Source organism: Armigeres subalbatus, chromosome 3 (genome assembly GCF_024139115.2).
Source record: "Armigeres subalbatus isolate Guangzhou_Male chromosome 3, GZ_Asu_2, whole genome shotgun sequence".
NCBI lineage: Eukaryota > Metazoa > Arthropoda > Insecta > Diptera > Culicidae > Armigeres > Armigeres subalbatus.
The window spans coordinates 106807371-107095728 of NC_085141.1; the positions used below are offsets into that span (position 1 = coordinate 106807371).

The window sequence follows — 288358 nt, forward strand, 5'->3', positions numbered from 1 at the left end:
TACTCAAGGACAAATGAATTCTTACACATTGAATTTTCCATTGGAAGCAGTATATTAATGTATTGATTAAAATCATGTTTAATATATTTGCCTTAGGGTGGCCAAATTACCCCGACGCCCCCTATGGTTCTGGCAGCGCGCGTTAATGGACTTTGCTTTGGTTCTTCTTCTTCTTCTTATTGACATTACATCCCCACATTGAGACAGAGCCGCCTCATAGCTTAATGTTCATTAAGCACTTCCACAGTTATTAACTGTGAGGTTTCTAAGCCAAGTTACCATTTTTGCATTTGTATATCATGAGGCTAACACGATGATACTTTTATGCCCACGGAAGTCGAAACAATTTCCAATCCGAAAATTGCTTAGACCGGCACCGGGAATCGAACCCAGCCACCCTCAGCATGGTCTTGCTTTGTAGCCGCGCGTCACCGCTTTGGGTATTGCTATTTATATATTGGATGTGACCATGCTGAGGGTGGCTGGGTTTCGATTCCCGGTGCCGGTCTAGGAAATTTTCGGATTGGAAATTGTCTCGACTTCCCTGGGCATAAAAGTATCATCGTGTTAGCCTCATGATATACGAATGCAAAAATGGTAACTTGGTTTAGAAACCTCGCAGTTAATAACTGTGGAAGTGCTCAATGAACACTAAGCTGCGAGGCGGCTCTGTCCCAGTGTGGGGATGTAATGCCAATAAGAAGAAGAAGATATTGGATGTGAGGGTTGGCAGTCACGGACATCTCGGACGTGATCATGTCCTTTCTGGATAACCGCGGGCAGTACAGCAGGAATCAAAAGATGTCTGTGATGACCCTCGTTATAGAGGCAAAGCAGTCATGGAGGTCCCTGCTGAACGCCAGTGAGGAGGCGAAATGAAAGATCCGCCTACACACTGACTAAGGAGAAGTTGGCAGTGATCCAGGCCAGAGACGTTGTTTAAAGATAGAGACCCGCAAACAGTGAAGCCGAAAGTACCAAACGAACCGTCACACGCGGTACCAAACGAGCAAAGTAAACAAACATTACCAATCGGTACTAAATGCAAGATAGGTATTGTAATCAACATTAAAGAAATTTTGAAAAAGTTTGAAAAGTTCAGTAAATAAAGATGTTTTCATAGTTCTCATTGCAAATTTATATATGATAGTTAATCATATTTATTGTTGAATATAAGGGAATGGTGCTAAAGAATACAAAATATGTAGTTGGAGCAAACGAAATAACTGCTCACACTGAGAGTCACTTCAAGTTCTCACAAATTTTTATGTTGCCGATCGCACAGATTTTTTTTGTCTGCTGGCCGTGAAGCCAGAATTGCTTTTATTCTCTCCGCGTGTCTCTATATAATACCATCGTCTCTGATCCAGGCTACGGAGGCCATGAAGGAGACAGAATTGACGCTCCGTACTCTCCTTACTGCAAGTGCCTTAAAAGGGTGCTGAAATTCGCATGAATAAAGGCCTTTTTTTCGTGAACCCCAAAACAGCGAAACGAGCGGAAAAGGAAACCGCAAAGAAAACTGCAGAGAGAAAGAGAAAAGAATGGTGGTCAAGAAGGGTAACACCCGTATGCGAAAGGGCGCACCTTCCAATTGCCGTAGTCGAAGGGACAAAGGCTAGGCAATTATTGTCAAAGCCGAGAACAAAAGTTGCGCCGATGTTCTGAGGGTCATGAGAAGCAATGAAAAACTCGCTGGCATGGGTGATGATGTCAACTGCATCCGCAGAAGGGTGAGATGATTCTTGAAACGGGTTGCTGCACAGCATTATACTGCGTATAAGGGGGGGTAATGGGGTGCATGTTAAGGCCCTATGCCCAGTAGAAGTAGTGTAGTGTCGGGGCCTGGAAAAAAATAACCGAAGCCGGAGACCTGGTGGCTGCTCTTAGAAACCATTTTGGTGTCGAAATCCAGGATACCGTCGGTGTTAGTTCGTCGCATCGACGAACCGACGTGTCACTTCATAGTAAATAATAAAAAATTGCTGCACACGACGCCACAATGAAATAGAAAAAAATATAAGAACCCTGGGGTGGACAATCAGATCGGCGGTGCTTTAAGATATCGCCGAATCTAGGTTAATATTATACGCAAATGTTGTTCAATTGCTTAGCTGAAAGCATGTACTATCACTATGCATGGGGCAATCGAATAATTCAATAATTATTTTGCACTAAAATAAAACAGTTTTGGTATATTTCTATCTGCTGTAATCATCCTTGCTTTTTAATCACAAACTGGTGCCTAAACTGTTGCAACTTTGCCTCCGTAATGACCACGCTGACCAGCATTCGTTGGCTATCGACGGGATCGGCGGCCGTCTCCGTTACTGCCGCATTTTTGTACAACCACGCTACTTCCGAACCACCCATCGGGACTCGAATGATCATCTTTTGTCGACCAGTGACTTGCAATATTTTTCGTTCAATTTCCTTCAGCAGATCGTTCATTCCATGCAGCGTTTTGGACGATACCAGCTGGATGTCCCCATGGCCATCAGTATCCGGAAGGAGATCGGCCTTGTTGCCCACATTTATGACGTTGTCCAGCAATTTCGGCTGGTGGGTAACACCGGATGTTCTAAGCAGGGACTTGAGCGTCGTTTCGACGTGCCTTTTCTGCTCGGGGAAATTCTCGTGGGAAACGTCCTGGACATGGACGATTACATCGGCCAGCATGGCGTCTTCCAAGGTTGCCACGAAGCATTCAATCAAGCCGGTGGGAATGTCCGCCATGAAACCGACGGTGTCCATGAACAGAACTTCTAGTTTGCACGGAAGCAGGCCAGCATGAGCCGTCACGTCCAAAGTAGCGAACAGTTGATCTTTCGGTTCCAATGATTTTTCTTCCGTTAGGGCCTTAATCAGCGAGGTCTTACCAGCATTTGTATATCCGACAACAGCGACAATGGGAAAAGCTTTTTGTTTTCTTTTGTTTCGCAAGAGCTCCCGGTGGGAGCGAATGGTGACCAACTCGTCCTTGAGTTTACGTTCTCTCAAACGTAGCATTTGTTTCTGGGATTCCGTGAGGTGAATTTTGTCATGATCTTTCATCTGTGACCAAATGTAAGGAATTTCCGCCATCGCTACTTGCAGCTTTGCCTCAGTGCTGATGGCATGCAATCGAAGGATCTGGATAACTATGGTGTAACGATCCATGACCGGAAGTTTGAAGTGTTGTTCCAATAATTTCTTCTGTCCAAACGTCAACGTTCCTTTGCTTATGAAAATGCAGGTGATTAGTTTGCCGGACGTCTGCAAATCGCTTAGTATAGTTTTTAATTCTTCCAGCTTTCCAGCTCCAAAAAGATGCTTCTTTTCGAGAGAATCCAAGGGAACCTTTATACTGTGTTCCACTTTCCATTTGGGCAAAGATCGTACCAACGCTTCTGCTTCCAAAAGTTGATGCTCTGGCTTACTATCGGACTTTCTGGGACCCCACTTAACATACGGCTGAATTACCAAAACGTTTTGTTCATTTTGCAATCGTTTCTGAACGTGCATAGCACTGTTCGCCACGGCATCATATTCCGCATCATCCAAGTCAAACTGATCCGACCCGATATCACGACTATCGTCCGTATCAGCTCCGGAAGCCATCGTCTTATATTTTCCCCTGAACCCCTTATACTTATTCGCATCCGTGTATTTACATCTAAAACTAGCAGAAATGCATTCTGTTCTAATTATCCCTCTGCGTAAAAATGTCCCTCCGATCATTGCCGCAGGGAAGCACCGCCTCACTACTAAGTTAGTTGCCATTGTTGTTCGCTTTCAAGTCGGACGAGTGACGGTCGGAGAGGGCAGTAAATTTGCCCTCAGCGGCCATCCAACCTGCCTGGCAGGATTTGGTACGATCGGCGGTCACCTTATACGAAGCGGCTGTTCCGATCACCGTCGACAGCAGGATGCCAATTTTCGGTTGATACGGCAGTCGCTTAGAAATAATCTTTTGCAGGAAATATGTCGACGAAAATCCTGTAACGTTAAACGAAACGAAAAATGCATTAATGATCTGATTATGTCGATTGGATAGAATGTAATGAGTGCAATAATTATTACCAAACACAAAGCTTTCACCATAGGACGTTAACGTTCCTTTGCTTATTGCTATATGTTTATAATCAAAATACAACTACTATTCTCTATAATGCCATTGTGTTGTAATGGTATTTTTTTAAGTATTTCGTTTGATAGATACAATTTAAATAAGTTCTACATAATAAATTGTGGATGGTTGGTGAGCCTGATGTTATTAGAAACCGGAATATAAACCATTACAATTATTAAGTTATGATAGTATTGCTCAATTCTTGAATTTACCTTGAGTCAACAAAATTAAATACGATTTGGAATTGAACTTACCTAACGTGAAGGCGGCCAATCCCGTAAACAGGGCCCGGGTCATGCATTCCAGATAAGAACCGAAGGCGGGATGCTTTTCTTTCTGTTGTTCCTTTAGGCGGCGGATGTCGTTCATGGCATCGATTGCATCCAAAACGATGTAATTTCAAACAAAATGCCTGATTATAGTATGATGTAATAATAATTATCACGAGAGTTTTATCACTCTTGTTTGGGAAATCGGGAATATTTGCTAAAAGCACTTGTTGTGAAATTCACGGAAGTGTAGAAAAATCCACCAGCAAAACATAACCATCCAGCTGCTCGATTAATTTTCCTCTGACTGTCAATTGACGCATCTGCGACTTTCCCCCCGACTAAATCGGTTCACGTCGGTAGGATCGACCGAGGTTGGTCCCGACGAATCTATAGATTGTTTCACCGAGCCTTATGGGACTTTTATACACGTAAAAAAATAACCTTATATGTTATGGCAAAAAACCATTCGAAAATACTTATACTCTTCATTATATGCCACCTAATGAATGATCCCATATCAAAAAGCTAATAACATTCATAAGTTAATGAAAAGTATAAGTTTTGGAATGTATGTGACTAATGCGATGTATAAGTTTTTTCTTATACTTATCATTAGGCGCCTGCTTTGGCAGAAAAGTATTAGAAATCTTAATAATAAATAACATTAAATTTTTTTACGTGTAGCCTATTAGGCTTTCTGCGAGCGTGTACGCACACGCACATTTCACTCACACTTTTACTCAGTTTGTTTGCAACCACGAGCAGCTGTCACGGCAAAATCAAATGGGATTGTTTGCAACCACAACCGTGCGTTCGTGTTGGTGAGAAATGTCGGCGAGACCCTAATTCAGATTGGGCTATTTATGACTTTGTTAAGTGAGAGGGTATCCAATTATTACGAAGTGTTCAGACTGCAGCAAGATAATATATCTTGACGTTTCCATGTTTGCTCATTTGCACGCTAATACAGGGTTGAATTCAAGGAGAGTTTTAAAATTTAATTAGCGAAATCAAGCATTTGTGTGGCGACAATCGAACATTTTTTTCTGAACAAAGTTTCTACGAAAAAAAAATATAAAAAAAAAATATGAAAAGGGATTTTTGAAGAATATTTGAAGCTCTCATTAAGGACAATGATAATTCATTAGTTGGGTGCGCCGTTCTTCGAGGAATCAGACTATTCCTCAATTTATTTTTAAGTTTAAAAAGTATTTTGATTCTGTACTATGATCGAACGGAGATTTGATAGAAAAATTTAGATACTTTTGGGAATTCTCACAAATAAATAAAAAAAGGACGATTGGACCAATTTTCAAGAAATATTATCGAACTAAAATGTATTTCCACCAGTATCTCCATGTATGAAGGAAAAAATGGAAACTGAACCATTGCGTTCTACTCGACAATCAATGATACAGCTTCTAACAAAATCGAATCGTGTGAATGTGATATAATTTAAACTGGATTTTGGATGAATTAATGCATTACCAATCCATGTTTTATTTAAGGTTATTCTACTTCATATATACATCCCATTCAAATCGTACAGTTGTCCCACGTGTAAAATGTTGAAATCCAAAGTATATTAAGCCATTCAAGGAGCAGAATTGATACAATTTATGAAATCATGTTTATTCATCAAATATATTCGTTTTACAACCATTCCTACGTTTTAAATTGTCTTCCGCATTAGCCCTTGAACTTTGAAAATTTATTCGATTTGTTCTATTAAATCTAGGTTTAAGTTAAATACTTCATGTTAATACTAGAGAGCATCTGTTTTTTAAACAATTCATGTTTAAATAGAATAAATAATTATCATCATTATTTTTCATCATATAAAATGCTTTCCTCAAAACCATCACAATCCGAGTTATTCTATTCAGCGCTCAGAAGATTTCCATCTAACATGCATTCGACCCTGCTGCGACAGAAAGAGCATGACTGTCAACTACGAAACGAAATGAAAACAGAGAGAATTTTCTCTCTGGCAAAGAGAGCGTGACGCTTGTCAGTTTTGTTTTGTTGAATTTCTCCCTGCATCCCAGTTAGAACGAAAGCTCTCTCGTAATAATTCTCGCTTAACTTTTCAAAAGGACCTAAGTAACATTTTTTTCATGAATTAATTTGAATAGCGCAATCAAAAGCTTTCATGTTGTTCTGTTGATTGCGCTATTCAAATTAATTCATGAAAAAAATGTTACTTAGGTCCTTTTGAAAAGTTAAGCGAGAATTGTTCGTAATAAATTCTTTATGACTCTTTTTAGCGGGTATCTTTTGACAGCGCAAAATGTATGGAATATTACGTAAATAATGACATCATAAAGCGTATTTACCCTGAAACGCCAATTATTATATTATTATTGGCGTAATTTGAACAGGCTATTAGGTGCCTACCAGAGTAGACGCGTCTACGCGACGCCGCGCGAAAACTGCACGCAAAGGAATAATAATCAATAATAAGGAGCTGTCAAATCGTATAGACGCTTCGCCGCGTCTACTCTGGCCGCACCCTTAGGCCCGATGCCCACGTAGCGTCTTTTCAACGCTGCGTGCACACGGCGTTAAAAGAACGCATGTGTGCATCGGAAAAAAGCGGTAACGCAGCGTCGCCGCACCGATGCACACCTGCGTTTTTTCAACGCCATGTGCACGCAGCGTTAAAAAAACGCTACGTGGGCATCGGCTCTCGGCTCTTACAGGGTAGGCAGCCGACGCGACGCCAAACGAAATCGGTAGACCAACGTCGATAAAATCGAATGAATGCTAGGTCAATTTCGTATTGAATGATGTGTGATGAAACCCGAGGAAATAGAATGATTAATCTAGTTATTGCGCTGTTCACACTAAATCGAACAACACAGTTTAAAAGTGTGACGGTTCCAAACTGTGATCAAAAGTGCAATGCAATCCGATCAAATAGGGTGTTTAATCGGGTGGCATGGGTGATTATTTGAGGAATGTCCATACTTCCGTAGATATTGGTGGGAACAGGGCCGGGTGCACAAACACTTTGTTATCCTTTGGAATCGTCTCAAACTGCATAATTCTGCAAGAGAAAGAAAATACTGAATATTTCGAGAAAGTGATTACTGTTCGGTTCTCAGTCTGACCTAAGATAGTTTAACACCTCGAGAATTCAGTACGCCCCCATGTATCAATTTGATTGACAGCACAGAATACTAACCATATAACCACGTTTAAAATACATAGGATCAAAATCCGGCGGAAAATTTTACTAATATGTATGATGCTACCTTTATGAACTCAATCTTCATTCTATTTTGTGACAATTTGGAAAATAATCTCTAGTTTTCACTTTTCAGATAGGGTAAATGATGTATCTTGGACAACCGCAGGACATTCATTAGAAAATATATCGAGATTGAATAGTATAAAACAATTGAAAACCACAAGGTTCATCCAAATACATAACCTATGATTAGTCTTGTGTATCCATTGCCCAATTTTTGAGTAAATTACGTTTACTAGATGTAAACTGTGATATACTGCGAACTGAAATATTTTCTTTTTGGACATCAAATATATAATTTCGACATGGAAAATGCATATATTTTGGACAGAGTCATTTTCTCCTAATTTAAAAATGGCCACCTACAGATCTCAATGGTATGACTTACACACTTAAATAGATGTTATGAGTTCGGTAATTTTTTTCACGGATATCGACGGTAATTAAAAAAAATACAGATTTTTCGGTAATTTCGGAGTGACGTATTCATATCTGTCATTTAAATTACCGATTTTCTGTAAATTAGTTCTGATTCACCGAGTTCAGTAAATATCTCTACCGGAAATTCTGTGAATCAGCTTCAGCACCGAAGTCGGTAACATATTTTGCTGGAGTTTCGGTAATTGGAGCTGCAGATCGTCGCACTAAAGCATCAAGTGTCAAAATGGCTGCTTCACACGCTGTCCACAGTTATTTTTCAAGTGCCGCAGAGAAATACTAATTTCACAATCGTCATATTTAAACATGCCTCGAAAATATTAAGAGGAGTTGGCGTTGGAAATCGGGTAGCTGGTTTGGTTAAGATACAGGTAAAATATAAATTTCGTTGTTTGGAGGCACTCTGAGTGAATGATTTCATTTGTTACAGCACGAAGAAGACTCCCCGCAGGCTTTAGAAAGCGGCTCAATGATGGTTTGTTGCCAATTTTCCGGTGTGCCAAAAGGATGTGCGGATTGCTGTTGGATGTGGGATGTTGGAGAGGCAGATCATGTCGATGCTTCCCCGTATTCTCCAAGTTCCTAAACCTGACAATAAGAACTTCTTCCTTTTCATGGATGGAGAATCAACCGCTATCGAATTTCTGCATTGTTTTCAATGACTTATTATGAACGAACTGATTTATATAAATATTATTGTAAGGAAAACAAAATACAATAAATTGGTAAAATATAGCCCTTATTTGAAATGCAAATAATAATTTTCCAGTAAATGCGATTACGAACTATTTTTTTTTTGGTAAAATGTACCGATCTATCAGGCGACGGATTGCCGCCTGATGCAATTTACAGATCTGGTTCAGTTTTTCGGTGGACATTACCGAACAGTCAGTAAATTTGACAGCTTTCCTCTCAATGGCAATTTACAGATGTTTCGGTGGTTTTTTATTTTACCGAAACCATTACCGACCGTTCAGCTGTTGAGAATTCGGTAATCGAATTACCGAAGTCGGTAACTTTTTCTAAGTGTGTACCTACACGTATCCACATTCATTTAAATGCATTTATTTGCTTAACTGACATAGATTAAACCAGAAATTAACATTTTTTCGCAATCTTATCGATATCATTGAAAACAGCCTGAAAGTTGGCAATTAATGGTTCATCCGTGTACTGTACATGGGGTGACCAATAAATGTATGATGCATAAAAACATAACTTCATTTTGGTCACTCCTTTTTCATCCGTCTCAAGTTCATGTTAAGCGATTGGAATATGTTAGTATCTCAATTACAATTAAACTTTGGCCGCAGGATCTCAAGATTGCCGTTTAAACCAATTTAAACGTGTTTCAAGTGCATGTTACGAATGCATGTTCTCCTGCATACTGGCGTCCAGCAGGCACTTTGGTAGAAAGCTTTACATTTTAAATAATTTCAAAGATAAATAATAGTTGATTTGTGAATTCTCTCCAGGAGCCGCTAGAGTTGAGGTAAAAGTATGCAATGATCATACTTTCGATAAAAAATTTCCTACACATTATCTAAAATTGATCGAAGAAGCTCAGGCTTGTCCAAAATATGTACATGTCCAAAATATATCATTTACCCTAGTTGGATGTATTTTCTAGAGTGAGATGCACGAAATGATGGTACGGATAATCAAACATCCCAACATCCCTGTCGGGGCCGAGCGAATATCCTTAGGACATCCGTCGAATATCTGAATTATCATGGGCTGTGTACTCACAAGTATGTTCTGACAGAACGAGTAGCGCTAGTGATACACAGACGATGTACCCAATATTCGGATTAGTATCGTCTCTTTCTTTGTTTCGTTCTGTCAATCGAGCTCATATTCGTGTGCTAATGGGCGCCTACTGTTCGAACGCCGATTGCTTCGATTTAGAAATTCAAATCTCATTCAAATAATTCATGCTTCCATTTCGTCTCTTTGATTATTATTTTAACACAATCCGCTACTACCACAATCCCGCTCACCTCTACTCTCTTCTATGATTCTCTTTCGTTAAAAAAAATCGCAAAACAACACTTTGTTAAATTTTCAATTCTCTGTCATGTTAGTTTTCCAGTCCCAAGACCATCGATCAAACTACAAAATCAGAAAATCTTCAACCATCGTTCTTTTTCATTGCTTGTCATACTATTTCTGTGGCTCTACGTCTAGCTCAGCCAAAGGCCAACTGTTTCCTTCTTTTTTTTGTTCTTGTACTCTGTCCATCACTAACAAAGTTCAAGTTGTTTTCTTTTTCATTTTTTTTTTCAGATCATCTTGTACTCTTGCTTCTCCGTCTATTCCTACCGGAGAGCATTTTTCAAATCCTTCCTTCAATTTTTCCTTTTTTTTTATATATCATCTTGTATCTTTGCTTCTCCGTCTATTTCCACCGGAGAGCATTTCTCATCTCTTTTTTTTTCTCCTACTTTCTCTATTTTACACAAAAAATACCCCGAATCATGGCCAGCTACCAACCGCGCCATGTCGGGGCCGAGCGAATATCCTTTGGACATCCGTCGAATATCTGAATTATCATGGGCTGTGTACTCACAAGTATGTTCTGACAGAACGAGTAGCGCTAATGATACATAGACGATGTACCCAATATTCGGATTAGTATCGTCTCTTTCTTTGTTTCGTTCTGTCAATCGAGCTCATATTCGTGTGCTAATGGGCGCCTACTATTCGAACGCCGATTGCTTCGTTTTAGAAATTCAAATCTCATTCAAATAATTCATGCTTCCATTTCGTATCTTTGATTATTATTTTAACACAATCCGCTACTACCACAGGGAAAATTGTCATACTTTTCAGTTCTAAACTGTGACTGATCATCTGCAGCCTCAAACCACGGGAAAATTTTCCTCCGGATTTTTCTCTCCATGTATTTTAAAACAAGGAAAGTCAGTCTACTTAAGGGACCAGATCAAGCCGAAATAGTCACATTCGAGGTCACATTCTACTAGTGTCTAAAAAATCATTTCCAAACTATATCGAATTTCCTCTGGGATCCAGTAATCTACACAACTGTTAAAATCTCACTAAATTGGAAAACTTACCTTGATTATTACATAGAATTAGTCTTATGACGTGTTCTGGGATGTGCCTCGGACTGTAAAAACTCACATATAATTCGCATTTAATTAATTAAATATCAAATACTCACTTGCTTCAATTAATATTTATAAACACAGGAACCCGATTTCGTCTGCATATTAATCAGGCAATCAAAATAAGCAACAAATATACAATCAATCGATTATTTTACCGATAAATCGGCAACAATTTAATTGTTCAACAAATCTTGCGACGAAAATGAGTAGTCTACGACATTCGACTTCGTCGGTATGAAAATAGCGAGGGGCGATTCACTTGTGTATTTTCGATTCAGTCCGACGTATTGAAAATGTAATAATGTATTTTTTATGTATTTCCATGTAATGTACGTGTATTGGATGTAATAATGCATTAAATTGAATTGAAGTAATTTTTTGTGCATTGGTGTAATATTAGTGTATTCTTTCACATAAATGGATTGAAATTTATTATTCTTGTATTTGAACTTCAATTTTTGCATTTCAGTGCTTCGAAGACAAAAAAACACACTTCAGAGGCGACTGCTGCATCAGATTGTATCAAACATTTTCTTGAGATTTTTCCAACCTTGTATGATTGGGACTAAATTGCATATTCTTTACATTTTACGAAAAAAATCTACAGGTTATTTCACCGTACTGAGCAAACCTATAGTGATAACGTATTAGATTCTCGATCCATTCAAGGAAGTTCTCGGATGCAAAACATTTCTGACTTCTTGTGTATCCACAAGACATTTACCTATTCGCATGCAATGACCGACAGAAAACCTTTCAATTTATAATTATGGAGCAAATGCTAATATATATTATTCTATAAAACACTTGCCAGATTTGAAATACTATGTATTTTTATCTAGAAATGAACGACAGTAAATACCGTTCTCAAACTAAAAATGTGATTATTTTTGATTTGCTTAAAACATGTTCATCATTTTCGAACGATTATCCAATTCCTAAATAAATATGTTACATTCACTCGCAATGAACGAATCAATATGGTAAATATGTATCGACATGCGGCGCAACGATATTTGTAAACACGTCTCGGTGAAAATCCGCCAGCCATATTGCATGATTTTGTAAACATTTTAGCATCTGCTGTTGACCTGGTTGTTGAAATGGGTTTCAAATCGAATGAATAAAATAGGGGAGGGAATTCCAACTGAGTGGCAAAGCTATAGTAATGCCGTTTTGTTTTCTTTGATGTGTGCGTTTACAGTGAATATTGTATTAAATTACGAAAAGACTTTGAATTCGCGTAATGACCATTTTACTTGCATTTCGATTTATTTGAAGATTTTTTTTTGCATTATGTGCATTAAATATGATTTTTCGAATTTTCCGTGTCATGACGTATTCTTATGCTTTTTTTTTGTATTTTTGTGCAATATTTGTATTTTTATGAATTATTTTCACTCACGTATTTTCGATTCATTATTTGACAACAATGAATCGCCCCTCGGAAAATAGGTCGATTTGGTAGTCACCGGATTTCGTCGGGTGATCGCAAAATTTTGGAGCTGTCAATTTTTTTATGGGGCGGTGATCACTAGGCCTTTTCACGAGACGTTTAAAATCAGCTGATTACATCGTCAATTGACAGCTCTTCTATGAAAGTGACAGCTTCGGGATTGCAGGCCTGTTCAGCGGTTGTAAACAAATGCAGTCTCGGCAGTGTCACATGAAAAGGCCTCTTCCAGGCTTCCCTCCAGCTAGTGTCAAAAAGTACAGTGACCGATTGATTTTTACACACCGACAAGCCGCCATTACAGAGCGTAGAAAGCTGGATAGCGATATATCGATGGTTAATTAAAGGAACTTTAAAGATTGACATGAAGAATTATGAAGATATTGTCGGCGTAGCACTTAGAGTTCGGAAGTCGGGACTTCCGAACCAAACTTTCTTCCGAAGTATTATTTATCCGTCAAACTAATTGATGCGTTGTTTAGCGCATCTTTAGGCGAATCTAGCGCACTACTTCCGAAGTTGGGAAAGTTGCCTGTATCTGGAGAAAAATCCGACTTCGGTATAAAAAGCGTTCTAACTTTATTCCGGATAGACAATACCACGGGGATGACAAGCTACGTCATCTTTGTCACATCTTTTCTGAATCACCAATACGAGTGCACTGTGAACATAAACAATTGCGAGGGTGAAAATGATATGAAACGAACAAAGGCATAGACAGTACCTTGTGCAACTAGCATTCTAAATAATTGAGCAAATAAGTTGAACATTCTTAAGTTTGAAAGCATGGAATCGAGTGTAAAATTGTTTTAATTGATAATTCGTCAAATTTTTCTCTATTTTCCATGATTGTATCATGTTGCCTTATTAAGTGGTATGTGCGTTTTGCACTTGGTTTTGCATCATATTCTCCTGTAAAAACGTAAACATTCAAAATTCACGCACATACTATTGCAAAATAAATCAGTATTGGGGTACCCAGGTAACCATAAGCATTAAAATAAGCCATACGTGCGACTATGAGGCTACCACAGAGCTAACAAACTTCATACTGGCTCTATAATAGCCCTATATAGCCGAAAAGGCGAAATAAAGTGCTAATGGTTACCTGGGTAATTTGACACTGGGGATAAATTTATCCCCCAAAAAAGAACAAACAGGCAAACATGTCAAAATCCATAGTAAAAAATTGGATGTCGCTCCTCTGGACAATATTCTTAAAGAAATAGTAACTTCGTTGGTCTAACCAACTGTTGGTCGGGATGTTAATTCATTAAATAAAATTTTAATTTACTTTGTTGATCCTAACTTTGAGTTGTTTGATCTTCCTTTTGGGTAGATGGCTTTAAACGTGCATCGACGCCGCGACGCCAAAAGTGTTTGTTTTGTTTTTCTTTCGTGTACATTCGTGTCGTCAACTTCGTTTCGTTTCAGATGGTGCGTGTTTTGTGAGTGGAAAAGCCGGTCGTCGTGGTTTGTGGAAGAATTTCACCAAAAAAGTGCCTTGAACGATGGCTACGGAACTGGAACGTATACTTTCCCTGCTAAAGGGATGCATCGATGCTCAACATGCTGTAAAGGGCAAGGAATGCATTTTAACCATCGGAGAGTTGGTCCTCGCTGGAGACGGACAAAGTTCGGCGGAATCAGGTGAGTGATCGTTGCATACTGCTCTTAGTCATCGCATATCTGTCGTATGTGCAATGATGGGTAATAAGGGAGGTGGTTTACATTTTGAGACACTAGGATATTTTGATATGGACCTAAAATTCAGAATATTTTAAGCCTTCAGCAAGCGCATGGTATTGAATCGCTTCATGCTATGATTTGCAAGCAATTTCCTGTACAAAATATAACAGCACGCGTGCTCGAATGTTAAACTTTATTTCGCTTTCTCCCACAGAATATTACTTGGACATCTTGATTAACTCTCCGAATGGTGTGCTGGCGTTTCTCCAGCGTTCAATCAAAACGTCCGGACGTTTCCAAAAGGTCAACGAAGAGATATTCGAGCTGTTGCGTCGGTTGGTTCAGAAACACAGTGTACAAGTTCGTAAATCCGTTGAGAGTGTCGTCCGTGAATGTGTCCGATACGTCCAGTCGTCCTCGGTAAGTGCGCGCGAACGGGAATTGGCTACGGCGGTCGTTCAGGATTTGCTGGTTTACAACTGCCTCGACGAGCAGTACGACATGAGCCATTTGCTGGGGCAACTGTTGACGGTTTTCGATCAGCGCAGCAAGCTGACGAATCGCTTCCAGCAGAATCTGTTCGAGCTGATCGGATTGATTGCGAAGGATTTTCCGGAGTGTGTCTCTGAAGCGTACCAGCGCAAAATAGTGGACAATATGATGCGGGTGGCCGAGGGCCAACTGCTGGAGGAGAATTACCCCTCGCTGGTGTCGTTGGCAGGGGCGTTGCAGGGTCTAAACTATTACCTGGTGAATTTTGCACCCGGTAATGAAGTGGAAGAGCAAGAACATCAGGCTGATCTGAGGCGGCGTATATATTTGATAGTGAAGAAGCTCTCCGACTGGGATGAAGCGGTGAAGGAGCGGCAGGCATTCAGAAGTAAGTAACGCATAGAAACTACACAACTAATAATATTTTATAATAGGCTAATCGATATCGATCGAACGGCTAAAACTATCTGCGATGTCTTAACACTAGGCAATACGTCTACCATTAGACTTTTTGATTAGACGTTCACTATTGGCCTCTGAGCATAACCCCTTAGCACAGTTTGAACCACCGTAGACTGGTTGGTAGCAATGCGCCAGTATACTGTTATTATGTTTTTTCCATCTTGCGAAACTGTATATGATTTTTCTAATGATATTCGAAGAAATCATATTCTTTCAGACGTAATATATGTGTTACGCAAGCTGCGAACATACCTCTAATAACCTCCAGATAGTTAGTAAGTAAGAAATAAATCAGAAAAATATATTAAGCTCGTTTAGTGGAATGTATTAAACCGTCTAAGACGAATTAAGTACTGTCCATTTAATTCCACCAGTTAATTTTCGTTATCTTTGCAGATACGTATTTTGACCACAACTGTGTGGTCGTCTTCAGGATCTGTCTCAATTGGATAATTAAACTGAAATTAAACTTAAAAGTGACATTTCAATAATTATCGAATAACCCTGCTCGCAGAGCAAGATTACTGACAGATATCGAATCATTTTCCATCGATGTCTTATTGGAATTGCTGGGTAGCACCAGCCATTCTTATAACGGGGTGTTTTTTAATTTTCGAACTGTCACTTTTAAGTTTAATTCTCCAAATGAGACAGACCCTCAGTGTCTTGTACTTGTGTCTTGTAAGTCGAGTCAAGTACAAGACACTGAAGACGACCACACAGTTGTGGTCGAAATACGTATCTGCAAAGATAACGAAAATTAACTGGTGGAATTAAATGGACAGTACTTAATTCGTCTTAGACGGTTTAAGAAATAAATGCCCAATTTTTTTCGTATACACCTCACGCAATGGGCTCCAATGAACCTCGCCTCCACTAGTGTGCGATGGAGCTCGATTAAGGAACTAATGAAATTGGAGCTAAACAAACCAGCATAAAGAGGAACGTAGGAAGATGAACAATAGGGGAAAGATCGCCATATGGGGCAAGACAGCCAACGTTGATTATGACTTAAGTGAGCATTATTATTAAAGGGAATGGCTTACAATAATGTAAAAGGGCTATACAATTAAAAAACGCATTTTGGCAACCTCACTTGTTCTTGAAATATTTATTTTAAGATGGTTTAGTTGAAATTCGAATTTTCTTATAATTTTGTAGTTATGTAATTTAAGATTTGAAGCCAACATTATTAATTTTCCAGCACAAATTGATAATACCACGCTTTTATATATTTATAGCCTATCATCATACTGGGGCCCTCCTTAGCCGTGCGGTAAGACGCGCGGCTACAAAGCAAGACCATGCTGAGGGTGGCTGGGTTCGATTCCCGGTGCCGGTCTAGGCAATTTTCGGATTGGAAATTGTCTCGATTTCCCTGGGCATAAAAGTATCGTCGTCCTAGCCTCATGATATACGAATGCAAAAATGGTAACCTGGCTTAGAAACCCCGCAGTTAATAACTGTGGAAGTGCAAAAAGAACACTAAGCTGCGAGGCGGCTCTGTCCCACTGTGGGGATGTGATGCCAATAAGAAGTAGAAGCCTATCATCATTAATAATTTTAGTAGATTCACAGTAATTGAATCATTTGTTTGAGAAACTGCATAAGTCTATTTTACACTATTTCGAGAAAACAACAAAATACTGTTTTCTGAACAAATTTGCACCGAATCTTTCGATTTCTTCGATACAGATCAATAGTTTTTGGCAAAACTCAACACCCTGGGGCATTTTCAGCGCAAAAAATCTAAGCAGTACTCCACAATTGCTTTTCAAAGTACGTGGACATATGTAGTTTCTCAAACAAACGAAAAAAATTTCATACATTCCTGAACAAATTTTTTTTTTCGTATTTTTTGCCAGAATACGTATTTTTGGACTAGGATTCAGAATATATAAAAATCTCATTTTGGCCAAAAATGTTACATATGCAGTTTCTCAAACAAACGGTTCAATTATGATCGATAGGATATAAGTCTTTGGAAATACCTATGTCGAATTGGGGCGATATTGACAACTGTATAAGGATTACAGTGTTGGTGAAAACTCAAATCTTATCCACGACTCAAATCAAGCGCGAGGCAAACCTCATCCGACCAGGGTTTGCAGAAATCGCTCTCAATAGTTAACGAACAACGATAAAAGAGAGGCAAAAACCTCTTCGAATCATAACAAGCCATGAAAACAAAACTATCGGCAGGCAGCCCCCACCGATGGGGTTTGATAAAACGCTTTGTTCTCGCTCATTTCATGTTGGGGATTATATTTTTTTGCACGGCTGTGTAAAACAAGTGTAGCTGCATCATCAGAACCGGTGCCCCGCAATTGGGGCTTATTGAAAGAAATTTATCATGAGTTGTAGCTCCCCGAATCAGTTCATTATCGTAACATCTACCAAAAAAACGTCTCTCACCTATATCACCTTACCTCTCATGCTACCTATCTATGCTTCTTTGGATTCAAACCCTGCACCCGACTCATGGCCCAGAGAATCGTCCATGATTTGACTCGCGATTTGCATCATTGCGTGTTCTTCTTAATTAAATTCATTGGAATAACTTTCTTTGCTTTAAACAATGGATAACAAATCCATACGTAAACATGAAATACGCTTCGATTGGGTTTTGACACTTTTTGGAGCGGAATAATTTTTCGGCAAATTAGCGAAACGTTGCGATCCTGCGTGAAAAACTCATGCGCGATGCTCTCCATACATAATCGCAAGCGAGTCAACTCGTGCGTGAGGCCTCGGTGAGTGAGATTTGAGCATGATTCTACCAACACTGATATTAGGAACATGGCCATCTGCAGTATAAAAAAAATTAAAACTATCAAAGCTGAAGGGCTATATGGACAAACTCTTGTTATGTAACAATTTCTATAAAGCAAAACGAAACTAATAAATGACATTGAAGTAAAAAAAAGCTTGTCCATAATGTAACGTACACACGCTTAACACTAGAAATACCGAGCCAAGATTTGTAACGCAAAGTACCAAGGTCGCAAAAAACGTGGAACGGCCACTTTGAGCACCCAGATCTCAGCCGTTTTTCAACCAAATCTTTTGGGATGTCAAAAATCGGCTGTTGAAGACAGATTATATTTCCAACTAACGGGCACAGAGAACCAGCCGGATAGATCCGTTCCACGTTTTTTGCAGCCTGTTTGTGGCCAACCAGCATGTGGCCATCCAGTGCATGCAAGTCGTACTGCACTGCTTGTATGCAAAATTATATGGAGCAGGAGAAACGTTTGGATGAATCATAGTTCAGCCATGAAAATCTAAGGATTATTTTGTGATTTCAAAGAATATGCGGAAACTAGAATTCCGAAAAATTCAATCCATCCTTCCAAAACAAAACCTAACGCGTTTCTAAAAGTATGACAATTTTAGATGTTCAATGCAAAGATCGTGAAGAAGAGAGGCGGAGGTTTGAATATTGACCATTTCCACGTGATATACGTTATGAATTCTTTTTTATGTAGCAGAACAGAACAATGTTTGACTGAGTGAATAAAATCTTTTATTATAATTGAAATTTTAGAAAGTAGGTACGCAATTAGTTCATCATGCTATTCATGTGTACAAAATATAAAATCTAATGAATATTGAAAAATAATTGTTTATTCCGGTACCAACATTACGTTGCAAGGTGTTCCACGCTATGTTTAAAGGCAACTATTATGCTAAGTGAATGCACCTCGGATGTTAAGCCGTTAGGTCATGGTTTTTGACCTCTAGTTTAAGGATCTGTGTCGAATGAAATATTCCATCGGTGAAAATTTTACTTTTTTTACCATTTAAGAGGATATTTTTAACCTAAAAATCTATTCTGATTTTTTGAAATTTTTTGAAGCAAGTTATATCCAGGTACCACATTGTTTTCCTTACGCTTCAAGGAAAATTTTCATATAAAAATAATTTTCATATGATTAAAGTAGCAGAAGTTATACTAAAAATACTGTTGACACCGAACATATCTTTCATTTTTCGATAGCGAATTCTTGTGTAACTGCATAACTCACACGAGTCTATTGAAAAAACAGCAACCCTGCACCACTTGTTACCATAGAAACAGAATTTAACGCTGGACAGGTCAAGGAAGAAGCTCGATTATATTTCAATTGTGTTCATAATCATCTTCTGGAAGGAGGAGACTATGACATAATTTTAGACAAAACCCCTCCTCCAGCGCTAAATTTGCTGGTGGGATTGCTCTACCAAATTTTCGGCCCAAAATTTATAAGGTATGTGAGGTATGGGGTCCAGTCGACTCACTATAGTGAGTCTACCACAAGCAGCTGTTTGCTGTTTTAGTGTAACATTGTTTGACTTCTATTCGTACGCCTTACGAGCTTTTTGTGACAGATCAACAGCAGCCGGGCTACCTATCATCGAAAAATTTCTTATTTTGAAATTCCATGTTCTTGAATTGAGCGAATTACAGGGAAGGGAGGCCTTACAAAGTATACGGAGCCAGCTACGGAAGCCATCCACAGAAATTTCTATACTATTTAGCAAAACTACAAAATGCAGATAACCACGAACAGTATGCAAGTAAACTGTTATCCACGGCGGTAGCATATAACAATGATCACATAATGCAGACGTAGATTGAGGTTCAATCAAGTTTGAAACACAGTTTTCGTAGTTTTATTTGTTTGTTGATTTGAAATGTTAAAGAGTGATATTATGTTCTTAAATTTAATAATACTTCTTCTTATTGGCATTACATCAACCACTCTGACATATGCCGCCTCGGAGCTTAGTGTTCATTAAGCACTTCCACAGTTATTAACACTAGGATTGATTCGCTAAAAAAACTTACGCGGATACATTCGTGCAGAAAATCGTTGTAACTAAATTTTCAAATGGCTATATCTCAGTGGTTTTTCAACCGATTTTATCAGTTTTTTCACCAACCTCTTAGCCATCTCTTCTAGTTTCTGGACATTGCAAAATATCGTATCTAGGGGTGTTCAATTTTTCACTAGAGCTGTGGGAGTAAAGCAACGGATTTAGAAAAATGCGATTTTGGAGATATACTTATATTTCATTACCAAAAATGATATCTATTCATATAGTGATGATGGAAATGATAAAATTACAAATAAAAGACATCACCTGGAACATAAGAACACATTTTGAGCATCCCTACTATGCATACGATGATAATTCGGTACCTTTAGGAACCACTTTATACTACACGATGTATAAAGCTTCAGAAAATGTTTTCAAGCATGTTGTCTACTGTGAACTTGTTAAAATAAATGTAAACTATATACGAAACATGTGTGATAATAAATTATGATGTTCTAGGATCTCCGAACTGTACTGGAATTTGAATCAAATGGTCTACCGAATCAACCAAGGCTTCCATGATGTCCTATACCGCGGTATCAACCCAATTAAGTCCTCCGAGTATTTATCTTTCACTTGCGACTCAAATCCAGGCATTTGAGATGTTGTAAGATCTCCAAATTGTCCTGGAGTTTGAGTAAAATGGTCTATCGAATCAACGAAGGCATCAATGATGTCCCCAGTCGCGGTATCAACCCAATTATGTCCTCCGAGTATTTATCTTTCACTTGCGTCTCAAATCCAGGCATTTGAGTCGCTGTAAGATCTCCAAATTGTCCTGGAGTTTGAGTAAAATGGTCTATCGAATCAACCACGGCTTCCATGATGTCCTCTGCCGTAGTATGAACCCAATTATGTCCTCCGAGTATTTGTCTTTCACTTGCATCTCAAATCCAGGCATTTGAGATGTTGTAAGATCTCCAAATTGCCCTGGAGTTTGAGTAAAATGGTCTATCGAATCAACAAAGGCATCCATGATGTCCCCAGCCGCGGTATCAATCCAATTATGTCCTCCGAGTATTTATCTTTCACTTGCGCCTCAAATCCAGGCATTTGAGATGTTGTAAGATCTCCAAATTGTCCTGAAGTTTGAGTAAAATGGTCTACCGAATCAACCAAGGCATCCATGATGTCCTCAGCCGCGGTGTCAACCCAATTATGTCCTCCGAGTATTTATCTTTCACTTGCGTCTCAAATCCAGGCATTTGAGTCGTTGTAATATCTCCAAATTGTCCTGGAGTTTGAGCAAACTGGTCTACCGAATCAACCAAGGCTTCCATGATGTCCTCTGCCGTAGTATAAACCCAATTATGTCCTCCGAGTATTTGTCTTCCACTTGCATCTCAAATCCAGGCTTTTGAGGTGTTGTAAGATCTCCAAATTGCCCTGGAGTTTGAGTAAAATGGTCCATCGAATCAACCAAGGCATCCATGATGTCCTCAGCCGCGGTGTCAACCCAATTATGTCCTCCGAGTATTTATCTTTCACTTGCGTCTCAAATCCAGGCATTTGAGTCGTTGTAAGATCTCCAAATTGTCCTGGAGTTTGAGTAAAATGGTCTATTGAATCAACAAAGGCTTCCATGATGTCCTCTGCCGCGGGATCACCCCAATTATGTTCTCCGAGTATTTGTTTTTCACTTGCGTCTCAAATCCAGGCATATGAGATGTTGTAAGATCTCCAAATTTTCGTGCAGTTTGAATCAAGTGGTCTATCGAATCAACCAAGGCTTCCACGAAGTCCCCAGCCACGACATAAACCCAATTATGTCCTTCGAATATTTGTCTTTCACTTGCGTTGCAGTTTCAGGCAATTGAGTTGTTGTAAGATCTCCTAATTGTCCCTGTATGAGTAAAATGGTCTATCGAATCAACCATGGCTTACATGATGTACCCAGACGCGGTTTCAACCCAGTAATGTCCTCCGAGTATTTATATTTTACTTGCGTCTTAAATCCAGGAAATTGAGATGTTGTAAGATCTCAAAGTTTTCCTGGAGTTTGAGTAAAATGGTCTACCAAATCAACCAAGGCTTCCGTGATGTCCCCAGCCGCGATATCAACTCTTTTATGTCCTTCGAGTATTTGTATTTGACTTGCGCCTGTAAGAGCTTGACTTGCGGATGTTGTAAAATGGTCTATCGAATCAACCGAGGCTCCAATGATGTCTCATGCCACGGTATTAACCCAATTATGTCCCATCCTTATTTATTTTTCACTTGCGTCTCAAATCCAGGCATTTGAGATGTTCTAAGATCTCCGAATTGTCCTGGATTTTGGGTAAAATGGTCTATCGAATCAACCAAGGCCTCCATGATGTTCTCAGCCGCAGTATAAACCCTATCATGTCCTCCGAATAATTGTCTTCCACCTGTGTCTCAAATCCAGGCATAGGGGATGTTGTAAGATATTCAAATGGTTCTAGAGTATGAGCAAAATGGTCTATTGAATCAACCAAAGCTTTCATGATGTCCTCAGCCGCGATATCAACTCTTTTATGTCCTCCGAGTAATTGCATTTCATTTGCGCCTCAAATCAAGGCATATGAGATGTTGTAAGATCTCCAAATTATCCTGGAGTTTGAGTGAAATGGTCTATCGAATCAACCAAGGCTTCCATGAAGTCTCTAGCTTGTCTTTCACTTGCGTCTCAAATCCAGGCAAATGAGATTTTGTAATGTCTCCTAAATGTCCTGGAGTTTGTATCAAATAGTCTAGCAAATCAACCAAGGCTTCCATGCTGTTTTTAGCAGCGGTATTAACCGAATAATGTTCTCCGAGTCTTCAAGTTTCACTTACGTCACAAATCCAGGCATATGAGATGTTGAAAGATATCCAAATTGTCCTGGAGTTTGAAACAAATGGCCTACCGATTCAACGAATACTTCCATAATATCCCCAGCCGCATTTTCAACACAATTATTTCCTCCGAGTATTTGTCTTGCGTCACAAATCCAGACATATCATATGTTGGAAGATCTCCAAATTATTCTGGAGTTTAAATCAAATGGTCTACCGAATCAACCAAGGCTTCCATGAAGTCCCTAGCCACGGTATCATCTCAATTACGTCCCCCGATGATTTGACTTTCACGTGCGTCACAAATCCAGGCATATGAGATGTTGTAAAATTCCCAAATTGTCCTGGAGTTTGAATCAAATGGCCTACCGAATCAACCAAGGCTGCCATGATGTCTTCAGCCACGATATCAACGCAATTTCTTCTTCTTCTTCTTATTGGCATTACATCCCCACACTGGGACAGAGCCGCCTCGCAGCTTAGTGTTCATTAAGCACTTCCACAGTTATTAACTGCGAGGTTTCTAAGCCAGGTTACCATTTTTGCATTCGTATATCATGAGGCTAACACGATGGATACTTTTATGCCCAGGGAAGTTGAGACAATTTCCAATCCGAAAATTGCCTAGACCGGCACCGGGAATCGAACCCAGCCACCCTCAGCATGGTCTTGCTTTGTAGCCGCGCGTCTTACCGCACGGCTAAGGAGGGCCCCCTCAACGCAATTTAGTGGACATAATTGTTTTTAAATTACTTTCCAAATGAACCACGACTTGCAAATCAACCCTACCTTGAAATATGTCTCCAGCTGATGTTTTTATCCAATCTTCCGAGCCCATGCACATGTTTGGTATATAAAAATGCGATGTTATTAGTCCCCCAAATCGCCCTGGTTGTGGATCAAGTAGTCTGTCAACCAAATCAACCTCGCCTGGAACTATGTCTCCAGCGAAGGTATGTATCTAATCATGTCTTCCGAGCTCATGCACACATTTAGTCGAGTCAAGTACGAGACACTAAAGAAGGCCTCACGTATCTGGTAAGTTACAATTAAAAATTGTCTTATGACAAATGATTACCCAAATCATGCAGCTAGGGATGACAGTGTGCCGGAGCGTGAGATTTCTGCTGCCGTGACTGGTCCTACGTAGTACTTAACGTACTCCTCCCAAAACAACACGCTTTACGATGCCTCTCTGAAATGTTTTCGGTTCCCTCATTTTCTCGATTCAAAGAGAAAAAACCGAAATAAACCAGGTAGTAAGTGATCTCTCCTTTCTTCCGTTTAACCAAAACACCAACCTTTTTGGATTGTTTCCCATTCCCTTCCTAACTTTTGAAAGCAATGACCGTCGACTAGAGTGTGCCAATTACAGAAGGATCGCCCTTCTGAGCTCGGCGTACACAATTCTTTCGCGTATTCTGTTTAACAGACTGACACCGCTAGAAGAGTCCTTCGTCAGCGAATACCAGTCAGGTTTTCGTGAGGGTCGATCAACGACGGATCAGATGTTCAGCCTGCGGATGATCATTGATGAATTCCGGGAGTACAACTTGCAGACTTACCAAAGTTCTTGTTGGTGTATCGGATAACCACCCCCTCCCCCTATTTTTTGGCGATAATGGACATCAATATGCTTGCCTATACGTTCCATTCTAGTGTCTTCTTCCGTTTACCTCGAGGACACCATTACTAGGACCAGATTGTACCAATTTGATCAATGATGATCGGACTTAACGCGACGTGTCCGAAATTAGACTTCGACTGACAAAGTGATGTTCTTAAAATTGAGGTTTTTAGAGTAAAGTTTCATTAAGACAAACATACACTGTCGGATGATTATTATAATAATAATAAACAATAAACATCATAAGTAAAGTAATCAACTCATATAGCCTGGATTTGTAATGCAAGTAAAAGACAAATACTCGGAGGTCATAATTGGGTTGGTAGCGCGGCTGGGGACATCATGAAAGCTTTGGTCGATTCGATAGACCATTTGATTCAAACTCATGGACAATTTGAAGATCTTACAACATCTCAATTGCCTAAAACTGCGACGCAAGTGAAAGACAAATATTCAGAGGACATTATTGAGTTGATACCGCGGCTGAGGACTTCATGGAAGCTTTGGTCGATTCGTTAGACCATTTGATTCATACTCAAGGACAATTTGGAGATTTCACAACATTTCAATTGCCTTAAACTGCAACGCAAGTGAAAGACAAATATTCAGAGGACATAATTGGGTTGATGCCGCGGCTGGGGACTTCATGGAAGCCTTGGTTGATCCTTTTGACCATTTGATTCAAACTTCAAGACAATTTGGAGATTTTACAACATCTCATATGCCTAAATTTAAGACGCAAGTAAAAGACAAATACCCGGAGTACATAATTGGGGTGATACCGCGGCAGAGGACATCATGGAAGCCTTGGCTGATTCGATAGATCATTTTTCTCAAACTCCAAGGCAATTTGGAGATCTTACAATATCTCAAATGCCTGGATTTGAGACGCAAGTGAAAGATAAATACTGGATGACATAATTGGGTTGATACCGTGGCTGGGGACATCATGGATGCCTTGGTTGATTTCGAAAGACCATTTTACTCAAACTCCAGGACAATTTGGAGATCTTACAACGACTCAAATGCCTGGATTTGAGACGCAAGTGAAAGATAAATACTCGGAGGACATAATTGGGTTGATACCGCGGCTGGGGACATCATGGATGCCTTGGTTGATTTCGAAAGACCATTTTACTCAAACTCCAGGACAATTTGGAGATCTTACAACGACTCAAATGCCTGGATTTGAGACGCAAGTGGAAGATAAATACTCGGAGGATATAATTGGGTTGATACCGCGGCTGGGGACATCGTGGATGCCTTGGTTGATTTCGAAAGACCATTTTATTCAAACTCCAGGGCAATTTGGAGATCTTACAACATCTCAAATGCCTGAATTTGAGATGGAAGTGAAAGAAAATACTCGGAAGACATAATAGGGTTCATACTACGGCAGAGGACATCATGGAAGCCGTGGTTGATTCGATAGACCATTTTACTCAAACTCCAGGACAATTTGGAGATCTTACAACATCTCATATGTTTGGATTTGAGACGCAAGTGAAAGACAAATACTCGGAGGACATAATTGGGTTGATACTGCGGCTGGGGCATCATGGAAGCCTTGGTTGATTCGGTAGACCATTTGATTCAAATTCCAGTACAGTTCGGAGATCCTAGAACATCATAATTTATTATCACACATGTTTCGTATATAGTTTACATTTATTTTAACAAGTTCACAGTAGACAACATGCTTGAAAACATTTTCTGAAGCTTTATACATCGTGTAGTATAAAGTGGTTCCTAAAGGTACCGAATTATCATCGTATGCATAGTAGGGATGCTCAAAATGTGTTCTTATGTTCTAGGTGATGTCCCTTATTTGTTATTATATCATTTCCATCATCACTATATGAATAGATATAATTTTTGGTAATGAAATATAAGTATATCTCCAAAATCGCATTTTTCTAAATCCGTTGCTTTACTCCCACAGCTCTAGTGAAAAATTGAACACCCCTAGATACGATATTTTGCAATGTCCAGAAACTAGAAGAGATGGCTAAGAGGTTGGTGAAAAAACTGAGAAAATCGGTTGAAAAACCACTGAGATATAGCCATTTGAAAATTTAGTTACAACGATTTTCTGAACGAATGAATCCTAGTGTTAACTGGGAGGTATCTAGTACAAGTTACCATTTCCGCATTCGTATATCATGAGGCTACGATGATACTTTATGCCCAGAGAAGGCGAGAATATTTCCTAGACAAGACCGGGAATCGAACCCTGCCACTTTTAGCATGGCCTTGCAGTGTAGGAGTGCATCGTACCGCACGGCTAAGGAAGGCTCCAGATCTATTCATAATAAACCGTAAGAACATTTGAGGCTGGCAGTAATTTTAATATAACTTCTAGTATTTTCATCATATGAAAAATGTTTTTATATGAAAATGTTTCCTAAATCATCAGGAAAAAAAAGAAGCGATTGGATTTTATATAACTTGTTTCAAAAATTTTTAAAAAATCAGAAAAGGATTTTAGGTTAAAAATATTACTATAAAAAGTAAAAAAGGCTTAACATCCGAGGTGCATTCACTTTGCATAATAGTTGCCTTTAAACATAGCGTGTGTTCCTTAGCCGAGCGGTGAGATACTACAAAGCAAGATCATGCTGAGAGTGGCTAGGTTCGATTCCCGGTCCTGTCTTGCACATTTTTACGACTTCCATGAGCATAAAAGTATCATCGTGCTAGCCTCATGATATATGAATGCAAAAATGATAACTTAGCTTAGAAACCTCGCAGTTAATAACTGTAGAAGTGCTGATCGAACATCCAACAAGCAATCCTACATATCCAAACTTAGAGCCTCTGATTTTTTTTCAAATATCTTTTTTTTCTTTCTTCTGTGTATAAAAATGAGTGTACATTTCCTCTGAGGCAATTGAACTCACGAATTGATGAACCGATAAGTATTATTTATGTACGGTTCGATTCGTTTTAAAATGGGCTGTGTTTATTTGTAGAAAAGACATGAATTTTTAAAGGGATAGTTAAAAAATTTATAATATGCAAAAAGTTGTTGAGTAGTGAAGAAATTCAAGACGATTTTACACATCACCTCACATTTTCCTCAATATTTCCTCAAGTTCCTTTATGGAGGCATCATTTTATGAGCTGAACCAATCTTTTTAAAGGATGTCATCGTAACCTTACGTAACCTTACATTACGCGAATGAAGCCAAGTGTAATATGTCATGTCCATGCAGGCACTAGAGCTCTCGATTTCAAACAGAAAGCTGCTGTTACGCACAAAATTTGTTGAAAGCTACCAGATATCACAATTTGCACATAAATAATTAGTCTGGGATAAATTTGAAGGATTCTTGTTGTAATTCCACCAAAAACTCAGTGGATGTTCATTATTTTTTTCTTTGAACGGTCCAAAACTCTCTAAAAAACTGAAAATATTGGCAATTTCGAAAAAAGCCAAATTCAAAAAGCTTTTACAAGAATTCTCGGAAATCCTGAGATAATTTTAAAAAATCCAGAAGAAACATTTGCAGGAATTCCCGGAGATACATCCTTAAGTATTCCCGGAAACCCTCTGAAAGGATTCAAACAGAAACGTCTAAAAGAATTCCAAGAGGAACTTTAGGAAGAACTCCTGGGTGAATTCCAGGAGGAATTTCTTGAGAAACTTCTTCTGGCATTCATCATACAGTCCACCCAGAAAATTCTCCTGAAATTCTTCCCGAAGATCCTAAAGAAATTCTTCCCGAAATTCATCTTGAAGATCCTCTTAGAATTCTGTTCACAGTTGGAGTTAGACCAGGAATTCCTCTCAAAGTTTCTTCAAGAATTCCTTATAGAATTGCTCCAGAGATTCCTCCTAGAGTTACCTCAGGAAATTCTCTTGGAGTTCCTCTAGAGTTTCTTCAGGAATTTCTCCAAAGATTCCTCCTAGCGTCCCATCGGCAATTCTTCTTAGATTCCCTCCAATAATTTGACCTGGGTTCATTCATGATTTTTTTAGTTCCTGCAGGAATGCTTCTTGGAGTTTCCCCAAAAATTCTTCGTGGTGCTCATCCAGAAATTATTTTTGGTGATCTCATCCAGGAATTCGCCCTGAATTCCTCCAGGAATTTATTCAGAAATATTCCAGAAATTTATTCTGAGTTTCCCCAGGAATCAATTCGAAAATTCTTTAGAAATTCATTCTTCATTCCCCCGGGAATTCATTCTATGTTCTCCCGGGGATTCGCTTTGAATTATCCCAGGAATTCATTCTGAATCTCCCCAGGAATTCCTTCTGAATTTCCCCAGGAAAATTCATTCTAAATTCTCAAAAAAAAAATTCTTTCTGAATTTCAACAGGAATTATTTCTGAATTCCAGCAGGCGTGAGTTATTCCAAGAATTCCTGGAGTAACTCAAAAATAAGTTTTTGGAGTGACTCAAATATAAACTTTTGAAGAAACTCCATGAGGAGCTCTACGAGGAATTGCTGGATGAAATCCGGGATGAATTGCTGGTGGAACTCCAAAAAGGAACTTTGAAAAGAATTCCTAAAAAACTTCAGGAATTCCTGAAAATCAAAGGAGAAATATTTGGAAGAACTCCAGAAAAAAAAAACTCGAGAGAAAATCCAAAAGGAAATACTGGGGGAACTCTAGTAATTTCTGGAGGAGCTCCAAGAAAATTTTTCGGAAGGATTCCCGTAAGAAGTCCAAAAAGATATCCTGTATAAACGTCAGGTAGAATTGTTGGAGGAACTTCAAGAAAAATGCCCGAAGAAAAGCGAAGAAGAATTTCCGAAAAGACGCTTGGAGCAATCCGTGAAAAAATACCTGAAGGATCTTCAGGAGGAACTCTAGCAGGAATTCTCGGAGGAACTCCAGAAGTAATTTCTGGAGGAACTCTAAGAATATTTTTTTAAGAAACTCCAGGAAGGATTCCTGTAGGAATTCAAAAAGGACATCCTGGATGAACCCCATATAGAATCCCTGCAGGAACTGCGGGAAAAAATCTTTGGTGAATCCTGGAAGAACTCCAGTATAAATTTCTGGTGGAGCTTCAAGCAGATTTTTTGGAGAAATTCTTGTGCGATTTCCTGAAAGAACTAAAACTGTGGTGGAATTCACAATGAAATCTTGGGGGCTTTCCGAATTAATTCCTGGGGAAATTCAGAGTGTATTCATGTAGGAATTCAGGATGAATTCCTGGAGGAATGATGATGAAATTCCTGGAGGAATTCAGAATGAATTCTTGGAAGAATTCAGAATAAATTCTTGGAAGAATTCAGAATGACTTCTTGGAAGAATTCCGAATGAATTCCTGGAGGAACTCAGAATGAATTCCTGGATGAACTCAGAATGAATTCCTGGAGGAACTCAGAATGCATTCCTGGAAGAACTCAGAATGAATTCCTGGGGGAATTCAGAATGAAGCAAGCAAGCTTCTGCATATCAAATCAGTGTCGATGATTCATATACTCTTCCTTTATGTTACCCAGTGGAAAAAATATTGAAATTATTGAGATTCGTTTTAGTAGAACCCTTATTGCAAGACAAGTGAAAAATGCACTCTTACCCCACCGGTGGGGTAAAAGTGCGCATCGGGTGGGGTAAGAGTACGCATTTATCCAATCATGTGCTTTAAGTATATATTAACACAAATAAGAGTTAATAACATTTAATTGATGTTTAATGAGAGGAATGTTTAAAGATTACGTAACTCTTAAAGGGGGAGGGGGTCCTAAAAATGTGCACTTTCATATATACAAAAAACTACAGAGGTAAAAATATATACCACGTTTTGCGTGGCGTATACAAAGGCATTTTCCTTAAAGAAAGTCCACCAATCACGTAACGTAAAATTTGGCTCTTTCATCACTCCTCCCCCCCCCCTACCTTACACTATTTGTATGAATCCTCTAAAAATTATATGGATCGTCACACATCTCACAACCTCTCCCAGCTAAACGTTGCGTAATTTATGAATGTTTCTTTTGATTAAATGAAATTATCATTTAGATGAAGTTGTGTTTTCGTACTATGTTTAGGTGCACAAGAAGTCCTTGTACAATTTCATTATTTCGCTTCAGTGCTTTGTTCGCTAAGTCCTTTCTAACACCGAATTACTCCAACTTATCCTAAAACTTGTGATAATTTCGAATTCTGTTCCTTTTTTTTAGTTGTGGATCTTTACGCTTTGGAAAAAGTCTTATTTCGGCCGGAGATACGGGTTTGACATCCTAACTTGAAGATTCATATGCGTACTCTTGCCCCACCGGTTCCTGCGTACTTTTACCCCACAGTCCCAAAAATTATTCAAGTAATGGTTTTGACTTCTTGGAAAACCAACCGGATGGGTGTTCTGTACCATAAAGTACTCTATACAATAGGTTATCGAAATGGTAGAAAGTTCACCAGATTGAACGTATATATGGTAATGAAATACTAGTTGCGGAAACCCGATTATTTTTAGCAAAATAACCAAAAAATTATCTAACTCCATATCTCCTTTGTTGTTAATTCAAATCGTTTACAATTACACATGATAATAGTTGGCCAGAATACCTGTCAAACTGATCCAGTGCTGCTAGTTTATCTTTTTTTTATCACTTCAAAAAATCGAAAACGTACTCTTACCCCACGCGCACTCTTGCCCCACTCTACTCTATATCCTTCAGGAATTCTACCTGGAGTTTCTCCAGAAATTCTTCTTCCAGGAATTCTTGGAATAGCTCCGCCGCTGATTACGCCGGATATAACTTTTAGGAGTGACAAATGTGAGAAAAAAAGTCATTCGGCAGCGATATTTTAAATTTGGAAAATTCCCGCAGCAAATTCAGGAGGAAATGAAAATTTCTGAATTCCCAAGTTTCTAGAATTCTGAATTCCTAAATTCTTGAATCTCTAAGTTCCTTAGTTCCTAAATTCATCGCCGCCCACAACCAGGACGTTAGGCAAGAAGATTCATGCCTCGATTGTGTGCTGTTCAACAGATGGTATATATTACCCCCCATTCACATTCCGTCGCTTCATACTAAAGCGAAAGGCTTTCAATGTATTGATTTTCAAATTATAGCTTTTGTTTATCGATTATTCCTTGAGTAGGACGGATAATAAGTAGGATAAAGCAGATAATTATTATTTATTTATTCAGACTAAGGCCGAAGTGGCCTGTGCGGTATGTAAGAGTCTTCTCCATTCGGCTCGGTTCATGGCAACACGTCGCCAGCCACGCAGTCTACGGAGGGTCCGCAAGTCATCTTCCACCTGATCGATCCACCTTGCCCGCTGCGCACCTCGCCTTCTTGTGCCCGTCGGATCGTTGTCGAGAACCATTTTCACCGGGTTATTGTCCGACATTCTGGCTACGTGCCCGGCCCACCGCAGTCGTCCGATTTTCGCGGTGTGAACGATGGATGGTTCTCCCAACAGCTGATGCAACTCGTGGTTCATTCGCCTCCTCCATGTACCGTCCGCCATCTGCACCCCACCATAGATGGTACGCAGCACTTTCCTTTCGAAAACTCCGAGTGCGCGTTGGTCCTCCACGAGCATCGTCCAGGTCTCGTGTCCGTAGAGGACTACCGGTCTAATGAGCGTTTTGTAGATGGTCAGTTTGGTACGGCGGCGAACTCTATTCGATCGAAGCGTCTTGCGGAGTCCAAAGTATGCACGATTTCCAGCCACTATACGCCTCCGAATTTCTCTGCTGGTATCATTTTCGGCAGTCACCAGTGAGCCCAAGTACACAAATTCTTCTACCACCTCGATTTCATCACCACCGATGCCAACTCGCGGTGGGTGGCTCACATTGTCTTCTCTTGAACCACTTCCTATCATATACTTCGTCTTCGACGTGTTGATGGCTAGTTCAATCCCTCTTTAGTCTGATGTAGGCTTCCATCTTCTCAAAGTTACAGCTATATCTATGTCGTCGGGGAAGCCAAATAGCTGGACGGACTTATTAAAAATTGTACCACTCGTGTTAATACCTGCTCTTCGTATTACCCCTTCCAAAGCGATGTTGAATAGCAGACACGAAAGACCATCACCTTGCCGTAACCCTCTGCGGGTTTCGAAGGGACTCGAGAATGCCCCTGAAACTCGAACTACGCACATCACCCGATCCATCGTCGCTTTGATCAACCGTGTCAGTTTATCCGGAAATCCGTTTTCGTGCATTAGCTGCCATAGCTGGTCCCGATCGATTGTATCATATGCGGCTTTGATGTCGATGAATAGATGATGTGTGGGCACGTTGTAAAGCAGATAAGTAAATGAATATAAATCCCTAAATAAATCCTGAATCCTAAATTCCTAAATTTGATATATCGTCCTTACTTGTCATAACTTACCAGTTCAGATTGCAGTTTTCAGCCTGGCCTGGCGCACTTGCGCCGCGAACCAACACACTCAGTTTTTATTTCTGCAACTCGGCAAAAATCCGCACTGCCGTGCGCCAGCAAAATAAATAACTGATATTTCGGCAAATTATTTGCTGGTTATCAGCAATTTTGACAGAAATCTCTGCAAAAAACATCTTTGCTGGGGCACGGCTGTGCGATTCTCGGAAAAAGTTCAACATTTTGCTGAGATCCCGGTAAAAAAAAATTAAGTGTGAACTTTCTTTCCCCCAGTGACCATAATCTTATCAACAGCACAAAGCATCCAATTCCTAATCCAGTTTTCTCGGCGTACAAGAAAACTATTTATTTTTCTTGCTTATTTTTCACAAACTGGATTTTTAGATAACTAACTAAAACTAACTATTGATGAAACATATTGTTAATTTTCATTTGGCGTAAAATATTTGATGGTTTCAGCACAGACAAACAGACATAACACTCGTCAAATATCCATCGTTCACTGATTTACTGGTCAATTCAAATAATCATTAGTTGGCCAATCGACCACTCGTGGCGCGCGCATCGGATTTGCTCGTGTTTGTCGTTTGCACACTACCGCCATCTGGTTCGTGGTTTGCCCAACTAACTAAAATCAACAGATGTCGTTAGTGTTTGAACGACGATGAATTTGATGAGTGAATGTTCAATGTGTTATGTCTGTTTGTCTGTGGTTTCAGTTTGAACAGCTTTCATACAAGCAGTGCGGAACGATTTGCAAGCAACATAATTGCGACTTGTAAGTATTGCAAAAAACGTGCAACGGAATATTCCGGCTGGTTCTCAGCGGCCAAAGTACGGATTTACAATCTGTAGTCGCTAATGAAATCCTGAAATTCTACAGATTGTAACTGGAAAGAATCATGACAATTTGACTGAAAACACCTGAGATATATCGGGGCAAAGTTGCCGTTCCACGTCAACTGCGTCGTATGTGCGAAAGAGAGTCTCTCTTTGGATCTATTCTCTATCGATTATTTTTGTTACCAACCGTTTTTGGTAACAGTGTTATGTGTTGGAAAGGCCAGCTGATGGTCCGGAGAATATTTATTGTTATTTTTTTTATTCAAATTGAATGTTTATATTTCTTATTTAAATGTCTAAGTGTATAATAATCGTCTATTTTCACAGTTTTGTGTTTGATTACGATGTTTATTTTACGCTTAGTAGCTTAAGGTGTCTTTATTTATTATTTATTAATTTTTGTTATGTATTCCGATTGTAGAATTTCTTTATTAATTCAGATGCATTATTTTTTCACTTATTTATTTTCTTATTTATTTATTTATTTCACTATTTATTACTAGGCATTATTTATTACTATTTATTCAGAGGCATTATTTATTTATTTTTTATAATAAATAATTGAGATAGATCCTTTATTTATTTATTCATTATTTATTATAAATCACATGGAAAACAAGTGACCGGTTAGGATTGTTAAAGTTTTGCATGTAGCCAACAATCGGAATTTAAATATTATTAGTTTAACACGACACCTACTTGGAATTAATTAAATTTTGTTTTGTCTGTAAGAAAACCATCGTTGCACACATCGTGAAGTAATGTATCACCAAGGGTGTTATCGATCGTTTAATAATCTGCGTTCGATCATTTAGGGTAGAATACGGCATTGGCGACAGTTGTTGGCACCCTCAACAATATTTGCGTTTTCCAGCGAACATACACTATTTATGAACATAATTTTAATTCAATCACATAATTTCAAGTCTAAGCTTTCATTTGAATAAGTTGTTTGTGTAAAATTAGCAAGATTTGATATGTTAATCACCGAAACAAATTTGCACCTACGAAATCCTTGCCATTATTGCATTGCCAAAGAAAGCAGCGCACGAAAATCAAACTGTTACTTACTTTTTTGGATCGCCTGTTTCTCCTCTTTATTTCGTATGACAAAACAAATTAAGTACGTAAACTATTTTTTACACTTTATCACCACTTAATTATCACCACAAAGAGCAAATTTATGCAATATTTGCTCTATGTTGCACTAAATAAAATCGGGACTGTTCGTTTTCTTTGACAGCAGCACACTTCGGAATAGAGCGAGAGAATGTGTTTGTGAGTATATCAAACACACGCTAAAAAGATACCACGCACAATTCTATGTGATTTGATTTTAGCAAAAATACGAAAAAAATATGCGGCGATGGCATTTATTTTTTAAAAAAAGTGTTAAAATACAAATGCTTCTATTCAGACTTTTACGCAGACCATGAATTATATCAAAAGTGATAGCAACACCGTAGTATTTTAACCCTTATGTGGCTGACAGAACCGTTTTTCTTTTGCAACTTCAATTCGCCTTGGAATTATTTTTGTAAATGAACCGTTTGTTTGAGAAACTGCATATGTAACATTTTTGGCCAATATGAGATTTTTATATATTCTGAATCCTCGTCCAAAAATACATATTCTGGCAAAAAATACGAAAAAAAAAATTTTGTTCAGGAATGTATGAAAAAATTTCGTTTGTTTGAGAAACTACATATGTCCACGTACTTTGAAGAGCAATTGTGGAGTACTGTTTACATTTTTTGCACTGAAAGTGCCCCAGGGTGTTGAGTTTTACCAAAAACTATTGATCTGTATCGAAGAAATCGAAAGTTTCGGTGCAAATTTGTTAAAAAACAGTTTTTTGTTGTTTTCTCGAAATAGTGTAAAATGGACTTATGCAGTTTCTCAAACAAATGATTCAAATGCTTTTAAAGTGTGTTTAACAGAGTTATAGTGAAAACTTTTGAATACGTGGGGTTATAATTTTTGAAAACTACATGTTAGGCTACTTATCTACACATGTTTTTTTAATCGAATTAATTTAACTTTCGTGTTGCCGATCTAAAAGAAAATCAAATTTCTAAACCGAAAAATTCAACTGTTTTAACGTTTTAATAAACATTTTAAAATTGACGTCCTATATGCCTTGCCGGGTGAAATAAAAAAGCACCACCCAGACCCCATTTTGTTTTCGCGCTGCCGTCAGGGCCAATACTTTCCAAGCTCATCAAATAAATCATAACTATTCCCGTTCCTACTTAACGCATTTCAACCATAAATAATTGCCTAGTTTTAGGGTATTATCTATTATTCAACTGTGAAATGTAGTGAAAGAATGGGGTGGCTCCATCGGCTGGATAGGACAGACATTCAACATATGAAGACTCACGAGGTGGAATATATTGTTAATATACTATACTACTCGAACCGATGAGCTTCGTTTCACCTAAAATTGATAATTTAAGTATTCGAAATTTGCAAATTTGGATTCCATTTTTGCCTTTCTCGTACAACTAAGTTGTACCGAAAGGCTATCATTCCACTCCGAAAACGAACTTTTTATAGAAGCCTCTGAGACCCATAGTATTATATACCAATCGACTCAGCTCGACGAGCTGAGCACATGTCTGTCTGTCCGTGTGTATGTGTGTGCGTATGTGTGTGCACAAAAGCTATGAAAAACATTAGACAACTTTTCGTATAGTAATCCTTAACCGATTTTCTCGCAACAAGTTTTATTCAACAGGGGACGAAGCCTTGTTGATCACTATTGAATTTTATAACGATCGATCATTGCGTTTGAAAGTTATGAAGAAAATGGTACATCGGGCCATATAAACCCCATATAAGGTTGGTGTCTTAACTAAATGCGAGAAAGGCACCACCAACGCTAGGTGGATTAATGTGGGTTTTTAGATTAATTTTCGATTGAAGCAGAAATTTGTATTTCATTTGTATAGGAGTCCACCTTCCAGAAAAGGAGGGGTCTAAAACCATCATAAGAATATCCATCGTTCCAAAAAACCTCTACATACAAATGTTCCTTGTCTATAAGGGCAGACAGGCAAAATTCATTCTTATGGGTATTGATTTAGTTTAGCGTAGTTTACGTCGAGCGGTCGTGTCTTGAACACAATCACCATGATTTTTTTTTATGAAACAAACATATCATGTAAGGACCGCAAAGAGCAAGTTGTATATTTGAAACTTGTTGATGGACTTTTGCTTACGCGTGTAGACTCTAAGCCAGAGCATAAAATATTCACTTTCATGAAGCACATTCGCTCCGAGTTTCGACAATCGTGTTTTGATTATTCAAAACATAGAATGACTTACTCAGTTTACTTCTTCCTAGATTCATTCAATTGATCAATTGATTGAAAAAAACATAATTAGCTTTGATTATATTGACATTTGCCTCTAAAAATGTTCCTCAATTTAACGTCGAGATTAGATCTATGCGTGTATTGATTTAAATCATCAAACGTGTGTTCAGTTTCACGATTATTTAATTATTTGTGAAATTCTAATAAGTACTCACTGACCCATATTCATTATGAAAATTGACGGTGCAGAGCAGAATATGAATATGTTTAGAAGTGAAGTGACAAAGAAGGCCGATGGGCTTCATAAAAAATATTCAGATATTTAAAGCTCTGCTCTAAGGCATTACAGAAGACAAAAGATGTAAATCTTGGCAGCGGACAAAAAGCATATAAGTCCCCTTCTTCAAATCGATTGAAAATGGTCAAAGTTATGAAAATGGCAATATCTGGCTACACGGGTACTCTATCACGTCTGTTTTTTGTTGGCCGCATAAGGGTTAAATTTGTTTTACAATGTTTTTTCCTATCTGTCTACATGACATAAAATTGACGCCGAGGCTTAAAAATCAGTTTTGATAAACAATAAAGTTTGTTCCAAAATTGAGTGGCGCGAGATGAGCGTGCAGCCGATTAATATGAATGAATTTTACTACTGGAGGATATAAACAACCAGCACTTGGCACCAATACATTACCAATTTTCTACTTCCATGTCTAGTTGCTAAAGGGAGCAAACTCATTGCTGATAATAGAAATTGCTATGCCAATAGAAGAAACATTGACCTGTTACTTTATATTAAATTTACTGAGTTTGTAGTAAAAGCTGTCATATTTAGTGAACACCAACCATCAAAGAAAGAGCATACAAATGTATACCAGTTCAATTATACCTGTGTTTTAGTGTTATTATCCATTATTTTTATCATTCAATTTGGCGAATGTCTTAGACTGCCAAGAATAGGTATTTTCCCCTAGTAGTTTGTCAATAACTCATTCCAGAAGCTAAATTTAATATATATTCTATGGTGGACTTCTAGTGCAAAGGTTTATCTACAACTCTGCCTAACAGTTCGGTGAATGAATTTCACTAATAACGGAGCAACAGCTCCAGTATCAGTAACTTGTACTAAATGATTAAAGTTTTGTTATCATTTAGTATAAGTTACTGCTCCTAGCGCTATAGCTCCGTTATTAGTTAAATTCAAACATCGACCAGTTAGGCAGAGTTGAAGAAAAACCTTCGCACTAGAAGTCCACCTAACAACACTTTTTGAAATTTAGCCTCTGGAAGGAGTTATTGACAAATTACTAAATGATCGAAAGCAGATTACTTAATAATCGATAACATCCTTGTGTATCACATATAACTGAATTCGATTTTCATCCGCGAGGCACTTTCAACGGTGAACATCAACATAAACAATGCTTATTATGTTTTTTTCTGCACATAGTAAGCACACTCAGTGACAGTCGAATGAATGAGTTTGTTGAGTAGTCGTCTGACTATGTCATTAACGAGTCTGGATTAAAAACAAAGAGACGCAATACTCCTACCTTTAACAACCTTGTGCTCGATTGGAACAACCGATTTGACAGCAAATGCGCTGTTCCAATTTTGACACTTCATCTCTTTGTTATGAGTGCAGCCTCTTTATATGTCATTCTATGTTTTTGTCAAAATTCGGACATAAGTTGCTTCATGAAGATGAATATTTTATGCTCTATCTGCAGTAATTAGTGGTCGGAAGTGGCAAAGGTGTTTTCTTGACGTTCCGTAAAGATTTTACCTTGCCAAGGAAGAATGGTGTCAGCTCGCTCGGATCCCGACCAGAAGATAGTGCGCGCTTCAGTACCACCCTCCGGACCCGCGAAACAATGGCCGTTCACTACTTAGGCCAAACCATCCCCCTTCTGTTGTATATCTGCAAAAGCCTGGCAATGAAGAAGCAGCCAGTGAAGCGATCCAGTAAAACAATATCGGAAGCATCAAATGGCCCTCCGAACCGCAGCTGTCCGATTGGTCCTAATTAAAAAATCTTGTTTTCCGTTGCTTCAGTTCACTTTGTTATTGTCCGCCTTTTCACCACATAAAACTAAATAGAACCACAAAAGGAATTACCTCCACAGACCAAGAAAAAGTAAGTAAAACGACCCTGAGGACCAGGGAGAATAAAAGAGAGGCCTTGATTGCCCACCCCGAAAGCTGCCGTGGCTCTAGACCAGCAGTTTGGGGCTTTGCTGGTCCTCGTCTAGGACCTAAATTCTACTCCCTGGGTCTCTGCTGGTTTCATATTACAAAACTATACAAAAATTTACTTCGAACTTCTTGGCAGATAACCAAAGACAATAGCTTTGTCTATCATGCTGAAGTGGAAATGTAGCAAAACATGCAAAACTTGCCGATATATTAGCGAAAGAGAGCATGATCAAAGAGAATCTCTCGTTTGCACTTACGACCTATTCTCAAAGCAATCTAGAATTATTTGACGGTTGATGGCTCGGTTGGAAAAAAATCAAAGCGGTTTGATTTTGGTTTGACCTGTCGGGGGCGGAGTCAAAGTTCGCCGAACATGTTCGATCGTTTGTAGTGATGTCGCACAAACCCCCATATATTTTTTGATGGTTGGTGTTCAAGTTGGCGCTTCGGTCGTTCGTGTGTGATATTGTTGGTAGGATACATTGAGTGTAATAATTTGATAATAATTTGAGTGTCTAACCGACATTTCAAAAGGGTGGGCGATGAACCAAAGTGGTGAATGGGCAAAGTGGGTGGCAAATGAATACGGTTACCAAAAATATGAGCTCTAGAGGCTTCGATGAAGAATGCAAAAAAGGAAGAAAGCAATCAGTCGAGGTACGAGATACTAAGAACCTACAGCCAATTCGCATCTTTGAAGTTTATTTCATTCCTCGTGAAACTCGGAATTTGGAGATAAGTGTGGAAAATCAGCCCAAATAGTCAGTCCGATAGTGTGATGTTCGGGAACGAACTAAGTGGGAATCCAGGCCTTTTCGACGCCTCTCACCAACTGTAAGTGCTATTACCACGAGAACGCCATCTTGCAAGTTGGCGCGTGCCTTAGAGCACATCCGGATTCCTGCCAGGAATTACCATTTGGCTGGCCGACGTTTGGTTATTCGTTTCCGGGGTTGACAACTGTTGGCAATTCGGTCGGCAGACGACTTCCAGCGAGCGGTGCGTATTGTACAAGCCGATCGTCCCCGAGCTTAGCAAGACCTGCCAAGTGAGAACCACCGAGCCTGCTAACATCTTGCCCAGAGGTGCCGGGATTTCTACGTATTCCTGGAGGTACTTTCTCGTCCGAACCGACGGGCGGTACCACGCCACGAACGCCATTTTGTCATACGGCGTCCTAACAACGACAGCTATTGTTCGTCCCAGCTTTTCTCACGCGATGCCAACTAACGCCGTGTTATCGGCTTCCGTCAACGGATGAAATTCCGTAATTTACCTCGGCCATAAGATCGTCGAGAAGCAACGCCTCGCGGACGCCGCCGGGTTATTCGACGACCATCCGGCTACACGACGCGCCAGTGCCTAACGCCATCTGCGATAGTGGCACCGCTAACCGACCAAGTCATTGCCACTGTCACCGCCCATACCGCTGAATAAACCATTAAAGGTAAAATGTAATGAATAAAGTTCTATTTAGATTCCTCACCATTCGAAATCTCCCCACGTTCGCAAGCCCTGGGAGCTGGGAGAAAAGAGACCTTTTGCGCCCACCACGGAAGCTGCCGTTGGTCAAACCCTTTCTGGGACAGCAAGAACTCCCGGGGTCATAACGTTTCAAGGTATTAGAACGTCGGTATGCTCCCCTAGTTTGGGAATGTCTTTTTCATAATCTACTTGATGGAACAGAAAGTGGAAGAGGAAATACAAATGCATGAGGGAAGGAGCCATAGATAAGGACTTCAATAAGCTAAAGGCGAAACACAGAGTAGACTAGAAAAAAGCGTAAATCAAATTCATATAGTTTTTGTTCGCGATTGAAAAATCCAAAACGTTATCTAATAATAGTTATACGGAAGTAGAGATAATAAATTTGTGTGAATTTGAGATAAATTCGCTCATTTTACGCAGACAAACTATGCGATCGCATTTGATCCAGCGCGCATCGTAATCTTTATAAACTGGTAAAGCTTTTAACGGGGAAGCGTATTTGAAATGATGGTATGCTGAAATTGAAATTTATTGGTTCAACCAAAACAACCAGTGCTACCAAACTACCGTCAGACCCACTCTAAAAATTTATATACCTTGATCTGAATAGGCCCGTTGGTTATTCTGGCCATCAATCAACCTAATTGTTTTGTTCATGAAACTACTTGGAGCAATCGCTATTCTCACAATCAACCAATTCACTCTAAAGTGGAAGTTCATTGAAAGATCAGTAGTTTTTGCAAACCAAGCCACTCTGGAGTTGGATTTTTTGTCATCAAAAGAACTAATAGCGTTTCCGAAGGTCATCCAATCGACTCCATAAAATATTGATGCATGTATGTACGTATGTATGTGTGTGTGTATGTGTACAAGAAATGTGACACAAACTTTTTTGTACTTAGCATTATCCAAGTTGCATTCGACGCAGATTGAGGCCTAGTTACACCCTATTGAAAAATAGACCGATCGAACATTGCGTTCCGGAGTTATTAACAAAACATATTTTTTGCCATTTTTTTCGGAAATTGCTGCAATGCATTGAAATGAATGTTTATAAATGACGAAAATCGTTAAACTTCAGGGGATTTCTAGAAATGTTCTAGTCTTTTAATAACCCTTACTTTCTACCTATTGGAACATATGCAGGTTATAGAGGCTTTAGGAATTCATAAAGCAAAAATTCATTAAATCCTCCCCGCAAAAAAAGTTAATTTTTATTCTCCCTGCTCTTAGCACGCTTTTTGTTTCGAACATCTGCAAGAGTGAGGGGCGCCTAAAAAAGGTTTCGCCAAGGGCGCTGGGAGTTCACGCTACGGCTCTGGTTAAACAATAAATTAAAGTTACATGTCATTTGTGATAAAACATAACGTTGGATTTATTCAAGTGTGGTGCAAACAGAACGCATCAGTCATCAGCGGTATTTTCATGCGATGCATGTGTATTCGTAAAAAATCTCAACGAGCGCACCACCAAGCCAAAAATTCTCACCAACACGAACTCACGGTTTGTGGTTGAAAATAATCCCATTTAATTTGCCGTGACAGCTGCTTGTGATTGTAAACAAGTTTAAAACAGTGTGGGTGAAATGCGACGTGTGTGTAAATTGTACACGCTCACAGAAAGCCTAATTAGGCTTTCAGCGAACGTGTACGTACACGCACGTTTCACTCACACTTTTACTAGGTTTGTTTGCAACCACGAGCAGCTGTCACGGCAAAATCAAATGGGATTGTTTGCAACCACGAACCTGCGTTCGTGTTGGTGAGAAATGTCGGCGAGACCCTAATGTAGCTTCCACTTGGCAAGTGAAAAGTAAGCCATTTTTTATTTGTTCAGTTTCATTAGTATCTCCGCAGAGAATGGCAGTGTTTTCTGGTAGCAGTGCGCGTGTCAAGTCAAATGGCTCGATAATTATTTAATGAAGTCATAAACTTGGGCTCATTGTCGAATACATGCCTATCGTATTTATATACTCAAAAAGGCAAAGGTATTTTAGAATACGGAACGTGTGAGACATCCGAAGAGCGAAATGGCAGACACACAGGAAATCAGAGGATGCACCAAAGGAAATCAAACAGTTGCTCGGGCAATAACTCCACGCTATACGCTGTCAAGGAAAAAGTATTATTACGTGGCCAGGATTCTGCAAACCAAGTGCCAATAAATACTTTCCCAGAAGGCACAAATAGGAAAGAAATACATGCTGAATCGGAACATGAAAATCAAGTGGGGTGTCGATTGTCCATACTTGGCAATTTGGCTCTCGTCGAAAATTCTCACCAACCCAAACGCACGGTTCGTAGTTGAAAGTAACTCGTGCTGTTGTTGGCGTGACAGCTGATTGTGATACGAAACAAGTGCACGATAGTGTGGGTGAATTGGATCGTGTACGTACACGGCCGCAGAAAGCCTAATGGGGCGGTTATGGTATTGTATAAATCAACCTCCATGAATGCCAACTCAGACATCATTTAGATCGATGTATCAATTGATTGATTAAGTAGTGTTTATGTAGCCGGATAATCGGGATAATGGTTGATAGATTATTTTTGCAGTTGCATAGTGTGGATATCTATCACATCAGTTTCAAAATTTAGTGCAGTACGTGCGCACAAAGAATCGCCAATTAGGCATTTATCCTTCATTCGCAACAATTTTCAACGGGGAATCCGTTTCTTATTAAAAAAGGCCTGACCGGAGCTGACTGTGGGATTACAGTAGATTGAAAATGACGAAAAACGTTGGGCGTAATTTCCAACGAACCCATGCTGAGCGTGGAAAACTGGTTTTCTAAAACTAACATTTGATTTTCTTTTTCAAAATGGGTTCGAAGATTTTTTCAAGGCGAATCACATATGAAGATCGACAGTATAAAAAAATGTGTCTTTTGTGTAGTTAATTGGAAGTCTAACCCATTTTAAATTAAATGTCGTCTTGTAAATTTTGATATAATGCTGCAATTTATTTCCTATTATAGAAAATCTATATCGTGCAGTGGCATTTTTCTCACAACTCTACCTTTTCTCCGTTCTTTGGTTTTGCCTTCTTGAAAAATTGAACGTGTTTGTGAAATCTTGGAATTTGCGCCGAGGTCACGTTTTTTTAACCAAAATTCTATGGTTCTGCTGCCGGGAATACCGCAGGAATTCAACCCCGAATTCCTCCAGACACTGCATCATTAATTCCTTCCGGAAATCCATCACAAATTTCTCCATTAATTGCACTGTGATATTTTAAATGGACTTTCTAGAAGAATTCGCGAAGTAATATCTGGAGGATTTTTCAACGAAATTCTTGGAAGAATTTCTGAATGGATTTCTGAAGGTATTTGTGGAAATGATTCCTGGAAAAAATTTGAAGTAGTTTGTGGAGGAATTCTTGAAGGAATTTGTAGAGGAATGCCTGAAGAAATTGATGAAGACATTCCCAGAGAAATTCGTGGTGGAAATCACGGATTAATTCTAGAAAGGAATATTCTTGAAGGAGGAATTTCCAGTAGAAACTCTCGGAAGAATTCCAATTGAAATTCTTGGAGGAATTTCTGGAAGAATTCCTGGAGGAAATTTAGAAAAAATCGTGGAGGTATTCCCGGGGAAATCTCGATTTAATTTGAGGCATTATCGGATAAACACCTAGAAGAGGAAGTTTCGAAGGATGGATGAAATCCTGGAGAAAATCTCGTAATGGAGTAGCAACTACATTAAGAAAACTGATCGTATGACCATTAGGTATTTTTGATTTGAAAATTCGCCAAAAGAAATAATTTAGAATTTCATTTGAGTCTATAATGGACAAACTTATGAAATATTATGCAATTCGGGTTCGGACCATGGACGTCGAGATGTGGGAAGCGCGTCAGTGTACCACTCGTCCATCGACGATTTAAGATCTTTTCTCACTGGAATACTTGATACTGGATGGGCTGCTGCTCCTCGGTAAACCTACGCCGAATTGTGTATCCTCATCCTCTGGACTCGATCCTAGGCCAATCGCTTCCAGTCCGGAACGTTTAGCGCTCTCAGTTCCTCTTCTACTGCAAAAAAGCCATCGTGTACGCGGTCTTCCGCGAAACCTACGGCATCTTCCGGGTTCTCTACTGAATATTATCTGCGCTTAGCGTTCCTCCGGCATAAGCATATCGTATCCAGCCCATCGTGTTGTATACGCTGAACAATATCCAACCCTTTATTATAAAGGGCGCCATTCGCATAAGAGTCCCATGTCGATTTTTGATGATTTTGATTTTCTTCCAGAAATAAGCACAAAGCTACCTCATCTTTAAGAAAACTGATAAAAGCCAATTAGGCCTTATTCTAGAAATTTGGAAATTAAAACACACTTGTGTTGTCCCATCTTGCTATTTATTCGCATAAGTCACATTCCGGATTTTGATACACTTTTGACCAAAACATAAATATAATTATGGTTCATTTATTTGTTCTATAGCAACGTACATATCAAGATTTTTTTATGTACAGGTTATCCGACTTCGTCAGTAGATGGGAATAACCAGCGCGGGGGGGAAACATACATTTTCAGTGCAAAACGTAAACAAACGAGCATAAATTCCATACAAAAATCCAAGATGGCTGAGTTGGGGATATGGGCCTTTTCACGAGACGTTTAAAAACAGCTGATTTTACCGTCAATTGACAGTTCTTCTATGAAAGTGACAGCTTCGGGGTTGCGGGCCTTTCAGCGGTTGTAAACAAGTGCAGTCTCGGCAGTGTCACATGAAAAGGCCTATTGACAAGTCGGATAACCTGTACATAAAAAAAAATCTTGGTACATATATAAAGTATATTATGCTAATTTTTCAGAAAGATTGCAGGTATTATTAAACCGTCTAAGACGAGTTTAGTGCTCTCCATTTAATTCCACACAGTTGTGGTCGAAATACGTATCTGCAAAGATAACATAACTTGGTGGAATTAAATGGAGAGTACTAAACTCGTCTTAGACGGTTGAATACATTCTACTAAATGAACTTAAAATATTTTTTCTGAAGTATTATTAGTTTATTATATATTTTTTGTATTCCATTTGGCACATTTGAACAGAATACGGGACATAATTTTGTACGCTGAATTAAGGAGGGTTATTCCTCGGTAATTGGCGCACTCCAGTCTGTGCCCTTTCTTAAAGAAATGAGGCCGTCCAACCAATTCTAACATCTCCAACAAGGCAATTGCTTGTCTTCCCATATTTTCGACATAATATGGTACAGAATTTCATAAAGCTACTCACTGCCATATGTGAGATGCTCAGACAGGAACCGGTCCATGCCGTTTTCTTCAGTGTACGGCTGGATGCTCAATCATGATAAAAAAAAGCTCAGCCAATGTACCAAACTAAATTAGAGGCTTTTTAAATTTTTGAGCTTTGTTCGTGTTTGATTCGCGTTACGATTCTCTGCCAGACAAATCAAACCACTATGATTACTATTATTTAAAAAAAGTCAACATAATTGCGACTTAGTCCTCTCGATAATATAAGTTATTGAACTGAACCTGGGTTACGAGCTCTTTAAGTTTAATCTGCTTGTACTAGCTAACATTTCTAGACCAGCATTTGAAAAGGGCGTAACAGCCAAAATTTATTCTTTCTGATTCCTCGTCTACATACAATGCTATATACGTAGACAAAGAACTGGATAGATTAAATTTTGGCTGTTACGCCCTTATCAAATGTTGGTCTAGATTTATCTTTCCTTGTATATACTAGGCTGTTGCCGGGATATGCCACTTTCATTACTAAGCACTTTAAGCGACGCGCGTTTCCAAAACGGAAAGATAAACCGCGTCGAACTAACTGACAAAAGCACGGTTGCCCGTCAGCATGGCTTGTTCTGGTCTTGACTACCAGTGGCATCTACTTGCGTAGAGCACTGGCCAGGGATTTTACTAAAGCGAATTGAGGCATTGCAATGGAAAAAAGAACCAATGGTTATTTGAAGCTCTAAAGTTTCAACCGCGTATTAAGTTTCTTTTTCAGACAGATACAATCACTGTAATTACTATTATAAAAAACGAACAGTTATGAAAAAATCTTGAAAATCTGCTATTCGTGTATAACATTTTATCTCTAGAGTATTTTAGAATTTTTAAGAACTCTTTAGTAAGTATATTAATGGCTCTCAGAAGAACCGTATGCTTTGAAAATAAACATTTTCTATGTCCATCTGTTGCGTCATGTTGCAGTGGATTGTAAAACTAATGTTGGGTGCTCCGGGTGGAGCGCGAAATCAAAGCTGTCTTCATGCAGTGTAGGTATGTACCGACGTGTGTTGTTTCTCCATATGGAACCAGCGGGATACGAACTGCCGACCGATGAACCGGTGACCAATTGCGAGCATTATCATTATCTTTCTTGGCCCTGATAAGGGCCGGAAATTAACTTTTTCGTGGACAACTGGTTGACCGAAAGAGTTTCTTGTTCGAAACCAAAACACACACACGGTTTCTTCAAAAGCATCGCAATTCTTTGTCTTGCTTTTCTTCAGCCTGTGTCGGATCGATACTGATGCCGGCCGGCCTCGGCTCGACTCTGCTGCTGTTGCCGGTATCTGCTCGGCATTGCTGCGATGTCGGGTCTGTGGGGTGGACTGCTTCTGGAACTTCTTCTACTGCTGTACTGCTGGCTATGCTTCGGCGGATGTTGGCCTCGACTCTGCCGGGCCGAAAAAGTGGATAGTATGGACGATGCTGCCTTGCTAAAAGGTGTGAATGCTGTCGAATCGATATTACTGTTACTTGGCTTGTCCCGGTCAGAATGAAAGGGAAAAAAAAATCACGTTGCGCTATTTTATGCCTTCTCGTCAGACCCAGCAGCAGCTCATTCGCAGCTTCGACTGAAGGGCCTCCGAGCCCATGCGATATCGACTGAATAAGGAAATTATTTAACTCTTATAGCCTTGAAAAAGGCTGTTTGTTTCGGCTTGGCCCAACTAATAAGAAGGACTGAATGCTCTGTAAGCGAATGCACTTTTCTTTTATACTTAATTTTGAATCGTCTCTGCTTCCCGATTGGTCGGCCAATCAGTGAGCGTCTTGTATCCCGTTCCTTTGTCAGTCAAAGCGTCATCATCATCGACGCGTTCGTGATGGGCTTCTTTTTATTTCTTTTGTTGCTCGCTGCTGGTGTCTATTTGCTAACGGGACTTTTCGCACGGTACAGGCCACAAGCCAGGCAATCGAGCTAAGAATGGCTGTTCAGGTGGGAAGTGGGGAAAATTTAGGATTGGTAGCTTGGGAGAACATTCAATCACGTTCGCTTTGTGCGCGAACAGTATCGAACAATGTTTTTCTATATAAATCGATTGATAGCTTTTCATTTTGAGATATCTTTTTTAAATTGCTCACGAAAACTGTTATATAATAATGTTTGGGCTGTTATCACCGATTTATTTATCTAAATTAGATTATGTGGGAAATTTGGACATATTAAGTGTCTTTAAAGGCATGGTCAAGTCTAGTTTTTCGTCCACTTCGCGGTCACAGTTCTTGTTATGTCACGGTTATAAAAAATCTTGAAAATCTGCTATTCGCGTATAACATTTTATCTCTAGAATATTGGATTTGACACCCAAGTACATTTTCTAACGCGGAGGGTTTTAAAACTTTGATATTATATATATCAGTGGCTCTCAGAAGAACCGTTTGCTTCAAAGAAATACATTTTCTATCTCCATCTGTTGCGTCATGTTGCAGCGGACTGTAAGGGGCCCCATACACGCTCCGACGTGTTGTACAACGTGTTGTACAAGCGTGTATGGGGCCCCTAAGGCTGATGCTGGGTGCTCCTGGGTGGAGCGCAAAACCAAAGCTGTCTTCATGCAGCGTATCCGCATGACGTGTGCTGTTTCTTCAATGGAACCAGCGGGAAGCGAATTGCCTTAATGCAGCATGCGACGAACCAGTGACGAATGCCACCCAATTGCGAAAATTATTATTAACTCTCTTGGCCCTGAGAGACCGTGAAGAGACGGAGGAACTGTACCGCGCTAATAACGCACGAAAGTTCTATGAGAAGTTGAACCGTTCACGTAAGGGCCACGTGCCACAGCCCGATATGTGTAAGGACATAAATGAGAACCTTCTTACAAATGAGCGTGAGGTGGCCATCTGAATGGTGAAATGGCAGACAACGGTGGCGGTATGGTAATGAACCTAGGAGCACGCGCGCAGGACATGCGACTTCCGGCTCCGAATCTCCAGGAAATCCAAGAGGAGATCGGCCGGCTGAAAAACAACAAAGCCCCTGGCCCCAAAGGTATATAAGAAGGCTCAAATTCACATAATCAGCGCCTTCTTATTTGCCACATTGGTCAGAATGCTCGGAGCGGTAGGTGCAGTTGACCTCCACAGACGTCAAATCAGAGACTAACCCGCAGGCAAGCTGGCGGCCATTACCGCTCGCGGAAAACTGGATAGCCTGTTTTAATTGTGGGTTTTGTCTGTGACATAACTACGAAGTGGACGTAGGACTTGACTTGACCATGCCTTTAAAGATACATAATATGCCGAAATCTCTCATATAAGGACTGTTCAGTTTATTGAGAGAACACTTCTACATAACGATATTTTACAGACAGGTTGGTCAATTTCGATGGAGTTTGCTCTATCGTATATTATACTACACTGTCAACCAACTGTAATTTTTGAAACGAGATAAAACAGTTTATATCCAACAAAATGGCGCCTATTGTCAAAGCTTCTCGAATTTCGCGTAAACATAAGCTTCCCAATAGATTTTTTTTATAAGCAAAATTGACAGTGTGTAAGAAAATTGTAAATCGGCATATCAACAAAATCATCAAGAAGATCGGAAAGAAACACACTGTCAATGATTTGTCGATATCTAGACACAGTAGAGCCTGTGGCAGCCCGAAAACGTTCAATAAACTGTTGGAGCTGTTGGAAATCCAATAAATTGAGATTATTATAAATATCCCAAATTCCTGAGTTAGAATTGTTTCGTTGATAATTGAATTTTATTTCTAGAAGGTCAGATAATATATTCAACGAAAAGAAAGCAGATTTCTAAAAAGATTGATCGTTTAAAAAACATCGAAAATACAAAGTGTCCTCTTTATAAACTGAACAGTCCTTAATCTAATTTGAATGGAAAAATCTTCGATATTAGTCCCATTACAATTTTTGTGACCAATTTAGAAAAAAATATATCTCAAAATGGAAATCTATCAATCGATTTTTCAACTAATGTTGAATTTTATTGTGCATTGATTAAAATATGTAAAAAGAAAATTTTTGATTTCTAGAGACGACACCATCATTTTCCCTGTCGCTGGATATTGGTTCAAGATAAAATTTAAGTAGGAACTGAACTCGCTTGAGCTATGATATTATCATTACATCAGAGCAATTCTAGCTGAAGCTCCGCCCCTTTGACGAATAAGACCATTGTAACCAGCTTGTTGGCTCCATCTTCATCTTGACCGACCAAGCGAAAATAATTGGTATGTTTGTATCAATGGCAAGCTTACTGTTTCGGGATATTGTCTTAATTGGTCACGAAAATCTTGAAAATCTACTAGTTGCGTATAATATTTTATCTCTAGAACAGCGGTTCTCAACCTTTTCCTTGCGAGGTATCCCTTCAAACTTATGCTTTCATTGAGGTACCCCCTATTTTATTTTCGCTGTAAATAAAAATAAGCGCATTTCATATATTAGATAACTTATGTTTTTGGTCGTTCGAGATACGTTTTTAAAAAAAACTAAACAATCGACCTGTCTGCTCGAGTGAAGAAATACGAATGAATTTTATTGTTAACTAATTATTATGGAACCTAGCTGGGGAATACTTTATGCTGATACTGGCAAGAACCATCAATCATGGGCGTCGGTCGCGGCTCCAATAACACCGGTGCGGAATGTGCAAGGTGTTGGTCTCCGGTTACGTCCGGTCCAATGTGGCTACCCTAGCAGCACAATCCAGACCAATTTGGTTGCAGCGACTTCAATGTGACTAAATTAGGTTGTATAGCGGTGAGAGTAACTCTTGTGCAACATGTGTGCTGCTCGGGTAGCTTAGAGTTGGACGCTAACAGTTGCCGTTCCAGCAATTTGACTCTGGTTGCATTTACGTCCGTAACTGGCCCCTCCTTGAAGTCCGAAACGTCCTCGTTTCCGGTTGGTTTGGCACGTTGCTTCTCATGGAAAATTTTTCTGCTCATATAAAATAAAATGGCGATTATAATGGCAAGCAGGCTGACGCCTGATAAAGACATTGACGTTAGTACGACAGAATTCATGGTTTTTCTTAGAGAATCCAGATGATGTCTATTGTTGATGTGGATTTTTTCGAAACTCATCTCAGGCTCTAGGTCTTTAATTTGGATGTCCAAACCGTCCAGTGGAACGATTGATAACTGACCTGTTTTATACCATTCTTTGTTGGTGAATTCCAACCCATCGATATAGATAGTACAGTTATGGTATTCTATTAAAAATGTGCCAGTTAGAGTTCTGTTATGTATTCCACAAGAAGTAATGATCTCTTGGTTTTTGATTTGCTTGACGACCAAATGATTTGGGGTTAATGGTTTTACCACCGATACTTGGCTTACTTCCTTAAATGAGCAGTTTGCTGGTTTTCCGTTGAGAAGCATTGAGAAACAGCCATCGTTTGTCGAGTTTTGAAGGTTTTCCAAGCTACAGATGTGGTTGCGTCCTATTTCCTGGCAGGGTTTGTTGATGAAGTAGAGATTGAAATCGTTGATGATTGCTATGGTTGCCGGTACCTTCAGCGTCCTATCTTTAATTATCAAAGGTTCTAGTAAGAGAGTTTTATAGGCAAGAGTTTCGAGCGAGGGAATTTCAATTACAAAAATAATCTTAGTTTCATTATGGAAGCTGCTTATTTCAAGGAATTCGTACATTTGATCTACGGTTTCTACGTTAAGCTTTTGGGTTTCAAATTGTTGTATTATAATTTTAATTCATCAGGAGTCAAAATATCTTTGGAAATAACTCTTAATTTGGCTAGCTGTACTATTTCAAAATGGTTCGAAAGTGATCGTTTACATTATCAATTAAAATATTGGATTTTAGAATGTCTGGTAGAGTTGTCAGATGTTTCGCTACACCTGAACTAGTTCGTGAGGGTATTAGACTTCGTTTGATTTGATCATGGTCCTTTTCTAACTGTCTGATAATTCTATTCATCCTATCTTGAAGTTGGCTATTGATTTGGACTTGTTCGTTATTTTCGTTTATCAAAATTTCGTTATTGGACTCTAACTTTCTGATATTCTCCGAAATTTTTATTAGATCATTATCGTCCAGATTGCCTGTAATTTGTTTTAGAGTAGAACCGTAGTACCCCTATTGCCATAAGCAAGAGGTACAAGATCAAATAAACGAAATGTTAGCTCAAGGCATTATACGGCCTAGCACATCCCCTTGGTGCTCACCAATTTGGGTTGTCCCAAAAAAGGCGGATGCCTCAGGCAAACAAAAATGGCGTTTAGTTGTCGATTATCGTAAACTAAACGCCATTTTTGTTTGCCTGAGGCATCCGCCTTTTTTGGGACAACCCAAATTGGTGAGCACCAAGGGGATGTGCTAGGCCGTATAATGCCTTGAGCTAACATTTCGTTTATTTGATCTTGTACCTCTTGCTTATGGCAATAGGGGTACCGATAGCTCTTCGCATGGGTAGGGATTTCATCCCTGGTTTCAATGTTGTGCTTGATTGCGTTAGTGAAGGTCAAGTCATTGCCTTTAATGAAGAAAACGTCCTGATATTTAGAAATAAGTTTTAGAAGTTTATCCCTTTCTTCTCCATTAAGATGATCGATACGAAGTTGAAAGCTTATTTCATATGAACCATTAATATTGTTCACACATGTAGGTTTACACTCAAAAATTTCATTTGGCAAAACTTTGGCTGGATCAATATAATTCCTGTTGGCACCTGTGTCAATGAGGAATTTTAGCTGCTTCGTTTGTACTTGCACAACGATGTAGGGAAGAAAATTATTTACGTTTTGGTTTCCGCATCTGGGCCTGGTTGAAAATTTGAGTCGTCATGATATTCAACAGGATCTTCATATGGCTCATCTGTGTACTGATCGGAATTAGTGCAATATGGGAAAGTTTGGTCGGACTCATGTTGATCTTCGTGACAATTAATTCTCATGTTGCCTTGGGGTGGGTTGTTCTGTCTGAAGTTTGAGGAAGATTGGGGTTCGAATTTAATTGCGTTCTGCAATTGACCGTTATGCTGGTTCTGATTTTGAGGTTTGAAATTATTTTGATAGTATGGGCGATAATTCGGGTTGTAATTTGGTTGAGCCCTAAAATTATTTTGGTATCTATTGAAATTTCCACTTTGCTGAGGCGGGGCTCTGTTAGTGTTATTCGGAAGAAACTGAAGTTTTGGAAATTTTTCTCTCTTGCGCTGAGCAGCGTTAAATTGATCAAGCGCACGTTGATAAGCTAACAGAAGAGTAGTAGGGCATGTAGTTCTAACGAGTGTGGAATATGGCTCGACGAGGCCATCAATAAATGAATTGAGGATCATGTCTTCATAACTGCGAGAAAGGGTTTGAATATTTCTGTTCAAGTCAGGATCTAAGGCTAGCTTTGCAACAATATCCGATAATAATTCACGGCATTCGTTATAAAAGGTCGTTATATTCTTGTTGCCTTGTTTTAAATAGCAAATCTGGGTTACAAGACTAGAAAGATCTCGTTTATCACCAAAGTACTCGATAAGTACTTTTTTGATAATATTCCAATCGCAAGGGGTGTGTCGCGCTTCAAGAGCTTCACTGGCCTCCTCTGTTATCTTGTCCCTAATAATACTTGTCCAAAGAGGTAACACCATAGTGACATCTGCTGCTGATGGACATAATTGCTTTGCGTGATCAAGTTTTTCTTCTACGGAAGCGATCCAGGTGGCTAATGATTTTTTATCTCCTTTATATGGGACAATTAGTTTGATTGCATCTGGCACTCTAGATGGGTTAAATGAGGAAGTAGGATTGGAAGGCAATCTTACTCTAGACTCTACTTCACTTTCATAATTTGAACGGGGACGGGATGATAGAGCTTCAATTTGTAGTCTCTGTTGCTCAATTTGGGCTGTAAGAGCCTCAATTTGTTGTGTAATTTCCTCAGACATTCTCCTTGTAATCATTCACTTAATATTCACAAATATTTTATCTAACGATTTTAGGGATTTATTGTTAATTCACTTTCACTGTTTCACTTATTATCACTATTAATCGATAATGTTGTTGATAAATTCGTTTACTTACAGTTAGTTTTCCGCGATGAACCGTCGCGAGGGGGATAGGTTGATTAAGTTGATCCGCAGGCTTTCGCTTGGTGAGTGCTGGATATCGTCTCGAATCTTCAATAATCCGTCGAAGATGCCTCCTGTCGGTGACGTTATTCCCACGTTCTTCCAGTTGGCGGGCGATTTCACTTTACACTTATCACAACCGAAAACTACCGGATCCTACCGACTGCGCCACTTATGTTTTTGGTCGTTCGAGATACGTTTTTAAAAAAAACTAAACAATCGACCTGTCTGCTCGAGTGAAGAAATACGAATGAATTTTATTGTTAACTAATTATTATGGAACCTAGCTGGGGAATACTTTATGCTGAATGTGTGGAATGTGAATGTGAATACTGGAATGTGCAAGGTGTTGGTCTCCGGTTACGTCCGGTCCAATGTGGCTAGCTTAGAGTTGGACGCTAACAGTTGCCGTTCCAGCAATTTGACTCTGGTTGCATTTACGTCCGTAACTGATATATTAAAAACAAACCACAACACTAACAGGATATATGGTTCTCTAAAAAAATGTCTTGAAGTTTTCGTTATACCGTGAAACTTCCTGATTTAAATTGATTTTATACACCAATCTTCCCACAAGACTTTTGGAGGCTTCCGAGCGTCTTGGAAGGAAGCTACCAAGCCTCCTGAACTAGCATTACGACTTACGAGCCTCTTGATAGGGAGTTTCCGTGTCTCCGATGGATCATTGAGGATTCAGACCCTTTTGGAAGAAGGCTTCCGAGCCTCTTGAAAGGAGACTTCCGAGCCTCTTGAAAGGTGTCTTCCGATCCTTTTGAAAGGAGGCTTCCGAGCCTCTTGAAAGAAGGCTTTCGAGCCTCTTGAAAGGAGGCTCCCAAGTCTTTTAAAATGAGGCTTCCGAGCCTCTTGTACGGAGTCTTCCGAGCCTCTTGAAAGGAGGCTTCCGAACCTCTTGAAAGGAGTCTTCCGAGCCTCTTGAAAGAAGGCTTCCGAGCCTCTTGAAACGAGGCTTCCGAGCCTCTTGAAAGGAGGCTTCCGAGCCTCTTGAAAGGAGGCTTCCGAGTCTCTTGAAAGGAGGCTTCCGAGCGTCTTGAAATGAAGCTTCCGAGCCTCTTGAAAGGAGGCTTCCGAGCCTCTTGAAAGGAGGCTTCCGAGCCTCTTGAAAGGAGGCTTCCGAGCCTCTTGAAAGGAAGCTTCCGAGACTCTTGAAAGGAGGTTTCTGAGCCTCTTTTTTTGCAAATTTGGTAGACAGTGGTAGACAGAAGAATTGTATTTGATAACTGCCATATCAATAAATTGTTCAGGTTTTTTGTTCTGGTTTTCAAATTTTAATATGCGGTAAATTTCTTGTAGAGTTGAATGGAGCCTTTCAACAGTTCCATTCATTTCACTGCGACTGGTGACTACTATGTAGGAAGCGATTTCATTTTCATTAAAGAAATTCACAAGCCCACCTGTCGTGAAGGAGTTTTCGTTATCCATTACGACAGTCTCTGCCATTTTATATTTGGTTAGAACTTCCTTAATCGCAGTCACTATGTCTACTGCTGCTGTGAATTCACGAGGTTTGGTGTTTAACTGTGGGAAATACAATTTCCTAAGAGTTTGAGCTTTGTTTTCCTCTAGCCCACGGTATGCTCTATAGTGCTCACTTTTTATAATCTCCCATTGTGCATCCTCCTCTGGAATCTCTATGAGCATTTTCTGAGTGAAACGGATTCTTAACATGTTTTGTCGGGCGAAATGCTTTTTATATACTTCTTGTACTTTGCCCATGATATCTGTTAGCAATCCGTTTAACTTAGAGGCATTTACATGTTCCGTTAGAACCTGAAAAAATTTCAATAATATTGTTAAAAAATATCGTAATTCTTGTATAGTCTGGGAAAGGATGGGTGGTTTCTATTTTATCTGGACCTTTCTTCATTGCTTCTGTTAGGGTATTCTTGATCTGCTCAGTGTTTCGCAGTGTCATACGCCTTGACCAAGCCGTGGTGAACGTGTGTGTCATATCTTGGAATTTTCGCCGAGGTCACGGTTATTTTTTTACCAAAATTCTTTGATTCCTCTGCCGAAAATCGGTCGATATTTTACCGAAATTCGGCAAGATTGCTTTTGTGCCTAAATTTCGGTAAAGATTATCGGTGATTAAGTAAACTTTACCCAAATCTCGGTAAAATGTTTACCAAAATTCGTTGAAAGCGTTACCACGATTTCGGCTGTCGGATTCTCGGCAGTCGAAAAAAAGAATTTTAACTCTCTACGATCCAAATTTCAAAATAATCCACCAGGAATTCCGTCGGACATTCTACCGAGAATTTCGCAGGAATTCAACCGCGAATTCCTCCAGACACTGCACCATTAATTCCTTTCGAAAATCCACCATGAATCCCTTTAGGAATTGCACTGCGATGTTTTGAATGGAATTTCTTGAGGAATTCGCGGAGTTATCTGAAAGATTTTTCAATGAAATTCTTGAAGGAATGCGCAGAGGAATTCCAGAAGAAATTCATGAAGACATTCCCAGAGGAATTCTGGGAGGAAATCACGGATTAATTCTAGAAAAGAATTTTTGTAGGAATTCCCGGAGGAAATTTCGAAATAATTCATGGATGAATTCCTGAAGGAGGGATTCCCAGTATTCCCGAAAGAATTCTCTAGTCCTAGTCCTCTGTAATTGCCGCTCTACAGTCTGTGCCCCCTTCTTAAAGAAATGAGGCCGTCCAACCAGCAAGCAGGCAATTTCTCGTCTTTCCATATTTTCGACATAATATGGTGCAGAATTTCATAAAGCTGCTCACTGCCATATGTGAGAAGTTCAGCCGCAGCCGGTCCTTCCCCGCAGTTTTATTGTTATCTTCAGCTCCTTAATGGCTTTTCTAACCTTATCTAGTGTAGGCGGCTACACAGTACACAGCTTGTCCATTGTCGGTAATATTTATTCTGTTCACCGATGCACCGTCACTTCCATTTTCCAACAAAGTCTCGAAATGTTGCTTCCACCTGGCAGCCATTTCAGCTTTATCTGTCAGGAAATTCCCTCCTTGGTCGTTGCACATGACTGGAGATGGCGCTGTCTTCGTCCGCACGCCATTGACAGTCTCATAAAACCTCCGCATATCGTTCTGCTCCATGTTTTCCTGCGCCCCACTAATCACTTGTTCTTCAGCATAAAGATCTCTATTCAACCGGGTACCCGACACCAACATCTCACTGGATAGCCAATAAAAAATCAAAATGAACCAAACCAAATCTTAGGATTTTTATTACTCCATTCCCATGAGATGTAAGATTAATCGAATGAAAATCGTACATGCCATTTTCTTCAGTGTACGGCCGGATACTCAATCATAATAGGCTAAGCTAAGCCAATGTACCAAAATAAAATAAAAACTTTTTAAGTTTTTTGAGCTTTGTTCGTGTTTGATTCGCGTTACGATTCTCTGCCAGACAAATCAAACCACTATGATTACTATTATTTAAAAAAAGTCAACATAATTGCGACTTAGTCCTCTCGATAATATAAGTTATTGAACTGAACCTGGGTTACGAGCTCTTTAAGTTTAATCTGCTTGTACTAGCTAACATTTCTAGACCAGCATTTGAAAAGGGCGTAACAGCCAAAATTTATTCTTTCTGATTCCTCGTCTACATACAATGCTATATACGTAGACAAAGAACTGGAAAGAATAAATTTTGGCTGTTACGCCCTTCAAATGTTGGTCTAGATTTATATTTTCTTGTATACTAGGCTGCTGCCGGAATATACCACTTTCATTACTAAGCACTTTAAACGACGTGCGTTCCCAAAACGGAAAGATAAACCGCGTCGAACTAAATGACAAACGCATGGTTGCCCGCCAGCATGACTTGTTCTGGTCTTGACTTACAGTGGTATCTACTTGCGTAGAGCACTGGCCAGGGATTTTACTAAAGCGAAATGAACCAATGAACCAAAAAGAACCAATGGTTATTTGAAGTTCTCAAGTTTCAACCGTGTTTGTTCTGCACTGATAATTACACCTTTACTCGTCGGTGGTATTGTAACCGATCACCGTGTTAATCGACACGATTAGCGCACCTTACTTTGGTCATTTCGACCCACTATCCCCAACAGCCAACGGTGAGTGTGATAGGAGTTCACTCAACTGATAAGATACTTCTGCACTCATATAAAAGTTGGCGTGAAAGGTAATGAAAACAAAAAGCGAAATAGGACAGACAAAACTCGTTCAACGTTGTTCAACATCTTTCCATACACTATTCCATAGCATATTAGTATAATTAATAAGATACCAAGTGAAATAAACCATACAATATCGGTTATGATTTATAATGTTAAGCTCTAAGGATACTACTATGTTGTGCCCGTCTTCAGGGGTTCACAAGGCCACTTACACGGTACATTTTAACCAAGCCTAAAATTGTATGAAGTAAATCCATGCAGATGAAGAATTTCATAAATCTCGTGTAGTAAATACGTTCTATGTGTCTTCTAATAGGAAAATTATATTCTCCAATTCATCAACGGATTACGTGCGTATCAAACTCTTTTCCGTGACGGAGAATTATAATTTCGGGACCTCTAGTTTTTTTTTCATGTGATCTGAAAATCTGATAAATAAAAACACCATAAGTCCACTTTTGCTGATTTCTTTCTCTTTGCAAACTCTCCAACTGTCCCTGGTCTGACATCTTTGATTTGGGACCATCGGTCATAGGCCACAGCCTCCATTCGGGCCGGAATAGAACCTCGGCAATGCTTAGCCACATTAGAGTACCAATAAATGGCATCTCGGCTTCTTGGCTCCTCTGGATGTGTTCCATCCGTATCCCCCGCGTCATCTAAATCCGAGAGATCCCCTGCACCACTATCAGAACCTCGCGAGTGGACACTGTCGCCGTCATTATCGGGTCTCGGACCATCATCTGGGGCCTCGTGTGGCGCTGCCTCTTCTGTGTCCAAATCCATTAGCTGTTGTCGCATAGCTTCGATCTGACGCCTTGCTTCTTCCTCTTTGGATTGAATCGACCTGATTTCACTCTTTTTGTAGAACTGCATTTGCAAGGAGCTCGTGCAAGAATGAGCATAGATAAATAGGATGGCATTGTCTATTATAGCGCTGAGCCCACTCGGTTGGAAGAAGATGGCGTTGATCGAGCGAGCGAGTGCGAATATGATTTATATAATGTTGAACTCTAAGGATACTACTATGTTGTACCCGTCTTCAGGGGTTCACAAGGCCACTTACACGGTACATTTTACCCAAGCCTAAAATTGTATGAAGGTAAATCCATGCAGATGAAGAATTTCATAAATCTCGTGTAGTAAATAAGTTCTATGTGTCTTCTAATAGGAAAATTATATTCTCCAATTCATCAACGGATTACGTGCGTATCAAACTCATTTCCGTGACGGAGAATTATAATTCCGGAAACTTTCGTTTTTTTCATGTGATATATCCTTAAAAATCTGATAAATAAAAACACCTTAAGTCCACTTTTGCTGATTTCTTTCTCTTTGCAAACTCTCCAACTGTCCCTGGTCTGACATCTTTGATTTGGGACCATCGGTCATAGGCCACAGCCTCCATTCGGGCCGGAATAGAACCTCGGCAATGCTTAGCCACATAAGAGTACCAATAAATAGCATCTCGGCTTCTTGGCTCCTCTGGATGTGTTCCATCCGTATCCACCGCGTCATCTAAATCCGAGAGATCCCCTGCACCACTATCAGAACCACGCGAGTGGACACTGTCGCAGTCATTATCGGGTCTCGGACCATCATCTGGTGCCTCGTGTGGCGCTGCCTCCTCTGCGTCCAAATCCATTAGCTGTTGTCGCATAGCTTCGATCTGACGCCTTGCTTCTTCCTCTATGGATTGAATCGAACTGATTGCACTCTTTTTGTAGAACTGCATTTGCAAGGAGCTCGTGCAAGAATGAGCATAGATAAACAGGATGGCATTGTCTATTATAGCACTGAGCCCACTCGCTTGGAAGAAGATGACGTTGATCGAGCGAGCGAGTGCGAATATGATTTATATAATGTTAAACTCTAAGGATACTACTATGTTGTACCCGTCTTCAGGGGTTCACAAGGCCAATTACACGGTACATTTTAACCAAGCCTAAAATTGTATGAAGGTAAATCCATGCAGATGAAGAATTTCATAAATCTCGTGTAGTAAATAAGTTCTATGTGTCTTCTAATAGGAAAATTATATTCTCCAATTCATCAACGGATTACGTGCGTATCAGACTCATTTCCGTGACGGAAAATTATAATTCCGGAACTTCTCGTTTTTTTCATGTGATATATCCTTAAAAATCTGATAAATGAAAACACCTTAAGTCCACTTTTGCTGATTTCTTTCTCTTTGCAAACTCTCCAACTGTCCCTGGTCTGACATCTTTGATTTGGGACCATCGGTCATAGGCCACAGCCTAAATTCGGGCCGGAATTTTTGTAGAACTGCATTTGCAAGGAGCTCGTGCAAGAATGTGCATAGATAAACAGGATGGCATTGTCTATTATAGCACTATAGTGGTTCATCCCAGAGCACTTTACACTATGGATTTATTACATTTTCTCTTCACTTCTAATTACACTTTAATAGACCGTTTGTCGGGTCTTGCATTACTTCACTGCTTGATACACTTCACTAAAGCAAATGGAGGCATTGCAACGGAGCCTAAAATTACTGATGCGGTTTTCGTAGTTTCTTTTCCAGATAGATACAATCATTGTAATTGCTATTATTAAAAAAACGACATGTTTATGGATTAAACATTTTGCACCAGCAAAATTCTTGCCATTATTGCATTACCGAAGAAAGCAACACAATCGCCCCGATAAGGAAGAGGATTTTCTAGTTCAAACACTCAATCACGGTTGGAATAAGATTTTTTTTTTTTACTCTGAAATATAACATAATAAATTTTAATAAAAGAAAATTTAGAAAATTGAAGATCACATAGTCCGTCCGGGGACTAAGCATTCGGATCAAAAACTTCTGATACTTCTTTGTTCCCGACCTTAAGCCATTCCTATGAAGTTAGCAGTGCCTGAGCATCAGGTTGCTAAAGGGAGATTTCAGTGTACACCGAAGTGTATTGAAACGCATAGCTTTGGAGTCAGAACAAGACTGTCCTGGTACTGGAACCGAAGTTCCTTATATTTGGGCTTTCAATCGATTATTACAATGTAACAGGGTGTCTACTACCTGGAAAAACCTGGAAAACCTGGAATTATCAGGGAATTTCTCCCCACCTGGAAAATACCTGGAATTATCAGGGAATTCCTGACATAATCAGGGAAATTTCAATACCCGGTGATCACGAGTGAAATTCTCTCAAAAGATGAACAAATCCTTAAAAATATACCAATCAAATCTATTGAAAATGTAGTTAACGTTAATGAACCGTTGTTCCGCAAAAATGTTTTACCATCTTCTAAAGAATTCCTGGAGAATTTCCGAAGCTATGATTGGTGAAGTCTAGGAATTTATTCGGGAATTTAATTGGGGATTGCTTTGTAAACTCTTTTGAGTATTCCCTCGGAAATTCTTTTGGTTTATATTAAAAAATACTAAATTAGTTAGGATTTCTCAAAGCAAATCCTGAAGGAACTTCCGAAGGAATTTTGGGATCAGTTATCCAAGGAATTATTCGAAGATTATAATAGAGTGTCCATAGGAATGATTAGCAATTTTCCAAATTATTTATGGAGGAATTTCTAAGATAAAAATCGATTCTTTTCTTTTCTCGGAGAAATTTCAAAACGAATTTTCGGAAGATTTTTCGTATGGTTTCTTTAAGAAATTCCCGAAAGAAAATCTGAAGGGATTTTCAAAAAAAGTGTAGAGTGATTTGTGAAGGATGTTTGCTAAAGGAATTCTTGAAAGAATAGCCGAAGGATTCTCGAATGGATTTTTCAAAGGAGTTTGTAAAGGTATTCTCGAAGTATTAAGAATTTTTTTGATGTTTATTAGCCCTCTAAGGCCCAATTTTTTATTTTCACTGCTGAAACTTCACACTTTTTTAAATCGATCTAACCTAGTTTGAATTTTTTGAATTTATAATTAGGAAAGCTTTGATCACCGCGTGACTTTATCGAAATAAATTTATTGGCTTTTTTCGGTGATAATTATACTACTCAAAGCGAAAGGGAGTAGATGAAAGTAATGAAGATACAGATTCGATTGACACCGCAAGCGAGCGGCAAGTGTGAAATGAATAGAAACTGAAGATTAGTAGAGGGCCATATGAGAGAACAAACATTGTTGAAATCGCTGTTATTCTGCCTAACGTCCACCCAGGAATGGCTTGGATAGTGACGTGGTGATCACTGTACCAAGACAGGCAAAATACAATTCAACAATGTTTGTTCTCTCATATGGCCCACTGCTAATCTTCAGTTTCTATTCATTTCACACTTGCCGCTCGCTTGCGGTGTCAATCGAATCTGTATCTTCATTACTTTCATCTACTCCCTTTCGCTTTGAGTAGTATAATTATCACCGAAAAAAGCCAATAAATTAATTTCGATTTTTTGAATTTTGTTTTTCAATATTGTTTATTCATGCCGATTTTTCATCATATTTAAGGGTTGAAAGTTTTCACCCAATATTGCAATATTAGAAATTGATTTTCATGGAACATGGAACTTATTCTCTATTTTCGATATAAAAAGTTAGAGAAATATTCTGGATAAAAAAAATCAAATTTAATAAAATTAATAAAAATTTCCTAAATTACCAAACTTTCAGAACTCCAGATTATTTTTTGAACAAAATTAATCAAAAATAGTTCAAAAGCTGTTCATGTTCGCCCACAGTCTTCTCGTGAATCCTTCTAATTCCTCTTAGATTAATCGGTATTCATGTCTCAGAAGTGGATTGGGAGTTCACAAATTTACGACAAACAGCTCAAAGAAAATAAAATAGATGCTAGAGAAATATAATCCACCTAATCAAATCATAAAACATCGGCATGATTTACAAATGATACTTGGCTAAGAAAACGATCAAAACTAAAATTTCGATTAATAAAAATAAAGTTCTTGTTTTTAATGAATCCACAGTCGCAATGAGATATTTGTCCAAAATACGTTTGACCTTTCAGGTCAGGAGGACTATTCGTACTTCCTTTTCAGCTATCACTATTATATTGAGCTCAATTTGTAGAAAAAAGGCACAGCCTTATAATTCAGAAACTTTCAGAAAAGCAATGCGGAAATCGATTAAAGAGAATAGATTTCAAATGGTCGGGGTTCTGCCAAAACGCACCCAGCGGCTTATTAACTAACTTGTGATATTTTCATCGTAAAACTAAAACAGAAATCATTTCATATCAATTTATTCACGTTCTAGGATGACCTCAGCTATGGGGTATTGGGAAATCCAATAGGATTTTTAATGAATTAAATCTGCTTAGTGAAAACTTGGACAGAAAAACGGATAATTTTTTGTTGGCACTTGGTGCCAGAACCCAGGCCAAATATAAATAACTTCAGAAACCATTAACTACGATGCTTAATAAAATCCTATATTTTTTATACCATAGCTTTTCTTAGTTGAAAAGTCCAATACCATCTCCATCCACTGGTTCCTTGTGCAATTTCGATTGCTCTGGTCAATCACGCAGTAGCAACTGCTCATGCTCATAGCCTTTTAAAGTTGAGGGGTCGTGACTGCCATCCATAATACTTATACAGGCTGGTGGATCGCGACGTACCACTCTGGGAAACGTTAGGCATAAAGGATGTTAAGTATAAAATGCCCCAAAAACAGCCCACGGCATAAAGAAGGTATCATGCCTAACGTTCTTATGCCTAACGTCATGGACCCAGACCCAGATCTCATATTTTTGCATCAACACATTTCTTGAAGGAGCTTTCGTAAAAAGTTCTGAAGGATTTCCTGAAAAAAATCCTTAACATATTTCCAGAACATTTTCTTGAGAAGTTGTCTTAAGTTTCTTTAAAAAAACAGCTAAAATAAAATTCAAAGATATTTTTGATAGAATTTCTAAACAAGTTTCCAAAGAAATTCCTAAAAAAAATCAGAAGAAATCTGCAAAGTATTTTATAAAGGTATTTCCGAGGGATTTTCACAAGATATTTTCGAACAAACACCTGAGGAATTAAAAAAAATAGTAAATGAATCGCCAAATGCATCTCTAAAGGAATTTCCAAAACAATTCCTTGAGATGTTTTCTAAAGTTTTAGCAAAGATATTTACAAATTAAATCCTGAAGGAAATTCTGAAGCAATTCTTAAAATCCGGAGGATTTTCCGATGGAATTTATTGAGAAATTTTCAAAGGAATACCTGGAGGAATTTCTTATGTGATTCCTGAAGGAATTTTAATTGAATGGCTGAAGCAATTTCTGGGTGAACTTGCGAAGGAATTTCTGGAAAAATTTCTTAAGTAATTTACAACATTGTTTTGTGAAGCCATCAAAAAATTATTTAAAATAATATTTTTCTCAATATTTACTTTTTTGAGTTGATCATTTTGCTGCTAAAATCTATATATGGCACATTTGTTTTTGCCTGGAAATTAATGTAAAACACCTGGAAAAAAAAACCCTGGAAAAATCAGGGAATTTTGTTTTTACAGATGAGTAGACACTCTGTGTAAGTACATATGCCTAAAAGAGATAGATAGATATACGCCTGGGGCGGCGGTGACAATATTTCGACAATAACTTATTTGGTAGAACATGAGCCTTAGCGTGTCGTAAAAACGGACGACCACCAGCGAGTAAAAGTGCAATCAGCAAAACATGTGGCGCACTGCGTACTCGAGTGCCTCGATGCAAACTGCTTACGCATGTTGCACCGGGGCCATCGTTCGTACCCATGCGGATCTGACCTATTCTGTTATGATTAAGTTGTGACATACCATTCTGTGTGTTTTTATTGCTAACGCTGATTGATGGAGGAAAGATGTTTTGGGTCGATGCGTGTATAGCACAGGGGACCTCGCTAGACACCCTTTGGCAAAGGGGTCCATCACCTCCGTCTCTAACGATTTTTGGTTTTGCCAACAACCAACACCATACAAAAGTATTGATCTTATAAATAAAGATTGTCCCAATAGTTTTAAATTTATATGTTCGTTTACTATTTTCAATTACTTTAGACCTATTTAAAAAATGTACGCAAGATTGCTACTCTAGCTTTATCTTTCGTATTTTTCACACTCTTCACTCCACTCGTGATTTGTGAATTTAGTTTCCTGTAATATTAATATAGATTTATATTTATTTACAAGTTCTCTCAATTTTTCCTTCTTGGCTATAATATTTTGTAGTGATCTTGGTTGATTAATATTTTTATAAAGATTAATATTTTCTCTTTCTATAAATTGTTCAATTTCGTGTAATTCTTCTTTGGACATTGATATTAAAATATATTTTCTTTTGTATATGTAGGTATTGTCATGTTACATAATTTGTTGAAATTAACAAATCCTTTGTGTTTTACTCACTCTTTGTTTTGGTCTAGTAAGCCACTCCGAAGATTTGTCCTCCAATTGCCAAGCCGGATGGCTTCGTTGTGCGTCATCAACCCACGTCGGGTTGTCAGTAGCATTCTCCCTGTAATGCTCGGTAGAAGTGTTGTTGCCAAGTTCAACAACTCGTTTCTGGTTGCGTGTAGTACATCGTCAATCACACGGATTGCGATTGCTTCCGCTGTTGTTTTTTGTTATTGTTCACTGTTATTTCTCTGCTGTCAGTCTCCAATACACCAACAAGCCGTTCATCTTCCAGTAACTTCACTAACCTCTCAATTGGTGGAGTTTTCATTAACTTTACACATGTTTTAGTTCCTTGAGTGCCACCAGAGTAGCCATTCTGTATCACTTCTTAAATGTCTCTCACTTTCACTTCGTTGTTGTAATGGAAGCTAAAGATACTGCACGTTCAATAGCTTGTGCGTTTATTAGTCGCTCATAGGTGACTATAGCACGATAAGCAAAGTATGCCAATAACAATAATACTGAGATAAAAGCAACGTATACTATCTTGGTGGTTGCTTTGAACAGACCTCTACCGACAGGGCGACGATCCCCGCCGGTGGGCCGCGCGGCGGCACTGGCTTTTCGAATTAGAATTGAAACACCACTCCGGTTCGGTGGTACAACTTAGACTCTTTATTAACTTACATTTAACTTATAGCTAACCTACGTTATGTTGACAATTTTCTCTCTCTCTTTTCTTTACTTAATGACTCTCTCACGCATAACGGTTCATTTAGAACCTTGCCAAGTGCTGTATTTTGCTTGAAAAGCAAAAGTAAGCAGACTTAAGAAACAAAACCTTGTTGCTGGGCGCAAAACTCTTTTCTAGTGCGGGTCGGTGCCAAGGTGAACTGACTCCGCATAAAATATTGTGACGAATCCCCCTGAAGGAATTTAAGTAGTTGGGGTCGTCACATTACCCCCTACCCAATGAGTTGAAAGTGTACTTGAAAAGATCACTTTCAATTGAAACTAGCGGGTTGAGTTCTAACTTTTATTTAACTTGGTAGATCTTGCAGTTTTTTTTGTACACTTCTCCCTTTTGGATAACTTTAAGTATCCAGATCAATACAAAAATTCTATAAATGTACTCCCCTTTTGTTTAATTTTCTGGAGGGTGTTTTCCTCTCCCATAATATCCTTTTTAAGGAGGCATAATTCTTCTCCTGTAATATCTCTTTTTATTTCTTTCTATAGGAGGCATGACTCTTCTCCTGTAATATAGTATTATTTCTTCAATTAATAAATCTTTCTATAGGATTATATCCTCCTTCATTATTTTCCCTTATTAAAATTTGGCAAACTAATGTGCCAAATGTGATTCTTGTGGCACGCTTCTTCTCACGTTTAACTAGCATTTTGTATAGGGCTAGCGCTAATTGAAGGATCAGGAGTCCAATGATAATGTTTAACTTTAGCTCATGGTTAAGAAAGAAGTCTGTATGCACTTCTTGTGTATTGATGATCGTTAGATCATGATCTCCTTCTTGGGAAACTTTTGGAGAGGATTTTTGATTCCCCATGTTTCAATACACTTTCACTTCATAATAGAACTCGGGCGATATTTACGGTTCTTCCTTCGTCTCGAAATCACTCAAACACTTTTTCCAACTTTAACTGAAGTTTCCAACGTTCGTGAAATCACTCAAACACTTTTTCGACTTTAACTGAAGTTTCCAACGTTCGTGAAATCACTCAAACACTTTTTCGAACTTTAACTGAAGTTTCCAACGTTCGCGGACTGAGCCTGCACGGTCAGCCATGTACTACGTATGATATCGAGGAGGTCATCCGAAGTGCTCAACTTACAGATTAGAACCATGTAACCGGACTTGTAGATGAGGTTGTTGAATTTGGGTTTTATTGGCTCGTTTCGCTGTTGAACTACTCTGAGCAGGAGTGCTTCTTGTAGAAGGTCTAGCTGGGCTGTAGTGAGTTGGACGGTGGGAAAGTCTTTGGGTATTATCCCGACCTTCACGCTTTTGGCCATATCACTGTAGCTGATACCAGCTGTTTTCCTCATGGGTGGGTTTTGTTGTCCAGACACGTTTTTCTGAGGCGCGCGGTTTGAGGACTGTTGGGCGCGCTCTCTCGGATCCAGATGGTGCTTCACCCTTTTTTGTTTGGGGTCCTCTGTGGCGGATTTGTCTAGGTCGTTTCTCGAGCGTTTTGAGGAAGTGGGCTCGCTCTCCTTATTCAGGATTATGGACAAGGCCTCATTCCGGTCTTTTCCCTTCTCCCGGAGAGTTCTAAGCTGCTTCCTCTGCGAGCGTGTGAGTGTGGGGATTTTCTTTCTCGGAGCACCCTTGGCTTCCGTAGAACCCTTGTTATCTTCGGATCCTTTGCTACTTGCTAAAGATTTTTGGGGGTTGATGATGATCCTTATATCATCATCTTCGTTATCTTCCATGTCCAACAGGTTGGAGTCGGTCGATGAGGGGGGTTGTAGATCTGGATCAGCTTTGTCGAAACATGTGCTGCTCCGGGAGATAGGCGTTGAGGGGCAGGATATTTCCATCTTCTCCTGCGAACTACTGAGTAGCTGGTCTTCGGTAAGGCCAAGCTGACTCAGAGTATTCTCCACTTCGCTCTCACACGACTGAGAGAGGCAGTCGTCACCTTGAGGGTTGTTTGTAGAATTTGTACTCATTTTTGGTCCCACGAGTAGCTAGGGAAATAAATGTCCGCTGCACCAGTGCCCGCCGTAGTGCAGTAAGGGCTGCTTACTGGGGTGTTCGCCCTGGTGCACCCCAGGCTCCGTTCGCGGTTGAGCATGTTTAGAACCCCCTCAATCATTCAGCCCTCGGCATGGGTCGCATGACACCTTGGCATTGGGGTTTATCCATTTTTGCTTTACACGATGGCCATGAATAACAGCCATCGCAACCTTCCTCCTTTACCAGGGCTTAGGACCAGGGCTTAGGACCTCGAGCGGTGGTTGGAACAAGACAATTTATTCACATAAAACTTAACTTACTGCTAACCTACATTCAATTTCACTATTTTCTCCTACATTCTCATTCTCTTCTAATTCTCCGAGTTAAGGCTAAGTTTACTTGGCTCAGCATTCTTTAATTTTTTTTTAAGTTTGCGCACTTAATGTATAATGAATATTATTGTCGCCTGGTATTGAAACATTAATGTGGCGATTAGGTCGTCACAGCTTTTGCTGTTTTCCCCATATGTGTTGTATCTTCATGCACCTTCGGCGGTGCCGGTGTAGAAACTTCGCTTCCCATTCTGTCGCACTTGAATTCAATGGTCGTCAACCATGTAATATTCAATTACGTATTTACACAAAAACGTGAAATTAATTATTCCACTCACTGTTCCCAGCACAATTATACTTTTATATTCATTTTAATTTTTATCACTTTCTGTGTTTTGTTCATTTATTTTCTTCCATCGCAACTTTTCACTTTCCCTGAATGGACGTTTCTGGGTCTTAGACCACTTTGGTTGTACTTTTCTGATCACTTTTTTGTCAATAATAGTACTTTGTGGATTGTATGGTGGGTTCTCGGCATTGTCTCCACATTCTTCTTCTGTAGTGTTGGACATTTTCTCTCTTCATATTTTTTTTTCACAAAATCGTGATCACAATCGAACACTATATTATTTTCGTTTATCAGCTTCTGGTGATCTTAAAACAGACCAACAAACAGATCTTCTGCAACTTCCATCATACTCACTGTTGTTCGTTAATCGTTATCTCGATGTTTGTTGTACTTTTCCACTTTTTTCATTGACACACTAATTTACTTAAGACCGATTACGTACCGATTTACCGATTCACTTAAGATCGTCGCGATCCGAAGATTGCAGGCTCGGGTCCTGTCACGGTCGCCATTTGATAAAATCATCGTTAGGAGCGATTATACATTTGATAAAATCATGTCGTACTCTTGGACACTTTCTTTACACACGAGATTGTCTAACTGGGGTGTTCTAGTTAGGGTCTCAATAATAACAACAGGAAACTAAAGTAGTCGATAGCCAACTGGGGTCAAGGTTTTTTAGGATAAGTTTTATCCACAAATTTCGTGAGACTATCCTCGACAACCTTCTGGCGTGGTGTTATACTGAATTGTTTTGTCTCTGAAATTCTGCCTTTAGGAAGGCGCTTCGGCCTCCACTAACGATTTATAATGATCTACTTCTCTAAAGTGTTCAACTAACTCGTCGATCTCTCTGCTCAAGTCTGACATTACTTGATCAGTGAGCTTACCTTTGAACTAGACTTATCTTAATTCTTTACTGCGCCTTTGAAGGCTCTCTGCACTTCCTCGCGAAAACGTGCTATTCTCCTCAGAGAATTCCTGTGATTTTCTAATCACACTATTGCCTACAAGGGTTCTCTACATCCAACCGTATTGTAGCTTAACGGAATTCCCTTGTTAGCTGATTGCCTCTACACATGTGCAACGTACCGAGCGGACTAGGGACGAGATCCAATATTCACGGATGAAAATTTAAAACAGATACATTCTCTGTCAACCTAATACTCATATTCTTTATTCACCATTCACATTATTTATAGTATCTTAAGCTCTAAATTTATTTACCTTTTTCATTTACACTCATGTTTTACATAGTTTTTCCATTTGAGATTCTCCCACTTCTCGGGCAATAATTTTCTCTTTGCTTACCCTACCCCTAAAGTTATACATTTATTTTTACTCATATACATCGGCGCGGCTTAACGCCAGTTAGGCTTATTTCTCTCTCTTTTCTCTTTGCTTACCCTACCCCTAAAGTTATACATTTATTTTTACTCATATACATCGGCGCGGCTTAACGCCAGTTAGGCTTATTTCTCTCTCTTCTATCTCTCTTGCTAGAAAATGTTGCACCCCTCAAGTGTTTTTACATGTTGCTTCTTAATGTCACGCGACGTCCTATTTCTGAGTGGATTTGTGGATTTGCTCTCTACTTAGCTCTTACAGTGGTTAGTATTACCTACAAGCGCCTTAAAGTTTACTCTCTTCATGGTGTGATGTGTTGCCTATTTACTTTTTTGCATCCCGTTGTTTCTTTCCCTTTTTACTGCCCTTACATTGATTCGCTCAAGAACCCGCTGCGTTTCGTTTTGTTTACAATTTAAAGCTACTGTTGGATTTTGTTGGAGCGTGTTTTCCTTCCACCAAAGGGTGGCCTACTCAATTTGATTTCCTCGGAATTCCGTATGCTTGCTTAATGAGTGGAAACGTTTTTTGTTTGTCATTTTTTCCCTGAGCTTTTAAAATTATTGTTGGATTTTTGTTGGATCATGTTTTCTTCCACTAAAGGTAGATTGCTTAATTTCGTTGACTCGAAATTCAATTCGTTTGCTTGATAAGTGAAAACCATGCGGACTATTATTCGTCGGTTGGCAACCACGGTGATCCTAAATATTGTTTTGTCGAATGGCCGATTTTGGCAGTTTTAAGTGGAGACGTCGCAAAAAAAAAATGTGAATTTTTCCTTCATGTTGTTAAGAAAACAATATTCCACATTTTTAGAAAAAAAATCGCTGATCCTGAAGAGCCAAAACTTCGTTTGTTTTTGTAATCATCCTCGCGTTATGCTTCACTTTTCCATGTGTCCTTTTGCTTATCGAGCATCCATCCTTCCTTTTTTTCTCCATTTGGGGAGCTTTCAATGAGCTTTTTTAAATGTTCTGTGTCTAACGCTGGAATTCATTTTTGTATCAAAATTCCTAGCGACCTTTGATTCTCTTGTTCCGTCTTTTTCTTTAAAAAAATGTATGAGTAAAGGTCATTTATAAAATCTTGCATCATCGATTTGTACTTAAACCATTTTTATATTTTCTGAATTACTAAAATCGATTCCACAAAATTTGACATACTTACTTTCAATTGATCTATACCATTGTGCGTCTCTTCTCGGTGGGCATTCTCTCTCCCCAATTAATTAGGCTTTAGGAGTGCCTGGAGAGGATGAGCTAGATCTAAATGGTTAAAAAATAAAAGAAAGGTTTTTTTCTTTGTTGTATTATCCTGTAAAGAAAAATTTGACATTTTTGCTGAATATGAAACATTTAAAAACAAACGATTTCAATACTATGGCCCAAATTATGGTGAATTATCAAGATGTGTTTTTTATCCAAGAGGATCATCTTACAGTAACAAATGCAGCTGTTCACGAGATCGAAACTACGACTAATGTTTCAATCATCAAACGACAGTATCGATTTCCAGAGAAAACCAAAATCCAAATCAATAAAGAGATAAAGGAAATTGAGCAGCGGGGGATTATCAGACCGAGTAAAAGTCCTTGGGATGCACCAGTCTTGTGCATTCCGAAGAAAGATCTAGATGCGGAAGGGAACAAGAAATATCGCATTGTAGCCCTTTGTATACCCAATACCTCTCGTTAACGAAATTTTAGACAGCCTTAGTGATAGCGAATTCTTTACAACAATAGATTTAAAATCAGGATTTTATCAAGTTGATATACTCCAGAGCTGGTCCTTGATGGGATGCGATAAACTCCTGACGAAGCTGGATCGCTGCAACTCTGATCCCATCGTGATGACCTTCTGGATGACAAGGGTAGATGTAAACTGCATAGTCCCAGGGTAGTTGATGTAGTTGACGATTGTTGAAGTCGAAGGATAAACTAACTTTCGATAGGTTTGGTCTACTGTATTAATAGATTTCGCTCCAACTCTGATTGCCCTTTTTGCGCTTATTATATTCATTTGAGCTCCAGTATCTAAAAGAAACTTCGTTAATTTATTTGGGTTTTCTAGTGTAGCAAGTTCCAAACAGAATCGATGATCATAGAATAGAATTTACTATGGGATGTTTAATACCTTCATTTCTGGTTGGTTCTACGTTTAATTCTTGATTTATCGAATGATTCTCTCTGATCGGGTTCGTTGATCTTGTTCAACATAATTACTGTCTTACATGTCTTACTGCTTCACTGCTTGATACACTTCACTAAAGCAAATTGAGGCATTGTAACGGAGCAGAAAACCAATGATACGGTTTTGTTGAAGTTTCTTTCCCAGACAGACGCAACCACTGTAATTGCTATTATTAAAAAAATGACATGTTTATGGATTGAACATTTTGCACCAGCAAAATTCTTGCCATTATTGCATTACCAAAGAAAGCAACACAATTGCAGAAAATATGTTTTCTAAACTGTTTCACCCATAGATTGAAACAAACAAACTGCACCCTATATCCCTTAAAACGCGAGTTAACTTATTTACCGGGGAGGTTCTTTTAAAAGAATGCTCCGAGTCGGTCGATGGTAAATACAGATCAGGATTTATTCAAGGTTCGAAACTCAAAATGTAATTTCAGCGATGACGGTCCCGCGGCGGTTGAGCCCACTCAGCATAGATCGATCGGTGCCCTCGACAATGTTGTGATTGTTTCTATCGGCGTTCGTTGTCCCGGCGTTCGTGACCCACTTGAGAAGTGCTGATGCTGCTTGTAGAGTTTAATGTCGTTCGTCGCTATGTGTAAACACGTGTGGCGTGGCCGTTGACTAAAAGATACTTTTTGGATCTGTCTCTGGAGTTAACACTCCTATAATACGCTGGTCCTTGGGGTTAGGGAGCACGTGATATTTGATGAACTTTCCAGTTTGACTGTTACTCTAGCACTATATTTCAGATTTCAGATTTGTACAATTGAAACTTAAACTCTACACAATTATTACATTTCTACACTACAATATAATTATGGGAGGTGCGTGTATGTACATAACAAATTCTATTTGAACCAATCACTTTCGAGTTGGCTATCCATGCGACATATGTTTTGAAAACAACATATGCCTTTTCTACTCCGGTGGCATATTGATGACTGCTCATAACATAGAATGTATGTCAAGAAAGAATGAGAACACGTAGCTTGAATTGGATGGTAATTTGAGCTTTTGTTTAAAAGTGTCCAAAACATATTATGGTTCAAGTAAGGAAAACATGTGCATGTAATAAATTCAAAGGAGGTCGCTACGAAAGTAGGTCTGTTAATAAATTTGACTACACATGCACTTGAGTGTAATGTTGCTAAAGGCAGTTGTATCCAATTGCAATTTATGACTTGTTAAATGAAATGTACATGTGAGGTCTGATCCAAACATGTTGAAGTTGTTTCAGATGAATTTCGAGATGAATAAATTAATCAACAAGATTGAGTATGCTACACTCCGCTTTATTTATATATGCTTAGATCTATACCTTTCTCTACTATCAAACGTGTTTTCCATACGCAGATGGATATCTATAAAACGAGCGGCTGCCCTTTGGACAAATTAACCTGAATTCCTATTCGGCGCATTCACATTTATTGTGATGCGTTTCTTTGTATCATAATAAAAGATGGAATTTGAAAGTGCATCGACGCGCATCGGTATCAATTATGTTGAAATACATCTTTTGTGTTTCCTGATGGGTTTGTCTGATATTACGACTAGCCTAGATTTACATTTGTTATCGTTGGCTCTTTTATGATGCACGCGCCTTATGTTAATTTACATATTTGTTTATTGAATATGTTGACATACATGTTTTGTGTTTCCGCATGAGTTTATCTACGCCTAGCCTAGCTTTCCATTAGCATAGGTTTATGTTTATTACCAATGGTGCACGAACCTTATGTTAATGCATACGTAATATCATTGGCCACATGGGTCTTAGACCACTTTGGTTGTACTTTTCTGATCACTTTTTTGTCAATAATAGTACTTTGTGGATTGTATGGTGGGTTCTCGGCATTGTCTCCAAATTCTTCTTCTGTAGTGTTGGACATTTTCTCTCTTCATATTTTTTTCACAAAATCGTAATCACAATCGAACACTATATTATTTTCGTTTATCAGCTTCTGGTGATCTTAAAACAGACCAACAAACAGATCTTCTGCAACTTCCGTCATACTCACTGTTGTTCGTTAATCGTTATCTCGATGTTTGTTGTACTTTTCCACTTTTTTCATTGACACACTAATTTACTTAAGACCGATTACGTACCGATTTACCGATTCACTTAAGATCGTCGCGATCCGAAGATTGCAGGCTCGGGTCCTGTCACGGTCGCCATTTGATAAAATCATCGTTAGGAGCGATTATACATTTGATAAAATCATGTCGTACTCTTGGACACTTTTAACATAGCCTATGGTTAGCAGTGTCTGAAATTCAGATTGCTAAAGTAGTTTCGGTGTGCATCGAAATGCATTGAAACACATAGTCTTGTGGTCAGAACCAGAATGTTCTGGGTTTGGAACCTGGGTTCCTTTTTATTTAATTTTCCAATCAATCGGTTACAATTTACATACTGTGCTAGAAAGGGATAGACGCCTGGGACGGCGGTGACAATATTTCGGTTATAGCTTTTGGGTTGAAACTTGATCCTTAGCCAATCAGCAAAACATGTGGCGCACTCGAGTGCCTCGATGCAAACTGCTTACGCATGTTGCACCGAGGCCATCGTTCGCGCTCATGCGGACCTGACCTATTCGGTTGTAACAAAACATAATATGCATTTTATTGCTAGTGCTGATTTACGAGGGAAAGATGTTTTGGGTCGATGCGTGTATAGCACACTTCCACCCTTGAAATGATGTAATGGAAAGAAAGTGTAATGGAATCATTCATTTGGTTGCCAGTCCCAGATGCCTTTACAATATTTTGAGTTTTACATGAATTTGGGTTTTTTTCTAACACTACTTTTTCACTTTATATCTAGACTAACCGAATTTTGCACTCCTCAGCATAAAGCTGGGAACTTTCACCTACCTCATCATTTTACTTATTTTTTGAATTTATTATTTTTGTGTGAGGTTAGGCTCAGTGGGACTCTAGTTAAAGTTATATAAACAAACTAATTTATGCTTTGATTAATCTATTTTTGTGTATATTTGTAGTTTTTCCTGAAAGTATGTGTTGGATTTCACAATTTGGTTCTACAATTTTTATTATTTTATATGGTCCAAGATAAAAGGAATCTAATTTGCTCCTGTTTTCATTTTTTAGATAAACTATGTCATTAATCACAACAGAAATGGGATTGAGGTTGTTATCATATTGCTGTTTTCTTTGATATTTATGGTCTAATAGTTTTTGCTTTACTAATTCGTGAGATTGGCTCAACTTAAATTTCAATTCGTTTTATAAGACTCGTAGTTATAAACTGGTTCGTTACTGTTTTCTAATACGTCTTGGGGAAGGTTAGCTTTTCTGCCAAATATCAACTCAAATGGGGTGAAACTATGGTCCGTGTGGGGGTTGTGTTGTACGAGAATTCGTAAATTTTATCCAATCATCCCAATCTGATTGGTGCGCATTGGTGAATGATCGCAGATACTCATTGAGACATCTGTGATTTCTCTCCAATGAACCAATTGACTGTGGGTGATATGGTGTTGAAAATGTTTGCTTGATTTGGAGTAATTTGCTAATCTGTTCGAGTACTTCATTGTTGTATTCAGTACCTTGATCAGAACGCAATTCGAGGAAATTTCCGAACGTCAAAATAAAATTTTCGACTAACGCTCTAGCTATGGTGTTTGCTTCTTTGTTTGGAATAGGGATTATGGTTATGTACTTTGTGAGATCGCATTGGATTGTAATGCAATAACGGTTATTTTAATTTGACTTGGGTAAAGGTCCAACAGTGTCTATGGATATTACTTCAAATGCCTTTGATGGAGTTGTTGTTATAATCATTGATTCTTTTGTATGCTTGATAATCTTATTTCTTTTGCACAATTCGCAGGCCTTAACGAATTGAGCAATAGACCTTTCATATCGTGCCATTTGTATTTTTCGCGAAGTCTGAGGTACAAACGATGTTGACCTACATGACCTCCGACGGGTAAGTTATGGTGATTATTTAAAATAGTTTGTATATCATTAGGGTTATTTACGAAGATAGGTTCTTTGTAAATTACTATTTTTAGAGTTTTCAAAATTTTATTTGCAATCATTTTGAATAAGTTCAATGGTACCATGCTAAAAATATAATCGTTTGTCGACAGCGCTAATTTTTTCGCGTTTAATTTTTTCATAATTTTTTCGATTTCTGGGAGAGCACACTCGAATGTGTGACTTCCATTTCTAACGTCTTGATGCACTTGTGCAACAATCGTTTTGCAATTATTTTCAATATTATAAATTTCAGAGTATTGTCCACTACGGCTGTGCACAGCTTCATCATTTTCTAGTCTCCGTAGGGCATTCAGTTTCATATGCATAGAGGTGATCAGTCTCCTTATTTTCAATAGTAGTTTTGTCATTCTTGATTTTAGCTAAATTATTTTTACTAGACTTTTGTACATTTCGGGTCATAGACCTTGTATTAACTAATAATATATTACATTTTTTTAATTCATCAGACGTAGTAGCTATCCGCGATAATGCGTCAGCTGCCACGTTTTCCTTACCTTTTATATATACAACATCGTAATCGAATCCTTCAAGATCGATACGAATTCGAGTCAATTTTGATGTGGGTTTTTTGATTCCGAACAGATACACAAGAGGTCTGTGATCTGTACGTACTGTGAAACGTCTTCCATACAGATAAGCCTCAAAATAATTTATGGCCCAGTGTATGGCTATAAGTTCCTTTAATATAGTAGGTTTATTTTTCTCGGCTGGTGTGAACGTTTTGCTTGCAAAAGCAATAGGTCTATCACCTGCTTCTGAAACTTGAGACAACACGGCTCCGCATCCAATATCGGAAGCGTCTGTAGTTAATATGAATTTTTGGGAAAAATCAGGGTATTGCAATAATCTTGGTGACATCAAATGCTGTCTTAACAGATCAAATGCGTTTTGACAATTGTCGGTCCATTTAAAAGTAGCATTTTCTTCAATAGTTGGTTTAGTGGATAAGCAATATCAGCAAATTTTTCGACAAATCTGCGGTAATAATTGCAAAAAGCAACAAATCGTCGCACTTCATCGGCATTTTCGGTATGGGATAATTTTTAATGGCTTCGAATTTACTGTCATCTGGCAATATGCCTCTATCTGTTATTTTATGACCCAGATAGGTCACTTCGGTTCTCAAAAATTTACATTTAGATAAATTTAATTTTAAGTTGTATCTTCTCAAGCGTTCAAATACTGATGCTAAATTAGATAAATGATGCTTTAAAGAACATCCAATAACAACAATATCATCAATATAGATGAATGCACGTTCAGGTGTTAAACCTGCCATAGCAATAGCCATCATTCTTTGAAAACTATTTGGACTAATATTTAATCCAAATGGTAATCGCTTGAAATGATAGTGTCCAGAGTTGGAAGAAAATGCAGTAAATCTTTTTGAATTATTGTCCAAGGGATCTGATGAAAACCTGACATCAGATCCAACGTGCTAAAATACTTTGCTCTACCAAGTTGATCCAAAATACTTTCAATCCTTGGTAGTGGGAATTTGTCGGGCATAATTTTTTGTTTAATTGTCTAAAATCTACGACTAATCACCATTTTTATCAGAATTGTTCGATTTTTTCGGTACAAGTAATATTGGGGAATTGTATGACGAAACTGAGGGTTCGATGATTTCGTCATTTAACATTTGTTGGATTTGCTTTTCGATTTCTTCACCTTGGGCATGAATGGTTTTGTAATTTGGTATGTATACCGGAACATTATCAGTAAGACTTATGTTCTGTGTATAAAAGTTATTGGTTGACAGCTTTTCGTCTTCCATGTTAAAAATATCTTCGTACTGAATAATTAATTTTTCAAGTTCACATTTAGCATGTGGAGTAAGATGTTGAGTATCCAAATTTTTCAAAATTTTGTTTCGCCGAATGGTTTTATCAATTGAGTAATTTTTGTGTGGTATTATTTGAAAATTACTAAGTGGTTCCATGTGTGGTTTGAAATCTGAATATGCAACATAAACTGCTTTATTGGTTGTATTAATGAATTTAAGTATTGGTTCTTTAGCTGATATAATCGTATTTCCACAAAAAACTCCAGGTTGGATTTCTTGTGAATGTACGACCATATCCTCTTGCAAGTTTTGATTTGGAATGTAACGGGTAACTTCATATCGTGGAGGTAAGAAAAATTTGTTTTGAAAATTGTCTTCAATAGGTATTGAAATGGGTAGGTTGTCTATGGTAAATGATAAAATCCATGGTTCATAGTCGATTTTGCATTTATAATTTGATAAGAAATCTCTTCCAATGATTCCATCTGTTGGAATTGGAAAATCATTTTGGACTATATGAAATTTTTGTTGAAGCTGTATACCATCAATTATTATATTAGCGAAGGTACTACCTAAAGAGTGAATTCCTACATCACCTATACCTGATATGATGCACTTTTCTTCGGGATAATAAATTTGACTAGGTTTTACTTTTTGACTTTTGATGACAGATATATCAGATCCTGTGTCAATAATAAAATTACACTGAGTTTCTGATAAATCTATATTCAAAATAACATAATTAGAGGTCGAGGCATTTATGGTAAATGCCGACCAAACTGTGTTCCTAAAAAATTGGTGTTTTGTATTGGTTGCTGTTGTTGTTGTTGGTAGATGGGTTGTGGTACCTGTTGGGATTGTTGCATAACTGGTTGTGCGGTTTGTTGTATTGGTTGCATGAAATACGTGGAAGGGTATGAAGACGATTCATACCTTCCTCGTCCCCTACTCCATTGTCCTCTCTGATTAAAATTTTGTCCTCGGCTGTAATTACCTCGGAAATTCGAAAATCGGGACGATCCATTGTTGATTTGTCTAGGTGGATGGGAATATTGTCTGTAACTTGAAGAAAAATTTCCACGGTTGGTAAATCTACCACGACCACGTCCACGTTGAAAATGATTATTTTTTGCAATGTAAACTTGTGCTTGCATACCGTTTGGTGAACGACTTTTTTCTCCATTATCATTTTCCTGTAGTTTTTGTATGGCATCAACTATTTTTGTAAACGTACCTGCTTTGAGAATAAGTTTTGTGTCATGGTTAGATATTCCACCAATCAAAGCTTCCACACCACTCTTTGTGGCCATCTGGTTAGCTTTGTCGGCTGGTATTTTTTCCTCTACATACAAATTTGAAAGTTTTGCGTTAAAGTTTGAACTTGTTCACAAAAATCATCTAGGGATCCTTTTGTTTCAAGGCAATCAATTTTGCCTTTATGTTGTCTGAGTTGATTTTTGGCGCACACTGTTCCTTCAGATTAATAAGAGTTTGATCAAGATCTATTGCTCCTCCAATTGCTTGGCGAGCAACCCCAGTGAGACGTGTTTTAACAAATTTGAAAATTGTTTCCCCTGCTACTTGTTTTTGCGCGGGTGTTGCCGCTTCAAATTCCGTTTCTGTTGTAGATTTGAATAAATCTACCGCGTCTAGGAACGCATTTAAATTATCGGATTTCCATCATAAGTTTGGACCAGGGCTGTCCCTAACTTAATGTCAACGGTAGGCATTTTGATGAGTTTACTTAAACGATTTTGATTGATAATGGATTTAACAGCTAATTTAAAACGATTTGGGTTTTTGATTAACTTGGACTCTTTGACAATTTTTATACAAGATTGGAATGTAGTTTTTAATTCTGCGTATTTCAAACACTCATTGTTCCACTCATTAATTGAAAGAGAACTCTCTAGTTTTGTTAGAATTATTTTATAAGTTTTTAGTAGATTAACTAGCTTCTGAGTTTTTCTTGAACATTTTCAGTTGACCTAGGACGATTTTTATTCTTGTTTAGATTTTGAAATTCTTTGTTAACACTTTCTACAATAATTATTAATTCTTCTTTGGACATGTCACAAATTTATTAGAGAAAAAAATATTTTTCGACTCACCACCTTAATAAATTACCGCCAGTATGCGTCCTCCTGCGTTGATGCTGGCTGCTTCTCGGTGCGTCATCAGGCCCTTGTTTGTAGATATCACCACTGCTCCAGTGATGCTCGGCAGCACCTCACTTGCGAATTCTAGAACGGACTTCGCTTTCATTGGTCTTCGATCGACCACCACTATGTTGTTGACCATCACTTTCTTGATTTTGTATTTATTGTACGCTACTTTTTGCACTTCGACAAATTCTTCTTTGATTAGTAGCTGAAGAAATTGCTTAGACAATCGAGAGTTCGTTATGGATATTGTCCCATTGTCTCGTTTCGCAAATATCTCGTTAATTAGTTTCAACATTTCTGCCATATCGAACACTTTTCTAACATATCACGTTCACTTTGTCTTCTTGACCAGCGCGGGATTCACGTTGGCCGAATCTTTCCACTGCATATACGACCGGCGTGCCTTTTTTCACTTATAGATCTTTTTCACTTATAGAATTTTTCACTTATAGAACTTTTTCACTTACAGAACTTTTTTTTTTACTGTTAGAACCGCGCGCGAAATAATCGTGGTACTGTATTCAGGTTACTAAGTCACTGGTCGCCATAACATAGCCTATGGTTAGCAGTGTCTGAAATTCAGATTGCTAAAGTAGTTTCGGTATGCATCGAAATGCATTGAAACACATAGTCTTGTGGTCAGAACCAGAATGTTCTGGGTTTGGAACCTGGGTTCCTTTTTATTTAATTTTCCAATCAATCGGTTACAATTTACATACTGTGCTAGAAAGGGATAGACTCCTGGGACGGCGGTGACAATATTTCGGTTATAGCTTTTGGGTTGAAACTTGATCCTTAGCCAATCAGCAAAACATGTGGCGCACTCGAGTGCCTCGATGCAAACTGCTTACGCATGTTGCACCGAGGCCATCGTTCGCGCTCATGCGGACCTGACCTATTCGGTTGTAACAAAACATAATATGCATTTTATTGCTAGTGCTGATTTACGAGGGAAAGATGTTTTGGGTCGATGCGTGTATAGCACACTTTCTTTACACACGAGATTGTCTAACTGGGGTGTTCTAGTTAGGGTCTCAATAATAACAACAGGAAACTAAAGTAGTCAATAGCCAACTGGGGTGAACCAGTCGGGTCAAGGTTTTTTAGGATAAGTTTTATCCACAAATTTCATGAGACTATCCTCGACAACCTTCTGGCGTGGTGTTATACTGAATTGTTTCGTCTCTGAGATTCTGCCTTTAGGAAGGCGCTTCTGCCTCCACTAACGATTTATAACGATTGCCCTGTTTCAGTTGCTCCGTTTTGAGATCTACTTCTCTAAAGTATTCAACTAACTCGTCGATCTCTCTGCTCAAGTCTGACATTACTTGATCAGTGTGCTTACCTTTGAACTAGTGTTCCCGGTCGTCAGAACAAACACCGTTCTTCTAGTTGCATACTTAGCAGCTACAAAGCTGTAATTTATTAGATTTCAGTTAGTCAGTGGTCGGTAAACAGTATTTAAAACAGTCTTACAATTCAGTATTTTTCTGTCGCTTTTAGATGGTCGGTAATTGAGGAGAAAACGTGAAACGTACAATCTGTAGAAATTACACAATTGGTTTCGGGTTATGTACTGTTTAACACGGACTGAATAATGGAAAGAGCTTCTTAATTGACTACAAAACGTACCTCAACTGACTGATATTTTACACTATCTGTGCGATGCTGACTACTGCCGAATACCGGGTACAACTGTGCACTAAATTCAATGAGAATAAACTTAAGATGGATTTCAACTAACTACAGTTCACAAACTTACTTTAAATAATCGAAATATTCCACTACTAATTTTCACTTATGCCTATCAAAATGTGCTGACTGTGCACTATTACGATATACTCTGAATGAATCAGTTCTTCTCCTTTCTGTCTGCTGCTGTCCGAACTGTCAGTCCACTCGGCGACAGCCGCTCAGTTGCCAGGGAGCGGACGGTGGTTTCACCGTCGTTTCGCGGTCAACAGTGTTGCCGGTAACAACTAGACTTATATTATTTCTTTCCTACGCCTTTGAAGGCTCTCTGCACTTCCTCGCGAAAACGTGTTATTCTCCTCAGAGAATTCCTGTGATTTTCTAATCACACTATTGCCTACAAGGGTTCTCTACATCCAACCGTATTGTAGCTTAACGGAATTCCCTTGTTAGCTGATTGCCTCTACACATGTGCATCGTACCGAGCGGACTAGGGACGACATCCAATATTCACGGAGGGAAATTTGAAACAGGCACATTCACTGTCAACTTAAAACTCAAATTATTTATTCACCATTCACCTTATTTATAGTATCTTAAGCTCTAAATTTATTTACCTTTTTCATTTACACTCATGTTTTACATAGTTTTTCCATTTGAGATTCTCCCATTTCTCGGGCAATAATTTTCTCTTTGCTTACCCTACCCCTAAAGTTATACATTTATTTTTACTCATATACATCGGCGCGGCTTAACGCCAGTTAGGCTTATTTCTCTCTCTTCTATACTCTCTTGCTAGGAAATGTTGCACCCCTCAAGTGCTTTTACATGTTGCTTCTTAATGTCACGCGACGTCCTATTTCTGAGTGGATTTGTGGATTTGCTCTCTACTTAGCTCTTACAGTGGTTAGTATTACCTACAAGCGCCTTAATGTTTACTCTCTTCATGGTGTGATGTGTTGCCTATTTACTTTTTTGCATCCCGTTGTTTCTTTCCCTTTTTACTGCCCTTACATTGATTCGCTCAAGAACCCGCTGCGAATCGTTTTGTTTACAATTTAAAGCTACTGTTGGATTTTGTTGGAGCGTGTTTTCCTTCCACCAAAGGGTGGCCTACTCAATTTGATTCCCTCGGAATTCCGTATGCTTGCTTAATGAGTGGAAACGTTTTTTGTTTATCATTTTTTTCCCTGAGCTTTTAAAATTATTGTTGGATTTTTGTTGGATCATGTTTTCTTCCACTAAAGGTAGATTGCTTAATTTCGTTGACTCGAAATTCAATTCGTTTGCTTGATAAGTGAAAACCATGCGGACTATTATTTGTCGGTTGGCAACCACGGTGATCCTAAATATTGTTTTGTCGAACGGCCGATTTGGCAGTTTTAAGTGGACACGTCGCAAAAAAATAATATGTGAATTTTTCCTTCATGTTGTTAAGAAAACAATATTCCACATTTTTAGAAAAAAATCGCTGATCCTGAAGAGCCAAAATTTCGTTTGTTTTTGTAATCATCCTCGCGTTATGCTTCACTTTTCCATGTGTCCTTTTGCTTATCGAGCATCCATCCTTCCTTTTTTTCTCCATTTGGGGAGCTGGAGAGGATGAGCTAGATCTAAATGGTTAAAAAATAAAAGAAAGGTTTTTTTTCTTTGTTGTATTATCCTGTAAAGAAAAAATTGACATTTTTGCTGAATATGAAACATTTAAAAACAAACGATTTCAATACTATGGCCCAAATTATGGTGAATTATCAAGATGTGTTTTTTATCCAAGAGGATCATCTTACAGTAACAAATGCAGCTGTTCATGAGATCGAAACTACGACTAATGTTTCAATCATCAAACGACAGTAATGATTTCCAGAGAAAACCAAAATCCAAATCAATAAAGAGATAAAGGAAATTGAGCAGCGGGGGATTATCAGACCGAGTAAAAGTTCTTGGAATGCACCAGTCTTGTGCATTCCGAAGAAAGATCTAGATGCGGAAGGGAACAAGAAATATCGCATTGTAGTTGACTTCAGAGCTCTCAACCTTATCACGAAGCCCTTTGTATACCCAATACCTCTCGTTAACGAAATTTTAGACAGCCTTAGTGATAGCGAATTCTTTACAACAATAGATTTAAAATCAGGATTTTATCAAGATGATATACTCCAGAGCTGGTCCTTGATGGGATGCGATAAACTCCTGACGAAGCTGGATCGCTGCAACTCTGATCCCATCGTGATGACCTTCTGGATGACAAGGGTAGATGTAAACTGCATAGTCCCAGGGTAGTTGATGTAGTTGACGATTGTTGAAGTCGAAGGATAAACTAACTTTCGATAGGTTTGGTCTACTGTATTAATAGATTTCGCTCCAACTCTGATTGCCCTTTTTGCGCTTATTATATTCATTTGAGCTCCAGTATCTAAAAGAAACTTCGTTAATTTATTTGGGTTTTCTAGTGTAGCAAGTTCCAAACAGAATCGATGATCATAGAATAGAATTTACTATGGGATGTTTAATACCTTCATTTCTGGTTGGTTCTACGTTTAATTCTTGATTTATCGAATGATTCTCTCTGATCGGGTTCGTTTGATCTTGTTCAACATAATTACTGTCTTACATGTCTTACTGCTTCACTGCTTGATACACTTCACTGAAGCAAATTGAGGCATTGTAACGGAGCAGAAAACCAATGATACGGTTTTGTTGAAGTTTTTTTCCAGACAGACGCAACCACTGTAATTGCTATTATTAAAAAAAAATGACATGTTTATGGATTGAACATTTTGCACCAGCAAAATTCTTGCCATTATTGCATTACCAAAGAAAGCAACACAATTGCAGAAAATATGTTTTCTAAACTGTTTCACCCATAGATTGAAACAAACAAACTGCAGCCTATATCCCTTAAAACGCGAGTTAACTTATTTACCGAGGAGGTTCTTTTAAAAGAATGATCCGAGTCGGTCGATGGTAAAAACAGAACAGGCTTTATTCAAGGTTCGAAACTCAAAATGTAATTTCAGCGATGACGGTCCCGCGGCGGTTGAGCCCACTCAGCATAGATCGATCGGTGCCCTCGACAATGTTGTGATTGTTTTTATCGGCGTTCGTTGTCCCGGCGTTCGTGACCCACTTGAGAAGTGCTGATGCTGCTTGTAGAGTTTAATGTCGTTCGTCGCTATGTGTTAACTCGCTTATTATATTCATTTGAGCTTCAGTATCTAAAAGAAACTTCGTTAATTTATTAGGGTTTTCTAATGTAGCAAGTTCCGAACAGAATCGATGATCATAGAATAGAATTTACTATGGGATGTTTAATACCTTCATTTCTGGTTGGTTCTACGTTTAATTCTTGATTTATCGAATGATTCTCTCTGATCGGGTTCGTTTGATCTTGTTCAACATAATTACTGTCTTACAAGTCTTACTGCTTCACTGCTTGATACACTTCACTAAAGCAAATTGAGGCATTGTAACGGAGCAGAAAACCAATGATACGGTTTTGTTGAAGTTTTTTTTCCAGACAGACGCAACCACTGTAATTGCTATTATTAAAAAAATGACATGTTTATGGATTGAACATTTTGCACCAGCAAAATTCTTGCCATTATTGCATTACCAAAGAAAGCAACACAATTCCAGAAAATATGTTTTCTAAACTGTTTCACCCATAGATTGAAACAAACAAACTGCACCCTATATCCCTTAAAACGCGCACCACCACTACACTTTATGAAGAGAAAAGTTTCCTAAAATGTTAATAATCACAGCTCCATGGTGTACAGTGTAGTTCAAACACTCAATTACGGTTGGACTTAAACTTTATTATTTAAGTTTTCTAGGGAACACATGTTCGTACAATTATACTTTTCTTCTACTTTCGCACTGTTTCCCGTATGACAATATCCTAACACTTTTGTTTTTCGATACTTATCTAGAGACTCTAACACCGATTTCGATTTTACCGCGACAGACTATTTAACTGTTCACTTTTGTTTTTTTAAGAGGTTAGTTAATTTAAACTTAGATCTCGATTCGTGCACTGGACACGAGTGTCGAGGTGTCTAAGGGGCAAACCTGTTTCACATGGAGTGTTCGGTAGACTAAGCTGAGGTAGCCCAGAAAGCGCCGAATTCCAATAAAGGTGTTGCTGAAATTTTTAGGACTGACCCCGAGCTTGGAAAAGCGCACGGTATTTATAGTCAATTCGAGCTATGAATTTCATAATGAGTTCATAAATTGCATCAGACTGGACTATTACTTTACACTATAAACTGTTTTCTATTTGATATTTTCATACTTGGGTTTTAGCTCAGCTGTGTAGGGAACTTTTCTTTCTATCGACTTGTTCGCTCAAGAGTTGAATTGAGATTCCTGGTTTATTGATTCAGCTTGTTGGTTACAAGAAATAGTCTGAAGGTTTCGACTTTAGGTTAAAGTCCCGCTTCCGCAGGGACAACTAAAAGTGAAAGAACCGTTGACCACCGAAAACCGGGAGTGTGATCAGAAATAAAGTTCAAACCACCGCGAATGCTAAACTAGAACTGAACTTTATTGAATTCTTTACTTACAGAGTTTCGGGATAGAATTTACACTTATAGTGCCGTGTGCACTATTTCCACATGGATGGCCGGGCAGGGTGTCGGATGTCCCCCTCACACCGCCTAGAGGTTGTTCCTCCTTGTCGCTGTCTCCAGGTTTTTGATGCGGCTCAGGTTTCGCCGCCACTTCCAAATGATGACGACGACGATGACTATGGCGATAAACCCGCCATCAATCGAGTACGATATAATATCGTGAACGTTGGCAGTCGTTGCGCTGCCTTGCTCCACCGGATCGCTGCTGAAGGGCCACATTGTTGCTACGTTGCGTTGGTTGGGTGCGCTGGTGAATGATGAGTTTACTGATTGCGCTTTGCATGGTTGTTGCGCAGTTTATAGTTGATAGGCGGCGCATGGCATTGCTGAGGCAGCGGTAATATCGATGTACGTTGGACCCATGCGGTCGTGACCGCTGGTCGGCCGGATGTATGCCGCTGATTGCTGCGAATTTGTGTTGACAATATTGTAGCACGTGAAGTGCTGCTGCGGGCGCTTTTTGTCCATCGGTCAATGTTTGCTGATGGACCGTTGGCAGCACATTTATGCTTGTGCTGCGTCTGACCGTCTTGTGCAACAATGTTGCACATCAAATTAGAGTTGGATCGATTTTGGGCGCCGGAGCTTCAAGATTAGCACCGGATGAAGTTTAACTACTTCCAGCAAGCGCAATGCATTTCTCCTACGATCTCTCCCTATCGTATTCCACTCGAAGTGGTTTAAATGCCGCCACCCGGTAGCTATTTCGGGGAAGGATAAAATTGAACCTTTTTCCTTAGCAAATTCTAGCGCACTTGTTGCGCTCGTGTAAGATATGTCCCTTCTTTTGGGATGTGGAGATTTGTGTTGATGTCCTTTTCGTTTGTAATAAATTAACCCATAGAATTTGCGAAAAGGAACGCTGTGTCGATAACATTCTTCACTGTTATTTTCACTTCATTACCCCTCCTTTCTGTGAAGGTTGTAATCAACCTATTCAATTCTTCAGATTCCTTCAACCTTGGAAATTGATGTTTAGGATGTGGTATTGGATATGAAAGTTACTATCGAAGCGTTCAATACTTGATAAATTAAGTTTTATTTATCACCCCAGTCCGGCAGTAATATGCAAAGGCTGTCAAATGTCAACTCGAAAACTCTACTGATGCTTAGAGTTAAGAAAAATGGAATCTGTCGTCACTTGTCCGGATAATTATATAAATACGATTGTTCTCAGATGTCTTTATGTCACTCATGTTGTGGTCTTGGATATGAAAGTTACTATCGAGACGTCGGCCATATTTTCCTTCGTCGACTGCAATGACGAATCGAACAGTGACGTGATGTGATTTTTTAGCTCATCAACATCAGGAGTTTTTTTGCCTATATTGCTTTGATATTGAGTAGAAAATTGTATTTCCTTCTTTAACTCATTAATGTCCATTTCAATGTTCTCAAAGCATCCAGTAATGTTTAGCTGGTTGAGAACGGATGCTAACTTGTGATTAGCATCCATAAGGGACTTATTGTGCTTAATCGCCTCTTGCTGCTGACTCAGAAGTTTTTCAAAATTAACTTCCAATAGCGCTTTTGGCATTCGTAGCACAATGGTTAGATAGTTAGACCGAACTTGGTTATTTTTTCCATCACTATTTGATCACAAGTTCGTTCACAAAGTCACTGGTCAGCCATGTAATATTGAAATTTTCTTTCTCAAAGAAAATATCAAACACTCCCTTTGACGGTTCTGTAAAGAATGTTTATTTGTTCCAAATATATTTTACAAGTAACCTAACTGGAGACACTTGAAGCACCGATACATAAAATGCTATGTACAACGATCACCAATCAGCGATCGTTGTCCATGTGAAAGCGGGAGAGACAGAGTCCCTCAAAACTGCATAGCTGTACAGTTGGTAACAGCATGCTTCAATAAATTTGTAATGCGACACTTCTGTTTGTCGCCTAGAATGTAAGCCATTGAACTGAAGGTTCAATGTGGCTTTGAAATTAACCTTCTCAGCATGATTCCACTGGTGTGGTCTGCTCGAAGTGTATGATAGATGAGAATTTGAATAACGTGTGGGATGCACATGTTACAATTCACTTACGTAGCAATAACAAATCGACACAACTTAAAACGCGCGCGGTTCAGTTAAGCGGAGCAAAATTAATATACGTGCTACCCGGCCGGTGACTAATTAAGTATTTTTATCCCACCACGCCCTAGGCAGTTCTCCCTGACTCACAGACAGCTGGGGAGGGGTCGTCAAGCCCTTGGACATGGTCCCTGCTGCCCCACCCCTGCTGTTCTTCTTTGTTTTATTTGACGTACTAAACGGTGCCATGAATTATATATCATATCAGCGATAGTTCGTTGTGTTGTTTGTGTAGTGTTTCTTTTATAGAGTCAACTTCTCTGTGCGCTTGTGGATTTAATCCCAATGTTTGCGCTTTGATTCATTTTACTGCGCCGTGCGCTGTAGTGAATCCGTGTTTTCTTCGCCATGCGTAAGTTCCTACTTGGTCTTCCTCTCTTATCGACTGGAGGTTAACCTTACGTAGAGTTCCATCTTCGTTCCTCTTCCATATCGTGGTTTCCGATCCGTTCTTGATGATGATGTCTCCATTTAATTGAGCGTGAAGCTCTAACAATTGGCACATCCTCATGCGGTGAGTCGGTGATACATAGGCTCGAGTTAAGGGTATGATGGCTCCTTCCCTATCATTGTACTTAAAGGGCTGGTATTTTGTCAACCAATTCACTGTTCTACACTTAGTGTGATAGAATGTGGTGGCTGAAATGTGTACTGCGGTGACACAGTCTAAGCATTGATGCTCGTTCGCGTTTTGGTGCTTTGGGAATACGACGGACAGTATTTCTAGCGGCGTTAGTCTAGCTTCTGCAATAGCAATTGCCAGTATAGCGTCGGGTGACTGCATGATGTCATTCATTCTACCTTGCTCCAATCGCGCGTTCAGATCCAATTTCGCCGTAGCGCGTACTTCTGGTTTTGCAGAAAACTGCATCTGTATCAACAGTAGTGTTGTTCGTGCATCGAATTTCAACTTCTTTTGCATCGGCACAACAATCACTGGGAGCGAGAGTGATCTAGGATCCTCTTTCCCTCTGTTAATCCAAATTCCATTTGTACATGGTTCTGGTTGCACTAGTAAGTCTGTGCATTGTTCACTGTAGGTTTTCAACGTGCGTTTCAGGTATATCTCCTTGATGATGAGAGTCAATAACGTATTGTGTATATGTATGACGTCGCGGCTCAATCTCATTGGTGCTGGATAGCGTTCGGGTAACCTAGTCGCTTTGTTGAATTCTGCAATGATGTTTGGAAATGCATGTTCTAGCTCAGACGCGTGTGCGTCAAGGGCTTTCTCATACTCCTCCATTTGTTCTAGCCACTTTCGTGAATATTTAGGTGTGCTCCTGCACGGGTGGTGATAACTTGAACAGATTCACAACACATCAGACAGCATGTCCGTCTGGATTTGACTTGAGTAAGAATGAACGTCGTTTCTTTATTGTATCTTTCTTAAATACTAGTTTACAATTGTCTTCTTGCGTTCAGGTACGTGACCCAAACACGTGAGTAGGTAAAATAATAATATAACGGTGTGGTGTCTGACATTGGAAGTGTGCTTAAGGTTAAGGCGTTTATTGTTGATGTTTATAATGTGATGTTTTGGGCAAAACCCGTTAGTGGGTTTGTTTTAGGTAAAACCGTAAAGAGTACTTTTCGTAGACAAATGACAATGACAAGATAATGGTAGCTAATTAGGTATTCGATAATTTATGCTAATGGGTTTATCCTTATTGCTGATTGTTGGATTTTCCTGACATGATATGCTAGTATGCTACACCTCCCCCTTTAGGAGAATGGTGTAACCATTCGAAAAGAATAAAAATATATATAATTTCAATATGAAGTGATGTACGCTCCTAACTTTTACGCTTTAATCAATCTATTTTTGTGAACTTTGGACTGTTTATTTGTGACCGTATGTTTGATTATACAATTTGGTTCTTCTGATTTAATTATTACGTATGGGCCGATGTAAAAGGGTCTAATTTCTTCCTATTTTCGTTTGTGATATAAACTTTATCTCCTACGCTTAATAAAATAGGGTTTGTATTTGTATTTGCTGCAATTTGTCGGTTTTGTTTACTCTGAATCAAGCTATCTCTAGCTATTTGGTTGGAGTTTTGGAGTCTAAATTTTAGTTCGGCATCATACTGATCAAGATTATAAATTGGTTCAATTGTTGAGTTTAAATTTTTAGAATCTTGCGGTAGCCTAGCTTTCTTGCCGAATACTAACTCATAAGGAGTGTAGCCATGTTCGGTGTGTGGTGTAGTATTGAATGTGAATTCATAAAATTTTACCCAATCATCCCAATCTGTTTGATGAGCATTGGTGAAACATCTCAGATATTCGTTTAAACATCTGTGATTTCTCTCCAGTGCTCCAATTGACTGTGGGTGGTATGCTGTCGAAAAATTTTGTTTTATTTCCAATAGTTTACAAATTCGTTCCATAACCTCATTATTATACTCTGATCCTTGGTCAGTTCTAATTTCCAAGAATGATCCATAGATCAGGATAAAATTGTATACTAGTGCTCTGGCTAATATTGCAGCTTCCTTTGTAGGTACTGGTACAAGTACCACATATTTAGTTAAATTACATTGTATTGTCAAAATATACCTGTTCCCTTTATCAGTTCTTGTCAGTGGACCTGCAGTGTCTACTGAAAGGACTTCAAATGGTCTAGAAGGAGTCGTAGTGACTACTTCTGGCTGCTTAGTATGTCTGGTTACTTTATTCACCTTACATTTTTCACAATTTCTGACAAAGTTTGATATTAAATTTTTCATGTTTTTGAACTTATATATTTCTCTCAATTTTAAATATAGCCGATGTTGGCCTATATGACCTCCCGTAGGTGTCATGTGATAATGTGTTAGTATTTCATTGATATCCTCTTCATTTTCTATAAACGTCTGGGGTTTATAAAGTATTATCTCGTACGTGGAAATGGCATTGTTTGCGATTTCCTTGAGTGTATGGAGCGAGATAAAATTAAATATTTCGTTTTCCGTTGAGAGTGCTAGCTTATCTCTCTTGTAATGCTTCATATATTTCGATATTTCTAGAAGAGCAAACTCTAAAGCTTGACTTCCATTTTCGCGCGTGAATGTTACGTTAACTGTTCCTAGCATCTTTCTATAATTATGATTAAAAATGGACATCCTTAACCGATTGTTGTGCACGCTACCATCGAGTTTAAGGAGTTTATTGGTCTGAGAAGGGTTCTCAGTTTGCCAAGCTGTGAGGTGATCAGTCTCACTGCTAGCTTCCTGTGAATCCGTGGGTATTTTTAATGTTTCTTTCTTCTTTGTCATGGCTCTTGTGTTAACCACAAGAACACTTAGACTTTAAGTTGTTCTGAAGTAGTAGGAATTACAATACGTGAGAGCGCGTCCGCACAAACGTTTGCTTTTCCTGCTACGAACTCGATATCGAAATTAAAATCTTCTAAATCAACTCTCATCCTAGTGAGTTTTGACGTAGGATTTTTCATATTGAATAGGTATACCAGAGGCCTATGGTCTGTTCTAACCAAGAACCTTCTTCCGTACAAATATGGTGTGAAATAGTTAACTGCCCAATGGATTGCTGTTAACTCTTTTTCGATTATTGGTTTATTACGTTCACCGGGTGTGAAACTTTTGCTTGCAAAAGCAACTGGGAAATCTCCATCTTCGTACATTTGGGAGAGTACTGCACCACATGCTATATCTGACGCGTCTGTAGTGACAATAAATTTCTTTGAAAAATCTGGGTAGCGTAAAATTTGGGGGTGACATTAGATATTGTTTGAGTTTCTGAAACCTTCTTCATGGGCCTTGGTCCATTGAAATGTTGAACCTTTCTTTTGTAATTCGTTTAATGGTTTGGCAATGTGCGCGAAGTTTGGCACAAACTTCCTGTAGTAATTGCAGAATGCTACAAATCTGCGTGCCTCTTCAGCATTCGTGGGTCTAGGAAAATTTTTCAATACATCGAATTTGGAGTCATCTGGAAGTATTCCTTTATCGGTAATTTTATGACCGAGATAGGTAACCTCAGTCCGAAAAATTTACATTTGCTGGCATTAAGTTTTAAATTGTAATGCCTTAAACGCTCAAATGTTTTCGTAAGTTATCAAGGTGATGATCAGCAGAACATCCTGTAACTACAATATCATCAATGTAGATGAACGCACATTCTGGAGTAAGTCCAGCCATTGCTATGTTCATCATTCTCTGAAAACTGTTGGGACTGATATTTAAACCAAAAGGTAATCGTTTAAACTGGAAATGACCTGAGGAAGTAGAGATTGTGGTTTACTTCCTGGATTCTTGGTCTAGTGGGATTTGTTGGAATCCTGACATAAGATCAAGAGTACTGAAGTAATTTGCTCTTCCCAATTGGCCCAAAATTGTGTCTATGCGTGGTAGTGGAAATTTATCTGCTAATACCTTTTTGTTTAATTGCCTGAAGTCCACTACAAGTCTCCATTTTTTGAACTATCATCAGACTTTTTCGGTACTAGGAGAATTGGGGAATTGTAAGAAGACACTGAAGGTTCAATAATGTCTTCATCCAGAAGTTTTCACCTGACTTTGAATTTCTTCTTGTTGCGAATGTATGGATTTATAATTTGGTATGTACACGGGTGAAGTATCCTGTAATGGGATATGCTGTGAATAAAAATTGTTGGTCGTCAACTTTTCTCCAGGTAAGCAAAATACATCAGAGAATTCATTAATTAAGTTTTTAAGTTTTGGTTTTACGCTGGGTAAGACTTGGTCCATGTTAATTTCTGAAAAGATTTTACTCAATCGTGTGTCCCGGTCCTTCTGAGGAACATTGCTCCCGTTTTTAGGTTTAATGTAATCATCTAACAAGTCGATTTTTGGTTCAAAGTGTGTAATAGCCACTTGTTTGAAGGTGGTATTTACAATTTTACATATGGAGCACTTTGTGAAACAATAGTGTTTGCACAGAACACTCCAGGGAGGATTTCCTGTGATAATACTACTGATTCGGCTGTAACATTAAGATTTGGAAATTTTCTGACCACTTCGCATCTCGCTGGAATGATGATGCTGTTGTTAAATTTATCTTCGATTGGTACTGATACCAAACAATTATTGAAACTAAAGTTGAGCAACCAGTTCTCGTAGTCTAGGTGCATCTATATTTAACGAAAAAATCCCGACCTAATATACCGTCGGTTAATATCGGAAAGTCGTTCCCGACTATCTGAAGTGTATGTTCTAACGTTAAACCATTAGCGAAGGTTATACAGGTTTGAGCCTCGCCCACTGTATTGGTAAAACCTTCTGTAATGCCTGTCACTTTAAATATTTTGCAAAAATCAAATGGTTGCGTGGGGCTTAATTTTCTTTGTTTAATGATGGAAATTTCTGCCCTGAGTCTACTATAAATGTACATTTGGACGATTGGACATACAGTGTCACAAAATTGGCTGCACTGGTGTTGATTGTGTATACTAATTTTGTGGGGTCATGAACTGACCCGGGTGCCCTAAAAAAGCGTTATTTTGCATCGAGCCACCTGGTTGCATAACCGGGCCTCCTGGTGGCATCGTCAACATTCCTTGTTGTTGGTTTCCTACCACTGCCATCGGAGTATTGAATGGCATTGGCACTTGCATTGCTTGCTCCTGCGCGCTCGCTGTGAAAATGTTTCTCGTATTGAAATTTGATCTTCCGCGCTGGAAACGGTTATTATTATACCCGTAATACCGTCGTTGTGGCGGTTGATTGAATTGTGATTGATTAAATTGTGAGCGGTGTTGTTGCGGCCGACCGCCTCTGAAACGGTTGTTCGAATAATTTCTAGGGTAGTAATTTGAATCTCTATTGCTGGAACTTTGGTTTCTGTAGTTTCCGCGGTAGTTTCTAGAGTGTTGTCCTTGATTACTATGTGTATTGGCATCGCGTGTGTTGAACGAGAGTACCTGAGCATGTTGGTTGTTATTGTTTGAATTTTCCAACATTTTTTGTGTCGCATCTTTTATGTCATTGAAAGTCCCTGCGTTCAATATAATTTTATTATCCTGGGAGTTGGTACCATTAATTAGGGTTTCAACGCCCGTTTTGTTGCCATGCTGTTTGCTAATTGCACGGGAATACCCTGCTCGATGTAGACCGCCTTCAGTTTGTTTGTAAGCGTGTCTACTTCGTCGCAAAAATTTTCTACAGATCCTTTCTGCTTAACCGCTCTCAGTTTTGCCACCACATTGTTCTGGTGTGATTTTGCTAGCGCATCGTTGTTTGACGTTTTGCGCTAGTTCGTCAATTGTGTTGAGGTTTTCTGGTAATCCCAGCCTGGCTTTGCCAGTAAGACGTGTTTTCAAGAATTTTATGGCCCTGGGTACCATATTGTTTGCTGTTATCTCCTCTAACAAGCTAGTGGCATCCAAAAATGCGTCCAGCCCCTCGGCAGAGCCGTCGTACGGCTGCACGAGTGCTGTAGCAGTTTTGATGTCAAAAGTTTCGTTAGGTGTCTCGGAAGGCATGATTGAAATGGTGGTAGGGTTCTGCTTGCTAATTGGGGTTGGATTAGACGTGATGGAAACGGTGGGGGAATTTTCCCACGTTCTGAAGTTTCCACTTAACCTATTACAAAAAATTATCGAGTTTGCTACAGACTATAGAGTAGGTTTGGACGGCGTGGAAATTTGCGTATTTTTCAAAATTTGTGTATTTTCTAAGATTTTAGTACATTCCATGTATCGAGCCTTTAACGCTTGGTAAATTTTCACTTCGTCGTTCCACTGTGTATCCGAAAGACAACGCCTGTTTTTGTTTAAGACCGATTTATATTCATTTAAAAATCTTTGAGTATTTCGCCCTTTTCTAGTATTCCCTGTAGAGACCGAGGACGTTTTATATTCTTCAACAAATTTGTATGTTCCTTCTAACGTACTCATCGATCGTTCTCAGTCTATTCATTTAGTTTCAAATAAAAGGATTTTACATTTATAACAAATTTTAATTGTCGTTGAAAGAATTTTAGTATTGTTTTTCCACATCACACTAGTCCATCATTGCTTATCATATGAATTATAAATATATTCTAGCACTTTTTTTTTTCATACCTGTATGTTTTTCACTACTTCGTATAACGGTATTACTGCTACCACGGTTGCTGGCACCGGCAGTCTTCAGGGTGGTCAGGTTTGACCGTTCGCCCCTGACAATGTGTGATGTCTCCGCACTCGTTGTAGCGTCTCGTAGGGTGGTCTGGCTTCGACCGTTCGCCCCTTGTTGTGATGCCGATTGGATGTTGCTAACTACGGCTGACTTATTGCATTTCACTATCCTTCACTGCGTTGGCTTGAGCTGTCGCTATGATTATTTTGATCAGTTTTGCTTGTTCACTTTTCTTCTTTTGTTGTTTGTGTTTGTATAGCGCAATGATGATTGTGAGCACTATCACCGCTATCGCTAACGTGGCGATTATTGCTAAGTACATAACGTTTTCATTGATGTTAAATTGTTCCATTGGCACTTGTAAGTATTCCTCACTTTCGGTAGTTTCCACTAAATGAGTGGACGTACTGCCCTCTGTTGTCGTCGTCACTATTATGGGCCAACAGCCCCTTACGCCGCACGCGAGTTTTATCATTAGTTCGTTTTCTGCGTGTGCACTTTTGTTCTCACTGTGTGCGTATGTTATTTAATTGGATCTCCGCCTGGGCGGCTTGTCGGATTTTCGCACTTGTGAACTTATTGTGGGCGCGTATACACATGTAAGCGACCAGTACGCCTAGCATAATAACAAACGTGCCCGCTATCACTCGCACTTCGATGGTGTTCTCATTATGGTTGATTATCGTGTCACCGAACCACATTTTCAGGCTTTGATTTCACTAATTTTCCGCTGATAACTATAGGTTGCCGATTATAAGTCCGGATCGCACTGAGCTACTTAGACACTTTGTACAAACAGCAAAGGCTAGATCGCCGATTAGAGTCACGGTTCGCCATTAGGTGTGCTCCTGCACGGGTGGTGATAACTTGAACAGATTCACAACACATCAGACAGCATGTCCGTCTGGATTTGACTTGAGTAAGAATGAACGTCGTTTCTTTATTGTATCTTTCTTAAATACTAGTTTACAATTGTCTTCTTGCGTTCAGGTACGTGACCCAAACACGTGAGTAGGTAAAATAATAATATAACGGTGTGGTGTCTGACATTGGAAGTGTGCTTAAGGTTAAGGCGTTTATTGTTGATGTTTATAATGTGATGTTTTGGGCAAAACCCGTTAGTGGGTTTGTTTTAGGTAAAACCGTAAAGAGTACTTTTCGTAGACAAATGACAATGACAAGATAATGGTAGCTAATTAGGTATTCGATAATTTATGCTAATGGGTTTATCCTTATTGCTGATTGTTGGATTTTCCTGACATGATATGCTAGTATGCTACAATATTCGGCTTTTGGTATCGGGACAATGACATTCATATCCTCAATCTCCACAGTCTCAAGGTCTCTAACTTCTTTCTCGCGAAAATTAAAATCCATGAGAGGTTCCTGTAGCGGGATGCTAATGTATTGTAGGCGACACGCCTGCTCGTTTGCGGCTAATGTTTCTTGAATAGCTGCGCTATTCGTGCCAGTTTTTATGCTCTTCACACGTTCGTATAACGATAATGCGTATGAGCGATACTCTTCCTCCTCGTCCACATTGACTGCTTGTACTTGTATGTCAGGACGGTCGAAGAACGTTAGCATAAAATGCTCGTCTTCTCGAGGTGTAACAGTAGACGTGGTTGGCTCCATTCCACTGTTGTTTTCGTAAAACGATTTTATTTCAACTAGTTATAGATGAAAATGTTTAGCTCTTTATTTAGTCTATCAGACTCCAGTTGCTTTCTGGGAGTATTTATATGTTTGCTGTCCGAGTATTTATATCAATTGATTTGTTCAAGATGTTTGAGATTATTTGCAGATTCCTTCAACCTTGGAAATTGATGTTTAGGATGTGGTCTTGGATATGAAAGTTACTATCGAAGCGTTCAATACTTGATAAATTACAGTTTTATTTATCTCCCCAGTCCGGCAGTAATATGCAAAGGCTGTCAAATGTCAACTCGAAAACTCTACTGATGCTTAGAGTTAAGAAAAATGTAATCTGTCGTCACTTGTCCGGATAATTATATAAATACGATTGTTCTCAGATGTCTTTATGTCACCCATGTTGTGGTCTTGGATATGAAAGTTACTATCGAGACGTTCAAACATGTCTAATTCTTGTAGTGCAATTCCTCAACAACTGTTGAGGAACGTGGGAGGCGAGATTATTTCATCGCTTTGAATGAATCTTTAAAAATTATTTGCCTGCGAAACATTCTATACTGTTTTAATTTAATTCATATTTTCTTGGTGTAAGACGGTTCCATCCTCATAAGGTTTGGCAACTCCGTAAAAGCCTTGTTGCAAGTTATTCATACTTCTAATTTAAAAAGTTAGCCAAACACATTTTCTAGAAAGCTTAGAAAAAAATCTAAACATATGGAGCCGTTCTGGTACAGATTGAAATGGCTAAGGTTTTGCAGTTTTGTTTATCTCATCCTGTCCATACTTATTTTTATATGTCATCATATTGCTCTTGAAAGATTTTATATGTTTAATACGTAATCTTGGATATGAAAGTTACTATCGAGTCGTCAAATCTGCTTAATTCCTGTAGCGCTAACCTCAAACCTTATTAGAGAACGCCGTTATTTTATTTTTGACATCACTCACAAAAATGCCATTTATGAAATATACTAAAACTAGCTTGAAAAATAATCTAGACTGAGCAGGGCATAACGACGTTTACACTGGGATGATTTAATTTTTGATCCATATGAACGCTTAATAGAAAGTGATGGGTTTGAAGTGTAGACTTTGACCATTATCATTTGAAATCGGATCTGATTATCGTGCTAGTGTCTATCTAAACCTGGTGCTTTTCCTTGCACATAGGAATTTCCGCAAATAGTTTCATGTCTCTATCATCCAAATAATCCTTCTCTTCTTTGATGGTCGTAAGCACATGGTCATCGTGGAAGCTTTGAATACTTGAAAATGATAAAAAATCCCCAGATCCCATCTTTTAAAAACATTGAACTGTACGATCATCCTGTCCCTTCTCCGAAAGTGAAAGTTTTATTTTCATCACAAAATAGATAGCTGTGGTTAGTTGACTTATTTCTTTAGGAAGACCAAAATTAAATACATAATTGGATTTCTTTTAACTAAGCATAGGCAAGCTAAAGGTTCGATAAAATGTCTTTATTTCAATATTCCTTTTTTACAAGAAGCCTTAGTACAACATCTAGACTAGGAAGAAATAAAAAAAGTCAAATATCTAATAATCATGCAATTAGAAGAATATAACGGAAAAGGCAAATTAGGGAATAAATATGGCAATGAATCAATCAAGTGTGAATTGGTATGTCCTATAATTGTTTGTAATAACATTTAGTAATACGAAATATAGTGCAAAAAAAAATTACCGACATATGCTAGGAAAAAAAAAACAAATAATCTGCATTATGATTTTAATTACATTTAAGATATGATTTACCAACGATTTTATACAACAAATGATATAAAAACAAAAAACTTAAGACGTGCAAAGCGAATATAGAACTATTACTGTTCAACCGATTCAAATATTTTGTCTACCTTTCTTACGCACTATTATTTCCAGTGGAATTATGATGTTCTCAAAAAGTCAATAGAGACGAGGTTCTTTTTCCATTATTTTTACTCAAAGGATGTAAACGTTCACATTGGAAGGAAGTTCATTAAAATTGTAACTGAGTCTGTTCTATAAATTCTAATGCGCAAAATTATCAATGAAGATACAAAACTGTGATTATCTATTGCTACATGTCTATGTGTAGCACTCTTTAGTTATAATGTCGAAGATACAACTTAAATATACTTTAAAATCGTTTACACTGATATATTATAATTTACAGCTTATTTGACATATGAAATGTACAAAATCATACAAATTATCGAAGTTAGTTTGTTACGTTCGAATCTAACATGTTTGAAAGACTGTCAAAATTGTCAATCAAATTATAAAACAGTGGGTTTAGAATTGGCCCTCGGTACGAATATATATTAAAGAAGTTACTTTTTGTCATATTTTTACAAAAAATGGTCTAATTCAGGCTTCTTTTGCATAAGTTTCTTATCGATCGATTAGAGAAGGCCATACTTCTAATAAATGAAAAAAGATGCTTGAAGGCGTTATCAATGATATATTTGCCTATGCTTAATGGTAATCAAACACTAGTGAAATTATCCAGCTGGAGTAACATTACGGCTATCAACGTAATTATGCGTTCAGAAAAATGGAAAGACAACAAAACCTGTGGAAATCCTGTTTTGTTAGTCAATATTTAAAAACAAAAAAATATGTTATGTAAACTGTCAGATGTGAAAAAAAAGCGCAAAAATAATCAACAGTAAATAAGGAAATAAAAAAACTAGTCTAGAAAAAAGCCACTATAAATTATGCGCAAATAACATTTTGGTATTGATTTCAAGATGAACTCAAGATAATCCTGTTTTTTGATAATACATTTAAATTTTTTTTGTATAATTGAAATTTACATCAGATGATCTGATAATGAAAAGATGTTGGATTCACAACAATAAATGTATGCCACAGTAAAATTATAAGTAATTTATAACTCACAAAGATCAATCCAAACAAAATTGTAATTCATATAATTTGAAATATGGAGCGGAATTCGCCGACATCCCACATCCCCGCATGGAATCACACCCGGATGCAGCGAGCAACGAAGGCTGGTATCGCGAGCGAGTTTGATTGACCATTCCAGGCAAACCAGGACGGTCTAGATACGAATACGATACCTATCGGTACTCAGCTAAAGCTTCCTACTAGCACGTGGGACATGGACTTTTGGACAACATTAAATACGCGGAACAACTCCGCTATCTTCTGTAGGAGATCCTTGTCATCACACCATCAAAATTGTAGTGGTTGAAAGATAAATTATTCAAGAGAGCGAGAACGATTAGAACTGCTGAAAAATGACGTGACTGCACAAACTTGGATTTCCGGATGAACTGACGCGGTTGATCAAGGCGACGATGGAACAGATTATGTGTGTAGTTCGAGTTTCAGGGGCATTCTCGAGTCCATTTGAAATTCGCAGAAGGTTACCGCAAGCTGATGGCCAGTCGTGCCAACTATTCAGCATCGCCTTGGAGAGGGTTATACGAAGAGCAGGGATTGACACGAGTGGTACGATTTCCACGAAGTTCGTTTAATTGTTTGGTTTAGCCGACGACGTTGATACTATGGCATGTAGCTTTGAGAAGATGGACGCATCCTACATCAGAACAGCACAGAAGATTGGAAACGAATCGTGCCAGCAAATAGTACGTACTTTGGACTCTGTAAGACCCGATCGAGCAGAGTACCGCCGCCATACTGAACTGACTATGTATCTACAAAACACTAATTACGCCGGTAGTCCTCTACTTACACGGGACCTGGCCAGTGCTCGTGGAGCCCCAACGCGCACTTTAAGTCTACGAAAGAAAAGTGCTGTGTTCCATCTATGGCGGGGTGCTGGTGGAAGACGGGTTGCATCTGTAGTTAGGATAACCATCCGTTGTCCACACCGTCGAAAACGGACGACTGCGGTGGGCCGGGCACGTAGCCAAAATGTCGGAGAATACTCCGGTGAAATTTTGATTTGCGGACCCTGCGTGGTTGGTGACGTGCAGCCATGGACCGAACTGAATGGAGACGACTGTTATGTAACGGAAAGGTAAATCCGGCATTAGTCTAAATAAACGATGATTAGTTCGAACTCTGCTCACCAACGAAATTTAAAGACGAAATTTTGAACTTCACGTTTAAACAACGGAATTTGTAAAAACTGATGGATTTGAGATTTGTACCACATCCGATTATAAACCGCTAGCAGTTGCATATCAATCTGGTACCCCCAACAAGTCAAGCCTGGTTACAAGTCAGGAATAAGTTTACAGTATAAACATTATCATGATCGTTTCTTGTCAACTCTTTGAATATAGTCCCGCCACGTCATCGCGATTTACAGCTTGGTGGCTGTTACAAAATGTAAATGGGAGGCTTCCGACGTCATCCAATTCACTACAAAATTGCGTAAAGCTGATGGATCAACCATAGTTCCGTCGCTAATCTATGATCGAAGGAAACTTCAAGGACGGCATGCGAAAATCGATTACTGGGAATGACGTCATCGAAATCCGGCCCTGCCGTCAGTCGTATATTTTATCCATGTAGAGAAGAAATCCAGCATAGATGTGACTGATGATGCGACTAAAGTGCAATTCTGGTTAATGCTCCTTCAACTGTTTCTGTTCAACAATATCTTCCATGGGTCCCGCAGATGGAGTCTCATCGTTGCCAGCCCTGCTTGTGTAAAGGTTACTGAATTCGACGAATAAAATGTTATTGTGTGTATCAAATTTTCTATTAATGGTCGTTTATTTGATTTCTTTGGCTCTCGGGTGACAATTCCTTTGTAATTAGTTAAATTTAATATGACATTAAGGTTAACAATCGATGTAGAGAAGGCTGTATAAACTACATAGAATAATAATTATTGTTGCTGCGGTTCCTTTTGATCTTCCTGCCAAACATATTGGGTTAAGGACTGTGTTAAGGTGACTCGGGGAGGCACTACACACCGTGTTATTTTTCCTATCTCTTCTCTCTTTCTAGCATTGTCACCTCGAAATTTAAGAACGGCGTATTTCGGGTTTCAGTTGTTTTATGTAACTGTAAATGTATCAGCATGTAGATTGCGAGTAAGCACGCGCCAGTTTATTTATTTATTTAGGGTAAAGTGCCCAATAGTGGACCCCAACCAATAGTGGACCCTCCAGACATTTTTTCATTATTACAGCACAATGGAAATATTTTGCTATGAAATTCCATCGGGAGAACCTACCTTACAGTCCTATGATTTGATTACATGCATTGAAAATGCTCTGGAAAGTAAAATTAGTTGATTTTTTACAATTCTATAAAAAATGAATACGAGAGTGTCCATTATAGGAATATTTTGGGGGGTCCATAATAGGGAAGAAGAACGTCCCGAAACGAAACATGAAAATCAAATGAAGTGTCGGCTATAGGAAAGCAATTTCTTATTATGGACCCCCATAGGGTCTACTTTAGGGCAAATTTAGTCCAACTTTAGAATGTTAATTTCAAAGAATAACGTCGAGTATTTGAGTGTTTTATGTATGTATCGTGAAGAGGAGATGCAGAGCTTGATGTTAGACATCACGCAAAATTAATATTTTGACAATTTCTACTCCTTATGCCAGGAAGAGCAAAATTTCGCTACTAGGGGGTCCACTATTGGGCATTTTACCCTATTTATTTAAGGCCTACATCAATAGACTACTTATGTCCTAATGATGACAATAAAAAAAAAGTATACATATCGTCAAACACTTAGAAAAAAATGGACACAAACACTAAAACAGCTAGCTATTGCGATGTGAAAAATGTGGGTTGAAGTCGAATATTGTAGAAACCCTGTTGAATATACGCTGTAATTCTTCAATACTACCGTTCATACTGTAGTTAGTCCGACGAAATGGCATTCTTAACATAGCGTTATTGCGAAGTGTTCTCGGCTGTACGTTAATATTAATCTGTTCCAAAATATCACTATAATCTATTCGGCCTTGCAAAACGTCTGCAACAAGTACAGCCGAGCGGTGCTAGCGGCTCCAGATCGATAAGCCGACAGCGGCTTTTATAACTTGGCATGCGTAATGGATCTCTCCACGGTAGTCTACGCAGTGCAGTGTAGGAAGCGTCGTTGTACGGACTCAATTCGTTCGGCACCGTTCATATAATTGGGATTCCAAACGACGGAGCAATACGCTCAATATCGACCGCACCAGTGAGCAATACAAAGACTTCTGACAGTAAATGTCAGAAAATTCTTTAGCCATCCGAAAGATAAAGACCAGGGTTTTGAAAGCCTTACCTACAACGTACGAAATATGCATCTTGTAGGCCAGCTGGGAATCCCAAAGTCTTTGACATGACTCAGACGTTCTATGCTGGTTTTCAAAAGCGTGTAGTCGAATCTAACGGAATCCGAGAAGTGATCATCGAGCACTTGGCCGGATTGACTATCATACGGTTGACGTTGCACCAATTGGCAAAGGATTCTAATTGACGTTGAAGGAAATAGCAATCGTCGATGGATTGAATTTGCAAGAACATTTTCAGGTCATCAGCATACGATACGCGGGGAACTTCGAGTACAAAATTCGCGTCATTGAAATATAGTAGGAAGACTAACGGGCACAAATGACTTCCTTGGGGTATTCCCGATGTAGCCACAAAGGAATCAGATCTGCAGTCGCAGATAGCAACCGTTAGTTGGCGGCCGGATAGATATGATCAGAACCATTCCAATAGAGTGCCATTTACTCCTAACTTGTCTAATTTGGTTTAACTTATGGCAGTGGTTTAACTTATCAAAAGCAGCTGACAGATCTGTGTAGATGACATCTGTTTGAGCTCTTTTCGTCATGCTGTTTGTGATGAAAGATGTAAGGCACAATAAATTAGTACTAGTTGAGCGACCGGCTATGAATCTATGCTGAGTTTCAGACAGATACTGCTTGTTGTGGGAAAGCAGAGGATCCATCACAACGAGTTCGAACAGTTTTGATATTGCACTCAGCGAAGTTATTCCTCGATAATTGTCCACGTAACGTTTGTTCCCTTTCTTGTGCACAGGAAACATTTGTGCAATCTTCCAACATGAAGGAAAGATGCCACTGGATAAGGAAAGCCGAAACAGGAGGAGCAACGGATACTGCAAACTGGAAATGTGTCTTTTCAGGAAATTGGATGGAATACCATCGGGACCAGGTTTGATCGATGACTTTAGTTTTGATGCAGCAGAGGAGACATTTCATCGCTGATGTCGATAACACCTAGTACATGGCCATATAATGGGAACATTGTCTGCTGCGTGATGTACTTCGTTGTCGGTAAGCTTTTAATCGGTAAAAACGTCAGCAAACTTTAGCGAAAACAGTCTGAAGATCTCCTGCAGTGATGATACAGTTTCGCCCTGAAATGTCATAGAAGAAGGGAGGCCAGATTCTTCGCGTTGTTTGTTGACATGATTCCAAAACAGTTTAGGATGCGTTTTGAGATTGGTTTGGATCTTACTTTGAAATCGGGATTAGCATATACGACTGACCCGTTTATAGGTGTTGGTGAGTCTGGCATACTGATCCTTTAAGGAAAACGTGCGGTATTTAGTGTATTTCCTTAAGACAGCTCTCTTGGCAGTTTTAAGTTCTCTTAATTCCCGAGTGTACCAGGACGGATGAGAGCTATTCTTGTGTACTTTTTTGGGAACATGTCGGTCAATAACGTATGCCAAGATATGCGAGAAAGTCGACGCAGCATTTTCGACATTATCGGCAAGTATAGCGTCCCAAGGCATACCAGATAGTACGTCGACAATGCTTTGATGATCGGCTCTCTGAAAGTTGTATGATACGGAAGCGGGAAATACATTGAACTCGTTGGCCAGGCTCACCGGAATTCGGACAACTAAAGGAGGGTGATGAGGGACGAGCTTAACCATGGGAGCTGGAGCTGCGGCGATGAACGGGGCGACATCTTGCTTGCTCACAAAACATAAGTCCAAGCAACGTTGATTCTCATTCGCTACATGATTGATTTGAGATAGCATCGCCGTGCTGTAGTCATCGAGAAGATGCAACGCACCCGAGTGAAATACTGACCGATGTCCATCGGGATAGAGGAAACCATTGTGAGACGGTCTCCACGAAACACCGGAAAGATTAAAGTCGCCAATGACAAGAAGCTCATCTGCCGCTGCCATACCCTCGACTACGGTGTTACCGGAATGGCAGTGGGTATCTAAGTAGTCAACGTCACGTGTTCTATCTGGAGGTATGTACACGGCACAAAGGAAAATGGCGCTCTTCTTCAATTGAATGGATATCCAGACTTGCTCCCAACATTGCCACGTGGAATTTCCAATTAGCCTTGCTTTCAAACCACGCCGTACAGCAATGATGACACCAGTAGATTTCCTACTATTTTCAGGATTTCGGTCACACCGATACGCTTCGTATTCAGTACCAAACACTTGACTCGAGAGTGTGCGATCATCAAGCCAAGTTTCGATCAGGACAATAACATCGTAGCACTGAGCTGATGTTGCTAGACGATAGCTGTCTACTTCTGAGTTGATACCGCCTACGTTTTGGTAGTAAATCAAGAGATCATCGGTGTCGCGATCGATTGACCTGGTTGATGATACTACCGGAGAACTGCTGGAAGTTAGATCCGAATCAGGCAGCGAATGTTCATTGTTGCATAGGTACTTGCCTAGAGTAACGTGCTGGGAGATTTCCAATCCACATCTAAACTCAGGGCCAGGACGACTTGGATGAACGCTGGCAGCAGATGGTGCGACTGAGATAGAGGGATTGGAAGAATCTCCCGAGAAGCTTACTGCGGTGCGTCCTGGACACTCTGCAGAGGCGACTGGCCAGCAAGCGACGACGGGCGAATAGGAGGGCGTGGAGATATGCGAGATACATTGTTCACTAGAATACAGTGCAGCTTTAGGTACAGACCCATTTGAATGTTGTTCATACTTGCCAAACACAGGAGTTCGAAAGACCCCATTTCTAGCCCCAAACGCAGGACCAGGACGACTGATGAACGCTGGCGGGAAATGCTCGACTATGTTGGGGGGATCCGGGGCTTCCTCAATGCTAGCGGCAAGCGTGCGTCCCAGTGATGATACAGAAGAGGCACCAACGGGAGTAATGGGAACCAACGGATCGATGGTCAATGTAGCACACGATAAATCCTGATTGTCTATTGCCTCTATGGGGATGATACTACCGAGAGCGCTGGAATACTGAGATTGTTCAGGTAGAGAAGTGTTACCTTCATGTGTATACTTGCCTGCAAAGGGAGTGCGGAAGACCCCTTCACCGAGCTCAAACACAGGACCGGAACGGCTGAAGATCGCTGGCAGGAATGGCTCGACTGTGATGAGTCGACTAGGGGCTTCCTCAGTACTGATGGCAAGCGTGCGTCCCGGTAGTGAAGATGATGTAGATTCGTTGATATAAGTTAACCTTCTAGATTTATTCCGGATAAGGGTGTCGTAAACTGGGACGAGCCGGCTTCGGGCGAAATCGTGATGGTTGGCGTATTCAGCAGAGGCAAGAACATGTTTTTTGAGCTGTTGTCTTCGAATTCGCGAAATAAAATTCCTTTGAGCCAGGTTTGAGTGTCAAGAGCTGATTCTCGAAACTTGGGGTCGATTCCGATTTTGTAGGAAACGAAGCTCAGACGACTAGTGTCGATGCCTCGTTTTACAAGAGGAATGACTCTAACAGCTTCCTCACACTTTAAACAATCCTTTATTAGTTGTTCGACAGCTTCCAATTTATCGCTTAGATGGATACGAGAAAGGTAAACCCAAAACAATTGAATTGGCGCAGGTACGGTTATTACGCTAGCGTCGGGAACTATTTTTGTCCCACCAAGAAGTGGTTTATGTGACCCTATGTCTTCTTGACGACGTCTTTTGGATGGAGGTTGTCGGGTAGAGCCACTTTGTTGTTGAAGGACCGGAGTAGATGCCGCAATGCGTTTGGTTAGCTGAGCGATTTGTTGACCATGTTGACTACGATACTTTTTCAAAATCATATTTGTTGTAGAAAAAAGTTAAGCATTCAATGATGAAAATGATGACGGTTTGATGATTGTCCGTGCTTCCCGTGTCCCCTTAAGGATAAGCTGTGCTGTAACCAACACGAAAGGAGCGAAAACAAAGCGAGAATCACCATTTTTCTGTGGGGGCGTGTTTGGTGTTTGATAAATTTGTTATCATGGCTTGTTATGATTCGGAACACTTTTTGCCTCTCTTTTATCGCTGTTCGTTTTCTATTGAGAGCGATTTCTGCAAACCCTGCGAATGCTGCGATGCAGCAAAACTGGAATAACAAATATGACAGTTCAACGTTGCTTCCGTATAGGCCTTTTCATGTGACACTGCCGGGCTGCACTTGTTTACAACCGCTGAGCAAACCGTTCAAATCCGACGCTGTCACTTTCATATAAGAACTGTCAATTGACGGTAAAATCAGCTGTTTTCAAACGTCTAGTGAAAAGGCCTATTGAGTTTGGTACCTTTGAAAACGCGAGTGAATTTTGTTTTGGGTTCCGGAAGGATTGTCCTTAAACGTATAGATTGAGCATTTACATTTCGGTAACATCCTATTTCAATTATTTCGATCAGTGACGACAGTGACAATCTTTCTAAGTAGTTTATAAACTCTTCTGGCTTGTGTTATCATCTCTCAGAACCTACATATTCTAGTAAAGCACGTGTGATAGAATAGCTCAACCGCTGACAAACAGATAAACATACACTCGAGAATATTAAAACATTATCATATAGTTGGCCATGTGACCACTCTTGGCGCGCGAAACAGTTTTGCTTGTCGTTTGCTCACTACCAACGCCTGGTTCGCAATTGTCCCATGTTGATGTGAACAATAAATGTCCATGACAAATGTTACATGGGCTATGTCTGTTTGTCAAAGTTCGTATGTGAGTTGATTCAACCTTATGGAGTCAAGGAAACCGTTATTAAATCTTAATAAATATGAGCTAACAAACGTAAATTTTTTGCCAGAGTATGCAGATTTTGCCGAGCTGTGATATTTTATATTTCAGGATATTGTAGTGTGTTGGGCATCAACTTATCTATTTTCTAGGGCGGAGACAATTACCCGTATTCTTGTTTACGTACGAACATACTTTCGAACGGAAGTTGATGCACATTCTTGTTTACGCCAGCAAAATCAAATGGGGAAATGATTTGAACGAGTCGCATTCGATCGAAAGTTTAGTTCGTCCATAAACAATGAATGTTATTTTTTTCAAGCATGTTTGATAATGCGCGAGGTTACTAGACACAGGACAGAACAGACACACACATGCTCAGGCAGGATTTTTGTTGGGCCGCCCTCTTATTCTAATCTATTAGATGTCCTGATGCTGTGGATAACTTTTTGCCCTAATCGGTCAACGTTTGGGCGATACTAAACTGATTTATGGCAGTCGGGCGTACTACGGGCTCCAGAAGAAACGTCGGTCAAAAAAGATTTACACCCGCACCAAATGTGTCATGTACTAGACGCTCATAAGACCGGTAGTTCCTCTATTAGTTTATTTGGAAGGCTCATTTGGAAGGGGTAGTTCCTCTACGAACATGAAAATTGGGCCATGCTCGAGGAGGACTTGCAAGCACTCGAAATATTCAAGAGGCTGGTGCTTAGGACCATTTTTGGCGGTGTGTGGCGGCGAAGGATGAACCACGCGCTCGCTCATAGATCTACGGCGAACCCAGTATCCAGTTATAGCCGGAAGGGTACAATTTGCAGGGCATGTAGCAAGAAAGCCGGACAACAACCCTGCAAAGATGGTGTTTGCTTCCGATCCGCTAGGTATGAGACGGCGTGGAGCGCAACAAGAAAAAAGAAGAAAAAATTCGAAGCTTAAGTTTTACACATTTTTCCTGTTTTTATGCATAAAAGTTAATCATTTGTGAATAAAAAATAGTCATAATTGTGCACAATACTTATTCCTTTTTGAGTCCCATTCTCCCACGAAAGAGCGTACTTTAAAGTCATAATTGAATACTTTTTATAGTCAAAAGAGCATACTTTGTATTTTGTGTGTAAACTTTTTTAGCAGTGTATGGTCCCACTTTTTAAAATACGCATTTGCTCGGAATAAGGCAAAAGAGCATGTGGTCCCTTCTTTCCAGACACGTATTTGCCTGGTTTAAAGCGTTCAATTCGTTGTTTTTTTTATCAATAATCAATACGAAAGAGCAAATAATTTCTTTGCTTACATTTACTAGTGTAATCTGGGAAATGTGAATTCTATGGTATTCTGGAGATTGTGACATTCTGGGTAAGGTTTCTCTGGGGAATGACTTTCTGGGATTAGTGCATTCTAGGGCAATGAATTCTACAGTTCTGGGCAATGGATTTCTGGGGTATGATATACAATCACCAATCATACCATCTTTCGGTTTTGTTTCCCTTTTCAGATGCCCTGGTTCTGTTGGAACGCCACAGTGCCCTGTTTTCGCCGTTTCTCTACGCCGACTATGTGCACTGGCAGAACATTCTAACAACCAAATGGCTACGATCGTCCGTGGACGATCGCAAGGTGGCAATCTATGCGTTGCATTCTTTCCACCGTGAAATCGCCCGCCAGTTGGTGACCCGCGAGGACCTCGACGCATCGGCATCGACCGCGAACGACGGCACTCGTGATGCCCGTATTGCAGTGCTAAGCTACTTCATGAAATACTTCAAGACCGTTCTGATGGCAACCGGTTCGAAACCATACGAGATACGGGTAGCCATCAGAGGATTCGGTTCGATGGCGGCAGCCTGCAGCTGCCTGATGACGGAGGAATACATGAACGAACTACTGCTCTTGGTGATGCAGCGGACGGAATTCGTTTACTTGGTGGAGGAAAAGTCGAATGAACTGTTGGAACATCTGCCGGACTTCGTGCAGGCACTGTCAGATATTATGAGTCACGTGCGCGAATTAACTGGAGTGCAGATCGTTGCGCTTCAGAACATCATCATCGGATTAATCAAAGATTTTCATTATCTGAGCAGTTCGTATCATGAACTAATTGTGAGTTCACTCATGAAGACCTTCGATAACTTGAGCAAACTTGGCGGAGGGGTGCTGGAAAATTTGTTGGAGAAAGTAATTTTGAGAGGAATCATCTGGAGTTGTTCGCATATGCTGGTGGTCGATGTGAATCAGGGCAGAGGACCTGATGAAAACTCTAATTGGAAGGATTACATTACCTACAGAAACTACCTTCCATTGTGGAAAGGATTGCTCACGCCTGGATCAAGTGTACACTCGAATAGAGTCTCGCTGGTGAAGATCGTCTACGCGCAATTGATGAAAACTTTGTTCCTAATTTTGGACAAAATAGATTTGAGTACTCAGAAGCGAACTGTCAAAGATGACACAGGGGAGGATCAGGAAGTGTTCTTCTGCGATCCAAATATCGACCTTTCACCGGTCAAACCGAAAGATTTTCACATCTTTTTCAATTTAGTTGATTTGTACCAGGACTTATTACGATACAACAATAGCGTACGGGACTATTTTGAAGAATGGATTCCGATTTATTTCGACTACATGGTAAAGAAATCCTTGAAGCATCCATTGGTCAGTGGATTAGTAAAACTGATTGATCTCGGAATGTCTACGGCTAACCAACTGCAATACTTTCAAGTACATGCCTAAATTGTTCGTTCAACTGAGATACAGTTAATACTATCATTACACTTTTACAGAGCCAGCAGATTTTTTCCAAAATGTCAACGATCAACCTTTTAGTTTACTACTTGGAGCTTCAGATCGCCAAATCCCGAAATTCTACCGGAGAGTTGCAGCACACTTGCTTGCGATTCATTTTGGGGGCACCCGTGATGTTGCTTGACAGTTTCTTGGACGATTCTCAGGATCTTGTAGAAATTCTGCGCATCGCTTTACAACTGGGAAGGGGAATGCTGAGCTTGGCAAATGTTGCTCTCTCCTGCGTAAGACGTCTGGTGTCGGAAGGATCTCCGATTTCTCCGGAAAACCGTGAGCGCGTTCTCGTGCATGTGCTTCCGTTTCTGGACAGTTATTTACAAACGCGAGACGTGGCTCTACCGCCACCGATCAGTTCTCGCCTGGTAAAGTTCCAACGGAAACGGAGCGTTCACATGACTAGTAGCAAGATAGAAAAAATTAAACTTCAGCACGCCCTGGATGCTTCCGAAAGCGATTTGGTTAAATTTCAGCTGAAAATTTTAGTATTTTTGGGTGATCTTGAACCGACCGTTTGCACCAAAATGATACTTCATGCGGAGTTGGGCGAAACGGCCCAACAACTGCAGGATAGCGAAAAACCTCTGGTTCTGTGGGATCTAGACTCGAATCGAAACATTTCGCTACAGCTGCTGAGTAGAACCGGGATCAGGCCTATTATCAAACTTGACACGATTATTGCCCGTGTTTGCACATTGGCGGTGGGTTCAAGCGATCGGAAAACTAAGGTCGCAGCCTGCGAGCTGCTGCATGCGTTAATACTGTACACCATTGGAATACAGTACCAGGACAAGATGACCAAGTTGTGGTAAGTAAAATTATTGTGATTGATTCTTGTATGTTGTGTACCTACTAGATGAATAGCATTGTCAGCTTTTAGGGTTTAGCATTGATCTAGTTGCGTATAGTTTAACCTTTGAAACTAGTCAAACTAGCATATATTATTGGAAAGATCAACCAGAAAAATTGTTTCATTGTGGATTGGATTTTATTATGGGTTTACGTATTCGCAAATGATTACTGACTGAATATCCGACAAAATACCTACTCGGTCAATAGTAGAGGTGTGCACCGCCGCCAACATTTAGCCTAAGCGCCGCTGAGCATTATCTGTTCATTCATTTCATTTATTTAGTTAACATCTAAACAGATAACATCATCAATTTGACGCCACAATGCACGGTTCGAGGCCGCATCTCTCCATCCTCGGATACGCCCCACGCTCGCCAAGTCGTTTTGCACCTGGTCTACCCATCTCGCTCGCTGCGCTCCGTCTCCGTCTCGTACCTGCCGGATCGGAAGCGAACACCATCTTTGCAGGGTTGCTGTCCGGCATTCTTGCAACATGTCCTGTCCATCGTACCCTTCCGGCTTTAGCTACCTTCTGGATACTGGGTTCGCCGTAGAGTTGGGCGAGCTCATGATTCATTCTTCGCCACCACACACCGTCTTCTTGCACACCGCCAAAGATGGTCCTAAGCACCCGTCTCTCGAATACTCCGAGTGCTTGCAAGTCCTCTTCGAGCATTGTCCATGTTTCATGTCCGTAGAGGACAACCGGTCTTATAAGCGTCTTGTACATGACACACTTGGTGCGGTGGCGAATCTTTTTCGACCGCAGTTTCTTCTGGAGCCCGTAGTAGGCCCGACTTCCACAGATGATGCGCCTTCGTATTTCACGACTAACGTTGTTGTCAGCCGTTAGCAAGGATCCGAGGTAGACGAATTCCTCGACCACCTCGAAGGTATCCCCGTCTATCGTAACACTGCTTCCCAGGCGGGCCCTGTCGCGCTCGGTTCCGCCCACAAGCATGTACTTTGTCTTTGACGCATTCACCACCAGTCCAACTTTTGTTGCTTCACGTTTTAGGCGGGTGTACAGTTCTGCCACCTTTGCAAATGTTCGGCCGACAATGTCCATGTCATCCGCGAAGCAAATAAATTGACTGGATCTGTTGAAAATCGTACCCCGGCTGTTACACCCGGCTCTCCGCATGACACCTTCTAGCGCAATGTTGAACAACAGGCACGAAAGTCCATCACCTTGTCTTAGTCTCCGGCGCGATTCGAGCGAACTGGAGTGTTCGCCTGAGATCTTCACACAGTTTTGCACACCACCCACCGTTGATTTGATCAGTCTGGTAAGCTTCCCAGGGAAGCTGTTCTCGTCCATAATTTTCCATAGCTCTACGCGGTATGCCGTCTTGAAATCAACGAACAGATGGTGCGTTGGGACCTGATATTCACGGCATTTTTGAAGGATTTGCCGTACAGTAAAGATCTGGTCCGTTGTCGAGCGGCCGTCAACGAAGCCGGCTTGATAACTTCCCACGAACTCGTTCACTAATGGTGACAGACGACGGAAGATGATCTGGGATATCACTTTGTAGGCGGTATTAAGGATGGTGATCGCTCTAAAGTTCTCACACTCCAGTTTGTCGCCTTTCTTGTAGATGGGGCATATAACCCCTTCCACTCCTCCGGTAGCTGTTCGGTTTCCCAGATTCTGACTATCAGTTTGTGCAGGCAAATGGCCAGCTTTTCCGGGCCCATCTTGATGAGCTCAGCTCCGATGCCATCCTTACCAGCTGCTTTATTGGTCTTTAGCTGTTGAATGGCTTCCATCGTCCGCTGAACTGACGTAGTAATCTCCTCCGCTGCCTTGACTTTCACTGCCTGTACTCTCAGCGCCATTCAGATGTTCCTCGTAGTGCTGCTTCCACCTTTCGATCACCACACGTTCGTCCGTCAAGATGCTCCCATCCTTATCCCGGCACATTTCGGCTCGCGGCACGAAGCCTTTGCGGGATGCGTTGAGCTTCTGATAGAACTTGCGTGTATCTTGAGAACGGTACAGCTGTTCCATCTCCTCGCACTCCGCTTCTTCCAGGCGGCGTTTCTTCTCCTGAAAAAGGCGGGTCTGCTGTCTCCGCTTCCGTCTATAACGATCCACGTTCTGCCGGGTACCTTGCTGCAGCGCGACCGCCCGCGCTGCGTCTTTCTCCTCCAGAATCTGTCTGCACTCTTCGTCGAACCAATCGTTCCGTCGACTTCGACCCATATACCCGACGTTGTTCTCCGCTGCGTCGTTAATGGCTGCTTTGACTGTATTCCAGCAGTCCTCAAGAGTGGCCCCATCGAGCTCACCCTCTTCCGGCAACGCTGTCTCGAGATGCTGCACGTATGCAGTGGCGACATCAGGTTGCTTCAATCGCTCTAGGTCGTACCGCGGCGGTCGTCGGTACCGAACATTGTTAATGACGGATAGTTTTGGGCGCAGTTTAACCATCACCAGATAGTGGTCAGAGTCGATGTTAGCGCCACGATATGTCCTGACGTCGATAATGTCGGAGAAGTGCCGTCCATCAATCAGAACGTGGAAGATTTGTGATTCTGTCTGCAGTGGTGATCTCCAGGTGTACCGATACGGGAGGCTGTGTTGGAAGTAGGTGCTGCGAATGGCCATATTCTTGGAGGCGGCGAAATCAATTAGTCGTAGGCCGTTTTCGTTCGTCAGCCGGTGAGCGCTGAACTTTCCAATAGTCGGTCTAAACTCCTCCTCTTGGCCAACCTGAGCGTTCAAATCCCCTATGATGATTTTGACGTCGTGGCTTGGGCAGCTGTCGTACTCACGTTCCAGCTGCGCGTAGAATGCGTCCTTATCATCATCAGTGCTTCCGGAGTGTAGGCTATGGACGTTGATTATGCTGAAGTTGAAAAACCGGCCTTTGATCCTCAACCTGCACATTCTTTCATTGATCGGCCACCACCCGATCACGCGCCTTTGCATATCGGCCATCACTATGAAAGCTGTTCCCAGCTCGTGTGTGTTGCCGCAGCTCTGGTAGATGGTATGATTACCTCTAAACGTTCGCACCATTGATCCTTTCCAACAAACCTCCTGCTGCGCTACGATGCCGAATCCACGGTCCTTGAGCACATCGGCGAGTATGCGTGTGCTCCCGATGAAGTTGAGAGATTTGCAGTTCCACGAACCGAGTTTCCAATCGCTAGTCCCTTTTCGTCGCAGTGGTCTTCGCCGATGGTTCCGGTCCATACTCTCTTGTTGATTGTTCGTTGCTTATGATTTTTTAAAGGCTGGCTTGCAGGGCCTGACACCAAACCCCCTAAATTTCCGGAGGACCATTCCTCCTTATTTCCGGTGGACCATGGTGCACAGTTTCACTTAGGGTCCCTCGATGTCACTCGGACGATGATCAGCCGCCCCTAACATGGAGAACAGACGCTGTTGTGAGCCGATCCTGACATGGAGAACAGACGCTCAATAAGATTTGCACCTCCGGAGAGGAGCAAACCCCCCTTCCCTGTCAACATACGACCATAGTTCCCACCGGGGTTGGTTACCCGATCTTCCCTAAGGTTGCTCGTATCCCGGCCAGCACCGCGGGGAGGTAGGGATAGGAGTTGCTGGGTAAGAGGCTAAGGACCGCGAGATGGGGTCTATTTTATTCCTTCAGGTACGCGAAGTACCAATGGTACGCTTTACCCAGCATTTGCCGTGCCCAGCATTTCAAACATAGCGCATTGAAAACATGCAGTCATGTATTTATTCGTATTGATTCTTTCCGAAATTCTCTTCAGAAGCCTTAAGGAGGACCATATCCAGTTATAAGTCGTAACGACAAGCACTTCGAAGTTGTTGTTTCTGAAAAAAAAAACAAATTGTGTCAGTAGATAGACTTAAACCTGCTTTCATGTGCGATCAACAAATCGAAGATCATCCAGAGAATGATAGAAGAACAGTCGTTACCCAATCCGGTCACCGCGTCTGGTTTTTGGTGTAACGGGGGAAGGGAGCGCATATGGGGTATTATTTGTGATCATCCCTAACGCTTCGTTGAGCACCTTGTGTCGAGCGGTGTGGAGAGCACCAGTGTAGAATTTGACAGCGTCAGTGTAAGCCTCGTGACGCGAGTAAAGAAAATACAATTTGTACGAGAGAAGTAATAAATATATTTTAGTAAACGTATCCGGTTTGTTTCGTTTCCAATCGCTTCCGTCCACCACAGAATTTATCCGAACTATTTTTTGTGAACATTTTAATAAATTTCCCGTTGAAATTCCGAAAAATCTACCGTCAAGAAATTTTCCGTTGAAACCATAGCAGTAATATTCGTAAAACCCTTGCCTATCTCTCTTCTTTTACGAATGCTTCAGGACAAAATTGTGTAACCACTTGTTGCAGCTCGCCACCGACACGGACATCGCCGTTTGCCAAATGTTCGAACCGCTGCTGTTCCAGATCATCCACTACCTAACACAGCCATCAAAGATCGGCCTCAAGGGAACGGAGATCCTGGCCAGCTGTCTGATGGAATCCATATCGCATCCGACGGACACCAGCGTCCGGGATCTAGCCGCCCGATGTATTCGGGAATTCCTGGTTTGGACCGTTCGACAGACACCAGTCAACCAGCGCAGTGCTCTATCATCTTCGTCCAGTGCGAACCTTTCGGTCATGCTCGAGAAGCTGCGCACATTCAGCTTGGACTCGAACCCAAACCGTCGTCTGGGTGCAGCTCTGGCTTTTAACAACATCTACCGAATTCTGCGTGAAGACGAATCCCAAATTGAACGCTGTTGGTTCGATCTGTTCTATGTGTTCTGTATGAACTTTGTGATGACGGAAGACTTTGATAGCTCGACGACCAACTTGGAGCAGGTATCGGCTGCTATTGACCATTTGGTGCGGGTGCTGGTGGTGAGGAAAGATTTGTTCAACCGAGAGAGCAGTGTGAGGATCGTTCCAAGAGTGTTCGGAGGTAGTTTACTGAAGGATTTGATTCTATGGTTGTTCGGACAATGCAGCTGCCGGGAGTCCAGTTATCGACACAAATGTATGGAAGTATTTTTGAAATTAGCGACTTTGATCGATGGCTGTCGGTCCGGAGCAGACTTTGTGGGGAAATATCTTAGCGACCAGCAGATTTTGGATGTCTGCGATCACGAGGCCACGATGCATGGGATTCGAAATTCTGTTAATTTGCAGTTCATTTCGGAAAAGAAGCTTCCCATAATTGTAAATGTTTATCTTTGGTTGGAACATTTCGCTTCCAGCTTGGATATGTACTTCTGGCTGATTAAAAACTCCTTGTTGCGAAATGCTGAGGAATTATTGGAATCATCCAACCTCTTTACATCAGTGGCATATTTTCTAGCAAGCGTATCAAAGGTATCGATGTTTGAGCTCATGACAACAATTCGGCCCAATATCGTAGAGGATAGCCACGCTAGCATTGAATTCCGCGTGTGCACCGATAAGATAATCAAATTCAACCTGCTGAAATGTACAATCACCGTTCGAATAGTGGACCTGTTGTGTCTTGTGTTGCCGCTCAGTTGCTGCAGAAGTATTCCGGACACATTTTGGGATTCAATGGAGGTATCGCAGTTTATAGTGGATCTCGTATTTGAGCCGCAAAAGATGGGCTTCGACTTCAAATCGTGTCGCGAAACAATAGAAAATCTCCCTAAGCGGGTAATGGGTCTCCTGGATAAAGTAGAAATGTTCGAAAACCTACGATTCAAGGAAACTACGTATCGGAAATTGTCGGAGAAACTAAGTGATTCCATGAAGGATTTGTCGGATCGTATTGAAGACTTGATCAACTCTGAAACAATAGGATTGGAAGACAGCAACTGGGCAAAGGGAATGTTGATGATGGCACAGCGATATACAATAATTTTCAAGCGTTATTTCAGTTCCCGAACAATAGAGTTTTTGGAGGCAGCGTCGAATGAAATCCTACACAACGTATTCAACGGTCTGAAGAAGAAACGTTCAGATGAGCTGTTTTTGTTAGAATTGACACCATCGGTGAAGAGATTTCTCTCTAGTGTCTTGTTAATTGCCTTACACCTGAAATCGACAGGAACAATGGAACTGCTGGTGGAGTTTATGCTCAACAGCCAGAAACTACGGATGTTCCAGCAGTCTTCAAGGTCGGTTATTTTACATGGCGAACACTTTGTCAACACATTCGAGGAAGTAATATTTGAGTATGTCATACAGCATTTCCCGGAGAGCTTGATCTCCATTTTTGATCGTCTGAATATCGACAACTTTCCAGTAGTATTGAAGTGGGTATGTAACTGCTTGGAGTTTATATATCAGAAAAAACGTTCCGAGATCTCCTCAGTGAAACCTATTAGTGATTTTTTGCTGTGTAAATGGAGTACTATCTGTAACATTGCTTCGGAAACGGAAAATAAGTTCGGTTCGACGGATCTACGATTGATCGAGTTCATGTCCAACTTGGCTATGGTGAGTCCATTTGCGCTCAATGATATCGGACGCAAGGCAGTTGGGTTCGAGAATTGGCTGCTGACTTTGATTTCAAATGCACAGAATTCGCTGGATTTGAAAGCTAAAGCAATGTTTTTGTTACCGGCCTTAGTGGGAGAATCGGACTTCGATAAATCTACCGTAGCGGAAGCTTTGCAGAAGATGCAGAATCAACACTTTCCTTTACGTTCCTTGGAATTCGTGGCTAATAGCGCCGAACGGGTTAGCTTTGAAAATTGCCTCACGGCTCTTCTGGATGCCATGGTAGCTTCCAGATCTCCTGTGCTGTTGAAAGCTGTTATCGATGCAACAGCCGCTGACCCAGAGCACATAGCCGAGCACAAAATCCGCAATGCCTTTGAAAAGTACATGAGCAGCCAAAATAATAACCAACAGTGTTACAACTTGAAACAAATATTCGCCAAATTCCGTGAAGAAACACTGGAACCCAATATCCGCATAACGATGCTAAAGCGATACTTGATTACTGCGTTACCAGTATGCAATTTGGAGACAATCTACACGTTCTATAAACTGTACATAAAAACTATTAACGACATGATTCGTAGCAACTACGGTCAGTTTGGATCCGGTTGGGAAGCTGAACATGCATTAGTGAATCGCCTCGGAGGCTACCAGTTGATTGAACTGTATGCAGCAATTGTCCCGCGACAGTATCTGTTAACGGATAACTGTATCGTGGCTAAAGCTCTATACGGCGAGGATGGCAATATTCCGGGTAACCGATTGATAACCGATTTGACAAAGAAAGCATATGCAGCTAGATCAGAAGTGTTCCTAACTCCGGATTCACCAACAGCGGAGTTATTCAGGAAATACCAATGCGCAGCGTATCGGGCCCTGGCTGCTATTATCAGCAATACGAAGGATGATCTTCAACTCTACAACGTATTGCTGTTCAGGGAAAACTCCGACAAGAATGAATTTATCTGGAGGAAACTTGTCAACTGCACCGATGCTCACATGTACGATAGCTTTAGCCAAGAACTGGAGGAGTATCCTAAAATCAGAGACAAAATAGTTTCGATTCAACGATTGAGTTCCGCCTCGACACAGTCCAGCGGTAATCGCTTCAAATACATTCAAATGACCAGCGTATTCGAATCATCGCTGAGTCAGGATGTTACCAAGTTGGATTTGAATTACTCTGTCGTGCGAACTACGCAGGAAATGGCCGTCCGAGCGGCTGAAGAATTCGATGCTTTGAAGCAAAAACAAGCTACCGTTTCATTGGAGCGTTCGAAAATCAACGATCAAGAAGTGATGGCAACGATTTGTGCCGTAATCCAGCATATGCATGAAAACAAAATTACACCGCTTGTTGAAGGGATCAATGCTGCGCCACCGCCTTGGATCAAATTCCTTGCGGCATCGCTGCGAGATCAGCAGCAGCACAAGAATGTACGTCTGTTTTTGGCAAAGGTCATCGATAACTGCCGAACATGGCTGAAACCGTACGCTACGACGCTAATTCCCCCATTGATGCAGATGATCGTCGACGAGTGCATCGCTTCCCAATTGAACACCCTTGTGACGGATTTGATCGCATTAATTTTGGAGTGGAGTGATCAAGGATATCAACCGGCTAGCCTAGACGAAATCAGTCTGGCAACAGGACTGGTGAAGTTCGTAATGCGAAACTGTTTCCATGAAAGGCGTGAAGTATTTCGGCTGAATTTGGAACTGGTCAAGAGAATGATCGAACAATGGAAGACAGTTGTCAGCGTGCCGGTCCAGCTGCTCTATGACATGATAGGACCGACCCAGGATCCGGAATCGGTGCAAAACATTGGAGGCTTGCAGTTGAACGCTATCGTAATGGCAAATGGATTAGTGCCGTGGACGGAAACCTCCAAATTTGATTTTATTCGGGCAATATTTAGATGCCTGGATTCGGAAAAGGCAGCAGTCTATCGACCGGCTTCCGAACTCTTGGGAATGTGCTTAAGTAATTTATATCCTGGAGGAGAAGAGCAGGAAGATGAAAGATATCAGAACGAATTCTTGGCAAAACTAATAGCAATGCGAAAACGACAAGAAAAGAAGTTTTTCGACATTATCTACGGAATTCATAAATCATTCCCTTCAATTGTGGACTCATTCCTTGCTGTTGTTACAAATGCTATTCCCAGTACCAATGGAGCTCCTAAGAAGATTCTACTTGAAATGTTACTCTCCCGTATTGAAATCTTTAAAGAGCAAGTACACCGGGAATTGTTGTCTTTGGATTTAAAAGGAATGTTGAAGGATCGACAATATCAACTGCTGGCTTTGCATTTGATTAACAAATCATTGTCCCTAATGTCGAATGAAAATCTGGAGAATCTGCTTGAAAACGTAGCCTCATTGGCAAGCATTGACCGTCCAGAAGTGCGCGACATTGTGTACGAGATCCTCATATTTCTCCAAGAGAACTCCTTGGAAGCGCTATCAACCGGCAGTCGACAAAAACTTAAACGAGCATTACTGGCGGGGCTTAGTGATTCTGAACAGACAATTCAAAACCGCATTTTTGATTTCTGGACAAATGAAACCCGTTTTCCAACGGAAATCGACAGCCGTTTCCGGTGCGTCCTTTCGGACCTATACGATCCATCTAAAGAGGCAGACTATCTCGGTTATGCCACACAGATTTTACTCGATTCAGCCGTTAAAAACCCGGAGTCCAAACGCAGAATTTTCCAACACGAGTATGAAGTCGACGTCAAGCTCAAAGAATACGCCATCGACACCCGTTGGAGGCAGCGAAATTCATTCGCATCGGCGCCATTATTTGTCGAGTCCCAACAGCGTCTTTTCACGGCTGGTGATGGTTCCCAGATGGAGCGACTGATCAAAGCCACCCAGTTCAATGCGGAGGGAGTTCTATTCGAACCCACTTTAGATCCAAGTCTTATAACCCAACCGGCCACCAGTTTTACGCTTCCCACACAACACTCCCTAATGTTCGAAATAAATCCACCGGTTTTGGATCGAAGATCGAGGCGAACTACTGCACCACAAAGTGCGCCGGCTACCGTAAAATCCTATGACAGTCTTCGGAAAAGAATCCTTAAAGACAAAGATAGATCAGCACGGAATCAAGCGCTGAGAGCCATCGAGCGATATAGCTATGAAACCGTACGGAAAGCGGAAAGTCATAAGATGAAGCAAGGCGAGGTAGTTCTATACCGTCGGTACCGAATTGGCGATTTTCCTGATTTACTCATTAACAGTTTAGCACTGTTGATGCCATTACAAGCTCTTTGCAGACGAGATCCTCAATTGGCACGACAGGTATTCGTTGCTATATTTTCCGGAATACTGGACGAATGGGAGCAGACCGAGCAAGACCCGCACGAAGCGATCAGCGCTATCAATGCGTCCATTCAGAATATTTTTACTGAAACCAAGAGTTGTGATCCGAACTTTTTCGGTGCACTGATTGAAGTCGCCATGATGCGTCCGAAGTTATTCGACTTACCCGCTGAAAGCGTAGCGACTGTTGCTGTAGGAGCCAACATGATGACCATGGGAGTACTGTATTTGGAAAGCAAGTTGCATGAGTATGACTTCCCGGACCAATCGATCAGCTCGCGATCGTCGTCCGTTACTCTTGAGGCTCTTCACTGGATCAAGCTGGCTGAACTGAATCATTCGCTGAACGAGTATGACATTCTTGGCGACATATTCTCAGACAAAATGGATAGTGATCCAAGGCTGCGAGAAGCGATCGAACTGGAGAGCAGTGGAAACTTCTACAAAGCACGAGAACTTTACCATCAAATGATACGTGACAATCAGACGCGAGTTGCCGAGCAGAATTTCTGCTACCAGTCGTATTTCAACTGCTTCGCTCAGATGGGAATGTGGGAAGACTTGGTACCGATTCTGGAACGCCAAGTCGACGGAAATTCGGAGGAGTTTTGGACCGACGAATGGAACTTGGAAAACATTCTGCCCAAATATGTCCATTCCAACGCGCGTTTGAACCTAGCAGGTGATGAACGCGGTCGTGCTTTTATAGAACTGTTGGAAGCCTGGATGCGTGTTCCCGATCGGATGGATTACATCAAATCGAACTTCGGGGAGGAAATATCAATGCTGCAGATTGCCAGCGGTGAATATTCCAGAGCAAAGATGTATTCGAATCAAGTAATGCGACAATTTTTGGAGGAATGGAGTTATTTGGATGTGCTTTCGGATAAAATACGGGTGCAAAAATTGCTGACCATTCGAAAAGTGTCAGAGATTTATTCATTTAGCAGTATATTAAACGACCGGATGGAGGAAAATCAGCTGCAAAAACTTGTTTCCAATTGGAAAAGTTCCTTTCCGACGGCTTCAGATTCCCCAATGATTTGGGACACTTTGCTGGTTTATCGTAAGTTCGTGTTGAACAAGTTGGAAACTCTATTGGAGACAACTGCTGACGATCGTTTGCACCAGACCGATTTTGTGAAAAAATTAACGGACGCAGTTTTCGAAACAGAGCTGAGACTGTTGGATGCTTCATTTGCGCAAAATAATTATCGTTTCGCGAAGAAAATAATGAAGCGTCTGGAGATGGTAGCGGACGAGCAAAGCGAACGCGGTTACCGGTGGAGAATTGCTCAGCTCAAGTTACGGCGGATTGGCGAAGTGGAAACGGGAGGAGTCTCGGCAGCAAGTTTCCAACGATTGGACCGCATCTGGCAGCGATTGAAAGCAGTCGTGCAGGAGACCGATTTGGAGCGCTACAGAGTGGTGAAGGTGACCGGATTACACGAGCTGTTCCAAATGACGGAAACATTAAGGGAAATCGTTCACAATAATCCGCAGTTGGATCAAGGTAATATCTCTACTTTTGTTGAACATTTCATAAACATTTATAAGGAAATTTTAATATTTGCAGGATCGATGGCAGTTGAATTTGTTGCGCATTCTCGGCAAAGTTTGCAGAAATCCATTGAAGTGCTGAGTGAAGAATTTTTTGAGGATAGTACCGTTGGATCGAAGGATATGGCGCTGCTGGCCGATTGTCATTTCAAAATGGCGCAGTTTTGCTATGAACAACTTGAAAGGGAAGTTTTAGGAGAAGTAAGTATGATAACTCCCATGAAGTCCAAGCAGAATAATATTTTTGTTGAGAATTGAAAAAAAAATCCTAACAGTATTTGAAACGATGTACCAACTAATAAGCGGCGGTACCTCGTTTGGCATAATGACCATTTTGCATAATTTGTATGCGGTGTCAAATTGAAGGCCGTTTGGCATAATTCATATCAGTTGATCAATTAATGATAATTTGGCATAATTCACATCATATTTGTGTTGCCATATTACGGTAGAGCGCCCATAATTCGCCTCCGCTGATGCTAAGTAGACTTTAAAGATTTTAAAATTGTACGACAATTTGCGGTACAAATTCCGTTGTAATCCATTTCTTGGTGTACAAAGAAGCCAAAACATCTCGTTTTGCCTTAGACCGGGCAAATACGAGCAGTTAAAGAAAGCAAAATAACACATTTTGCCTTATACCAGACCAACGCGTACACCATAAAGCGGTACAAAGACAAAATTGTGAATATATCCTGCTGAAAACGTATTTCTCCCAATTCACTTCATTACTTTATCGTTTTTACTGCCTATAATTTACCCTTCTTTGAAACATGAGCAGTTCTTTGTTTATTTCAATAGATTTTCGAACCGATTATTTGTTAAATGCCATGATAGCAAAGCTTTTATTAATTTTCCTGTAATTCACCCTTCTTTATTGTATATGCAGTTCTTTGACTTTTAGCTTTTCATTTAATCATTGACGCAAGAAGGCTTAAGTGTTTTCAAGATTAGATTAACGACTTTAAATATGGTATTGCATATGAAATATGCCGAACGGCAATTAATTTGGAATCATATGTAAATTATGCCAAATGGCCTTTATGCCAAACGGCCTTCAATTTGACATCGCATACACATTATGCCAAACAGCCCTTATGCCAAATGGCCTTCAATTTAACACCGCATAAAAATTATACCAAATGTCTATTATGTCAAACGGCGTTATACCAATTGGCATTATGCCAAACGGGGTACCGTCCTAATAACCAACAGTTTTTAAGAACACCTGTTTATTTTTTTTTTTTGTAAAAACGAGTTACACAATTAAAACAGGGGTGGCATTGTGCATCTCGACTCGAAACGAGCTAATCATGTAAGCTGTCGAAAGGAGATGCGTAATGAGGCCCCAGGTTTTTCCATTTCCGGAACACACATTAAATCCAACGACGAGTAGATTATGTTATTTTTCGTGCTTACTTACAGACGCTTGACCTTGAACGCCAACTGGTAAACGCCCTTCTGTGTTCAATGCAGTACGGTTCAAAGCCAGCCCGACAGTTGTTCCCCTGCTTGTTACAGCTGCCCTACCTACAGGACGGCACCCTACATGCCTCCTTTATAGACGCCAGCAGCACCGTTCCCGAGTGGATGTTCTTACGTTGGATTCCACAAATTCTATCCTTCGTCGATTTCTCACAGGAATCCTTCCTGGAAAGCATATTGACTCGTATTGCTACTAACTATCCGATGGCATTATACTATCCTGCCAAAATGAACTTCCAAAGATATCACGCCCGGACAGGCTCCATTAGTCCATTTGCCAGCAGATTTATGCAACTGCTCGACATCCCAAATCTGGATCACTTTGTAACTGAACTCTCTCAAGTTGTAATTCCTTCAATGAAAGTTAACAAAGCAATAATCGATTTACGTATGGCACATTATGAGTCGAACGAAGAATACCAGAAGCTCGTTAATGATCTGGCAAATGAAGCCTTCCCGGAAGATTCCCCTAATTTGGGTAGAGAACACCAGAAACTGATTCCACTGAAAGGCGAGTGGCTAAAGCTACTAGAACTTGATTTGAACCAAACCGAAGAAATACACAGATGTTTGAATGCCCTTAAAGAGAAGATTACCCGACTGATTCCGAAACAGACTACTCTAGAGTTGAACAACTATTCTCCATGGTTGGCAGGGTACCATTTCAGCCAGCGGGAAGAGATGTTGGAGCTGCCTGGCCAGTACAATGTGGATTACAAGCCCAATGTTTGCAACCACGTTAAAATCGTTAAAGTTTGCACCGAGCTGGAGCTGTACATAACGCTTCGGAATCCGATCCGGATCCGAATCAACGGAAGTGACGGGAAGGCATACGATTTCCTGGTGAAATATGGTGAAGATTTACGCCAGGACCAACGTATTCAGCAGCTGTTGGGAACCATCTCGAATCAGTTGGCGCTGGATCGCCAGTGCAAAGAACATCAGCTGTCAGTGCGAACCTATGAGGTGGTTCCGATCAGGGCGGACTTCGGTATTATTGGATGGCTGTCGAACACTTCGTCGATAAAAAGAATAGCCGTGCGGTCGATGATTCGATTCAATCCGGACGGGGATGTTACAGGGGCGATCAGCAGCGAATATAATCGGTTTTTGTTGGAGGCGAGCGGACTGTCCGGTGATCAACTGCCTCCATTGTCCAAATTGTATGGAAAAGTCGCTGCCGTGAGCACTCCAGAAAGGGTACGTATAATTTATAAACCGATTCAATTTCATAACTATGATATGATCGGGGTTCTGCTAAATCGCACCAAAATTTATTTCGACCCATATAAAATAATTTCTCGTGCTTAGTGTCATAGGGAGGTTATTGCAATTTGAGTTTCTCGTGTCGAGCAAAGTCTGATATCATTATTATTTATTTATTTAGCTTACATCTAAACAGATAACACTGAATCAACAATTTGACTCCACAATACACGGTTCGATATCCCGCATATCTCTATCCTCTAATGCGCCCCATGCAGAGTTGCTTTCCCGCATTCTTACAACATGCCCTACCCATCGTACCCTTCCGACTTTAGTTACCTTCTGGACAGAGATGCATTCTGAACACGAGAACGCGTGTTCGTGTTCGAAACATTCTGAACACAGCACACTGTTCAAGAGCACTAACCTATCCTTGGAAAACAAATTCAAGCAACGGAATGCTACACATGTTTCGTGGGCATCTAACGGATAGAAATCATGCATGCTCCCTATGTTTTTGCATAGTTCCATAGTTCGTTACCATGATCGGGATAAGGCGATAGGCGGCATAAAGATGGTGATCGCTTAGAAGATCTCACACTCCAGCTTGTCACCTTTCTTGTAGATGGGCCATTACTTCCACTGTTCAGTTTCCTAGATTCTGGCTATCAGTTTGTGCAGGCAAGTGGCCAGCTTTTCCGGGCCCATCTTGATGAGCTCAGCTCCGATGCCATCCTTATCAGCTGCTTTATTGGTCTTTAGCTGTTGGATGGCATCCTTAACTTCCCTTAAGGTGATCATCTCTCAGTCATCTCCTCCGCTGCCCTTACTGATAACGTAAATAGAGCAAATTGAAAACATATTTTGATGTCGACATCAAATTGAAATCATGATTTGTTTTCAAATTCTAATTTTCGTGATTGAATAAATCTTTTGATTTCATTTTGCTGTAGATTTCTGAATTGTGTGATATCAAACTGATTACTAATTTTGTTGACGAAAACCAACATCAAAATTAGTTTTCAATTTGATTTTATCGTCAGCAAGAAAAGTCGATTTGATGCCGCAATAAGATTTTTCTGCTATAGATTTTGATCTTTTAACCGTTAAAACGACCAGGAGGAAATCAACCGATTTCACAAAACAAAATTAGTTAAGATACAGTTGAAATATGAAATTTATCATATTTATAACATAACAAATCATCTATACAATGTTTTTGCCTTTCTCGTACAACAAAGTTGTACCAGAAAGGCTTTCATTTCACTCCCAAAACGTACTTTTTATAGAGCGCTTGTAGACCCATAGTATTATATACCATTCGATTCAGCTAGACAAACTGAGCAAATGTCTGTCTGTCCGTGTGTGTGTCCGTGTGTGTGTGTGTGCGTATGTGTGTGCACATTGAAACATTAGCCAATTTTTCTAGTACTAAACCTGAATTGATTTTGCTACAACAAGTTGCATTCGATGGGGAATGTTTTCTTCTTGTTCACTATTGAGTTTCATAATGATGGCACTTCTCAAAAAATAGTAAATATTCAAAGAGTTATGAGACATCATTATTTCGTAACAAATAAGCTATCGATTTTCTAGGTTATGTTCTCCCAAGACACAATTTATTCGAAACCGGCACACTGACAGCATAGAATACACAGCTTACACGGAAGAAAAAACTTCACAAAGAAACATAGAAACCCATTAATGAGTTAAAAAGTACCTATTTTAAGATATCATGTATACACTGAAAATTCTCGTTTATTTTTTCAAAATGACCTAATAGCCTATTCAGATTACGCCATTAATGACATAATAATTGGCGTTTGAGGGTAAATACGCTTTATGATGTCATTATTTACGTAATATTCCATACATTTTGCGCTGTCAAAAGATACCCACTAAAAAGAATTTATTACGAACAATTATTACGAGAGAGCTTTCGTTCTAACTGGAATGCAGGGAGAAATTCAACAAAACAAAACTGACAAGCGTCACGCTCTCTTTGCCAGAGAGAAAATTCTCTGTTTTCATTTCTGTTTCTGTAGTTGACAGTCATGCTCTTTCTGTCGCAGCTGGGTCGAATGCATGTTAGATGGAAATCTTCTGAGCGCTGAAGAATAACTCGGATTGTGATGGTTTTGTGGAAAGCATTTTATAAGATGAAAAATAATGATGATAATTATTTATTCTCCACTTATTCAACATGAATTGTTTAAAAAACAGATGCTCTCTATAATTAACATGAAATGTTTAACTTAAACCTACACAGCAAAAAAAATTGTTGAATATTACATCGAAATCGCTGCAACCCGCTGAATCCATCGGTTGTTTAATATTACACTGCTCGATGTACTCAAGAGCTTGCTGTGTAATAATCAAGAGCGATGTAATTTTTATCGATGTGATAAATAAGACGACGCAATAAAAGCGATGTAAAAGAATGTGATGTAATACAGTCCAATATATATGGTGAAATGTGCTGAATACAGATATTTTCGAAGGGATGCGATTATTTTGATGGTTAAATATTGTGTTTTTGCCACATTTTTAATTTTTATTTTATTTGCACATATTTCATTGTTCATTTTTTATTAAATGGCATGGCGGTGAGCAGCTTCTCACTTGAAATTCGCAGGCCAGTCCCAGACGAGTTACCCTTGAAGGAAGAACTGGAAGAACATAACCGAGCGGCGCAAAAATCGGTGGTCTTGGAAGACTTCAGACTCTGGAAAACGAAAAAAAAGGTTTGTTATAACAGGTGAGGAGCGACGATATTTATTTGATTATCAATAAAGGCTACTAGCTTCCATTCGATCAAAAGTATTTCTACAGAAGTTGCTCCTGAATTCCCACCTTCTGGAATTCCGGCAGGAGTTTCTCCTAAAAACGCTCCACGAGTTTGTTCTGGAATTGCTCTAAAAGTTTCTCCTGGAATTGATCCTTCTGGTGTTTCTCCTTTTTGAATTGCTTCATATGTTCCCCCGGAATTGCTCCAGGAATTTATCTTGGAATTGCATAAGAAAGTCCTCCCGGATTTCTGTCAAAAGTTCCACATGGAAACCACGATTCCCTTCTGAAATTACTTCATTAATTCGTCTTTGAATTGCTTAAAACGGAATTTCTGAAATTGTCCAGGAGTTTCTTCCCAGGTGACCAAGAGTCTCCTTAAAAGTACGTTTTTCGAAGGGCTCCAAGGGCTCCTCCTGGAATTGCCCCAGGAGTTATTCTCACAATTACACCCAGGGTTTCATTCTGGAATCTCTCCAGTTCCGTCTGTAATTCCTCCAGGAAACCGGCTTAAAATTTATTGCTTCTGGAACTACTCCACGGGTTAACTCTGGAATCGCTACAGAAATTCATCTTGATATCGCTTGATAGAGTTCCTCCTAGGTTTCTGTGAGAGTTTTTCGTGGAATTGATCCAGAAGCTCCTCATGAAACTGCTTCAAAGTTTTTTTTGGAGCTGCATCAAAAGTTTCTTCTGGAACTTATCCCAGAGATCCTACTGAAATTGTTCCAGATGATGATCTTGGATTTTTGTCAACAGTTCCACGTCGAAACCCCATTAGGAATTATTCCAGAAATCTCTCCTTTAGGAATTGCTTCATGAGTTCCGCTTGGAATTGCTTAAGAGCTTTCTTCTGGAATCTCTCCAGATCTAGCTCCCGAAATTTTTTCAAGAGTTCCACCAAGATACCTTATTATGATTTGCTCCTGGATTCCCTCATTGTGGGGAACTGTTTTAGATTTCCTCCTGAAATTGCTCCAGCATTTCCTCGTGCAATTGCTCCAGGGGTTTCTCCCGGGAATCGCTCCAAGAGTTACTCTTGCAATTTCACCCAGTTCCGTTTGTAATTCCTCCAGATCGGCCGGCAATTCATCCAGCAGCTGCTCCTGGAATTGCTCCATGAATTACCGCTGGTATTGCTCCTGGATTTTATCTTGGAATTACGCCTAGAGTTCCTCCTAGGTTTCTGTAAGAGTTCCTCATGGATTTCATCCAGGAGTTCTTCATGGAACTGCTTCAGAAGTTTCTTCTAAAGCTGCACCAATAGTTTCTGCGGTGATTACCCCAGGAGATCTCGTTAAATTGCTCCAGATGTTACACGTGAAATCCATCCAGGAGTTCCTCTACGAATCCTTGGTGTTCCGTCGGGAATTCTTGCAGAATTTCCATCTGGAATTTCTCAAGGAGTTCTTGCAAGAATTACACCAAGATTTTATCATGGAATTCATCCAGAAGCTTCTAATGTAACTGCTCCAGAAGTGTCTTCTGGAGCTGCACCGTGAGTTTCTATTGGAATTGTTGTCCACTTGGAAACACTACGAAGATTTCCTTCTGGCATTGCTTTAGGAGTTCCCCTTGGAATTATTTTAGAGGTATCTTCTGGAATAAAATCGCTCTAGGAGTTCCTCCTAAAATTGCTTCAACTTCCTTCTTGAATTTTTTCCATAAATTACTGTAATTGGCGTGAATATTAACAACGGCGGCGGTAACCATGCCAGCTGCAAAGTCTGTCCCAAGGGTAAGCAGTGTCGGTACACGTTCAGCAAGCAAGGCCTCGTGCTGCGTAAATTCTTGACGTCGTTCACTCCGACATATGTGTATCAATGGAGTTGAGTTCCTTAGGTAGTCGAATTTATATTAAATTCGTAGACGACAAGTCCCAACGCATGTGGGTGTATTTCCTCAAAACCAAGTCCGAGGCGTTTGAACGTGTTCAAACAATTCCATGTAATGGCGGAGAGGCAATCTGGCAAGAAGTTGAATGTGTTGCGCACTGACAATCATGGCCCGTGGTTTCGATGGTTATCTGAAGCTACTCTACTACTCCAGCTACTGTTTATAGTTCACTGCGGTACTTGTTTGCGATGGCAACCAATTACATTCTCCAGGTGGAGCAAATGGACCCCATCACCGCGTTCCTGCAAGGAGATCCGGAAGAGGAAGCATTCAGAACATCAGTTGGTGTGCCGCTTGAACAAGGCACTTTACGGTCTCAAGCAATCTAGTCGGGTGTGGAATATCAAGCTAGACGCAGCATTGAAAAAGCTGGATCAGATCCCATTCGAGTACGATCCATGCCTGTACTATTGGACCGATGACGGGAAGATACTGTTCGTTGTGGTGTACGTTGACGACGTGCTAATCTTCTCCAACGACGCAGTACAGTATTCCATATGGAGGATTTGGGATCTTCAGCGAGCTGTTTGAGTATCCGTATTACCCGTACGAATGATTTAGTGTCGTTAGACCAGACGGCATATTTCGAGTCCATCTTGCGTCGATTCAACATGTAGTATGCGAAAGCTGTTGCGACACCGATAAACACCGGCGAGAAGCTTTCGAAGGAAATGCCTCCGAATACCGCAGAAGAGATCGAGCAGTAACAGAAAGCTGTCGGATGCCTGATGTGTCTGGCACAATGCACGCGGTCAGATATACTCTTCGTTGTGAACATGCTGAGTCGCTTCAACATCTGTTCTGGACCGAAATACTAGGAAGCAGTGAAGCATCTTCTTCGATACCTGAAAGGCACAACGAAAATGTCATTAAACTATTCTGGGACCGGCGAATCGAAGCTCGTTGGTTATTCTGATGCGGACTAAGCATCTGATGTCGACGAAAGGAGGCTAAGTTTCACCTAGAATTGCTCCACATACTCGTTTAGGTTCGGCATATTTTGATTCTTTTGCCGAGATCCGCACAGCCGAGTGCTCGGTTAGTGACTTTCTGCTGATATCTCAACTGAAAAATTAGTTTGTTTACTGCGGCACTCAAAGGAGCCACCGTAAACATACGTTCATTCAGCCGATATTCCAGCAAACGAACTTAAACCGAGATTTGCACAGCCGAGATCGGTGGAAAAATTTAAGTGTGCAGAAGTTACTCCCGGACTTGCTCAAGGATCTTATCTTTGATTTGCGTCAAGAGCTCCTCCTAGGTTTCTACCAAAAGTTCCTCATGGAGCTAATCCATGACCTGAAGAAACAAGAGGAATATAAGCGAAATTTTGAGAACAATTTCAGTGTTAATACCTGGAGCAACATCTTCATTACTATAAGAACTGCTGGAACAATAACAGGAAAAACTCCTGGAGCAATTCCAGTGGAAACTCTTGAATCAAATTCAGAGGGAATTCCTGGAGCCATTTCAGTAGGAACTACTAAAGCAATTCCAGGATGAGCAATCCCAAGTAACCAAAAGTTCCTTTAAGAGTACGTTTTTCGCTTAAGCATCTCAGTGAAGCTGATTAAGCACAAAACGTACTCTTAAAGGAACTTTTGGTTACTTGGGATTGCTTCAAGACTTTCTCTTGGAATAACTCCAGGAGGTACTCCTAGAATAATTCCAAGAGAACTGATGATGAAATACCAGTAGGAAATCCTGGAGGAATTCCAAAAGAGCTGCTGAAGCAATCACAGTAAGAATTCCAGTAAGAGGAGGGTGATCCCAAGAGAACTGCTGGAACAATTACAGAAGAAACTTCTGGAATAATTACAGGAGGAACCCCTGGAGTTTGCTAGGACTAATTACAGGAGGAAATTTTGGAACACTTGCAGGAACAATTCTATGAAAAACTCCTAGTGCAATTCCAGGAGGAGTACTGGGATAACTCCTGGAGTAATCCGACAAAGAACTTTGTCCAATTCTAAGGGAAATCCCAAGAGAACCGCTGGACCAATTATAGGAGGAACTCCTGAAGCAACTCAAGTGAGGAATCCTGGAGCAACACGGAGAAAAAAATGTGGTAGAATCAACCTGATTCTGCTTCAAATCAACAATATTTTTGCATTGATTTATGAATAACAGTATTTTTGGTTGATACAAACACAAATAGGGATGAATCAACCATACGCGATAGTTGATTCAACTATCGGATATATTTGTGTCAACCATGCTTTTCAGCTGTCACTGTCAAATATTACATCAGAAAGCAACAATATTTATGGTTGTTTTTACTTTCGAAAATGCCACGAAACTACTTTATCGACACTGCGGTGACATCAACAAAATAGAAAAATGTGACAGAAGCAGAATCGAACTAGCAACAAGGGGAGTGAGAGTCATCCACCTTACCTCTACTCCATGCTTACTTCTTGTAGACAGGATGATTTATATTGATCAGTTTATACAGTTTTTAGATATTACGAAATGGTTGTAAGAACTACGATATTATTATTGTTTCAATTATGCGATGCAGGATTGAAACAACAATAAGGTTCAATTGAAGGAAGCAAAGCATCATCGTTGAAACAACAATGTTGAAGATTGAAACAACAATATGCACGTAGTTTGGTGCAACAATCGAAATAGTTGTTTTAATCTTGCAAGATTCTTCTGCGTGAATATCTGTAGAAACTCTTTGATCAATTCCCGTAGAATCAATTTCTCCAGGAGTTCCTCTTGACATAACTCTAGAAATAACTCCTGTTGCAATTCCAAGAGAACCGCAGAGGCTTCAGCAGCAATTCCAAAATGAATTCCACAGGATCTGCTGGAATAATTACAAGAGAAACTCCTGGAAGAATTACAGGATGGATCCCTGGAGCAATTACATGAGGATTTTCGGAAAGAGCACTTGGAGTTATTCCAAGCAACTCCAATAAGAATCCCTGAAGCAATTCTTGTGGGAACTCTCCATGGAGAGTTTTAAGAGATCTTTTGCAGAAATTCCAGTACGAATTCCTGGAGCATTAGAGCCAACATCCTTGAGAATTTCGAGCGGAAATTCCTGGAACAATTTCACAAGGATTGTAGAGCAGACAGACAAACAGACGTAACACTGAGTGAAATTACTGTTACGCCTATTTGTCTGGGATTGTAGTGTACAAATGAGTATAAACACTTTTACTTCCTTATGGAACCTGTACACCTCCGGTGGTGCAAATGGCCAACTTGAAAGATCTCCATCCTGAGCGTTGTCCAGCTATCGCTTTAACCTGTTGCCAGGTTAGATTTCGGTCGACTTCTTCTATTTCTTTATTGAGGCTTCGCCGCCATGAGCCTCTGGTTCTACCTGGCGATGTCCCGCTGGGATCCAGTCTAATGCTTGTTTACAGATTTCGTTTCCGCTCCTACGTAGAGTGTGGCCGACCCAGCCCCACTTCCGATCCCAAATTTCTGTTGCTATCGGCCTCTGGTGGCAACGACGATGGAGCTCGTTGTTTGAGGTCCAGTTGTGAGGCCACCAGGCCCGTATTATATACCACATGCATCTGTTGATGAACACCTGCAGCCGTTGAGTTTTCTCCACTGATACACACCATGTTTCGCTAGCGTATAACAGCACAGATTTCACGCTAGAGTTAAAAATTCGTATTTTGGTGCGTTCATGCGTCGAAAGCTTTTTCGTAGTCAATGAACACCAAGTAAAGGGTCTCCTGGAATTCGTTGACCTGCTCCAGAATGATATGGAGCGTCTCGGCCGGGAAAGTTGCGGTGTCCCAGATATTACTAAAAAAAACGATGCAGTAGTTGAGCGGATGTCATGGGGTCAGCTTTGAGCATTTCGGCTGATATGCGATCGACCCCTGGAGCTTTATTCGATTTCATGGTTTGGATGGCTGTTTGAATCTCTAGCAGTAATTGAGCTTCGGTATTGACGCGTGTTATACGTCGGATCCTAGGCAGATCATGCCGAGGTGGTAGTGGCCTGGCTGGCACTTGAAAAAGTTGTTCGAAGTGCTCGAACCAGCATTTCAGCTGGTCCGGTCGGTCAATAACTGATCATTCGCGTCTTTCACAGGAATCAATGCATTCATCTTCGCCCCGCTTAAGTCTCGTGAGATATCGTAGAGAAGGCGAATGTCCCCGGTTGCTGCGGCTCTCTCTCCTTCGTCGACCAGAGAGTCTGGTGACGCTCGCTTGTCCCGTCGATATGAGCGTTTTACTTCCTTCTCAAGAGCCGAGTATCATTGACGGGCTAAGACTTTGACTCCTCTGGTTTTTGATCGCTCTATCGCGGCTTTGGCTTCTCTTCGCTCCTCTATCTTCCTCTAGGTCTCATCGGTGATCCATTGATTTCTCTGGGTGCGCAGTTCGCCCAAATTGTTCTCGCTGGTGGCGATGAAGGCATTCTTGATGGCGGTTTATTGGTCTTCCACGCTGCCACCTTCCGGAATATCTGCAGCACGCGTCTCCAGTTCTTCAACGAAGGACCGTTTCACCGTGGTATCTTCCAGTCGGCGTGTGTTGAACCGTCGTCCAACTCTCTCCTAGGGGCCATCCACAAAGTACGTCACGCTCCTAGGGGGGAGGGGGGTTCTGAACAGCGTGACGACTCATACAAAAATTTTGGAGTTTTAATACAAAAAGTGTGACGAAGGGGGGAGAGGGGGTTGGAAATCGCCAATTTTCGCGTGACGTACTTTATGGATCTTCCCCTACTGCCGAAGAATCCGCGCAATGCGCAGGCGTATTTCGCCGATGATGATCAGACGCGATATCGGCACTACGTTTATTTCGTGCATCAAGAAAGCTCCGTTTCCATTTTTGGCTGATGCAGATGTGGTCGATTTGATTTTCTGTAAAGCCGTCAAGGGAGACCTACGTGACCTTTTGAACGGGTCGACAAGGGAAGAGCGACTCTCTGATCACCATGTCGTTATTACCACAAAATTCTGCGAACAGCTCTGCGTCTTCGCTCATTTCTCCAAAACTATGGGGTCCCATAATGCGCTCATGGTTCGAGTTGTCGGTCCGATTTTCGCATTGAAGTCGCCGAAACAGATCTTGATATCACCCTTCGGAATTCTATCTACGACGGCATTGAGTTGACTGTAGAAGGTCTCTTTGTCTTGCAGATCGGCAGCATAGATTGGCGCATAGCATTGGATTATAGTAAGGTTTCTGACCAGTGATGGGAAATGTCAAAAAAATGTCATGGCAATGCTATTACTAATTTTCTAATAACTTTTTCCAAAAGTAATTTACAGTTCAAATTTTTTGATAGACATGAAGTATTTAAAGAGTCCTAGTACTTTGTCGAACAGATAATTGTTCTAAATACAAAGTTTGAGTCATGAGAGCGAGATTAAAAAAATGTCACGGAATGTCATGACATTAATGTCATTTGACACTAATTCGGTTCTCACGTCGCGAATATCATATTTAGAGAAATTACTCATAAGAAAAAAAATTGGGGTCCTTTGAGGGCTACATGTTTACATGTAAAACGTAATTGTAAATGACCTGTGGAAAAAGTTATTAGCAAATTAGTCTCATGACATCGAAATGACATTTCCCGTCACTGTTTCTGACCCTTGTTCTAAATCTGGCAACGATTATCCTTTCATTTATAGGTTTCCATTTCATAAGCGCAGAGTGAGCCTGAGCGCTTAGTAGGGCGATGCCGGAGAGCGTGTTCACCTCGTAAACCAGAGTATAGCAGAACTTTTCCCGAGGGCGCCCTGTGTTTCCCAAAGTATGGCCAACGGACTTCACTCAGTCCCAGGATCTCAAGCTTCATGCGGCGTGCCTCATTGGCAAGTTGTGCCAAGGGTTTTTTCCAGTAGGGTGGGAATCTGCATCCAGACACCGGTGGGCTGTCGGCGAACTACCCACTAGTTCCTCTACCTCATAACTAGCTACCCACTAGTTCCTCTACTACTTAACTAACTACCCGCTGGTACCTCACCCTCGAGACTAGCTACCCACTAGTCGGCGCTATCCGACTGCTGCTCGGCGCGCCAATTGCGCTGCAAGATGCTGGCAATCTGAGTGGTAGCGGCCGAGACCGCGTTCCACTTTTCAACCTCTTGACACATCCTCTGGATAAGATTATCCGGAGTAGTGTCTCTCCCGCACACCTCAAGCATTCCGCTCCTAACATCGACGAAACGAGGACATACGAATAGTACGTGCTCGGCAGTTTCGTCGACCCCTGGGCAGTCCGGGCAGACGGGAGAGTCCGTATGCCCAAACCTATGTAGGTACCACCTAAAGCAGCCATGGCCTGACAGGAACTGTGTCAGATGGAAGTGGACTTCCCCATGCCTCCTATTAACCCATCTTGATACGCTAGGTATCAGCCGATGGGTCCACCTACCCTTAGAAGAGTTATCCCAGTCCCGTTGCCACTTGATAGTCGAGGTGACTCTAATGGCTTTACGGGCTCCTCTGGTTCCGCGCATGTCGAAACTCTCCTCGTCTTCCCGTATGACTAGTCCAATGGGTAACATACACGCAATCACACAAGCTGCATCCCGTGATACCGTGCGGTAGGCACTTATCACTCTGAGACACGCTAGCCTGTGTACACTCTCCAGCTTCTGCAGGTTACGTTCGACGCTAAGCGCCGAGGCCCAAGCTGGACCGCCGTATCTAAGGATAGATACTGCAACCCCAGCTAATAACCTGCGTCTACTGAAGCGCACCCCCGACCTATTGGACATCATCCTGACTGTGACTGCCGAAGTTCAGTCTATCGTCGACAGCACCCCGAGGAGCTTCACCTCCCGCTTGGAAATGATCTCACAGTCGCCCACGCGAACCTCTGCCTCCTGTACCGACTTACGGTTGTTAACAACAACCAACTCTGTTTTGTGATGAGCTAACCCCAGCTGCCTTGAGCTCATCCATTCCTCTACTATAGCGATCGCGTGGGCCGCCGTCAGTTCCACCTCCTCGATCGACTCTCCGTAAACCTCCAGCGTACGCTATCGTACATAGTGTTCCATAGCACCGGGCCCAGGATAGATCCCTGAGAGACTCCTGCGGTGATAGAAGCACTACCCTCCCCTTCATCGGTCTCGTATAAGAGTACGCGATTCTGGAAATAGCTTTCCAGAATGTTGAACAGGCCCACCGGAATGCCCAACCGGAGTAACGAGAGCGCGATGGCATCCCAGCTTGCGCTGTTGAATGCGTTCTTGACGTCGAGCGTCACTATCGCACAGAATCGAGTTCCTCTCCGCTTGCGTTGTATCGCTACTTGCGCAGTTTTCACAACCGAGTTGATAGCATCCACCGTGGAGCTACCGTTACGAAACCCAAACTGATTGCTTGACAGGCCGTTCGTACCTTCGGTGTACGGGGTGGTAAGCCTGTTGAGGATAATCCTCTCAAGCAACTTCCCTGTGGTGTCCAGTAGGCAGATTGGTCTGTACGCCGATGGGTCACCTGGTGGTTTCCCGGGCTTAGGCAACAGCACCAGCTTCAGTCTCTTCCACCTATCGGGGAAACTGCGCTCGTCCAGGCATCTCTGCATGGCTGTCATGAACATGTCCGGGTTAGCCATGATCGCTGCCTTCAGAGCGAGGTTTGGAACTCCGTCGGGCCCCGGAGCTTTGTTCGTGTCAAGGGTTCGGGCCACCGCAAGCAACTCTTCGTTCGTCACCGCTGCAACTTCAGCACTCGCGTTCTGCGGTGCTGGGGGTGGCCAAGGGCTTGTGGCATGGGACGGGAAGAGAGCCTCGATAATGCGATTCAACCTTTCCGGCGACCGTTCGGGAGGCGCCAGCCCCCTCTGGTCTTCGCCATTACTATCCTGTAGGCATCGCCCCAAGGATTAGCATTGGCGTTCAGGCATAGGTTGTCAAAACACTTCCTCTTACTGCTACTGCTGGCCTTGTTAAGGGCCAACTTCGCAGCTTTGAACGTCAAGCGCCGTTCATCCCTCAACTGCTCAGAGCGAGCTCTCTGCATCCTTCGCCTAGCCCTAAGGCAGGTTGACCGAAGGTCTGCGATTGCTGCACTCCACCAGTATGCTGGAGGTCTACCGTTCCTCGGTGGTGCCCTCCTCTGCATGCTGGCATCGCATGCACGTGACAGGACAGCTGTCAGTGCGTCCCCTGTAAGACTGTCGGTGTTACCCTCCAGTCCCAGCGCCGCGATGAAAACTTCGCTGTCGAAGCTTTGGGCCTTCCACCCACGGACCTGACGGGGATTCCTCAACCTCGATTGCTGCACACCACAGCTGATCACGTAGCGGATGGCTAGGTGGTCGCTGTGGGTGTAGCCCTCGTCGATCCTCCAGTTCAGTCCCCCGGCTAGGCCGGGGCTACAGAACGTAACGTCAATGAACGACTCCACCCCATTCCTACGGAACGTGCTGGTTGAGCCGTCATTGGCTAACACGACCTCCAACTTTGCTAGAGCCTCTAACAAAGCTTGACCTCTCTGATTGGTGCAGCGGCTTCCCACTCCACCGCCCAAGCATTGAAGTCCCCTGCTATGACAACCGGCTTCCAACCTACGAGGTCGGACGATAGCCTATCGACCATCCGGGTGAATTGCTCTATTGCCCAGGGACTTCACTTCCACTCCCTCACCCAGGACCTCCTGGGCCAACCTCTTATAGACGGTACCGCTCGCCTTTGCTCCACGCTTCAGCACCAAGATCAGTTCGCCTGCCTTGGTGCGTCTGACGCTTCGCACGTCCTCACCCAGTGTCGAAAGCTTTTCGGCACCTCGCATGGTCTTAAGAACGTCGGCGTACCTCTCTTTGTCGGTCTTGACCAACAAGGCTTCGCCTCTGTCCCTAAGTTTCCTTGCGGGGTGAGGACCCTCTTCCCTCCTCTTAGCTCTGCTAACGAGCTGCCAGGGATTTTCGGTCCGCTGAGCAGTCGTCGCAGGTTGGCTACATTCACCCTTGGGTTTAGTAGCCTGGGCCGCCCCGTTGCCCTTCCCTCGTGGTTTCGCCTGATTGGGTGCCCTCTCTCGACGATCGGGCGCCCTATCGGACTCGACCGTACCGCTGTCCGTAACAGTAAGGCGCCGCTTAACGTTACCGGACCGACCCTCTGACTCGCCGACACTCGGGGTGGTACCAATCACCTCTTGCGTCGAGACCTTCCCTCCAAGGAAGGAGAAGGGTTCTGCCGGAGTACGTGTCTCCCCCTTCTCGCTTCCAACCTCCCTCCTGGTGAGCGTGCCATGTTCGCGTTTTACCGCTTGAACCGACTGTCGAAGTACCAGAAGTTTCTGTTTCAGATCCTTGTATTGTTTCGACCGCTCGTGAACTCGATGATCTCATCGAGCTGCTTGGCGACTAACCGGATACCGGTTAGAGGCTCGCCTGGTGTGTTGACTGCCTGAGCATCGCTCTGGCTGTCAACCCCTCCCGCTGGGGTAGTGCAAACTAGCTACTGCCTCAACACCATTCTCATCAGACCTCGCTAGACCCCTACTTGCGAAGGGGTCTCCCTCTGCGCCCACGGCGCCCCTACCTCTGGAAACTGGAGCGCGGTGTTGAACTTAGTCTGTAGATTAAAAAAACACCTTAATAAAGATTAAAAAAAAATCTGGAAACTGGAGTACTTGACATAGCTTATGGGTCCCCCTTGCAGCTGCCATCGAATCCTACTGAAGTAGTCGCCTCTATGATCTCATGGTTGTCTATGCTTGCGAGCAAGCAGGGAGGCCATGCGTGGGTTGACACTTTCGTGTTCAGAACCAGATCGGCGTTAGTCAGGGAGTTCATCTGAGCCTACTTCTGTCTGGTCACCAACCAGACAGCAGAATTGGACAGCGTGCCACAAGGTCCGCCACGGTTTTATGGGACGGAAGGCAGCCTTGCCATTAGCCCACCCGCCGTTTCGAGTCGGTTTCACCCGGCTCTACTAAGGGAGTAGAATGACACGGCTGTCAGCCCTCGCAATACACAATATAACAATATACAAAACACACAACCTTTAACGCGCCTGCCAGAACCGTAATTGAGACTTAACTGGCAGTCTAAGTCTCAATGCGCTAACCAGCGCTCCTTTCGGTGTAGTCCATTTAGCCGCCTAGCCCTTCAACTGCCATTGATACGCTATCGTTTCCAGCGAGCACCGCGCGGAGGCGAACTACGCTGCCCGCCTTGTGACAAGGGTTAAAACGTTCCATGTTCCTATTCGTGTCCGTTGTTTCGCGCTAAGAGTCGTCGTAAAATCAGTCCGTATTATTTCATGACCGGATTCTCGAACAAATTGATGTTTCGGGAACAGTAGGTTGTTGGCCCAAGGTTTTCTATCCACCGGGAATGGGCTGCCAAGTTATGTATAGCTTCTGGGGAACAACATTTCACACTCAGCCGCTGGATGCCAGAACAAACGCTGTTGGAGCCGCACTTCCTTGGTGAACAGACGATTGATCAGTCGGGTCAGATTTGTTTAAAGTCCCATCCAACACCAGAACTAGGCTACTGCACTTTGAGCGGTACACGGTTGCTTTGATAGAGCCTGCCTGTGGACACATGCAGCTTTTTATAGAAGTTAAACAGAGCTCACTGTAGAACCCCACCACATCCTAGGCAGACCCCACAGGACTCTCTAGCTGATGTCAGAAGGACAACAGTGCCCAGGCTACACTACCAGCTAAGTACGCAACCCTTAGCTGGCGGTCAATTGTCATCGGAAGACCCGTGGAAGCGTGAGTATTGTAACTTGTGAGGACCAGAGCTATGTTAGGCGCTCCTTCCCGGATGACAACTCACCATTTCGTAGCCCTTGATTAAAAGTATGTATAAAAAGAATATTTAAACTATTCGGATGCCTCCGTAGATGACGTTAGAAAAACCGTCACTCGGTTTGAGGGGTCCAGTGACGAAACTCCCATCGAGTTTATTTTTTTTTCTTTATAAGGGTTTTTATTTTAAATGTTTGACTCATCGAGTTCAGCTTCAGCATACTCCCATCGGGCGATTCATCATACAACTTCGTTGAAATCAGGTTCCGTCCCTGTTCCACAACTTCCTGCCAAGCTTTGACAAATCTAGCTAGGTTTGAGCCACTACAAGGATCTCCCGGAAGATTTCCAAGAGAACTGCTGGGAAAATTACAGGAAGAATCCGCGGAGATGAAGGTATTATGTAAATAAAATTATGTTGATGTGATTGTAGTAGAGCAAAGAGGAAATGCAATATATCTTGATAGGTACATATCTTTAAATTGCTTTCACAGTCATTCCACTCTAATGAAAACGTATTTGAAGACTATAATAAAGCAGTCGAACTGAATCCATAAGCTATTCTTCAATTGTAACTATATTATTTGAAGTTCAATTAAAAACCCTGATTAATCCACATCCAGCGGTTATGGTGCCATTCTCGTTTGTTCAAAAGGGTTAAGAAATATATGAGAAAAGTCTAAAATAACACTAATATGTGGATAGGCCTTACTTTTTATATTTGTTTATATGCATTACAAAATTTCTCGCCAAATACAATTTGTTGCAAACAAATCGGATAGGCATAAGTGCCAAAAAAAGTAGCGGAATTTTGCTCTTCCTGTCATGAGGAGTGAAAATTTTCAACATATCAATTCTGCTTGATATATATAATAACAAGTTCTGCATCTCCTCTTCACGATACATTCATAAAACACTTAAATTTACGAAGTTATTCGTTGAAATTAACATTTAAAAGTCAGACTGAATTCGCCCTATAGTAGACCCACTGGGGTCCATAATAGGAAATTGCTTCCCTAATCGACAAAAAATCATCTAATTTTACTTTTCATGTGAGCATGTAATCAAATCATAGGACTGTACGGTAGGTTCTCCCGATGGAATTTCATAGTAAAATGCTTATATTGTGCTAAAATCATGCAAAAATGGCTGGAGGGTCAACTATTGGGCTCTTTACCCTATAAGGAAGAAGATTACGAGAATCAGTTTATTTTTATTAGGTCAAGTTTTCTAAATTCATTCTTTAAAAATCAATCTATTTAATTATATGACATTGCTGATTTAGTGCATAAAAGTTAAATGATTTCACTTGTCTCTTGAGAAATACTTTCTAGTTATATTAACTAGATTATCTAACTGTTATATGAGGAAAATCTATGACTGAAAAATCACTTTGAATAAAGCATTCAAAAAAATCTTTCTCTTTCTATATATTGTTTACTACCTATCATTATCTATTAAGAATGAATTCTGCAAAGCCCGGATTGAATTGATTCAGCAATAAGGAAGTATCAAGACACAGCGAGGGGCCCTCCTTAGCCGTGCGGTAAGACGCGCGGCTACAAAGCAAGACCATGCTGAGAAACTTTGAAAAAAAATGATCTGTCGGGGAATATATTCCTCAAAATACCCGAATAGATTTCATGCGTGTTCATAGAAGCATACTGATATATGCTGTTCAATGAGCATCTCGACGATGTTCTCGTTCTGTTCGTTCTTTACTGTCAACAAATGGACATGAGAGGAATGGGAATAACTTCGAGCTGCTCATTGAACAGCACTATTATGTTGCGTTTCCGTAGGTATCAACAAGTTGAAAAGATACAGTTTTAGTTCTTACCAATAGTTAATTGTTCCTTGGCGTAGAGCAGCTTTTGATTCTCACCAGAAATCAAGCATTCCTGAATCATCATGAACGCATGATACCATCGACAGCGGTTGCAGCCATCTCGAAGCCATGCACTTACAAATCGTCTCTCGTGGCTTCAGATTACTAAGAGCTTCCAGATTTTTGGCAAATTACCTTCATCTTGCCAGGGCAGTTAAACAAGCGAGGTAGGCTGAAACATAGGAAAATTTATTTCAGTAAATTTCCGGAAATTACCATCAAAGAATGACTATAGCAACCACAAGTAACTTTCAAAGATGTTTGGGCACAAGAATGTATGTGGAATGGACAGTATAATGAATTATCAGGTCAAATTGAGGTACAATTTACATATGGTCTTTTATCAATAATTGGACAACGATTGTCAAAGGCGCTGTTTGTTTAGGATTTGGATTTTGTTTCAGAAAAATTGGGTTTACATACATACCTACTTCTTGCCCACAAAGACCGATGATTGGGATCAGGATCAGGTTGACCAATGGGCGCACAGTCGAGGCCGGACTTTCACCGAGAATCAGCTTTCCCCACGCCTCAATCAAGAAACTATGACATATCGAATCCTCATGGTCGTTCCGCAATACGGAATCCTGAAACATAAAATAAACAAATTATGAATTATTGTGAAATCCAAAGGGAAATATACTTACAAATTATACGCCTCCACATCCATTAAATATTGTTTTATTTTCCCTTTAGCACGCAAATATTAGTTGTAAATAACATGAGTTTTTATCAAAAACTAAACAATAAATTTTGCGAATTCACTCATGAGAAGTGCAATAAATTCGCGACTGAAGGTAAATGCTTCACGCACAGTCTGACACTTCCTTATGGGATTTTACTGTGGAGGAACAAGAATGGGTGAATGGCGGTTATGTTTCACGCACAGTCGCACAGACAGATAGCAATTAGATTTTGGCATAAGAGTGAGTAGAGGCATTATCTTCGTATTCGCGAATTCAAAATGGCACCTCCACGGACTGTCGGACTGAGCTGAGATAGAGAAGTGCAGCCAGATTTAATATTGCATTTTCATGCAACGCAATATTACATAAAATATGCGTAATAATACACTCGGATTTTGGAACCAGCTGGTTGCACATGTTTCTGTGTAATAATACCATGTTTTATATCTTTATATCACACGAAGGTAACGTGATGTCAGATGGATTTTATTCTTTCTGTGTAATTTCTACGCGATGTAAACACACATAAAATTGATGTAATTTTGTATCTGTTTTTCGCAGTTACGTAGCTTTTTAACTACATCGCGCAAATTACGTCGATGTGTTTTACAATAATTTTTGCTGTGTAGATTTAATAGAACAAATCGAATAAATTTTCAAAGTTCAAGGGCCAATGCGGAAGACAATTTAAAACGTAGGAATGGTTGTAAAACGAATATATTTGATGAATAAACATGATTTCAAAAATTGTTTCAATTCTGCTCCTTGAATGGCTTAATATACTTTGGATTTCAACATTTTTTACGTGGGACAACTGTACGATTTGAATGGGATGTATATATAAAGTAGAATAACCTTAAATAAAACATGGATTGGTAATGCATTAATTCATCCAAAATCCAGTTTAAATTATATCACATTCACACGATTCGATTTTGTTAGAAGCTGTATCATTGATTGTCGAGTAGAACGCAATGGTTCAGTTTCCATTTTTGAAAAAAAAATAAATTGCTGAGTTGCCCTTCATACATGGAGATACTGGTGGAAATACATTTTAGTTCGATAATATTTCTTGAAAATTGGTCCAATCGTCCTTTTTTTTTATTTATTTGTGAGAATTCCCAAAAGTATCTAAATTTTTCTATCTCCGTTCGATCATAGTACAGAATCAAAATACTTTTTAAACTTAAAAATAAATTGAGGAATAGTCTGATTCCCCGAAGAACGACGCACCCAACTAATGAATGTTGCTTCGCTCATTATCCTTCAAATATTCTTCGAAAATCCCTTTTCATATTTTTTTTTTATTTTTTTTTTCGTAGAAACTTTGTTCAGAAAAAAATGTTCGATTGTCGCCACACAAATGCTTGATTTCGCAAATTAAATTTTAAAACTCTCCTTGAGTTCAACCCTGTATTAGCGTGCAAATGAGGAAACATGGAAACGTCAAGATATATTATCTTGCTGCAGTCTGAACACCTCGTAATAATTGGATACCCTCTCACTTAACAAAGTCATAAATAGCCCAATCTGAATAGGCTATAAGAAACATATTTTCATGAATGAATTTTAATATTGCGAGCAACAGACCAATATGATAGCTTTTGATTGCAGTACACAAATTAATTCATGAAAAAAGGTGACATATGTTCTTTTTAAAAGTTAAGCGTCATTTCTGCCATTTCTTTCCCCTATGGGCCGATGTGAGCAGTGAGAAGTGAAAAGTGAGACGTGAGAAGTGCGAAGTGAGGAGTGAAAAGTAAGAAGTAAGAAATGAAAAATGAGAAATGAAAAATCACCAGATGATCCGAAATGAAAACAAAAATGTTTTTCCAAATTTAATCTAGACTATCCTTTGAAAAGAGCTGAAATTTTTTGCTAATATTTTCAAATGGATATAATAGAAAAACGACGCATCCCACAAAAAAGTGTTGTATGGGTGACCATCGCAAAATCAGTCAAACTTTCTAGTGAAAATATCGGAAACAATCCAAATTGAGCCCTACACTGAAAAAATCAGTTTAAAAATTTTAAAGTCGATTTGCGAAAAACGCCCTTTTTATTTAAATGAAATTTTGTCTCAAGATAGGTGATTATGTTCCCTACCAACCGTCCATACATCGCAAGCTGGGCACTTTAAGGAAAAAAGTTTTTCTAACAAAACTTTTTCTTGTCGGAATTATTTTCAGTGTATTTTCATCTGAAATTAAACCAATGAAAGCCATCGTTATAGAACCCCAAGCAAATCTATTTTTATGATACATTGTCTAATTTAGTCACTAAATATAGTTTGTTTTTAAATTAAGAGTAATATTAAGAAGGGGTTTATATCTTCAAAAAAAATATTATATTCCATTATTAGCTTCTTTAGTTGCGACTAGCCACCCTATAACCAGAGACCGGCGGAGTGAAAAGCTGTCGAAATGGCAACGTATGAAAATGCATGAAATCATGACAATGATACTGGCAGCACATGAACTTTTTGCTTGCTTCTTATGGAAGCAAAAAGTAAACAAGTCGAAATGGAACCACTTTTGACGGTTCGATTGGAACCAAGATGGCGTCTTCGCCGATCTCTTATTCTAGTATTTCTAGTTGCGACCAGTTACGACCAAAACATTGTACTCTGCCTGACTGTACATGAATACTTAATATGAGTATATTATGTACATATACATATGTTAAATCCACCCCTTAAAGACACTGAAAAAACAATTCCGTCAAGAAAAAGTTTTTGTAAGAAATTTTTTCCTTCAAAGTGCCCAGCTTGCGATGTATGGACGGTTGGTAGGAACATAATCACCTATCTTGAGACAAAATTTCGTCCAAATCGAAAAGGGCGTTTTTTGCAAATCGACTTTTAATTTTTAAATCGATTTTTTTAGTGTAGGGTTCAATTTTGAGTTTTTCAAAAGTTTTATTAGAAAGTTTGACTGATTTTGCGATAGTCAACCATACAACACTTTTTGTAGGAAAGGTCGTTTTCGATTATATCCATTTGAAAAAATCAGTAAAAACAAGTTTGACCTTTTCAAAAGATAGTCTGAATAAAATTTGAAAAAACTAAGTATGCACTTTTCTTTTAACTGCACTTCTTAAATATTGACCAATAAATTTACAAAAGTCAACTTAAACAATCAGAACACTTGCAAGTTCCCAAAAGTTCTATTTTGGCTTTACGCATTTTATTACATTTCGCATAACTTTTCAAAAGGACCTAAGTAAATTTTTTTCATGAATTCTCGTTAACTTTTCAGTGACGTAAGTAATATTTTTTCATGAATTAATTTGAATACTGCAATCAATAGCTTTCATGTTGTTCTGTTGATTGCAGTACTCAAATTAATTCATGAAAAAAATGTTACTTAGGTCCTTTTGATAAATTATGCGAGATCTATAGTACAGCAGAAAGTCCATTTCTGATAAACGTTCATTTCGAACAATACATCGCAGATTGCTGGTTAATTTTTTTTTGACATATACTCTGTCTCGCTCAAACCAACAGCGAATAATCTAGCGACTACTTTAACGAACTATTTAAGGAACAGCTACTTTAATCGACCGTGTCCATTTAGCAAGTACGGTGTTGAACATAATCTGGAGATTAAAATAACACTTTTTTTTTTTTTTCTTTGTGGTGTCTGTTGACAGACGGCTGGGACCAATCATGGTCCATCTCGCCATTTCGGTTATCGTGGTTTGGTGTCCGTCGTTGTTTTGAGGGTGGTGTTCAGATGTGTAGTTTAGTTGCTTTAAGAAATGATACAATTTCCCGTAGGTCTTGTTCGTTGTTCTCGGAGAGAATGTTGATTAGGGGTTTGCAGTATTCCAGTACTGTATATACCGCACGTTCAGCATTGTGCTTTGGGCAGTAGTAAAGGAGGTGGCAAAGATCTTCCGGTTCGTCGCACCAGTCACAGTTTTCATCTAATTCGAGTCCCCACTTGTATCTCCTTTCCTTCGTATTCGTGTGTCCCGTTCTAATTCGGCCAATTATGATTTTTTCTTCCGTATTGAGATTTATTTCGTGATCCCATGATTTGTCCGTAGGTTCTTTCATAAAACATGATTGATAGGTGATTACTACCAAATTCTTGGGGGATCACGCTCCATTTAGGCTTATTTGCTAATCCTGTTGTGGCTATGGTGAGATCAATAGCTGTGTTATTGTTATCCCGCGTCGACATGCATGTAGAGGAGCCATCGTTGAGTAGGATGAACTTCGACGTCTCTATTGCAGCATTGATTGCGTTTCCTTTATGGCAGTTTGAGGACAGGGGGTCCCACGAACGGTGATGTCCATTAAAGTCCCCTCCTACTAATATCTCGCCTTCCATGTCTTCTAACCTTCCGAAGAAATCATTTATTTTGGATATTGCCTCTTTGCACAAATCATATCCCGGTGGAACATAAACGGAGATGAGGGTGATCGGGTCGAATCCTTTTAGTATCTTGATTCCGACAACCTCTAAGGGCAGAAGATTATCGAAAGCCAGCTTTTCGTAATCAATTGATTGGTGTACAAGAATGCCAACTCCTCCATAGCCTTGGTTTCTTCTAGTTGATTCGAATCGGTAACGAGCGAGTTTGAAACCTTCATCTTTTTTGAGTCATATTTCCTGCAGCAAGGCTACTTTCACAGAATTCTCCGTTAAGAAGTGGTTGAGTTCTTCTCTTGTTTCGACAGGTCGGAGACTCTGGATATTGTGCTGTAGAATCATTAGTTTTTTACACTCCACTGTGCTGGTTGCTGTTGCATCTTGTAGCTCCTCTTGGATGGTCATTTTCTTCGATGATTTGTTGGATGTCCTGTCCGATTTCAATCAGAAGTTGGTCGCTGTCTAGTCCTGTGGATATTGTTTGAATCCTTTTTGTGATTTTCAGATGAAGATCTTTCAGTGCTCTCAGCCATCTCTTGGATCTGGTTTCTGAAAGCAGCTCCTTTCGGAGCCAAGAAATAAGACGTTCTATCTCAGTAGCTCTGAGGGGGTTTTCTGGGCATTTGTCTTCTCCTATGTCGTAGAGCGTGGGCTGGATTCCCGGTTCATTTATAGTCGTCGCTTCTTCCGGTGCTTCTAGGTTACTTGCAGTTTTGCATGCTCTCCTTCTTGGAGAATGGCTGATATTCGGTGCCCGGCATCGCAGCCTCGGAAATGGATCTTCATCTCCATCTCCTGCTTCTTCTTCTCTCAGCATGCTGAATCGGTTTTCCAGTCTGGGGTAGTAGGCCTCCGCTTGTTTGAAAGGGATTTGCTTTCTCTCATGGCTAGTCGAATGCTTTTGTGCCGCTGTCTTTCTGGACATCCTGGGTCATCCGCTTTGTGTCCTCTTTTGCAGTTTGGGCTTTTGGTGTCTTTACTGCAGACTGAAACATCGTGACATCCACCGCAAGAAGCACAGCGCGTCCTCGAGGTACAATGTTTTGCCCCATGACCGTATCTCCAACAATTTTTGCACTGTCGAACTGGAAAAATGTAAAGCTCTGCCCTAAAGTAGCAACCGTAGATCCTAACCTTATCTGGAACTTGGCCGCCTTCTACCGTAACCTTAATGTTGGATGTGTCTTGTAACTCGTTATTTCTTCCCATTCGTCGAATTCTCTGGACCTTTAGAACCGGAAAATCCGTTTCTATGTTTTCCACCATCTCGTCCTCGTCGAAGCTTTCCGGTACTCCTTTCACGAACACTATGGTTTGGTTGTTGTTCTTGGGTTCGTATATCCTGAGGTTGTCGGTTTCTAGTTTTAGTTTCCGCAGCCGAGAGATTTCGTTTGTGACGATTTTAAACCTGAACTTCCCTATTTTGACGATGTCTGTATAGGCGCTGAATCCTTTTCCTCTAAGGAGCTTTCCCATCTGGCATGGATGGTTCGGTCCATTCTTGTCGGTGTCGATCAGTTCCAGGATAACTGTTTCGGTTGTTCCGGTTTGTTGTGTATTCTGCGGATCCCTGTTGCTATCTTCGGTTCCACCAGTGTTTTGATTACGATTCGCATCTTCTTGCCTAGACTGGAGTCTGGTTACTCGTCCATGTGCGTTCTTCCTGCTATCTACTATTCTTTTCATCCTACTCAATTTTCCTGCCTCGGTGTTTTTCATTGGTGCTACCGTTATCCACCCTGCTTATAACTTATAACTATACTATACGCTAAAACTATTTTTTATTTTCTGTTCTTTTAAATCTCTAATCCTTTCTATTATTTCAAATTTGTCTTTCCGTGCTTCTTCTGTTCTTCTTCTTCTTCCTGTCACAATTGCCGCGTGGTGATGTCTTCTTCCGACGATGATGCGATGCGACGAAGATTCTGCTCCGCTTCACCAAAAATTGCTGGCCGGTCTCCTGACACTTCAAAATCCAGCTACTCCACGGTCCGGGTTGCCACCGAGGTCCGTCTTGGTATAGAAGGGGGTATCCCACACAAAGCACTTAATAAAACTTCTTTTTCGGAACTTTTTCACACGCGCACGCTTCTTCGCCGACTTGAAAAACCGTATTTTACGGTTTGTTAAATAACACTTTAATAAAGTTTAAAAAAAAACTTAGCAAGTAACCACACAATATTGAGTAAAACAAATTAAGGGTGTAGCATTTCTGCATGCGGGGAATGAATTTCGCACCGTGTATATAACTGACAGCATGAATGTTTGTGTTGCTTCTTTCGTGCTTTATTGATGATGCTAACCTCTCAAGCAAAGTTTTCCAAAGCTTCAAATGTGGAATACGAAAACTAATGGACGAACACACACGCGCTAGAGACCCGAAGCCGATGACTTCATCCGCTCGCATCAACACAGCTGTAAAAGTTTCATCGTTGGAAATAAAAATCGCATACCTACGTAGGTACATGCTTTCTCGTGCGCTCGTAACGTTTGCTGCCATTTTATTTCATGCTTTGGATGGAAAGAAGAGGCGTGCAGTTAGCCACTGCTTTTTGGTTTGGGTGGTTTGGTTGGTTTGGGTGGAATGATGATGTAGTTTGGGCATATGGGTGATATCATACACCTCCATATTATGCGGCTTTTTTCATTTATATTTATGTGAATTGTTGGTTTCATTTTCACAAATGTACTTGTACAATTATTACACAAAGGGATGCAAAATCAATGTATGACATACAACTAGTATTATTGAACTTTAATATTACATTGGTGAAAAAACACTACGTGGGAATCAGGAAAGTTGGAAACATAGCGAATTTTAATCCATATGTATTTTTTAAAACGCGCCGTTGCGCTAATCATTGTATTTACTATCGCTAATCATTGTACTATCGCACGATCGCATATTTGTAACATATACATTTTTTCCTTTCTCGTACAACAAAGTTGTACCGAAAGGCTATATGATTGCTAAAAAAACTTGATAGAAGGCCCGGAGACCCATAGACCCATATACCGATCGACTCAGCTCGACAAACTGAGGTGACGTCTGTTTTTTTGTGTATGTGTACAAATTTTGTAGGCACACTTTTTAGAACTTAGAATTATCCGATTTACTCGCAACAAGTTGCATTCGACGGGAATTGTTTGCTATTGGAAATGGGCCTGATCATTGCTTTTCGGAATTATTGAAAAATTGTTTTTCCCCAAAGGTCCCCTTGAAAATTCAAAGAACAATTTTTTGAATGGTGGCAAGGCAAAAATATTAAAAATGATCGAAAAATGTGATCTATTCCCCAAAGAGCTTTTTTGACCTTTCTAATGTGATTTTTTCAATATATTTTATAATGCACGAGAAAGGCATCATCACTGCTAGGTGGATTAATCTGGGTTTTTATACATGCGAACAAGATTTTTGAAAAATACTTATAGGATAAAGATAATTACAAAACCAAAAAATCTGTTTGAATTTTATTTTCTCGTTTTGTGGAGTAGAGGAGGACGGGGCAAGATGAGCACTCCTTAATTTTACCGCTATTATGCCTTTGCTCTTTAAATAATCCCGCACACTGTTAAACTAGTCCAACAAAAGAGTTTGCACTATAAAATATTATAAAAATAAAATGAATCTGAAATACAGATAAATTAGCAATAGTTGGTGAAAACTTTTCATGATAAGAAATCAGCATTAGAAAAAAAAAGTTTTTAAAAACAAATATTTTAAAATAAAATATTTATGTTTTTGTTTATGTCTTGACCTTGTTTATGTCTTTAATCTTGACCAAGTACACATATTATAACTATAAGACTTCAAAGAATATTTTAGAGCCATTTAACATATTTAAGCCCCAAACGCAATACAACGGAACGGCGACGGAAACGGCAAATTTGACAGTTAGCCCATATATTTTCTGTCAGATTTTCCGCTTCCGTCGCCGTTCCGTTGTATTGCGTTTGGGGCTTTACAATGAAAAGTTTGACCACGTTTGATTAGATTTGAATAATTTATCTTGAATGGGGCAACCCATTTTTAAATAATCAAATAATAAAAAATAAAAATAAAATAAAAGTAAAACTCTTTTGCACAACCTACAATTATTATTTACTATGCGCTGAAACTATTCAGTAGCGTACACAATTAAATGCTTGAGAGACGAGTCGGAACTTCGAATGAAGTCAGAATTTTTAACAGAATAAAAGTTTATTAAGTGTAACGTTCTTAACACTTAACAGTACGGTGTTCAAGGTAGGAATGAGCGTGGAAATTATTTATTTTCCTAACAAGCTACTAACAAGCTATGTAGCTCCCATAACAACGTAAGCGCTACGACCGATTGATTATTGCGCCAACACTCCCTCTCAATCGGATAATCCAATACCTTGGCACAGTTTCTTGAAGTGTCTGGCGTCCACCGGTTTGATAAACAGATCCGCTAACTGGTCCTCGGTTCGCACATACTTCAATACTATTCGTTCTATGTGCTTCGATCGTTTGTTTTCGCAATTGTTTACCATGCCTATCGCTCCTTGGTTATCTTCGTATATTGCGACTGGATCCGATGGCCGCCTCAGCTGGAGGTCTTCCATCACTCCTGGAAGCCAGATAGCTTCCGAGACAGCAGAATTAAGGGACACGTTTTCTGCTTCACTTGAAGATGTGGCAACTGTCATCTGCTTCTTACTCGACCATGATACAGCGTTACCGAATACTGTGAACAAATAATCGCTGACTGACTTCCTGTCTTCTGCATCCGATGCCCAGTCGGCGTCAGCATATCCGACTAACGGTTCAGCCGAGTCATCACGAACGTATTTAAGGTCTTCGCTTACGTTCCTTTCAGGTATCGTACAATACGCTACGAGGCACTGCCAATCAGTTGTTGTTAGATTTTGTTGGTAACGGCCCAGGAATCCGACGGGATAACACAGATCACGTCTGGTGCACAGCATTATGTACATGATTGTACCCAGAAGCTCGCGGTACGGTTCCTTGGTTGTTTCACCATCTCGCGAAGCACGCAGGCTCTTATCCATAGGCGTCTTGGTAGGGTTACAATCCACCATATTGTAGCGCACCAACAGTTTTTCGATGTTCGCATCTTGGCAAAGGCTTATTGAATTTTTTGTCCGGTGAAGTTGGAGCTTCATATCCAAGAAACGATTGACTTCTCCGCAGTCTGTCTTGGAAAATGTTGAACTTTATGCTTTCTCCAGTTTCTCTATCGTTTCCAGCTTTTTCCCAGCTACATATTAGCAAATCGTCCACATAGAGTATGATGTAGACTTCATCTCCTGATTGTATACGTACATAGAGGCAGTAATCATGGTGTGATCACTGGAATTCCAAATTTAATAGACGGTCGTTGAACTTTTTGTTCCAGCACCTTGGAGATTGCTTCAATCTAGCAACCCTATAACTAGATACCGGCGGAGTGAAAAACTGTCGAATTGGCAACGTATGAAAACGCATGAAATCGCGAAAATAATACTGGCAGCACTTGAACTTTTTGCTTGCTTCTTATGGATGCCAAAAGTAAACAAGTCGAATTGGAACCGCTTACGACGGTTCGATTGGAAACAAGATGGCGTCTTCGCCGATCTCTTATTCTAGTATTTCTACTTCAATCCATACAGTGATTTGGACAAACGCCACACTGTACTGGGAGGAGCTGCGACGCTATCCGGAATCACCATGTATAATTCTTTTTTCAGCTCTCCATGCAGGAACTCCATGTCTCGACGTCCATTTGATGGAAGTGGAATTCTTGATGAACACCCGCTGCGAGTACTTGCCTGATAGTGGCAAATCTTGCAACTGGAGCAAACGTTTCCTTGTGGACAATGCAAGCCTTCTGAAAAAAAAAAACCTTTAATGAGCATCCTTGTTTTATACTTCGCTGTATTTCCTGTCGCATCGTCTTTTAGCCGGAACACCCATTTTGTCTTCAGAGTTTTCACTCCCTTTGGACAACTTGGAAATCGCCAAACCTTGTTCTCCTCCATGGAACGTAATTCATCTCGTATGGCTCCGGTCAGGTCGTTCGGTTAGTTCATCTTATGATTCGGGTACATCTGCGGATATCAATAGGAGGTCATCAGTTGCATTCTAGCAAACATTCCGCTTGATGCCCTTTCAAAACATTTCAACTGTAAATTTTAACTGAAAGTAAGTTTCACGACTTTGGAGTCCAGCTTGGTCCTTTTCTGGTCAGGTATATGCACATAAGCTTGACTTCCGAAAACACGAACATGCTTCAGATCCGGTTTTCTCCCAAACCATGCTTCGTATGGAGTTAACTTGGTTGCTCTTGTTGGTAGTAGATTTTGTAGATAAGCAGCCGTATTGACAGCTTCAGCCCAGAAACGTACATTCACTCTAGCTTGAATTAACATGCAACGTGCCATTTCGACGAGAGTTCTATTTTCCTTTCTGCAGTTCCATTCTGCTGAGTACTGTATGCTGTTGTATACTGTGGGGTTATCCCTTTGCTACGATAGTACCGACCAAGATGTTTCGATTTGTACTCTCCTCCTGAATCTGAACGAATAATGGTCGGAATTCTACCAAAACGTGTTTCCGTCATCTGCACGTACTCCTGGATCCTCGGAGACGAGCCAGCCTCGGGCTGCAAGTCTCTTAAATAAAAACAAAAAAAAAAATACTCCTGGATCTTCTCTGGTACTTCATCTTTTCGTTTCAGAAAATATACTTTCGTAAATCTCGTGTGGTCATCTATCTTCGTCATAAAATATCGAATTCCGCCAGGCGAAATAGGCTTCATGGGACCACAAACATCCGTGTGTACTACATCAAGCATTTTCTTTGATTGTTCACCAACGGTTTTTGGAAATGGTAACCTAGACAGCTTCCCCTCTAAGCAACATTCACATTTCTCGTCAATACTACATTTTCTTATTTGAATTCCAGTTGCAAGGTTGTCTCGTACTAGCTTCTTTATAGCTTCCGAGTCCCGATGTCCTAATTTCTTGTGCCATTCATGAATGCAGTTAACAGGGTGTCCCATATTAGCCCTTAGTGCCTTTCTCTCCAGGATATGTAAACGATATAATCCATCTTTCTTACTTGCAACAGCAGCGATTCTTCCATTTTTCATAATTTTTCAAGTATTTTCAGTGAACAGAACATCTGCACCTTTTTCGGTAAGTCTTCCAACAGAAACCAGATGTGCATCCAGCTTTGGTACATGTAATACTTCTGTAAGCTTCACCTCATTTTGATTTTGTGCATCATCCATACAAATCAGATTACCACTGCCTCTTCCTGCTACTGCAGCTTCATTACCATCTGCCAATGTAACGGTCATTCCAGTATTTTTTTGAAAAAATCCAATTCACTACACATATGGCAACTAGCTCCGGAATCAACGACCCAATAATTCTTAGCAGTTTCTTGATTAACAATTGCAAAACAAAACGGTTGACCGTTGTATTCTTCATGGACTACACGAGCTTTTGGCTTTGGTTTCTTGATATGATTGGTTTGACGAATATCAGGATTTCGATTATGAACTTGACGCTGTAGCAATGGATATTCTTTCTTGATATGACCAGGTTTGTTGCAAAAATGGCACAGAATTCTTTTCTTGCCGGTTTCAATCTTCAAGATGGACTCCCCAATGCTAATACATCTGGAGCGCTTTAAAGATTCGTCGATAAGTTTTGCTTTCACAAGTTCCATCGTGAGTTCATTGTCCAAGCGACTTTCTAACGCCGTCGTCAAAGTATCATACGTGTCAGGCAAACTCCTCAAAACCATGGCTACCATAAGTTGCGCATCTAGTTTTTGACCAGCGTTTGATAAACGAGAGAACAGTAATTCCATAGCTTGAATATGTTGTTCCATACTGTCTCCATTTCGGTATTCCATTTGACAAATTTGTTTGAGTATAGTGACCTTCGATGTTACCGACGCATTTTGATGGTACTTTATCAAAGCTTCCCATGTTTCTTTTGCGCTTTTGCAATTGAAAATGATTGAATGTTGACTATCTTCAACAAATAACGCGATAGTGGCCCTTGCCCGATCGTCCCCAGACTTCCAGTCGGTGGTTATTGGTTCAGGCGCTTGTTCCGAAATAAACTTCCATAACGATTCTCTAATCAGCAACATTTCAGTTCTGAATCTCTCATAGTTGGCGTTGTTCAGGCGTTCCAAAATGACCTTGTTGGCGTCCATCTTGAGCTCACCCAAAGTTTCGACCGGTTAGCTTTAGTGATTCTTGAAAAAAAAGTTCAACTGTTCATAGGTCCATAACCTCTTGGATATTAGAGTTGTCGTAGATCGCATTAAAAGACATGTTATCTGTTTAACGTCTGAACAAAGAATGAATTTTTTTTTGCTCCTCCTGTATTTATTCTACATTACTGACGCTACTGTGATAATTCATCGCTTGCTTGATTATTTTCGAATAGGTCGCCTACTTGAACTTCAACACAACTCGCTACGAATTCTTTGAATTTCTTGAACACGCCAGACTTTCTATACCACAAGTAAATCATGGAGAAGTGAGGTCCACATACATCCGAGTGGATACGCACCAACGGCCGTTTGGCCCGAATTCTCGTTCCATTAAACGGGGTTTTCGGCATCGCGTAGCTTGTACGCAGGTGTTACAAAAATCGATCTTACTTGATTATTCATTCATGCCTTTCAGCATACCTTTCCTGGCCATGTTGTCCAATATGCCCGAGTCGACGGTGCCACAAGTTTCCAATTCCTACCTCACTATAGTTTGCTTGAACTTCTTGAAACGACAGATCGAGTTCATACAAATTACCACGGATCTGTCCAGTAGCCAACCTTCCTTCTTCAACACTGCAACGTTCTCGGGAAAAAGCACATCTATACTTGCATTTCTCATTTTCTTGACCGACATGAGATTTTCACGTAATTCAGGGACGTAAAACACGTTTTTAATGTTGAACGGTACGCCCTTGTTGCTGATTGCGATAATTTCACCAATTTGACCAGGGATCATTGCTTCTCCTTTCTTGGCAACCTGATTTCCACAGGATTTGATAAATTCTTCAGAATAGTGGATACGGTCTTGTCACATACCAAGTGGTTACTGCAAACGGAATCGAGTTTGAATACGATACGCCCTGGCCTCTTCTCCGCAACATTGACATCAGCCAAGAAACTCACAGCATTCTTCTTCGTTGAATTGGCTTCCCGTTGGCGGCAATCTTTCTTCATATGTCCCCGACGACCACATCGATGGCACTTTCCGAGGAATTTTGAGAACTTCTTCTTCGAGTCACTGGTAAAAGCTGCAGTCTTCAACGGAATCACCTTGCCGATAGGATCGTTTGCTTTTCTCGGCCAACAGACGTTGTTTGACGAGATCCAAGTTTAATTCTTCTTCCGCTACATTCTCCAAGGCCGTGACTAGAGGGTCAAAAGAGTCTGACAACGTTAAAAATAATTGCGATACCAGATCAGCGTCGCACCAGCGGTCATCAATCTTCTTACCGGTCCATCAAATTCCAACAGATGTGTCCGTCATCCTTAAACGAGCCAACTGCTTCCGAATGATTGTTCGGCTTGCCACGAATTTCTTTGCATATGTCGTCTCTAAGCTGGCCCACATATCCTTCGTGGTCGTCTTCTCTCGAACGATTTTGAGGCACTCGTCCGATAGACACCCCACCAGCAACGCTTTTGCAATCCGGTGTTTCTCCTCGAACTTGGCTTTATCTTCTGCTGCTACCAGAGCCACTCCGGTCAAAACATCCGCAATGCCTTTCGCTTCAGTTTTACTTCTACAATTACAACACCTTCTCATATATCGGTCGGATAATAATTTTCCTAGTAATATTTTGGTTTTATAACACTCTTGAAGAGTATATTATGCTCTTCAAGTGCGTTATAAAACTTGAAGGTCTATTCTATATTATTCTGCTTTTAGAGAATCATTTAAGGTATCTGAGTCTAAATAAACATGTCTTATTCATTATTTCGTGTAATCTCTAGAGGAAATAGAAAATCTATGAAACTAAGAACTTATTTATCATATCTTCATCAACAGATTGCGCTCAAATTCAATGAACTAAGGTACAAAATCAAGGAGGACACCTTCAAGCGAGCACTGTTCGAAATGGCCGTGTCCGCGGAATCGTTCTACAGCTTGCGAGCCAACTTCGCGAAGAGTCTGATGACGATGAATGCCTCCTGTTGGGTGTTGGGGGTCGGTGACCGCAACACGTCCAACGTGTTAATTGACCATAGTAGTGGGAAACTGACCGGAGTTGATTTCGGAATTGCTTTCGGTGCCGGAATACGGGATCAGGGCATCCCCGAGATGGTTCCGTTCCGGTTGACGCCACAGTTTGTCAACGTTATGGAGCCGATGCGTACGTCCGGCGTAATGCACATGTGCATGGTTTACACGCTACGGTGTCTGAGGGACTCGCGCAAGTTGTTGAAATCTTGTCTGGAGGTGTTTGTGCGGGAGCCGACGTTGGATTGGTTGGAGGCAGCACAGCAGAGATTTCCACAGTACGAGGACAAACCCGAACTGCGGTGGGATCCTCAGGCGCGGATCAATATTGCGATTCGGAAGTTGAATGGGGCCAATCCAAAAGTTTTGATTGCTGAAGAGTTACGACTTGGACAGGTAGGTTGCACCCGGGAAATCCTGGAAGGCTATTTGAAGCTTCTGCAAGTGAACGATCCACCGTTGGAGTCGGGAAATCTAACAGTGGAACAGCAGGTTCAGTGCTTGTTGAAAACCGCCACTAGTGGAGCTGTATTGGGTATTACCTATGCCGGTTGGTTTCCGTGGTTTTAACTATTGTATTATCAGTTGTTTTTTATCGTTACGTAATATATGTTCAGATTACTAAATAAGCCGAAATAAGTGTTGAAAGAAATCCTTAGAGGTGAAAAGATGTTAATTTAAAACAGATCATATGTACGTAGTCAATGAGAGCCCTCCTTAGACTAGCGGTAAGACGCGCGGCTGCAAAGCAAGACTATGCTAAGGGTGGCTGGGATCGATTCCTGGTGCCGGTCTAGGCAATTTTCGGATTGGAAATTGTCTCGACTTCTCTGGGCATAAAAGTATCATCGTGTTAGCCTCATGATATGCGAATGCAAAAATGGTACCTTGGCTTAGAAACCTCGCAGTTAATAACTGTGGAAGTGCTGAACTAACACTAAGCTGCGGGGCGGCTCTGTCCCAGTGTGGGAATGTTATGCCAATAAGAAGAAGAACTGCAAGGTTTCCAAACTAGGTAATATTTTTGGCATTTGATTATCGTGACCGTGAGGCTATCACGATGATACTTTTATGTTCATATAAATTGACAAAACTTCCAGCCCGAAAATTCTCTAGTCTGGACCGTAAATCAAACTCAGCTACCCTCTGCATGGCCGTTCTTTGTAATTTTATTGATCAACAGGAGCCTGCTAGCTACAAAACTTTTTTTTTGTCTTTGAAAGGTTTTCAGCCCTTGGCTGACTCACCTCTCAGTTACAAAACTTTAGATCTGGTCAAGAAAGAGTATAAAGGAATTTGAAACGGAAAGAAAGTGCTTTGTAGTCGCAATTGATACGCTTTTTATTGATTAAATAATAAGTTAAATCAGGGGTTAACTACATTGGAAGCTATTGAAGGACAGGAACCTAATAAGGCTTTCGAAGAAGCTGGAGTAAATTTAAAATACTGAGGCTTATTATATAAACTGTAATACCAGAAATCACAATTACCTAGCAAATGATGGCGGTAGTTCGGCCACCGTCAAATATCCGGTGTGGCCAGCCATTGAGTTCGGTGCGCTGGAAGTGATATATTTCTTCGTTTCCTTCGGTGTTTTAGAATCCTTTGTATCTGCATCGGATTTCTTGTGCTTCAAGAACTCCAAATCCATCACTGGAACGTTCTTTGTTCGTACGATGTCTTCCACTTGGAGCACTTCAAGATTTACGATATCCACGAACCCGTTTTGACCCAGGGTCTCGCAAACCCGCAGGGATTGTTCGATGCAAGGTGAAAATGAGCATAGCCGGCCACCTAAAAGCAAATCCTGACTTATCGAAAATGTAAATGTTTCAAAGCCGTAAAACTACGAACCCGATTCTTTCATGGCTTTTACCGCATGTGGAATGGCCAGCTGCGGAGCCGGAAGATCCAAAAATACGGCATCAGCTTTTCCATTAACTTCTTCGCCGAAGCCTAACTCGCAAACATCTCTGTGCGTTACCTTAACAAAATCACCCAACCCGTGGCTATTGAACTCATCCTGCGCCTTTTGTACCCGTTCCTCGTGGAAGTCATACGTATGCAGGAATCCACTGGGGCGAATGGCCCGTAAAAAATAGTGGGACAACGAACCGGACCCTGTCCCCGATTCAATCACCACACTTCCGGGTTTAATTTCCAGCTGATACAGAATCATGCTGATGTCCGGTGTGTAGAGAATTTGCGTTCGGTGCGGCAGGGTTTGTGTCCACAGTTCCGGATTGGGCTGAAGAACGTATGCCCAACCTTTCGATAGTTCCACCTGTAGTGAAACGATCAAAGTTAATTCTTTTTATATATTTATTTATAAGTGAAACAAACCTTCGATCCATATTGGACACCGATGATGTCCTTCACTTTCAAAGCACCAAAGTTCGTCTGAAAAACGTACTCCACGAGTTCTCCTTTCTTGTTCTTGATCTGTGGAACTGCCTCGATGGCGTAAATGTTTGTTACCGTGAGATACAGGATGACCGTATCTCCTTCTTCTATGTAGGTCTTGGGTCCGGCGAAACTCATGTCGTCTACCAATTAAATTAAATAATTCCTACTTAAATATTTTAAATTTGATGTTCCTAATTTACCGGCAATGACAACGATATCAAACGGAACGCACGTTTCAAAACAATAACAGTTTTTGCTAATTTTGTCTTTTGACAGTTTGGTACGTAACAAATTTTGTTAGCATGATGCGTGTGTGTGCGGGCAACGCGGGCATGCACCTTTTTAGAAAAGATTCAAACCTTTTGGCTGTCAGAGGCGGGTTTGTTGCATTTTGCCAGTATAGGGTAAATGTTTCATTTTGGACCCCTAGAGGAAGTGCTTACCGATATCTGCTTAGGGTAAAGTGACCAGATTTTTCTTGGGTCAATCCGGCACACCTTAAGCGTTATCTATTTTAAAAGCGTATCAAATCATAACAAAAGCGATTTTTCTCTTATCAATACTCAGTATGGTAACTATACACCCGTTTCAAATCACTCAGAGACTGAGTGAAATTGTATTGCCGTCTCTTTTTTTCCCACGGAAAAGTTACTCAATTTTCATAAAAAGTGGAACTACTCAAAATTTGAGTAGTTCCACTTTTTACGAAAATTGAGTAAGATTTCCGTGAGAAAAAAAGAGACGGCAATACAATTTCACTCAGTCTCTGAGTGATTTTAAACGGGCGTGTACAGTATACCCCCGCTGATCCGACAAATATATGGCCGGACTATCGGGGTTTCCCCCCGCTTATCCGGACCTCGCTAGTCCGACCGAGAGTCCGACGACTCGTTAGTCCGGATCTCGCTAATTCGGAATTTTCCGGATTAAAAAGTAGCAACACCCATTTAAATACATTATGCTGTCAGTTTTCAAATTTGTGCTGTGATTTTGTTTTGGTTCATTTGTATGGATTTGACAGTCGGATTAACGAGAGAAACCCCGATAGTCCGGTCATACATTTCTCGCTTAACTTTTCAGTGATTTATAACATTTTTTCATGATTTAATTTGAGTACTGCAATCAATAGCTTTCATGTTGTTCTGTTGATTGCGCTATTCAAATTAATTCATGAAAAAATGTTACTTAGGTCCTTTTGAAATGTTAACAGATTTTTCGCTTAACTTTTCAAAAGGACCTAAGTAACATTTTTTTCATGAATTAATTTGAGTACTGCAATCAATAGCTTTCATGTTGTTCTGTTGATTGCGCTATTCAAATTAATTCATGAAAAAAATGTTACTTAGGTCCTTTTGAAAAGTTAAGCGAGATTTGTTGGATCAGCGGGGGTATACTGTACTTTTTAATCCGGAAAATTCCGAATTAGCGAGATCCGGACTAACGAGTCGTCGGACTAGCGAGGTCCGGATAAGCGGGGGGATACTGTACTCGATTCCATAGAAATAAATAGAACTATAAAATCTTTGGATTTAGCAAATATATTTGAAATAAGAAGACCTTGTGGTTATGCGATAATTATTATTATTTATTCAGACTAAGGCCGAAGTGACCTGTGTGGTATATAAGAGTCTTCTCCATTCGGCTCGGCCCATGGCTTTACACGTCGCCAACCACGCAGTCTACGGAGGGTCTACAAGTCATCTTCCACCTGATCGATCCTCCTTGCCCGCTGCGTACCTCGCCTTCTTGTGCCCGTCGCATCGTTGTCGAGAACCATTTAAACCGGGTTACTGTCCGACATTCTGGCTACGTGCCCGGTCCAACGCAGTCGTCCGATTTTCGCGGTGTGAACGATGGATGGTTCTCCCAACAGCTGATGCAACTCGTGGTTCATTCGCCTCCTCCATGTACCATCCGCCATCTGCACCCCACCATAGATGGTACGTAGCACTTTCCTTTCGAAAACTCCAAGTGCGCGTTGGTCCTCCACGAGCATCGTCCAGGTCTCGTGTCCGTAGAGGACTACTGGTCTGTAACCCTCTGCGGGTTCCGAAGGGACTCGATAATGCCCCTGAAACTCGAACTACGCACATCACCCGATACATCGTCGCTTTGATCAACCGTGTCAGTTTATCCGGAAATCCGTGTTTGTGCATTAGCTGCCATAGCTGGTCCCAATCGATTGTATCATATGCGGCTTTGAAGTCGATGAATAGATGATGTGTGGGCACGTTGTATTCGCGGCATTTCTGCAGTACTTGGCGAATGGCGAACACCTGGGAGGGAGAAACAGATTCAAAAAATGTGTGTGTCAAGCCAAGCCGAAATCCAGCTGTCAGTGTGAGCCGAAAACGAATCTCTCGGCAAGAAAATGTTTGAAGGCAGTATAACAACAATAACACGCAAAACGAAATTTAGTCTTTTCAAGTGGCGCCTACGCTGATTGTTTATTCTTGTTGAAAATTTACTTGGTGTATGATGACAGTATATATTAATTTGGTGTGTAGTATCGAGAGCTCCCTCCCAGGCGAACACCTGGTCCGTGGTGGAGCGTTCGCCCATAAAACCCGCCTGGTACTGCCCCACGAGCTCCCTCGTATGGGCAGTGCACGTTGATGATGCTATAGTTGAAGAAACGGCCTTTAATCCTCAGCTTGCACATCCTTGTGTTGATTGGCTGCCACCCAATCACACGATGGCGCACCTTTCGAAGCACTATGAAGCCGGTTCCCAGTTCGTTTGGTAAAAGGTAGCCGCTCGATGCCCACTTTTCCACACTTTCTGTCCTGTCCAGCGCTACGACGTCGAAGTTGCGGGGATGTAATTCATAGTAGATTATCCTGTCGCACTCTTCCTTACATACAAATTTTCATGCCGATAGGTTCAGTAGTTTCCGAGCCTATAAGGGTAGACAGACAAAAATTCATTCCGCATGAGGGTTAAATTTGTTTTGCAATGAGTTTAAATGCTTTTGCCTATCTGTTTACATGACATAAAACTGATATCAAGGGCAAAAAATCATTTTTTGTTTTAAGCTAGTTTTGATAATCGGGTTGTTTATGGGTATATATGTTTTTACATATTCTGAATCTGCATAAAAAACTGAGCCTAACCCCAATTTTTCAGAATTTTTGGTACCCAGGAACTATTTTTAATTTGCATTTTAAATTAATATGGGAATAAAAATTTGTTCTTATGCTACATGGGCTGACTGTCATTCTATCGATTGAAATGGCTTATTGTTTGCTATACAAACATCAGAGTGGATTTAAATAATAAATAAAAAAATAATTAAAATAATTACATCCACTCTGACAAATATGTAAATAAAAGGTTTACATACAAAATAAAAATGTGTTGAAAAGCAAAAAAGCATGCTCTTTTCCCAAGCAACACACATGTTGTAAATCAGTTTATAATACTCATATATGACCAAATTTGGTCATATATGAGTTATTTCAACCAAATCAACTTGAATTGTGTTGCTAGGGTTATGTTAAACTAGAAAAAACTCATTTTTTTCTCTGCTAAACAACCCAATTAATCAAATTTATTATCATATGAATGAATTTTTCTACTGGAGGATATAAACTACCAGCATTTGGCACCAATACATTACCAGTTTTCTACTTCCATGTCTAGTTCAGGTCAGTGGCACGACTAAGCATATGCAGTATTTCTAAAAATTTCGTTTCAGTTGGTTCGAAACGAAATTCCGCGGAATTTCGCGGAATTTGAGCATGGCGAAATCTGATTTCTTGATTTCGTTTCGTTTCGTAAAAATACAAAAATTTCGCTAGGAAAAACTAGCTTCAAACGAAATTTAACGGAATTTCGCGGTATTTCGAAACAAATCTAAACTTAGGCTGTGAACCATTCCACCGATTCGTTTAACTTTTAGTTAAAATTTGACATTCCGATGGTTATTTTCCCATCGTAGTTAAAATTTTACTCCGAAGCCGACCCATTTGAGTTTTGACAGATTGATAGTTATTTGGAACGAAATGGATTTGGCGCCAATTTTCTCGCGAACAAAGTTTAACTATCAAACTGTCAAATCTAACCATGCTCCGGAGCAGGGTTATTTTTAACCACGGCGAAATAATCATCGAACTGTCAATTTTTAACTAAAAGTTAAACAAATCCGTGGAATGGTTCACAGCCTTAAACAATACTTTATATTATCAAAAATTTTGGCTGCGCCGCTGAACTACATATATATTGCAAAGTTGTTTTCAAAACTCTAGGTTATACAAATTTTTCTGTTAACGCTTACTACATAACCCCATTCTTAGTAGACAAATATGTATGTAGTTTTCTTCTATAAAACGTCTTCAGTGTTTCCAAAATTCAAATTCAAATTATGTGATATTTTTTTTACTATTTGCACAATATGAATGCGGAATCAATAATGGGACGGCAGTGAGTGAAAAAAATCTACCTCGCGTAGCAGAAATTTGTTTAACCAGTGTGCAATCTGTCGTGTTGATGCTGATCACGATATCTAGTGTTAGAGAACGCGAAGTGATAAAACTAACGTGTGCACCGAAGAGCGTAAAATTATTTAGTGCTGAATCGATCGTGTTGTAGAAGCTTATTAAACGAAGTACATTGATCTTGCGTTAGATATGGGTCTATGAAATTCATTCTGAAATACAAATCTGGTGCTCAGTATTCTTCTAGTGAGCAAATGTTTGCTATATGGAAAGAAAAGGTATTCTACCAGGATTTGGGTAACAAATGTTTCATGTGCCGAGCGGAAGGTCACCGGAAGGACGCGTGTCCATAAAGAACAAAAATGAACGATCAAAAGGAACAATCAATCGGAAAGAAAGAGGCGAATATGGCAAGGCAAAGTGGGCAACGGAAATCGTATTCCGGTGTCCTTATCGGTTTTGATGCAGCAAGGAAGAAGTGATTGGATTTGATACCGTCTACCGATTCAATTGAACGAATGGAACGATTTGAAATTCCTGATTTAATGGTGGAACGCGAAAAACTAGCAGAAACTATGACATTCAAGAATAATACAGATCGGATCTGGTTCGTGAAGAAAGGAATCATGGGCTACACATACTCCTACAGAAAAATGAGAGAGGAAGAGGATAAAAAGCAACTAGCGCAGTCTACGAGTCAGCGACGGGATCGTTTGGTTACTGAAGGATCAATGGACCGATCCCCACAAAAGAAGACCTCACGCAGAAATGTTTCTGAAACTTCTTCGGAATAATAAGTTCTATTATTTCTTATTTTGTCTACTCCGTAGAGTTTATTATTAAACATCCGAGCCTCATAAATAAACAGATTGGTAAAAATGTGTGCAAATGCGTGTGTATATTTATGTAGACGAAGAATAAGAAGCAATAACTTTTGGCTTTTACGCTATTTTCAAATGTTGGTCTGGTAATATCAATTCTCTATTAGAAATACTACAATAAGAGATCGGCGAAGACCGTCAAAAGCGGTTCCAATTCGACTTGATTACATTTTGCATCCATAAGAAGCAAGCAAAAAGGTCGAGTGCTGCCAGTCATATTTTCACGATTTCATGCATTTTCATACGTTGCCATTTCGTCAGTTTTTCACTCCGCCGGTCTCTGGTTATAGGGTGGCTATTCTCTATCTGCGTATACGCGTGGCAGATGTGGATACATAACTAAGTATCCCACTAAATAAATCTAAGCATTCATTTCCTAATTTGGCTTAGCACGATACTATAATTCTCTCGAAAATTCTCTGATTTTGAATAAAATATTAATTTGAAAATTATTTTCGGACTTTCCATGGCAACTACTTTGAAGTTTTGATAATTCTTCGGACCGTCTAAGACGAATTAAGTACTCTCCATTTAATTCCACTAGTTAATTTTCGTTATCTTTGCAGATACGTATTTCGACCACAACTGTGTGGTCGTCTTCAGTGTCTCGTACTTGAATCGACTTATATATTTTTCTGAATTCTTCGGAATTTCCAAGGAAGCACTTTGGAAATTCCAAAGAAAATTGTTTGAGTTGCTACAAGAAAGTGTTCGGAAAATCCACGGAAAGTTTCTGTTGAGTATTCTTCGAAATATACACAGAAAATTCATCAGATTTTCCGCGGGAGATTGTTAAAAATGTGGACATCAACAAAACAAAATTAGATTTCAACAGCGAGTTGATCGTAATTTTCATAAGAATATCATTGGAATTTACACGGGATTATTTTCTAATTTTCTATGGAAAATTCTTCGGAATTTCCGAGGTGAATTTTATGCAATCTAGACCAAAATTGTTCAGAGCTCCTACGTGATTTTTTTTTTACGGTAAACTATTTGATATTTCAACGAAAAAATCGGATTTTTAAAGGATTTGTACAGGAAATTTATTGTATTGCCCATTATAAATTCGTCGGCAAAATTCAAAACAATATTATTAAAAAGAAGAAGGGTCGTTTGACCGAAAATCATTTGGCGAAAGCCATTAAGCCGAATAATACGTTAAGTCAAAAATCATCCAGCAGAATTGTATTTGATCGAAATCTCGCTTAACTTTTCAAAAGGACCTAAGTAACATTTTTTTCATGATTTAATTTGAGTACTGCAATCAATAGCTTTCATGTTGTTCTGTTGATTGCGCTATTCAAATTAATTCATGAAAAAAATGTTACTTAGGTCCTTTTGAAAAGTTAAGCGAGAAATGAACGTTTGGGCAAAACGGTTATACAACGAAAACCAGTTTGGCCAGAAATTTCATTTGGTCAAAGCACTCTTCCCCAATACGTCATTTGGCTGATGTGGTCGTTTGGCTGAATAGGTTATAAGACCAAAAATGCCGTTATGCCGAAATTGATGTTTGACAGTAAAGGTCATTAGGTCAAAATGTTGCTTACTGTACGGTAATATAGTCAAAAATATCCAACATAGTTTGTCCGAAAAAGACATTTGATCGACTAGATCATTTGGCCGAAAACATCATTTGGTGGAAATGGTCGTTTGGCAGAAAAAATCCTTTGGCCCGAAAATGACATTTCAGCCAAACAGCATTTTCTGCCGAATGACCAATTCAGTCGAGTGACACTTTCGGTCGAATGCTTATTCGGCCAAACGACCCTTTCGGCTAATTGAGATATTCGGTCATCTGTTTTTTTCAGCCAAATGAACTGTTCGACCAAATGACATTTTCGTCAAAGTAATTTTAGACTAGATGTTCAGCCAAATGTAGTATATTAGGCCAACCAACTTTCGGACTTACCAACAAACCACCCAAGCTCTAGTTGAATAGGACGAATGTCGCAAAAGAGATTCTCTTCCCCTCTTTTGAATAAAAGTGACAAGCAGGGGATCTCTTTGAAGTTTATTACCTCAGAAAACTAGAAAACAATGAGAACTCGCATTCTGAGGTTATAAATAGCAAATAAATTTTCTGCTTGTTACTTTTATTTAAAAGAGGGGTAGTCGACGAAAAGAATTCTCTCTTGCGACATTCGCCCTTTTGCCAGATAGAGCTTGAATTTTAGCTATACAGTCGACTCTCTACATCTCGATGTTCTATATATAGATATCTCTCCCTATGTCGATAGTTTTCTCGGTCCCTCCAATCTACATACATTCGGGCCTTCTACATTTCGATAACCTACATATCTCGATGTCTTCTTCTTCTTATTGGCATCACATCCCCCACTGGACATTGACACCTCGCAGCTTAGTGTTCATTCAGCACTTCCACAGTTATTAACTGCGAGGTTTCTAAGCCAAGGTACCCAGGTGCCCAGGGAAATCAAGACAATTTCAACCGGGAATCGAACTAAGCCACCCTCAGCATGGTCTTACCACAGACAAACAGACATATCACATTGAACATTTACTCATCAAATTCATCGTTGTACGAACACTAACGACATCTGTTGTTTTCACATAGTTGGGCAAGTCACGAATCAGATGGCGTTAGTGAGAAAACGTCAAACTCGAGCAAATCCGATGGGTGCGCCTCTTGTGACCGATTGGCCAACTGATGATTATTTGAATTAACCAGTAAATCAGTGAACGATGAGAACTGCATAAGTGTTATGTCTGTTTGTCTGTGGTCTTACTTTGTAGCCGCGCGTCTTACCGCTAGACCAAGTAGCGCCCCCTATCGCGATGTGTTCTGGTAATTTTTTGTTCAAGTTTCTCTCTCTTTATGTCGAATTTTTCGTGCGAATTTCCAGGCTACTAGACTATCTTTGAACAATAACAGTCACATAAGTGCTTTAAGGTTCCCCCAAACACACGCGACGTGACAGTCGTGACGAGATTCTATTGGGCCAAACACAATGGATACGCACGCAAACGTATCCATTGTGTTTGGCCCATATCGCTTGGCGACAGCGATTCTGTCGCAATGTCTTACTTTTCTATATCTTACTTTTCATAGTGGGATTTTCAAAATTTCAACGAAAAATTGTATGGAATTTTGAATCTTCGGATTTTCCACGGAAAACTCTGCGGATTTATTCAATTTTGAATCGGCGTGGAAAATTATAGACCACCGGCGTGACACATTTTAAACGGTGGCGCGCCGATGCAAAACTGTCGGAGGAGGCGGCGTGCCAAAAACTGTCGGCTGCGGCGGCACACAACTCTAAATATGAGGTATGCTTCAGCATAATTATGTACATAACCTTAAGTGAACTAAGGTTTTAAACGAAATTTAAATCCGTGTTTGAAAAATCCCACAATTTATATATTTTTATATAGGGAAACTGTTCCGTTTTCCATCTCACTAAACATGAATTCATCTCATCGCAATACAAAGAAAAACAGCACCAATCTCTTCACTTCTTCTTGATAACACGCGTGCTATCTGGTGAACAAAATCACAAAAATAAGAAACAAACCAAATCGTTGTTTTTGATGGGGTGGAAATAGGAGCTAAGGGATGAAGTGCCAAACCGTTCCCCTACTTGCTGATATAAAATTGATCAGATTCAGGAGCACACGCTCCACGATGAATTCCTTTGAAAGCGGCACAAATGCTGGGGTATTGCCTTATCGCCAATGTTATATGCGGCGAGAATGCGGCGATTTATCACAGACTGCCTCTTCTGTTATTATAACTCTAAAAATAGTTATTTGACTTCGAAAAAGTGGAATCAGAATTGCGTAAAACCATTTTAATAAAAATTCCGCGGAAAAAAAATTTAAATTTCGTTTCGTTTCGAAATTTTTTGAAATAAATGCACTTTGATTTCGTTTCGTTTCGATCCGATTCAACATAGACATTTTAAATTCCGTTTCGTTTCGTTTCGTTAGGAAAAAGTGTGTTATCGCATACCCTTAGACACGACGTCATGTTTTTGTAGCCAACATCTCAATGTAAAATTCATGATAGCATTTGTTTTGTTTACAAACATCACGTTTGATTCTCATTAGGATACAGCAGGGATGCCAGATTTGAAGACATGTCTTCAATTTGATGACATTTGAATCTCTGTGAAGACATTTATTTCATGAAGACATTTTGAAGACTTTTTAAAATATTTTAAGACTTACCTTCTTATTTTAAGATACTTGAAGACAATCAATAAGCCATCGAATAGAAAATATAACTTGATGACTAACTTGTAAATTTTGTGACTTCTATATGCAGATCATATAAATATTTCAAAAGTTATACATAATAGACTAATGTTTCTTGAAATTTCAAACGTAAAAACACATTTACACTAGCCGGTTGATAAGGTTGAAGGAGATCGTCAGTTGCATTCTTCCAAAAAATCCGCTTGAGGCACTTTCAAAAAATTTGAACAACAGCCACTACACCTGATGGTATAATTGCATTATTTCCATTATCAGGCGACAGGTGGTGTTGCTGCGTGTTTGTATTAATGTAATATTGCATATACACTAGTGACATCTGCTGTTGGATATCATAAGCTTTCAATGTTCCTTCCACACACACGAGGTGGAGAACAGTCTTGAAGAAATTGAAAGTATTCAGCTAGAATTTAGTATGGAAGTACAATGAAATCTCTTTTATTGTTTAGAACTGCAAAACAAGTCGTGGGTACAAAAAATCTAAAAATTATTTGATGCTTTTTGACCTAGCTTTCATATTGATGCGATGCGTAGTTGATGAGAACGGATGATTTGTCCATACAAGGAAATTAATTTTACTTTAAATGTTGTGGCGCCATCTCGTTCAAACAGCACCTTTGTCTTTGCCTTATTGCAACATATTTAAGTTATGTGCTGGTTAAAAAATTTCCGATGGCAGCATTCGCTTAAATTTTCCTTTCGACGTTTTCGACGTGTCTGCTAAAAAGGTATTTCGATCATTGTATCAGAACGCAATGACCAATCTAATTTACTTCAAACGGCTAAAAAGACAGAATTTTACTATGAGCTGTTGGGCTAGAACCATTTTTTTAAAATTTATTTATAATTCCCAGAATACCCGTCGAGAAAAAGAATAAATTTTGAAGAACTCGATGATTTTTCCGTGGATTAAAAAAAATAATGAAAATTCGTTTTAAAAAATTTATTCGTGTATTTCCCATTGCATCAATTTTTAGACTCTGGCGCAACTGGCGCAATACATTCAAGCTATCTTTGTAATTGTTTTGTTTGTGGTTGTTATTCATCGGGCACGTGTTTTTGTTTACTAAAACAAACAGCAAACAATGTTAATTCATTTGTGTGTCTGACACGGGGAAAATATTCACGCAAATAATTTTCGCGCAGGAGTCTAATAAGGCGGAATCTGCGCAATAAAATAAGGAGAATTGGGTCTCAAAGCCCTACCTCGTTTATGATTGCAAACGATAGTCAGGAATACTTGAACCGAAGTTATACAAATTCTGGTGAAAGTCTAAATCAGTAAAAAATAATATTTTTTATTTAAGACATATTAAGGCAATATTTTAACTGTCAAAGGTTGAGTCAAGTGCCCTGTGGTGTTTTGTTATTGCATATTATTCCGTACGGAAAATAAGACCGAAAATGTGAGAAAGCATTTCCCATTTATTTTTAAATTTTTAATTAAACAATGTTTCTTTCGGCTTTTAGTCAAATGTAAAACTGTTCAGGATGATTAACTTCATCGTTCTCTGAAAGAAATTGAATATCGATTCTTCATTCTAGGGCCCAAAAAATCGTGTAAAATAAAGAGAATTTCCCATTAATAGTCCGAGGAATTTCTCATTAAATTTCAAGAGAATTGAAATTGGAAATTCTTTTCAAATTATCTGGGAAATTAATAATAATTTCAGTATGGGCAGTAAAGGAATTCCCCCAAAATTTAAACGAGAAATTCATTTTTATTTCCACAAAATTATTTCTAAGTTCTTGCAGGAAAACTATCTGAACTGCTACAAAGAATTCATGTTTATTTCCACAAGAAATTTGTCTGTCTTTCTGTCTTTCAAATACAAATCCGGAGTTTCATTTGTATTTGGAAGTTAAGGGATGTTTCTTCGGATTTTCCATGTACCACATTTTTACGAAAATTTTCACAGGAAATTAGTTTTATTTTCTCAGAAAATTTTCTTTAGTTTCCATAGAAAATTCTTACGAATATCGACTAGAAATTGAAATTGTTCTGGAGTTAAATGGATATTTCTCAGAATAGCCACCGTAAATTATTTTTATTTGTTTAGGAGAATATTTTGAAAAAATATCAGAGGAATTTCCTAAAAAAAACCGCCAGAGTTTTTATTAAAGACTCAGTAGAAAGTTCAGGGTAAACTCGTTACAGTACCTTGTTGAATTCTTCCTTGAATTCCTTTGATATTTTTCAAGAAATATTTTTGGGCACTCTTCCAGTATTTTAACTGGGAATGCCTCTAAGGTGCCGGCCAGAGTAGACGCGTCTACGCGACGTCGCACGAAAACTACACGCGAAGGAATAACAATCAATAATAATGAGCTGTCAAATCGTATGGACGCTTCGCTTCGCATCGCACTTCGCGTTTACTCTGACCGCACCCTAAGAATTTCTCCAGTAAATACATCTCTGGAATTCTTTCTGAAATTTCTCATGACATTCCTCTAGGAATTCGTCCAGCAATTTCTTTAGAGATTTTTCAGAAAATTTCTCCAGAGTTTCCTTTGGAAGTACCTCTAGCAGCTCCTCTATAAGTTCGTCCAGAAATTTATCCGTTAGATCCTCCAAAAATTCCGTCGGAAATTCCTCCAGTCGCTCCTTCAGAAATTCCTCAGTTTGACGACTTCCTCCAGCAGATCTTTCAGGAATTGCTCTCGAAGCTCCTGCAGGCATTCGTTCGGAAATTCCTCTAAGAATCCTTTCGGAAGTTTCTCCAGAAATTACTTTTGATGATGCTCCGAGAATGTTGCCGAAAGATTCTCCAATGTTACCTCTTGAACTATACTCTGGATTTTCTCTGATATTTCCTCCAGTAATTCTTTCGGAAATTCCTGCGCAATATTCCTGAGCAATACTTCAGGAAGTTCCTCCGAAAAGTTATACAGAAGTTCTTCTGGAAGTTTCGTCAGACATTTCTTCAGGAACTGTTTCAGTAATTGATCAGAAAAATCCTTCAGGAAGTCCTCAGGAAAATCCCTTAGGAATTCTTCAGAAAAGTTCTTCAATAATTCTTCCAGAAAATCCCTTCGGAATTTCTCCTGTAATTCCTCCGGAAGTTCCATTAGCATTCCATCCGGAAGTTCTTTCAGAAATTTATCTGAAAGTTCCTTCAGAATTTTTTTGGATGTTCCAACAGCAGTTCCTCCGGAAATTCCTTCAGGGATTCCTTTAGGAAGTCTCCGAAAAATCCATCAGGAATTAATCCTGAAGTTTCTCCAGGAATTCAGCCGGAAATTTCTTCAGAAAATCTTATGAAAGTTTCTTCAGGTATTTCACGGTGATTTTTTCCGAATCCCTACAGGCAATTCTTCAAAAATAAATTCAGAATAATTCCACAAGGAAATTCAGTTAGAAAAATCCGTTGGAATTATATTTAAAGACTCATTAGAAAATCTAAGGAACAGTAATTTCCCTTACTCATGAAGATTTAAAAGAATATTCTCTTAAATTCTAACAATTTGAGTGTGTAAAAATAAACGTTACATAAAACAAGGAGATGATTGAAATTACAAATCTATTGGATTTTGAAATTTTTTCACTGATAATCATAATTTTGATATTGAAGACTAGAGGCCTGAATAAGAGAAACGCGGATAGGTATGTGCCGCCAATCGAACCGTCAAAAACAGCAGCCAATCGAGCAGGAGACCTGTCAAGCAGCCAATATGATGGCTCAAATACTGAAAACGGCTAAATTCGATTTTATACCATTTTTGAATAAGCAAAATTTAATTAATTTTTCATTGGTTTGCAATAAAATATGCAAGTCATTTATAGATTATGAAATAAAATTGCATTGTTCATTGGATTCTATTGTTATGTGATGTGGACACATTAAATAGCGGATTGTAAGATTGTATCTACATAAACCATTTCTTTCTTTTCATGTGCTGGTCTTTGATGAAGAAGATTGACTGCAGTGTTGGCAGATTCATATTTTCTATCCGCGTTTCTCTTATTCAGGCCTCTATTGAAGACATTTGAAGACATTTTTACACAACTGTGAAGACATTTGAAAATATCCCCTGGCCCCGTTTGTTTACTTTTGATGTTTTGTTTTCATATGATTCTGCGTGAACATTCCGTTAGGTCCGAACACAAAATAATGTTTGAAAAGTTTTACTTTTCATTCGTGTTTTTTTTTTCAGCTTTTCATGCTTAGAATGCAATGGTATGAATAATCTAACGACACGTTTTAAGAATCATATGAAAAACTTTGTTTTAAAGCGCTGGTAGCCGAAAAGTAGAATCGGTAGAAATGATGATGGGACCCATCGGAATGTTATGCCTCCAATTACCAAACAAACGGGCTCCCACTAATTGTCAAAGTAGATAAACACGGGAAAAACAGCTGTTTCGATCTGTCCAGGCCTGGTAGCGAGTCACTTTTTAGTGACTTGGTCACCGACTTGGTCACTATTTTGAGTCTAGTCACTAAAAAGTCACTATTTGCATCCAAAAGTCACTAAAGTCACTATTTTTCGGAAAATGGTCACTAAAGTCACTATTTTTGCATTGCCTTGTAAGTTCAAAATAAAAATCATTTGTTATATTTCTATTATTATAAGCCAAATCAAATGTAAATCTGGTAGCAATATATTAAATTCAGGAAATATGCACCAAAAAAATCCCAAGTATGTTTTTGAAAATCGTGAGGTTATTTCCGATTCATGTCAACTATGATCTTTTTCTTCACGAATGGAATTTGTTAAAATGCGAAGAGCTGATCTCGAGTATAGAGTACAGAAATGAGGAATATTGGAACCGGAACCACGTCTGCAGGTGAGGGTCAATACCCTCCGGTGACAAGATAGTGGACAGCCTCAGTTTTATCACATGACAATAAGATTTGATGTTTCTCAACGTCACACTGAGGAGTATTTCAGCCAAATCCTGGCCAAAAATCAAAAAAAAAAAATTCTTTAATTTTCAAATCATTTTTCATTTTTGTACTCTCAATTAGTAATACTCATTTGCCATAGGATTTGTGAAACAATATTGTTTACTTGTAAGCAATGCTGCCTGTCAAAACATCACCATTATGCAGATGTTAGTTTAATCGCTAATGTGCATGAAAAAATGTTCACGTGGCGTTTCCCTAACCTCAATCTACCTGTGCACTGAGTTTAAATTTAAGGAATTGGTGTGCGGAAATGCCTAGAATAACTAGATTTTGATTAGTATAAACGGATCTGATAATTTTCTTTTCCATTTGGGCTGCCAAAATATCAAAATTTTCACTTTTTGGATCAGTGCACAGGTAAAAAGTGAGGTTACGCGACGCCACTGTCAACGGGTCAAATCGTACATTTAAAATCTCTTTATTATTTTAATAACTTTATATTTTTCAAACAAATGGTCCTTCATCAAGAATTATAAGTTTTGTGAGTTCAAAAATTGTATCATCTAGGAACCTATTAGATTATTTTATATCATTCTATACAATAATGTTGTTGTAATTATCAACATAATGTTGTGACCCAACTTGTAACTTACTACCCGTTCCCGAGACGCCAGGTAGATACCTTCTCGTGGTGTGTTACTTAACATGAGGTACCATGGTCACATTCCTAGCTTCTGGCTGATCCAACGAATACCATCCTTAATATCCAACTCCGTGGTACTTATGAGAGTGTCACTCACTGGATTCTTGCTTGTATTTTTTTTCCTTGATTTCTGATAGCATTCTAGATAAGGCTTTCAAAAATAAAACTTCAATTTGCAATTTACGAATTATACCATAACAATGCTAATGCAACCTGTAGTTCTTTACCCAACTTCATACAAAAGTCACTATTTGGTCACTTTTCTGCAATTGAAAGTCACTATTTGGTCACTTTTTCGTCATCGTTGGTCACTAAAGTCACTATTTTGACTGGCATTCATCGCTACCAGCCCTGTCTGTCTCATAAAATGCCTTATTGTGTGAGATAGGGATGCCACCCGGCTGGTCTAGTTGTGGAATGGAACAAACTCATTGCTGATGATAGCAAATGCTGTGCCGATAGAAGAAAGTTTGACTTGTTTCTTTAATATAAAATTTACTGAGTTTGTGGCAAAAGCTGTTATATTTAGTGAACACCAATCATCACATGAAGAGCATACAAATGTATACCAGTTGAGCTGTACCTGTGGTTCAGTGTAATTATTTATTATTTTTATCTTTCAATTTGGTGGATGTCTTAGGCCCGATGCCCACGTAGCGTTAAAAGGACGCATGTGTGCATCGGGAAAAAGCGGTAACGCAGCGTCGCCGCACCGATGCACACCTGCGTTTTTTCAACGCCACGTGCACGCAGCGTTGAAAAACCGCTACGTGGGCATCGGCCCTTAGACTGCCAAGAATAGATATTTTTCCCTATGAGGATATCACCTATATTGAATTTTTCTAAATCCATTGCTTTACGTTACTAACGTTGCAAAAAAAAAATTGAACACCATAAACACAATATTTATTTTGAAATGGCCAGAAACAAGAAGAGGTGGGTGAAAAACCTGAGGAGGTCGGTTGAAAAAACGACAGAGATAATAATTCAGATTTTTTAGCAAGGCAAGGCACCATCACCGGATTGATCAATCCAACGGTTTTTAAAATTATTTTTAAGAATTAAAATCCAATCCATTCTGGGTTAGATTCTGATTCAGTTTGGTATTCGAGAAAGCCATTATCCTTTTGATGGACGCCATGGATAAAATAAATCCATTGTTATTCGACCCTATACACAAAATCTAATGAAACAAGCACTCCATCAGAATATACCAGTATCCAGTTAAAGACCCACGAGACCCACATTATCTCACCGGCTAAGGTTCATCTCATATCATGAGAACGGGCGAAACGAAATTACGCGAAACACTGGAAGCTAGATCGTTACTGATAATGACCGATAATGATGACGTTGTAATCGCAACTGATATGCCCTGGATCAGCTCGACCTCGGACCGTCCCTTCGGTACTCCGGTAGGGATTGGGGCGTTCTTTCAAGCTGCTGCCTGCATTTTACGTTTTGTTGTTCTACCGTTTGTCCGATCGTGATTCGTCGCACTTGATGACGGGTTGTTAATCCGATCGGCGTTTGAACGTCCATCAAATCCCATCTCATCCCGAATATTGCTCTATGGGTACATTCAGCCTTCATAGATTGTAGCTAAAATGCAACCAATAATGTGGGGGGTAATCGACTGGAAACTATTGATTTAGCAGCATCGGGCGGGCTCATTCTATGATTGAATAATATTGCTCAATCCATGTGGGAAACTTTCGACTGCAACTCGGTATCGCGTTGCAGTCGCGTGGGAACTCAGCTCAAGTAGCATCAAGATATGACCAAGCAGACCCCTGGCAGTAATATTAATAAGCTCTGGAAAACTGGAGCGTGGTTCGGTTGCCTGGCGTTAAGCCGTATCAGTATCAACGGCGGTTCAGCTTAATTTGTATCACTTTTCATCCCACGGTATACGGCCGAACCGAAGCTGCTGCCAGTTTGGAACAAGCGTGAAAATAGCGTTGACATTACGCCAGTCAGTGCCCAATTTCGGCCGCTCACCAGTTGGCTGAGGAGAAGCCGGTAGTAAATTTATTTCAGTATTAAATATCTACATGAGAGCCCAACACACGAAGGTGATTTTTCGCGCGCAACAACAGAAAACAAAAGCTTGTATAAGCAAAAGACTGTAAGTGAAATTGGCTGTGGACGGCGTTTGCTAAATGAATTAGCGATGAAGAGGGGCACGCTGCAAATGGTGCGCTAATTACTCTCGAGTTTTCAGTTACAAATGAGTAACCAGTTTTCGCAAAGGATAAATGTGGGCTGAACTGGCTCGTCATCACTCTTGGAGACTTGAACCCTGCGGGTTCTGCAAATATGCTTACGGATGTAACTAATTGTTTTGAACTGAACTGATGTTGGCTCATTTCTGACTGCGTTGAACAATATGAAATATCTGAAGTGATTCATTGACGCATCCCTGTCAGTATGAATTGACTGTTGGATATGGTAGATTCCATTGGATGGGCTACACGTTGCTGATGCTACTATGCTTTCGTCGTATGCAGAATATCCCTAATTCTTCGTGTTGTGACCCCCAAAAATAGTTTTCTAGTAGATCCTCTGGCTGTGTACCAGACAGCAGCGCATCTTTAATCTCTGCAGTCCGATTCCCGATGAAAGTTTTCCAAGTGTTGAGTGGTGCATGAATCCAGACAGACCAGAATCACCCAGAGATTCCTTACATCCTGAGTGCTGCTGAGACTTTAGCGTATAGTTTTGGTTCCAGTAGTATAGCAAAGAGGTAGGGCCAGGGTAGACTAACGCGCTTTGCCGTGATTTGGCTGCTTTTAGCTCGATTTTTATTTGCTTTGCCTTGTCTATTGAGCACGCAAAGAGGCAGGGGCCATATTCAGGTACCATGTGGTCGTTTAGAATCGGAAACTGTGCCAATAAATTTATTCATTTATTTGCGATTTCCTCCGGAATTAGATTATCTTATTCAATAGCGGACAGCCAAAGATATTCACGTTAGAGTTGAAAACTCGTATTTTGGTGCTTTCACTTATCTGCCTGTTTTTTCAGATATTTCTTTAACTTGGAAAGGCAGCCCTTGCTTTCTTGATCCATGCGCCATTTGGCTACCAAGATATTGGAAGCTTTCAACATTCTCCACTCATTGCCCAGCTACTGTGAAACTGGGAGGGGTCACCGTGTTTATATCCAACGATTTGATTTGTTGACGTTGATGACTAAACATGCCGAAGATGAGTGCTCGGCAAGGTCGCTGAGCTTATTCTGCATATCAGAGCGCCGTTGAGCGTCGAGTGCAACGTCATCAGTCAATTCGAAGTCGTTTAGGTACTCCATGGTTATAGGCTGCCATAGCAGCCCGCGGTTTGGTTCACGGTCAATCCCACGTACCAGGAATCAGAATCTCGATTACGATGAGGAACAGTAACGGTGATAAAATACATCCTTTCATCACACCAGCTACGACCCGGATAGGGTCGGACAAGACCCCATTGTGCAGCACTCTACACGAGTAGGCCTCGTACTGTGCCTTGAAGAGGCCGATGATTTTCTCAGGAACCCCCTTGCGTCTCAAGGCGTCGCACATATTCTCGTGATTGAGACGGTCGAAAGCTTTTTCGTAGTCAATAAATACCAAGTAAAGGGACTCTTGGAATTCGTTGACCTGCTCCAGAATGATACGGAGCGTGAAAATATCGTCCACACAGGATCTTCCGGCAAGGAATCCGGCCTGCTGCCGTCGGAGAGTCGCATCTATCTTCTCCTGAATCCGGGCTAGGATAACTTTGCATAGAACTTTGAGAACAGTACACAGCAACATAATGCCTCGTCAGTTATCGCATATAGTCAGGTCACCCTTTTTGGGCACTTTCACTAAGATACCTTGTATCCAGTCGACCGGGAAAGTTGCGATGTCCCAGATATTACGACATAAACGATGCAGTAGTTGAGTGGATGTCATGGGGTCAGCTTTGAGCATCTCGGCTGATGTGCGATCGACCCCTGGGGCTTTATTCGATTTCATGCTTTGGATGGCTGTTTAAATCTCTAGCAGTGATGGAGCTTCGGTATTAACGCGTGTTATACGTTGGATCTTAAGCACATTATGCCATGGTGGTGGTGGCCTGGTTGGCACTTGAACAAGTTGTTCGAAGTGCTTGAACCAGCGTTTCAAAAGGGTCAGTTGTGTCGGTCAATAACTGATCATTCGCGTCTTTCACAGGCATCGTTGCATTCATCTTCGCCCGCTTAAGCGTCGTGAGATATCGTAGAGGAGGCGAATGTCCCCGGTTGCTGCGGCTCGCTCGTCCCGTCGACATGAACGTTTCGTTTGCTTTTCCAGATTCGAGTATCGTTGACGAGCTAAGACCTTGGCTACTCTGGTTTTTGATCGCTCTATCGCGGCTTTGGCTTCTTTACGTTCCTCTATCTTCCTCCAGTTCTCCCAGATTATTCTCGCTGGTGACCGATGAAGGCATTCTCGATGTCGGTCCAATGGTCTTCCACGCTGCCACCTTTCGGAATATCTGCAGCGCGCGTCTCCAGTTCTTCATTCCAGTGGTTCGAGTGTCGGATCCGATCTTCGCATTGAAGTCGCCCAAACAGATTTTGATATCACCCTTCGGAATTTTATCTACGACGGCATTGAGTTGACTGTAGAAGTTCTCTTTGTCTTGCAGATCGGCAGCATCGGTTGCATAACATTGAATTATAGTAAGGTTTCGGACCCGTGTTCTAAATCTGGCAACGATTATCCTTTCACTTATAGGTTCCCACTTCATAAGCGCAGAGTGTGCCTGAGCGCTTAGTAGGAAGCCAACTCCGCGATGCCGGGGAGCGTGTTCACCTCGTAAACCAGAGTATAGCAGAATTTGTCCCGACGGCGTTCTGTGTTCTCCAAAGTTTGGCCAACGGACTTCACTCAGTCCCAGGATCTCAAGCTTCATGCGGCGTGCCTCATTGGCAAGTTGTGCCAATTTACCCTACTGGGCTAGGGTTAAAACGTTCCATGTTCCTATTCGTGTCCGTTGTTTCGCGCTAAGAGTCGTCGCCGTAAAATCAGTCCGTATTCTTTCATTATCGGATTCTCGAACAAATAAATTTTTTGGGTAACAGTAGGTTGTTGGCCCAAGGTTCCCTATCCACCGGGATGGGGCTGCCATCTTAGGTATAGCTTCCGGGGAATAGCATTTCATACTCAGCCGCTGGATGCCAGAACAGACGCTGTTGGAGCCGCACCTCCTTGGTGAACAGACGCTCGATCAGTCGGGTCAAATTTGTTTAAAGTCCCACTCAACACTAGGACTAGGCTAGTGCGCTTTGAGCGACACACGGTCGTTTTGATAGGGCCTGCTTGCGGACACATGCAGCTTTTTTTAGAAGTTCAACAGAGCCTTGAACAGAGCCCACTGTCAAACCCTACCACATCCTAGGCAGACCCCACAAGACGCACCCTCTCACTCTAGCTGATGTCAGAAGAACAACAGTGCCCAGGCTACACTACCAGCTAAGTACGCAACCCTTAGTCCAACTTTTGTTGCTTCGCGTTTCAGGATCTGCCACCTTTGCAAATGTCCATGGCATCCGTGAAACAAATAAATTGACTGGATCTGTTGAAAATCGTACCCCGGCTGTTACACCCGGCTCTCCGCATGACACCTTATAGCGCAATGTTGAACAACAGGCACGAAAGTCCATCACCTTGACTCCGGCGCGATTCGAACGAACTGGAGTGTTCGTCCGAAATCTTCGCACAGTTTTGCACGCCATCTACCGTTGCTTTGATTAGTCTGGTAAGCTTCCCAGGAAGCTGTTCTCGTCCATAATTTCCCATAGCTCTACGCGGTCTATACTGTCGTATGTCACCTTGAAATCAAGGAACAGATGGTGCGTTGGGACCTGGTATTCATGGCATTTTTGAAGGATTTACCGTACAGTAAAGATCTGGTCCGTTGTCAAGCGGCCGTCAACGAAGCCGGCTTGATAACTTCCCACGAACTCATTCACTAATGGTGACAGACGTCGGAAGATGATCTGGGATATCACTTTGTAGGCGGCATTAAGGATGGTGATCGCTCGAAAGTTCTCACACTCCAACTTGTCGCCTTTCTTGTAAATGGGGCATATAACCCCTTCCTTCCACTCCCCCGGTAGCTGTTCAGTTTCCCAGATTCTGACTATCAGTTTGTGCAGGCAACTGGCTAGCTTTTCCGGGTCCATCTTGATGAGCCGGGCTCTGATACCATCCTTACCAGCTGCTTTATTGGTCTTTAGCTGTCGGAAGGCATCCTTAACTTCCCTCAAGGTGGGGACTGGTTGGCTTCCATCGTCCGCTGAACTGACGTAGTCATCTCCTCCACTGCCTTGACTTTCACTGCCTGTACTCTCAGCGCCATTCAAATGATCCTCGTAGTGCTGCTTCCACCTTTCGATCACCACACGTTCGTCCGTCAAGATGCTTCCATCCTTATCCCGGCACATTTCGGCCCGCGGCACCTTTGCGGGATGCGTTGAGCTTCTGGTAGAACTTGCGTGTTTCTTGAGAACGGTACAGCTGTTCCATCTCCTCGCACTCCGCTTCTTCCAGGCGGCGTTTCTTCTCCTGAAAAGGCGGGTCTGCTGTCTCCGCATCCGTCTACAACGTTCCACGTTCTGCCGGGTACCTTGCTGCAGCGCGACCGCCCGCGCTGCGTCCTTCTCCTCCAGAATCTATCTGCACTCTTCGTCGAACCAATCGTTCCGTCGACTTCGTCCCATATACCCGACGTTGTTCTCCGCTGCGTCATTAATGGCTGCTTTAACTGTATTCCAGCAGTCCTCAAGAGGGGCCCCATCGAGCTCACCCTCTTCCGGCAACGCTGCCTCGAGATGCTGCGCGTATGCAGTGGCGACATCAGGTTGCTTCAGTCGCTCTAGGTCGTACCGCGGCGGTCGTCGTTACCGAACATTGTTGATGACGGATAGTTTTGGACGCAGTTTAACCATCACCAGATAGTGGTCAGAGTCGATGTTAGCGCCACGATATGTCCTGACGTCGATAATGTCGGAGAAGTGCCGTCCATCAATCAGAACGTGGTCGATTTGTGATTCTGTCTGCAGTGGTGATCTCCAGGTGTACCTATACGGAAGGCTGTGTTGGAAGTAGGTGCTGCGAATGGCCATACTCTTGGAGGCAGCGAAATCAATTAGTCGTAGGCCGTTTTCGTTCGTCAGCCGGTGTGCGCTGAACTTCCCAATAGTCGGTCTAAACTCCTCCTCTTGGCCAACCTGAGCGTTCAAATATCCTATGATGATTTTGACGTCGTGGCTTGGGCAGCTATCGTACTCACGTTCCAGCTGCGCGTAGAATGCGTCCTTATCATCGTCAGTGCTTCCGGGGTGTGGGCTATGGACGTTGATTATGCTGAAGTTGCACCGGCCTTTGATCCTCAACCTGCACATTCTCTCGTTGATCGGCCACCACCCGATCACGCGCCTTTGCATGTCGCCCATCACTATGAAAGCTGTTCCCAGCTCGTGTGTGTTGCCACAGCTCTGGTAGATGGTATGATTACCTCTAAACGTTCGCACCATTGATCCCTTCCAACAAACCTCCTGCAGCGCTACGATGCCGAATCCACGATCCTTGAGCACATCGGCGAGTATGCGTGTGCTCCCGATGAAGTTGAGAGATTTGCAGTGCCACGAAACGATTTTCCAAACGCTAGTCCCTTTTCGTAGCAGTGATCTTCGCCGATGGTTCCGGTCCGTACTTGTCCGTCTAGTTGATTGTTCGTTGCGTAAGTTTTTTTCAAGGTTAGCTTGCAGGGCCTGATACCAAACCCCCTAAATTTCCGGAGGACCATTCCTCCTTATTTTCGGTGGACCATGGTGCACAGTTTCACTTAGATGCATTTCGTAAATACGTTGGGAGTTACGTTGCTAAGAAAATTATTGTAACTCCGTTTTCCTTTGTCGTCCTGTTCCTGGGATGGGGCAAGGTATTTAATCTGTGCCCTGGCTAATAAGCCTAGGTTCAAGCGCCATTGATCGCTCTCTGAAACGAGATATATAAACACTTGCAAACTCAATTCCCTTCTACAACAACGTTATTATATATAAAAAAAATAATGATAATTATGATATGATTGCAAACGCTACGATTATGATTGTTGGTTAATCTTAGCAAAGTTTTCAAAGAGATTTCAGATATGAAATATTTAAAGCAATTATTAAAACAAGAGATTGAGCAAGAGAAAAATGCAAAATGCATCAGCAATTTTATTTGTTAAATGAATGTGATCTTCTAGTTTACCAATACATTAAGATTGATTATAAGTAATAAAATACATGGAATGGAACATATTTTTTTGGTATTAAAATGTTGTTACAAAGGGAGTAGGTATATTTTATATGATGTCAAATTCTAACAAAACTGCTGTACATTTAAAAGCTTCGCTAGTTCGTTCACTTTAACAAAAATAAACTTTTTTTTTCATTTATGTGATAATGCTTTAGATTCGCAGCTTATTTTAAATTACTGAAATTTTGAAAATCAAGCAAATCAATTTATCCAATTGATTCTGAAGTAAGTGAAAGCGTTAAATTTTTTGGATATTTTCTACACACCGGATCTAACGCCCTAATTGTTTTTTTTTGTCATTAAACAGAGGTACCAAGGAACAAACTCATCGAATTGTCGTCTTTTTTCTATATGACACATACAAAACACTGCACTTCACTTTATAAGGCACTTGCAAAAAAATCTAAATTTTAATACATTTGGAAAGAAATAATCATAATGCATATGCAGAAAAATGACGGGAGCGAAATAAAAACACGTTCAATCGGAAGCACGGCGCACTACGATCCTTCAAGAAAAAGTTCATAACAAGTTGAGCATATACCAAAGGGTACTGAGGGTCGTGGGGTCGTTTCCGATCGAAGGAAAGTACAATACATTTTTCAAATCATAATCTTCCACATAATGTACATATTCACATCTGAGTTTTCAGAACATTGTAAATTAATGTCTAAGTCGGTGGTCCGATACCCGGACAATATTGCCTATTTAACTTTGATTGAACAAAACAATCATTTGAATTTCCACACGAAAAATCAGGGAAAATTTGTTCGAATTTTCATGAGAAATTCAATCAAATTCCCATTATATATTTTTCGAGATTTATCGGTAAATTCGTTTGAATTTCTTCAGTTATTCCGTTTGTAATATCAACCAAACATTTGTTCTAATTTCCCATGAAAAAGTCATTCGACCTACAATGTCATTCGATGTTCTCGTGAATTTCGTTAGTATTTCCAAGATAATTATTGGAAACTTGTTATAATTACCTTGCTTTGGTAAACAGTTTAAAATAAATCATCTTATATTTGGGATAATAAATTCTGACCAATACAGTTTCAACAGTACACTGGATTTTGTTTTTACACGATTTACACTTTCTTAATTTTTCACCCATCCTAAATGCTTAACGCATATTAATTACCATGTGATTTTTCTTTGAATTATTTAGGATTTTTTAAAACATGTTGCAAAGATTTTGGTGGCAAATTGAAGTCACACGAACAAAAATACGAGCGAAAAAAAATCGTGTAAAAACAAAATCCTGTGTATTTGCAAAAATTTCATACACAACTGGATATTTTTTGGGCATAGGAACTATAACAAAACACAAAAAAAAAACTCTCCGATAACGTCCACTTTGAGAACGGAGCAAAACTGAACATGGCACGCGATCGTTATGCTCGACTGCTCCACCAGCAGCGTCACACTGCCACCGTAAGAATCTCCCGCCTTGTACAAACTCATTTGTTCGTTTTGTGATCTCCCTGGTCGTAGTCGTCGTCGTCGTCGTCGTTGGGGAGGGACACAGTTTACCTGCCTGGACATTGAGACGCCTTGCCCACACTCGTCTCGGTAAAAGTGGGATCCCTCCTGCAAACCGTAAGTAGGAGTACCCGGGCACTAAGTGCATGATCCTTCGCGCGGCTGGGCCGGGGCGAAAATTGTGCTGCATTAACCGAAATCTCATAATTTTCATCTTCTCCACTCTCTGCGTTTGCCGAACAAATTTCGCAATCCACCTCATCGACCACGGAAGACTAAGAGAACCGAGACACGAGGGCGATCGACAGCAGCCAGCGAACAGACGCCAAGGTACACACTGCGCGCTCTTATTGGCCCTTGTCCTTCTGCTCTGTTGCTGGTGCTGCCGTTGGTTGTTGGCTACTTCGGATGATGTCTACCCTGTCCGAGCCTGCGACGATGGGGCGCGCGAGTAAGCTCGAAGGGCTCCATCAGCAGCGAAGAAAGGGGAAAAATGCAGAGCATAAGCGCATAATAATGTTTATCTCTAAACCACAAACCGAAATTAAGCTTCGCAGAGCGTTGGAGCACTGGGTTTGGATTAATCCTACTATCAGGGCGTTGCATTTAGCGTGACATGAGTAACATGGGCTCGAGGTTACACATTTGAATGGCACTCACAAAATGCAGTATAAAATGGTTGAACTATAATTTCGAATTTAAATACTTTTCTGCTAGCATTCCAAGAATAGGTACCTCTCTCACCGGTACCTCACATTATGCTGGTTATGTGCCTCAGTTCTATCACTTCTTAACTTTACGTCGATGGCGACGGCGACGACGACGACCCCGAAAGCTACAATAAGGGCCCTACAATGAGAGCGCGCGCAATGATGCCTCCTTCGCCATCACGTGTCTTTGGATCCGGCGAGTAGTGAGTGGACCAGCAGAAGGAAGAAGGCGGTTGGCTGGCAAAGTGTAGCGTAGTCAGTGTAGTGTTAGGCTCCGGTTCGGTCCAAATTCGCTGTGTTCCCACGATGCCGGTAGATAAATGACGGAGTAAACGTTATACATGGCTGGTTGGGTGTTTATAAGTTATTCTTTTTTTTGCTCCGGAGTAGTTACACTGCGGTGGTGTTTTTCACTTTTTTGTTTCTACTCTTTTCCTCTTGCATCTGCCTACAATACGCTAAATAATCTCGGCCGGGCGAATGTTGTTCGGCACTTATCGAGCTCCGGGTTGCGCTCTATATTTTTCCTTATTTTGTCAATAGTTTTTCCCTTTGACCGTCTACAGCTGCATCCAACCCATTACCGGCGTGCTGAATCATTCCGCTCGGGAAGTTCAATGTTCAAACAATAATTAATAATGAGCGCTGTCGATGAGGTTAGTGCGAATTTGATAGGCCCTGCGGGATGTTCCTTTTAACTTTTTCATTACCGTAATAGATCAATGAAGTGGAGATTAACGTTCGTTGGATTGCTTTCCAATAATTTGTAGTTTCCATTCTTTTTTCAGATAAGTTTCTCTGGTTTCTCGATTATTTTTGTTTTTCTTGCTTTTTTCTCGGATTAAGAAATGAATCATTCAATCTGGGTTATTTTGATTTTTTGTGTTTTGTCAGGATCATTCAAAAAACAAATTTGTAGGTAGTATATATACTTTCACTCCAGACTGGACTTACTGATTTAATCTTTCGTAGGTTCTAACTTACATTCACCCTGAAACTTCTTTACGCTACTATCATTTATGATGCTACTCTTCGATAGTCTAAAGGATTTTGAATGTTTCTCTCCAAAGCGATAATCAACAGCAGGCACGGAAGATCATCACTTTGCCGAATGGATTCGAGAATGTCCCTGAAACTCAAGCTACGCACATCACCCGATCCATCGTCGCCTTGATCAACCGTATCAGTTTATTAGTTTTCGTGCATTAGCTTCCACAGCTGGTCTTGATCGATTGCTTTGAAGTCGATGAATAGATAATTTGTGGGCACGTTGTATTCTCAGCATTTCTTCAATATACGTGTTAGTCGACAGCATAAAATTTGGGAGAGTATCTTGTCGGTGGCGTTCAGCAATATGATTGCCAAACCCAGAGGCTTTGTTGTTCTATAGCTCGATTTCCTGGAGATCCGGAACTGGAAAACGTATGTCTTGTGCGCGTGCTTCCAGGTTCGTTACCATGCCGCCCTTGTTTCCTACCACATCGCCATTCAGGTGCTCTTCATAGTGCTGCCGCCACCTTTGGATCACCTCATCGCACGTACGTAAGAATATTTCCGTTTATGTCCTTACGCATGTCAGGCTGTGGCACGTGGCCCTTACATAGAGGGTTCAACTTCTAATACCACTTCGTGTGTTACTAGCGCTGTGCAGTTGCTCCGTTTCTTCACGGTCTCGATCCTCCTTCTGGCGCATTTTCCTTATGAAAATCTAGTTTTGTCTGTTCCGCGCCCGTTTGTATCGTGCCTCGTTCGCACTTGTGCTCCTGTGTCACTTGGCCGAATAACACATTGGGTCGGAAGTCATATGAGCTTGATTGACTGCTCGTAGTTGCTACTCCATTATGACCAGATCAGCTGTTCTTGCACAGGGAACCAACAGATGATTGCTTGGGACTAGCACACATCTTCAATGTACAAGTACTGGTGATCTCATTTGTTAGGTCATACTGGCGCCTGCCACGTCAGAATGCAAGTCAATGTAGGGAAGGGGGAGGAAATGATGATGCAATCACTCGCCCACTGCAAGCCGAATATACCTCTGCACTTGCCACGAGTTCATGCGGAATTTGTTGGAATTTCTGGGTTAGGTTGGAGAAGCAGAGGTCCGTCTTGGTTAACGAGCTGCCAATGTGATAGAGAGAAGGTAACTGATGGAATTTCTAATTGGATGTAGGAAACGAGCTTCATAGTTCATTTCCAATTCTAGCAGATTACTATATAGTTGAAGGTATAGGAATAGTAATGGAAACGGTATGGAAGTCCATTTCCAGTTCTAGCGATTGCTAGAACATGAGAAATAAAGAGAAAGATACAAAGTAGGAGAATGGAACGGACCTGGGATTGAACCCACGACCTCCTGCGTATGAGACAGAAGCAGTAGCCATATGACTACCAAGCCCGCTTCGAAACAAGAGAGATCACGCACTGAACTGATTAATTTGATTACCGGCCGCGCAATGCAGAACACAATAATTCGGCCGACCGCGCGATCGTTCTGCTGTCCGGAACAAGAGAGATCACGCACTGAACCCACATTGGGTCGGAAGTCATATGGTTGAAAAAGTCATAGGGTCGAATTAGTCATTTGCCCAAAAATGTCGATTGAACGAAATGGTCGTATATCAGAAAGGGTCATTTGGCCGAAAATGTTATTGGATCGAACGGCCGAAAATGTCGTACACTAATAAAAATTCATACATTTTAATGGCAGAAATTCAAAGAAATTGACAGATAACATTCATGTATTTATAACTATTCGCTACAGGCAAATCCACATAAAGGACATTAATCAAATAAATTTTAATTTATGAATTATTTGGGAAACACTATAGTTTACATTTATGTGGTGTGGTACACATAAATATAGTAATTGCATTTTTATCAGTGTATGGTCGAAATCGACGTTTAGCCGAACATGTCATTAGGCTGAACAGGTCATTAGCACGAATAACTTTCGACCAAATTATCCTTCTCCGTTTCTGCTAAATTGCATTTGCTCCATACTACCATTGCCCAATCATGGCTGAACAGAAAAAGGCTATTTTTATACTGAAAACATTAGCATAAAAACACTCTCCAGGAGCACAAGTGCACAAGAAACAACTGCTATGACCGCGAATATGAGCCGTTAGTGGAGGAGAAGAATGCAGCATGGGCGAAATAACACCACACGAGAGCGAACGAGGCACGATACAAACGGGCGCGGAACAGACAAAACTCGATTTTCCGAAGAAAAATGCCCAGCATGAAAATCGGTCGTTTAGCAGAAAGGGCCATTGTCATTTGACTGAAAATGACATTTGACTTAAAGGGTCGGTCAAACAACTGAAATTGTCGTTTGGCTGAACAGGTCATATGGCCAAAAATGTCCTTCTGCCGTAAATGAACGTCATATGGCCAAAAATGTCGTTTGGCCAAACAAAAGTGAATGTGAAAAGTGTGAAGTGATTAATGATAATTGAGAAGTGAGAAATAAATAAAGAAATAAAATAAGAACTGCGTAATGTTGAATAATAAGTAAGAAATATCACTATGAAAGTGAGAAGTGAGAAATTATGAGTGAAATATCTCACTTCTTACTTCCCATGTCTAACTTTTCACAGTGAGAAGTTCATTTCTTGCCACACATTTCACACTTCTCACTTCGCACTTCTCCCTTTTCATAGCGGGAAGTGAGGAGTGAGAAGTAAGACATTAGAAGCGTAGGATAAGGAGTGAAGAGTGAGAAGTGAGCCGTTGAATTTACTTCGCACTTCTCTTTGCTCACACTTCATTTCTCACTTTTCACTTCGGACTTATCACTTTTCAGAATGATAAATGGGAAGCGCGAAGTGCGTTGGAGAAGTTAGAAGCGGAATGGGGAAAATGATGACAGTGGTAACAAGCATAGTTAAACTGCCGGACCAATTGATTTTAACTCTAGAACCATTTGGATAACCTAGGACATCTGCTATAGACTTATTTGAATAGTAAATCACTCGCAAGGCTCTAGGGACTGTTATGGACATGCTGGGTTGCTTTCGGTTTGGTACCAGGAGTAGTTGACCTAAGAGACTAACTGATCTCAACTACAGAGTTTTCCAACCTCAATGTGCCCAGTCCTGTGGGGTTTGAGTAAAATGCCTTCAGCGTGTTCATACATCAGATTCATACATCAGCGTGTCAATCGGCGAGCAGCAAGCCATGACTTCATCTCTTCTACCCAAGTAACCAAAAGTTCCTTTAAGAGTACGTATTTTGCTTAATCAGCTTCATTGAGCTGCTTAAGCGAAAAACGTACTCCTAAAAGTACTTTTGGTTACATGGGTAGTCAGACCTCCGGAGCGTGCACGCACACGCATCCACGGAGAGTCGCTGTCATAACTTCGTTAGGGCCATTTAGGGTCACACATTTTGGTGATTCTGCCAGTCTATGTTTTTGGATCCTGTCGCTGATTTTATGAGGTGAGTTAAATTCAAATGGTTAAATTGTGACGAGTGATATTTTTCAGTTTGAAAAATCACAAGGCGCGTCTCGAAGATCGTCGGAAATAGTTTGTGGTTTGCTAAATCACAAGACGCGTCTCGAAGTCGAAGGGTGCTTGGTGGCCTTGTGTCACTGCTTCTGCCTCATAAGCAGGAGATTAAGGGTTTGATCCCTGGCCCTTTCCAATTTACTATTAGATAATTTCGTTAATCATATATCTCAATCTCTTTGCAAATCAAATTCTCATTGCTAGCAAGTATGATTCTAAATATAGAATTGTTATAAAAAGCTGCCTGTTACTTAGTAGCAGTAAATAAAATGTAAAAATACATTGGCATTCATTTGTACCCGCGTACGAATGCTATATACGGTCGTGCAGGCCTCATACAAGTAAGAATGTGTGAGGTTGATGTGCGGGTAGCGATGGTGTGGTAGACGTGTGCGTGGTATTAGAATCCAATAGCATTCAAATTCTAATTGTAAAAAATGAATCCCATTAGAATTCACTTTAATACTTTCTCATTACTCTAGTACTTCTAATTCTCATTCATATATTCCTATCCCATAGATCGCATCACTTACCAAAGTGAATCCAGATAATATATCCCTTCATACTAACGCAATATCCTATCCTAAGACTATCGTGGAGATGCAGAGGTATACTCGGTCTCTAGTAGCAACGAGAGTTGAACTAATAATCCTTCCTTCCCTTGATGACCGTAAGGACGTGGCCTGCGCCGTAATTGACTTAGTAAAACGCATTGAATTTCCGAAATTTGCACATTGAGAATGATAGCTAAACCCAAGCTCCATTCAATTGGTTCCCTGTGCAATTTCGCAAGTTCTAATCAATCACGGAGTAGCAACTACGAATTGTACGGTTATCCTGCTCATGCTCATGCTGCTCATGCTAAATCACAAGACGCGTCTCGAAGACCGTCGGAAATGATTTGTGGTTTGCTAAATCACAAGACGCGTCTCGAATACCGTCGGAAATGGTTTGTGGTTGGCTAAATCACAAGACGCGTCTCGAAGGCCGTCGGAAATGGTTTGTGGTTTGCTTAATCACAAGACGCGTCAGGAAGACCGTCGGAAATGGTTTGTGGTTTGCTAAATCACAAGACGCGTCTCGAATACCGTCGGAAATGGTTTGTGGTTTGCTAAATCACAAGACGCGTCAGGAAGACCGTCGGAAATGGTTTGTGGTTTGCTAAATCACAAGACGCGTCTCGAAGTCGAAGACCGTCGGAAAATGGTTAGTGGTTTGCAAAATCACAAGACGCGTCTCGAAGACCGTTGGAAAATGGTTTGTGGTTTGCTAAATCACAAGACGCGTTTCAAAGACCGTCGGAAAATGGTTTGTGGTTTTCTAAATCACAAGACGTGTCTCGAAGACCATAAAAAAATGGTTTGAGGTGGCGCGTCTGAATTACCGCTGGAAAAATGGTTTGTAGTTTGAAGAACATCAAAGCCACGCCTGGAAGACCGTAAGAAATTGGTTTGTGGTTAGCAAAATTACAATGCACGTCTGGAAGATTCGAACTTGTGCATGATTTGAGGTACCCCCTCCCGAAAGTAGGCTTCCAATCCTCTTGAAAGCATAATCCCCGCCCCTTTTGAAGCGAAGCTCCTTTAAGCTTTTGAGTCCCTTTAGAGTAGGCTTCCGCGCCTCTTTATTAGAGGCTTCTGAGCGTCTTGTAAAGAAGCTTCCGAGCCTCTTGAAGGCAGTTTTCGAGCCATCTCAAAGGAAGCTTCCGTTGCATCTTTAAAGAACGCGTCTGATCCTCTTGATAGTATGCTTCTAAGCCTATTGAAAGAAGAATTCTAAGCTTCTTGAAGCGAGGCTACCGAGCCTCTTGAAAGGAGGTTGCCGAACCACTTGAAAGTAGATTTCCGAGCCTTTTGAAAGCAGGCTTACGAGCTTCTTGAAAGAAGGCATCCGAACCTCTTGAAAAGAGGGTCCGAGGAGCCTTCCGAACCTCTTGGAAAAAGGCTTCAGAGCCTCTTGAAAGAAGGCTTCCGAGCATCTTGAAAGGAGGTATTTGAGTCTCTAGAAAAGGAGGCTTTTGGGCCTCTTGAAAGGAAGGTTTTGAGCCTCTTGAAAAGAGGCTTCCGAACCTCTTGAAAGGAGGCTTTCGAACCTTTTGGAAGGAGGCTTCCGAACCTCTTGAAAGGATCCTTCCAAGCCTCTTGGAAAGAGGATTGGGCCTCTTGGAAGGAATGTTTTGAGCCTCTTGAGAAGAGGCTTTCGAGCCTCTAGAAAGGCTCTTGAAAGGAGGCTTCCGAGCCTCTTGAAAGGAGCCTTCCGAGACTCTTGAGAGGAGGCTTCCGAGCCTCTTGAGAGGAGGCTTCTGAGCCTCTTGAGAGGAGGCTTCTGAGCCTCTTGAAAGGAGGCTTTCGAACCTTTTGGAAGGAGGCATTCGAACATCTTGAAAGGAGGCTTCCGAACCTCTTGAAAGGAGGCTTCCGAGCCTCTTGAAAGGAGGCTTCCGAGCCTCTTGAAAGATGGCAGCCTAACCACTTGAAAGGATGCTTCCGAGCCTCTTGAAAGGAAGATTCCGAACCTCTTGAAAGGAGGCTTCAGAGCCTCTTGAAAGAAAGCAGTACTAGTTAATGGCAAATGGTTGATGGTGTACTATACGCGAAATTGAAAGTTGGATTAAATGTACGAATTTGGAATGGATTTGAATTGGCTTTGTATTGAATTTTGATTGGATTTGATTTGGTTTGGATTTGGATTGGATTTAGATTGGATTTCAATTTGATTCGGATTGAATTTGGATTAGCATGGATTTTCTTATCTTTATTAGGTTGTTTTTAAATCTTATTAGTAATGAAGTTCAACACCGCTTAGTTTTGGATTGCATTAGGGTACGATGTGGAATGTTTTTTGGAAGAAATTGTCATTGTATTTGACAAATAAATTACGGCCATTGGCTTCGTAAATTTGTTGTTCTCTAATCATCCAGCAAAAGTATGAATCCCGTTTTATCTTTCGCGACCCATAGTTTGGGATCCCACACTCTGAATAATTGTTCTGGTATTTAAACCATGATACTGGGACAAGTTTATTTTGGTTTGCAGTTTTCAATGGAGTTAACCGTTTGCCCAAATGCAACCGACGTTCACCTTCGTCTCATTTAAATAACCCAGGAGAAAACAAGCATTTGTGTTTATTCTGCGTGCCGTGTGAAACGAAACTAGTCGATTCGACTGTTTGTTCCGATTCCCGTTTACGAATGCCGTGACTAATGTCGATGTGAATGAACTCCGATGAACTTTCAGTGTATTCTCGTTGTCGATGTTCATCGACAAAAGTCTAATTTAAGTGACGTTTCTGTGTGAGATTTGTCGATACCGTTGAACTAATCGAGAGCAGTTCAAAAAGTGAAATATGGAGGTGAAACGGTAAGTTTTTTTAAAACTGCTCAAAAATATTGATTTAATTGTAAAAATAATTTGTTTCAGAGTACGAGTAACTAACCGAAAGCAGTTTAACTTGCTCGTTACCCAAATGGAGGCTCAACCGGCGGTGGCCAGGGGCTTAAAATTCTGCGAAGCGTCCGGAATAAACCGCAATTCATACGACGATATGTGGAGAGATCTCACCGTTCGCCTCAACAGTCTGGGACCGCCGACTCGCACGGAAAAGGACTGGCAAAAGGTTTTTTTTAACATATCAAATCTTTTTACTTTATTATTAATTATCTAATCTATTATACTTGCAGGTTTGGACTGATTACAAAAACAGTATAAAAAAAAAGTTGGCGCATAATAAACGCGAAGCCAATGCTACGGGTGGCGGACCGAATGCAATGAAAATTTTGTCGCCAATGGAAGAAGTGGTAGTTAAATTATTATCCTTGGACAAAATGATTAATCATGCTGGTATGTAAAAGGAAATTGTCTTGTTATAGAGTAATATACTTAAAAGTATTCTAGGTACTTCATATGGCCTGCCTCGCCGTGAGTCTCCGCAAGCAAGGTCACCACCAACATCACAACCAGAGCGCCATCAGCATTCAACTTTTGGATCGCCACTGCTTAGCAGTACTTTACAGGGGCATCTTCCGAACAACGAAGTCGAAGAAGCAGAAGAAACAGTGGATATTGAGAAAACTGTTAATCGTTCATCGAAACGCAAGCGGCGGAATACAGATACCAGAGATGATCGTCTGGACTTACTGGTTGAGCAAACGGAAAATATAAAAAAAAAAAGTAGAAGGTTGTATCCGAGACACGACCGCCAATTGGACGTAGGATTACGTAAGTGTACAAGATTTTATTTTGAAACTCTAAATATGTTTCTTGGTGCTGATTTTTGAAGATGGGGCTGTATATTCAATCTGGGTTGGAATATCCTCGACATGTCGCATATCCTGGAAATAAATGGGCGAAAACCCGATTGTTACTATAAACTCATTTCGGTTTATAACTATAAGCAGAGTATTAAAGAAACAGAAGATCGGTAAACAACAGCCTCAACAACATCTTCCTCCATGAATATTTGGTGGCCCTGAAAAGGGCCGTTTGTTTATGTTGGCTTGAAGCCTTTTGAAGTGATGTACGCCGTGGTCCCGATGAATGTTAAAGGATGCATCAATCCACTGTTGGGCTGAATCTGTAGAAAACAAAGAAAAGAACAAAACGGAAAGAATGTTTCATATTAAATACATTATGATCTAAATATAAATTTAATTACCAAATACTCAAGTTTCATTTTCAGGATCAATTATCTATTTTTGCTACGGACTGTCCGGCTGATGTCAATGATTGGTCATTCTGGTTGGAATGGAACGTTTTGGCAGATGAACTAGCGGACCAACGACGATCAGTGACGTTAATTCACTTCACTGGGATGGCATCGGTTCTAGAATAAAATAACATAACTGATGAAGAGAACTATGTTTAATTCTAAATCATTAGTTTTACCTCGGGACACCGCAAGAATCGACAAAATAGGCCGGTGGTAGGAGAAGTACGTGCAGTATCTTCTGCATTCCACACTTACGTTCCGGTGAACGTTAGATCGAGACATGTGCCACCCAGAGTAGTCGCTATAGTTGGATCCGAAGCACAATCCAGATAGAGAAACTGCTTCATGAACCAGATGAAATCTCTGTTCTCCTCTTTCGTCACATCAATATTAAAGTCTCCTGACACTACCACGGGCATGGCAACATGGGTGTACTTTATGAGGTTGCGCACTAAGAAATATTTCTTTTGCTTCAGGGTGGTACCTAGTAAATATTCAAAATTTAATGCAACACACTTAAATACAAACACAACTACTATTTGATTATACCTGGTGAAATATATACCGCAAACAGTAACGTGCGGGTTTCCATGATTGAAACCTCTGCAGCACAGCAGTCCCCATATTCGTCTGCTACACTCAATGCTGGGTCATAGCTTTCATTGAGCTTCGTAATGGCGTGAGAAACGGCCATAGTCGACGAACCAGCACGTTCAAATATTGCCACTCCTCCCGCTCTTGTTCCGTCACGCTTCTCTTGACAAACACAAAGGTATCCATTGATGTTTGTGGTTGTGCCGTTGTCAAGCCAAGTTTCGCTCATTGCAAGCAAATCAACGGCGGTAAGCACCTGATCTGTTGCAATGTTCGACGAGTGTGCATTCAAACTTTGTACATTGATGCTCATCAACGTACAAGCCAACTTGTTTGCGGTTATAGCTTCCATGATATCGTCTGTAATGGTGCGCATACGATGGTTACTCAAACGTTCAAGTTCCGTCCGAAGGTCGTTCATTCTAGGGGTCATAGAACCCTTTCCGTGGTGGAACCGGAATGAGTTACTGGCATTCGTCAGATACAATCCGTCGATTGATGTAACCCTGGAAAGACCAACGTAAACTAGCTGCTGTTCCTGACCCTTATCGTAATTATATACGACTTCCGAGAATGTGCCTCCTGGGACTTATGGACTGTGAGGGCACACGCACTTACAACGGGAAACTGAACTCTTTTTGCACTTAACACCACCGTTAAGGGTTACGTTCGCCGATCGTTTGACGATTGGAGTCCAGCCTGTTTGTAGCACCCCAGGTCTCGAATACACCAGCGGTCTGGCCTTCACTCTCAACATCTTCCCAATGGACTCATTTCGAATGCCACCCAAAGCCTCGTGATTGCCTGTTGCTGCGAGTTTCCTTCGTTGTACTCAACATGCATGAGCTCTCCGATCGCTCCGTTCACGATGCCATCTTCGACATCCACGTTGGTGGTCAGCATATAAGGTGTACCAAGAACAAGACGCAACAGATACGGTAAGCCACCAGTCTCTACTACACTCATCTTATGCACCTTTGTGCGAGCACTGGCCAGCTGGGAATTGTCCTTATAACCAGAGTATAGGTCATCTGCAGTACATTCGACAGCCTCTCGATCCATCAACGCCACAGAGTTATACCGTTCGACATCAGCGTTCCGATGGAATAACCGGATCCCTCGAGGGACATGCTGCCGACACCACTCCTCCGTACGGAACCTGCTTTCAATAAGCTCGATTTCCTCAGACGACATCCGCTCACCGTTGCCAATTTTGTGAGAATGCCGGAGAAATGCTCGTTGGTTTGTCGCATAACTTGAACCAATGGGTAGAAGTCGAGAGATTGCCATAAAACGGCGCCATGCATGGAGTTTATGCTCGGTTTAAACACCGCCCGCGCATTGACCGGTGGCAATTGACGAAGATCGCCGCAAAATACGATCGGCATTCCACCGAATGGATCGTCGTAGTTCCCGTGATTTCTTGAAGCCGGACATGTACTGTGTTGAGGACATCAGCACCCAGCATGCTTGTTTCGTCGATAATGATGAGCTTCACGTTGGCGAAGGCGTTCCGGTACAGTTGTAATGCCTCGAAACTCAGCTTTGAGCTTTGCCTACGCGACATGCAAATCCGGAATGCGGAATGCACTGTTGTTCCACCTATTGCAACCGCTGCTTTTCCAGTGGATGCGCATGCTACATAAGCGTTGTGCTGCTTATTATGAGCTTGGCTGTACCGGTTCACTGTCTCCATTAGAATGCGCAAAGTGAACGTTTTGCCACAGCCCGCCGGGCCAGTGAAGAATATTTGCACTGGTTTGCAGTTTTCTTCAGAGGAATGCAAGCTGTGGATTACTTGCACAATCAAATCCTGCTGCTCTGCATTCGTGGCACGCACCATTTCACAATATTCTTGCTTTGACAAGACATTTGATCGCTGTTTGACGACAGCTGCCAAGGGTCCTGTTGGCAAGTTGTGAATATCGTCATCATTCGGCTCCATGACGATCGTGCGGACGAACTCATCGCGCTTCTGGTCGGCAATCACCTGCTGCTCGTCGTCTTCGCTGCATATGCGGATGTATTCCTCCACAACCTGATCCAAGTTCATTTCGCAGTCATACTCCTTGTGCTTTGCCAAAATGGCGGCCTCGTTGTCTTCATACAACTTCAGGAACTTGTTCCGATCAAGTACATCGCAGACTTCATTCCTGAACGGTAGGAAGAGGAGAACCATCTCACGCTTATAGTCGACCATTTCCGCCATACTGTATGAGCACCAACGCAATACACGGGGAACTAAACGGAGTCTATATGAATGCTTCGTGGATCTTTCTTCCGAATAATATGCTGCGAAATCCGCCAAGCAGATATCATCCATTCCTCGGCGCAGTTCATACCGTTGGATGATGTTTAGCGTCCACACATCGGTGGAATTGTCGTCGAGATCCTCTTCGTCCATCTGTTTGTTCCGCTTCTTGGATTTTATTCGCTCTTGTGGCCACATTGTCGCAATAAACTCAACCTAAAACGAAATTGAATTCTAAATTGTGAAAACTATATCATTTGATGAATGGTACCTTGCGGCTGGCTTCTGACATCGGTTGCCGAAGCAAATACCAAGCAGCCTCCTGGGCAGACATTTCCACGGAATTTAACATTTTTATGCTGACCTTCTTCAACAATCCATTGTAGTCCTGGTCTGGATGCTCTTCCTGGAGCTTTATGAGGTCACGATGTAAACTACTTATGCCTCTGTTGGTCTTGTTTACGTATTCCACAACATAAGCAGCACATGAAAACTCCTCCAGCACAAACTGCAAATCCATATTGGATTTGAGCTTCTCAGCGATCCAAGGATTGAATGGATTGGTCCAAAGCTGCGTCATGGAACGTTTCAGCAGAACTGTTGGTCGGCGAATGGAAGAGCGAATCACGTCCAAGTAGTAATCGTACGTGCAACTGCTATCAACGAGAAACGCGTCAAGGCTATCGTAGACCTTCGTTTCAAGAGCTTCCCGCATTTTGCTGCCTTTCTGTTTAGCTGTTGAAGTCGGCCATCCCCGGCTGTAATGGGGATCAGAATTCTGGTTTGATCCATTGGCCAGTACGGAATATTAAACCGGCAACGTTTATCGTTTCGCTTGAAACACGTAAACGTGTGTTTATGAACCTAAAAGGGTTTGACATTGTGAGTGATTACTTGCTAGAAACTATGCGAAATTTAAACCCACCTGATTGCCATAGGTCTCAGGCAGATCTTCCGATCTGATGGAGCACAGAAAATCGATCAACTCAACAGTAGCGGGCATTCTTTCGGAAACATCCTCACGGGGATCGTTCGCCAGCCAGAGCAGAATATGTGCATGCGGGCTGCCACGATGCTGGAACTCGATCCTCTTAAAATAATCTACAACGTGGTATTTGCCGAACGGGCTCAACCTGGTCGATGACAGAAGGCGCAGAAAGATGTTTACCAACTTGTGAAAATATGCACAGCACGTGACAGGATCTTCGCTGACAAGTGTAGCACGCTGGAGTGCAGACAACTGTTGCACAATATCGTCCATTTCCGCAATGTTAGATCCACCAGAAAGCTTCCGCAGAATGCTTAGTAGGTGAGGCCATCTAATTTCATTTGCACTCATCGTCAAAAACATCGTGGGTTTCCCCAGCTGCCGGATCATGGCGAAAACATCCCGTTTTCTTTGCTGCCAATATTGAACGGAGTTCGGAATAGATTTCAGAAAGAGAGGTTACGCTCAATACAGCTTTCCAAAATTCCCGATCTTGCAACTGCGCCCTTGTTATGTTGGCCGTGCCCATGCATTTAAAGGTATTGTTCAATCCTTCCGATACCCGCAGCCGCATGATTTTCATGGCCATATACAAAATATGCTCCGGTCTCGCGCCCCGCCGATCCCGACGTCGCACCTCGCTAGTAGCCATCATGAACGCTGTCACATGGACTTCACGGTTGAAGCATCTCGGATGACCAAGATAAATATCGGGAAAGACAGCTCCTCAGCAAACTCATCGTAGATAATGGAAAGCGGTTTCTGATTTTGTGCCGGTGCAAGTTCCAGACACTTGTCTTCATTCCACATGAGCGTATGTTGTTGTCCAATCATCATTTCTACCTCGTTCATCTCGTCGACGACTTCAAGGTCTACTGCCCTACGTTCCTCCGAAATATCCGTCTGCTCTGTTTGTCCGATCGCAGCCAAGTTTTCTTCATTGAAAACAATTCCATTCCGCCTGTAGAGCGGTGTAGTAACCAGATAGTTCAGCCATGCTTTAACGGTACCTTTCTTCACGTAGCCGGACAAGTAACTTGATTTGTGTATGAAGTGCTTCTTGATGCACACGTTGATAGCATAGTCGTCATCCAGGTGGCGGGAAGTTCGCCTACCATCTGGGCCACGTCGACTGGAATGTTGATAATTTGGCCGATTATTGCCAAACTACCTGTTGCATGTTAATGAAAATAGGTTAGGAAAATCATATATTTATTTGATGTAATACATTTTTAAGTTAAAATAACTTTTCCACAAACCTGCAGTATGCCGCAAACGACGAAACTGCATGAAATTGATCCTGGGAGACACCAGTCTTGTGGTGAGAGGGTCTAGCGGAGGCAAATTGGACGGAAACTTGGGATATGTAAAGCAATTCGATTGCGACAATGTAGGAATTGATCCGCGGTTCAGGCTTGTTCGACACGGTTCAGGCTTGTTCGACACGTAGCACACGCCGAAAATCCTTCCACCGTTTAGAAATAATTTGTCGCCAGTAACACGGCAGCATTTGAGTCGGAGATTGGTTTCAAATCATTCCTGAACCAGATTCTAGCACACACATCACAAGCGCAACCGAAATCGTTTTCCACGAAACGTTTCTGGAACTCCTGATCAGCCCGATCGAAATTGGGTTTGTCTTGTGTTAAAAGCGAAGAAATATGTTCGCCATCATCATCGACAGCAGACACGTTTTCTTCAAAGTCACCACGCTCATCATCGACATCTGCTCTTGCGGACTGCATCACAACATTTTCACCGGCGTCGGAATCTTCATGATCAGGGTTTACGACCGTATCAGCACGGATTAAGTTGAATTCTACTCGAAGAAATTGTAACACGGGAAGATTAATCCTTATTGACAGACAGATATACATAATTGACAGATGCATTCGCATTTAAAATGACTGTACCAAGTACAATAAGACATTTAAAAACATAAAAGATGAAATGAAAATTATTGTCAAGCGTACTATAAACAACAATAGCATAGTAATATAAAATTCAAGTAGCATGTGTTTAGGATATATTTGTACAAAACACACTATCCAAAAGTTTAAGTAAATCTTAACTTTATGTCATAAAAATCTATTTGTTAAAATTTTGCGATTCGCTGGAATCTAATATGTTATTGTTCCAAATATTAAATTCAAAATTCAATTGAATCAAATAATAAACAAGTAAAAGACACCGTAGATTTAATACGACCCAATAATTCATTAAATAAAAATAATATTTGAGAAGCTCCAACTATTTAATTCAAATTTAATCCAAATTTTTCCAAATTAATCCAAATTTAATTCAGAACAATTAAATAATATGTCCGAAAAATATCGGGGGGGGGTCCCGTAGCGTAGTTGGCTACACGTTCGCCTTACAAGCGGATGGTCACGGGTTCGATTCCCAGCCCCTCCAACAAACCTTCGTCAGTCGCCGGATCCGGAGCCCATACGGTGGCGTTTGGGAGACGCGCCTTACCGTCACAGCTGCCTGATGACGACTGACAACTTGTTCTTCTCGGAGGCATTCCTCCAACGTTACCCGGATAAATGGCAATCGAACAATACAACGATCATTGGATACACGACATGGACAAACGGACACATTGAACACACGATGAGATGGACTGGCAACGACAACGATAATGAGTAATGGAAATCTAAAAATAGACTCTGTGTGAATTCTGTACAGCAGAATATCACAATAGATCTCGGCACAGTAGCGGTTAAGTAACACAGAGTGCCTGAACAAATAAAGAAAGGAATAAAAAAATAAAAAAAAAAATGTCCGAAAAATATATCGAAATTCAAACTCAAGACAAAATAGAAATTCGGTTCAAATCTTATCCATTAATACATGAATGCAAAATTCAAACACAATCGATTTGCAAATTTAATTCAACACCAAATCAAAGGACCAAATCTTACCGATTGTGTGATTTCAACTCTACTGGCAGGCTAATGTAACCTACCAAGTGAATGAATTCGGAACTATATTAACAAATTGAATATCTAAGAACTTTTGGGCTTTTGGGATTGGAATTATATTGTTCCATTTATCGTTTAGCGATTTATAAAAACCCAACAAACAATTCAGGCTAAATAAGCTAATAAGTAAACATTTGCAGTATATATTTCGAAGTACTTGAAGAACTTCAGCCGTTAAAAGTACTTACCATGTTGTCAATGCTACATTTATTGAAAATAATATATAAATAATGTGTAATAACAATGTAATACATTCGACGACAAGCAAAGAGAAATAGAGGTATTCGTAATAGAAAATAGGTAATAGAAAATATTCGTTGATAATTTCACATTTATAGATAAATCTGCTATATAAAATGATAAAATGCAAAATTTCTATACTGTCATCATAGAATTTGAAGATTAGTTCACATTATTGATATGTATTTACACATTTGCTGCTAATAATAACTTCCTACCTCGAGTTGAGGGCCCTTCGCCAGCGTCCCAACCGGTAGCCGACGACGTACTACCCTTGGCCGCTTTCAACTTGGCCCGATAACTCCGTGCCCGTTCAGCGTCCGTCCTTGGAAGCTTTGAGGGTGCGTCCGATTGTTGATCCTTTCACGCTTCCTGGAATTGCGTTTATACTTCGCTGCCAAGTATTGCGACATCGCACTGTATTCACTAGTATCGAATAAACTTCTTCTAAGCACAACTAATGTTTCTCACTTCACCGATGTGATACGAGACACTAACTGTATATCGAAAAAATATGAAAATTGCATCACGTTAGCTATTGAAAAGTGATGTCTGTGCTAGAGAATGCATGCATATTGAATGCCAAGTTGAACCTGGTGAGAAAATGTTTATTTCAAGAATACCCCTGTTTAGTAGGTGCTGGGATTAGAGATGATATTCGATTGAAAATTTACTCAAATGTTAGCAATTTTCATATTTATTTAAATACGGCGTTGTTCTGTTGCTCTCAAGCAATTATGAATTGCACTTTGCAGAAAATTCGTCTCAGCTCAAAATACTCCCATGTAATATGATAGTTATTATAAGAACCAATTTGTTTTCCACAATACGCCTATCCAATCACAAGCAGCAATAAAGCTTATGATTTGTACTTTGAAAAACATTTGTCTCGGCTCAATCTTCTCTCGTGTGAAATTATGATTCTGAAAAGAACCCATTTGTTTTCAGTAATGCACCTTCCCAATCACAAGCAGCAACAAAACCGAAGCAGAATCTAGAAAAATTTCATTTCATTGCTACCGACCCCAATGTCCGCCGCTCGGTGAGTTACCGCTAAACCGCGACATACGCAATCATGCGAATCAATTTTCGCAGCATCTCCTCCGAAGAGCGCTTGCGCTGCTGCCGACGCCAAGCGATTGTGATTTGCACTTTTAAGAAGTAAAGAAGAAGAAGAAGAGAGTCGCTGGTTATGTTCGAAAGCACTGGCATCGAACGAACGAAAGGCGGAGCAAACAAGCCGATGCCAAGCGATCATAATTTGCAATTTGATTTGTAAAGAAGAAGAAGAAGAAGGAGAAGAAGAGGCCCTTGTTATGTACGAATGCATTGGCATCGAACGAAAGAAAGGCGGAGCAAGCAAGCCGATGCCAATGATACGGCGCTCAAAGGGCGGGGCCTCGAAGTCCATGCAAACGTATTCTGACCAGCCGAAGTCTGATTTTCTCGGAAAATCGGCAGGACAATTTATTACTCGGAAAATCGGCAGGACAATTACATCGCAGCGCCGACCAGAAATCACCGGCGGTGAAAAGGCTGAGAAGAAACATCATCAAGGGCGTCTCATCAGTAGTAATAAACTACTACTACTACTTCTCGGAAATTCGGCAGGACAATTACATCGCAGCGCCGACCAGAAATCACCGACGGTGAAAAGGCTGAGAAGAAGGGCGTCTCATCGAAGGCGTCGAGTATCTTCGTGCGTGTCGAGCTGGCCAAGCCCGCCGTTTCGGAGGGTTCCAAAGTCGTCACCAAGTAAGTCAGCTCCTAATGAATGAACGAGGAAGTAGCTTCACTTAAAACGGCCCTTTTCAGGGCCACAGTGTCACTCAAAGAGGAGGCAGTTTCGTACCGTGCACGCAGGAAATCAAAATTTTGTAATGAATTTCCACTACTGATGCCACTGTCAGCCAATTTAGCATTTGCCGCTGGAACCCGATAGAGGTCATCCATCCTAATACATTGTTTTGGAACGTCTCCATGTCAGGAGCGCATCGGCTGCTACAGCCAAAGAACTTTGCCCGTCACCAAGCGATTATGATTTGCATTTTTGCAGATTTTGTCTCAGTTCAACCTTCTAACGTGTAAAAAGATGATTTTGTTTCCAATGACGCGCCTTTCCAATAATAAACAGCAAGTACGCCGAAATCAGAATCTTGGGAAAATCTGATTTGACGCAACTCAATGATGTGAGACGTCATCATTGTTTAATTCCCGCACTTTTAATAGATAGCAGATTCCAACTTTCTACCGTCGCCAAGCGGTTATGATGTGCACTTTGAAGAAAATATTTTGGCTCTACCTCTCAATAGTACATTTGCCAAGAATTGATTTTGATCCACAATGCGCCTTTCTAATCAATCATAGCAAACAAACGATAGTCCGTATCTTGCGTAAAAATTTCACTTTTCTGCTAAATAGTCACTATTAAGAAAACATTTTCAGTGACGCCACTGGTATGCGGGGACCGTAATCGCTGCCATTTTTGCAATCAACTCTATCTTCTAATAAAATTTTGGTCCTGAGAAGAACCGGTTTTCTTTCCAAAATGCGCCACTAACAGTAACTAAACGATAGTCCGAAGATTGTTGCTTTTAGCGATGGCATCTCGATGTTCCACTTTCTGCTGAGACTGCTCCTACGGGCGTCATCGTTGTGCCCGCTCTCCGAGAAAATTTAGTCGAACTGAGGATTGGAGTCGAGCCCGTAGGTTGCACGATTTTGATGTCTGTGCTTGCGATGCACATCGCGATTGGTTGGTTTACCGATTTTCAGTGCCTAGTAAAATTCAATTTTTCAATAGTTCAGCACTTTGAATGCATTTTTCGATAGCTGAGCAAAATCTTAAAGAGTTCGTCGATCGATTAACACCAAAATCTTTAAAATCGGTTGAAAGACGGCTGAGTTATTAGCCCATACTTCCTGACCACTTTTCGTGACGGTCTCAAATTTGAAACTGCAGAATGACCCCCAATGTTCCGGAAAGACGTAATCCTACGTCAAAAGATAGTTGAACATACGGGGGAAATAGCTCGCTACGCGCGGAAAAGTTATAAGTTGAGAGAAGACGAAGCCAGACAACGCATCGAAAGTGAGCTAAGGAAAGAGAAAGCCAGAAAGGATGAGCTTGAATACAATAAGCAGCTATTGGAATATAAGAAGAGAAAACTGGACATTCTGGAACGTATGAATAAGAAGAAGTAATTTGAATTGTGTGTGTGTGTGCGTGTGTGTGCGCGCGCGCGCGCGTGTGTGTGTGTGTGTGTGTGTGTGTGTGTGTGTGTGTGTGTGTGTGTGTGTGTGTGTGTGTGTGTGTGTGTGTGTGTGTGTGTGTGTGTGTGTAAGAGTATGCGAGCGAGAGGGAGGGGATAAGTTTTGGGTTTTGTCGTAAGGAAGGTTTTGTAAGGCTTTGTCGTTAAAATAAATATAAATAAATGCGATGCGATGAATAAGAACAAATATAGACAATTGACAAATATGGGGATATTACAAAACATTGTTTTTTTCTGGAATTTCATCGAACTGCCCTGTGATGTAATTGCTGTCCTATGTGCAAGTTAAAAAAACGGGACGGAACAGTATATGTTTGCACATTTTTTAATGATATTCCATCATCCATACATTTTAAATGTGGTTAAACAAAGAAATAATCCATCATTTGCAGTTTTGTTAATAAACTCGGGGAGATCAATTAGAGTATTAGACGAACGTGGAGTATGCAGTCGTCTTTAATAGTAAAGGATATACCGAAATGGGAAATGATAATCAAGAGGGTTGATTAACCTTTGCAGCCCCAACCTCTTTTGCGCGGATTTATGCAGAATCCCAGTGGGGTCTGTCGGGTGGCCATTTAGAACATTTTTGACTTTTACGTTTGTCATTCGTTTCATCGTCAACATCGTCTTTTTATACCCGTATCGCGGAGAAAATTTATTTGCGATGCCTCTGAACGAATATGGAAGCATGATGGCCAGTTTTGGGCACACTGGAACTCGTTCCGGGACTCTAGCTGGGGACATATATCAGAATACATTCAAATGTATCATGAGGCATATCAACCATCGACATTTTTTTGCGAATGTTATATTGAAACTGAATTTAGATATCAATTTTGACCCATTTGGATTAATAGAGAAAATCCTGGGACACCTGGCACCGATTACAGAGACTCTGTGGAAGACTTGAAGCGCCGATTGAAATTTAATCGGTGGCGGCGTGATAAATAATCTTGAGCCAGCAACGGTGGCGTGATGGTGCGGCGGCGAGGGTCAGGGTAAACATATTTATAGCATTACAAATTCTCCGAAGCTCCGTCAGGAATCCATCCAGAAATTCCTCCAAAAGTTCCCCCAGGAATTCCTCCGGAAGTTCATCCAGGAATTCCTCCGGAAGTTCCTCCAGGGATTTCTGGAGGAACTTCCGGAGGAATTCCTGGAGGAACTTCCGGAGGAACTTCCGGAGGAATTCCTGGAGGAACTTCCGGAGGAATTCCTGGAGGAACTTCCGGAGGAATTCCTGGAGGAACTTCCGGAGGAACTTCCGGAGGAATTCCTGGAGGAACTTCCGAAGGAATTCCTGGAGGAACTTCCGAAGGAATTCCTGGAGGAACTTATGGAGGAATTCCTGGAGGAACTTAAGGAGGAATTCCAGGAAGAACTTCCGGAGGAATTCCTGAAGGAACTTCCGGAGGAATTCCTGGAGGAACTTCCGGAGGGATTCCTGGAGGAACTCATGGAAGAATTCCTGGAAGAACTTCCGAAGGAATTCCTGGATGAACTTCCTAAGGAATTCCTGGAGGAACTTCCAGAGGAACTTCTGAAGGAATTCCTGGAGGAACTTCTGGAGGAATTCCTGGAGGAACTTATGTAGGAATTCCTGGAAGAACTTATGGAGGAATTCCTGGAAGAACTTCCGAAGGAATTCCTGGAGGAACTTCCGAAGGAATTCCTGAAAGAACTTCTGAAGGAACTTCCGGAGGAATTCCTGAAGGAACTCCCGGAGGAATTCCTGAAGGAATTTCTGGAGGAATTCCTGAAGGAATTTCCGAAGGAATTCCTGGAAGAACTTCCGGAGGAGTTCCTGGAGGAACTTATGGAGGAATTCCTGGAAGAACTTCCGGAGGAATTCCTGGATGAACTTCCGAAGGAATTCCTGGAGGAACTTATGGAGGGATTCCTGGAAGAACTTCCGGAGGAATTCCTGGAGGAACTTCCGAAGGAATTCCTGGAGGAACTTCCGGAGGAGTCCCTGGAAGAACTTCCGAAGGAATTCCTAAAGGAACTTCTGAAGGAATTCTTGAAAAAACTTCTGAAGGAATTCCTGAAGGAACTTCCGGAGGAATTCCTGGATGAACTTCCGAAGGAATTCATGGAGGAACTTATGTAGGAATTCCTGGAAGAACTTATGGAGGAATTCCTGGAAGAACTTCCGAAGGAATTCCTGGAGGAACTTCCGAAGGAATTCCTGAAAGAACTTCTGAAGGAATTCCTGAAAGAACTTCTGAAGGAATTCCTGAAGGAACTTCCGGAGGAATTCCTGAAGGAACTCCCGGAGGAATTCCTGAAGGAATTTCTGGAGGAATTCCTGAAGGAATTCCCGAAGGAATTCCTGGAGGAACTTCCGGAGGAATTCCTGGAAGAACTTCCGGAGGAATTCCTGGAAGAACTTCCGGAGGAATTCCTGGATGAACTTCTGAAGGAATTCCTGGAGGAACTTATGGAGGAATTCCTGGAAGATCTTCCGGAGGAATTCCTGGATGAACTTCCGAAGGAATTCCTGGAGGAACTTCCGGAGGAGTTCCTGGAGGAACTTATGGAGGAATTCCTGGATGAACTTCCGGAGGAATTCCTGGAGGAACTTCCGAAGGAATTCCTGGAGGAACTTATGAAGGAATTCCTGGAAGAACTTCCGAAGGAATTCCTGGAGGAACTTCCGAAGGAATTCCTGGAGGAACTTCCGAAGGAATTCCTGGAGGAACTTCCGAAGGAATTCCTGAAGGAACTTCCGGAGGAATTCCTGAAGGAATTTCCGAAGGAATTCCTGGAAGAACTTCCGGAGGAGTTCCTGGAGGAACTTATGGAGGAATTCCTGGAAGAACTTCCGGAGGAATTCCTGGATGAACTTCCGAAGGAATTCCTGGAGGAACTTATGGAGGAATTCCTGGAGGAACTTCCGAAGGAATTCCTGGATGAACTTCCGGGGGAATTCCTGGAGGAACTTCCGGATAAATTCCTGGATGAACTTCCGAAGGAATTCCAGGAAGAACTTCCGGAGGAGTTCCTGGAGGAACTTATGGAGGAACTTTTGGAGGAATTCCTGGATGAACTTCCGGAGGAATTCCTGGAGGAACCTCCGGAGGAATTCCTGGAGGAACTTATGGAGGAACTTCCGGTGGAATTCCTGGAGGAACTTATGGAGGAATTCCTGGAAGAACTTCCGAAGGAATTCCTGGAGGAACTTCCGAAGGAATTCCTGGAGGAACTTCCGAAGGAATTCCTGGAGGAACTTCCGAAGGAATTCCTGGAGGAACTTCCGAAGGAATTCCTGGAGGAACTTCCTAAGGAATTCCTGGAGGAACTTCCGAAGGAATTCCTGGAGGAACTTCCGAAGGAATTCCTGGAGGAACTTCCGAAGGAATTCCTGGAGGAACTTCCGAAGGAATTCCTGGAGGAACTTCCGAAGGAATTCCTGGAGGAACTTCCGAAGGAATTCCTGGAGGAACTTCCGAAGGAATTCCTGGAGGAACTTCCGAAGGAATTCCTGGAGGAACTTCCAAAGGAATTCCTAGAGGAACTTCCGAAGGAATTCCTGGAGGAACTTATGAAGGAATTCCTGGAGGAACTTCCGAAGGAATTCCTGGAAGAACTTCCGAAGGAATTCCTGGATTAACTTCCGAAGGAGTTCCTGGAGGAACTTATGGAGGAATCCCTGGACGAACTTCCGGAGGAATTCCTGGAGGAACTTTCAGTAGAAATTCCTGAAGGAACTTTTGGAGGAGTGTCTAGATGGATTCCTGAAGGAGCTTCGGAGAGTTTTTAATGCTCTAAATATGCTTACGCTGACCCACGCCGCTGCACCGTCACGCCATTATTTTTTTTTTCTGGATCTGATTTTGAAAGTTCAAATATGTGTACAACTAATAACTTTGGTGATGTTGGACATAAGTCTTGTAAACGAACTTCAAATCCTTCGAGTTCCGGATTTTCCGGAAGTGGCCAGAAGTAGTATGAATACCAAAAAAAAAAAGTTATTCGACATTTTTGTCAAGAAGAATCATGAAGTTTGATATGTCACATGCTATGTTCTTTTCAAAAACTGGATTCAAGTCTTCCACAGGGTCTCCGGAATCGTTACCAAGTGTCCCGGGATGTTTCCTATAATTTAACATTCGCAAAAAATGCTGATGATTGACATGCCTCATGATATATTTGAAGGTATTCTGATATGTGTCCCCAGCTAGAGTCCCGGAACCGGTTCTAGTGTGCCCAAAACTGGCCATCATGCTTCCATATTCGTTCAGAGGCATCGCAAATAAATTTTCTCCGCGATACGGATATAAAAAGATGTTGGTACGAATAACAAATGCAACTTGTTGCAAACAAATCGGTTAAGGATGCCAAAAAATGAATGAAAGTTTTTGCGACGTTTTGCGCACAAACACGCACACACATACATACAAATATGCACTCAAACACACATCACCTCAATTTGTCGAACTGAGTCGATTGGTATATAGCACTATGGGTATCCCGGCCTTCTATGGAAAGTTAGCTTTTGGAGCGAGTATGTAGCCTTTACGTGTACTTAGTATACGAGAAAGGCAAAACTTTTGATTACAAGTTAAGTTATACGACTAAAAAATCCTAAAAGTTGGGATTCAGAACCATTCATAAAGTGACCACTTCTCCGGAAGAGACCAAAGTTCCCTGATGCTCTTCACATGTCTTCTATTGTACACAAATCAGATTAATATGTGCTATACACCCGTATTCTTGATTACGTACAAACGCTTGTTCGAACGAAAGTTGATGCGCATTCTCGTTTACGCATGCAAAATCAAATAAGTTCAAATGAATCCACACCAGTTAGTGACTCAAGTTGAAAGCAGGACAAGTTCCAGTTGGATTGTAGAGGTCTAGAAAAAAGTGTCCGCACCAACTAGTAGATATGATTGAGTGATATTTTCAATTGATTGATTGAAATTTCCAGGGATGCGAAGTAATTAGAACTCACATATATAAATCGGTTTTCGAACTTATTTTATTCCTTTTCCATGTTTTGATAGAACTCCAACAAGTTGATTTCATATTATCAAATTCAAATTTTTATGAACTTTAAAGTAAACGAAAGTAAATAACATGCCTAGTTATACTAGTTATACTAATTACCATATTTGCGAAAGTTGTCATGTGATATTATACAGAATTTCTTGTCGTATTTCGCTCGCTGCCATATCATTTTCTTCGCCATAGTCAGCTTCAACTAGTAGATCATCTTCAGGTTCCCATTGTATGTGATTTTCCGGCACATTAAAACGTTTTCTCAAATTATGCAATGCGCAACAAACATTCACCATTCTCGCTGCCTTTTTCTGGTTTGTAGTGCAATTATCGAGCTGCTAAAATACATCTGAAAACATTCTTCATAACACCAAATGTTCTCTCAACTATCATCCTTGTTTTGAATGGATATCATTAAATTTGGTTTGTCTTGAAGAATTCGGTGCATTAACGGAAGTTCGGAATGGTGTTATTAAGTATGGCTTCAGAGGATATCCTGCGTCGCCTATATCAAAAAGATAATAAAAATATGTTTCAGAATACAATTAACAATTGGGAGAAGAATATTAAGGATAGGAATTGGTTTATCGAAATTGGCTAACTATGTGTATATTTTATGAGAAAACAAATATCTCACCTACAAGCCATGTATTTCGCTCGCCATTAAGGTATTTTTGGTGTAACACTCCATCTAACGGATCATTGTTCCATATGAACGAATCATGATTTGCACCAGGGCTGTTGGCATTCACGTATCGAATGATTTGTTGATGATCACAGACCTAAAATATGCAGAAAAATGCTAAAAATGGTAGAACAGTATAGGTTAAAGAAACTTACTATCATTACGTTTAAGCTGTGGAACCCTTTTCTGTTATAATAAAAGATGCTGGATATCTTTCATCGGTTTGAAAATTTTTACGTGTGTGCCATCAACGCATCCTATCACACCTGGAAATCCGGTTCTCTCGTAGAATCCACGCTTGATTTCACTTTTTTCCTCGTCTGACACTGGAAACTGTATGACTGTGGGACAGAGTTCTGCTTCAAAAACATCAATAACAGACGTCAAGATTTTTGACAGCGTCGGCTGGGCCATTCCGGCAAACATATCGTTACCAACACCTTTCTGGTAACTTCCTTCGGCGAAGAATCGCAGTGCAGCAGATAATTTCAGTGTCGCTGGAACAGACGTAGATTTAACGCCTCCTAATTTATCTTCTACAAAGTCCAGCAAATATCTGAAGAGTTCTTTCGATACTCTAAAATATTCCATAAACCTGAGTTTGAGAACAATGAAGTTAAGTTATGAAGTTAATCGACAGCACCTTATCATAAACTTACGAATCGTGTGGGAGATCCAGAGGATTACTCATATCTCTTAATCTTCGTCGTTCGAGACGGTAAGGTCCGGAATCGTCTTCTCCGGAATCACTCTCGTCATCACTGAACCAATATTCTACACAGCTCATTTTATCCCTGAATTTAAACAATTACTAAAATGGAAAATTTCCTACTGTATTTGCTAATCACCAGTAACTAATAAAAATTGTTACATTTACAAAATCTAAACAAATTCTCAGACATATTTTATTAACATGACTTATACTTTAATTAGGTCATACCATCGAAATGATAGAATAAAATCAGTAATATATCAGTAGAACATTTTTCAAACGATGTGAAATAAAACATATACATTTGTAAATATCCTTCATTAGTTTTTCCCAACCTAAATTTGATATTAAAAAGAGTTAAAATAAAAATGCATTTTGTTGTTTAAAAAATAAGCTATAATCATAGAATTCCGATAAACTTCTTGAAGTTTGACATTTATGTGAATGAACACCGCTTACACTGGAAATTCATTCTCTCACTCGATATGAAATGAATCTCTCACCTCACGCGAGTCGACTTTCGGAATAGACTTATGCAGGGGGTTCATCGAATTCACTCACCCGATGGATTTTGACATTTGAGCGGGTCGTCTTCTCGAACAAAAGTTCATTTTGCGTTCATTATGCGACCCGCTCAAACGTCATAATTTCTTGTGGGAGTTCATTTTGCGTTAGTCTATAGAGCTAAAACTGTCACGGGACAACGAGACGGAAATTGTCGTTTCGACTCCCACGGCACATAGAATAAACACACTCTTCTAATCAGACCTCCGCGGCGTGCACACGCATCCACGGAGAGTCGCTGTCATAACTTCGTTCCGGCCATTTAGGGTCACACAAGTCCGAGAGCTTCAAACTTCTTAATGGTCAATTACGGCGCCGGTCACGTCCTTACCGTCATTGGGGATGGGAAGAAATTGATGGCGCAGTCATTTGCCCACTGTAAGCCGAAAATTGAAGCAATGGGCATTGCCAGGGATTAAGCACATTGTTTGATGAAGGTGGGCGGTAAGTGATCGGTTCCCGGTCCTTTTGATGTGTCAAGCGAGCTGATAGTGCTTCAAAAATATCCACATTGCTAAAAGAGACTTGAGGAAGCCGGACGGGATATGACGGAAGACTTTCGATGTAGCTTTGATCCAATGGAGGAAGATTGTCGTCATGTACTGAGCGGAAGAAGCTGGAATACAAAATTGCTGTTGCGACAGGTGATCGGGAGGAAAGCGTACGATAAGTGACGTCAACAGGGATATTGTTCGACCCCTTCCGTTTTTTTTATGTAGGCCCAGAACGATGAAAGATCATTTTTCAAATTTGCTTGTCGACTTTCCATGTACTCACGGAACCGACAATGCTGCGAGTATATTAGTCTTTAGCTAACTGTAGAGGTGGCGTTGTAATCATTCAATCCCGCTCATTAGTGGCATTTCAAATGTATACATTATTGCGAAGAGGCTCTAGTGAACCGCGAGGGATTTTGTCTTGCAAAATTGTGAGATCTCATACAATATTTTTATAAGAATCTAACAATTTCGCATATGCCCAGTTCTTTTACAGATTTTGGTGGGTCCTTATATATAATTGTTAGAAAATCTACCAGTCGCTGCGGTTGCGTGTGTGAACGTATGATCGTCAGCGTTTTTGTTTCAATATATTATTCAAGTCCATCAGAGTTAGGTCTTTTATCTAAAGATAAAGAATAAATAATTTAATTATTCAGCTTCAGAATGCATCAACTGATTGAAGAACTACATTTGATTCGATTATTTTTTGCGTTAAACCTGATCTGTCCGTGAGTTCAACTTGTGGGCGTTGTCTATAATTTGTTTCGGTGATGTTTGCTGCAGCATTTCTATTGGTTCAAAAGTTGAATACTTTCAGTGCATTTAGCTTTCTAAGAGTTTAAATAGGTACACTCGGGCTCTAAGATCAATATTATAACTCTACGAACCTACAAACAAATTATATTTACTAATCCATTCTCCACCTTGGTCATACAAAGCTCAATAGCTCCCAGTAAGCGGCCGGCGTAGCTTCAGCCCTCTGATTAGACGATTGCAAGCTGAAATAAATCACCCATCGACCGCAATGAAGGAGAACGCAAATTGACCGCATGGAAGCGATAATTCCATATAATTAATATTGTGTATGATAACTAAATTTGAAACCACACAGAGCTACACGGTGCGCGTGAAGAGGCACCCACCCATCAAGCAGCTTCATAGGTACTAGACCCCAAATGGCGTACTATCACGGGTCGGGAGCTCTAATCGCAGTCGATTTATTTAGATGATACAACCCCTCCCCGCATGACCATGACGCGCCATCATTCGTCGAGATGAAGACCTAATGCCGTGACGGTAATGATTCACCGTGCACCGCCCTCTCATCGCCGGCGATGGTTGGACCAAATGGTTAGGTTGTACCCAACCTAAATTGTTCGCTGCTGCTGCCGTTCGCTAGAACCTAAAGATGTATTGCATCCCATGGTTGTTGACTGTTCAATCAATCCAAAAAGGAATCTACAGCGCTTACCCGTGACCTTCAATTTGAATAGTTCGGTGTGTAATTATCGATAGGTAGCGAGTGATGATATTGATATAGGGTTACTGCTCCTGGACTTCATCTCATAGCTCCGATATTCACCCCACGAAAAACAAAGCAATGAAAAGGTATTTGATTTTTTTTCTGATTTTTTTCAGCAGTGAGCACGCATGCTAGCAAAAAGAAGCGACGAAATCGGTGCCGTATTTCTTTGTTTCGTGTTCAGATGATTATATGTTCAATGAAATGGAAAACGGAGCAGTTCCATTTTGCATTTCAAGAAGTTTGTAACACGGTTTTGTCTACACTGTCTACCGCATTTGATAAACATTTTGAATTTAAGCAAATATGGAATCTACTTCATTTAGCCGATTTACCCCTTTTTTGTAATCATTTGCTTATTATTAAACTTATTATTTGAATGTCAAATTCTAGATTCTGTAGTTGAGTGTTAAACTTAAATTTATTTCAAAAACTTTTGAACGCAATGACCGATCGTGACTAAAAAATAGCGATTTTTCAATAGCGATCAACTAGAGTTTGTCGTCCGTCGAATGCAGCTTGTTGCGAGAAAATCGGTCAAAAATTACAAAAAATTGGCTAATCTTTTTCGGTTTTTAGGTGCACATTCATACACACGGACGGACAGGAGTGTAATGATAGCCTTTTGCTTCAACGTTGTTGTTCGAGAAAGTCTAAAACTTAAGGTTAAAAATAGATTCTGTTGTTGACTTTTCTTAGCCGTGCGGTAGGATGCGCGGTAACAAAACAAGACCATGCTGAAGGTGACTGGGTTCGATTTCTGGTCCGGTCTTGGAGATTTTCAGGAGGAAAATTTTCTCGACTTCCCTGGGCATAAAACTATCATCGTGTTAGCCTCATGCTATACGAATGCAAAAATGGTAAGTAACTTGGCTTAGAAACCTCGCAGTTAACAACTATGGAAGTGCTTAATGAACACTAAGCTGCGAGGCGGCTATGTCTTAGTGGGGATGTAATGCCAAGAAGAAGAAGAATAAGTTGGCCTTGAGCAGGCCCTGTTTCGTTTAACGAATATAAATTTGATAACCTAAACTACTTAAATAATTCACACAGATAGTGATTTGTTTCGAGGTTTGGCAATGAGCTTTGAACCTAGCCTTAGTTGCTATAAATCGTTCGTTGAGAGTAGTTATTATGGTCAAACGATGGTTCGTGTCGTGTGAGGGGTGTTCATGACCATCCGTAGCTGTTTGTTCTGAACTCGATTAAATTTCAGATGCCGAGAAAGCCTATAGAAAGCAATTTTATTTTTAGGGACATTGTTTTTCACTGATCTTCACCAATTTGCTCGCAACAAGTTGCATTCCATTTAGAGGTTTTGTCCCATTGTTTTCTTGGAAGCGTCCACAAATTACGTAACGCTTTGAGGGGGAAGGTGTGGGGGTTTGGTCAAAGTGTGACGATTCATACAAAATGTTCAGATGTTTCATACAAAAAGTGTGTCATGTGGGGGAGGGGGTTGAAAATGCTCATTTTTTGCCTTACGTAATTAATGGATTTTCCCCTTTTGAAAATTAGTCGGATTGGTTCATTAGTTATGGCCATCATACTATTGTCATAATGCTTGAGAAAGGTACAAATACCCCTTTCTTTAAATGTTTTATTTCCGAGAATTTCTACTTTGGGATCAGTTCATTACTTGTCAGGAGAAAGAGATACAGGCTATAGGTGCTTGGTGATGGGGAGGTGCTGCATTTAAGCTTCCCTCAGGTCCACTCCAGGGATCTTTCAAATACATGAGCATAAATAATATTAATAAAAGCAAGACTCAACGCTAAACCTCGGTAGTCAACGTCCGCAGGCCGTCCAAAATCGTCAAGTTGTGCCCTGTGATACCAATCCTCACGACCTGTGTTCATGGTCTCCGTATTCAAGATTCAATAGTTCTACCACCAACCTCCTGAGTGGCTCCAAATTATTGCCCTTTCTGAAGCGTAGATTTATGAAGCTGTTGATAGAGACTGTAACTCCTCGCTTCGTGCCACTGGGGGAGAGACCGATGCCGGCCATCGTGCGCAGGATCCCACCCCCTTCGACAAATGAGGGATCCGGTGTTCTCCATATATTGCTGCGACGAAAGATTGCCATGCCTGGTGGCTTTACAACTAGATCTCAAACAACGAGCTTCATTGTCGTTTTCACCAGAGGCCGATAGCAACTGAAATTCGGGAACGGAAGTAGGGCTGGGTCGGCTACACCTTACGTAGGGACGGAAACGAAAACTGCATCCCAACTGGACCTCGAATCAGAGATAGACCCAGAGGTTCATGGTGGCACAGCTTCAATAAAGACATAGAAGAGGTCAACCGAAATTAATCTCGGCAACAGGTTAAGGCTCAAGACTCCATCACAATGTTTTGAAAATTGATGACTGTATCATTTGTTTGTAATAGTGACGCAATTGGTAACGGAAACATGCAGCAGCGATAAATAAAATGTTGTTAACAACTGGGGTGGGTAGAAATGGGGTGGTAAAAATATGCCAGCTGATGCATAATGTTGCCAGACTTGACGGATTGTTTATTTTATATCATAAGACATGCTCATGGTGTATCAAATATATGGATATTTATCGGTTTAAATTCCTATATACACCACTTGGAATGTTATAGAAGCTTACGTAACATGTTTAAATATTTATTTTTGGTTTTATTCATGGTGACCAGCGAACCGGGAAAACCGGGAGAACCGGGAAAAAACCGGGAATTGAAAATCACCGGGAAAATGTCGGGAAATATGCGGGAAATTCAATAACCACCGGGAAAAATTTCAAATCTGCATATTAAATCTGATTTGAACTTTCCTTAAATTTTAATTATCTCAATCGATTCCTTCTACGTTCTCCAATTTGTCTAAATAAATATATTAGGTATTACTCCTCTTTTATTTCAAATATTGCAACATTTCCAAAGCCGTTAAAAATGCTGAAAAACACCTTCGTTTTCAACAATAATCTTGTATTCAACTAAAGAAAAATCAAATTTGTCTTTCACAATCCTCATGATGCATCAAAGAGTTGTGACGATGGAAATTTGAGTCACAGTTACACATTATATTCATATAAAGGTTCGGTAAAGAAGTTTTTTTTAAATTTCATCCGTATTCTTGTTTACGGACGAACTATACTTTCAAACGTTAACAAGAATATGGATTTTCGATTAACAGAACATTGTACACATGTTCTTAGAAAATTAGATTTATCATCAAATTGTCGAATGGTTTGAATAAATACGATACAGAGGAGATGTTTCAGAAATTTACGTAAAAATCGTATTTTTTCTGCACCTTTGTAAGGTCTTGTTTGCAATTCCTTCCAGAAATTTTGAAATGAGATATAAGTTCTGGATTAAAATATGTTTACAAGTTGTATAGCAAATTCAGTCTTGAAAGGCCCTGTTTCTGATAATAACACAAATAAATATAAATTTGAATAATTAATAGAAGTATGAATGACAAGTTTCTAAAGCAATCAATCAATACCTAAGCTTTGTTGCTTTTTTGAAAAAGTCTATATAATTCTATTTAAAATGTTTAATACAAACTTGTTACTATATTATCTATTTATCTATTCAATTATGTGTAAAATATCCTACCAAGATAATTTGAAGAAAAAAACTCAAAGCTTAGAACGCATGCCCGATTTAAACGAAATAATGTAGATTTGATCAACCGTTTTAATTTGTATTATTTGTTGCTTGATGCAGGTATTATACATTCTTGGCATAGCATATATGATAATATTAAATATGTGAAAAATAAAGTGCTTATTGATTAGTTTTAAAAGCCTTTTTGTTGAGATTTTTTTATTTCTGACAAATGATTGAAATGATAACATTTTGCATGAAAAAATTCAACCGCGATATTTTTCCGCAGAATCGCAATGTCTAAATAATATGTCATGAGCTCATATTTGCTTCATATTTACATACTTACAAAAAATCAAACTAATAAAGCTAAAAAATAATATCATTTAGGCCAGCAAAATCACTCTTCTATAATTGTTTATATGGAAATTCTTTTCTATTTTTAATATTTATAAATCCGTGGGTTATTTGAATTTTTCTCTAATAGTTATATATTTTTTAAGTATCGGGAAAATTTTCATAATACCGGGAGAAAACCGGGAAATAACCGGGAATTCGAAATTCAAAATCCACTGGCCACCCTGTTTTATTGTTCAATCCGACAAACAGCAATGATTTTTTCCAATAAATAAATCTGGCAACGGCGAAGAGATGATTATTTTCTTGTGTATACACATCTTTGTTTGCGTGTTGGCTGGCGTATACGTTGTATTGTTCGGATTGATTGAAGTTGCATCGCGTAGATTTTGTACTCACCATTTCACTTATTGCGCTAGTGAATTTGAGTCTTCCGCATTTTATTGCATTCACAATACGGTCGTCAAATTTGTCTCTCACTTCGATTTTTGCAAAGCAGTTTTCAACAGTTTTTGGGCGTGAAGTGAATTAATTGGTAGTCAAGGTTGACGAAAAATGTGAAACTCAGTTAGTGAATATGTTTTAGGAGTGATAAAATCAAAGAAACAATGGGAAAAGATCCAGTGAAAAACCAAGTGAGTGTGTATGTGTTCGATCCGAACGTTCGAACGTTAGTATGCGTTCGATGAACAAACGAACATCGATTTAGGAAAAAGGCAGTTTTCAGCGTTTTTCCAGCAATTCCTCAGTAATTGCTAGTTTTGATAAGTGAAAAATTAATATGGAAATGCCATGAATATATTATGATAGAGGGTAAGTCCGTAAATAGCCCCAAAATATTGAATTTAGTTCAAAACTTTATTAGTATTAGTGCGGATTTGAATAAAATCATTGTCAATATCTGATTGATTACGGTTTATAGAGCCTTAAGGCTACATCTGGGCATCGCCAAAGATGGAGATCTCTCAAGTCGGACATTTGCCCCACTCGGGTACAGGTCCCACAAGTAAGTAAAACACGATGACTTCCTTGGCACAGGCAATCGGCTTATGTAGATGGGAGTAATTTGGAAGCAATTCTATTGATTTGTTTGATGATCGATCATAGAATGTTGGTCAAGTTCTGGTGGGCCAAGCAGGTGAGTTCCAAGCCGTAGAACAGTATACTGCCGATAATGGATTGCTCGTTCCGCAGTTGGAGTGCTCAATTGTTGGCCCTCTGGGGTCCTGGAGACAACGTACGTCAACTACTCGAAAGTGGGACAGGAACCTTAGACGTTCGAACGATATTTTCAGAATGCGCCTTAATGCTTGACTCGAATATCTGGTTACTCCTTCTGCAGATATGGTCACGAAAACACTTACTAGCTATCATTGAATATCTTACCGACGGAGAACGGCGACAACGGCAGTTTGGTATTTGGTCGGGGTGCGCCCTGGTGCAACTCTGACGATGACCAGTAGGATTATTATCAATATTTGTTCACTCTAAGGCCGGAGTGTCCTGTGCAGTATATAACAATCATCTCCATTCAGCTCGGTCGTCACCAGCCACGCAGTCTGCGGAGGGTCCGCAAATCGTCTTCCACCTGAGGCTCCGCCAAAGCAACCGTGTGCCGATCAAAGCGCACCTGGTGTTAGGTGGGACACTAAACAGACCTGACACGACGGCCCTCCGACGAGACGTATATGTTGGGTGTTAGGAAGCCGAAAACCCGGTTAATGGCGACCCTTGGGGTACAGCCGTTTCTTTGGGATCTCGAAGCTTTATTTACGACGAGAACCCGGAAGCAATACCCCGAAATGAAGTTGCGGATAAAGGCAAGGATGTTACCCAAACACCCCCATTCACTGAGCCGCTGAAGAACTAGAGGTGTTCATGTACGGTTGAACATCTAGTTTTGCGTGTTTGGTCTGCTTGTAGGATGTCTAATGAAATAAGATCCTGTCCGGTATCTAGGAAGAAACGCGTGATGTCGAAACCCTAGTATTCTGTTTAGCTCAAGCTTCTTGTGAGGCCAATTTCTTCACAACATTTGGCCGAATGCCGTTTGGTAGAATAGTTGAGAAAAAATGCTTAGAAAAGTGTGAAGTAAGTGAGAAGTAAGAAGCGAAAAGTGAAAGTGAAAATAAGAAGTGAGAAGTGATAAGTCAGGAGTGATAAGTGTGAAATGAGAAGTGATAACTCAACTAGAAACCATTTTAGCTGAATAAGCTAGTATTTGCCTTTCTCGACTGTATGATTACTCAAAAACTAAATTCTTGATAAAAGGCTCCGAGACCCATAGTGTTGTATAACAGTCTACTCAGCTCGACGAATTGAGGTGATATCTGTTTGTGTGTATGTGTATAAAATTTTGTAAACACATTTTTTGGAACTAAGCTTTGGCTGATTCTCTTGCAACAGGTTTCATTCGACGTGGAAATTCTGCCCCATTATTTGCCATTGTTGGCACGGTACGACACAGGAACGCTAGTCACGGTTCTTTAAGCAACTACACTTTATTTGACAGTATGCTTTAAAGCTAATTGATAAATTGGATTAGGATCTGTAAATTGGAACTCATTATTTGAAAATACTCACAATTCTGTGACTCTTGTTTTTCTACGTTCTATTTAATCGTATAACCGTGTGTATGTAAGGTCCCGAGCGGCCTGTACACCTAGTATTCGTTAGTTCATGAGTCATAGTCATAATTTTTATTTAGATCTATTAGTTACTTACAGGGTGGAGCTCACAGGACATTATTAAAGGGTCTTTATTCATTGATCATCCGACAACGGGACTGATAATTTTATCTAACATAGGAAGTTTTATATGATTCATAATAAGCGAATTCATAGAGTTTAATATTATTTGCCTGATAGACTCACTAATTTAGTAACAAAGTTTGCACTAGTCCTAATCAAGAATCCACTGGTTTTATAACTGTAACATATTTTACGATAGCAAGAAATTATAAGGAAATAAATCAAACTTTTCAGCAAATCATTCACGGATCACATTTCCCATGTCAACATTCTATTTGACGTTTTGTTCTTAACAATCATGCCCGCCAATCGATTGTAGACTGGCTATCCGTCAGATCTCCAGCATACCTGTGAAGAATTTCAGCAACCAACGGTCGTAACGCCTCCCGCAACAGGTATTAAAAATTGACCACATTGTACCGCTTTTCTCATTTCCAATGTTTGTTGGATAGTGAGAAGTGAGAAGTTAGGAGTGAGAAGTGAGAAGGGAGATTTGAAAATTATGAATCCTTATTCCTTCCTACTTTCTTCTCCCTTATACCCTCTTTTTTCTCCTGTCTTCCTTTATCTTTTTTCTTCTTTTTTCCCCTTCTTCCTTCTACTGTATTCTTTATTCTACCTTTTTTCTTCTACTTTCTTTCTTCTTCCTTCTTCTTTTTTCCTCTTTTTTCTCTTTTTATATATCTTCCTTTTTCTTCTTTTACCAATTGCCTTGTTTCTTCTTCCTTAACCCATTGAACTTCTGTCTTCTTTCTTCCTTTTTCCTTCTTCCTTCCTTTCATCTCCTTTCTTTCTGTTTTCCTTCTTCATTCTTTCTTTGCCCATCTTCCTTCTTATGTCCTCTTTCTTTCTTTTTCCTTCTTCTTTCATCCTTATTCCTCGTTTATTTCTTCCTTCTTTCTCAATCTTACTCTTCCCTTCTTTCTTATTATTTTTCTTCTCTTCTTCTTTCTTTCGTATTTCTTTTTTTCTTCTATATTTCTTCTTCCTTACTTCTTCTTTTTTCTTCTTCTTTTTCTGTCTTTCTTTCTCCTTTATCCTTATACTTTCTCTTCCCTTCTTACTTCATCACCCGAGCAGCACAAGTCAGACAAAATCAATTACAGCAACTTGTTTGTAACTAAGTCACAGTAACAATAAGTGGAATATGTGTGCTGCTAGGGTACTTAGTGCTTCATTATTATCATCCCTCACGTCTCACCTCTTGCTTTTGTTTTTCTGTCCACTCGCTCCTACTTCTCATTTCTCAACTAATACATTTCACTTCTCAGTACTCATTTCTCATTTCCAACTACTCACTTCGTACTTGCTACTGCACACATCTCACTGCTAAGTACTCACTTCCATATATCAGCACTCAATTATCACTATCGGGTCCCACCCACTAAGTACATCTTAGTTCTCACTTTTCATTATTCATCTCCCACTTCGGGCATCTCACTTAATAAGGAACTATTCGGCCAAATGACATTCTGCCAAACTGCATTCGACTAAATGACCCCAAACCCTTTTTAGATTTTTTTAGGTTTCGACCACTCTACGCGTCTCATCCAACCACCAACGAAAAGCCTTATGTCCCGGGCGGATACTGGTTTGAGAAATGGGTGTGCTAGCAGCAAACGTTGTCGAATGCCTTTCCGGTCCATGGCGGGGTATCTGTAGACAAACTGATTCCCTTCGAAGACGTTGGTAACATGGGTCTATCGTTGCTCGTTATCTATTGAGAGCAATTTCTGCAAACCCTGCGTGATTGTGATGTTCGAAACACTCAAATAGTCGGCTTTGGATCGACTTTTTGAAAAAAAAAAGTGGAGGATGCTTCCCAGGTTTTCGTATGGGCTTGACTTTCGCTGACTTCCGGGACGATGAAAAGCAGCTGAGTCGGGAACACTGATTTGATCAGAGGCGCATCCACGTTTCGAGTCGTGGGTAGGACAAATAGGAAATGCCAATTTGGGGAACAGTTCTGGTATTAACAGTAGCATCAAGCGATTCGCGGGCGTTACACTTACATTGTGTCACTTACATCCGTTAACACAAATAATAATTTTGGACTGATCACTGGAAGCAAGGCACTCTTCAACAGTCGAGATCTGTCCTGGCCCGTTCTTGTGAATGCTGGAGGGAAAAGAATAATTTGTTGGGACACCTATGCTTAAGAAAGGTGCAGAAAACTCTACGTCCTCCGGTCGGTGCCGCGGGTGGTTATGGAACTGTTAGTATGAAAGCTGTAACGGTAGGAATCGTTTTGGTAGAACGTGAAACACAGAAAGAACTAAGGCAAACAGAATAGGAAAGACCGAGCCTGTGTTCGAACCCTTGATCTCCTGCTCATAGACAGAAACGATAGCCGCTGGACCACCAATCATGTCTCCGACTTGGGCAACAGTTGTGGTATTGGGAAATCGATGCAAATTTTATTTATACTGCCGCTGAAAGCTGAAAGAAAGAAATTCTAAAAATAATCAGAACTTGAAAAGTTCTAGCGGCCTGAATATTTATAATTTGATAAAATTTCCTCGATTTTTAGGAGAAATATTGCTTTTCCATTATCGATTATCGAATATATTGACAAGCTTCAAGAAGAAGTCACCGGTCACAGAAATAAAAAAAAATCAGTGGTTTCAATCAATTATTTCTAACTGCTAGGATTTCATATTACCTCCAGGATTAAGCGATCTAAAGCAAAATATTTAATTAATCGCATTTGCAGATTTCAACAACTTCTATTTCACCTCTGTAAAACATAGACATCTTTGAGCGGTTTAGGGATTTTAAAGTGCCTGAAGTCCTAAACAACAATCAGTAGTCTATAGCTTTGAGATCTCAAAAACATCTATGATTATTGTTTGGACTCTGATTAACGTTACTTTTTTATTAACTTTATTAACTTTTTTATCCAATGACTTCATATGTTCTTACCACAATCATGGGTAGGACAATGCTTTGACTGTTCCACCCAGGAAAATTTTTGCGTAGGACATGTCCTACGTGTCCCACCCACTCCCGGCGCCACGGGATTTGATGTACACGGAACCGCGAAACAACTCACTTTACGGTTCCTTTCACTCAAATCCACCCTTGCGTGGAAGAAGCCAAAAATAAGTAAAATGCGAGAAAATCCGGTGAGTACTTTGCCTTTACTTCCGTGTTGAATTTTCACTCACTATGAAGTTTCACCAACTCAAATTAGGCTATCCATGAGGACATTCAGCGATGGGACTGACAATCGAAATCAAAACAAAGTGTGTATGCAGTTGAACGGAACTCACTTCTGGTGTAAACCGCGCTTAACAATTTCCTTTGAATTGTTCTGTCAGTCCGGTCAGAATCTGTCAAATAATCTAGGTAAACAAAAATTGTCAGCTGTTCGCAGCTGTCTTATGGATTGCCTTATTTATGTTATTTTCACTCACCCGAGACTATGGTGAAAACAACTCAAATTTGGCTTCTTCCACGGAAGAGCACACGTTGGGTCGATGCAGCTCTCTTTGTTTATAATATCATTCATGAGAGGGAGTGAGAAAACTACCTAATATTGAGTTAAAAATTTGAACTTCGTACTCAAAGTTGAGTTCTTTAAACTTTTTTTTAGGTTCTTTATTTTTTCTGTGTATATCAACAGTTCATCATCATTCACCGTTTTGGACTTGGACAGACAGCCTGTCTTGGTAAGAATGGTCATCATGCTCCTACCCAAGCCGACACTGGCGGAGTTAAACTGGGGCACGATGGGCCACGTGACCCACCAAATTGGATATTTGCCGTGAAATTTAATTATATACGCCAAAATTGCTCTAACACAACAAATTTAGCGCCAATTTTTATAATCACTGGCGGAGTTAACCCTTGAACGACCGTATTTAGACGGGGTACTTTGATTATTTTTTGTAATTTTAAATTGTTCAGATTTTGAAAAGTATTTGAAGTCGATCAATAATATAAACTCCAGTCCATGTTAAAATGTGCTTTAAAGCTAATTTTCAAAACTGTACACATTTATAAAAATTATTTAAAATTGAGTATTTTTTGTTTCTCCATGTTTTTGCTCGTATACCTTTGAAGAGTCAAATATTTGTATTTTAGTAGGTTTTCGTCTAGGTAGGTATTCCTTCGATCATTCCTCCGGTTTTTTTTAACAAATTTTGCAGAAATTCTTTTAACCTTCTGAGATTCCTTCCAAATTTCCTTTGCGCATTCTTTCAGGAATCTCTTCAGAAAATCCGTTAGAATTTCTTTCAGGAATCCTTAATAAATTTATTTTGATTTTTTTTGGGAATTTCTTTAGAAATTCCTATAGAATTTTGTTTAGGGAATCCTTTGAAATTTCCTTCAGGATTTCCTATTTATTTTTCCTTTGATTTTCCGGAAGAGTTCTTTTAAAAACAATTCGGAATAATTCCTTCAGGAATTTTCAAAGAAATTTGACATTGTTTTACTAAAGAATTTTCTGAAGAAATTTGCAAAATTCTTTGAGGAGGTCTTACTAAAGAATCCCTTCAGAGGGAATTTATAAATTATTCCAGGAGGAGAAAGAGTTTCTGTAGGATTTTCCAGAGAAATTACAGACGAAATTCCTGGAGGAATTTCCAAACTTATTTCAGGAGGAATTTTCGAACAAAATCTGACCTGACTAGATTTGGGAAAAGAATTTCTAAATAAATTTCTAAACAAAGGAATTGCCCTCAGAATTATGAAAATAATCCTCAAAAGAGTTTATTTTTCTAGATTCTACAAGAATTCCTTCAGGAGCATCTGGAGGAATTCTTCCGGGGATTCTGCCAGGAATTTCTCCGGGAAGTACTGAAAAAAAAAATTAATTGGAAGCTTTTGGAAAAACTGCCCTACCATTACCAGAGCTCTGGCGCCGCTAATGCAAGCGGTTCCTGGTGGACATTAGGCAAAATAACAGCGATTCCAATTGCTGTTGTTACAATTGGCCCTCTGCTAAAATTTCAAATTTCTGTTGGCTTCATACAGTCACTCTCAAAATTGAGCGTACAGCAAGGATTAGATGAATATATTCGAAAATTCCAAAGGAAATTTAATTGTTGGCTCGGTTGTTTTTCATGCATTTCAATATTCATCCCTTCCTTCAATGTATGCGCACATAAAATGGTTGAAATTTTTTCTCTAAAATTCATTTATTTGAAAATAATCTCAAAATACGCCTATTATATGTGACAAAATTGAGCGTACAGCGAATGTTTCTCTATAAAATTTATTATTATAAAAGCGATTAATATCATTTAATGTTATTTTTTCATGATTATATTTATAATAATAAATATCCGCTACTCAAACATTCAATGTTTTTGGATTAAACCATATTTTGGTCAAAAAGGCGAACAATTAAGATGTATAAACAATGCTATTTAACAATTCAATGCTGCTGGGCAAAATAAATGCTTTAAGATATGGATTTTACCGGCATCGTGTCTTATATATAATAGATTATCGAAATCGAGCGAGACATACGATAAATTTGGGAAAATTCAGTCGGTAAATGATGGAAACAGATGTAAACATACAAAGAAAACGACAAATGTTGGGAATGGCATATTTCAAATTAAGTATAACTTTATTTAAAAGTCCATGTACACTCTGAAATAAATTTATTCTAAAAAGTTTTAAAGTCATTCTAAATGACTATTCGCCTGGTTGACCCCAAATTCGAATTCTATCCGAAAATACCGGGATAGTATAAATTTCAAAAAATGTTCTATAGTATAATCACAGACAAACAGACGTTACACCAGAGAAATTACCATCGACCATGACTTCAACGATCAATTTGAATTTTATTGGTTGCGCCTTTCACAACTAGAGGCGCTAGCATCGTAATCCTTCGACTTTGACATTTCACTCCAGCGCCTTCTGGTGACAATGTCGTACGAAACAGTGTTTCGTGTAACATGCTCGCAAGATGGTGGTAGAAGAGTTGAGCAATGGATTTTGTAGAAAAATGTTCAAGTTGTTACGTCTGTTTGTCTGTGGTATAAGTAAGCACTATGATTGGTTAGCTTATTTTGGATTTGGTCATAGTTTCTAGGTCATGTTTGTTTGTTGTCACTGGGTTTTCCTTTAATAATATTGAAAAGAAATAGCAAAATAAGATAAATATACATGTTTTATTCTTCATTTATAAATAATTCGACATTTCGTCACATTCGTGATGGTTGTTCACCTGAAGGTACGAAGCGGGACATAGTTGACACGCTGAACATAGAAGTGGATTAGTGTTGCTCGTCTTCCGGTGCTCAGTAATCCTCCTCCATTCTCCATGGTCCATGTAGAAAGTGTAGCTAATCTTGTTTTCATTCGCATTGGATTCGACGATCTGGGAAACATAATTAATTGAATACAAACAACCTCCAAAAACTGACGCTGTCTTACCAAGGTCACGTACGGACGTGTTTTTTGCTCGCGCATTTTTTCGAAGTGTTTTTTCTCGTTCTTTCGCTGTTGACGTTTTCGCTTGTCGCGTTGGCGTTATTTTCTCCCGGACCCGTCATGGGAGACTCGGTGGCCGATTCGGTCGCTGGAAAAGTGCCTAAGCGCACTGCTCTTGGAGGCGCGGGTAACCCCTCCAAGCAGCTTTTTGCAGAGCAACGTGCTCTCGCCGTTGCTGCTTGATGACGCCGGCAATCCGCCGAAAAGAGGAAGAAGCAGCAATCGCAGCTGCCGCAGGTGCAACCGGAGCGGAAGGAGAAGTGCCCGCCCGTGTTTGTGAAGGGCGATCCGCCGGATTTACGCCCAAAATTCGCCAGCTGATCGCTAAGGGGCTGAAATGTACTTTTCGGCTCTGCAGCGAGGGCGTGAAAGTGATGCCGGCCAACAGGGACCATCATCAATCCGTCGTGGAGTTCCTCGAGGTCCACAAGTATGAGTACTACACTCATGACCACCCCGGCACGAAGCCGCTCAAGGCTTTGCTGCGAGGACTTCACGACATGAAGGAGGAAGAGCTCCAAGCAGAGCTTGAAAGTTGCGGACTGAAGCCAGTAGCCGTCCACAAGATCGCTCGTCACGACAAGGCGAGGAAATATCGCGACCAGCTTTACCTGATCCATCTGGAGCACGGCTCCACTACCTGGAAGGACCTGAAGCTGGTTGGCGTTATAAATTACACCGTCGTTGACTGGGAGCGATATCGGCCAGTGCACCGCGATGTCACGCAATGCACCAACTGCTTCAATTTCGGGCACGGCACCAGGAACTGCCGCATGAAGCCGCGCTGCAACAAGTGTGGCGAACCCCATCCGACTGACGAGTGCGACAAAATGGAGGTGGCCGATCCCAAGTGCGCCAACTGTGGCGACAAACATCGGGCCACCACAAAGGGCTGCCCAAAGCGAGCCGAGTTCCTGGAAATCCGGAAGAAGGCTTCCACCAGGACCATTCCGAAGAAGAACCGTGTTCCTGTAATCAACGAGGTGAACTTTCCAGCTATCCCGGCTCCCCGTCGTGTGATTCCAATACTCCCACCGCTACAGCCGCACAAGCGACTGGCAGCGGCAGCTGCATCGGTCCAAGCTCCAGCATCGTCGGCACCATCCACCAGCGAATGGCCCCGCTCCCTCCTCCTGGGTTCCGTCGGCAGTCGGAGAACGAAGCCGTCCCACCGGAAGAATCTGCCCTGCTGTACACTCCGGAGCAACTGATGCCGATCTTCGCGCAGCTCGCCACTCGACTGCGCGGCTGCAAAACCCGATTCGACCAGGTCTTCACACTTGGCATGTTCATCATTGAAAATGGCTGCTAGGGTGGGCCTGGTCAACTGGAACGCTTGCTCGCTAAAGAGCAAAACAATCGAGCTGAAGGATTTCCTTGAGGAGAAGGAAATAGACGTGGCGTTCATCACCGAAACGCACCTAAAACCGGAGGTGAACATCAACATCCCGGACTTCCGCATCGTGCGACTCGACCGGCCGACCAGGGGAGGTGGTGTGGCCATCGCTCTTCGCTACAACATCAACTGTCGTCTGCTTCAAGCTTCCAGCTCAATGTCATCGAGGCCATCGGTGTCGAAATCACCACTTCGGTCGGCACAATCGCGCTCATCGCGGCGTACTGTCCAACGCAAGCCAAAGCCGGCGATGGATCATCGGCTGCCCTTCGGAGGGACATCGTCAAGCTGACGCGGAGGCAAGGCCAGTATGTCATTGCCGGCGACTTGAATGCCAAACATCAAGCCTGGGGCAACAGTCGCGGCAATCGAAACGGCACCATCTGGAGCAACGACATGGAGGAAGGCCACTACACGATCCTGAGCCCGGATTCCCCCACTCGGCTGAGTCGGTCCGGTGCCCACGCAACGCTCGACCTCTACGTAACAAAACCTGAGTGACCACGTCTCGCAGCCGGTTGTATACCAGGAGCTCAGTTCGGATCACTATCCGGTGGTGGCGGAACTGGGCTCCTCGGTCAATCGACACCAGCAGTTACGGCGGAACTACCACCGAGTGAACTGGCAGCGTTTCCAGCAGTGCGTCGATGACACCGTCGACTACGAGGTGCGTCCGGAGACGCCGGAAAGTATCGACCGCCAGCTGTGCGCTATCGAGGAGGCGATCACGGCGGCCCGAGAGCAACACGTACCGACGGCTCGGCAGGTAAGCAACTCCTTAAACATCGATACACTCACCAAAGATTTGATTCGATTGCGGAATGTCACTCGCAGGCAGTTTCAGCGTACTGGACTCAGGCTTCCAGAGCGCACATTGCGCATCGTGAGCCACATCAAAATTTGTCGCACGATCACAGTTAGTTCGTGTACGTGAGATGAGACTTTTGCTGTCTCTCTATAATTCTCTCCGTCGCATCTCACGTACATGATAATCTGAGTGCTATGCGAATTATTTACGCATCGCATTCTACGAAGAGTGTGTATCATGCTACCGTTTCACATGCGACATATCATGAGACACAGCTCATGAGGCGGTCACATGTGCTGCCTTGAGCCGTACGGCTGTACCAGCTTTGTCTTTTCCTACCTACTCACTTCGCGTTAAAGTAAACGGAAGAGAGCTGAACGCGAGCGTTGTACCATGGTGGAATAGGGTGAGTGTAGGCTATGCAACCATGTTTTGAACCAAAATGAAAGCGTTTGGCGTGTCGTTGATTATAATTATTATAAAATATTAAGCATATGCGGTATTTCGAAAAATTTCGATTCAGGTGGTTCGAAACGAAATTCCGCGGAATTTCGCGGAATTTGAGCATGGCGAAATCTGATTTCTTGATTTCGTTTCGTTTCGTAAAATTGCAAAAATTTCGCTAGAAAAAGCTAGCTTCTAACGAAATTTAACGGAATTCCGCGGAATTTCGAAACAAATTTAAACTTGAACCAGACTTTATATTATCAAAAATTTTGGCTGCGCCGCTGAACAAAATCGTAAAGTTGTTTTCAAAACTTTAGGTTATACAAATTTTTCTATTTACGCTTACTTCATAACCCCATTTTTAGTCGACAAGTACGTATGTAGTTTTCTTCTATAAAATGTCTTCAGTGTTTCCAAGATTCTAATTTAAATTTCGTGATATTTTTTTTACTATTAGCACAATATGAATGCGAAATCGATCGTGGGACGGCAGCTAGTCCGGGAGAACGCGAAGTGGAATAAATCTACCTCGCGTAGCAGAAATTTGTTTAACCAGTGTGCAATCGATCGTGTTGATGTTGATCACGCCAGCTAGTGTTGGAGAACGCGAAGTGATAAAACTAATGTCTGCATCGATGAGCACAAAATTATTTAGTGCGGAATCGATAGTGTTGTAAAAGCTTATTAAACGAAGCACATTGATCTTGCATTAGATTGATTTGAAACACAATCTTCGTCTTCTTGTTTTCAAAATAACTTCGTTTACAATAAATATTTAGTCGCTTACCAAGGGGTTTCCATGAATTACCTTCTCAACTAACCAATGATTCCTTTCCCGTAGTGCTAACGGAGATGCAGAGCATTCCTCGGTCTCTTATAACAATGAGTGTTAAACTAATTTTCCGCTCCTAATCCTAAATTGACGGTAAGGAACATAGTTAGATATTGGTCATGAATTGAAAATTTTTAAACAAGTATACAATAAGGTTGTTGACTTCGACTGTTGTGTTAATTTTTGAGATTTTTTATGCATTTTAGAAAGGTGCACATATATATATGAACGAATAAGAAGGAATAAATTTTGGCTGTTACGCCCTTTTCAAATGTTGGTTTAGTAATATCAGTTCTCTATCTGCGTATACGCCTGGCAAACGTGGATACATAATTGAATATCCCACTAAATAAAAAAAAATAAACCTAAGCATTCATTTTCTAATTTTGACTTAGCTCAACACTATAAAACCACGCTGACAAGACAATATGTAGTATGCTTCAGCATAATTATATAATTCTTAAGTGAACTAAGGTTTTAAACGAAATTTGAATCCGTATATGGAAAATATCACAATTTCTATATTTTTATATACTAACTGATATAAAACTGATCAGGTTCGGGAGCTGGGGTATTGACTTATCACCGATTTATCACATGTTGCGATTTATCACAGATTGGTCGCAAAACAGTTATTTGACTTCGAAAAAGTGAAATCAGAATTGCGTACATAACGTAAAATAAATAAAAGTAAATTTAATAAAAATTCCGCGGAAAAAAAAATTAAAATTTCGTTTCGTTTCGAAAAATTTCGATATTAATGAACCTTGATTTCGTATCGTTTCGAAGTTTCGAAAGTAAATCTATATTTCGTTTCGTTTCGATCCGAATCAACATAGGCAATTCAAATTTCGTTTCGTTTCGTTTCGTTAGGAAAAAGTGTATTATCGCACACCCTTATAAAATATGCATAGAAACATGTTATTGCAGCGAACTTTACTTTACATGAAGGGTTAGTTCATAATCTTTCTTCTTTTTACTCTTTTATGGTATATTTTAGTTCAACCCAAGATCACTTTTCTCCTTGCATGAATGTTGCAATTTTACCCTTTTATAATTTATTTTTCGATTCTACGATGACGTCAATCGATTCGGAATGGTTTCCTTCTGATACGTTGAACTTACTCCTGTGTTATGATTTCAACCATTACCAGCCTTTTGAAATTTTGCCATTGGTGGGGGGGAACTGGTGTAAAATTCAGTACGTGATTCATTCGCTTAACTTTACTATTTAAGCAATATAGTTTAAAGTGACTCGGGGAGGCACTACACATAATGCTAATTTTCCTATCTTTCGTCTTGTTCTAACTTTTCCCCTCGTAATTCTGGAGCAGAAAATTTCAGTTTCCTGTTATGTGATGTAACTGTAAATGATACTTTTGGTACGCGTTATACTTTTTCAAAGTCATATCTGTTATAGGAATAAATATTTACATAGTATTGGAAATTTAGCGACATGAACAATGAACATATATAAACAACTGAGAATACAAAAAAAGCATTCGATTGTCAGTTGGATGAAATTGAATTTTACAGACTAGCAAAGTTTAGGCTCATTTCGATTTAAAATATCATAAAGATCAATTTAATTTTACGTTTATTATCATATTCAGTAGCGCCGGCAGTGGGTGGGACAAGTAGGACATGTCCTATGCTTGAAAATACCTGGGTAGGACAGTCGAAGCCTATGATAAGAAAATACCAAATTTAATCAGATATTTGATAGTTTATCAGAGGCTAAACTGACAATCGTGGAGGTTTCGGGGATTGTAAAGGAGAACTCTTTTCCGAAAAACACCTCAGAGTCTGTGAGGAATTCTTTCTATTCCAAAAAAGTTTCAATTATGTTTTGAGATTTTCGAAAAAGTCTTGAAGTCTCTAATAGTTTCTGCTCTTCCATAAAATTGTTGATTTTTTTCTGGAAGTACGTTATTATTTCTGCTAGTTCCTTGAGGCTCAGACAATTTCTGAAATTTCATAATAGTTAACAGACCGACAGGTGAATTAAACAAAAGTTGAATATCTAAACGAGGACATAGCCAAATAGCTTAGCTTAGACTGACTATACTTGTCAATGGTATTTTCTCCGTGACTTTTCAGAACGCTACGATCCAAATGAATAAATGTTGAGCTTTACCAGCTATTCTGGATATACACGTTTCAGAGCGCTCATATATAGATCAATAATGGCGCCAGTCAGTTGAGAAAAGAGAGAAATGTTAGTGTGTAGTTTTTATGCTACTAGAGACCGAGAATACCTCAGAAGTATAGGTCAAGTATTCACTTAGAAAAGTTATGCAGTCTATGCTACATTATGTGATGTATTCTCCAGCAGACCTCCTGTATATAAGGCAGACGCGGTAGTCACTAGACTGCCGAGCTCATCTCCGGAAGTTAAACTAAATAACAGATTATGCAAATAAGAACTAGTTTATAATGATTGTAGCACATTTGGATGCTTGACGACTTGAGGAAATTTATTTTTAAGATTTATAAAAACCCGTAGATAGTACTGAACACTCTGAAAAATTCTTGGATGATCATAAGCTTTAATGGTAGACCATAGCGATGTTTCTGAGAGTTTGCTAAAGGTTCGAATTCCTAGAAGCTAGTGATAATTGACCTTTCCCGTCAAAAGTTGCATCTCGTTTCATTGTCTCAATCGTTTCTTTGGCTTATTTAAGGTCAACTTTCCAAAGAACCCATATTTTTTAAGCCTCTAACAATTTCAAAAATCGAAAACAAAAGCCGAAAAAGTGTTTTTTGTTTTAAATTTTAAAAATACTTCGAGGCGTCAAACAATATGGGTTCTTCGGAGAAGTTGACCTTAAATAAGGCCTGGTAGCGGGTCACTTTTTAGTGACTTGGTCACTTTTTTCGGGCTAGTCACTAAAAAGTATCTTTTTTCGACCTCAAGTCACTAAAGTCACTTTTTCTCGCAAAAAGTCACTATTTTCAACTATTTTGAAACTATTGAATCCATCGGAAGATGTTTTGTTTATGGCGGAAATGAAATTACGGATCTTGGAAAAATGATCACTCTGAAACATTGCCAGCCATTTAATTTAACTCGCTGCTCCTATTGGCATTTCACCAGTAGCTAATTGAAGGTGTTTTATGTCACAGTTTATAAATTGGTATATAGTCATGCAAGCAGGAGACCTGTCGATTTAGAGTTTTTTTTTAACTCAAACTTTATGCAGTAGGGGAAGGTGGGAAGACTTGATTCCTTGGAGACTTGATTGTCCCCTGTTTTACCAAGAGCTAAACTGCCCATGATCGTATATTTGTAACACTCGCATTTTTGTTAATTTTGTAAAAAGCCTGTGAATCGTTCAGAATGCTCAATTTAATGGATCTAATCCCACAACAGTAAAATAGGATTTACTATCTTGCTTATCTGTGGTTAGCTGGAAATTATTGATTTTGAGAGGAGGATTGACAAACGATTTACAAAATCAACCAAAATGCATATGTTACAAATATGCAATCATGGGCAGTAAAGTAGTATTTTTATAGCGTATTTTTATGATAGATCCTCTATGATCGTTAGGTGGCGAATTATTTTTTTAACTGACAACCTTATTTACTCTATTATTTACTGTGTTTAATTCCTCCTAAAGATAATTTTAGTGGCCACGCAAAATTAGAACAACTTCTTCCAATAATGATTAAATGCTATCATTTTTTCACAGCACAAATCCATAAATATGCTAAATGATCTTCACTGATAAAAATGCCGTCATTCCACTACAATTTCAGGATATTTGAATTTTCAGTTGTTGCCTCAATTTAAGGAGACTTTATTCATCATTAGGCATTCATATAAAAATTTGTCTAAAAAATTCAATTCAAATATAATTTGTTCTCAAGCGGCTTTTTTGTAGATTTTGACAGATGTAATGAAGGGTTTGCTCTAAACAAATATTTATTGAGTAGATATCATAGAAAGGCGATCAAGTCTCCCCAATTTTGAAGATTGCTTGCGCTGTCGAATTCCATAGCAAAAATCGTTCATGAATACACACATCAAGTCGGAAAATCTGCGTATTTTGAAGTAAAAATATTTAAATATTCAGAGAGCATGGTCCTCATTACAAGCAGGAGGTCGAGCTTTCAATCCCAGGCTCGTTGTACATGAATCTTCATAATTTTTGTATCGTTTTCTTCCAAAACGATCCTACTATTGTTCCTCTCGCACTAAAAATTCCAAAAACATCCGTAGCACCTATGACAAATCGTTAGAGTTCTCTGCATCGTTCTTAAGTAGGCAGCTAATCCAATCATCGTAATTTTCACTTATTCTCACGAGAAGAGAATGCTCATTCACGCAGATGACCGAGAAATAATTTTCAGGAAAGAAAACCAGGTGTTAAGAGTGATAACCATATTTCGATCACTTCCAGTGGCGTAAAAATTTGATTTGCTTGCATACTACTCATAGTTTTGAGTTGTCCTGCTGTTTACTGATATGGAGTAAAATTTCCGTGGGGTTAAAAGAGAGGGCAATAATTTTACTTAGTCACTGAGTAGATAAAAGTTACCGAGTACGATTTAAATTTTTCTCCTGAGCTCGTTCTAAGAGAAACAAGTGGTGAGTGAAAGATGTTTTCCGCCACAAATTACGAAAACAGTTTTCTCCTTCGACCCAAAAACGCTTGATTTCGTCTCATCGATTTTGCAACTGAAATTAGAAGTCACTATTTGGTCACTTTTCCTGCAACTGAAAGTCACTATTTGGTCCCTTTTTTCGCCAGCTTTGGTCACTAAAGTCACTATTTTGAGTGGCTTCGGTCGATACCAGCCCTATAAATAATATAAACAATCGATTGAGCGAATAAAAAATGTTGACGGTAAAGGTCAAATTGAAACCATTTTTTTTAAATACAGAAATCCATAGCCACTTCTGAAAATTCGTAAAGATATTAGAAGACATGCTTCTAGGAAATGATCTGGCCAAGTGAGTTTTATAACTTATCCGAGGATGTCCGAAAAAATCTTTTGATATATGAAAGGACCTTCGGAAAGTCCTTGAAATTCAGTTTTTGTCTCGTTTGTCCCACGTCTAGGGGTCTCAGGGCCTTCTATAAAGAGTTTGTGAGGCAAAAGGCAAAAAGTAACTTGATGTTGAGTTTCACACATTTTATTTTCATTTCATATGATATCAAGTAAAAAAGCTCGTAATCTGAAAAAGCTGTACAGTAAGAATGATATAATTTATTGTCAGACCATTGTTGGCGCGGACGGTGATTGATATGCGTTGAGAAAAATGGTTTCATTTAAAATCTCAAATTATTGTTATTATATTATACTAGTCGACCCGGCAGACGTTGTCCTGCATAGTAGGCGAAAATACGCGTTCTGAACAGCCCATGCGAAATTTCCATACGATTCTTAATTTTAGTTTTTCACGATTTACTTAACCTCGTGATTTTCGCAGAAGAAAATATCATATAAACCCGTAGGAAACAATAACGAACATATCTGCTGAAGGAATGAAGAAAATCTATCCAGCCGTTTTCGAGTTATGCGGATACGAACACAGACCATTTCATTTTTATTATATAGAGAAGATATATCAAAATATTTTTGTTTTCATTACTTAGATGTTATACGGTTTCTCAGATTTAAGTAAAGGTATCCATGTCCGTATTATAGCAACCAAGAATTTTCTGAATCTGGGTTACTGGTCAAGTTTTATAAGAACGCAGTGTTCAAACAATAATATTTATTTCTGACGATTTGACTTTCATTGCTAATCATATCTGAGGATACAAACATTGAATCCTAGTTATTAGTTTGAAGTACTGCGCCTCCCGACACAAAATGACTTATTCTATGAAAATTATGTGTATGCATTTTGATAGCTCATACTCATTTTAGGAGGGAATAACTATGAGTTAATCTACACACATAATGCACGTATTTTACTGAAACTGATTTAAAACTGAAATTTAAATGATTCATTATTTTTAAGCGTCTTAGGGAAAATGTTACGCAGATAAAAGACCTTACAATTCTTCCATTTGCCTCCACTATTATCACCTTGTTTGTATCAACAGATACGTATTTCGTTTTCTACTTGAAAATTTGTTGTGTTTTGTTATCGACTCTACTCGAAATTTAAGCCCAATGTTATCGCTTGGAATCAAAATTTTATCCTCAAGCATGATCCGGCCAGGATACAAAAAGTTGTCGTCCTTATATAGTTTAACCGAATGATAAAAGAAAACACACCTCTCTTATTCTTTCCTTCTGGAAATTAGTTCGGGAAGCCTGATGAGCCTAGAGTTGCAAAAAATGTAGCTTGCATGTTAAAGAACAATTCCACAAAACATTGGACGTTAATTAACTGACCATTTTTTTAAATTTTCGGCTGATTTATTAGAAGTTGAGTTGTAAACCTTGGAATTCGGTGATTGCCATGAAAAACATGCGCATGATATCAAAGGTGGCTGCGATAAGTGATCTGGCCGGGGCTCTGCTAAATCGCACCAAGCACCAATGACAAATTTCCCATTTTTTCTCCCAAATCCAAATGATCACAAATCGTATCGGATAACCCTCAACCCCATAATCGAAGTGTGTACGCTTGAATTGATATATTCAAAAAAGGCGCTAGATGTGGTTTTGCAGAACCCCGTCCCCGACGTGGTCACATATATATGAAAACGCGCGCGAAATCAAATCATTGAAATCCTAAGACACAACCCAGCCCCAAATAAATCAGACGAAAAGTAAATAAAAGTTCATTTAATCATTGGTACAATGTGCTGTGGAATTGTTCTTCAAAAAACCAATTGCCATTTTAGCAAATCAGGACTTAATCCGACTTTCTGAATCAATTTCTAGAATGAAAGTGCGACGGAACAAAGTGTGTGTATGGTTGATGCTACTCCAACAATCTCCCCTTCATCGATGCAGTATCCTGTAGTTCATAACGAAGATGACAAAGCAAAGTAGAGAAGCACATGAGATATCTCAATGCGCTGTTGCACATGAGCTTGTCTCACAGCTATCTCAAAATCAAGCACGGTGAGCAGGAGATGCGATGAGATTTGATTCCATGTGGCGCATCGTAAAACGAAGTGCATGTGACAAAGCACATTCGCATAAGGAAAATTGTGTATGCTCTGTTGTTGCGCCTCTCCAAAACAAAACAAAAATGAGCCGAGTTGTCGCATCGCTCACGGTCACATACGTGTATGCGTGAGATTTTTGGAAGCCTGACTGGACTGCCTGAGCTTAAGGCACGCTGCAATCGAATCACAAAAATTATCAAGGCCAGAATGGTGGACCTCAAAAATAACGACTTCTCGAATAAGATCCGCACTCTCCCAGATTATGCTAAGCCGTTCTGGAAAATGACCAAAATTCTAAAATCCAAGCCTCGGCCCATTCCACCTTTGATCCCACTAGACAATAATGGCTCTAAGGATCGCTTGATAACTCCTGCAGAGAAGGTCGCTGAAATAGGTCGTCACTTCGTCAGCTCACACAATCTTGGGCAGAACATCGTCAGTCCACACGAAGCAGCCGTCAACGAGCATGCTAACAACATCCATTTGATTCCCAACGACTTCTCGGAGGAGTTGGAGATCTCAGCTGACGAATTGACGGCCTATATCAAATCATCGAAGAATATGAAGGCCCCAGGCTTCGACAGCATCCTGAATCTCGAGCTCAAACACATGAGTGCTCCGTTCTTTGAGCACCTCTCGCTGATCTTTAATCAGTGTCTCCGGCTTAGCTACTTCCCATCGTCCTGGAAGTCAGCGAAAGTCATCCCCATCCGGAAGCCTGGGAAGGATCCTTCCTCCCCCAAAAGTTATCGACCCATCAGCCTTCTCTCAGGGTTATCCAAGCTATTCGAAAAAGCTATTCATCATCGGTTACTTGAGTCTGCCGAAAATCTCAACATCTTGCTCGAGGAACAGTTTGGTTTCCGACGCGGTCGGTCAACTGTACACCAACTGACCCGAGTTACCAACGTCCTCAGACGGAACAAGTTTGTCTCGAAAACATCCGCCATGGCCTTACTCGATGTCGAGAAGGCATTTGACAATGTATGGCATGATGGCCTGGTGTACAAACTACAACGCTACAATCTTCCCAGCTACCTAGTGAAAATCATCAACAATTACCTGTCGGCAAGGACATTCCGGGTCTCAATCAGCGGAGCGAGTTCCAATGCGCACAACATCGTCGCAGGCGTTCCCCAGGGCAGTATCCTCGGGCCCCTGCTTTTCAATCTGTTCACCTCCGACATGCCAGAACCTCCAGAAGGCGGCATTCTGTCTCTGTTCGCAGATGACACATCCATCGTCTACAACGGTAGAGTGATCAGAGCGCTAGTGGCAAAACTCCAACGAGGCCTGGATGCCCTGACAGAGTACCTCACCAGCTGGAAGATCTGTATCAACGCGGCGAAGACCCAGGTCATCATTTTCCCCACTCCAAATCCCCTAAACTTGTTCCGCCTGGGGACTGTAAAATCATCCTCAATGGCACGACTGTGGAATGGGCCAATGAGGCCGGCTACCTGGCTTGACCCTCGACAGCAAGCTTATTTTCAGGCAACAGGTTGACAAAACGGTGACAAAGTGTGACGTCTTGTTGAAACTACTGTACCCTTTGATCAACCGCCGGTCGTCATTGTCCCTGAAAATAAGCTTGCTGTCTACAAGCAAATCATCCTCCTGTGATCGAATATGGCATGCCGGTCTGGGAGAGCTGCGCTAAAACCCACCACCTCAAACTTCAACGGGTCCAAAACAAATTCCTGAGGATGATCCTCAACACCCCTCCCAGGACAAGAACATCCGAGGTCCACCGTCTGGCCGGAATAAAAACCTTACATGAACGCTTTGGTGAGTGTAAAGAAAAGTTTAGGGTCCGTTGCTTGCATTCGGATCAGGCTCCAATTAGGGCGCTAGTTCCAATCTAGGTTATCAAATTTCTTATTGTAAATATTAGTGTACATAGTAGTTAGGTTATCAAATTTAAAAAAACACACCAGCGCCTCCTAAAGGCCGTCATGATATATCATATTAACACTTAAATAACAATGTAAACATCAAAATTTAAAATTGAAGTTGGAGGGTCAAGCCGGCCGAGCACTGTACATATAAAAAATAATTGTAGAACAGAAAATGAAACAATAAAGAAGAATTTTACTACTACTACTGTCTTACCAAAATAAGAGGCCGAGTTTTTCCTATCAAATAATCCACTGGGAATAGGGGTAGCTGTTCCCTTGTCGTAGCTGGCAGGTGTTAGAGCGTTTTCTTGCACCGACGCTGTGTGAGTAGTTCCGGGATCAGGTGTACACACTTTTTACGGGTTGTAGGCAGAAAGGGCTGCAGTTCTGTTCTGGAAATTGCCCAAACAGGCCACCAAACGGATGAAAACCGCGTGCACTAGTCGCTTCGTTTGTAGCAGTCCAAATCAAATTGAATGGCGTTCTCGGCAATATCCACTTCCACTGCCAATTGCCTTGTCGTGTGGCTCCGGTCGGACGCTAATAGAGTCCAATTTAGGTCATTTTAGTTAGATTGCGGTCCGTAAAAACTCTGGATTTGTATAATGGAAGTTCGCGGAACACTTGCAATGGAACGACTGGTATTTTTGGCCGAATTTTGCCTGGGAAGTTCACCGGAAAATATTCAAACGGACATTGTTGCACACGCGATTTGATGTAATTTTGCAAATGACAGAATGCAAACAAAAATATGTTTACGTTATTCCGGCTTAGTATAAATTATAATTCTCGATAGTATACTGTTTATACTTTGAAAGGTATAAAAGTGAATAATGACTGGAAAGATTAATTTTAAATCCGTCACAGATTTATTTTATTTCTGAGTGTATAGGTAGCTTATACACGGTTAGATCAGACAACCCAAAATGAAGTTCAAACAACTCAAAATTAAGTTCATTTCACTTAATTTGGATCGTTGGATCATTTCACTTAATTTTGAGTTGGATGGCCCAACTCGGATTTGAGTAGTTTCCGTTTGATCCCGTGTGAAAAAGTACCTAAATATTAAGTTGTTTCCACCTAATGTTAAGTTCAAATAGGTTTAAACAACCTAAATTTGAGTTTATTTGTTTATTTGTTTATTTGTTACACCCAACTGACCTTTATGGTCTTATTGAATAACTTAATACTATAGCTATAAATTACATTTGGATTTCTTACACTACTTTATACAATACAATAATAAACAATAATTTCCAACATCTTTACAGTGCAAACAATAATCTAAAAAATTTAAACAACAGTCATACAACAGACATAATGTATACATAACAAATTAAATAGAATCATGGCACTAAACAAAACAAAATATTTGAATAAACGACAAAATGATTTTTACGAGTTTACAACAATTAAATTCTATTTGGCTTCCACGTTATTCTAGGCTTTTCAATAAATTTCCGATATTTTATTTCAGTCGGCCATATATCTAAAGCACAACTTTAAATGATGCATAGTCAAGGTGATCACATTCTTGCCATTTAGGTACAAGTTTCTTTACTTTGACAGAACTATTAGTTACTATCCCGAGTGATTGCGACACTAGAAAAGTTATATCTTGCTCCGTTGCTTGCCCATCAATGTTTGTCAAAAACAATGAAAAATTGTCGTTTCCATAGACCGCTTCAGAATTTGGGTGCGTTTCGGATTGTTTTTTCGTTCGCATTTTCGCTTTAGCTTCCTTGTTGCAACCTTCCTGCAGTATCGGGAGTATCGGTGATCGAATCGGAGTGGAATGAGGTGGCTTTATTTCTCCCAATCGTTCTATTACGTTCCCGGCACAGTCCATTGATGAAACCAATTGTTTCAAAGCGCTGACTTTTGCTGTGATGTCATCGGCTAACTCTGCAATAACAGCTCGTGGTACACACTTTTTCAGATCATCCGTTTTAGTTTGTTGATGGCGTTGTCGATCGTGGAAGGCAGAGAGACAATCATCACACAACCATATAACGTTCCGAACGAGGCAGCAAACGCTTGTTTCTGTAAGGCCGACACAGCTAGCGTGAAACGTTCTGTAACATTCTCCCTCGCATACCACAAACATTTCAGCTCTGCAGTCCACTTGTAGCATGCACTTTCCACAAGACATGATCGGATCGGCTTCACAAAACGAGTGAACAATGGCGCACTTTTAACTGATAGATAAGGGTAGTGTTTTATTGCTACTGTCTACCGATATCGAGTTGTAAATGCAGTTTCCAGTTACTGTAATTGATACTGCGATACACTAATCCCAACAGTATTTAGTTTGAACGTATTTAAAAAGCGTTTGAACGGGATTTCGCGGCGATTACCGGACAACAACAACAAAAACGTCAACACTTGCTCAGACAGACTCAATGTCAATCAACCCCTTGTTCCCCTGAGTTCAACCCCTTTAACCTAGCGCTGGCTTCCCCCATCGAACTGCTATCGTTGGGTGGTTTTCTTTCTCTGTTTTTGACATCAAAGGAAGGAATGAAAGAGATGCCACATCGAAAACAACTCAAAATTTGGGTTGTTTGATCTACCCGTGTAAGCTCAGGACACTCATTAATAATAATATTAATAAAAGAGCAGCACACGGATACATTATAAGATGTCATTTTATATTTGAGGACTCAGTAACCGTAGGGACAATTTTTTTTTTACCATTTCATTTATTTGGTAGGCTCAGTCGTGTGTGACACTTTGCGGAGCCGCAATTCTTAAGTATGATATCTTTATAATTTGTATCATCTTATCATTAACAGTTAGTGGGGAAGGGACATAGACCATAATACTCGTGGTGACTCAAGGTTATATTTTACTTAATTCAGGATGGACGGGGTAAGGATTTGGATTTAGGTTATTCCAGCTGCTCATCCGGGCGTTTGCGTTGAAGACGGTTTTGCATGGCGTCGTGCTCGATTTTGATTCAGCAGGGAGCATCTTCCGGATGGCCAGGGCTTCGTGGTACACGGAACTGAAAAACAGAATCGAACAAGAGAAAAAAAACTGAGAAAGAGATAAACACGGGCATTAGACTTTGATATCAGCCGAGCAAAGAAAGGCATAGATGGACTGCATATAAACCACATCGCGATCTCCCAAAACACCTCTTATTTCCCTGTAGGGTTGTTTACCTCGGGCCACAAGGGTATCCAATAGTTGCTCTCTGGAGGCGTCATTCTCCGAGCAGAACCAAACGCACCTACATAAGTTGCTATCGACAAGGTTTATTCTGTAGAGATGTGCGTTTAGTGAATAGTGATTGGACATAAGCCTTGACATCACGCGAATGAAGCCTCGATTCAAGTCCTCACCTCTGAACCACGCTCGCGCAGAAACTTTAGGAACTATAGAAAATAGCCACCGTCCAAGTTCGTTGTGTGACCAATTCATTTGCCAATTTTGAAGAGTACTCTGACGGACTAATGGGAAAAACTCGTTATTCGAGATTTGTCTATCATAAACTTCACCTTCCTGTGCGCCCACCTTTGCTAGCGTGTCCGCTTTCTCATTGCCATAGATTAGGCAATGGGATGGGACCCATACAAAGGTAATATTGAATGATCTTTCGACCAAATTACGCATCTGCTCTCTTATTTTTGTAAGAAAGTAAGATGCGTGCTTAACTGGTTTCATCGACCGGAGTGCCTCGATAGAACTAAGACTATCCGAGAAGATGAAATAATGGTCTACGGGCTGATCGGAAATAATCCCCAAAGCGAAGTTAATTGCTGCCAGCTCAGCAACATAAACCGAACACAGTTCCTGAAGTTTTCGAAAGGTGGTTGAATTTACATTGAAGACACCGAAGCCAGTGGATCCGTTGATGCGAGAACCATCAGTGAAATATCTGTTGTTGCAATTGACATGTTCATATTTTTCGGAAAAAATGGAGGGAATAGATATTTGTCGAAGATGATTTGGTATCCCTTGAATAGCGTGTTTCATGGACAGATCGTATTCAATGGAGGGACTGTCGCTGATGACGTTAAATCGAGGTGGATTATAACAGGGAAGACAAATATCTGACGATATGTAGTTGAGGTAGACCCTCAGGAAGCGTGACTGACGAATCAGTTCAAGCAGATTATCTAAATTTTCTAAGACAAGTGTGGTACTTGTCCCACATTTGATCAGTATTCTAAGTGAGAGTTCCCAGTAAAGGTGCTTCAAAGGAGTGACTCCAGCAAGCACCTCCAGGCTCATGTTATGCGTTGAATGCATACAGCCGAGAGCAATACGCAAACAACGATATTGAATACGTTCCAACTTAATTAGGTGGCAATCAGCTGCTGAGAGGAAGCAGAAAGAGCCGTACTCTAAAACAGAGAGAATAGTCGTTCTATAGAGTTTGATGAGGTCTTCCGGGTGAGCACCCCACCACGTTCCGGATATAGAACGTAGAAAATGTATTCGTTTCCGGCATTTATCTATCAAATAATCAATATTGGTTTTCCAGGTACATTTGGAATCAAACCAGACCCCAAGGTATTTAGAAGATAAAGATTGGTTGATGTCATCATTCAACAGCTTTAGTTTCAGTTGAGCTGGGTTCCGCTTTCTAGTAAACACAACCAATTGAGTTTTTTGCGGTGAAAACTCGATCCCTAAATGTCTGGCCCAAACAGTCAGATTATCTAGGGTACTTTGCAATGGTCCTTGCAAGACAGCTGCACATGGACCTCTTAGAGAGATCACGGCGTCATCTGCAAGTTGTCTGAGCGTGCATTGTCCTTCCAAACAATTGTCAATATCTTTAACATAAAAATTATAAAGCAAGGGACTTAAACATGATCCTTGGGATCAGCTACTGATTCTCGAAATAGCGGTTCTGCTGGTACGGAATCTGGACAGACCTTTTTTGCGAAGTTGAATATCCATCGATTGGAGTATTCTTCACTCTCGTTGGTGGAAATGCGGTTCCGCATGTTGCGGGCCGTTTTTCAAAGTGTTGTCATTGAGGTTTCTCGCGATAGTCCCTCGACAAAACGTCGCCAGTAGCTACGTTTTTAGCCTTGAGAAGATTTTTGAGCTTTCTTTCAAGCCTCAAATACTCTTCAAAAAGCTCTGACCTTCCGTGTTTACGGAAAGCCTTGAAGGCATCAGATTTCTCGCAATACAACTTAGTACATTCATCATCCCATCCAGGAGTGGCTGGTCTTCTTATGACATATGTACTTGGAACGCGTCGTTTCTGAGCTTCTAGTGCGCTTTTATGAATCAATTCGGTAAGAAATCGATACTCATCCAGTGGAGGAAGAATATCAGTTGGTTCAATACCAATTTTTACCGCCGATGCAAATTTTTGCCAGTCAATGTTTTTCGTGAGGTCGAAAGGAACATTTACTGGCACTGATCGTTGATAGCCACTTTTGATTGTGGTGACTATCGGCATGTGGTCACTACCATGGGGATCTTGGATTACCTTCCACGTGCAATCTAATGATAGTGAATTAGAGCATAAAGACAGATCTATTCGACTTTCCTGACCTTGAGGTCCTATTCGAGTTACTTCGCCTGTGTTCAAAATATTCAAGTTTAAATCGTCGCACAAATCATAGAAAATAGGCGCTCTATTATCGTCTCTAGTTTCGCCCCATGCAATACCATGTGCATTCATATCCCCCAGTATTAAAACTGGGGATGATAAAAGAGAGACTGCGCTCCAAAGATGCCGACGATTAAGTGAGGCATTTGGGCACTGAAGCTATGCAAAGGTCTTTATTCTTTACATTTACTTGGCAAGCGACGATTTCTAAACCATTAACAGTCGGAATGGGAATTCTGTAGAAAGTGTGACATTTTTTGATTCCCAAAAGAACGCCACCATAATGATCATTCCGACCTTGGCGAATAATGTTAAAATCGTGGAAGTTAATTTCATCTTCAGATAAAGCCATGTTTCACAGAGTGCAAATATATCGCAATCGGAGTTGCGAATTAAAAACTTAAACACGTCCAATTTATGTTTCAGACTATGACAGTTCCATAGGGACAAATTTGGTTGAATCATTTAAATTCACCAAGATATCATTAAATAAGCTGCCGAACTCTTAAAAAAGTTAATTTTACTCGCCACATGGAAATCATCCAATTGTATCCCTTATGGTAACAGATCGTGGAGTTTAATCTAAAACTAATTATGAAATTACGATTTTAAGCTATAATTTCAATATTCAATCAGAAATGCTCTACGGGGTTGAAAAGCTGATTTTATGTTCGGTACCTTTACATGCACCTTGTACTTTTAGAATTCGACTGTGAATGATTGGATTCAATAATACTACTCTTAATGATAGACCTGAGACAATAATCGAGCTTTAAAACAAATTTAAGTTGAAGACATACCAAATTTGAAATATGTCATTCCTAACATTTGTCGTTTTCTCTGTATGTTTGCATCTGTTTTCATCATTTACCGACTGAATTTTCCCAAAATAAACGTATGTTTTGCTCGATTTCGATTTTCTATCATATATAAGATACGATGCCGGTGAAACATACAAATTGAAGCATCTATTTTGCCCAGCAGCATTGAATTGTTAAATAGCAATGTTCTTACCTCTCACTTGTTCGCCATTTTGACCAAAACATGGTTTAATTTCAAAACATTGAATGTTTAAGTAGCGGATGTTTATTATTATAAATATAATCATTAAAAAACAATATTAAAATACATTAACCGTGTTTATAATAAGAAATTTTATAGAAAAAAAAAATCACTGTACGCTCAATTTTGTCACATCTAATATGCGTATTTTGAAATTATTTTCAAATAAATGAACTTTAGAGAAAAAATTTCAACCATTTTATGTACGCATACATTGAAGGAAGGGATGAATTTTGAAATGCATTAAAAACAACCGAGCCAACAATTAAATTTCCTTTGGAATTTTCAAATATATTCATCTAATCCTTGCTGTACGCTCAATTTCGAGAGTGACTGTACTAGTTGCTCGCTTGCGACACCTTTTCATACTGTTCTTCATTGCTGAGCTCCCTCTCTAATTTGAGCTTAAGATGTTGTATTCACCGATAGTGGGATTTGGCAAATGAATAATGATTAAATTACGTTTGAGCAAAACTCGATTGAAATGCTGATAAAAGGTGCACTGCATCAGATTACAAAGATTGAAATAAACCGTACGGTGGAAGCTTAATATATCACATTTTGTCATATAAAATTTTATCCTTTCAGTAAATCTGTGAGTACGCAAATAGGCATTTGGGCATCAATGCAAAAGTGAATAAAAAATAACTTTAATTCGAGTTTTTATCTGCCGTACCACCATACAATGTTGAGCAATGTTGAAGTCAATCGTCTCCCTGGAAGTAAAATGCTCGAGCGACGGTGATGGTGTGAAGGTCAAGGATTGCGGGCTGTCCAATAATGGAGATGAGCGCAGAGATTCCGCGGAGAACCTGAAACTCATCCCGATTCGTAACGAGCCGAAATCAGCCCGCGTGAACTGCGTCCGTCCAGATGGTGCATCAAATTTATGAGCTGCGCACAATATTTAAACAATCTGATTATAAACCAATAAATAAAGCGTTATTAAATATAAATATATTTCGCCTGTTGCCCTCCCCCATTCTGGACGGCGGCGATGGAGGGGGGCTGCTGCAGTTCCCTTTTTAGTAATATTACAACCATTACCAGACGGAGGTACCTGTAGAATCTTGCCAATAAAATATAGTGATTACCGATATAGCTGTTAAAAACGCGAGGAGGAATCCGCCGGCTCGGATCCGGCGCGGGGCGCGGAACGAGCTTGTTTACAAGAGACCTTGACGAGTACAGGGAAGGAAGCCGCGAAAGGCGCGAACCGTTTACGGTGGAAATTTATAATCTCTTCCCCTATACCTACATAACCAGGAGTGGGCATTTCGTTCGCGTTGTTAACACTGCGAATGCAAACTTTCGCTACATTCGGTGCAGGTCGTTCGGTATGCGGATCTCTTGAAAGTGAGATGAGCCGACCGGCCGGTCGTCGGCGGTGCAAGGTGTTGCATTATCAAACATCTTTAATAATTTTTCATTTTGTTGGATAGTCGGCGGACAAATGGAGCTCAAGCTACACTTTCATTGTGGGGTGCATTTAAGCCGTAAATTGAAGATCATCCACGCTGGCTGGGCGAGCAGACACAAACCGCTTTCAGAATAATGGGAACCTGATGTTGAGGATTGTAGTACACAGCCTTAAAAAAGCCCACATTAGCTCGGTTACCAATTTGATAATGTAATTGGCTGCGATTAGAAAATTTGATACGTCAAATGTAATTTGAAATATTTGTAATACTTATTTCAATTAAAACTGTTGGATGGGATCGTTTGGTCTGATTTAGCTATTATCTAACCAAGGATCAACGATGTTTTTTAGTTTATTTTTTTCTTAATCATATAACGCATGCAATCACTATTTCAGCAAAGAAATTATAAATTTCCATCTGGAAAGAGGCACCGCTCAATGCGCGTGGGGCGGGACCTTAAGCAGACCTGACATCTGTCATCTGAATATCGTTTCCTTATGCAAGTATGTATTCTTTTTACTTCACGGAAAACATTATTGTCACACTTCACATACGTACCGAGGTATATAATTTTCTTTCTACAAGTTTATACACATCGCCACATTACAAGCACATTTTATTTATTTATTGTACATTGATACATCGATTCTGGTAAATAACGGAGTAGCAATCAATAGCAGTCTAAGACTACTTTTTAAGTTAGGAGTAGCCATAAAGTTGACGTCATCATAAGTTTCTAGACAATAAATCAGTTTAACAGCATTCAACCATTTAATTCTTAATGGCAATCACTTTTAGTTCCCATGAGCAGCAATCAACTCAAACACAGCACAGGAAAATCAGATATGATCTGCGAATATCGAAACTCACAATAAATATCCATCCCAAACGGAATCGAATGGTTGCCTACATCTGCGACTGCTGCTGCTGGCTGCGCTAAAGCGCCAACCTTGACCGTGATTTAGCATTGCTACATAGATATCGCATCGCATCTCGGTAGGACTGTTGCTCACAATCACCATGATGCCGGTCGCTGCCAGGGTGGAAAGGTTACAAGTTGAAAAGTCAGAATCAACATTCTTTATTAGCCGAGGCGAACCCTTTTCGCGCCACATCACTCACCAGCAGCGCAGCGCCACATGCCGAACGGACGTTTACGTCGTCATCGGCAACGACGCTGTCGTTGGGGTAACCTGATCCGGGCGTAATCTGATTTTTCCATTAGCTAAGTCTCGTTAGCCCCCCTTCGGACCCTTCGGCTCACATGTGATCTATTTCTGATTCGAGTCAACATACATCGCGCTCAGCGCTCACCACATGAGACGTCAGTCGAGCCAGTGATTTACAATTGGGACGATGAACTACGTGAGGCGAAAATGAACTCCTCAGACGAATTTGCGAATTCCATCTGGTTGTTTCAAGTCATTAGCAGAGTGCTGAGCCAGAAGTTTCTAAAATCTTCCACCAGTACCGGAGATTAATGGATGGATTTTAAGTTTAGCCATCAAATGGGTTTTGATCCGTCTAACGCTCACCCGCATCTCCTCTGCTCCAGCGTATATCGGAATAATAAATCTCCTGCGCCTATAAAATGTTACGAACATGGACAAGCGAAAAATGGAACTGGGTCACATAAAACACCTTCATGCGAAAGATTTGATCGTATAAAATACAAGGCGAATGTTTGCTTGCGTGTGAATCCTATGACCAGCTGTTCCCTCGCCAGGAAGATTCAATCTCAAACGATGTCTTTTAAAACAGACACTGTTCTTGACTTTGCTGATCTGAATATCCAACATCAACAAGACACATTAATCTTTCACTCTAATTAGAACCCCGCCGCTAAGCGGCAATCAATTCGCAACACCCTGTCAACACCCCATGAACCGATAGTATCGATTGGAACACATCTCTGTACACATTCTGTCGGTAATCCTTACATACAACGCAGCTCATTCAAAAGAACGCGATTCAATCTCCATTTGAGTCAATTGCAATGTCAGATAATCTAATTATTATCGCGTATGTAAATGACACTAATGTCCAGCCGCTTCGGACGATCATTTTTCACCGGCAGCCCACCACCATCAGTTGTCTGTCGGGGCATGTAAGTATCATAAGCTCATTGCGCGTGCACTGCACCGATCTAGAAGTAGGCAAATACCGTCCGGAGACTTGAATGCCACAACCACGCGGGCAAGGAATAAAGAGTAAGTTGTTGCATCCCACGCGTTACATGCTGATTTGCCTCGCTTCACAAGACCTATGGGCGCCCAAGCAACTCACAGGACTCTAGGCCGGACCTGTATGGGGACAGCTGGAGAGTACAACGCGAGTTTGTCTACTTACACCCCGCTGCGCTTGAGTGATTATTCAATTTGACAAATGATTCCACGCGGATACTCTGTTGCAACAGAGCCTGTGCTGCATCGTTTATCACTGTGGTGTTGCTGGTTAAGTTGTGAATGTTTTGATTAGACAAACCACGAATCTTGTTTTGAGCGGTTCTTGTCAGAGAATTGAAGTTAAAAGAGCGTCATATTCAATGCAACATAGTCTTGAAATAATAAGCGATGACAGGCAAAGCACATAAAGGCGGATAGTTAACGGAACTGTTAAATTAGTTTTCTACCGGGATCTGAAAATGTTAATTGTAACTAACATCAATAAATTTCGGTTTATAAAATTATCATTTAATTGTGAAGGTTCACCAAATAGAGAAGATTTTACGGCTCAGCACAAAGGAGCATGGGTTTAAAGAAGACCCACCCATCTATCCCTCGATGTTTGTGTTTACTTTCAGTCTAGGCACGGAAAGTTATTTGAGCGGCGCAACTTTGGTTTTCGATGATACAAGACTGCAGCGAAAGGTACCACCATCGACAATACGAAAATAGGAAACTGCGCCATAAGCTGCTACACTGGCATCCACAAATATGTGCAGTTCCAAGGTTCCAAGGGCCATTGGAGTATAGCCCGGAAAATAGCAACGATCAATACGCATTTGTTTGAGATCACATCACCAGACTTAGTAGTTCTCTTCTCTTGTGGGGTAGATACTCCCGTCCAGCAGCCCATCTAGGTTACTTCGAAACAGTACAGCAAAGGAAAATACGTCCTCCTTCGGTAACCATATCATGTCCAAAACTCATTCTGCACCGCAGTCTTTACCCATAACAAAGTTTTTTGTCACTTCCGAAAGTTTCTCTCCAATTCTTACCAACACTTCCTTCCGGTTGGACAGCCAATGCCGAAGTTCGAAACCTCCTCGCTAATGAATTAACTTTACCTCCTTCGCCAGCTGTGTCGCTTCCTCGCCCGTGTCGACGCTACCCAAGTAATCGTCGACATAATGGCTATCGACGATTGAAGAATGGGTATGAAAATCATTCATCGTCGGTAAATTTTCAGAAATTTAGCGATGCTTGCATAGGTAGGCATGTTTGAAAAATTAGAATTTGACGAATAGCTCGTTACCCGGTGAGAGGTAGGAGCAACATTTGTTCGTTGATTGTGGTGGATATGAATTGCTCGGCTGGAAAATGATTGCAGATTTTGAAAGTTTGAAATATGTTTACTCATTAATTTTGCATGGGAAATCAAAACTTTTTTGCGTTAAGGGCAATCCCAGTAATTGGATTTATGATGGCCCCCACAATTGGCACATTTAAATTTATTGGAATCTTCTCTCACAGGACAGGCGTCCTTGGCGTGAGAGGTTCCACCACAAATCATGCATTAAGCATCCATTTGGTAATGTTTAGTTCCGTGAACATACTTTTGGCACTTACGGCACTGAGTGGGGTTTTGGAAATTTACCCCAGGCTTGTGGAAATGTTCCCATGTAACGCGGACATGGGACGTAATACAGGCCTTTTTCAAACTTTTCATATTATTTAGTACACTTTTGTTAAACCGAACTGAATAAAATTCTTGAGAAATGCCCCTCTGGGAAGTACCAGAGTGGGATTTCTTTTTCATCTTAATTACTTGGACTGGTGAAAATCCAAGTAATTGAGAAATTTCAATTTTAATCTCATCCAGTGATTTGTCATCACTGGGGAGACCTTGAACAATCGCTCAGTTTTGTCGTCGTATGTGAAGAATTTATGGCGCTTCTCAGTTAAATGCTGAAGAAGACGTTTGCGATTGTCTGAATCTGAAATGAAACCTTGATCCCCTGAAGGTTATTCAAAATTTCATTCCTAAAAAAGTCAGAAAACTCGGCAACAGATTACAACATTTGGCGGAGTCCTTTGCTTTTTCGCATGGATCGAATCACCTGGGCTATAGAAGTTGATTCGATTTGCTCATTTTAGTCTTGAATCAAATTAAACTGATTGCACAGTTCGATAGGAGAAGAATTATTTCCAATAATAGAAGGAACATCTGAAGTCTCCAGCTTCCTTCTATTTTTTTGCGCTTTGGCGTGGTCTTGAAACCTTGTTTCTTAGAAGGAAGTGGAGAATTCAGAGACTGGGGGGGACACAGCCGAAGCGATAATTTACCACTGGAACGCCTTCCATCCATGCCAATCAAAAGTTCATTTCAGCGTCTTCCTAAGAGGGGTGCTTATGATTCCGCTGATTCTTTACGACTGAACTGTCTGCCGTTGTCCAGCGATTGTGAAGAGAATTAATTTCGGATCAACTTCCTGTAGAACAAATGGTGATTTTCCAAAGAACTGATTTATCTTCAATAATGTGTATTAATAATCACTCATAGCGACAGAACCAAAGTCGAAGTCTTACGTAAAAACTTCACTTTCTACCGACAACAGGCAAATCGGCATACTGAAAAAAAAAAATTGTAGCAAACATCAATACTGACGCCATACAATTTTCTTCAGTCATAATGCGAATCAATTATTTGCATCGTCTTCTTCCGACACTTGCTTGGTATTCAACTACCGACGTTAGCGTTGCGCTTTGAATAAAGTTCATCTCGGAACCGATTTCTTTTTGAATCAACAGGAAATATACAAAGTTATAGTCTCGCGGGAAAATTTCATGTTGTGCCGACAACATCCAAATCGTTGCAATCGCCACATTAGTGAATAAATTGCTGTAGCAATCTTCTGCTGACAGCCTATGCTTGGACCGGCACTAATGCTACGAATCCGCTACCGATGCCAAACAATTATGTTTTGTTCTATGAAGAAAGTTCGTCTAATATCAACTTTTTCAATCACTAAAATCATATAACTCCGAATAACGCTAGAAAATTTCACCGAAAAATTTTTCAGTTCCTAGCAGTTGCACTTTAGAAAAATTATTTCAACTTAACCTTCCTCCCAAATGCAATGATGGTCCTGACAAGAACCGATTAATTTCCACTTATGTGCCTTATTAACAGCAACCTGGCCTACGTGACCGCCATCCGATGATTCGGCTCAACAAACGCCGTCGATTGCCAAATCCACGGATGCAAATGATGTGCTGCTGCTGCCACGACCGCTGAGACAGCCGTTGTCACTGGGACCGCTTCTGGACGCCATGGTCCGCTCTCCGTGACATCCAGAATGAAAATGACGCGCGCACGCGAAACACGGGACTTTTTATACACAGGGAAAACGAAGCAGTGGATCAAAAGGCCCTTACCTTACTGCAATCTGATGTCCGTGTTGGGGATTTATGAACGGGATTGATTATTTCTGAATTTTTCTCTCGGTTTGGAAAGAAGTAACATTTTCAATAGTTTAACGTTGATAATCAATAGTATCAATAGATCTGGCAAATTGCTGGAGAGTTTCCGAATCGATTGATAAGTAAATGTCTGAAATCCATCGAAAGATAAAGACGCTATTAGCGCTTGAAATCTATCCTAATTTCGTGATGGTCTTGAATTAGGAAATTTCTGTTTTACACCCTGTATCTGAGTCTTCCCCTTAGACGTAGTTTACGTCAAAATAAACCTGCCGTACAATAATTATCACGAGAGGGAGGTTGGGGGTTAAAAATCGACAAATTTAGCGTTTCGCAATTTGTGAACAAACCCATAAGTGAAAGATTTTTTAAATTCAGCTTTGGATTCAACCCCTGCTGTATTGCTGCTAGAACGCCGAAACAATAGACCAATGCAAGATCTTGACTTAACTTCACCCTTTTGCCTTTCTCGTATACTAACTATACGTAAAGGCTATATGATCGCTCCAAAAACAAACTTTTTATAGAAGGCCCGGAGACCCATAGAGTTATATATCGATCGACTTAGTTCGACGAATTAAGGTGATGTCTGTGCGCACCCACCCAAGAATGTAGAAAAGTGTCACTCATTTTTCAGGCACTTCGGACTATGGGCTCGGAATTTATGGCCAAAATACAAGAAAGGCACCACCACTGCTAGGTGGATTAATCAGAGTTTTTTTTGCCTTTCTCGTACAACAAAGTTGTACCGAAAGGCTATCATTTCACTCTGAAAACGAACTTTTTACAGGAACATCTGATAGTAAAGATTCTAATACCATTCGACTCAGTTTGATGAATCGAGATGATGTCTGTGTGTGTGTATGTTTGTGCGTCTGTATGGTCACTTTTTCAACCTCAAAAACTCACACGATTTTCATGTACTTAGACTTAACTGATTTTATCGCAACAAGTTGCATTCCGCAGAGCCACTCTTCCAATTACATGCTATTTAATTTCATCAAGATTGATCAATGCGTTCGCAGCTGACAATGAAAATGGTTTAGGCAGTTTTCCATTTTTTCCCATATATTTAAACGGGACTACGAGCATTGAGCAGCTACCATGCTAAAATATAAATTACGTTCGCTTGATGGGTTAGAATCTTCGCTACGGCAATATCGATAACGCTAACGCAACGAGCAAAGCTCTTCAAAGCTTGCAATGTGGAACGAGTTGAACACGAAAACTAATCGACGAACAACGCACGCGCTTTAAAGTTGAGAGCGGACTCGATGTTGATTATTGCCATTATACGTTATCGGAGCATTCGCACCAACACAGTTGTAAGTTTCATCGCTGGCAACAGAAATTGCACTCGATAACGACACGATTAACTGCTGGTTCGTACACGGAAGCTTGAAGATACCCATTAAAAGTCTTTAATTTACCCATTTTTTGGAATTGTTCTGAGATGTCAAAATATGGGTATTTTTTCGAAAACACAAAAAGGGTATTTTTCTCCCATTAACGAGATCGATTATTAGTACTGAAAATGGGTAAATTGTACGCACAGAAAAACTTGAAACGCGAAATCGCCATCTTAACTATTCCATTCAGAAAGTAGTAAAATTTAAAAAAATGTATATATCCGGCATTTTTTAATTTCCTTGTGTTCTTGGATCATGATAATAGTGTTTCATATTCACACAAGATACAGAGGTAAGTAAAACAAGGCACTCTTTCAGTTCTGGTTGGCTGTGACCTGTTGTGACCGTACTTTTCAGATCACACAACGCAGTGCCTCCCGCTGCTGCTGTTCCTCCATCACAAGACCCATTGGATGAGGAAGGCACAACATAATGGGAAGCGGGTGCTTAAGGGATAAAGCCGGTGCATGCCACTTTGAGCGGTTCAGATAGGATTTCACACGAGGACTTTCGTTTCCAGGCGATCCGCCACATCCCGGGATACCAAAACAAAACTGTGCCAAGTAATTTGTAATCAGGTGCTCCGTAGGCTCGCCGTATAGGTTAACTGTTTGTTTGACATGTAATTATGTTTTGTGTTGATAGAAATAAATAAAATGTTGTTCATTATTTGAGAAACTTAATTCGGGTTTGTTTTAAATTATTTTAGATTTTCACATCCTAACCTCAATTTTTCGTTTATATAAATGTGGGTTTTTTACCCATTTTCTACAGAAATACCTAGGGTTGAAAATACCCATTTAATGAAGTTTGTTGGGAGTACTCATTAATGAGTAAACGCGATATACTCATTAAATGAGTTATGCCGCTTTTATTCAAAATGGGTACTAGAATACCCATTAATGGGTATTTTGAGGCTTCCGTGTACGCTCGTGGCCATGATGGTGTTTGCGTTTGTTTTGTGTCATACATTGGAAGGAGAAAAGAGGGGTTTCATTAATACTTGTGACACATACATGATACCAATATCACTGTACAGCATAAAATCATATGTCTGTCACCCAGAATCATGCTGGTATCACGATAGCACGATGATTTCCGTACCCTGCCCTTCGACCGTTGTATTGTACGAAACAGAACATAATTTGTTGTTTTGAAATGTCAAATACGCCGTTTGACATGTGAAATAAAAACAAACATTTGCAAGCTGACTAAGTAAAATTCGTTTTTCTGCAATTCCGAATGATATTTTTCACAACATTGGCAAAATAATTATTCGTAAGCCCATTATTTGCTACAATTACGCTCTGAAGATGTCTTCCTATTGATTTTGCCAGTTCTTGGGTTGTTTCCGGGAAGATCTACCGTCACTTTTGCATGATATTCAATGGTTTGAGTTCTGTATCGTATGATTTCGAATATTTTGTGCAAGGATTACTTGGGTTTTAATTGGAATGAGGTCTGGGGATTGGGAAGGATGCGGGATCTTTGATTTGCCATTAGTCAGCATCTACTTTTTTCGGTGGGAAAAATGTTTTGTACCGTTGTTTTGGACAAATTCAAAATTGGATCTGTAGTGTTTGGAGAGAGAGGGAGGAAAGAAGAGGATGATCTCGTGGAGGTAGGGGAGAAGGGTCCAAAATGCACCCCTTAAGCTTTTTCCATGTTTTCGCCCATATAAACAAAAATACCTCACAATTTCAACGTATAGGTGCAAAATTTACAAATTTAGCTACATTTCACAATGATCTCCGATTCAAAACAATAATGTTTTCATGACTCTCTAACGCATTTAAAAAATGTTTCAAAAATAGGCCTAGGACAAAACGCCCGAATGGTGGTCTAAAATGACTCAATTGCATGTAAAATGATGGTGAATGCATGGTTGTTTGTTTTTTCTTAATGGATTGAACTACAATCTTACGGATGTGGTGGAAGAATAGCAAATCGTTAAATTTGAGTGAATATGAAGGGATTTTGCTAATTTTTTCCAATGAAGCTCAATGATGGATAACTAATTTTGAATTGTAATGCTAATATTCGTTTATAAATGTACTAAAACAGATTATATGACTGATTCAGTGGCGTAGCCAGAAAATTGGTCTGGGGGGGGTTTTCAGAACATTTTTTTTCGAATAAAAAAATTTCTTCTAAAAAATTTGTCTCTGGGGGAGGGGTTTTATGCCCAAAACCACCCCCGTGGCTACGCCACTGGACTGATTTTATGAGTGAGGCCATTTTGCCCCAGGGGTGCATTTTGGACCGTTCCAGTGCAGAAATGAACGGTAGCCAGCGCGAAGTAAATACGTGTTTGAAAAACCCGGAGTTCCGTGTCCGAATAAACCTGTTACATGATCAATGACTATGCACTGAAATTAATTAACGTCCGCAGAAATAATTGCCCTGCGGAATATTTGCAAGAACTAGCATATTTCTGCTAAAATACCTATACGAAGAATTGGAAAACTATCACGTTTTCATATCGATGAATGAACTGCTGACAGTGCTGAGGCGAATTCACAATTTATTCAAAAATATGGGTAAATATTGTGTAATTCATAAAAACCATAGTAACAGTTTATGATTTCTTACATTTTGATGAAAAATATAGTTTTGGAAAGCGGTAGAATCAGTTTCAAAAACAAGCTGTCAAATAGATACAACGGTGGAAAGAAAAGATGTGTGTCATCTTGTCACTGTACGCATACAGTGTGATACGGAAATCATTGTGCGGAAATCATATGTCTGTCGATAGTATAATGCTTCAACATGCTGTTTGGTTTGGGTGGTGTGGAGTTTTGGTGAAGTTTGGGTGATTTCAAGGGCAAATTTGAATATAGTTTTCGTTTTATACATCTCCTCATTTCCATATCCTTGGCGAAAGGGGGTGGGGGTGTAGTCGGTTGAATAATTTTAAATGTATTGCAAATTTTGCGCCGTGTTCGACTCCCATGCAAAAAATATTGTCCCACCACAATATGTTCCCACCAGTTTCTCCATATATGGATGACGTCTCCACTGCAAGAAAGAGCTGTTTGGGGTGTGAGAAAAGGTGCAAGAATGATGTTTTGGATTGTGCTTTCGCTAATTTCTATACAATTTGACGTGTGAGCATTAGTTTTGGTACTTCGACAAATTTGCACGGTAGTCTATTCTGCGGTGAGAAAAGCAATATTTAACGTCATATTTAAGTCGGCTTTGAGAATAATTGGCTTAATTTTCAAAATGTTCGTGTACATTTCACTCCGAAATCGAACCTTTTATAGAAGTCTTGGAGACCCATGATGTTATATACCAACCCGACCAGTTAGTCATAACAATTATATCAATATGTGTTACAAATAACAATACTTGAAATAATTTTGTTATAAATTCTTTGTCAAAAATGGATGAAAGAAAATTTCACGATCGTCATAACTTGATTATAACATAAAGTATTATGCTTATTTTAAAGAAAAACAAAATTGCCAACATTTTTGGTAGATAGGAATTGGAAAAAAACGAAGTTACCACCTTCAGTATATCTTGATTTAATCGAGAAAGGCATCGTCACCGCTAGGTGGATTAATTTGGGTTTTTATAGTTCACAGAGCTTGTTTACAGAGTGTTAGATTAAAATCGATGAGCCGGAAATCAAAATTCGATCAAAATCATTCTGTTACAAATATTCCAGTGATATGCTTTGATTCCTACCATAAACCAATCACAGAAGACACCCCCGCATAGTGAAAAACAGTTTGTTATACTGTTGTAATTATTTAATTGACTTAAGAGATATTTTCACCATTTCTGTGATTGTTTATATATAGCTTGACAATAATGATTCTGAACGTGAGTACTATATATAACTCTGTCTTCACATCATAACTTACTGTCAATGTATAGCATAGTGTTGCAGATATGTTACTTACATTCGAAACATTCGTAATTTAGAAAAACATACGATAATAAACCGTGTATCGACAATCTTACAGATAATGACATTATGAGATGTATTCAAAGCAACATTCTTCATGATCCATGTGATCCAGTGAGGCAACTGAAACAGTGCTTTGAACGAAAAAGTGACGTATACGCCATTTTCCAAAAATGGTGTTAACGAGTAGTAATCATCGTACGTAACAGAAAAATGGAAAACATGTATGTTGTGGGTGAGGGGTCAAATCCTACAGCGCTAGAGTCTAAGATCTCCCTTGCATCCGAACATCCACCATTCGACGATAGTAAGAGTGCAGAAAAAGAAAAACAAGCAGCAAATGGAGCAGGTACATCTGGACTAAGAGGATCTTGTCGTATCCTTAGGAGACGGCTGCATCCGAATCAGCCGTCTCCAGCTGCTGCTTGATCCGCAGCAGCTCCGAAGCACTACTGCTTCCCGCGAAATACATCACAAAACTGAATGCTCACTTCGTTCAACTGTCACCTCTCGCATCTAGTACTCATGACTATATGCCCTCTTATTCAGGCAATATATTTACTCATACCCTTCTCAATCCCTACAGATCTCAGAAAGGAAAAGATTTTCTTCAGTCGTCACTGCGCAATCATGACGAATGGATTGAAGACACCTATGCGACCGGTGAATCGAGTCCTAAAAAAGAAGGAGGAACCAGCACATTTCTCGATGATCATTCGCAACATATTTCAATTCCTAATGAGGACGAATCTGTTCCATGCAAACGCCTGAAGAGTAAGAAGGAGACCATACAAGAAGTGCCAATAACACCGAATCAAGATCCGTTAAAATTGGTAATCCAGCAGCTTGGCGTTGATGAGTTACGTGCAATGGTGAGTAGAGAAAATCCAGACATTTTATTCTGTATATTATTTTCGAATAATTTCTTGTTTTAGTTGCAAGCTGCCCTGCCCAGCATCAAGAGGAAGTTTCAAAATCTGCGGAAAGACATACCCCTTCTTTCTCCATCGAAGCTGGTCATACACGATCCTTTAAAATAGTGCACCAGATGGACAAGGAGAACGGCAGTGTCATTGAACGAGAAACAGCTGACGCTTCGGCATCGAAACCCAATCCAGTCATGGATGAGTTCGGCGAACCAAACGCCGTAATCTTCAACATTGAAGAAGAGCACCTTGAAGATGACGATTCGCAAAACATTGTGGAAGACCATGGTGAACATTCTGGGCAAATCAACACTCCGCCGGGGAGTCCAGCCGATCGATCTCCTTTGCCCGTGAGAAAGATATCTTCTGCCGGTTCTGCGTCGAATGTAGTGAATAAGTCACCGAACATCGATTATCCGTCTGCAGCGAGTGTTGAGGATGACAATTCTTGGAAAGTGAAATACAAAAAACTGGAAGAAAATTATTAAGAGCTATCAGATACACATAAAAAAATGTAAGCAAAAAATAGCAAAACTTGAGCAAGATAAGCTCACATCGGATGGCTACGCTTTGCGAATTGGAAAGGAGCTTATGTTCATCAAGGACAAGCAGAAGATTCCCCAGGTATGTGAATAAGATTTTTAATTATTACTTGTTTTCTATAGCAGGAAATCTAAGTATGACGTTATATCTAGACCAACATTTGAAAAGGAAGTAACAGCCAAAATGTAAATATTTCAGTATTAGTAACCTGAAATGACTACATTTTGGCAGTTACGCCCAGCTTTCAAATGTTGGTCCAAATACATTATGTATTTAGGGTCTAGTTTGTTTTGACAGCAAATACAATGGACTTTTTCCCCTTATAGGCACAATTTACCGAAGAAAACGGAATCCCGATCACGGTTAATGAACTGGATGAGATTAACAACCGTGCAGACACCGACAGCTTCTTTGTGGCTCTGATGGTAACAAGACTGCGGTTGGTTCAGAAAAGCTCATAAAAATGAGTGCTACGGGTCAAGCAAGCCATCGATTCTCCAAACTCAAAAATATGGACGGTACCCCAATGTATCCCGCACAAGAGCGCATTGATCCTAAACTCGTTGAGTTCATCTGCAGTAAGTAGTTTCAATTATTGCTTATCGTGTATTCTATGCAAATCTTTAAGCGATATTTTACACAACTTTGCGTTTTTTTAAATATCGGTCACTACTTTATCACTTGAAGTCAGATACTTAAGCGTTGATGAAGCTTAAGTATTACCGTATTACACCCTACACCGCAGGATGAAATTTTAAACGCTTGTATAAATTTTATTTGTATTTCTTCTAAGAGTAGAGTCAATAAAGATTAATCAATTAAGATGACTGTAACCGCATATTTGTCCCATATTTGCTGGGTTTTCTGTCCAATGGGACAGATATGCGATTACAGGCAGTATAGTGATAGAATAAGTATAATTTCGTAAAGGCTTTTCGCAAAGACATAAACAATCATAATATTTTGATAATTTCAATAATATTGACGTTATTTTCAGATAAAGTTGAGTTGAGAGTTGGTTCGGAAAATGTTGCCACAATACGCAAACGTTCAAAGATGACTGGGGTTAAGAAGTACATTGCCCAGAAAATTGGTAATTTGAGAAAAGCTGCCGAAGTGCGCAGAGCTAGAAGTGACCATGGCCAACAAGAAGCGGCGAATATTCGGGTATAAGGTACAATTATTCACTTCTACTAGTTTTGCTATTGTCAGATTTTCTGGATATGATACACTGCGCGGCGTTTGTAATGTTCCCAAATGGGTACTTGCACAAAACTTCACGCGGCGAATGACTGTCGAAAGGTACGGCCGCGCCAAACGATACACCGCAATGCTATTCACCCATGAGAATCAAGTAAACGGGGTGCAGAAAGCGCGGCGGTACCTTTCATGAAGGGTTCGCCGCGTGAAATTTTGAGAAAATCAGGCAATACTTTTTATTCATACGACCCAATAATTATTCAATCTGAAGAGCGCCTTATGGATAGGCAGCATGACGTACAGTACGTTATCATTCGTTGTGTTGTCACTCAACCCATGACATCCGCCTTTGAGTAGGCAATTATTTTGTCACTTTCACGGTGAATCACCGTGGGAAGCTGAGTAGTTTTATCTCGTTTTAAATACTGGAGTCTGGATATTTCCTTATAACCAAGGAAGGGTCAATATCTCACTGTGGGTGGATTAATATGGGTTTTTTAGGATGTTTTCATTAGTAACGCTAGATCGCGACTTGTCATTTGCCGAAGTCAGGTTGATAAACATCAAGAAAGGCAAACATTGAAGTTTTTCGATTTTTTGATTGTGGAATCGTGCTTTTTGGAATGAAACGGATTGAAATACATAAAAATGCCTCCTAAGAAACACATTCCGACCAAACAGCTAAAAACGTCAATTCTGCAGATAAACGGTAATGGTAGGTTTACATAATTTAGTTCCTAAAACATTCAACGCTAAGCGTATCATCGGTATTCTCAGGCACATCATCGCTTAGCATGTATGCTGCCGGACTTTCTACAGATCATTTTCAGAGATAATATGGATAAGATCGCTATCATTCAAAACAAGGATCCGTATCTCGTGAAAATGGATAACACTCAGCTCCCTATTACAGTGACATACGAGTCCATCATTGACTACGCTCTCAAGAAACAGTCGGCATACACCGGATCATCTTTTCGATGCTTCAAAGCGGTGGATGCTAAGCTAAGGTTCGAATACGGAATGGTGAGATCTGTTCAGGGTGTTTTATTTGGAGATATACACGTAGTTCGAGCCAAGGTATGTATGCTTTTGAACTCTATAATTACACGTGTTTTAATGATTATCTATTTTCGTAGGTGATGCACTCTATGAGCATAAATGATCCATGTTTAACAGCTCACTGTGACTGCGTTGCTGGCATGGGTGAAGTCTGCTCTCACGTTGGAGCTGTTCTTTATTATCTCACCAGTCTGAGTCACCACCAGCTGTTGTTAAGCCAGTCATCTATTCCTGGATCATATATGTACATCGACGACAGCAAGTTCAGCAGTTACGGATGTGGAACAAAGGTGGGGAGGACCAAGCAAACGTGTAGTAGGAAACTTACAGTTGCCGCTTGAAGACATCAACTTTGGTTTTACACGAGAATCTTCTGACGATGCTTACGGAAAAGTCGCAGTGCTACAGCTACATGATATTCGAGCTAAGCTGAATGTTCTTCAAATCGGTGGAGTAAAATGTACAGCAATGCAAGCTTTTTGTGACAGCACATTTGAATGTTATAAATGTGAAGAAAATACATTGGATCCTTTCTATGAAGAGAAAGGATTGATTTTGAATACATTGTACCATGAAAGTCATAGAGAAAAAAACATTGAGCAATTGCGGTTTATGTCCTTTTCGTTTTACAGTTACATACAGAAACATGCCAATGAAGGATGTAGACGAAAAGTTGAAAATGAAACACGTAGGGACACGGCAGGTATTTTCGTCTGTTCGTCATAGTCTCGAAAACCAATAAAAAAGACGCTTTTTTGTAAAACTCATACGTACCAAATCGTAAGCTCAGGAGAAACGTTCTGCTATAGTGGAGTTCTAGCAAATGTACGTTGCTTTCGTTGGTTTTAGACCCTACGACGATGGACGGAAATACCTGCCGTGTCCCTACTCAGTCTAGTTGCGAATTATGGAAATTGTTACGCATAGGAAGAGTTACGGCTTCGGTTCTAAAGAATGTTTTGAGCACTAAAATCGATAAACCTTCACTTTCCTGTTGAAAACTATATGTTATCCTGATGAGTCTTATTTTGCTCAAGCAACACGATGTGGCAAGAAGATGGAGAAAACTGCATTGAATCAGCTTATTTGTTTTTTGAAAAAATCCCACAAAGAAGCTGAAGTTATCGACAGTGGGTTAATATTACATAAGGATTATCCGGAAATGGCTGCACCGCCAGATGCAATTTTATTGTGCTCTTGCTGTGGAAAAATCCCGATTGAAATTAAGTGTCCCTTCACCTTCAAGGACGAAGATAATGTTATATTGGGACTAACAAAATGTAAGCCAGCTTATTTAGAAAAATCAGGAGATAGTTACAAAACCGTTGAAAATCATAAGTACCATGCACAAGTTCAGATGCAAATAGCTTTAACAGAAGCGCGTTATGGATACTTTTATATTTGGACCAAAAACGAAAACTTGTTAATTCCAGTAGAAAAAAATGAATCGTTTTGGCAGGAAGCCAAATCCACAGCCATTTTATTTTTCAAAGCTGTCATTATACCAGAATTTCTTGGTAAATATTTTACGAAGGGTTAAAGTATTATGAACGACCTCACAATTGAAGATGCGAACAATACACTTTCACGCTGTATTCAATTATAGTTATTGTTAATGTAAAATGTTTAAGAAATAAAACGCTTTTTTAGCTTAATATCTAATTTATTTACAGATATTTTGCTTGAAACAGTTTTGTGTTTTATCGTTATTAGAGTCATAGGTGTAGTGGGTACAGTAGATACCAGAAATCAAATTGATTAATAAGCCGGTTTGAACCTAAGGGAGTTTTCGATTATAATTGACTTTTATATTTCATATAAAATTCAATTCGATTTAAAATTTATAACTACTTGTACCACTGTGCATATAATGTTCCGAAGCTGATATTCTACATAATGTAAATACATAACCATTTGGAGACGATGACGCGTTGGATGATTTGCTTGATGATGTTTATATTTATTCGTATGTACCAGAAAAGAACGAAGCAAGGAGACGATGGATATGAGTGGTTTGTGTGACTTGAGAGAGTCGATTTGAATAAGCATCATCAAGACGATTTGTGTACGAAAGAGAGAAAGCATGTAACAGACTTCAGTCTATTGACGAATTTTCTCGCGGATAGACGGCGATCCCGGGAATCTTAAACGTGAAGACACGTTCCGCGTTGTAGGTTATTTTGTGGAGTGTTTCGGCTGCAAGTGTTGGATACGACATGGCGAAGTCGGTAGGTTGGTTTGTGACTATTTCCGTAAAGAATTATTGATTCTAACAAGCATTACAATTAGGGTAAGACGGTATAATGCGCCCCACCTGGCCAAAACGCCCCCCTTTGATTTCTAGAAAACTATAACTAACTAAGGGTCAAATTCAGTTGGTACCTATAAATACTTGTAAAACCATCATCCTATGTGAATATGGAAATATTTTTGTATTACTTAATGAAAATATTTGCAAAATACAAAAAGTCACAGTTTTGATGTAACTTTTAATGTTTGTTTGCTGAACATTCTGGAGCGACTCTGGCATACTGTCCGCAAAACTTGCACTGGAACACTCAGTTGGGCAACAAAATTACTTTTCTCAGTGGTTAATATGATATAACATTGCTTCCATCTTCAAAAATGGAACGTTTTACGAAAACATGTTTCACTGGCCAAAACGCCCCAGTGTAGGCAGGACGATATGCCCTTACCAACTGGACACAAGCGCAGCGAGCCTGCAGCAGTTGCTTCCAAATTGTATGGAAAATATTGAAATGTAATTCATACCTGCTTGGATGGACCTATGTTGGTTTTTTAATGTCAACGCATAAGGATTTGTAGCCTTTTTATTATGGGATTGATAAAATACTAATGAAGGGCTATTAAATGATTTTGGTTGAGGTGGGGCGTATTGCCCAGGCACTTTTACAATTTCTATTTTTACGACTTTTCAAAATAGCTTTATTACGTATTATCTGTAATATTTTTATGTGACTACTCACGGGCAATGCATTTGTGACTTCCTGCCCTACCAAATAACACAAAGTTTGCATAAATTGCGTTGAAAAGTAAAAAGTTATCAAGGAGTTGCCTTAGGGGGGGCATATTATACCGTCTTACCCTATAGTTTGATTTGCATGCAGGACGGGTGGGTTCCTGCATGCCAAAAAGAAAACAATATAGAAAAAGATGAAACATTTAAAAAAAAACCCAGATTAATCCACCTAGCGGTGATGGCGCCTTTCTCGCGCAAAAAGGTAATAAATGTAGCCTTTACGCTTACACCTCGCTAATGTACAAGAAAGGCAAAACAGTTACACCGTCTAATGTTATGATAGAAAATTCACACTAGTAGACGACAGATGGCGCTGCCAAAAGTTTCTCGAATATCCTGTGTTCGAATTTTGACTTTCGGACAATTTCATAGTACTATGAAACTGAACGAAGAGCATACTTACGCCTAAATGCGTGCAACACGAGCATCTTTATAGTACGATGAAACTCTTAATGGGAGCAAGCCACGGATAAACTTCAAAAATATTCATAGATGCAAGGCATTTTTCATAACACATTATTGTTCTATGTGACTATGTCTCATCACTATTTTAATATTATCTTTTTTATGCGATTCGCAATTATTATGAAATTCAATAGTGATCAACAGCGTTTTAGTCTCTGTCGGATGCAACTTGTTGCAAGAAAATCGGTTAAGAGTTACTGTATGAAAAGTGGCTAATGTTTTTATAGCATTTTGTGCACACATATACACACACACGGAGAGACAGACATTTGTTCAGCTCGTCGAGCTGAGTCGATTGGTATATAATACTATGGGTCTCCGGAACTCTTATCAAAAGTTCGTTTTCGGAGTGAAATGAAAGCCTTTCGGTACAACTTTGTTGTACGAGAAAGGCAAAACGTGCGGACGTGTGGGTACCGGCACGAAAGACGCAGGACGAGTGGATTTCCTAGCGTAAAAAAAAGGAAAATGAAAAACAATATATATTTTCTTCGGACGATTGGGTTCCGACACGAAAATGAAAAAAACAGGACGAGTGGGTACCTGTGGAAAAATAATGAACGTATGCGTGGTCGAGTAGGATCCAATGCTAATCCAAAATGAATTTTGACTAAAACTCAATACGAAGTAATTTGTAATGTAACGAACTAATCTTTAGAGTACGCTTTGATTTAGATTCCCAACTTTTTTTTCGAGTTTCATACAAAACTGGTAATTTTGTATGGCAATTCGGAAATGAAATAATAGTTTGTGTTTGCTGATTGAATTTTATTTGCATTTGTTTTGTTTAGATTATTTAGGTAGTTTTATTGAAATTTCGGATTAAATATGAATTGGATTCGGAATAGATTTGATAAATTCGATTAGCACTGGATGCTCGATTTGGATTGACAAAGGACTGAAAATTAGGTATGAATTTGTATTGATTTAAATATGACGTTAAATTGGGAAATTGGTTATAGATTATATTTGTTTATTTCTTGTTATTTAATTTCGACATGCAGTAACGAAACTGGTTATATCGTGCAAAATATTGAGTGATTTGGATAAATTCAGATATGGATTTGATCAAGCTGGATTGACTTCGAAATGATTTTTTATGTAAAACAAATTTGACACACATACGTTGAATTGATTATAATGAATTAAATTGAATTAGTTTTAATATATTTGGAAATTGATTGAAATAAGTGTCGATGTTTGATAATTATTGGTTTTGAGCTAAATATGAATTGAATTTAGATGCGATTGAGACTGGATTTGAATTCAATTTTCTATGGAAGCATAAATGGATTATTTTAGAACAATTTTTTTCTGGTCTGGTTTAGATTTGAATTGGGTTAAAATGAGATTTAGATTGGACTCTGCTGGATTTTAGATTGGATGTCTTAACGAATCGTAATATAATGCATATTGAATGTTTTAATCGGAATATCGAATAGATTTGAATTGAATTGGATAAGATTTATATTGGATTTAAGCTGGGATTATGTAGGATTGGGATAATATTTAGGATAATTTTAATTTGATAAGGAATCAAGAGAATTTCGAACTTTTTTGGATGGGAATTGAATTTCTTTTGATTAGATTAGAGAAAACAATATGTTTAATTGGTTTTAAATTGAAAAATATTCTATTGAATTCTGACTCAATATCGACTGGATTTTAGATTAACAGATTTTCTTACTGGACTGGAATTGGTTTCTAATTTATTTTGGATTGAATATCTAAAACAATTTGGTAAGAATTAAATCTGGATTGAACTTGAATTTGAGTCATATTACCTAAAATGTTATTAGATTTTCATTAGATTAAGATTAGATTTGGACTGGATTAAGATAGTGTTTGGATAAGATTGTGATTGGATTTATGATGAGATTTGTATAGGTATTGAATTAAAATTAGATTCGATTTAGATTTTATTTGGACTAGATTGGATTTGAATATGATTGGGATTGGATTTGAAATTGATTTTAGATTGTATTTGAATTGGATTTAGATTGGATTTTGTTTGGATTTAGATTGGCTTCGGATTGGATCAGATTTGAATTATTGGATTAGGATTTTAATAGATTTTTTTGTGGATTTGTTTGAAATGAAATTAGATTGGGTTCTCGATGGAATTTGCACTAGGTTTGGAATTTATTTGGATTAGAATTGGATTGGATTTGTATCGGATTTGAATTGGTTCTGGATTGCTTTAGTGTTGGTCTTGGATTGAATTAGAATTAGATTGGATTTGCTTTGGGTTGTATTGAATTTGGATTGGTTTTGGATTGAAATTAGATTAGAGTTGATTCTGAATGAATTTCTTTGGATTTAATTTGTATTGCATTTGGATAAGATCTGATTTTAAATTGGATAGGTTTTGAAATGAAGTTAGATTGCATTTGATTGTGAATGGATTTCGATTGAATTTGTACTAAATTGGATTTATTATGATCGGATTTGCAATGGATTAGGATAGAATTTGTATTTAAACTTGGTGTATATTGGATTTTGTTTGGATTTAAATTGCATTAGAGTTGTATTGGATATGAATTTGTTAGGGGTTGTTCTAAATTGGATAAGATTGGATTAAATTTGATTAAGACTGGGTTTCGATTTAATTGGATTAGTCTGAATTTGCATTAAACTTTGATTGTATTGGTTTAAACTTGTGTAGGATTTGGACTTCGATTGTTTTTTTATTGGGTTTGGATTGAATTTGTATTCGATTTTGAAAAGTATTTTATTAGGTTTAGATTGGATTTGGAATAGATTTGGTTTGGATTTTGATTGGGGTCACCAGTCACACCGGAGATGGCGAGTTCAATCCTCGGTCCCGTATTGAATATTTTCGGGTTGGAAACATTTTCGGCTCCCTGGGAATAGTGTATCCATTATAATGCCACACTAGAAACACATAATTGGTGGGCATAGAAAAGCGTTCAATTAATAACTAAGGAAATACCAATAGAACACTCAGTTGAAAAGTCAAGTTTCAGTTGGAATTTAGTTCCATTGAAGGAGAAGAAGGAATTGAATTGGATTTAAATTGGATTTGAATTGGATGTTAATCGGATTTCAATTATGTTTGGATTTTGGATTTTACTTAAATTTGGATAGGATTTGAATTGCATGTGGGTTGCATTTGTATTGGATTTGGATTAGATTTTGATTGGGTTTAGATTTGATTTGGATTGAGTTTTCAATAAATTGAATTTTGATTGAATTCGATTTAAACTAGACTTTTATTGGATGTAATTTTGATTTCATTTGAATTGGTTTGGATTTAGATTTTTTCTAATTGAACTTGATTTAGATCTGGATTGGATTTATATTGGATTAGGATTGGATTAGGATTGTATTTAAATTGGATTTGAATTAGATTTACAATGAAATTGGATTGGATTTGAGTTGAGTTTGTAGTAGATTGAATTTAGATTGGATTTGATTTGAATTAGACTTTGATCGGATGTGAAATTGATTGGATTTAAACTAGACTTGAATTGCATTTCAATTGAATTTCGTTCGTATTTAGTTCGGATTTGTGTTTGATTTGAATTCAGGATTCCTTGGGTTGCTTTTGGATTGTATTTCAATTGCATTTGGAAAAATAATTGATTGGGTTTAGATTAGGTTCGGATTGGAATTTGATTAGATTTGGATATGTTTTCTTTTTAATTGGATTTGGACTAGATTTGAATTGGCTTTAGATTTGATTAGCAATGGATATGAAATGGAATTGAATTGGATTTGAATTAAAATAAACTTGTTTTCAATTGAATTGGTTTTGGATTGGATTCAAATTGAAATTGGATTGGATGTGAATCGGATTTGAATTAAATTTGCATTGGATTTGGATTGCATTTGGATTGCATTTGGATTCGATTTGGGTTGGTATAAATTGGATCTCGATTGGATTTGGATTAGATTTGGATGATATTTGGATTGGATTTGGATTGCGTTTGTAGTAAATTGAATTTGATTAGAATTAGATTTTGATCGGATGAGAATTTGATTGGATTTGAACTAGACTTGGATTGTATTTTAATTATTTAGTATTTAGCTTGGATTTGCGATGGATTTGGATTTAGGGTTCATTGCATTGTATATGGATTGTATTTCGATTGGATTTTTAAGAATTTTGATTGGGTTCGGATTGGAATTTGATTGGATTTGAATTGGATTAGATTTCGATTTATTTAATATGATTTGGATTGGATTTGAATTGGATTTGCATTGAAATTGGTTTGGAAATGAATTAAAGTTGAATTTGTTTTGGATTGGATTGAATTTGGATTTATATTGGATTTGGACCAGATTTGTGTTGGATTTGAATTGGAATAAATTGGATTTTGTTTTGATTTGGATAAGATATGGATAAAATTGGAATTGGATTATATTGGATGCCGATAGAATTTTATTCAAAAATCTCTCTGTTGAATTTTATTGTGTTTGAAATTAAGGAAGTTTGGAAATTAGAACAAAGTTCTTTGCGATCAGATGTATGTAATTCAATTTTCTATTAGTTAAATAAAAATTTTGTTTTCGCTTGGACAGATTTCTTTTTCGATTCGAATTAGTTTTATTGGAAGCAAGTAATTGTTTCTGAACTGTATTGATTTTAACTAGGCTTTTCATTGCATTTTGTTACAATTGGAATGGTATATGTGTTATATTACTTTTGTATCTTTGAGAATGTTTTTGGGTGCTTACATCCATTGGATGCTTTGGATGGATATTACATTGAGTATGTATTTGGATGCTAAAAAATCTGAAATATCTACAAGATTGTTGAAAATAGTTATTATTCTTCAGTTTAGAGTAGAGAAGGAAGCGAATATAGTGAGTACAGTAGATACCAGAAATCAAATTGATTAATAAGCCGGTTTGAACCTAAGGGAGTTTTCGATTATAATTGACTTTTATATTTCATATAAAATTCAATTCGATTTAAAATTTATAACTACTTGTACCACTGTGCATATAATGTTCCGAAGCTGATATTCTACATAATGTAAATACATAACCATTTGGAGACGATGACGCGTTGGATGATTTGCTTGATGATGTTTATATTTATTCGTATGTACCAGAAAAGAACGAAGCAAGGAGACGATGGATATGAGTGGTTTATGTGACTTGAGAGAGTCGATGTGAATAAGCATAATCAAGACGATTTGTGTACGAAAGAGAGAAAGCATGTAACAGGCTTCAGTCTATTGACGAATTTTCTCGCGGATAGACGGCGATCCCGGGAATCTTAAACGTGAAGACACGTTCCGCGTTGTAGGTTATTTTGTGGAGTGTTTCGGCTGCAAGTGTTGGATACGACAATAGGTACATATTTTTTTATAATTTGGTATTTTTCTCGCATTACCCCAATTACACGCTCGACGCGAATACGCACATTCGCAATTTGCCTGGTTTTTTCGACGTCTATCGCTGAGAGCTGGCCTCCTTGTTTACGGAATACAGGTATATTTAGAGTAGGGTTTTTATTCTTAACATCGTCTTATATTTGAAACCCACGATCGGCAATAATAACATCACTCTCCGATATGAGATTCAAAAATCCTGACGTTTGTGTTATTGTTTTGTCCGCAGAACGTCCTCCATATGCCTTGGATATGAACATAATGTATTCCGTTGAACTTATGGCAATTAAATACTTGAGCGTGCTTGATTTCTTGTATTCTGACCATTGTTTGGAGGCTGCTATTGGTTGTGATGATTTTTGTCCCTTGACTTCGAAACAATCAATTATTACAGTAATTTTATCATCAAATGCGTCCCGGAAACATTGTGGAGTATGTTTCTTCAAGTAAGGGGTCGTACAGATATTACGTAAGCATTTTTTCTGGGTTTTTCAACCCCCCATCCCCCCATGCAAGGTTTTTTTTTCCATACAAATGATTTTTTATTTATATGGTGCGTAGGAAAATGACGGACCCCCCTCCCCCCATAAGTGCTTACGTAATATGTGTACGGCCCCTTATCTCTTGCCGGCCAGTGTACTAAATTGGAAAATACTGTGTAAATTGTATATTATTGTAGAACTATGTATTGTAGAACTATTGAGCCGCAGTAGTTTGGCAAATCTCGTATGAAATACTGATGCTCTTGAAGTAATAGGGGCCCTCCTTAGCCGTGCGGTAAGAAGCGCGGCTGCAAAGCAAGACCATGCTGAGGGTGGCTGGGTTCGATTCCCGGTGCCGGTCTAGGCAATTTTCGGATTGGAAATTGTCTCGACTTCCCTGGGCATAAAAGTATCATCGTGCTAGCCTCATGATATACGAATGCAAAAATGGTAACCTGGCTTAGAAACCTCGTAGTTGAAAACTGTGGAAGTGCTTAATGAACACTAAGCTGCGAGGCGGCTCTGTCCCAGTGTGGGGATGTAATGCCAATAAGAAGAAGAAGAAGTAATAGTCGAACCGCAACTTTTGTAAAGTCATTAAAAAGACTTGGAACTAAAAATCCCCAGCAGATCAGTTGTAAACACCCAGGAGTTCACCAAGAGGATATTGGAATCAGGAAACATCGGAGAAGAGGACATCATGGTATCATTCGACGTAGCGGCATTGTTCCCAAGCGTTCCAGTGAAGGATGCTCTGAACCTTTTGGAGGATTGGCTACTAGGACAACAGACGGATACAGCATGGCGAGGAAAGGTAAAAATGTATCTAAAGCTTGCAAGATTATGCATGAATGAGAACTACTTTACATTCCGTGGAAGCTTCTACAAACAAACGAAGGGTGCACCTATGGGAAATCCGTTATCACCGTTTTTGTGCGAATTATTCATGGCGAATTTGGAGGACAACCTAGAGGAACAAGGAGTACTACCCGAGAAATGGTGGAGATACGTGGACGACATTTTCAGCATCATCAACCGGAAAGACCTACCCAGGATTTTGGAAGCGATAAATAACGTGCGTGAGGACATCAAATTCACACACGAGGAGGAATAGGAAGGTAAATTACCTTTCTTGGATTTACTGGTTATCAAGGGAACAAATGCAACATTAGACATCAGACTACAGGAAGCCCACCAACACCATGAGAGTCATCCCATACACATCAAATCATTCGTATCAGCATAAAATGGCAGCTTTTCATCACATGATCCACAGGATGCAGAGGATCCCCCTGAGCGAAGAAGGAAAAACGAAGGAGCTACAACACATCTTGGAAACAGCGAGGATCAACGGATACAAGGAAAGAACAATACAAGCAATCATCAACAAAAAACAGAGGAACCTACGGAAAAACGAACTGACAACACTGACACCGATCGATGAACCGCTGAAGAGGGTATCGGTCCCCTATGACCGACACATCACCCACCAGCTACGCCATCGACTGAGGAAATTCGGCATCGATTTAGTATTCTCCAGCAGAAGCAATCAACTGAAGACACTTTTGGGCTCTACAAAGGATAGAGTAGAAATGTTAAATAAGGCCGGGGTTTATCAAATTAATTGTTCACAGTGTGATAAAGTATATGTAGGTCAAACAAAAAGATCGTTAGATGTAAGGTTCAAAGAACATATTGCAGAAGTAAGTAAGGCTAAGAGGGAAACTGATAAGGGATTGAATTATGAGTTTAGGTCTAAGGTAGCTGAACATGTATATCAAGAAAATCATTCAATTACGTCATCAAACATTAAAATTTTAAGAAATGTCTCTTCTCCGTGGAAACTTGATGTTGCTGAGAGCTTGGAAATCTACCGACAGGTACAAACGCGGTTGTTGAATAAAGATCAAGGAAATGGTAGCTCCTGGCTCTTCAAGTTTATACCTAAGCATTAAGCGCAACAAGCGAGTAGAAGTAAGCACCGTACGAAATGTAACTAGATAAGTACCTAGATAAATTATTATACCTACGCATAGTATAAATAGTGTAAGTTGCGATCATTTTCTTCAAGTCGAGTCAAGTACGAGACACTGAAGACGGCCTTACTGTTGAGGTCGAAATACGTATCTGTCAAGATACAATTAAGTGGTGGAATTCAATGGGATGGTATAAACTCGTCTTATGACAAGTGAAGACATTCCACTAAAAAGCTCAAAATAATTTTCTTAACTAAAAATCATTAGAACTACATTAAAATCGTCTAGTCCCGTATAATACTTCAATTCATTCGGCCTTTCACTTAAAGTTAGCAAATCAACTTTGACTCTTCTGATAGATTTCTGCAACTCTTCAATTTCTTCATTTGTCCCTCGTAATTCAGCCTTCAATTTCTCCATCTCTTTGCCCGCATCCACTAATTTCTTTGCCAAGTCTATTTCGTCAGTTTGCGTAGAATGACTTCTAACAACAGCAGTTGCTTTTACTTTAACAGATGTTGTACATTTCGGGAAACATTTTGTAACGGCGGTATTTTGAAAATATTCTGATTCTGAAGCAGTCTCTGTGTCAGACGACTGTTGTTCTGGAAAAATTTCAGCTGAAAATTAAAATTATACATTTATTCCTTTCTAGACCTAATTTTTGGATATTATTATTACCAATCGTTTTAAGGTCATCAAACCCCGGATGTTGATTTGATGTTTCCATCATATGCCCGCTGTCATCGAATGTGCCAAACGAAATGTGAGGAACAGCTTGAGCTTCAGCAGTTGATGGTACCCATTCCTTCAAAGAATGATTTATACTATGCTCAAGCTCACTGTTAGCATTTTCCAAATCAATACTTGGTACCCAATCGACGCTAGTTGTGTTAGTCAGTCGAGATGGTTTACCTAGGTATAAGATCATGGAAATAAATACCTATACTTGATATTGATTATATCTGTAACGGAATCTACTCACCAGATGCAAAATGATTTCCACATATTTTCGGTTTTGCCGGCCAATCTCCTGGAATTCGTTTCTTCCAAGCCTTTAGCCGAGCTCCGGCAAGGTTCCGAAGGTGGTGTGTAGCAAATCTTGACGTTTCCGGGCAATGAAAAACGGTGGACTTTTGGATTGTTTCCCCACGTAGAACGAGCCTCAACTCTTCTATTCGAAGTCATCTTACTTTACCAAGACACTATTTTTGCCTTTCTCGTATACTAAGTATACGGTAAAGGCTATATGATCGCTCCAAAAATAAAAAAAAAATATAGAAGGCCCGGAGACCCATAGTGTTATATACCAATCGACTCAGTTCGACGAATTGAGGTGATGTCTGTGTGTGTGTGTGTGTGTGTGTGTGTGTGTGTGTGTGTGTGTGTGTGTGTGTGTGTGTGTGTGTGTGTGTGTGTGTGTGTGCAAAACTACTCAAAAAATGTCACTCATTTTTCGGGCACTTATCCTCAACCGATTTGCTCGCAACAAGTTGCATTCGACGCAGAATCCTGTCCCATTGTTTCCTATTTGAAATTGGCCAGATCGGACTATGGGATCGAGAGTTATGGCCAAAATACAAATTCATACGAAAAAATCGCGTAAAAAATGTCACTCATTTTTCGGACACTTATCCTCAACCGATTTGCTCGCAACAAAATGCATTCGACGCAGAATCCTGTCCTATTGTTTCCTATTTGAAATTGGCCAGATCGAACTATGGGATCGAAAGTTATGGCCAAAATACAAAATCATACGAAAAAATCGGGTAAAAAATGTCACTCATTTTCCGGGCACTTATCCTTGACCGATTTGCTCGCAACAAGTTGCATTCGACGCAGAATCCTGTCCCATTGTTTCCTATTTGAAATTGGCCAGATCGGACTATGGGATCAAAAGTTATGGCCAAAACACAAAATCATACGAAAACATTTTTCGGGCACTTATCCTCAACCGATTTGCGCGCCTCAAGTTGCATTCGACGCTGAATCCTGTCCCACTATCTCCTTTTTTAAATTGGCCAGATCGAACTATGGGATCGAAAGTTATGGCCAAAATACAAAATCCTACGAAAAAATCGCGTAAAAAATGTCACTCATTTTTCGGGCACTTATCCTCAAGCGATTTGCTCGCAACAAGTTGCATTCGACGCAGAATCCTGTCATATTGTTTCCTATTCGAAATTGGCCAGATCGAACTATGGGATCGAAAGTTATGGCCAAAATACAAAATCCTACGAAAAAATCGCGTAAAAAATGTCACTCATTTTTCGGGCACTAATCCTCAACCGATTTGCTCGCAACAAGTTGCATTCGACGCAGAATCCTGTCCCATTGTTTCCTATTTGAAATTGGCCAGATCGGACTATGGGATCGAAAGTTATGGCCAAAATACAAAATCCTACGAAAAAATCGCGTAAAAAATGTCACTCATTTTTCGGGCACTTATCTTCAACCGATTTGCTCACAGCAAGTTGCATTCGACGTAGAATCCTGTCCCGTTGTTTCCTATTAAAAATTGGGCATATCGGACTATGGGATCGAAAATTATACCATTTTTGCCTTTCTCGTATACTAAGTATACGGTAAAGGCTATATGATCGCTCCAAAAACAAACTTTTTATAGAAGGCCCGGAGACCCATAGTGTTATATACCAATCGACTCAGTTCGACGAATTGAGGTGATGTCTGTGTGTGTGTGTGTGTGTGTGTGTGTGTGTGTTTTTTTTTTACAAGGGTTAAAGGCCATCAAAAATCTGCGCGACAGACACCTCGAGCATCCACACTATGCTCGAAGGCGAACAGGGATGGGCTCCTCCCGACCTGCTAAAAATGTGCCTCCCGGATAAACCGGGTCCCTTATCCTCCTTGCCTCGATCCCCCCGGGACCACTGGATGCTGCGACTACTTCGGGGGGGGCTGTGCTCATGCACTTCTTCTAAAATTCCGGCCCCTAGCTTAGGCTAGTTCGCCGACTGGCTTGCTGAGATCCACTGCTACATTGTCTCGATCCCTCGGCGGTCGTGCCGCAAACTTCCTCACTCGAATCCTCCTGACTTCCCCGGCGTCGAGGGTGGTCCACCAGTTCCGGTGAAGGAAACTTCCGCACTGATGGTGCCCCGACTACCGGCGGCTATCGCAGGGGACGCTTTCGCGCATTGCGCCGACTTCGTCTTCGGGTTGCAGAGGTGGTCCGGCAGTTCCGGTGGTGGATAACGTCCGCACTGGCGGTGCCCTACATACCCGAAGCACTTCCTTCTTCTTTCTTCTTTCTTCAGCAGGTTGACTGATCGAGTGCCGAAGTCGGTCCGACGATTCCGGTTGGCAGAAAACTTCCGGTTCACCGGCGCCCCTGACGACCCGGAGGCCAACACTGCTCACTGTGCTGGTGCTTCCTCCGAGCCGACGCTTGTTTGCTGGTCCTCGCTCCATCTACGCTGCAGCTCTGACAATATTTGCCTCACGACTCTGCTTACCACATTCCACGTATCTTCATCGTGACACATTCGCTCTGCGATGTTGTCCACGCTTAGGGCAGGCATTCCTCTACGTGCTTCCGCAAACCTCGGACAATCGAATAACACGTGCTCTGGAGTCTCCTCTACGTTGATGCACGCCGGGCAGAATGGCGATGACGCATGGCCACATCGGTGCAGATATTGGCGGAAACAACCGTGTCCGGATAGGAACTGAGTGAGGTGAAAGTTCACCTCTCCATGCTCCCTGTTCACCCACGTCGACACATTGGGGATGAGCCGGTGGGTCCACCTTCCATTGTCTGCATTGTCCCACTCCTGCTGCCACTTCACCATTGAGTCCAGTCTCATCGCCTCCCTCACATTTCTGGTACCTCTCCGTTGGTAGCACTCGATATCCTCTGCTAAGGTTATGCAGATTGGAATCATCCCTGCGATAACGCAAACTGCCTCTGACGAAATTGTTCGGTACGCACTCGCCACTCGAATGGCCATTAGACGAAACACGCTATTCAACTTCCTGCGATTACGTTTCGTCTTGAGCGCAGCTCCCCAGGCTGGAACGCCGTACCTAAGTATTGAGGATGATACGGTCGCCAGAAGACGCCTACAGCTGCCTCTCGGTCCGCCAACGTTCGGCATGATCCTAGCAAGCGCACTGACCATCTTTGCCGCCTTCTCGCAGGAATAGTCGACATGGGTGTTGAAATTCAAACGGTCGTCGATCATCACTCCTAGATGTCTCAAAGCCCGCACGGACGGTATGTCGTGCTCTCCGACGATAATCTGCATTCGCTGTATGATTCGGCAGTTGCTGACCAGCATCACTTCCGTTTTGTGGTGAGCAAGCTGCAGCTTGACCCCTTTCATCCAGTTTTCAACTGCGTCGGTCGTCTCCGCCACCAGCATATCTACCTCTTCCAGCGACTCTCCGGTTATCGTTAGAACGACATCATCCGCGAATCCGAAGATCTGCACGCCTTTGGGCAACTTCAGCTTTAGCACTCCGTTGTACATAACGTTCCACAGCATTGGGCCAAGTATGGAGCCTTGCGGAACACCCGCCGTAACCCTAATCGACTTCTGCCCCGAGTTCGTATCGTAGACCAGAATCCGGTTTTCGAAGTAGCTCTTAAGGATTCTACACAAATAGCCAGGAACCCGCATTCCATGCAGCGCGACGGCGATGGCCTCCCAGCTGGCACTGTTGAACGCGTTTTGACGTCAATTGTTACTACGGCGCAGAACCGATTGCCGCACCTCTTTTTCTTGGATGCTTTCTCTGCAACTTCAACGACCGCCTTAATTGCATCCACCGTCGATCTGCCTTTTCGGAATCCAAACTGCTTCTCCGACAAGCCGATCTCACCCTCCGTGAACTGCGTCAGCCTGTTAAGGATAATCCTTTCCAGAAGCTTCCCCAGTGTATCCAGCAGGCATATGGGCCTATACGAAGCTGGATTCCCCAACGGTTTTCCTGGTTTCGGCAGTAACACCAGTTTCTGAATCTTCCACTTATTCGGAAAGTAACCATCTGCTAGGCATTTCTGCAGCACCATCCTGAACAAATCTGGAAACGCCAGTATCGCAGTTTGGAAGCCACGTTTGGAATTCCATCCGGACCCGGAGCTTTCTTCTTCTTCAGACCTTTCGCCACTGATGACAGCTCGTCGTTGGAGACTTGCATACCTGCAATGGTGACACGGTCTTCATCTTCGTACGGTGCAGGCGGCCACATCGTAGAATCATGTTGCGGGAAAAGACCGTCCACGATGATCTTCAGCTTGTCCGGACACATCTCCGCTGGCGTCGCTGGACCCTTGATTTTCGTTATTGCCACCCGATAAGCATTGCCCCAAGGATCAGCGTCAGCTTCTAGGCACAACTGCTTGAAGCAGTTGGACTTGCTGACTTTGATCTCCCGTTTGAAAGCCGCTCTAGCTTCCCGGAAAACTATCTTACGTTCTTCTCTTACCGTTTCAGACCTTGCCCTCTGAAAACGTCTCCTGGCCCTGAGACAGGCAGCACGAAGATTGGCAAGAGATTCGTTCCACCAGTAATTTGGGCGTCGGCTGTCTAATGGCTCCAGTTTTCTTGGCATCGACGCATCGCAAGCCCTCGCTAACGTTTCCGTCAGTTCATCTGCTTCCAGATTTATTGCGCCGCTGTCAACTCGAAGTGCTTCGATGAAAAGCTCCTTGTCAAAGCCCTCTCCGCGTCGTCGGTAGCCGTGTTCCAACACTATACCGGATAGCTTGGTGATCACTATGAGTGTAGTCCTCACAAACTCTCCAGTTCATGTTTCTCACCAGCGACGGGCTGCAAAACGTCACGTCAATGATGGACTCCCTGCTGTCTCTGCGAAATGTACTAACGGTACCTTCGTTGCACAGTCTGACTTCCAGCTTTGCAAGCGCCTCCAGCAAACTGTAACCTCTGGCGTTGGTCAGCCTGCTCCCCAATCCACTGCCCAAGCATTGAAGTCGCCTCCGATGATTGCGGGTTTAAGGCCGATCAGCTTCTCCGTGAGTGCATCGAGCATCCTGTTATACTGCTCTAAAGTCCACCGTGGGGTGCGTAGCAGCTACACACGAAGATCCCGTTGATTTTGGCGACAACAAAACCTTCGTTAGAGCTGTCTACCACCTCTTGGATAGAAATCTGCCCATCACTTGGATAGCCGCAATCCCTGTAGCATCCGCCACCCAGTTGCCGTTGTCAGAAGGGATCCGGTACGGCTCAGCAATAATTGCCACGTCGCACATTGCTTCTGTTGTCGACTGCCACAACAGCTGCTGTGCGGTGTCGCAATGATTGAGATTCAACTGGATGATCTCCATTAATCTCGGCCCGCCATCGCCTTCTTGTATGCAGGGCATTGGAAGCCACCCGTCGTATGGTCGTTTCCGTCCTCCGGTTTGCAGAGCAGGCATCGCGGTTGCTTCGTACAGTCCCTAGCAACGTGTCCTTCTTCGCCACATTTTCTACATAGACCGGATCTATCCGGACCTTTGCAGTTTCGCGCCTGGTGTCCAAACGCCATGCATTTGAAGCATCTCTCCATCTCTTTAGTGACCCGCGGAGTGAGTCTCAACGGGCACACCGACCATCCGACTTTCACCTTGCCCACCTCCACTATTTTGTTGGCAGCAACTGCTGGTAATCGTATCGCTGCTACTTGTGTACCACCGTACGCTTTCCTAAGCCGGATCGTCATCTGCACCTCACTCAGCATACATTGTGAGACAAGAGCCTCCCTCAGTTCGGCTTCCGACGTAATCTCGTCCAGGTCTCTGCATTCGACCACTACCTCCTGCGTTAGAGCTCCAACGTTTGCTTCACTGCCCAAGGAATTGGCAACGAGCTTCCGAAAGGCCGAGCTTTTGATTGTTGGATCTTTCTTCAGCTCGAACAGCAACTCCCCCTTCTGGGTACGCCTAACCCTCATTACTTTCTCTCCCAAGTACTCGAGATCCGGGTTTTCTCTCACTTTCCTTAGGATTGCTGCATACGTCGTCCTATCGCTCGCTTCGATGATCAGGGCGTCGCCCTTGACCCTCTCCTGAGGAGATCGACGTTTTTCTTTCTTTTTCTGTTCATTCTTTTTTCCACAGTCACCTTCTGCTTCTTCCTCTTCTCTCGCTGGCTTTCCACGGTTTGGCAATCACCGTTCTTGGCGCCATCCTTTAGTACGCTAGCACAATCGTGCACGTTTCGCTGCTTCTTCGGGACTTCCTGCTCTTCTGGCGAGCCCCTGCTTCGCTTCTCCGTGCGAGTATTTTGGATGCTTATTGGTGTCTGCTGTGTATCTGCTGTATGCTCCGCTCCCTCTCTCAGCGTTTTTTCAGCTGCCTCAGCTCTTTTTTTGAGCGCGTTCTGTTCGTGCTCGGCAGCTTTAACGGCGGATTTGATGCTCGTCACTAGAACCTTTATCTTAGTGTGGACATTGTGTTTGTCCTTCACGAAGTCATAAAGCTCGTTGACTCGCTTCCGCACTTCCATCAGGTTGGACCTCCCAAGTTGTAGTTCCTCCTGAATAACACTACTTGCCGATTTTGGTGTGGACACCCTATTCTCGGATCCTAGCTCCTGTTGGCCTGCCTGGTTCTCAGAAGTCTTGGCCAAACTGCTGGTACTTGCTACTGCTGCCTGCGCCATCACTGGAGATCGCTGCAGCTTCCCACTCTTTGCGAAAACAATCGCTCCGCCTGCTCCTTCGTTGATTTTTGTATTCGTTTCCATGTTAAAGGGTCCCCTCCGGGCCGTTATCTCTACCCGTTGTAGATAGTCGCCTTTTGTGATCCCATGGGTGCCTTTGTAAACAGTGAGGTCCATGCAAGGGTTGACTCCGGTGCCTTATAGCACCGTGTTCAGAGCCGGATCGACGTAGATCAGGAATGTTACATCTGAACCTACTACCCACCAGTCTAGGTGACAGGTGTTGAGCGTTACCGGAGGCCTGCCAGGTTGTTTACCGGGACGGAGGCAGTCGAACCATTAGCCTGCCTGCCGTTTCAAAAAGATGTCACTCTTTTTTACTCAGGAAACAGAATAGCTCGACTGTCAGCCCATATACGCCTAATCCTATCCAAAAACCGAGAATCGTCCAATGTCGTTTGCCGTGACCAGTATACCATAATCAGGATCTTACTGGTATAAATCCTGATGTGCCAGTTGGCACTCCTCTTGGGCTTGTGTGCTTTGAGCGGCGCACGGTCGCTGTGATAGGGCCTGCTTGCAGACACATGCAGCTTTTTATAGAGGTTCAACAGAGCCCACTGTCAAACCCCACCACATCCTAGACAGGCCCCCTAACTCGCAGTGGCCATGGGGAGGGGTCGTCAAGCCCTTGGACAAAGTCCCTGCTGCCCCCTGTGTGTGTGTGTGTGTGTGTGTGTGTGTGTGTGTGTGTGTGTGTGTGTGTGTGTGTGTGTGTGTGTGTGTGTGTGTGTGTGTGTGTGTGTGTGTGTGTGTGTGTGTGTGTGTGTGTGTGTGTGTGTGTGTGTGTGTGTGTGTGTGTGTGTGTGTGTGTGTGTGTGTGTGTGTGTGTGTGCGCAAAACTACTCAAAAAATGTCACTCATTTTCGGGCACTTATCCTCAACTGATTTGCTTCGCAACAAGTTGCATTCGACGCAGAATCCTGTCCCATTGGTTCCTATTTGAAATTGGCCAGATCGGACTATGGGATCGAGAGTTATGGCCAAAATACAAATTCATACGAAAAAATCGCGTAAAAAATGTCACTCATTTTTCGGGCACTTATCCTCAACCGATTTGCTCGCAACAAAATGCATTCGACGCAGAATCCTGTCCTATTGTTTCCTATTTGAAATTGGCCAGATCGAACTATGGGATCGAAAGTTATGGCCAAAATACAAAATCATACGAAAAAATCGCGTAAAAAATGTCACTCATTTTTCGGGCACTTATCCTTGACCGATTTGCTCGCAACAAGTTGCATTCGACGCAGAATCCTGTCCCATTGTTTCCTATTTGAAATTGGCCAGATCGGATCAAAAGTTATGGCCAAAACACAAAATCATACGAAAACATCGTGTAAAAAATGTCACTCATTTTTCGGGCACTTATCCTCAACCGATTTGCGCGCCTTGCATTCGACGCTGAATCCTGTCCCACTGTCTCCTTTTTTAAATTGGCCAGATCGAACTATGGGATCGAAAGTTATGGCCAAAATACAAAATCCTACGAAAAAATCGCGTAAAAAATGTCACTCATTTTTCGGGCACTTATCCTCAAGCGATTTGCTCGCAACAAGTTGCATTCGACGCAGAATCCTGTCCCATTGTTTCCTATTCGAAATTGGCCAGATCGGACTATGGGATCAAAAGTTATGGCCAAAACACAAAATCATACGAAAACATCGTGTAAAAAATGTCACTCATTTTTCGGGCACTAATCCTCAACCGATTTGCTCGCAACAAGTTGCATTCGACGCAGAATCCTGTCCCATTGTTTCCTATTTGAAATTGGCCAGATCGGACTATGGGATCGAAAGTTATGGCCAAAATACAAAATCCTACGAAAAAATCGCGTAAAAAATGTCACTCATTTTTCGGGCACTTATCCTCAACCGATTTGCTCGCATTAAATTGCATTCGACGCAGAATGTCTCATATTTTCTTATTGAAAATTGGCCAGATCGGACTATGGGCTTAGATGTTATGGTCAAATTACTATTTATTGTGAAAAAGAGTTCAAAAAAGTCTAGCGGTGTTTCTGGACAGCAGCATTTCGCTGCCATTATTTTTGAATATTTGGAAATTCGAGAAAAAGGTGAAAGATTTCTCTGCAAGTTCTACAATATGTCGAAAAATCAGTAGTGATTTTTTTTAAAAAAGTGAACTAATTTTCAATGATAGTGAAAAGTTACTGGCTTGCCGATCTTGAGATTATAGGGGCGCTTTACACAAGAATATATAATATGTGCTCAAGAACTCAACCACTTCCTCCTCAAAATGACATTTTATGTATTTATCAGTTCAAACAAGAAGATGGACCTCGGATATCTCAAACAAATGCTTCCTGATTTTCCACGATGAAACGGCTTCAAAATTCGGTGAGATCTTTCCGATTATCCTTATCATCCATTTGCCATTTAGTTCTCCGTTATTTTTGTCTTTGATATTCGATTTCAACCACATTAAGATCTACGAGTTACGATTTAAGATTTGGAAATGGTGGGTTTTTTGCCTTGTATTAGCATTTTGCCCATTGTATGCCTAAAACCAAAGATACAACAAACAAACCATAAGACTCAAACTCTTCCCTGAAAAAGAATTAATGAGCTTTTTATTTACATTTTTTTTGTATCTTTATTAAGGAGACTTTCAGTCCTAGGGTGGCTCGTCTCCGTCATATTTACATTATTATTTTTGTATCATTTCAGTGTAACACAAACATTTCTTTATTTAATTACTCTCCCGGTTTTATTACCTTTCATTTATAAGCTAAATTCCAGCTCGGACAAGTAATTTATTGCATATTTTCACATTGGATAATTGTTCAATAAAATATGTGTGAATCAATTCATCTCTAGGTTGAATCAGCTTGAATTTTAGTTGTGTTGCTCATACAGACTTAATCGCCTGACAGATCTTTAAACAATATTTCTCGTTGAATAAATGCGAATCAATAATTTGTTTTTTCCTACTTTAAGAAAAAAAATAATTCCTTCAGGTTACATGTTTCATTCCCGTTATTGTTAAGGGTATATATTAAAACTTTGGGGGAAGGGACATTTAACATATTTTTATTCTCGTTTCAGAGAGCGAACAATGGCGCTTAAACCTAGGCTAATTAGCCAGGGCAAGTTTAATAGCTTTGCCCCATCCCAAGGAAATCAACAATGGAGTGACATAAATTTCTTAGCATGATCACTCCCAACGTCCATTCAAACTTATTATATCATTTGCTTATGATGATACTCCTTAACTACACAGAAAAAAATTGTGGAAAGTAAACAGCGCGTAAAACTTGAGATGCAGATATCTACGCTATTTTACGCTGAAACGGTTCTCCTTCTAACAAGTTTGCGTACAATTTGCAAGCAATATTGATGATTCACGTTAAATATTGTATACATTTAGGCTAAATCACGCTTGGAATTACGCTAATAATGATGTTCCATTTATGTGCATGATTTTTAGCGTAAATTTCATTGAATTTTTCTATCTGTGTATATACCCTACCAACCATCCAACTCCTTGACATCTATGAGGGCGTCGGTGAGTCGCTGGCCTCTCGTTAAGTAGATGTCATATCATCATTTCCTTCCTTTCCCTAGTAACGGAGAAGATGGGCGTGGCCGGCAATGGTAGCTTTCATGCTTTATCATTTTGGACCTCCAATTGGATTGCTATTAAATCCCAAGTAGTAATCTATAAGCAGTTGGAGTAAGAAATTTAAAGAATATACATGACAGCTATTAGTATGCAATCTACGAAATACTCCGTTACAACGCAACGCAACGCAACGCAAAAGAGTTCAAAAAAGTCTAGCTCATTTTTTTAGCACTTAGACTTCATCTATTCCCCCCCAAGCAACACAAGTTCAACAAATCTGGTTGCAGTAACCATATAGTGACTGAATCCGGTCATATATAAGTTAATGTGATTGATGTGCAATATGTGTGCTTCTCAGGTCGCTCGCAACAGATTGCATTCGACGCAGAATCTTGTCCCATTGTTTCCTATAGAAACTTGGCCGGATCGTACAATTGGGTCAAAAGTTATGGCGAAAATACTAATTTTAAAACTACAAAATAAAATGCCATTTTTTGCTCTTATGCTCATCCGATTTGTTTGCAACAAATTGCGTTTGGCGAGAATTTTTTTTATACATATAAAAAAATATGAAAAATAAGACCAATCCACATATTGGTATTATTTGAGATTTTTCCAAACCTTTTGAACGAACGAGAAAGGCACCATCACCGCTAGGTGGATTAATCTGGGTTTTTTACTATTGTAATGAAAAAAATCAATCGCAATTTTTTACTGAAATTAATCGTAATTTCTTGCATCCGATGCAAAACATGACTCCTTATTTCATTTGTCACAATCAAGGTCACCATCAGATGTTTTGAATGGAAATGTCAGTCCGCTCAATGAATGTCAAACAAACGTGCCTTATACTGCAAAACAAGATAAATTTCGTTTCCATGCTTCTGAAAAAAATCTATTGAATTAAATAGTTATTATTACTTTTATCATTGACCTTGTGCTGTTCCACATAAAAAACATATATAAATTTAGTCTGCCTTTACAAGCTTTTAGGATCTGATGTATTGAAGTAAAAGCATTTGACCACCATAGGTTATTCATCGTCGGTATGGTGACCTCATAAGCCTGCAACAAAAACGGCCACCAATTTCGAATATAATAAATAGTTTGTCATTGCATCTAATTCGCACCATTTACCTTTTGTTCGGCAGTGCGCTGCGCACTATTTTTAATAGTCACCTGGAGCAATCAATCTCGAGAGGTGACGATGAGGAATTCTCCAGCGCAAGGGGTCAATCGAACAAATTGTTTCCAATCCAACATGCAAGGGGAGTGAGACCAGCGCAGCGACAAAGACGACGACGACGCATACCATGGGTTCAAGCATGGCCTCGAAAATTACACACAATCCCCGATTGACGACGACTGACCGGTCGAATCACGGTGTGTGCCCGTCCCGCGGTCCACTATGAGTAACCTCACGTGGAACCAGTTTGGTGAACTTGTTTGTGATAGCGAAACAATTTCCACACCCACATTGTTGGGATCATTGCCGTCCAGCAGAAAGGGGGGGGGGGGGATTCGGTGGGTGGTTAATGGGTGGACGGTGCCCTGCGATGACTGATGATGACGACGGTTCTAAGGTGGCATTTATGTAGGATGTATGTATTACCGGTGCGAGGACTGCCGGGAAGCGAGGAGATATAAATTGCACTTTTTCTCTCAACTAAATTGCGCGATCCAGATCCGGAGTATCATATCGCACTCGGCGCGTTGGGTCGCCAGGTTGTTGGGCGGCAAATGGAACAACCGCCCGCTTGGCATACATATTATTAAAATATCATCGCAAATTATTGTAACGCTATAACATTACTCACAAAAATAATAAACGCCGTTTGACTGGTTGGTCTTTACCAGGGGTGCCAGAGATTGCATATTTTGATCTTCAGGAGTCATATTTTTGGTTTTGGAATGCTTTGCTCTATGAGGCTGCCTTAAAACCAGCCTTTTGTTACTTTACACACATACACTTCGATAGACAGACATTTGCTCAGTTCTTCGAGCTCATAGTTGACTGGTATATATCGGTATTTCGGCCTTTCGGT

At 40.4% G+C, this 288358-nt stretch overlaps 6 protein-coding genes, 1 long non-coding RNA gene and 1 pseudogene across 7 annotated transcripts; 2 read left to right on the top strand and 6 right to left on the bottom strand.

Annotated features, from left to right (window-relative positions):
• Positions 1-2164: 2164 nt before the first annotated feature.
• LOC134225090 (putative GTP-binding protein 6) lies at positions 2165-3762 on the bottom strand. Its single transcript, XM_062704879.1, has one exon. It carries the CDS (start codon positions 3760-3762, stop codon positions 2215-2217), a length of 1548 nt encoding a protein of 515 aa, XP_062560863.1. The 3' UTR covers positions 2165-2214.
• On the bottom strand, positions 3752-4684 carry LOC134225091 (transmembrane protein 141). Its single transcript, XM_062704880.1, has 2 exons — positions 4366-4684; positions 3752-3978 (listed from the first exon to the last, which is right to left on the bottom strand). The coding sequence occupies exons 1-2, from the start codon at positions 4478-4480 to the stop codon at positions 3752-3754; spliced, it is 342 nt and encodes a 113-aa protein (XP_062560864.1). The 5' UTR covers positions 4481-4684.
• Positions 4685-14104: 9420 nt separating this feature from the next.
• LOC134225245 (DNA-dependent protein kinase catalytic subunit-like) lies at positions 14105-159395 on the top strand. The gene is made up of 8 exons (XM_062705157.1): positions 14105-14308; positions 14562-15227; positions 110001-111223; positions 111286-112112; positions 116483-123441; positions 123505-123689; positions 124914-126173; positions 158575-159395. The coding sequence occupies exons 1-8, from the start codon at positions 14170-14172 to the stop codon at positions 159334-159336; spliced, it is 12021 nt and encodes a 4006-aa protein (XP_062561141.1). The 5' UTR covers positions 14105-14169; the 3' UTR covers positions 159337-159395.
• Positions 128789-144245, bottom strand: LOC134225155 (uncharacterized). The gene is made up of 4 exons (XR_009983181.1): positions 144108-144245; positions 143888-144047; positions 143413-143632; positions 128789-128904 (listed from the first exon to the last, which is right to left on the bottom strand). It is a non-coding gene; the product is annotated as an uncharacterized LOC134225155 (long non-coding RNA).
• LOC134227967 (uncharacterized) lies at positions 149336-150211 on the bottom strand. The gene has a single exon (XM_062709681.1). The coding sequence runs from the start codon at positions 150209-150211 to the stop codon at positions 149336-149338; it is 876 nt and encodes a 291-aa protein (XP_062565665.1).
• An 824-nt stretch (positions 159396-160219) lies between the features above and the next one.
• On the bottom strand, positions 160220-161433 carry LOC134227379 (tRNA (adenine(58)-N(1))-methyltransferase catalytic subunit TRMT61A). Its single transcript, XM_062708797.1, has 4 exons — positions 161373-161433; positions 161110-161312; positions 160621-161050; positions 160220-160560 (listed from the first exon to the last, which is right to left on the bottom strand). The coding sequence occupies exons 2-4, from the start codon at positions 161305-161307 to the stop codon at positions 160253-160255; spliced, it is 936 nt and encodes a 311-aa protein (XP_062564781.1). The 5' UTR covers positions 161308-161312; positions 161373-161433; the 3' UTR covers positions 160220-160252.
• Positions 161434-194534: 33101 nt separating this feature from the next.
• On the top strand, positions 194535-206286 carry LOC134228133 (uncharacterized). The gene is made up of 5 exons (XM_062709912.1): positions 194535-194666; positions 194727-194922; positions 194987-195146; positions 195201-195476; positions 206085-206286. The coding sequence occupies exons 1-5, from the start codon at positions 194653-194655 to the stop codon at positions 206276-206278; spliced, it is 840 nt and encodes a 279-aa protein (XP_062565896.1). The 5' UTR covers positions 194535-194652; the 3' UTR covers positions 206279-206286.
• A 5035-nt stretch (positions 206287-211321) lies between these two features.
• Positions 211322-213012, bottom strand: LOC134223562 (putative nuclease HARBI1; annotated as a pseudogene).
• Positions 213013-288358: the final 75346 nt, after the last annotated feature.

Bases quoted from the DNA above. Each gene is read 5' to 3' on its own strand.
- LOC134225090 (XM_062704879.1), bottom strand. From the start codon at position 3,762: ATGGCAACTAACTTAGTAGTGAGGCGGTGCTTCCCTGCGGCAATGATC.
- LOC134225091 (XM_062704880.1), bottom strand. From the start codon at position 4,480: ATGAACGACATCCGCCGCCTAAAGGAACAACAGAAAGAAAAGCATCCC. The intron at 3,979-4,365 runs GTAAGTTCAATT...TTAACGTTACAG, and splicing joins ATTGGCCGCCTTCACGTTAG to GATTTTCGTCGACATATTTC.
- LOC134225245 (XM_062705157.1), top strand. From the start codon at position 14,170: ATGGCTACGGAACTGGAACGTATACTTTCCCTGCTAAAGGGATGCATC. The intron at 14,309-14,561 runs GTGAGTGATCGT...TTTCTCCCACAG, and splicing joins ACAAAGTTCGGCGGAATCAG to AATATTACTTGGACATCTTG. The intron at 123,690-124,913 runs GTAAGTATGATA...GCTTACTTACAG, and splicing joins AAAGGGAAGTTTTAGGAGAA to ACGCTTGACCTTGAACGCCA.
- LOC134227967 (XM_062709681.1), bottom strand. From the start codon at position 150,211: ATGAAAAGAATAGTAGATAGCAGGAAGAACGCACATGGACGAGTAACC.
- LOC134227379 (XM_062708797.1), bottom strand. From the start codon at position 161,307: ATGAGTTTCGCCGGACCCAAGACCTACATAGAAGAAGGAGATACGGTC. The intron at 161,051-161,109 runs GTTTGTTTCACT...GTTTCACTACAG, and splicing joins GTGTCCAATATGGATCGAAG to GTGGAACTATCGAAAGGTTG. The intron at 160,561-160,620 runs GTTCGTAGTTTT...ATTTGCTTTTAG, and splicing joins AAAAGCCATGAAAGAATCGG to GTGGCCGGCTATGCTCATTT.
- LOC134228133 (XM_062709912.1), top strand. The intron at 194,923-194,986 runs GTTTTTTTTAAC...TTATACTTGCAG, and splicing joins CGGAAAAGGACTGGCAAAAG to GTTTGGACTGATTACAAAAA. The intron at 195,477-206,084 runs GTAGAAGGTTGT...GTCAAAAGATAG, and splicing joins GGAAAATATAAAAAAAAAAA to TTGAACATACGGGGGAAATA.